The sequence below is a fragment of the Arctopsyche grandis genome, chromosome 3, assembly GCF_051622035.1.
Source record: "Arctopsyche grandis isolate Sample6627 chromosome 3, ASM5162203v2, whole genome shotgun sequence".
NCBI classification, from domain to species: Eukaryota; Metazoa; Arthropoda; class Insecta; order Trichoptera; family Hydropsychidae; genus Arctopsyche; species Arctopsyche grandis.
In genome coordinates, this window is record NC_135357.1 from 17569223 (window position 1) to 17803471 (window position 234249).

Here is a 234249-nt window from a genome sequence, read left to right on the forward strand (position 1 = left end):
AATGAATTTGGTTGTTTATTTTATTTAAGTTCACTGAAATTTCACGCAAAATCATATTTTTCTATGGTGTTCCGGTTTCCGAAACCGTGACTGTTTGTTTGAAATTAAATAGAAATAATAGCAAATTACAATACAACAATTGTCGTTGGAACCGAAGTCGCAAATGAAATCGGAACTGGAACTGAAATTGAAACTGGAACTGAAATAGGAACCGTAAATTGGAATCGCAATCTGAACCGGGACTGGAATAGGAATCGGAATCGGAATCGGAATCAAAATTTTCAAATAATTAATTTAAAAAAAAAAAATATTTTATTTATTATTTTCGTACTAAAACTAAACAATAAAGATGCTTTGCATTTGTATAAATAATATTAATCACACTAAAAATATTTGTATCAAATTTAATACATGCTTTATAACTGTCATAGATAAAAAAGCTACCTGAAAAGACTTGATTTCTTTTATATTTTAAAGTGATATCATACTAGCAGTGAAATTATACTTTCACTGGCGTTTTAGGAAATTCACATTCCTATTACTTTACATTAAATTCTGTTACTTTTATTAATGTTGTGACTTCTACCACCAACAAAAGTTTTACATCAGAAGGCAAAATTTTTATGATGTTAGACCCACTTTTGCAGTGTGTTTAAATACAGTTTCATATAGGAACCGTCTCATTCCGGAATGAAATGCCTATACTTTTCATCAATTGGCCAGACCTCAGTCCTTTCTTTTAATTGGTGCTGTTATGATCAAGTATCCAAGTTGACTGCACGTTTTCAATGTCCTGATTTGTGTGATTTGCTTTCACCGACGGAGTTTGCGAAAGTATACTTATACAATTTAATGTATAATTTCACTGGGGAATACGGATTCACTGTAACATATGTATGCACTAAGAGTTTAACTTGTGTTTCTAATTTTTATTTCTAAACGATACTCTTGATTTTCATTTTGTGTAACTACTGCATATGTACATTTCAAAGAACTTTGATTCTTAGAAGCAAGAACCATAGCTTTATCAACGGTAACCAGACAATTCCACCCAAATCACTTTCACATGAGAAAAGTACATTGTGAAAATTACTAATCAAGTTTGTGTATACATAGTTAGAAAATAAAATAGCATGCTATTTCTAAATTGCTTATATTTTTTATTAAATGAACATTCAATTTTTTTATTGTTTCATATATGTATGTATGTATTGTCATGTTCCTAAACGCAGTTTATATATTTTTTAAATTACTTGGTGAACAAACCAAGATTTCTTTATTATCATAAAAACGTTACATTTATGTTATTGATAGATATATTCGAAAACTACGTTTGTTCACTTTGTTCTGCTGCTGTACTGAACGTCACTTGCGTGGTCGATATAAATGACTACCACTATCGGAATCTCGATGGTGATGAGTACCATTCTCGGAGTCTCGATGGTGATGACTAACTTATGTGATCGAATCGTGATCTAAATAAATGATTTTTATCTTTTGGGTTTTTATCTTTTCAAAGCGGCACTCCTGTCTTATCTGACTATCTCTTTACAGGAATTTTAATGGACTTATTGCTCACGTATATGAATGTGAGAAAGTGAATTTTATTATTGTGGGAACTATGTATGTACATTGAAAAGCGAGGTACATAACAGTATGTATGTATTTATATTTTTAAATTTATTTGTCATGGTAGTTTTTCAACAAATGTCTGTAATTTGAGAGCCGTTGATTTTTCCAAATGTTTTATTAGTTAGGTTGGATTTTTTAGTACATTAAAAAAAAAACGCAAAATTTTGTGACGCACGCGTGGAAAGTACGCGTTATCGGCGCTCCAAACGCGCCACCATTCTTCCCCTTCTGTCGCTCCCCTTTTTCCCCTTCCAACTCGTTGTATGGAAATAATTGCGCACTTGTACAAAATAAATCCGGATTTATTGTGTGCCGTTTTGCAATTGCCGTGCTCGAACGTGGGCATTATTACGGTACGATTCCCGGGATGTACAGCACGCTGACTACACCCAGTTTCAGCTACGGATGTCTTTTTTAATTAAAACTTATAATTGTTTTTGTATAAGTGTTTTCCATATTATTTAGCCAAAATCAACCTTCGGCCTTTGATTGAGTGTTTCATTTTGAGCCCAAGCAGCTTCCTTAATGAGACTTGGCATAAACGTAATAAAAAATGGCATTCGAAAAAAATGACAATTCCAATATATGTACCTATGTATGTATATGTCTACCTATGTATAGTGTTCACTCCCGCTCGTGTATAAACTTAATAGTTTATTCATAAGCAAACTCTTGGCTTTAGTTAACGTGCTAACAATCAAAAGCTATCTTCACATAGTATGAATAACCGGGCATGAAACTTTTAGCTGTCAACATTTTTGAGGTGTCAAAAAGTATTTAAAAGTGCAATCCTTTGGAAGCGACGTATGTATGTATTATATGTACAATAGGCCGGATCGAAGAATGCGAATTTTGATATCAATTTATTTTTACAAGCCTCTTCTATGTTTTTTAATACTAGACTTTTCTATGTTTCACTTCGCTATCGATTCAGTATCTATTCGATATTCCTCTTATGGCCAAACGCTGAGTTTGTTTACAACTCTCTGATTTTGGCTGTTCCTCGAAGAGATATCTGCAATATTTTACGAGATTTATATTTTTATATACAAAACATAGAAAAGCCTGGTTTTTAAAAAACTTTTTTTTAATAATGACAAATTTTCCACTAGGTACATCGATGAAAATCCAAAATTCAAATCCAAATTTGTTTGCTTATGTACATACATACATATGTATGTATGTACATAGAAGATGGGACAAGCGATTGAGAATAATTATGCCTAATCGTTTGTGCATGAACAAATTACATATTTCGTTTGTCAATTTGTTATTTTGTATACAGTACATATAACTAGCTTGATAGGTTCGTGTATGAACAAACTAGTATGTTCATGAACGAACGAAATGTACATTTGGACTTTAACATATATAAAGATAAAATAAAAATCGTATAATATGAAATATTTATATTTTTAAAAGTACATATAAACAAGCTTATTTTTTTTCTAAAGTTTATTTTATTTCGTAACCAGAATACCTTTAATAGCTTTTAGTTTGAGCGTTCAGATATTGTTACACGTGCACTGTGTTTATTTTGTTCAAACGTAAACATAACAAGAATCCCTAATTAAATTAGTTATCGAGGTAAAATTTTCCCAATTTAAATTAAATTATTATTCCCTTTCCTATCTTTATCTATGGACGAAGGACGTAATCCTTATGAGTAACACTTTAATAATCTCATTAATTCAATTTTCATTTAATTTAATTGAGGTTAAATCTTAACAACTCATGTTGTAACGGTTAGTGCAAATGGAATTTTAATTAAAATTCGTCCGCAGTGACTATAATGAGCACACATTGAAACCACCGGCGAGTAATCGAAAACACGAATATCCGACTACGTGCATATTTTGTACAATATCACCGAAACCGCAAATTTATGAACACGGCTAAATTTTGTTGGAATTAATTTTCATTTGTTAGATTTTTGCTAAGCAGGGTGTGGATTTCGACCATCTATCATTGTTGAGTGTCGCTGTCAGACCAGTGTGTGTATTTTCGAATCAAAAGCTTCAAACTCGACACTGGCACAATTGTTATTAAATTTGGCCTCACATATTGCTTACAATAAACTTTTTTATTGCAAGTACAATTTTTCAAAAATGAACGACACAAAAATTTAATATACGCGCGCGGCCATCTTCAACAAAAATTGGTCGCCATCGTAAAATTGTCCTGAAATGAAAATTAACTTTCCTCGGTGAACAAAAAAATGTTATTTTATTTCAACTTTTGCGGCCGAAAAATTTTTCACCCGTTTAAATTAATTAATAAAGGTCAAACTTCCAAATTTGTGTTTAATTTCTTTTTTTTTCAAGGTGAAAGGAGTTAATTGAGTTTTGCTTTATTTTCCAACTTATATTTTCCTGTCGTTTGTTTTTTTTTATACGTACGCGATTCTTTTAAAAAGAAATTTAATAACAAACACCGAAACGTTTGAAACTCTAAGTGAGTTAGCGACTCAGTGTAAAGGCTCAAGCGCAAAACACGACAAAGAAACCCTTATAATTTTTTTTTCTTTGTTAAAATCTTTCTTGCCTCTCTCGTTTATCGAATCGCGGTTATGCAGATAATATTTCAAAGAGAATAAGTTTTATTTTATGGACCGAATTCAATCAAAAAATGTATCAATTTCATTTTCCAAATAAAACAAATTAACCATAAACACATCATCCATATTTAATTATGCATAAAGTAATTTTTTTCAACGTTACGTTATCAATACCTCTCTCAGTTAATATCACCTCTTCTGATGAATTATAAATTACTCCAAGTCTAGCGTCAGGCAGCTAAATTGAATACTACTATAATATGAAAAGGTCAGAGCGAGTGAATGACGAAGCCTTCCGCGAATGAATAAATCGGTGTTTCTAAGATTTCCAACCCCCGGCGACGAACTTTGAACCCCAAGTTTAGATTTCGAGGCAATTAATCGAGTAGCCCGGAGCTACTAGCACAAGCGATGTCAACTGGACCGTTCCCCACGTCCACGAGATAAGCTGCTCAAACTTTTGCACGACTGATATGCTTTCAATTGATATGGACAATTTGCTCTTCTGGCTCTGACAAAGAAGAGTTTCCAATTATTGTAAAAATTTTATCCCCGAATTCTACCTTTTGAAGGGGACGCTTTTACACTCGAACCTTCGCCGTATCTGGATGGGAAATATTTATTTTGATAAAATTTCGACGGTACCTACTACAAACGTTTGTAGATGCTTTCGATCAGATTGTCATACATACATATATGTGTGTATATACATATGTACATATGTAATATAATATACTAGTGGCCTAGTGGACGTATTACGCAATGACGCTTAGCCTTTTTATTACTAGCCTCTTTTCAGCTTGCTTTCGATTTTTTCGTGTGGCAATATTTGGGCTCTTATCCACACTCTTCCGATCGTTTTCAAACTTTGCTATTTTGTTTGGTTAGCTTGGTTTATTCATCAATATATGTGGAAATCAAATCCGCCAGTACGATGGTGAAAAATAATCGTAATAACCACGTCCAAATTAGTGAAACTTTTGATCACAGTGACGTTCGTTCGTAGGTATGTAGTTGCCGTATTTGTTTAGCTGTTCGCCACCCACTCGTCTTGTTGGAGTTTAAATATTTAATCGCCTATACCTTTTTCATTTTCACACTACATATATCTTATAAAATTTGCATTATAGGCTCTCTTTATCCCTATTATATATTTTTACTTCACTCGTAGGTTAGATAATGATTGTTAAATAGCGTAGTGTTAAGTTAAATAGCGTGGTGTTTCGGCCAAAAGTCGAATGACGTTTATATCTGTCATTTCTAAGCGCGTGTCGAAAAATGACAGATCCTAATCAGGTTACTTCATACAGGCTTACATCGGCGTCTCCTTAATATTTAAAAATTGTTAAATACAGAAAACAGTTTCACTTTTGTGTTTTCGATTCAATAAGCATATTACCAACAGAAAGACTACTCCGACACCTTAAGCTTTCTAGAACAGCTTGGATCCTGATGTGATTCAACGGCTATCGCTTGTGAAAATCATCAAATATGATGGTCTTTTTGGACAGTACGGTATTTTAAAAGCTTTTATTTTATTTGACATCCAGATTTGGGCCGACTGCGACTCGAGTTGGATCACTTCCGATCGTGAAATCGATCTGAAATTTTGGCTAACTATGTATTTTCTGCTTATGATTACTTTTGAAGCGGTGACAGCTCGCTATCAATATGGGTCTTTCTACTACCCCTTCACAACTCACAGGCTAAACAGTTATGACAGTAACATTTTTCACTCTTATTTCCTCTCATCTCATCTCAATATTACTAGCTTTTATACTTTCTCGCACAAGTTTTCAATTATTTTTATTTCTAGTGTCCTGTCAGGTCCCACCGACGTTGACTACCACTAGTGAGTATTTGTCCCTGTCCTGAGCAGCTCTAAATAGGGCCTTGACAGTTCTGATAATTACGTCAGCGTGTTTTTATCTCAGACCTTTTTAAACTTATGAAATGAACTATGCTAAATAGACAGTGAAAAAACCGAGCATGATATTTCCTGAATATTTCACGAAATTGGCAAATTATTAATTTACATGGAATAAGCAATTTTACGAATTGAACATATAATATGTGTAAATTAAGGAAGTAGATTAATAAAACCATTTATCCACATACATCTTGGTCATTTCCCACTTTTCCTAATTTTTTCTTGTATTAAACATACGTACATAAATAGTGCATAAATATACATATACATATGACTCAGTGCATATGTGCAAACGACGATAAATATTTGTAAGGCGAACAACTGTAAACAAAAGTGTAGTTTGTTGGCGAAGCTGCCGACAAAGGGTAGACGCACTCAAGGGTTAAGTGTGATTTAATGCGATTACGGGGACCAGAGCCTGCACAGGTATTATTTCTAATTTGCGTCCCCCACGAGGATGAGCTTTTTTTCATTTTTTTCTGTTGCAAATTACTCGTCGACGCGACTGCAGGTGTTTCGCCTCGCAAAAATGATAAATTTCCACAGCGCCGAAAGTTCCGCGCTCCCTAGCTGACCGTATTTTCTAATTAGTACCAAATTTTCATTCCCGCTTAATGTATTTGCGAAATGACCGCACCTCGTGTCGAAAAACTGAAACGTTGTTTATTGATACTTCTTCTCTGATTAAATTGCGCGCGCACTCACTTTTGCGTCTCGGCAAATCTGAAAATTCGCCGACGTTGTTGTTTTTTTTTTTTCGTATTCTTTTTATTTCGTCGTCGGGCTCCAAGCTTAAAAACGGATTTAAAATTAGCGGTGGGAACTTTTCGCTTTTCTGAAAACTCGGTGCACCGTTCGTTTCATCCACTTTGCAGATTTTCCCGTTTTCATACGGCTTAACGCTGAAGTGGAACAATTTAACCGCGAAAACTCGCCGCCGAAAACAATCTACAACCTTTCAACGTTCGAACGTTTTTGCATAGTGAAAGGAAACTCCTGAAAGTTCACCTGAATATGTGTTTTAATGAAATTAAATTTTTAACTTACCAATGAAGTACTTTCAAATATTCACACACACATAATGTTTTCTTATATAAACAATTCAAATGTACATATAAGCAATATATAATAATATAAGTAATAATAATAATATTTTATGAGACGTATTATGTACAACACAAAATTTAAAATGGAAAACGACAAAATAAGGCTTACGTTCGTTGCTGTTGGAAAGCGCTCTCTTCTCAAACGAGTACATAATGGTTTCCATGTTATTCTCATATCATTTTCAATTCTAATATGAACCTGTCTATTCGGAATAACCCAGTTTCTCCCCCGCCTTGCCTCTTTGTAACCTAATATCGACTTCGAAAGTATATTTCACCGTTTCGTGACATACTCGTTCAAATATTTAAGTGGTAGAAGCTCTCTCGCAGTAAACACAGACGACTCAAGGGAACGAAAGGGTTGAAGAATACCAGAAGATTCTGACAAATCTATTCGAGTCATCTGACGATGTCGCCTCTTAAGCGAAATGTAAATTTTTTTCTCCGAAATTTCTTCCACTAAAAATATGAAATATTACATATTTACATACATGTTTGATCTTTTTTTACCAATGACGATTTACATTGCTCAAAATGTAAAATCTTGCATATATAATATCATACTTATCAAAAATATATTGATCTTAGTATTAAAAACAAATCAAAAAGTCACGAGTGTTAAAGGCGCAATTTTTCATGTGGGGGATAAAATGTGTGAAATTTTCTTGTGGAATTTCCACATATGTTTCCGGTTGTAAGGGGGCAAAACAGCAACGACGATACGACGTCGAGGTCGCCGAGTCCTCCGACAAAAAAGGAAATATCCTTCGGAATCCAATCTCGCGGATAACATAAAAGTGCAGTTTGCGAGCAATTTTTTCGCCATCCGAGTCGCAGATTGGCGTACACGCGAGGCTACATCTGTCCATATTAGCAGTTTTATGTCGGAGATGAGCCCCTACCCGGCTCCTTTCGTATCATACATAAAATTTATGCCCCCTCGTCCTCCAATCTCCCCAAACTACACCCAACCTACCTTACTGACACCCTAGTCGTTCATAAAACGACGGGGCCAGCTAAACCCCAATCCACACCCCATAAGCGGTTCGGTTTTGCGCACCTAAAACATATAATGACCTCACTTGAAATTTATCCGGAATTAAATCGTATTACATACATACATAGCTACGCATTACACAAGTTACAACTATTATATGTAAAAACCATCCTCACATAATCTATTTACTATAATATTTATGACTTAAGCCTTACCTAAAATAAGTCACAATTTCTTCACACAGCACGGTTTCTCATCCAATGATTTTTTTCAAAGTGTTGCCTTCTGGAATAAAATGTAAAAAAATATTATATTGAGCAAAATAATTTGATACGTGTATTGCCTAATTAACCATATATCTAACTCAAAACATCGAATTTCCGAGAGAAAAGAAATTTGGAATTATTGGATTTTATATCATGAAATTGCACTTATAATTTACAGGCTCAGTTTTTTCCTTAAAAATAATCTCAACGAATGTACTTAATATATTACATGGTTAAAATATGTACGTATACACCTATGGTTTCAATGAAGACATATTCATTTCCTATACGCTTAAAACTTGCCGGATAGAGTATTGAAATTAATATTAAGTTTAAGTTTAGTTTAATATTACTTTCAAAATACTCATTTTGTGTCTTTTGAAAGTAATTTTAAACTTTTCCCCAATTATTTACACCGAATACAAAAAAGGATTCATGAAATTTTTAGTTTAATACATACATATGTAAGTGTAAAAATTACCATTGAGCAATCTGCAACCTTTTTCTCCTCACTTTCTACGACATAATTATGTACATGTGTATGTATATATATATGTACATATTCTTAGAATATAAAAATACATCTATTATATCAGTTATGATAAGAAATTTTAGTATAATCAGACGGCGTTTAAATAAATTATTCAAAGGAAATATACTCCTAAAAACATAATAATTTTTTTTGCTATTGATTTTATTAATTTTTACAAGCTTTTTACTTGTTCATATAATATTTTCACAATATTTTATTATATTTTTACATACTCGTACATCGATAAACAATTTATAGAGTAATTTTTTTTTTAAATCGACCGTTAAATAAGCACGCTGGACTCGTTTCGTGGGTGTAAAAAAGAGGCGATTTTATAGATGTTTGGCGGCTCCTAGCTCCTATAAAAAATAATTAATCAAAAAAAATAAAACGATAGATGCACCACAATGGTAGATATCCATAGCATATTAAAAAATAATTTCTCTAGTGCCATAATTGAGGAAGGGAGAAGTATAGTACGTTTGTATGGACAAGGCGCTGCTGTCCAGCCCTCTTAAGGCATTGTACGGAATAATGGAATGTTTATTTTATTTATTTATTTATTTATTTGGAAAATTTACAGTTTATTAAGTTATATAGATTGATAGTAAAAAAAATATAATTATGTTAAGTAAACCATTAATAATTTTCACATATAGGTAAAAAAAAAGAAAAGCTCAAACAATTAAAATAAGAAAAGAGTAGGAAAATAAAGCACATGGAAATAAGGAACATGGAAAGTACACAGAATAAAATATAGCAATGTAATAAAAATAAGATAAATTGTAAAACGTAAATAGAATTCGCAATTGATGAGTACGTAGTGATAGACGTGTAGATATCCAGAAGCATAAATATCAGCAGTTATGTGTATATGAATATAAATATACACATACATACTTGCATCCATAGAAGCGATACGGAATTACCGAGCAAACCATCACTCGTGATACCAATTGAGTTAAAATAAAATTAATAAAGCGAATTATATAGTTTTTTGGCAAGTATTTGTTCATAATATAATAATAAACAATGATTTAGATGACAATTGACGATAGAATTGAAAATAAAGTGCGTTTAGAAATATAAGAAAGAACCAATAATTAATAATGAAAACAAAAACCATAATATATGGGCAGAATTGATAGAGTGCGTAAAGATAGACGTATAAGCCTACATGCGTAGGTAAGCATAGATATATGTATACAAATGAACATGCATCAATAATTATAAACAAAGATATAGAACTATTGTTCAAATAATAATCATTGATGGTAGTAAATGAATCTGAACATATATTAACAAAGTGAAATATGGAATTAACCAGTTTATATTCTTTAACTATAATAATATTAATATTAAGACAATAATCAATAATAGAAGTGAAACTATAGTTATAAATAGAGCAAAAAGTATGGAAGAAATTATAGTAAAAAATGTAATTGCATGTACAAGTATATGTAATTATAAATGAAGATATAGAATCAATTATCAAACAACAATTATTGATGATAGCAATTGAATTGAAATAAGTATTAGTAAAATAAAATATGGAATTAGTTAGTGTATATTCTTTGATAATAATATTTATATTCAAATAATTATTATTAATAAAAGTGAAAATATAGTAAAAAATATGGTGGAAAATACAGTAAAAAATAAAGTAAGAAATGTAGATACAAAATATAGAGAAGAGAATAACAGGATCGGTAAATATAATTATCACATAAAAGAGAAGGTAAGAAAAATATAAATAAAAAATTAGAATTGATTGCTTATTCAATGAAAAAATATTTATATAATCTTTTTTAGGTCGTCCAAAGTCTTAATGTGTAAAATCTTTGAAGTGGAGTTTTTTCTTAAAAGTATGTTTGAATTTCTTACCCAGACGTATTGAAACCCCTTATCTTTAGCATAGGATTTTGTTTTGGTCAAAAGTTGTTTATTGGCAATGGTTAATTGATCATTTATGTAGATTTTGGTATTATCAACACCAACACCTATATCATTAACTGTGAGATTCTTGTGTTTACGGGTAGTCGCAACAAAGTCTTCTTTAATATATCTATTGATGAAGCTCACTACAAGTAGTTCATCCGAAGTGCGGGTGGGAACTCTTGTGATATAATTAATTTCTGATTTTGGAATATTACAATTTACAGTTTTAGAGATCGAGTCAAAAATATTAAAGACGTTTTCATTATTTTTACAAGGGATTCCTTTTATTTCAACATTGTTGAGCCTTAATCTCTGTTCATTGCTTGCGATTTTATTTTGTACTGAAGTGACTCGATGTCTTTCACTTTATCCTCTACTGCACTTATCCTACTTTCGGCCTCAATAATCTTTGAACTGTTAAATTCACATGTTGCTTTGAGGTCGCTAATATCAGTTTTTATCGTTTTTATGTCCTCTGCAAGCGACGGCAGGCATGATATGTTACGTTTGATATCAAGGATCTCCTTAAGTAGTGTACCCAATGACGGCGAAGGTGACTCGGTCAAAGACTGAGGACTTTGTGGATTACGGCATCGTGGACACTTCCATGTAGCCCTTTTAGTAGCTCCCAATCTATTGTAGCCGCCTTCAGTAATTTTGGCACAATTAAAATCGTAATGCCTCTTACAATTAGCACATTGAACACCATTAGAAAATTGCGTTTCACAAGATGCACAACACTGCATGATTGCCAAATTGAATTGAACTAAAGGTTGACAATCTACGAAATTCACTCTGCGAACGAGAATGTATGGACTACCCACTTGAAACTTGAATTTATATTTTTTGTAATTATTATGAGTATATTGAGTATATTTTATAAGTACGAATTAAAAAAAACACAACAGGAACAAACTTTGTTGACAGATTTTTTTATTTTTTTTTTTTAAGACCGCTTAGGTACTTTAATTAAATATTATTTATGGAAGAGCTAATAACGGTGCGAATGCGTCATCGATCGACAACGAACGACGGCGAACTAATTTTGTGACTGAAATCTTTTCATGTTAGTATAACTGGGGTTTTTGCCTTTGGAAAGTATTCCTACTTATGTACATATGTACATACTCGTATATAGGTAAGCATGGATAAATAAATATACGAGTATATTAGGCGAAGCAGTTATGCTTGAACGAAGTCTTAAAACTCTATTCGAGTCGATAAATAACGGTGTCTCGGAATGCCTAATAAATCCGCGGGACACTACAAGTTAAATTGCGTAGCAGGTAGATAGGTAGGTGCAGGGTTAAAGGTGTTTGTACCGGGCAGAGTCGCTATTCTTTCACGGCCTGCCGAACACCCATATTTCAGCAACCCTCCAGCGACCGGACGGGGTTCACTTAGAAATAGAAACCTGCACAGCTGATATTATTCCTCAATAGTGAGCCTCCCGCGCCGCAGAGCACTTTTTCACTTGAATCACGGGCGACCGGAGAAGATTTCCCAGAGGGACGCACATTTATTTACCGACTTATATACACTAGTACGGGTCCGCTCTAACGAAACTTTTCTCCGAGGCTCTTTCTAGGTGTCGCAAATTAACTTGCCTACCTCACCCTTCACCCCACCCACTCGCCCACCTCGAATCTCTACGTTGAATATACCCAAGGTGTGGTCATAAAATTCGCTGAATTCCGGTAGTAATTTTTTTATTGAATTACCTTCATAATAATATCCGTGTCATCATATTAAAATTAAAAGACATTGCAATTTTTACGACTATTTTTTTGAAGGCATTTTTAATATAATCATATCGCTAATAGATATTTACTTTATCTGAATATTTAACAGTGCACGGCTTTTAGTCTCATGGACTTTTGGCAGAACGGAAAATTGGCCGAACGGACTTTTGGCCGAGTGGACGTTTGGCCGTACGGGCAATTAGCCTAACGGACGCTTCACCGAACGAACATTCGGCTGATTTTGTATCGAAATCACTCATGACTCACCGAAAAATGATACACTATTTAGAAATCACCTCGATCTCATTTAAATTTGATAAATTTAAACAATCAAAAATTTCATTCAGAAATAGAATACAATAGACATCTATGGACAATCAAAAATTTGCGAGAAATTTATTATATAGGTAGCATTTTATAAGAATCAACGAAATCAGGATGCTAATAACTCGAATATGCGAGAAATTGAGGGGGAAGATACTGATTTATTGGATCCGTCACTTCAATCAATCTAGAAAAATCTGAAAATTCTAAAAGGAGATGGTCTGTCTGTGTTTTATTAACCACAAAAGCGTGTTTGGCCGTGACTTGAACCCACGACCTCTCTCCTGTTATGCCAACCAGTTCAACCAGTGCACTACGCTGTGGCTTATGGGTTTATAAAAACGCTTTTCGACCAATAAAAATCGAGATTTAGAATTTGCCAAAACTGTTGAATTAAAATATAGACAGGTTTCAATGATACAGTTGGTCCAGAAGTTTCGCTAATATTCAGACAATGCAGAAGGGTGTAGGTTTTTACCAACTTTTATTCACCTTATATTATAAAGCAGCGCTATTATGTTCATGATATACATAAGTGGCTATCAGTCAAATTTTGTCTGTCTTTGTGTAGTTTTATTGGGTTTGTTTCTTTGATCGTCACCTGAATTTAAAAGATATTGTAGATCTATACAGATAAGGGTTTTTGGCATACGTTCACTATACTTTTTTATCATCCCTGATATGTACATTGGTAGCATGCCCACATTCATCCGTTGCAAAGTTGTTATATACCACCCTTTTAGTCGTAAAACTCACACTTTCGTTACGCTCAGTACGCTTATCTATTTTTGTTTGTGCTAAACGGAAATTCGCAAAAGCAACAGTCATAAAGTCATAACGAATCGTCACGTACATACATAGTATGTATAATTAGTGCGTACGTCGGTAACCCAACAACACACTCAGTCCTAATTAATGAGATTGGTGATGAGACAAATACGAAACTCACGTACCAAAGGTAGACCACGCTAAAATTTATATTATACACCGTTAAAATTTAACCTCGACCATATACTATAGGTATGTATGTATGTATATACATACATATATGAACATGTGTTTAATAATTCTACCTCCATTGTCTTTTTTATTAGACGACATAAAAATATCATTCGTTAATACCACAAATGCGAATATAATCCGTTGATAAATTAAATGTGTTCGGGGTACGCCACTGGTTTTGCAACGCAAAATTGCTTCTTACTCCACGTCAGATTAGGTTCACCATACGTGCGCGATATTCTAAATGGGACTGCTGAAATCCCTTTTACGCGTTAAATAATGCGATTTCGTATCTTATGTTATAAGTACATACATATATATTGTATAATATGTACGGTGTGTAGTAGCGTCGCCTTGGCTTATAAAATTACGCATATTGAGATCTGCGATTCAAACGGCTTAATTAAGATCGCATCGTAACAGCGCGCTGATAACTAAAGACGACCCATTATGTGAAATTTCATGCGTGTATGTATCAAGAACGTGCATTTATTTATTATATATGTATTATACATTTTGACGGAAATTTCTATTATAAAATTATTAAGTTTGACTTCCGGGCGAGGTTCTAGTGCTTCGGGAAAAGTTTCGTTTCTTAAGCTGGTATATACTATTTTAAGGTGGTGAAAGCACTGGTCTACTGTTGAGGCTTATCTCCCTCCGACATAAAGATTAGGACCAGCTTGAGGATTTACTAAGTGACAAGTGACAACTACTGTAAGGATTACTCGTCGTTAAATTAATATTTAAAACTGACATGAGAAAGTTTTGTTAAGTTTTTCTTATTGATTGTTAGATGTTTTTGATTATAAATACGTTATAGAATTGTATTATATACTATTCATTTACATCATGCTAAAAATAATACAAAAATCGTATGAAAATGGAACGTTAAAGTTCAATCGGAAAACCATTTTGAAATAAGAAACAAAATAATATGAAACGCCGTTGGGCATGTTATTCGAGTTTTCCGTTTTTATTTTGCTGTACATATTTTTCATTCCTTCTTGCAATTCTGAGATTAAATCTTACAAGAGCAAGCTCCGAATATTACAAGATTTTTATCTGACCGTACTTTAATACAAAAGTATTCAATGCGACGTTGCTTTCGCCCCGCAGAAACACAATTTCGAAATAGGAAACTGGCCGCACATTTTCAATTCAACTACAAATTATTTCCATCAAACTTTCCAAACCAAACGAAAAACCTTTGATCAAATTTATCACAGGCTCACTATTTTATTTGCGAGTCGCGACCAGGTAAATGACGCGCGTCGATGTCTCCAACATCCTCGGCTCCAAGACAATAGTAGTACAAGCTTATGCGGCTTATGCAGATATATGGTTATCTCTCAAAGGGGCGTACATACGTGCTATTATTTATTCAGAGGGTTTGTTCGTATGCAATGGGGTCGGATCACACGGTGGTCTGTTTCTTTCGCGTTCGGTCATTGTTTCGCCGAGTTTATAGTGATTTTATATCTAGCCACGACATACATATGTACATACACGTACATATATGGAAACGCTTAATTTGCGAGATTGCTCCAAAGACGACGGTCTGATGTTTGTGGGTCCCTCTTCTTTCTCTTTCTCCCTCTTGCTCTGGGTTAATTCGTATTTATGACCCCTGCGGGGTTTTTATTACAAGCGAATCGATGTGCGATACAACATTAGGCTGATGGCGCGGTGAAAGAGGTCCTCAATAAACGTTCGTAGCGCGCACGCACACCAATAACCGTTCTGCGCGTTCACAAGTAAGAGATTTCATTTTAGATCTGGCCCTCTACGCCGTAGTCGAGCCTACGCAATAACGTCTAAAGCCGCGACAGGAAACTTTCTACTTTGTTCTTTTTTATCCGCCGGATTGCCGGTGCGCCTTAGCGCGAACGCGCCAAGCCAGCTCTTTACATACTTTTAGTAATGATCTGTCGCAAGAGAAAAAAAAACAAAACGATCTTTATATATCCCAAACAACGACGTAACAGTTATTTTATCATAAAATTTCATTTTATGGCCAAAAAACTCTAAATAATTGCCGAAACAACTACGAAATATTTAAAAATGTTTATCAAATGATACAAGGTCGACCTTTCAAGTTCAAATAAATATACCTTTACATTCATGAAATATTATAATTTGTATTACATAAAATCAAACGATGTTCCAATTTATTATATGAGCCGTTATATTCAAAAAAATCCACTTTTCTTCGTTTCGAGAATTATTTCGCAAAACATTAAAAATAATTTTTACGTTTAATTATATTTAAAAATATCGATAGCCTGTCATACATTTATTCTGCTTCTCCGAGATTCTGGACATATCGAATTAAAAGAAGAGTGAATGAAGTCAAACAGAAATGTTTTTGGAACTGAAAATTGGACATCCGCCACTTTCAAATACATACATACACCAGCTTTTATGTCAGTATATTTTCAAGTTATTATGAAATTTTCTTTATAGTCTGTGTGTCTGTGTGTCTGAGATAACGCTCACCGTACTATAGTCGTTTCGATTCGACATAGATGCGTACGTAAGCTAGACTGCTTCCAACAAAATGACGTTCAATGTAATACGATTAGTAACAAAAGGAAAAAAGTTTCGTAAAAGAATGTTTCCGCTTGGCTGAGAATCTACCGCCATCAATTAAAAATTTATTTAATTAATTAATTTATTATATTTTTTCTATCGGTGTTTTATATTGTTTATATGTACATACATACATAGGTAGGTAGGTAGTTTTTAGCATTTTTTTTTCATATTTGAATTAAAAATGCTATGTTGAATTGTATTATATTATTTTAGATTTACTAATTATAGTTTTGTTAATTTTGTTAAGTATGTTAGAGTATACATAGTTGTTAGTTTATGTTTGCAATTGTTAATTGTAAAATTATGGAATAATTCATTAGCAATTTGCTATATAATAAATAAATAAATAAAATTTAACAATTAAATATAAATATTAAATTAAATATATTTAAGGTATTTGAAAAAAATTGGACCGCGTGGATGATCGAACTCATGACCGATGACACATTTCTATTATTTTTTTATTATTTGATAACATAATATGCCAACACACATGCGATGATATGTCATCGGGTACAACACTAGTATCAATATAATCATATACATATATATATATGTATGTGTGTATACAATACAATACGACAATTCACTGCTAATGCAATCAAACGATGCATTATAAACGATAATAATCAAACGATGTTCCAGTGTATTATATGAGCCGTTCTATTTGAAAGTGCCATAAGTCCACTTTTCTTCATTTCGAGAAATATCTCGCGAAGCATTAAATATAATGTTTTGCGTTTAGCAATATTTTAAAATACTGGTGGCCCATAATGCGTTTCTTCTGCTTTTCTGAGATTCTGGACATATTGAATTAAAAGAAGTGTTAACAATTTATGAATTAAGTCAAACAGATATGGTGTTTTTGGAAATGAAAATTGGACTTTCAAATATAACAGCTCATATACGTAATTGTCTTTATATAAGATGTCATTGTTTTTCTTGTCTAAAAAATTGTATTTATAACCAATCGCCTTGCCTACATACCTACTAAGGGATTAGACGTATTGCTACAAATGTTTTCTTGTAGCAATACACTACTACATAAAACAATGTCGACTAGCCTAATTTCGAGTCACAGCGTAGCTCACTAGTTAAGCCATTGTTTACCAGTAGAGCGGTCATATGTTGAAATCCCGGTTGGAATCGAGTATTCATTTGATTTACTCGACCGATATTAAATCTGGCTAAATCTAGATCCAGATCGACCATCTTCTGTTAGAATTTTCCAATTTTTTGATAGATCCAATAAAAATCGGCTTCTTACAAATTTCTCGCGTATCAAATTTGTTGATTGTTTAAATACTCGTATGCTTACTTACATTGTATAGTGTGTTAAGTATTTGTGTAAAAGTTTGCCCATAGATGTCTCTATTGCAATATGCTTAGATTTGTTTAGTACTTATGTACAAAGTTTGGTCATAGATGCCGCCTTGGTATCTTTATTTATGTCGTTTTACCCAAGTGTCTTCCTACAGCGGATGGATTTAGCAAAAATATATAAATAAAAACTTTTTTTAATTTTGTATATAAATGCCCCGAAATATAATGTCGTTCTAAATTAAAATATAATTTATTACTACTATAGATCCTCTTAATGATTCATTTAATTTTCCCTGTTACTAACTGGCACGAGGAAAAATATGTTAAAAAATATTTTTTTGACTTCCGTAGATAATAAAATATAAGAAAAAATATCCGATTATTGATTTAAATGATCACTTTTATCACAGCAATACTAGATTTTGAATTTAAAGACAACAAAATCCAAAAAGCTTTAAAAATTGCGCATTCTCTTAAACGCTTTCTGTTGGTTAGATCTCATAATCTAAATCTAACCAACAGAAATCACATTTTAATTTAGAGACTTAAATTCAATAACGATTGATTAATCTCCGCTCCAGCCATTTTTTTGTTACTCAGTACTTCATTAAGTGTAGCTTTGCATTTGAATACGTAATTTTTCATTGAAATAATAAACTTATATTGATATATTATATTATTATTCAATATTATTCGCTCTTGTTAAGGTACCTATGTATATGTATTTCTATGTAAATAAAAACTTGAACACTTCTAATTGTTTTTTAATGGTAGATATAATATATATTATTACTCTCGATGGGATATGGATAAAGTAACAATTCAAATGAATCGAGCGAAAGCACCATTTATTTGAATTGAATGTCGACAATCGTTCGTTGGCTTCGTGCGTACATTTGTTTGCGTTTGCAATTCGATTTAATTTATTTCCACCGAATAGAAATAATTTGATTTCATTCCACTCTCTTTTATTACATCTGCGGGTAATTGGTACATATAAAAGGAAATAGGTTTTCTACATATAAAGCACACAGGGAGAACTATAAACAATGGACGGCCTACTGGTTGCGGTTAGGAAGGCCGATGGCAGTTTATACGATCCGATTTCTGAAAATATTATGGTCGCCCGCTGAAACAAGTTTTAATGTAGATTTTATCGGCGAATCTCTTTGCCTTGCTCTGCTTCAGCTTCCTAATGCGGGAAAGTGTGCGTCGATTCATTTATTTGTCATTTCAAAACTATGAAAAAAATCGCACGCCGAATTTTAGCATATGGGATTGATCGTTTGTTTTTCGTATATTCTGTTTTGTATTTTGAATATTCGAGTAATTTATTTTGAAATGTAATTTTGCTGTATCGGCGCAATGTTCTATGATAACCGCCAGGCGACGGAATCCTCTTGAACAATCTCATTCTCTCTGTCTAATCAAGATATCCGTCTTGACGACATTATTTTTTCGTCGTGCTACGATGACGTTATTTATTTACGCTTAATTCAGCCAAAGCGCTCTACAAATTGCTTTCTTTTCTTAACCGTCGACATCGCAGATAGACACTACGATATATTCTATCTTTTTCCGTCACTGTATGGGGATAGATATCTCAGCCTCATCGTAACCGCTCGACAACAAAACCACATTTTGAAAACCATTGAATTTCTTATCTTCACTCATATTTACTTCCATCTACATACATATAAATATATGGTTTTCTATTGACGTATGAATACGTGTAGGATTTATGTACATTCATATCCACTATCTATTTAATTTAATTCTATTTAATGCGTTTTTTATTTACTTAAAACTTATCAAAGACATCAATTTTAAATCATAATTAACAAATCTTCGATCCCATGAGCTGACCTCAATTGAAAAGAATTTTTCTGAGTATATCTGTAGTACTGCTGGTCAGACCTGGATATTTGTGACTCCAGGTTGATCGTTAACTATCAGAGTTTGCCAATTTTCTCTGATTTCATTGTTGAAACGGTACCCGGTAAAATTGGCTAAATTTCCTTCCTACCTACTATGTCACCAATATTTGAGATTAATTAATGTACATACACTAAAATTTATGTACAAATCACAGATGTCTCGTTAATTTGCGAATTTTTCAGTGTCTCGTAATTCAGCGACTTGTATAATAAAAAAAAATGCTCCAATGTTTGTAATTGGCCAGGAAGGCGCATTGGGGTTATCTTACATCGAGCATTAGGGCCTTCCTGGTATACATATATGTAAAAAAATAAATAAATAAAATAAATTGAGCAATAAAGTTTTCGATCAAATATGAAACAGTATACAGTTTTGATAAATTGAAATTTTCTATTCAATTTTCAACTGTATGAATTTATTTACACATGTAATGATGACTTTTCCTGTGCAAATTTGTTTGGAGAATGAAAGTTGATAGTTGAAGTTTACAAAATTACAAATAGCCAATTTATATTTTCCTATGATTAACTTCATAAAAAAAAAATTAGAAATGTTGTCTTTTCAAATAGAGTAGCTTAAACTTGGAATAGACTAAGTACGTAACTGTGAATAAGTACATAACTTATAGTAATATTAAATTAACATATTTTTTTTCGCGTTTTTGTTTTTATTTTACACTCGTGTTTTTACCCGGCTTCGCTCAGTATTTGTAATATAAACTGCTTAAACATGGTCAATCTAATAGTATACATTTTATTAAATTTATTTGAATAGTTTTATTTTATTTAGATTTATTTAAATAGTTTTTTTTTTATTTAAATTTATTTTTTATCATATTGAACGTCACGAATTTTACGACCCAAACAAACATATATACATACATACAAAGTCACTTTCGAAATTATATATTAGATTGATTCTTGTGATTTTATTTATGTACATACGTAGTAACAATAGAGGAAGTTATGCAAAAACTCGAACTCGAGATTTTGAATGATTTGAACTCAGAATCGATCACTGATCATGTTTTCATAGTTTAGAAAGAATGTGTGTCTGTATTTTGGAGATTTTTTGTACACCATTAGTCGGACCGGAAGTGGTACCTCCCCTTATACGTAGATGTCCTCTTTTTTTTTAAATTTTCGTATTCAATTATCTCCCAAACTGCTAAACGAATCAGTCTGAAAATATTTTACATGTAATAGAAATTATAAATGTTATCCCGTGAAATTTTTTAACATTTTTACCTTAACAAAAAGTAATATTTTATAATCGAGATATTTTATGTTTTTCTCAGAAACATTTTGGTTTATTGAACTGAAATTTCATATCTAGAAGTTTATTTTTATATATTTTTACTTCAATCGGAAGAAGTACTTTTACTTGAGAGAACCGCGATTTTTATGTTTTACTTCAAAACCAAAACTGTTCTTATTGAAAATTTTACATTGCCTACTTTTCATTGTATGACGCTTGAAAATCCAGGAAACGAAAGAGTAAAAATACGTACAAAATTATGCGATCACAAAAGGACAACACGATGATAATTATGAAAAATTTTCTGTGTACAATTTTTTCAATGTATGGTTACCACTTTTTACTAACCTCTTCTTAGTTCAGAATTTCAGAAAGTTCAGAAATTTGGGTTCGTATTCGATCGTATTCAAACTTTGCCATTTTGTTCGATTTGGTCATAAGTGGAAATGACGTCCGCCATTACCATGGTGAAAAAAATCGTAATAAACACGTTTTAAAATACTGCATCTTCCATCCACACTGTCCCATTTGTCCACAGTGTTCTGATCGTTTTTTCCCTTTTCACTCCCCTCTCGCTATGGCGGATTGAGCACTTTGCCATACTCATGATCAAAGTTTACGGAGAGAATTGGTAATTTCTTAATTAGGTTTTTCAAATACATATTGTCTTAATTTTATAAACAAAAAGAGGTTAGTTTTTAAAAAACATTTTTTTTACAAAGCTTTTTTGATCAGAATTTTTCTCGTTCAATTTGTTTCGTGTACGGTTTCATCACAGTATAATTGGCCCTCTACTTTAACATAAATCCCCTCTCCCATAACAGTAAATGTTGGAATGAGATTGTCTGTTAAAAAAGGAAGCGATTACCCCAACACTTTCTACGAAATTGAACTTTGATTTCTTTTATCCTTAAATATCAACTTATCAAAATAAACGAAGAAAGCATGGAGTTTATTGAAGTGCAGGGGGGTTGAGGGCAAGTTGCGGTTTTATGTGCCGATAACTCGCCGTACTTGCCAGCAATGCCCGGCTTATCAGCAAATTGCCAATTTTATTATGACCAATCAAAAGAACAAAGTTGGGAATTGAGCGGAAAAACAAGAACGTAAGGGGAAACTTTATTTCAACTTCCAAAGCTCTGCAAGATATGAATCGCGCTTTATTGTACTGTGGAGAAGGAAAACCAACCAGGGGGTTTCGGGGGACAAACGTTCATAAGTCTGACTGCGTACATACACGCGTCACATACGCACACATTTATTATATTACGTAAGAAATGACGTCTGCAGGATATCGCGTTGTAATATTTCTCGAGACGACGGCAGATACGTCTATCTATCTGTTAACGTCTACTTTATTGTGTATCGGCGAAACTATGAATTTGTGTCGTACGTGCTCGGATACATCTGCACAAAGCGTTTATGTAATATCATACATATGTACACGTACACGCTTATTGTTTTTGTCAGTCAACTATTGTTTCTCACAAACTGGATGTACAATAATTGTGTGTTCGACTTGTATTTCAGATGAGTTTTGTTTCGTCTACTCCATTCAAATATAAAAATCGACAATGTATGCATGCCCTTTCCGTGCACAATAACATAGTCGGAGAACGATGCGCTCAGTACATAGAAGACATCTTTGTTTGCTGAGATCTGAAAGAAAGATAGCGTGTCTCTCTTTTGTGCTTAAATATTCATGCTTTATTCAATTTTCTTAAAAATATCTATTACAAAAGTCTCTATAATATCGGTCTCCGTGACGGGCCCGAATTTGAAACGCCCGCAAACGCAAATATCGGATCGAAAATCGAAAGATCTTAAGTCGAAAGATCAAAAAAAAGGGTGCATGGTAAACGGTACACACTCACTTAATTTGCGCGAGCAGGGTACAACAGGAAAAAGAGGAACAGGCTTTTCCTCCCGTATTAATGTTGCGCGCGCAGAATTAAGTGAGTATGTACCGTTTACCATGCACCCTTTTTTTTCTTTCGACTTAAGATCTTTCGATTTTCGATCTTTGCCTTCTGATATTTGCGTTTTCGGGCGTTTCACATTCGGGCCCGTGAGGTAGACCCCTATAATATATGTACATATATAACAAAAATAACTAGCACTTTTACTGCAGTGTCGCTTCAAAGAAATTATTTCATTTGTATGTATGTATAATCATCATGTTGAATAAACTTTATTATTTAAATTCTACAAACTTCACTCTACCTTCATTGTTTTTATATAACGAAGGCGTATTTCATCAAGATGTACACAAATAAAGAGGCGCATTTTTTTTCCTTAGTCGCCATAAGTATATATGTACATACATACATACATATATAACCAGTAGCATAGATCAATGGTTAGCATGTAATGCTTCCAATTGTGTGGTCACGGGTTCTATCCATGGTGTACATATACTGCTGGCCAGACCAAATATGACTCCGAGATTGATCGTTCCCTATCAGAGTTTTCCAATTTATCTGATTTCAATGAAACGATTCCAACAAATTGACAACCCTGTCCCATCTGTCCGAAGATTCGAGTTATTTAACATCTCGATTTTCGCCGATTTGTAGAAATGCTGCAAATTTGTTCATATATATATATATATATATATATATATATATATATATATATATATATATATATATATATATATATATATATATATATATATATTTTTTTTTTTTTTTTTTTTTTTTTTTGGATGATAACCCACGAGTACCGACACTTCAAAAATCACACGAGCAGCGACATGGGGTTCAAAGTAACCCCACTACAAAATTGAGCAAAATGCATTCAAATTAAACTTAAAAGCTTATGTAAAAATGAGAATTTTAACGTAATGTAGACCACTATAGAAGGAATAACTTTTATAACAGAACAACTATTTATACTGTTATATATATATGTATAAAGGGGCGGTAGAAAGACCCGTATTGATAACGATCTGTCATCGCTTCAATCTGACACAAGATTCCGATGTACATTTGAATATGTTCATTAATGATTAATCTCCTCTAGCTTCATGTCGGAGACATTATCTTACTTCAATGTTAGCTAACCCCCACATCTCGGTAAGATATCAAAGCGGCTTGAAGAAATGGTTCAAAATCAGTTCACAGTTTTCTGACGAGCAGGAATGTCACTGAACTAACAGATTGAAGCTAATAAAAACGTTGTAAGATTCAGGGACGTCGTATATGTCTTGTCTTGGTTGCAAAACATTAAAAACTAGACAAGAATAACTACTGTGAGAAGAAGTGAACAAATTGGCCAAAATTGGAAAGAGGCCGACGCCTGAATCAGACATTCCATAAGAAGAAGAAATCAGAATTCAGTTTTTATTTTATCTTTATGAATCATTAAATGATATTGTACTGTATACTGACGTGTATACATTACCATTATATTTCTCATTATTTCGCAATACAAAATAAAATATTTCCATCTATTCGATCGTTTGACTTCTAATATATCAAAATAATGTACTTTGTTCTTTTCTAAAAAAATACATAAATTTTGAAATGACGATGCCGAAAGTATTTAAACCCATTTTTAAATATTTAATTTGCGAATTACGCTCGTTCGAAATGTACCGACTCACCGTTTCCTTCAAACACTTATTTTATCGTCTACGAGAGTCAAACGCCTGTAAAATTTTCTCAAGTTTTCATATTGTTTTAATTGGCACTTAGCTATAAAATCGAAAAATATATTCGTCAAGTTTATTATACACTGCGTGACACGGGTGTTATTGTAAAATTGCCGTGAAATATAAGCTGATAAACGCACCCCCCCCCCCATAGTATGTATGTAGACTGCTTTTCTATTTATATTATACACACATCGATTCACCAACATTTTCAGGCAGCGTATAATCTTTCCGAGGTATACACACACACACACACACGTACATATAATGCGATGAAATGTATAATTAAATTATTAATTTAATTAAAGGCAAATCCCCTTATAGCCGTATTTCATGGAAACGGCTACATGAAATTCCATGCGTTTGTGTGTAAGTGCTTTTCATTTTAATTAGTAAGTTTTATTCGATATACGTGGTAATTAGACTTATTATCCAAAAACATTTATACGCGTTTATTATTATAACGCAACTCCAACTACGTGTCGTATAGATTATTATCGGCTACAGTCTCTATTATAGAAATTGATAGTTACAGACTATTTATTTGATGGGAATGATCGTTTTAATTTATGAGAATAATATCGTACAAAAACTTTTGTATTTTGTAACAATTATAATATATTAATTGAACCTTCACTTTTCTTTAAATAAAATTTTTATTTTCCCATGAAGCCATTGCGGGTTGCCCCTGGGCGACGCACTGAGTGGTATTTGGTCTGAAAACTTTTTTTACGTTTTTTCCCAGAAAATAACTTTCTGTACTACATGCGAGTTGTTGACGATTTTAAACAATCTTAAATTTTTGATTATTTTTCAAAATTCATCAAGTTTCGGAAGAAAGCACTTTAGAACAATTATTAGTTTTTTCTTCTAAATCTTTGAATTTTTTAATTAAAAGGTTTTCGGTGCTTTATCTTATTATATCGTGTAGATTCTTCCGGTTCATAGAAATGACAGAATCCTTAGATACTGGAATATAAATAAAGAATGAAAATAAGTCGAAAATTAGAGTTCCGAAATACGCTTAATTATTATTGATTATTTTTTAAAGTGCAAATTCGTTCAAACTTTGTTTTACTAGAATAAAAGTAGAGATCCTAAAGTTTTATACCACATAACCGATTACCGATTGTTGAGAAGATGCTGGAGGAAATCGTTATGATTCAATTGAAAGAGTTCATTAGTATAAATGATTGTTTGGTTGTGGAACAGTCTGGATTTAGAGTGAAACATTCAACAGAAACCGCTATCCAATTGGTGGTTTCTGATTGGATGGAGACGATGGATGAATCTAGCATGGTTGTTGGAGCAGTTTTTCTAGATTTTAAGCGAGCGTTCGAGACAGTAGATAGGAATATTTTATTACAAAAATTATATAAGTTAGGAATAAATGGTATAGTATTAAAGTGGCTTCAATCATACTTAAATAATAGAAGGCAAAGAGTAAAAATTGATAAGGTGTTATCCTCTGAATATGTAACACCTCATGGAGTGCCGCAAGGGTCCAAATTGGGACCCTTATTATTTATATTATATATAAACGATATTGTTAAGGTAATTAAGATGTGTAAAATACATTTGTTTGCAGATGATACATTGATATATATAATTGGAAAGAATGTTGATGTAATGTCTGAGATTTTAAATATAGAATTAAATTATGTGAATGACTGGTTGTGTGAAAATAAATTAAAGTTGAATGTGAATAAAACAAAAATGATGTGGTTGAATGGTAAAAATAAAAATATATTGAATGAAATTAGAATTAATGATAAGTTAATTGAAAAAGTTGAAAATATAAAATACTTAGGTGTATACATAGATTCAGGACTAAATTTTAAAATGCACGCTGACTATATAATAAAAAAAATGGCTAGAAAAGTTGGTGTATTATGTAGATTAAGAAATATTTTAAGTAAAAAAAGTAAAATTTTAGTGTTTAATTCAATTGTCTTGCCACATGTGGTTTATTGTGCCACTGTGCTTAATTTGTTTAGTGGCCAAGATTTAGAAAAAATGCAAAAAATACAGAATAAAGCTATGAGAGCTATTTTGAATGTGAGTAGATTTAAGAGTATTGGAAGTATGTTAGATGAATTAGGATGGATGAGTATTAGAATTAGTCTAAATATTAGTACATTGTCTTTTGTTTATAAGTTAGATCATAAGTTATTACCTAAGTATTTTGATGATTATATAATAAGGAATAGAGATAAACATAGTTTTTATACTAGAAATAAGGACAAACTAGTTGTAAGTAGAGTAAGAAAGAATAAGACGGCTGGGGGTGTTTTTCACAGGGGTGTGCTCATGTATAATGCCCTCCCTGAGTGCGTCAGGTCTGCTAAAAACATGGATGCATTCCTGCGAGGTGCGAAGAGACACCTCTGTGAGGGACAGTACATATAAGTTAATTATAAATTTTAGAGTTAAGTATAATAATTAAGATGTATTTTTTTTTTAAATTAGCTTGATAGCTAAAATATATATAAATAAATAAATAAAATTGACTCTGCTAAAATAAGCACAATACGTTTAAAAACATCAATTTGTACAAAAAAGTAAACATAAGTGAAAATAGTAGGGCTTGTTGACAGATCGAAACATGTGAAATAAAATTTTAAAAGGAATTAAATTTAGTTTAATTAAGTGTTTATATCTTGTTCTTCATCGTCTATACTAAGTTTTTCATTATTAGCATAAAAATAATCACAAGGAAAGTTGTTTAACAACAAAATGCTGCAAACAAAAACAAGCGTATCACGTAAATGACAGGATTCTCACAAACTTAACCAGTAGCACTACAAAAATATTTCCAAATAAATTCGTTTCAATTGAAGTCGACCCAGGGCTTGAACCCGGAAACCTCTCGGTGGTTAACATTAACGCAACCTGATGAATTAATTACTCTTTCAACTTAATGTTATGAAATCATGTAAAGACAACGGGCCTCCGATGGGCTGCAGACTGCACTTTATAAAATACTGCAGATTTCTGCAAAGTTAGGTTTTTAATTAATTGAGATGAAAATATGTTATTTTTCTTCATTTTTGTTTTTGTTATTAGAAAATTATTTGACATCATTTATACTGAAATAAAAAAAATTAAACTGAAATAAATAAAAATTTACGCCTTTCTTAAGTTTCGAAAAAAATTAAAATACATTATTCATATTTTTTTTTATGTAAGTAACGGAGTTTAATTTTTTTTTTGAGTTTATACATATGTACATCTAAAAAAAATACACGTCTTTTTAAATCTAATTTCTAAATGAGTCAATTGAAGTGTAATCCAATAGTTAAATCAAATCAAATGATTTTTATGGAAAATATTCGTCGATCTTAATACACAAAAATCTCAGCAGGCAATTCAGCCACGTTTAAAAGACAATTTTTCAGGGCACTGACCATTTTCAGATGCAAATCATTAACTATAACCCTCCCTATCCACCCCTCTTTTTAGAGGACGTGAAAGGGAAGGAGGTCGCCCGCACACCCCATAAATCAAACGGCTAGAATGAAAGCCGCGAATTATTTTTCGATTACATACACCCATGTATAATGAAATATATCGGTCCTACCATTAAAAGGCTATTAGAAACCGCTGTGGAAGGCGAACGGGCGGGGGAGAAGCCACTTGACCGGGTGAGAGCACGCGCCACAGTTTGGCGATCGTCGGCGATAACTTGGCGAGAACTACCACGACGCGTGACAACGTAACAAAGGCTGCGCTTGTGTAACTTTTATTCGCTTGAAACCGTCTTGTGAGATAAGTACATATGCATGTATGTAAATATGTATATGTGAGTTACTGTGACGCTTTATATATATACATACATATGTTCCTGTATTTTCATAGTATCTAAAATGTATGAAACTATACAGTATTGTTGCGTGAACATGAGGAGTTCCATATCGGAGTAAAAGACGTAATGAGTAGTAATGACGGAAGCACGTGGTTTATTGTTCACATTTTAAACAACCAGATTTGAATGAATCAACTGCGAAATCCATCGACCTATGTATATTTAGGTCTGCTCTAGAATATAGTCGATCTTTTTCTAGTAGGTTTTAAAGACGATATCGATTGCTAGCAAGTAATTATTTATGTAGTATTAGTTAGCATAATAACTTGTGATCAAACTGCCTAACTAGTAATTACATACAACAATCACTTGCTAGCAATCGATCTCATCTTTTATTAAACCTGCTAGAAAATTATCGACTATACTCTAGAACGAATCGATAGATCCATCTCTTTTTTTCACTTTAAATTACAAAGGTTGTAGCGCTTTGAATAGTTGTATGCTTCTTATTTATATCATTACACGGATAATATTTCATTTTGTGTTTTTGTAATTCATTTTACTTGTTCATCATTTTATAAAATGAAGTCATAGCTAAAGAAATATTGAGTTAAACAGTTTTTTGAAGTAGAGTCAATTATGTTCTAGTCCTATTAGGCTGTACATTAACAATAGAATAATTTAATAATATAATTACTAACAAAAATAAAATAAAATTTTAAAATAGAAAATGATCAAGTAGATCGGTAGCTATTAAAATAGATGTAAGATATATTGTGAACATAATTTAGTAATGATAAAAATCATTTAAAAATTAAAATAAAGTAAAGTAAAAAATTAGATATCGCTTTTAAAACCGATATTAGTCCGAAATTACCTCACGCAATAGTAACTATTGAATAGATCATGGAAACAAAATAGTGCCTTATAACGATAATATATTCTTGACCTGGAGACTTAAATTTAGTCCACAGTATTTCGTCAAAGTAATTTAAAAAAATGTTTCAAAATTATTATCAAAACTATTGTAATATATTTAATAACAATAGTTTTGTTTAAATATATTTACAAAGCAAATAAATGATTATTTGTATTATGTGTACAAATATTTAGCACATAATTTTCACATTTTCATAATTTTTAAGAAAGTCGTACGTAGTTACATACATATATTTGTTTTAAAACAGCAGGAAATCCACTCCAGAATCGCATCCAGAAAATCCTGCATCGGCAATTTTTAATTAAATATACATATGTATATGCATCTAATTACATCATCTACTAATATTTCTTGAACAAATTATTCAATAAAAGCTCAAATTATGTATGTCCATCCAGATCATTTCTAAGTATACACGTATGTACATATGTACATATATCTAGTGCTGAAATAAATTTGTAAATAAATCACAGCCCAATTCTAATTGTAACATTTGTACCGCTTTATCTGCTCGATATCAATAAAATATACTGGCATACTGAAATGTTCTAAATCAAACATCGAACCTAATGTCCATCTGCAGGCAAAACAGAATACGTAATGTATGTAGATAAATGTTCCAAAATTTCCAATACTCAGAATTATATCAATATATATTATACATATGTACATATATATTGGGGCTCTATATTTTTCCAATTGTCTCCTCGAGGGCATGGCGGGTGAAAACATTTCCCTTGCCATTTATCACGCTGTGAAAATTTAATCCATACATCAGCGTGTATTTTGAATGAACCGTCGATGTTTTTTCGAGTGAATATTAATTTATTTCCGCTTTTCAATCTGCGTCGATCGCTCGCTCTCTTTAGAACGTTTTCAATTCTGCCGTCGAAGAATTTTGATGGAAGAAAATCCTGTTTTTCATAATAATAATAAAGCATAAAGGAAAACTAATCTTCTTCGCCATAGAAAGATAGAGTTTAATAACAAGCAAGATCAGATCGCCTCGTACGAGCCTCGTCCAACCTAAATGAAATTCTTTTTTGTTATCTTCTTCACTGCCTTTTCTTATTCACATTCCAAAATTCGATATTCATACGATATCTACTTCCACAAATATATTAAAAAAAACATCTTTCAATATTTATTTATATATTATTTTACACATTTGATTAACTACTTGCTGGTGTTTTTCAACTTATTGCATGTTTTTCAAATTAAAGTTTATGCATTATATATTATACCTACATATATTTAATTTGATTTTAAATGTTTATTTTTATATGAAATGATGACCATTAGTATTAAAATCACAAAATATCCTGAAGGTATATTTTCCAGTGCCAAAATTATAATGATTATTTAAAAATTAGATTATTTAAATTAAATAAGATTATTTAAATAAAATTAGATTATTTAAAAATTAGTAAATTTATCTAAGCAAAACAAGTACATAATGTATATATATATATATATATATATATATATATATATATACATATGTACATATTTATTTGTATCAAACTATTATACATATGTATGTATATTATTACGTTTTGGAACGCTGTATGTTCTGCATAACGAGAAGAGATATAAAACAGAATACGTGGGTGTGAAGTGTGACAAGAGTTTTGGATATAGTGGAGAGAGTGAATAAATTGAAATGATAATGAGCGGGTCACGTAGCTAGAAGAGTGGAAGAAAGGTGGATAAAAGAAGTGCTAGAATGGTACCCGAGAGAATGTCAACAAGTTAAAGGAAGGCTGCAAGGAAGATGGGTAGACGAAATTACAAAAATGTGTGGGGATGAAAGTTGCGCAAAACAGAGATGAATGGGAGCGTGTTGGAGAGGCTTTCATCCAGCAGTGGGTGGTAAATGGCTGTAAATGATGATGATACTTCATATACTAGATATATGAAGAGTTTGAATAAATCTATGCAGTCTTGCTCTAATTCCCATTTGACCAATACGTACGAAAGCTTTAAATTATAGTTTCAGAATTGATTTGGATTAAAAAAAAAATGTTATGTAAACGGGAGTTGTAACTATTTTCAGAGTAAATCTACTGAGTATACATATGTATATTAACAGCATCCAGACAACTCGTTGCGAATATTTAGTCTGCGCTCATCGTCACTTCCACCAATTCCCAAGATGTGCTCGACATATGTAGATGTACACATTCAAAACTCTATAAATTTTAATGACTTTCTGCATAGTTGCAGTTGCTTTTGATCTCAACTCGGAGCGATAAAAAGTCGATGCAAATTTATTCAAATTTTTGCAGCGTCGAAAACGATTGCATTACACACATTTTCAAGTGAATATGCACGTAAAGCCAACAACCGTGCAACCGAACTAAAACTATGCAAAAACATTTTCAAATCTGCATAGAAACATGCATTAGTGTCGCAACACTTTCGACAAGACATTTTTAAAGCATTTAAAAGCTCGTTACTACTCTTTTGAATGTGATAATTTTCCAGATGGCCGTTTTCCACAAGTTTTACTCAATTATTTTCATTCGTGCGTGTGGGTGTTTGTCATCTATTTTTTCGAGGAAATTATATCAATTAATTCAAGTGCTTTTCGGCTAGATGGGTACTTATCGAAGTTTGTTTTGTATGAATATTTTAACACCAATTTTACCAAAGTTGTGTACGACAATTGTCATTGAACATAAACGACGCTTTCATATTGATAACTTCTATTTTGCAATTAATAAAAAAGCCATAATTCATAATGAATGTGCTCGATAACCCAATTTTTTTTTAAAGTTCAAAGTATGTATGTATGTATGTAATTTCAATTATTTTTTATTGTCAATTATTGGTTACAAAAATTATATTCCGACATGATATTGACAGATTGTTTGATGTATAATGTTTACTTTTTAAATTTAAATATGTAGAAATAAGGAACTATTTATACGAATATCTAATTTTCATAGAGTAAGACGTAGTAGTTATATGTACATGTACATAATTTTATAAATATAGACATATCTATTGTATATTTGTCGATTTTCTGTATTTTCAATATATATATTTTTTGTAAAAATGTACATACATTAATAGTTTCAATATAAAGACGAAAGGATTTCAAAGCTCGGTACAATTCATTTCACCCTCGTCAATTGCACCGTGGTCGCAACTCTCATCATTTGCTGCATTGCGGATTTCCCAATGACGGTCCTCGAAAAATAATGATTACAGTGAAGGTAGAAGACAAGGACTCTCTACGAAACACCGATCACATCGAATACCGGATTCATTATAACGGTATCCTCGATTGGTACCCGAATCCACTTCAAATACGCGAATATCGAATCATCGACAAATTGAACACTATTCAAAGTTCTAGTATTTTTTACATTTTAAGTGAACCAATCAAATAAAATGTAATCAATAAATTCATTATCCGACCGAAAAATTCAGCATGAATATAATGTAGCAAATACTTGTACATATCTACCTTTATCTTCTACGCGTAGACTTAAGGTGCAGACACAAAGAGTGGTACGTGGCACGTATTTTTTTCTAGGTAGTTTTAAGCATGTAAAAAAACGCTGAAATCTGTACCATCGCGTCCCTTCGCAAACCTCAACCCTTAGAGTATTTTTGATGATATTTGGTCCTTATATTGACGTTGGTTTGACAGCGATCGATTACAGTGATTCCCATATTGAAAAAATGTAGGAAAAACAAAATAATAAAATCGTACGAATTAACAATGACGTGAAGATAGCCCCATCACATCTGGAAACCACGACCGCATCCCCTGCCGTTCTATTCACTGAGTTCTTAACGTTATTAACATTGAAATCTGTAACGATGGCACTGCGACATCAGCGCGCTGATGTATGAGCGCTAACATCAGCGCGCAAAACTAGAACGTAAGGTACCCCAACAAAGGGCACGACACAAGCGCACTAACATATGACATGAGCGCGCAAAAAAGCTGAAACAATAAATAAGTATTTTTTTTTGTAAATATTTGATTCACAGAACTACTAATCGAAAAAATAGGACTGTCGATTTTTGAACCCCAAAATGAATATTTTAACATTGCAAACTCGGGGGTAAAGGTACCATTGTACGTTTATATTTTTAAATTTAGAAATTATAAAATACTTAGGAATAGAATTTTAATGGTGATTAAAAATAGTTGGCTTTTTCTTTCAGAACGAACTATTGTTTCTGCTTTTTTTTCACATAACGAGTATGTTTTTCTTTCAAAATACTATAAAATAAAATACATGAGAATAAATCCTCTCTTACTTCATTAAATATTGCGCGCTTATGTCGGCGCACTTTTGTCACGCGCGTTTATGTTGAGACACCGTAAAGATACAAATGGTGGCAAATGTTTCTGAGATTACTCACTAATATCTGACATTTATTATGAAGACATAAACTTCGAGATTTTAACGTCATTACCATACACAAAATACCGATTCTTGAGTTTTTCCAAACAAGGTATCAACATTCCAACCCTCGTCCGTTGAATACCGTTGAACACCCCTTCCAGCTAAATTACACAGCGCATTAACACCAAATCGCCAATTATGAAGTTAAACAGAAATCTAGAGAGAATTTATGAAATATTTGCAAAGAAAAATTTGTATCATATTATTTCATAACAAGGTATATACTACATATGTACATACATACATACATATGTAATATAGATTTAATAAAACAATTTTAATTTTGTTATTTAATTTCAAAACAGTCAGTTTTCCCAGCCTCACTCACCCTGTAACACAGTTTACAAACACGAAACTAAGGCAAACTATGACTATGAAAGTTTTCCGTGTACAATACATATATGTATTTATATTTTGACAACATATTGAAAAGGCGTGTTTTTCCCACGTACATATTATATGTATAGCGATGTTTTTGCGATGGGTCGCTCGTCGTACCGTAACGGTTTCGCCGAAAATTTCCAACGAGAACATTGTCCATCAGAGGTCGCCACTTTCACAAAACACATATTCAGAGGCGAAGGGGTCAACTCCGACTCATTTTAATACACCAAGTGGTGGCGACACAAAGTCTATTTTGTTTTGTCATCGGCCTATGGCCCTTTAATGACGCTGTCAGAGCGACCTAGCTGGAGAAGATTTAATAAAGCGTGCGGTTTTTACTGCGACACGCGTTCCAAAGGTTTAGAAAATTAGATACGTCCGGTTGATAGTCCGATGGTTAAATCCTGTGGACCTTCATTAGAAACAACTTCAATAAATACTACCGTGAAATTTATTATTTAGGTGTGTGAGGTAGCAAAATATTATTTTTATTGGTATATAATTTATACATACATATACATATATGTACATTCAGTCAATTTATAAATTGGTTTAGCAAAAATGACCTTTTAAATCGATCAATACAAAATACGCAGGAGACACAACCTTATATAGTACTATAAACCTTTCATAAGTTAAATCAACTATGAATACTACTTCACATATAAAAAAGCTAATTTCTCGATTTCGATATCGAATTGCTTATATACCGGGAACCTTTTTCGAGAAAATCTATCTAAATTGAGAAAAATTCGCAGGTGCATAAAAACCGAGTGGTATGCGGCAAGTGTTTTTTTTTTTTGATAGTTTTGCACCTATAAAAATAACGCTACTTAGTCAAATCTTATCCACTGAAGTATTTTCGGTGATATTTTATCCTTGTATTTACAGTAATCGATAACGTTGATTCCAATATTTGAAGAAATGTCGAAATATTAGATCGTACAAATATATAATTACATGAAGATGCGCCCATCACAGCTTGAAAACACGAGCGTATCCCGTCCGTACTTGTGTAATACAATAGTTTGTGTAATATTAAAAACACACTTTTGTGTTTGTATAATAGTGTTACGTACACCGCCGAGTAAGTGCAATCGGATTAGGCCAAGTAGCATCTCAGAGACTGTGTGACCGTTATAATTGGTTTCAAGGATTATCTCCAGACTAAGTGCGAGTAGGCTAAACAATGGCCACCGAATTGGCCGCTATTGGTCCCTTCTCAGAAGTGACCGATAGCGTGGGACTGCGTGTCGTGGGAATACATATCCGGGTACATGCCTAAACAATAGGGAAGTAACCGGACGTCGAAGATGCCCTGAGTGACCTATCCATTATATGGCGGTACTTAGGCGATATCAAGACATTCTGGACGGAGCACTGCCAGTGTGTGTATCTCCTTAATCACCAATAAATGTTGTGAAACGACTTTAGCCATTTACTTGGATCCTCCACCCACCCCTACGCAACAATAGTAAGTTTGTTTATTGTATAGTAATAGTAAGAACACACTTTTGTGTTTGTATAATAGTAAGTTTGTACTTTGTATAATATTATAGTAAGTTTGTATTTGGTATGATAGTAAGAACACACTCCGTGCCATAAACGTGTCCCTACTATTATAGTCATTCACCATCCAATAATATGTACGTTAACTACGAGTCGACGAATCGATTTTAATTTTTTCCATTTTTGACTTTCCATCAAGTCACTTTAGTTGCAGTGACCCAGACCCTAGGAAAACACATTGATCAAAGATCTTTTTCTTCAGATAAATATTGCAAATATAACGTTTCTATTTCATCAACCATAAATATCAATTTCAATATCGAAAAAGTTATATTACGCATTGATTTCCTCTTACTTCTATCTCAATTTATGTTGTATTAAGCACTTGAAAATTCCAATTATTTTAGCCACTTTACTGCATATGATTCAACTCCTTGTGCACTGCATGTTTGGTGCATATTCGAACGTTTCGCAAACTCTAATTCCAACTGGAGTGTAAAAACGCAGCAATTCGATTTGGTTTTTTTTTTAAACAATCCCGCCGTAAAACCCACAAATAATCTAATTGGCACTCGAAAACCCCGGTTTTTTAAGGACACCTCAACCGGAAACGGTTTTTTACAACACAGCGCTGTGAACCTGTATAATCGCATAAACTCGTACATCGGCCATGGGAAGTAACAGACAACAGTGCGTCAAGGGATTAATTTTTTCCCCTTTTATCGGAAAAAATATTATGCAATAGTATTTTTAAACACACAATGCATTGTATGACGTACTCCAACTTATAATCACCGCGGGTAATCACTGTCATAACGACAGAAAAATATATAAATATCTTTTTTGAAAATTTTCACTTTTAAATGTATTAGAAAATAAAAATTCATGCAACAATTTTGGTGGAAAAATAAAACTGTTCAACTGTTTCACTCTTGAGTTGCTTTAGCGCAGTTCGATCTGTCTTTAGCGCAGTTCAGCTGTCATCGCGTCGATCTGACAGATGCTTATTTATTTAAACGGAATTTGATCATTATTATTTTTAATGATTAAATTCAACCAGCATTATACCGTAGAAATTTGCTTACTTAAATGAGAGCTAAACTCTTTATGTCGGTAAAATATCAAAGGGATCAGAATAGTGGAAGTATGTAGTTCACAAGTTTTCGATATTTCGATAACGAATTTCATCTAACCAACCAAGTGAAACTAATAAAATCTTGTAATTAAGATATATAAATTATTATTTTGAATAAAAACACCAATAATTTTATTTTATCTATGTATAAAACTAAAGACTACATAGACATCACCCAGATTTCAAATTTGCAAACTTCAAACGCGTCTTAAACGATATTTTATCTCTATCGTAATGGCGGAGGATCCATTTACTTATATTGACGGCCAAAATGAGCAATATGGCAAAGTATGAAAACGATCGGATTAGAGGCAATTTTTTTCCTGAATTGTAATCGTAAGTGAAACGTAAAGGAGGTTTGTAAAAATACGTAGCATTGGTATTGGTCAGGTTATTAACAAGACTTTTTTATTATTTAAATTATATTTTCCCCATGGTGCAATTACGGGTTGCCCCTGAGCGACCCCCATGGTATTGAACTTGTACATACATACATATATAAATTTATAGATTATAAATTTGAAATCATATTCAAATAGTGGTGAAAAATTACTAGGGTGGTTTTTTCATTTCGATTTAGAACCGTTTCAACAATGAAATCAGATAAATTGGCAAACTCTGGTGGGAAACGATCGACTTGGAGTCACAGATATCCTAATCTGACCAACAGTACTGCATACATACCCCGAATAAATCCTCTTAGATCGAGATCAACCCAGGGCTCAAACTAAGGAACCTCTGGGTGGTTAGCTTTAACGTAATCACCGAGCTACATACATATACTGCTGAAATGAAACTTCTATATAGTATAATGTATATTTTCACTATGTATGTAGTGCGTGATGCTGTTACCTCACAAACCTAACCAGTTTATTACCTGTTGTGTATTAAGATTTCGTGTAAAAAAGTTTCACTTATGTAATGTGCAATATCAAATTCACGTACGATTATCACTTCAATCCGATTATTCTTGCTCAATGTTGCATATATGTATGTATGTATGTATGTATATAACTCTCATCGCTATGTGACACTTTTTTGTAGCAGCTGCCACTAACATATGCCATTTCGAATATTATATTATATACATATACATACATATATTATATCGCTATTCTGTCTGTCTGAGATAACGCTCGCCGTACTATAAGGCCGAAATCACACAGCGTGGGATGTGGGACGTGGGCTTTTTTAGTTAGTTTTAAACATATAGAAAAAATGTGGTGTACATGGTACCATACATGATATCGTCTTTTCAAAACATTCGAGCTGTTTCGTTGAAATTCTATAGTAGTGTTTATCCTTGCTTGACAGTGATCGATAACAGTGTATCCCATATTTGAAGAACTTGTCGATACACCGTTATCGATCACTGTCAAGCAAGGATAAAATTTTACCGGAAATAGTCCATGGGGTCGTTTTGGTATGTATCACTGTCAAGCAAGGATAAACACTACTATAGAATTTCAACGAAACAGCTCGAATGTTTCGTTTTGAAAAGACGGTACCATGTATGGTACCATGTATACCACATTTTTTCTATATGTTTAAAAATATCTAAAAAAAACCACGTCCCACATCCCACGCTGTGTGATTTCGCCCTAATAATCGTTTCGAAAAACATATGTACTTCACAGCTAAACCACTGCCAAAACGTATATACGAATACAATAGCAAAAGAAAAAAAATTCTATATATTCTATTTGCTACCAAATTCCTCTTGGCAGAGAATTTACCGCCATCTATTGAAAATTTATTCAATTAATTAATTTTTCTATTGGTGTTTTATATTGTTTACATGTAGGTAGGTTTTTACCTTTTTTTCTTATAAAACAATTAAGTATATTAAAAAGGTATTTGAAAAAAATTCATGCGCGTTCAAATCGAACCAAAACATTTCATTTAATTTTTTTTTTTATTTAATAAATATGTCAAATCCCATGCAATGATATTTCATCGGGTATAACACTAGTACATATACATATAAGTACATACATAGTTCTGCATCTAATAAATAGAACATTGAAAAACATACATCAACGAATGAATCATCCATCCATAAACAAATAAATTTTCCAATCGCAACGTCGCGATATACGCTCATCGAATAATTTACGCGATCGCTTGTCATTTTTTTTTGTCACCGGAAACGGAAGAGCGACTCGGTGACGTATCGGCAACACCTATCCACCCACTCGTACGGCACATCCGGTCCATGGATATAGTCGCTTCTAGACGCCTTTTGTCATGATTTAGCGAACCGGCGTCACTGTGTTGCCGCCCCCACCTGTAAATCATAGTCACCCGAAGCGAAGTGCATGCGCTTTCCGGCCACGTTATGCCGCGTGATTGCACGCCGTAATCTATTCCGTCTATGTCCTATCTTGCTCAACGGAATTCATCAATACGAAATTGCTGCCAAGCCTTGCGTTACGTACCCGTTTGTGACAGTAATCCGATAATAATTAACGGGTCCATTGCTTGTCTCGTTAACACTATCCATGCAAAGTGACCTATACTAATGTGTAATACAAGGATGGATTTTGTATGAAACAAAGATATCCGGCGACTAAATCACAACAATTACGGTAACTAAGTTTTTAAAGCGTAAATTTAAATTGTTTAAAATAAAATGTATTGAGAATATATATATATATATATATATATATATATATATATATATATATATATATATATATATATATATATATATATATATATATATATATATATATATATATATATATATATATATATATATATATATATATATATATTATATATATATATATATATATAAGAAGACTGTGTAAATAATAAATATATGGTTGGAACAACAAGATAAGATAAACATGCAGTCAACGTAATAGGAATAATGTGCGGAATCGGTTTAACAAAAAAGTCAAAATGTAAAAATTAAATAAAATAAGAAGGTCACAAAACAAAATTTGTAATTAGACAGCAGTTTGGCTTAGTGGTAGCGTATATATTTAGCACCACTGGGGTCAAAGGTTCGAGTTCTCGCCACTGCTGGTTAGATTTGGGGGTTTTGTGACTCCAAATCGATCGTTTCTCTATCAGAGTTTGCCAATTTTATCTGATCATTGCTGAAACGGTTCCTGAAAATTGGTATTAGATCTAATCCTGTTGTCACAAAATCTGCCTGTGTATAATTTGTAATAATTATACACAGTAATCTGAAATCTATAGATATCTCTATAGACATCTTTATAATTTCGTATTTATTATATGTATAAAAATAATATACAAAAAAAAAAAAAAATCTAAAAATAATCCATAGATGTCTCTATGATTATTATTTCTGATTAATTGTTATATGCTATATATTCTGATTGTATATGTATTTATTACTGTATTTCTGATTTCTGATTGTTTATATATTCTGTATTTCGTTAACGTACACCCGTCGCATTGGAGCAAATCTGTAATGGCGAGTGTATATTGAATTGTAACAATAAAATAAAATAAATTTAATTAAATTAAAAAACTGTAGTAAAAAAATGTTTTTTTAAAACAAACTTATTCTAAGTTTTGTACATAATATAAAGATAAAAAAATATATAATTATAAAATAAAAAAAATTATGTACTAAAATATTAAAAATAATTAAATAAAATAAAAAGGCAATTTAAACAACGAATGTAAGACAGTATAATCTATCTAATATATATATAGTTAGGATTTCAATCAAAAAGATTTCAATGATTGGGATTTCAATCAAAATTATGATCCCGGCTTAAACTAATGTGATTAAATATATTACTAAGAGGTTTGGGACGCGTAAGTACGTATGTAATGATATAAAGGCGGCCCAATAGAAGATTTTAGTAATTAAGCTTATTGTAAATAACTAAATGTATGTAAGCTTATTGTAAATCATATTAACAATTAGATACAACATAACTTCTTATTGAATACTTATCTCGCAGATAAAACCGACTGAGGAAATATACAGTGAAATGTCAGATTTGACATATTTGGCCAAAAATCAATATATATCGTGTATTACACTACATAAAGCTAGACGCCAAATTTGAAATTTATATATACATATGATAGTTAAAACTATAAATATTTAAATATTAGAGATAACGAGAACCTTATTAAACGTCAGGAAGGTTTACGGGCCCCGTTTTTAAAACGCGTTGTATACGATATTTTATCTCCAACGTAATGCAGACGATACATTAACGTGTATTGATGACCAAAATGAGCAATATGGCAAAGTATGAAAACGATCGGATAAGAGATAAAAATGACCACTAACACGAAAGCCATGTGAAACGTAAAGGAGGTATGTAATAAAAAATACATACACGTTCACACAAACCAGTTATAAAAGTATTTTCCATGCAAATTGTGCGCAAATGCAGTGAAACTTACACAAGACAAAAGTTCTTCTTCCAGTAGTGGGATTTGGTTCAAATTTTTTTATTACTTAAAATCACTACAATTATTATACACATTAAATATCAAGAAAATAAAAATAATTTAAAAGGTCAAAATAAAATAGTGAAATATTGTTTTAAAAAACATACTACTTCCGGTTTACGAATTCTGACCAAAACCTTATTAGCTCAAAGTTAGTACATAAAGAATACAAATATACATTTTCAGCATGATACGTTCAGGGGTGGGTGTGGAAAGAATCGTGGTCACAATATTTTTGACTTTTCTAAGAGGAAAAAACCCCACTTCCGGTTTATTAAATTTAGTAATTATTTTTTATTTTCATCACATTAATACAAGAACTATACTTGAATTTTTTTGTGAAGAGCACACATGTTAAAGTGTTGACTTTACTCACACACATGAAAACATGATCGGTGTGTGAGTTTCTGACTTCGAAACAGTCAAAATCTCGAGTTGGAATTTTCACATGATCACAAAACTTAATTTATTATTACTACGTACATAGATAAAGTAAAAATTAGTGGAAATATAAGAGGACGTTATATCTGGTATCATTACTTTATCAATAGATGAAGTTTTGTGATCATGCGAAAATTCAACCTCGAGATTTTGACTGATTCGAACTCAGAATCACTCACCGATCACCTTTTCATGATCTAGAAAAAATGCACGTGGGTGTGGGTGCGTTTGTGTATTTTGGAAATTTTACTTCGAATTTAATTTATTGAAGGACATATCTGGCGCGTTGTAGAGCGGTTTGGTTTTTGAGTTTTAAAACATTTTTATTGATATATAATGTTCACAGCACTTTTTGAGTATATTCGAATAACTACTGATTCAATTATCATTATTTTTCTTGTCAGTATTTATAATGTTATCTTAGTTAAGGCATAATAGTATAAAAAGCTCAAAAACCTGTGTACACACATGATTTAAATTATTTTCATAATATATTTAATAAATATATATATATATATATATATATATATATATATATATATATATATATATATATATATATATATTATTTATACTATGTTTTACTGAAGACTCATTAAGTTAACGATCTAAAGCGAACAGTGTTTTGGTAAATTTGTGTTTATATCTAAAGGGTAAAGGCAACTTATTGTAATCACTGAAACTTTTAACAAGTATATTATAATAATTGTTATTCTCTCATAGAATCTCGTCTAGTTGGTTTGTTAGTAATATCTACGACTAAAGGAATGTTATTTTAGCTATGGGTTGGTTGATTGTATATTTATACATATAAATGTTTATAAAAAGTAAGCACCTAATATGTTATATACATATGTACATACATGAATGTGAGATGCGTAAAGCTAAAGAATAGTAATTGAATTATAAAATTACACATAGGTATACAGTCTAGCGATCATTAAATTCTTTTAAATATTCCTTAAAGACGAGATAAAAAAAAACTAAGGATACTCAATTGAAAATGTTCAATATAGACTTCTTCCGAAATTCAACTTTATTTATAAATTGATAAAGGTGATAATTAGAAACATTTTCCCATCCCTGTTTGAACGGAATATCAATTGAAGAAAAACACTTAGTACATGCATAATTTGGATTATCGATAGTCCATGTTCTGTTTATTAGTGATTTTGTATGGTGTTAGCCATAGGGTCAGTGCGATAATTGGATTATGCCATAACGGTTACCTGCCAGGGGATAAATTCGACGGCACATAATGCCAAATGCTCGATAAATGCGTAATGAACCATGCAGAATAACATTTCGCCCGACTAAAACAATTCGCGCCTTTTTTCAATCGCAGCAAATATGCAAATATTTAAATATATTTATAAACACTATTTGATATATGTACACACCTAAAAATTTAATAAGATCCCCATCCGATTTGTTTTTCTTTAATACTATAATATTTAATTTATGAAACTGATGATTCAATTTTTTTACTGTATCTATCTGAATATAATTTGTAAATTTTAATATTATGATAGAAATAAATGAATTCAATGACTATATAATTACCTATCTGATTTCAATGGAAAATCTTCAATACGATAAAAGGCACGATCCGTCACATTGAAGTAAACCCGACAAAAACGAATGTCCTTTTCACTCCACGACATATTTTCCTCCATTCAAAGTTCTCAGATCGTTGTCAATCTTGAACGTGTTATTTTTTATTATTATTACTTCTTCGGGTCGTTTTTCAATAAGTCGGTTTCCACGAAGCCCAAACCCAGAAATAGGTACAGTACAGCTAAGCCGCAAATCGGCCACGAGGGCTGGGAAAGGAGAGGGACGTATTAGGGACTTTATTATCCGGCCGAGACTCACACAAGAGACTTTTTCGACTTTACGAAAATGATTTGAAAATACGTGGACCTATCGGACCGCACGAGATAATCTCGATTTTTCCCTACGTGGCATCCGAATTGCTTTTTTCAGGCGCTCGCTCAGCGCTTTCATCGCAAAAAAAGGAAAAATACCTGTATAGTGCATTACCCACATACGTACATACAAACACAAACCCACACATCCACGTATGAAAGTCTGAGAAAATCCTATTGAATTTTTATTGAAAGAAAAAGACGCGCTCGTGTCACAAGGATCGCTTTTATCGTCGAGCTTTCGATACATCGACGAATATTTTTCAGTCTGAAAGTTTCGGCTATATTGCCTCGTTCAATGAGGGTCCCCCGTCGAATTCGGTACCTTTGGGACACCTTGATGAATGCTCAGACCTCTGTCGGTTGGCAGACTCGCACTCGGGAATTCACAAATTTATTACAAAATACAATGAAAGCCCAATCCCAGCATTTTTACTCCCGAATCGTTGAAGCTCATTTTTTGTAAATAATAACCGCTACTTCGTCTTCTCCTTCATCTAAGTCACTAGAGACCGGAATCACGAAAACAAATAAAAGCAAGAAAAAAAACAATAAGATATTATAAAATGAAAAAAAAAGAAATCGCTTTTTAAAAATTCTATTTACATCATTATACATAATTTAAACGTATATTTTTTCGGATTTTATCTTAAACACATGTTTTGACATGGAGCAATGTGATTAGAAGTAATATTTTTTTTTAGATAGATAGCGGGATAAAAAATTTAGGGCAATATATGTATGTATGTATGGATGTTCAATAAAACCTTCTAAAAAATGCACTGCTATTCGTGGGGTTACTATGAATTAAAATTTACGCATTGTAAAATTTATAATTAGATTTCCTTGTGATTTACAGTCAAGCCGTAGTATTGCATCAAATTTCTTTAACTCTATTCTTTGAAAGAATTACAAAAAAAAAATACATTAACAAAAACTAAATTAAATCAAAGCAAATTTAACAATAATAACAATTTGTATATAATATTAACTGAACCCGGAATGCGTTTCAATGCCACAATAACGCATGCAGTTCCCATTTTTTCCGTTCCCGAGTTAAAGTTGTGGTAATTTGACTTAAACAGCGTTTAACAGCGGTTAAACCCAGGCGGTGAATACATTTGAAATTATTCAATTGTTTGTTTATTTTACCATAACAACACAGGTGGCGACGCGAAAACATTTAAAATTATTGCATTGCAATGCCACTAATTCCCGTTTTTCCCGTTTCCGTTCCCGTTTTTGTGCGATTTCTTCAACAGAAACCATTGCGGACATACACACAATAACTCCTGTAAGTTTCATCGCAATCGGTTGAATGGTATAGGAACGCATACGTGATAGACAGACAAACAGACAAACATTGATTTTTATATACATACATACATATAAATATGTACGCAAAAAAAAGAACAAATGATCTCGAGATAAATTCAATATTTCTTTCAGATTATTACGTTCGGCCCAGATAAATTGAGAGTTGATTTTGGACCACTTCCACTCTTCCAATCGTTTTAATTTTTTACCAACGTACGGGGATTAACTCACATTTAAGTAGGCAAATGTCTTTGACATGAAGCTAGAACAATTTAATCATTAACGAAATCATCAAAATTGTCTCTCAAATCAACCTGATGACAGTTGGTTTTATAATGCGCCTTTTTGCCGCTACCTACGCAACTCACAGATTAAATAATTCTATTGGTATTTATAATTATCTTCTAAAACTGATGAAGAAATAAATACATACAAAATAGCGCCAATTTAGCGTTGAGTCATAATTTTGACATTTTTTAAATTTCAGACGAAATTCTTTCATACCCGAGTAGTCTGAGCACACTTCACCAAAAATCTAGTCTAGACTGTTAGTAATCGTTTTCTATTTAATGCAATATGTACATATATATATCTGCTGGTTAGATTTGGGGGTTTTGTGACTCCAAATCGATCGTTTCTCTATCAGAGTTTGCCAATTTTATCTCATCATTGCTGAAACGGTTCCTGAAAATTGGTATTAAAAAATCTAATCCTGTTGTCACAAAAATCTGCCTGTGTATAATTTGTATTAATTATACACAGTAATCTGAAATCCATAGATGTCACTATGATTATTATTTCTGATTAATTGTTATATTCTATATATTCTGATTGTATATGTATGTATTACTGTATTTCTGATTTCTGATTGTTTATGTATTTCATTAACGTACACCCGTCGCATTGGAGCAAATCTGTAATGGCGAGTGTGTATTGATTTGTGACAATAAATAAATATAATATATTACAAAGGTCAATTAGACTTGTAATATTTTATCAATTAGTCGAACAATTTAATATAACCCACTACTGAAACATTCGGTAATCTTATATACATATGTAGCTATAACCTGGGAAAAACTAAACATTTTAATACATATACATTTAATAAATATTGCATTAATAGTCAGCATATGTAGATCAATGTAATTCTTTCAATTATGTGGTTACGTATTCTGACTCCAAGGTCGATCGTTTCCTCTCATTGTTTCCCAATTTATCTAATTTCATTGAAATGCTTCCAAAAATAAGCAACTTTGATCTATTTCTCTTCGCAAAGTTCAAGCTTACAGCATCTCGAAATTTCTGATTTATAAAATGATGCAAATTCGTCCATATACATACTTATGTCTCTATAATTGTTAACGAATGTTTTTGTTAATTGGCTTTGAATTATACGTATGTACATACATACATTTTGAAAAAAAAAACTAATTAAATAATTATTCCAGAAAATAATATACCAATATTGATAGTATTGATTGATTATGTTTAGAAAGTTTTTTATTTATCTATGTACGTAGTAACAATAGATGAAGTTTTGTTTTACATTATGAGTCATAATTTATTACTCGTGAATCACAATTGTTGACATTTAGGGTTAATTGTTGACAAGGAATTTATTTGTAGCCGATAATCATTTACTATTATTGTGTTTTTAACAAACTGGATGCACTAATAGTCCATTCAAATTAGCCATCAACCTCGGAATGAGAGATAATAAGCGTGGTATTAAAAACTCGCGAAAATCTAAAAATCTATATTATCTCTCATTCCAAGGTTGACCCCTTTTTATGCTAAAGTGACTGGACTATAATGTTATTTGCAAATAGCAGATTTTAAATTCAATTCAATTCGAGGATTTTATGATTCCATGTATTTGTGTCGGCTTTGAGCAAAAAGTTTCAATTTTGAGGCCGACAATTGGCATTTTAATTTGCGAAACTCTGTCTCCTCGCCAAAGATCGGTGTTGGAACGATGCTTTTAACACAAAAAATAATTCACTATTGTCAATTACTATTATCAACCGTGTTTTTTTGCCATCTTGCTTTGTACAATAATGGAGGCGTCTATTGTTATTTTAAGAGCCCCAAGCCAACGCCTAAGTCAACTCATCACAAATAATATATACACACATACATTCATACATACATACGGGTCTACCTTACGGCACCGAAAGTCAAAAGATCGAAAAAGCAAATATCAGAAGGCAAAGATCAAAAATCGAAAGATCTTAAGTCGAGAGATCAAAAAAAAAGGGTGCGTGGTAAACGGTAGCATGTATATAATACGTATATATATCAGTGTCATGCGGTGAAATTATCTCTTTTTTTGTCATACAGCCTTGTTTAATGTGCGCGCGCAGGATACGGGAGAAAAAGCCTGTTCCTCTTGTTCCTGGTGTATCCTGCTCGCGCAAATTAGGTGAGGTTGTACGACGGGGAGAGAGAGAGTTTTACCACACGCCAACCGTTTTTCATATGTATGCATGGTAAACGAACATTTTCGACTTTTTTACGGTCACCCATTATCTATATATATATATATATATATATATATATATATATATATATATATATATATATATATATATATATATATATATATATATATATATATATATATATATATATATATATATATATATATATATATATATATATATATATATATATATATATATATATATATATATATATATATATATATATATATATATATATATATATATATATATATATATATATATATATATATATATATATATATATATATATATATATATATATATATATATATATATATATATATATATATATATATATATATATATATATATATATATATATATATATATATATATATATATATATATATATATATATATATATATATATATATATATATATATATATATATATATATATATATATATATATATATATATATATATATATATATATATATATATATATATATATATATATATATATATATATATATATATATATATATATATATATATATATATATATATATATATATATATATATATATATATATATATATATATATATATATATATATATATATATATATATATATATATATATATATATATATATATATATATATATATATATATATATATATATATATATATATATATATATATATATATATATATATATATATATATATATATATATATATATATATATATATATAATACAATAAAAAAATCAAAATCATGTTTTGGTAATTATTAAACTTCGGCGCGACCCTGCGCATCATTGTTATATTTTATGGTGAACCTTTTTTTTGCTCTCTAGCTTTGTAGTTTGCCATTTTTCCTGGAAAATAGCCCCAAAGCTCCCAATTTGCCCAAAAAACACGCTCCCGCGCCTATCTCTAATAATTATCAAGCGCTACCATTCGTGAAAATTTCCATTTCGAGCACTGCTTATTTATTTTACTCCGGAAAACTGACCGTCGTGGTACTGAAAATATTTCTATCAGACCCTAGGTCTAAAAAAATAGGGGACCCCTGATTTAAAGCATAATAACAGTGATAATTAGAGGTAGGACCAGAAGCGTGGTTTTTTCAGGAAACAGGGCGTTTTGGGTCTATTTTCCAGGAAACAGGGCAAACTACAAAGCTAGAGAGCATAAAAAAAGGTTCATCATAAAAATTAACAATGCACGACGAACAATGAACAATGAACGGCGCAACGTTGGTCCGCTATTTAGTCATTATATAAAAATCAGTCATAAAGTGAAGGGGCTGCGTTGGTCAATATTTATGCGGTAATTCCGAGAACGACACAATGGGCGGGCAAAGTCGAGGTCCAACAAAAGAGACGAGGCGTGGTGACCGGGCGCTTACACATCACCCTGTAGCTAATTACTTCAGCGATATAGTAATAAAGTAAGCTGGGGCCCTTGTTGTTGTCAAACAATGGCGACCGCGGGCCGTGCACGCACCACCCCCGAAACTGTTCGCCAAACACCCCTACGAAAGCCCGCAGCTTTTGAAAGCTCTCCCAGCCGGACCTTGGATTACGTCGACCGATCATTGGGAACGTCCCAAGATTACGAAAGTTTTCCCCGATACAAGTGCCTCATTTTGACCGACGACCCAAAAACTCGCTCATTATTTATGGAAATATATGTACAACGTGTGATATTTTCAGTAAGTCCTCATTCGAGCTTACATTTTGAATAAAATTCTTACTTTAGCGGTACTTAAATTCCGATACTAATTCTTGCATAGTGGTTATTTGTATTTATATATATTTTTATATCTGAAATAAAATACCATGACTTGTCACCCTAAATCGACACAATTGAACTGTGTACATCGGGTAGTTCACTGATAGAGCTATCGCATCATATCATCTATATATATAAAAATCAATGTCTGTCTGTTTGTCTGTCTGTCTGTCTGTCTGTCTCGAATAGGCTCCTAAACTAAAGAACCGATTACAATGACACTTTCAGGATTTATTGTATGCATCGGGAAAGATTACTTTGAAAAAAAAGGGAAAAAACCTCTTAATAATAAAAATATTCGTTATTACATTTTATCGACGCGAAAGTATTGGCATTGCAACGCATGCCGGGTTCAGCTAGTATGTATATATAATCGCTTTTCTGTCTGTCTGTCTGTCTGGGATAATGCACACCGTATTATAATAGTCGTTTCAATTCGACATATGTATGTAGATATGTACATCACAACTTAACCACTATCAAAACGTATATACGAATATAATAATAAAAGTAAAAACTTATATATATACTGCTCGATACCAATGTTTCCTCTGGGCAAAGAGACGGCGCTAAATCTCTAAGAATTCACCGCCATCCATTGAAAGTTTATTTAATAAATTAATTATTTTTCCTATCGGTGTTTTATATTGTTTATATGTAGATAGGTAGGTCGTTTTTACCATTTTTTATATTAAATAATTAAATATAAATATTAAATTAAATATATTTAAAAGGTATTTGAAAAAAATTGACCGACGAATACATGATCGACGACACATTTCTTTTATTTAATAACTTAATATACCAATACCCATGCGATGATACATATGTCATCGGGTACAATACCAGTATCAGTATATAGGTCATTGGTTAAAGTATACACTGCAGATTATACTCGGAATAAATTATTTTCAATGAAGGTCAACCCAGGGCTTGCACCCGGGAACCTCTCGGTGGTAAACATTAACACAACCACCAAGCTATGCTATGGCGGATGTAACAAAAAGTAAGCCACCTAACTCTTCTGGCGCAGAAGAGTTCGAGAGATTTATCTGAGGCCTAATCAACAGATATGATTTTAAAGATTTGACTGACATGGCTGTTTTTCAGGGGCAAGAAATTTATTTCCCAACAATGTTATTCCGCAATACAATACAATTGGTCTAGCGACCCTAATTGTAGTGGTCAAATATTACCAGCACAATTATTTTTTAAACATTATATAAATATAGATATACTAGTTGTTTTATCCGGCTTAGCTCAGGATTTGTAATATAAACAGCTTAAAAAAGGCGAATCTAATATTAAATATTCATTTGTGTTTATTAAATTTATTTGAATCGAAAAAAATATATGTATCGAATCGTCGTCATAGAAACTTTTATTTGTTTTCGATGTTACCAATCAACATTACATACTTATAGAGTCTCTTTCGAAATTATATATTAGAAAATGTAATATGAAATGTGGAACTTTAGTATTTTTTACCGGAATTTAAGATGTTTTTATTCCACAAAAGATTCTTAGAAATGAGGTCGAGAGATTTGTCCCTTGTACGGTTCGTCTTAGCATCTCTAGCTACAAAAAACTACATATAGGCAGAAATCCTGTGAGAGACATTGCAAAAAACATATTAAAAATAAAATTATTTTTTAAAGCATTTATTATATCCAAGGATCGAAATTAATATGCGTGGGTAATATCTATGCTTCTGCTTTCATTGTTTGATCCAAAGTATTATCCAAAAAATAATATGCGGTTGGAAAATTATGACTCTATTCACTGGGAGTGCAGTTCTTTTCTTCATAAAAAAGCTCTTCGGTACGTCGTATTATATAGCAGGTACGAAACTTAGATTTATGTGTATTTTTGCAAGCTCCACACAGTGGATCAGGTCACGCTCGGTGCTGAATTTTGAATAACTTCATCAAAAATGATGATGTCCGGCGAAATGACCCTCGCCGACCACCGCCAGAAACAATGGCCGCTTAATGGCCAAGTTATTCAATTTGATTTATAACCCCGACAGCGAGTGCACATCGTCGCGGATACTGAAACAATGGACGAGAAAATTATTTTGTCAATTCATAAATTCCGAATTCTACCTTTTTTTTATAATAGTGCTTCCGTCGCGCTGTAAAATCTATCTAAAAAATGCATATTCATAACAAAAATAAAATAAAAATATTTCAAAGAGCAAACCCCATACATGAAAAATGGTGTTACTTTATATATATATATATATATATATATATATATATATATATATATATATATATATATATATATATATATATATATATATATATATATATATATATATATATATATATATATATATATATATATATATATGTATATATATATATATATATATATATATATATATATATATATATATATATATATATATATATATATACATATATATATATATATATATATATATATATATATATATATATATATATATATATATATATATATATATATATATATATATGTGTGTATTTGATTTCTAGCAGCATTGCATTTTGTATCACACATTTTTACTTTATTTAATCTATATATACGAATATAAAATATCAAAAAAAAAGTATTAGTTTTTAATGTCTTCCATTTACTTAAATAAAAGTTACTTAAATTTTAAATATTTGCTTTGTATATATAGAGATGTACAAACATACATATGTATGTATGTAATATATGAACAATACATTACAGTAGTATTGTCATTCAACTATTGACATAACGGCCTGTCTACGCATTCAGTAAAATCGTATTTTTTTAATTCTGATTTTACTCTCATTTTCCGTATTGATTTATTTGTGTATGAAATTCGTATACATACACTATGAAAGTACTTACTTTTAATTTATACCTATTTAATTACAAATAATTTAATAAATTGGGTCACATTTAAATTTTAGTGATTTATTTTTTATATTTTGAAAATTGTTTTCGACTATTATCCGGTAAAAAATATATATATTGAAAATATGATGATGAAAAACTCCATTATTCATAAAATGGGTTGTGGATTTTTATAATTGAATACAATTTAACACTATTTTTTGGGTAACCAACTATATTTGTAAATTATAAATTATTTTGACGCAAAATGGCATACTTGTCAAAATAGGTCATTTTGGCCTGCTTGTATTTCATAAAATTCACACTTTTAAAGATAAACACCCAAGAAATCTATCAACAATTTTTATTTTCAAAATAATGAGGGAAACATGAATAAAATCCAAAAAACCGCTTTCTCCATACTCCATACTGAAACGTGGTCAGCTTTGTTATGTGAGTTTCTGATATAATACAAAACTGCGACTTTTAAAAACGGCGAAATTTATCAAATCGGCCCAATCAAATTGAAATACATGATTATTCAACTTTTTTTTTTTTTTTTTTTTTTTTTTTTTTTTAAATGTTATATACCAGGAAGGCCTTACAGGTAAATCCCAATTTTGTAAATTGTAAAACCATTTAAAAATAAAACTTCATCTATTATTACTACGATAAAGTAAAAATAAACATTGAAAAATCGCTTTTTTGAAATTTTTGTCGATATAATTCGATTAGTTGGAGGCACAGGACATTGTTTCAAATCGGTAATTTTTTTTTTTAATTTCACCTTGACGCAATTTTTCCATTTGGTTCATCGTGGGAAATCTAAAATTTGTATTTTTCTTTCATCCTAATGTATGCATGTATTCATACAAATTGTTCCATGCCATAGAAAAACTATTATTGTTTCCAACTAAATGAATTAACTCATACATGGAATATCATTCAAAATGTATGTATTTTTAGTTTGAAAAAATCAATATAATTGATTAATTAGAAGAAAATCTTCTGATCGTTAAAGACGTTTTTTGATTTTTTTGATAAATTTCAATGGAAAAAAAATTTACCTCAAATAAATTTCGAATCAAATACCTAAAGCAAATGTCAATATATGACAATACATTTTTGCACCACTCCAAAAGTCCACATCAAATAAAAATCAACTCTTCTGTAAAAATTCAGATATAGTCGAATGTAAGAGCGTAAAAGCATTGCGGTGCAAGAAAATCAGTGTGGCGTGAAGCAATGGACTTTTCACGCTTTTAATATAATGGAATTCCGCTGGAACTTTTCACGCATTTATTTTCCATTTGAATATTTTCAGATATGTCGATAAATGGCTTTCGAATTCTACTTCCACACACCTGTTTAATGTTCATGAAAATACAATCATACATAAACTTCATGACGAATGAAAAGCGGACCTGTTTTACAGCATCACCGTCAGCCAATTAAGCCAAACCTACAACAACAATAAATACGCTTTGATCGATGCACAAAAGGCCAATGAATGTTTCATTTCGCCGCTTTAATATCCGCAGAAGCGGCGGATGGGGTGTTTGTCACTAAACTGCAACCCTAAATTGGATAGGAGAGGGAGAAACTGTCACTCCATTCAGCCATATTTTCATGGCAACATTGGCGCCCGTCTCTCACCCCTTTCTCCCTGTTCTCGTTCCATTTTAATGAAATACTTCATTTGCAGCGCGACATTAAAATTTTACGGCCCTTCAAATGAAACTTAAGAAGAAGTCGGCCTTTTTCGACCCCCTCACCCTGGCCGCGTCGTCTTTTATTTGGCCGATATAATGGCGGAAGCTATCCGATGAACGAGCTTATTTCGGATTCAGCGACGAAATTGACTGCGTACCAACGCTATTCAAATAGTTGTTGCAAGCGAGTGAAAATCGCTTGGAGAAAGGAGCTTTGGCGAAAATTTTCTCTAACGTCTCACAAAAGACCTCGACTAAATCGATTTAATACCGAGGTATTTTTAATGTAATGAAAGCTTTTTGTAAGCTCTTCATCCACCTGTAAATCAATATTTTTATTTTTTAATTTAAAACCATTGATTATATACGTAATATGTGCATTTAATGAATACAATTTCACAAACATACATAGATAAATACATTAAAGAATAAGAGCAAAAATTTTTACTGAATTGTAATCGTAAGGCATGGTAAGAAGAGGTAAGTAAAAATAAAGCTTGTTTTCGTATTATGTCATCTGAATAACATCATATGCATACATATTATATATTATATTTGAGACCTTTGTTTTCAAAACAAAGAGTTTTCTAGCAAATACTACCATAAACTTGAGTGAGTAAACGTGAGTTGAAATGAACATCATCATATATGTACATACATAGTTAATGGACAGATATTTTTTTATGGTGAAATGTCATTTGGTGTGGTTCCAAAAAAAATCACATGAAACGCCACTGTCTACTTTGCTCACTCCATAAAAAAAGCAAAGCAATTGTTTCATATTTCATGAAATTGTCAGATATTTTGACAATTTTATAAAAAAAAGCAACGAGCTTCTTACCGTTCATAAACCTTTTTGTTTAATTTTCATGAAATGAACAATTTTACGAATTGTATGTATCATCATCATTACATATATTGTACATACAACACTCTTCTATTCGTCTCTGTTTTTGTTAATCCATTGCACCACACACTTTTTTTTAATTTCGTATCCCATCTTCCTTACTTTCAATTTTACTTTCTCTTAGATACCATTCTAGCACTTCTTTCATCCATTCTTCTACATAGCTATGTGATCCACCCATAGATATAGCATAACATACATACATACATATGTAGATATGGCCTGACGCTCGAAAAAATTGTATCCCTTTTGAAGAGTGCACACAAAAAAGTGCACTCTCTCAGAAGCTAACTGGCTTCTAAGTAGATTGACATTTTTGTCTTCCTTCCTTTTTTCATTACTTCTCCCACACATTTAACCCCCCGCAAATTTGACAGGCAAATTTGTTTGCAGTACTTTATCTATGGACCCACCCATTGCCATTTCAATCTATTCACACTCTCCACCATATCCACTACCCTTGGAAAACTTCTCACCCACGTATTTCGTTACCTATCTCCTTTCGTTATGACTATTCCCAATTTTAACCACTCTATTTGAAAAGAAGACATCTCTAATTTTCTTGAAAGAAATATGTCGAGTCGGAGAGTATAACTTTTAAAATTAGTGTTTTTATGAAATGTGAGAAGGTAATGGTAGTGGTTATTTATAAACTTCGATTAGTATATATATGTATATTAGTGTCATATTATAAAAATCATCAAGCGCATGAAGTACACTTTTATTTTTTTTAAAACACTTTCCAATGATAATTCACAAAATCAACATTCATGCATTCATTTGTAATATTTCAAAGATTTCGACGAAATTTTGTAGCTGTGATAAAATATATTATATATCCGTACACTTTGATATAACGCAATATTTTTCGTATATTTTATAGTCCATCCACTTTAGCTTCAAATAGGATAATCCTCAGTTTCTTACACGGTCCACAAAATTCAATCAAAACAAAATATAGAATATGTTTCGATATTTTCTCACAATATTATATACGTGCATACGTATGGTATAAAACCACTTTATTTTCTACCATTTTTTATGGAGTAAAATAGTAAAAGCAAACGTCGGTGATTTTCCCATAATAAAATTATTACATGTAGATATTTTCACGAGCAGTTTAAAATAAAATAAATTTAAAATACATTCACGCTTACAAATTTATGCACGGAACTTTGCACTTCGATGCAACGGTCAACAAACATGAATGAAATAGAGTCGCGGGCTCAAGCTCCAGAAACGCCATTGTTTTCGCGTACCCTCCGGCCCTCTGTACAAGTCCTCCCTAACCCGTAAACCCTCTTCCTCCCCCTCGTCCGAGTTTTATTAGATTGTTGCCGCCGCTGTGACTATTAGCCCGTGTGCCGGCCATTCCCCGCTAATGGGATTATGCCGGCTCTAAAGCGCACCATCCCAGCCTCCCACTCACCCCCTTGCCTCATTCCCACACCTCTACACCCCACTTTCCACCTCCTGTAACCACCCATTCGCAAAAACCAACTCGCACTTCTGATGCGATCGTTCTATTCGCGTTTTAAACCACGCTTCTTTGTCATTAACCAATTACGATTTAAATTACATTTTCATTTTGTGCAAAATGCCAATAAATCGAATGAATTTGTCACGAAAAGATAAGTCATAATGTCATAAGCATCTTCTCCGAATCGTATTTGGTCAAACCTATCCAAAATTGTATTTGATCAATACGACTTTGTACTATCAATACTAAAGTATCATTTTTATTTACTTAAAATAAAAAAAATAAAAAAATAAAATATATATATATATATATATATATATATATATATATATATATATATATATATATATATATATATATATATATATATATATGTATTAAATATATTATGAAAATAATTCAAAGGTTGTAAATGCATTGTTAAAGGTTTGCCGAACCTTTTTTACAAAGGATTTACAGCAATGGAACAATGGATAGCACTGTGACTATCCGGCGTCTAGTTATGAGTAAAGGCCGAATCCACAGCGCGCCGTTTATTGTTCAATTGTTGTAAAAGGTTCGTCCAACCTTTTTTTTTGTACTCTAGCTTTGTAAATATAGCCAAACCACCCCGATTTCTGGAAAAAGCACTGTCTTTATCCGCAGTCTAGTTATGAGGTAGTATAAAATATTATATACATATAAATACTATACATGAGGTACTAAAAATACTATACATGATGTAGTATAAAATACTATACTATATATTATATATGTCACGAGGTACATAGATTGTCACTGCCTCTTAAACATTTTTATTTGCGAATTCAAAAAAATAAATAAAGTCTACAGCATCATTTAATGATACATTAAATATGGCGTGAAGTTTTCGTCTTTTTACATTTTCATATATACATACATAGGTATTTCTGCGAAAATTCTAGATATGTAATTTTCTATTTGCGAAATCCCTTTTACGCTCCATTTCAAATGAAAGGCTTTTACACTTTTACCGAATACGGATTAATCTAAAAAAGCTAACTTTTCCCTCTCCGTTATGTTCCACATGAAACAAAATTAGAAACTCACCACCAAGAAAAACTGAATGTAACGAATTTATATCACACATATGCATGTGTATATAGCTGTTGAATAACATTTGAATATCGTACAATTCTTCTGGAGAGTCTCGAGAAAATAACAAGGAAATACTTGTGCACGTATTTTCATCTTCGCATTTCAAAAGGAAATTGTTTCGACTCTTTTATATCGTACACATACATACATATGTTCGTATATATGTATGTACATGTGGGTTCAAGCAGTAAAATTCGTAGGTATGTGAAGTGCGTATATATTTTGTTATTATTATTTCTTCGTTGTGTTCAATATAACATATGTAAATGATCGTTGCAACTTATTTGAACATGGTATGTTTTTGTTGATCGACTCTCTGTCTGTACTTAGTAGGCATAACGGAACGCTCGGAGAAAGCTCTGTACTCAAGTTAGAACCCGAGCAGTTAATAAGGTTGGCGACTTTTTTCTTGAATAATGGAGAAGTCCCTCGGGGGATGGAGGAGTGCAAAAGTGTTATTAAAGTGCAAATAAGAGAGGAGACAGAGCGAGCGCCGGTTGTCGCCGAACAAAACCCCAGCTAGAAAGATAGGACCAACTCGGGCGAGATGGGCGAATGATAAAGCTATTGTGTTTTGCTAATGATGTTTGCGCAGATAAAGCGAAGTAAAGCCGAAAGTAAACGGTGGCCCGCGAGGTGCGGGGAACCGCCTCAATTAAATAAAGACATCCCCTTCTTGTAAGTCGAAAGTCGAGGCGACATGGTATCATGAACCTTTTTCACCAGCCGAAAAAAATAGGATTATATATGTATGTATATACATATGTATTAGTCGTCATTGAATCGCTTCTTATGCCATCGTATCAAAAAAGTCGAAAATAACTCCCAAAGTGGTCTACAAAGTATTGTAGTTTGCATATAGGAAAACTCTACATGTTATATTTGCAGCTATGACAGGTCACTCAGTGAACCTGGGCCCTGGGAAAACAACAATTCTAGACCAGATAATTGATAAAAAAAAATCTGCTTGTACATTAGTGGTTCTTATATGAATCAACAGTCGTATATAATTGTCCTATAACCACACCACAATTAAAATTGGAGCTACATATTTTATTGTGCATTTTATTGAGAGTGCATTCGTGGGTAAACAATAGAAACCCCGAATCAGGCTAACGGGACTCAGTACCCGAACAAAGGATACGCTGGGGTTCTCACAGAACGGGGCGAGTGCGTGTAGACCTACGTGCCTACACAATAGACACGCCAACGTCCTGTATATGGAGGTACACACGGTAGATCAGATTATTGTGGAGTGAGCAGTAGTTACGTGTGGACCTCCTGAATCGTGGAATAAATGCTGTGAAGTGACTTTGGCCTTTCATTTAAATCCTGAACCCACCCCTATGAAATAATATTTTTACAAGGTTTATATTAGTTTCACTTTTTATTTATAATATTGGAGGCTATTTTAGAATTCTGAAAAGAAAATATTTTTCTTATATAACATTTTTAATAATTGTGAATGAAACAGTTCACATTTAAGAGATTATTTAAAAATCAGAAATGACGATCAATACCTTAAGTTAAGCCTCAGACAAAAATGTTTTATTCATGAAAATTTAATTTAAAAGCACATATAATTTATTACAGTTACAGTTGAAGTGTATCTTCCAGTTGTAGTAGGTATATATTTGGACTAATTGAAATATATTTCATCTAATCTGGTACCAACTGCCGTTATAGTTGAAGTGTTTTTTTTAAGCTGTAATATACATATGTATGTTGACTAATTGGAATATTTTTCGCCTGACCCACGTAAGTTGATTCATATGGTGAATTACATTCCAACTAGTCAAAATATATTACAACTGAAAATACAGTTCAACCATAAGGTGGTACCAGGTAAGATGGAGAAGTTAAGTTTTCGTGAAAACATCACTTCACTAGTAAGTTTAGTTAGAAAGTCACGTTTTTGTTTTGAACACATTCTTAGAATTGTCGTAATACATTACTCATTACCTTTTTTTGTAAAATCTAGCAAACATTAACACATTTTTGAATTCTAAGGCATTCGTAATAACATCAAAGCTGTCAAAACTCAACTGTTATATTACAATATAATTTAATAGCTGAATTATATTCGAATATGAATGACCTAAAACGTCAGTTGGAAAATATTACTACTGAAAATACACCTTGACTGTAAAATATACACGCTCCAGACGTATTATGAATAAAAATCAATTTTAAAAATTTGATACAAACATATACCTATATAATTGTAATGATTTTCTCCAGATTCAGGCCCTACAAATAGTAAAGACCCAGAGAATTTGTCTCCTCCCCATTTTCTTCCTCTCGTCAACCCTTTCTATGATATACAAAAAATACAAATATTCACAAATTCATCCCCGCTCTATAGAATGATGATTACGTTAATACATGCTGCTTTTAATATTAAACATTATATGTATGTACTCTTAAATTAAGTTGTATATTTTAATAAAAGTGTACGTTTTAAATATTTTTTATTCGTAAAATAAAAATTTAATCATGCCATGGTTTTCAACACCTGCTTTATTAGCTTTTTGTCATCGGTAGCATGAGTTGTCATTCAAATGCTTCTCGTGCTTCAATTTATCGTCTAACGTTTATTCCGTCTCACCGCCAAATATAACTGTAGAAAGCTCTTTATATATACATATAGTATAGTATACATATGTATGCAACGTATAATATCGCCATTTTATCCTGGACAAATATTTTGACAAGAAATCTTCACTTAGCCCGCATCAAAGTAATAGTAATCTATATCAATACGCCGCAGCAGCTGTCAATGGATACCGCCATAGACTTTCCATGGCAATCGAAACGCTGAACAAACACAGATATTGCAAATCAAAATTATTCAAAATTGCGCACTGGATATCAATGTTTACACATTTTCAATAAATTCGACGTTTGCGTTCGCTTGTATATATTAAAATAATTGAATCGACGCTTAACCTTATCTGAAAGGGAACTTTGAGAGCACGCCGCGTCTCAAAGGTTGGACCGCGGACGAAAAAGAAAAGTTAACCTCAGTCGGTCGGGTCAGAGATCAGACGTTTCGACGTGATGAGGAGATAGCGCTGAAACCTCGCCGACGTGCGATTTGCTGAAATGGACGGTTTCAGCACTGAAATTCCCAGACCCGTCCGGTAATTTGCGAAGCCCGCAACGTCTCGCCGAACGGTTACACCTACGCAACTTATCCGACATTTTACGATCGAGTTCACTTCGCGTGTTATAAATAACATAAGACGGATCTTATCTAGTTTTTTCCACGTATTTACAAAGTGTATAGTGATTTTAGATGCTATTCTGATGAAAATGTGTATTTAAATCATCTCAAAAGTCTTAGTTTTTTTTTTTTGATTTTTAAATGCTTTTTATTATTACGAAATTATGTTCACAATACATCTTATATCTATTTTAATAGCTACTGATCTACTGATCATTTTCTAGTTTACAATTTAATTTAATTTGGTTAGTAATCATAGTATTATATTATTCTAATGTTAATCTACAGCATAATAGGAAAAAGAGCTCAAAAACCTATTTACAATCCTTATAAATGCTCATAAGAATCAATGTTACTAAAATTATCTCCAAAATACATACGTAGATACCCATACTTTGAAAAATATGAAAACCTCAAAAGAAAGCTCAATCTATTGTTGAAATTTGTACTCTTGTACTCTTCCTCTCTTCTTTTCTACAGCACCAATCACAACAAGCTTTTCTAGGCTGTGTCGTCTCTTCTCGCCACGTGTCCAAAAAACTTAAGAATTCATCTCAAACATATTTTTGAAAGATGGTCTTTAATATGCAAAGCCTTGAACCCAAAATTGAAATTCTCTGCTTATATGTGTACATACATATGTATGTATGTATATTAATAAAAGGCTAAGTGAAACACAGGCGCACCTCTCTTTCAAACGTCTTTAAAAAAAAAATTATAAGCTTTTTTTCAATCATAGAATTCGTGGAAAATTACAGTTAGTATACATACATATGTACATATATAAATATTAGATACATATTTTTAAGCACGCTTAAAAGAAATATTCATCCAGGAAATTTATATGACTAGAATAATCAAGTTGATAGAATAATCGATTTTTCGTGATTTTTATGACTTTTTCAGACCAAATTTATTTTGCTATTTTTTCACAAAAAAAAATCACATCTGCAACAGTTTAATGAGGTTTTCTTATTTTATTCAATAAAATAAGCGTGTGTGTGAAATTATTTGACATAATTCTAATAATATAGCCTTAGCCATACCCTGCATACTGCCGTGGTATGTACATATGTATGTACTATATGTCTATATGAAATCAGCGACCCTCCCCAAAGTGCACGAATGCGTGTACCAGACCACTAGTAAAATCTCAAATTACTCAAATCAATCTGATTCAATCGTTTATATGAAATTTTATCATAAAATATATTTAATAAAAAAATGAAATCGTTTCATACGGGCCGGGGCCACCTTGTTAAAAATAATCTGTCTCTCCCTTAATATTTAATTTAATTTGATTTAGCGTCTACTTGAAAATCGATTACGTCGAATGGAACAGATGAGACCTTTTTAGTCACCGTCAAAAATGACGGTAAATTATATCGGCATCACGGTGGCAATCAGGTGCTAAGTCACCGTTGATGATGCCTCTAATAAATTGTTTTAAATCCTCCGCCCTGCTGAATATTCCGAAGGATTAAGGCGACGACGCCAGCAATGTAACTTTTCACTCGTCGGTGATTTTTCATAATCTGAGCTCGGAAGCCTGAAAACCCAGTCATCTGTTTTAATCTCCTCGTCAGATCCCTAGACGCGGGGGCGGAAAAACGTCTCCATACACACACAAACATAAAAGAGACGTGTGTACGTACACGTATAGAAGAGTCGGGAGTAAATTTAACGGGATTAGCGAGTTACAGATAACTGCCGAAACGTTAACCGCACTCTTTTCAAATCCCTTCTCCCGTTTCGCCACTCTTTATCCATTAGCCGAGGCTTTTTCCTACCGATAGCCCGGAGCTCCGGTTGAGGGATTTGGGGTCTGCGCCCCAAGAGCAGTGTAGGAAAAGGGTGTGGGTGGGGTGACGAGGAGGTGCTTCTTCTTATACGCTCGGAATTTCTCAGTAATTAAAGTGGAGAATCATAAAAGCCTGCTTTTTTCGGCAGCCGTTGGCCCCGCTTAAGCCCAAGGGGCTTGAGAAAACCGGATCGCATTAGCCGACTTAGGAGTCATCATCGGTCGCAGCCGCGCCCGCGGATAAACCGCGCGGATTAAAACCGCACTGAATCTGTACCAAATTCGCCTTATGCAAATGACTCGGCATTAAATAAATACTATACACTTTGACTGAATTAATTTGAAATCTTATCTACCGAATTCATTTGACGACAGGCAACGTCACATATAATTATTAAAAATACTATGTACATAATACATACATATATATAGCATGTAGACGATGTGAATGAGCCGAAAATCACGGCTTAACTAACAAATAAAAGCAAAGGATAAAAGGAAAAGCATACTTAAACTTGCCTAATAATTCGTGCATGAACAAACTAGCTTGTTCTATTGTATACAATATAATCAGCCAGATTAGTACGTATTCAAACTAGTATGTTCTTGAACGAACGAAGGTACACTTTGACTGAAACGTACACACGAGTATGTACATATATTTATTGGATATTTCACACATCTGATAAATATTTGACAAAAGCTATTTTCTCCAAAAGTTATAACTCTTTGATATGATGTATGTACATATATAAGTACGTACATATGTACGTATTTGATAAAATTTATTATATTTTAACTCCAAAATTTTCGACCTACAAATATTTTGCTCACTGAGTCGTTGGTAAAACCAATCTCTAATAGAAAACAGGGTGCTACATGATATCATTGCATCATTAATTTCAATAAAAGGATATTTTTTGCTCCGCACACTTATTAAAAATCAATCCCAATTTTTGCGTGAATTGTAGCTTTAAACATAGAAGTGTTCAGCGAATAGTATCAGCTATTTTGTTCCTTCAGTTAGTTTCTGTATCTTTTCGTCTTTATAATTTATAAAAACAATTAAAGTCTGACAAAACGAGATGGTGGCGGAAAGAGAAAAATATAAGTCTACTTAAAAGTAAACATCAAGATGGTCAAAATTGTAGCATTTTTTAACGTGTCTTTTACGACTATTTTTCACCACTTTTACGACTATCAGAAATGTTTTAAATTTCCATCATTGACCAAACCGCACAAACTGGCATAGTTTAAAAACGATCGGAAGACTGTAGGAAAAGATACAGAATCGTTTACGAAATAAACCTAAGAAGAGGCCTTGTAAAAAATTGCCTTGCAAAAATTTAAATTTTTCAGAAAATTTTATATAAAGATCCTTGACTCTGGGCTACCCTTTCCAAAAACCCTCTATAAATGACCAAAATTATAGAACCGTGAGATAGTATATCAATCTAAATTGATATACCATGCAGACTTTTGACCAAATGGACATTTGGCCGATGTACGTTAAACGAATGGACATTTGGCCAAGCAGAATTTAGGCTGACGGATGTTTGGCCGAAGGTAAATTTGGCTGACGCACTTCTGGACGAATTGACATTTGGGTGAAGGGGCATATAAATTACTCAAAACTCACTGAAAACAGATACATTATTTAGAAATCACCTTGACTTCATTCAAATTTAATATTTAGGCCAAATGTGCGTCGACACAATGTCCGTTCGGCCAAATTTCCATTCGGCCAAATGTCCCTCGGCCTAATGTCCATTTGGCCAAGCATCCGACAGCCAAGGGTCCATTCAACCGCAGATATAGATAATGGTAAACTAGTGGTTTTACCCGGCTTCGCTTGGTATTTATAATATAAACAGCTTAAACATGACAAAACAATCTAAACATTCATTTGTTTTTTCATTAAATTTGTTTGAATCGAAAAAAAATAATATTCAACAATATCGATATCATCGTCATAGGAACTTTGATTTGTTTTCGATGTTCCCAACAAACTTTACATACATACAAAATCTCTTTCTTAAATATATATTAGATTATATTTTTGCGTAGGAGTTGGTTCAGAATCCAAATGAATGGCCAAAGTCGGTTCACAGCATTTATTCAACGATCTCAGAGGTCCACATGGAACCACCACTCACTCCAGAATAATCTGATCTACCGTGTGTGCCCTCTCAATACTCCTTCATTTTCTCAAATATATTTTCATACGTTTGTAGATTGAATTAATATTAGCTTGAACTTTATTTTATTTCATTATTCTGCTGATACCTTGCACTACATAAGTTGTGGATCAAACAAAAATATTCAAACTTTAACCAAACAGATAAAAAAGAGCATCGCACTGGAAAATACAATATTAACAGAACAGAACAGTTCTAGTACTAATCGAAGAGTATAGTAGTTGAATTTTCACCGAAACAATGTCCTATTGAAGTCGGTTTGCCTCACACGTACATTTAACCCTTTGATATTTAAGCGTTTTAACGTTGTCTTTTATTTGACACTTAACGACGACTCTTTATATCGAGCTCGTTAAATGTGAACGTCCCATCGTGTCTCCTTTTACAGCAACTCCCTTCTTCAAATGTATGTACCCACATATTGTGCGAACGATTCAGTACCGAACGATTGACGTAAATGATATTTAAATACATTCTTATGTACATATTATACATAAATGTATTTATACGTACCATTATGAAGAGTATCCAAGATATTTTGTATCTAAATTCGTGAATGAATAGACGACGCACAGAGTGGTATTTGGCCTGAAAACTGGCCAAAAATTTTTTTTACATCTTTTCCCATAAAATAGCTTTCTGTACTATTGTTGATAATTTTTCAAAATTCGTCAAGTTTCGCAGGAGAGCACTTTGTAACAATTAGTAGTTTTTTTCTTCTAAATTTTTGAATTTTTGAATAAAAAGCCTTTCGGTGCTTTCTCTTATTATATCGTGTAGATGCTTCCGGTTCATAGACTTGACAGAATCCTCAGATACTGGAATATAAATAAAGAATGAAAATAAGTAGAAAATTGGAGTTCCAAAATACGCTTAATTATTATTGATTATTATTTTAAAGTGCAAATTCGTGCAAACTTTTTTTTACTAGAATAAAAGTAGAGATCCTAAAGTTTCATAACTAACTTAATCAATTATAAATGCACTCTTCTGGGCTTCAAAATATAATCCTACATACACAATGTGATAAAACGTGAGAATTTCATATCCACATATACCGCATATGTAAATATGATTGTATATTTCGCACGGCACATTTCGGGTATTAATTCCTAACGCATGTACGCCTTTATGTGTTCATGCGTTGTTGTTTATTTTGTACTTGGTTATGTACAGTGTGGTTTTTTTTTATTAGAGCAGTGATGTGCGGTTGCATGCTCTAATCGTTTCAAGCGACAATAGCCTTGGGTGTGGTTCATCCAGCAGCGTGGCTTGGTGATTGCGTTGATACTAAGCACCGAGAGGTCACCAGGTTCGATCACGTGAGCTGACCTCGATTGAAAAGAATTTATTTCTGATTATAATCTTAAATGCTGCTAGTCAGACTTGGATATTTGTGACTACAATTCGTTTCCTACCAGAGTTTCCCAATTCATCTCAGTTCATTGTTGAAGCTGTTCCTCCATCAAATTGGCAAAAACCACCCTACCCACTATGTCACCACTATTTGAATATGATTTCAAAAATGTATTATCTATAACATGGATATCTCGCTAATTCTTATATAACGGGTGTCTCAAAAGAAAATTTATAATTGAATTCAGAGCGTTATGTGGAGATGTTAGACGATTTCTTGGTGCCTGAACTGCAAAACTTTCTCTGTCTCTGCCACAAGTTCGTGAAATTTTCTCAGGCAAATTGATCTCTAGGAGAGGTGACATAAATTGGCCTCCACGCAGTCCTGATTTAACTCCTATGGACTTTTTCCTATAGGGTTATCTTAGATCTAAAGTTTACGTCAATAAACCGACTTCCCTGGCGCATTTGAAAGAAAATATGCGTCACGAAATGGCAGCCATCACCAAGTCCACCTGCCGAGCCGTCATAAGTAATTTTACTGTTCGATTAAATGAGTGCCGCGAACGCGAGAGTCTACATTTGGTCGGTATTATTTTTAAGAAATAAATTCCCAAATTGTGTACTTTAATAATTAATAAACATTTTTTCAATACACGGCTTACTTTTTTTTTAATCGATCCACTAAATATAAACTTACTTTTGAGACACCTTGTACAAATGTATATGTATGTAGTATTGGTATTATTAAATTTTCAATGTACTTTCTAATGACAGAAGATGACAATACTTTTACAGAATGGCTGGTTGGATTTTGGCAAACAAAATACTAGTGTATGTACATAATATAAACTAGGTAAAGGTTGAGTTCGTCCGCTTAGTCGAGTTTTTCTCACCGTATATATTCTCACGGGAGGGCCGGGCCGGAGGAGGACCGCGACCGAAATTACTCTCGCCCCGCCGCTAAATAAAGAAAAATGTTGATAATTTTATTTGGGCAAGCGTTGTTGTTGTTTGTCGGGGGCGGGGGCGGGGCTCGCGTACTTAAAACTTTGGTAATCCCTTTTTTATTTGCTCCCGGACATTGATAGATGGCGGAGATTTAAAATAAGTGACGTCGCCTCGCCGCGCCATTTTGTTTCTGCTTCCGTTTGCTTATTACTGTGTAGCGTTCGCTGGGCCGCCATTTCTCTTCTTAACACCGTTCTTATTTTTTCATTACGCGCTCGCGCACTTATCGTTGCCGTTTAACACCGCCAAATTCAACATTTTAATATTAACGTTCCGCATTCATCATCGTACAAAAGTTAACGTCTAAGCCGCCACATTTAAATCTCTATTCATTTGTTGCTTTTTTATATCTTGACCTTATTTTTTACTTAATTTTCATTCTTGCATTTATTGTTTTGCTTACTACAACTTAAGATGGCCCTTCACTTAAAGATTTCACGGCAGGCGAGTCTGTTGTAGGGTGTCTGGCTACAACCAGCAGCATAGACTAGTGGATAGCATATCTTGCAATGGTCAGTGTGGTTGTGAATTCGAGGCACACTGGTTGCTGTCGGACAGACCTTGGTTTGTAACCAGGTCAGTTGTTTCTTATCAGCGTTTGCCAATTTTTCTGATTTTCATTGAAACGATTCCTACTAAATTGGCTTTCCCTCCCCATTTCTCTCGCGAAATCTTGAGTTATTTTGTTATATCTCAGGATTCGCCGGTGCTTTATTTATTCATACTATAGAGTCCACTGGGTAGTAGGGAGGATTGCAGGAGAGAGAGACAAGTAAAAGCGATCTCAATTCAATCTTATACGTTTATTTGAGAACAATACTCGATGCGTGTACGCAACCGGTCAAACGTCAAACGCGACTGATTACATCCGGATCAGGTTCGGGGATACCAACCTTAACATTAATACATATGTGTACCAACGGTTCGGCATGAGCCACATCATTATACATAATTATAATCATTTTATATTAATATCCCTACAATACTTTTATGTTCATATTATTCTATATTGTTATATTTAAAAATAATTACTTAAGAAATAATTTGTTTCAATAGCATTTTTTTTTAATTTTTACTAGTAGGATAAGCCAAGTGTTCCGCTAAAATTTTCGGGTTTGCAAAGTGTATTTAAAAATAATTACTTAATAAATAATTTGTTTCAATAGCATTTTTTTTTAATTTTTACTAGTAGGAACCTAAAAAATAAGCCAAGTGTTCCGCTAAAATTTTCGGGTTTGCGAAGTGTTCTATTGCAGAAAAAGTTTGGGAAACCCTGCTCTACACAATTCTAAAAATATACAAAACCGTCAAAATTTTTCGACATTTCGACGATGTATGCTTAAATTGTCACATTATCACAATATGTCGATTCTTTCATTTTTATCATTAAATATTTTATCACATTATTGCTTTTTTAACAAAAATTAAGAACGAAGTCGGTAATTTATTAAAAAAGTCATTTTCCTTACATATGTAAAATGTTACTAAAGATATATCACCATAATTTTTTTGAAAAAATCTGGGTTTTAACATTTTTTGTCCCACTTGTTTTTAAAGTCACGAGCCGCCCCTGTGTGTATATTATAATTTACGGTTACTACCCTTGTAATTTCAGTCGCTATCCTTGTGCCTACCTGCTAGGAGCACTATGTTATAAACTTATGATTCCCTCGACTCACGACATATATTTGGGAAAACATTTTTACCAGTTACTGGTTATTTTGGTGAAAAATACACAATTTTTTGCAGAATTGACCTTTCAATGTTCCCAACCAACTCAGGTACATTAAATGCTTTGCAGTTTGTTCTCTTCTCCTGTGGCACGTACCAATTTGACGGCGTCACCTGAAGCAAGGGCCATCAAGCTCTCCAACCAGAATTCTGTTGGCTTGGATTTGTTTAATCTAAAATATGCAGATCTATTACATACATAATTTGAGATCGTAAATGTTTTATATATTGATTGATTTGTTTCTTATTTTAATCTCATTTTGTTTTTGCATCTACATATCCGTGATATTTTTTTGCCACAGTGACGACTTAAAGCAATTTTATAATATCACTATGGAAAAATTGTAAATTAAATAAATATTGACAGAACAATTTAACTTCGTCGATACGTATTATAAAACTCATTCATAAACTTTGTATTTTAAACTTTACGTGAATTTTATTACATACACACCGGGTAAAATATAAATTGGGTTTGTGGAGTAATTCTCAAGGAAGCAAGGGAGGTCGAATGGGGTGCCTTCTCCGTCGTCTCAATTAGTTTTGTGCATTGTTTTAGCATTGCAAAGCTTTGTGAAGCTGACGTCACCATCAAAGCAATTCACTATATCGTCTATAAAGAAGCAGACCGATTGTATTATATTATAAACAAAAGCTTAATCTGTTGCCAGACAGGTTGGTCTCTAAAAATAAACAAATTTCTTGAAGTGGATACCCACCTTAAGATGGCTGTACACCCGAACCCTTAATTTTGTTGCCGTTCCTTTCTTCGATATATGTATATATATTAAGTGAATGTATATATTTAGAGAATGCGACAATATATATCAATATATATATTGAGTGAATGCGACAGTTGCGCTTCGACCAGATAATACGTATTTTAAATCGACAAAATCGAGGTTTCGTATTCTCCAATTTTCTCCTCCGAAACTGGACCAATTTTAAAAAATATATCATAATCGGTATGAGAAAGATATTTTATATGCAACTGTGTGCGTATTTTTTTTTTTAATTAGCCGTTAAATAAGCACGCTGGACTATATTGGTGGGTATAAAAAAGAGGCGATTTTATATATGTTTAGCGGCTCCTCACTCCTATAAAAAATAACAAATCAAAAAAATAAAAGCACAGATGCATGCTAATGGTGGATATCCATAGCATATTAAAAAAATAATTTCTCTAGTGCCATAATTGAGGAAGGGAGAAGTGTAATATGAGAAAGAGATGGAGACAGCTTCTCTGGCTCAAAAGCTGTCACAACTTACAGTATTCAAATATTATTTACTTTGACGACGTGTAGTCTCCTTGAAGTTTAAGCTTAGTATATAATAATTCCATACATGAAGGACATTGTCAAAGATGAAAAATCTTTCATATTTTCTTTTCATGTATGTATGTATAATATTGATTTAGGTAGTAAATCCATCATTCATATTTCTCTCAAATTATGTAATTCAAATAAATGAAAAATCAAGTTCTTTATATGTATAATAGCTTGATAATAGATTTTCAGAAATTAAGCTTTACGTCAACCATGCTACTTTTATAAATTAGATGTCTTCTACGAAAAGGAGAAATTTCACTTATACATTTTTTAGAATTCATTCGAAAGGATAACAATGTCTGCTATTCTATTCTTGCTTCGGCATATACAAGCCATGTCAAAGGCTTTACCATTGTCCTCGGTTAGAGACAGGCGTGAACAGAGTCCTAATTAATTATTTATTATTCATCAGCAAGTGCAAACTTAGCCGTATCTAAAAACAAACACTATTAAAATTCAACAGAATCCTGATGTTTTATACACATGCCTATGTACATTAAAAATAATTCATATTATCTTTGCATTCCCTTTCCACGTAATCAAATTAAACATTAAATATTAAGCCATTTTAATCGAACAAACGTGCAATTAAAAATGCACTATTTTAATTATAATGAAAATTTCATTACATGGCTAATTCAAATACGGGGAAAATTAAATATTCTCTTCACTAGCCCCGAGAAAATATAATTCCGTAATTAACCGAGGTGGTCCACGTGTTCATTAAAAGTCATAGTATGTGTATTACTTGGCGTAGGCGTTTCATTGGGTTATCCGCTTAATTTTTGAGGGCCTCTCTCGTTGCCACTCGAATAAATCTGTGCGGCTTTTCTCAATAATATCGTTGGCTTATGTTATGAATGCGGTAAACGGAGTCAGTCGGATTGTTTAGCCGTGAGCCCTGCGGCCTTAATTATCTATTAGAGACTGGGGCTTTGGTCGCGCCAAGCTCAAGAATATTATCAGTCGTATAAAAGGTCACCATCGGAGGGCTACGCTTCCACGGGGGCATTAGTAGCCCTTATCTCGCTTTGTTGGAGCCAAACCAACGGATCAACGCTGTTGGGTGACCACGTTTTCAAAACTAAGCGAGCTCCCAATCCCCGTCCAGTCAAAATATATTACTTTTCAAAAATAAATTATATGTAATCGCATATCTTTACTATTGTATTGGATGTATATAGGAGATTTTTGCATTTTTGAGATACATATAGAAATAATATATCACATGATTTTTTTTTGGTATTGATTACAAAAAAAATACTATTAGAGAAGTAACTCAATACGTTGTACCTTGTTCATAAAATGAAGATTTTCTATATTCGCAGGTATTACATACGTATGTATGTATGTATGTATGGAGTCAAGTCATGATCGCTTAAAAGAGAATGGAGCATGTTAGATGCCTTCGAAATGTGATGCTGATGGCGGATGCTGCGTACTCCATGAACGACTTACGAACATCTCCGTACCCCGTACTCCGTACATGTGAAAGTAAGAAGAGGTTTGTAAAAATGACTCTTTCCTGCTTTTACCATGTTGCCACAATGGATGTACAGAGTCTAGAGAATCTGGTAGTCACCAGAACACTAGGGAAGGTAGCAGTGCTGGTATTAGGGGGCGGCTGGGTCAGGCGGCGTCCGAGGGCGCCGAATAAGTTAGGGCACCACTCGATGCCTTAAACTCGACGCTTTAAAATTAGAGCGCCAAAGCCCTTACAAAATTTTAGATTTGTGAACCAAAGACCCAACAAAATTTTAGATTAAAGCGCCAAAGGCGCCTCTACATTCTTAGCTCAAACATTTGTACTCGGCAAATTCTATTCAATGGGTGAAGGCTTATTAATATACATAAGAACTTATTAATTTAAAATGTTTTCTTTCAAAAAAAGTTACTACTCATTGTATTAAATTTTAAATTTATCTACTCATTGTATTAAATTTTATAAAACAAAATAATTTACTAGAATTATATCCGAACATTTGGGTTGCTAAACGAATTTTTCCCAACACTGCCTGAAACTGTGGCAAGTGTTGAACGTAGTATTTGAAACTTAAATTAATTAAAACTTATCTTATCTACAATGTCACAAAATTGACTTTCAAGTTTTGGAACTCGATGTATTGAAAATGATATCGCTGAAAATCTTGATTTTTCAGCTTTAATTTAAGATTTTGCTAAAATAAAGGCTCCGAAAGTTCACTTCTGAAATAAAATTTTATTTATTTATTAATTTTTAGCTTCACTTGAGCTTGGTAAACCTTGTTAACCCCTTTGCTGCCGGTCCTAGGCCCGGTAAAAAGAGGATGGTAACTTATTTACCGAATTTTTATTATATTATTGAAATAATGTTAAAAAACTGAAATTTTGATTTTCAGACATTTTTTACGGAACTGATATTGATTTAATATTTGTATGAATGCAATATCACCTCGACTTATCATTGAAATTTGATATTTTAGATAAAAAAATATGAAAAAAATAAATATTCATCACCTAAAATTCAACATATTAGTTTGAGTTCCCGCTAAATTATTCAATTAAATTACCGTTACGTAATATTTATATCTATGGACAATAGACTCGATATATTGATATTAAAAAACCACTTCAAATCCAAATAATTAGCTTCAACAATAACGCGTTCGAGTTATCAGTAGGAGGCTCACACGTTCGAGACTCATCCAAGACGATTTATTCTCAAGAAGTTTACTTTTAATCTAGATATTATACATTATACATACAAGAGTTCATATATATTTAGAGTTCTATTAGTATATCTATTTCAAAGTACAGTACGTAGAAAACGAATACCTTCGGAGCATCAAAACAGCGCGCATGTATAAAATATATTGCACTCTCAAAGAAAAGCTTTAGATATGCATGTTTCGCAAGTTATTAACAAGTGAAACATAACTCCAGCTTCTAAGCCCCAAGCCTAGACTCAGTTGTGTAACCGTCGACCATTGTTCCCGTACCGGACGGGGTAAATATACATTCGAAATAATAGAGAGCAGGCGCCGAAACAATAAGCGCAACTTGCACAATGCGCCATGTATACGTACATATATGTATGTACATATACATATATATTTAAATTTCCGTCCTCGTTTCGATGGTGTTTCGGTCGCGTTAATAATTCGCAAAGGTTTGCGCGTGTCGAGTCGCAGAAAGCGAAGACGTATCTCGAGCCAGCTAACCCTTTCTCTGCTCGCTCCTCTCTCCTGGGCCTTGGCTCCGAAGGTTTTCGATTCCGCGGCGGATTTTTTAAATATTTATGGCGAGAATACGTTTCCATTACTCGAGATCCCGTCGAAAGCAATACTCTGCGGAGGGAGTTTTGTAACACACTTACCAAAGGCGAGCACTACCCAACTGGATTGATGGCTAAGTTTTTTTTTCTATTTTATTTTATTCTGACTGTACGAAGAAAAAGTTAAAAGGAGAAAGCAATGTGATCGTAAGCTGTGAATACAAACATATATATATGTATCATAGATATATACGGAGTGTTTCAAATAGTAATATCAAAATTCAATATGTAGTCTACACGAGTAAAAGCCGATTTTACGGACATGCGAGACGAGGTGGGCCCACTACTCGAGTATTGCCGTGCTGTGAGTAAATCGGTGCGCAATTATTATACGTACCTATACAATGCTTAGAATTTTAAACAATCATATTCAGTACACATTATTGAAATTTAAAAGACATTTACCGATATAATTATTACGCTTACCAACCACTTTTTTGAGTTGCTCAGCTCCGACACCTAAGCCTATTGCGTACAGTGCGAAATTATTATACGTGCCTATACAGTTTACCAACAACAAGACATTTACGGATATAATTATTACGTTTAAAAGCAACTTTTTGAATTCAAATTATAAAAATAAAAATATTGTATTTATACGTAAAATATCGCTGAAATTTACTTGGAACCTTTTTTTTGTAAGATGATTGGAGCCATAAATGTCATAAAGTCGTGAACAGCTACGGCATGACAATACTCGAGTACTCCCACACAGCAGCCAATGACAGCGGCCAGCGGGTCCGCTCCCAGGGGCAATCGAGCCGAGAAGGTTCACCTCTTCTCGCATCGTCCTTAAAATCGGCTTCAACCCTTATATACATATAGTATTTCTATTATAATGATATGTATGTATGGTCACAGTGACGCGTTAGAGTATTCTGTAATGTCACTGTGGCAAAAATATGTAAAAAATAATAAATAAATAAAATAAAATAAAAATCCTCAAATAGGTAGATAGGCCTGATCAAAGGGGGTCCCAATGTGAAAAAAATGGAATAAAAGAGCAGAGAAATGAAAACAGATGAAATATGATGAAGAGTTGTTTAAAGTGTAAATTTTCATTATTTTATTTTGACCTTTTAAATTATTTTTATTTTCTTGATATTTAATGTGTATAATACTGATAGTGATTTTAAGTATTAAAAAGAATTTGAACAAAATCCAACAAACCGGAGGTAGAACTTTTGTCTTGTGCAAGTTTCCATATATATTTGCGCTCAATTTGTATCGCTGTCATAGTTATTAGTATTTCATAATCTGTCTTTACGGTTCAATATCGAATTTTGTTTTGTAACCTTCTTATATTCCGAAATTAAATACATAGATAAAGTCATGGGTTGGTCACACCCGAATTTTTTTTATTTAGTGCCCTTATATTATAAATTAATTCTTATCAATTAAAAAACACTTTATAGTTTTAACATTCAATATTGAGTTTTATTACTGGACCACATTGTTCATCGAAGAAAAAATCCTTCGGCAGATGCATACGTTCCTGGTAAATAAAGACAATATTTGACTAATTTGCCAATATTTTTGTAGGAGACATCATTTTCGGTAAAGGCTTTGTATATTTAAATTCATCTATCAGATAAAAAGGTGTATTGGTTTTATCTCACGACTAACCAGGACAGATACTCAAAAAACCAGTACTATACTGGTAAAAACAGTACAAATGGTCACCTTAATATGTATACATATATACACATGTGCATATGCAATGATTATTTCCATAAAATGGAGACCCAAAATAAAAATCTTACATAAAGCTATGTAACTTACATTAAATGTACATAAATACATAGATTTGTGAGTCATGATTCGATGTCCTTTGAATACACGGTCTCAAAATGGAAAACGCATAAACAAAAAACGAAAATGTCCCGAAAGAAAATGAATGCATACACACTACATAGTATATCTCAACTTCGTTTTGTATATTTGGATCACGATCGAAGCAACGCGACCGGAGTATTAACGCAGTGTAGGGGTTAGAGCGAAACATGTCGGGATGCGCAACTACCACATCCCCCTCTGTATCCCCCTTGTGCGTGTTTTGACCCGTTTTAATTTCGGGATTTTAAACGTCAGCCTCGGCGAACGAACGACGTCTTCCAGATGCCCGAGAGTGAGGGGGCTCCGGTCCCAGGATTGACGCCAATTGTTCATGGCGATCACGCGCCACACCCACCCCTGGATCCACCTCCACACCCTGAACCCCATACTCTGCTTCTGTGTAAATTGGCCGAGGGCAGGTTCCCTTTAATTACCTTTAAATCGCCTCAGACGCGTGACACATCTGCGACCCCCTCCGTACGAAACGGACGTGACACGATTGCGCGCTTTCCCGACGATTTTCACGACGACACTACAAATTTATACCTTTCTGTGTATTCATTCTATGTACTTATGTTTTGTCTTTAGTACAGATCGAAACGTTTGATTTCATTTTAAGATAATTCAATTGTTAAAATAAAATACAAACAGATACTTGACGTAAGGTAGAAGTACCATGAAAGAGCTATTTTTATAAATCGATTCATAAATACCGTCTAATCATAAAACATAAAAAGAACCTCTAGGAAAGGAAGTTGATAAAAAAAACTTCATAAATTATTCTTACGATTTCGTATGCAGAGAATTTTAAAAAACATTAATTTTGGCCCTTTCATGGAAACCCGTCCATGAAAAGGCCATTGAAATTATATGTGAAAATTTTATTTCTGTTTATTTTTTTTTATTTTTTTATTATTGTTACAAATCAATATACACTCGTCATTACAGATTTGCTCCAATGCGACGGGTGTACGTTAACGAAATACAGAATGCATAAACAATCAGAAATACAGTAATACATATACTATCAGAATATATAGCATATAACAATTAATCAGAAATAATAATCATAGAGACATCTATGGATTATTTTTAGATATTTTTTGTGTACAGTTTTTTTTTATTTTTTTTATACATATAATAAATACGAAATTATAGAGATGTCTATAGAGATATCTATAGATTTCAGATTACTGTGCATAATTATTACAAATTATATACAGGCAGCTTTTGTGACAACAGGAATAGAACTAATACCAATTTTCAAGAACCGTTTCAGCAATGATCCGATAAAATTGGTAAACTCTGAAAGAGAAACGATCGATTTGGAGTCACAAAACCCCCAAATCTAACCAGCAGATGGCTAGGACTCGAACCTTTGACCTCAGCGGTGCTAAATATATACGCTACCACTAAGCCAAAATGCTGGCTATGTGTGTGTGTTTCGTTTACAGTTTAATATTTTGCTTTTATCTAATTTACACTTATCGGTAAAAATTTTAAACAATATCATTATAATATAAGCTTTTATTAAACATTGAACATGAAACATTGAAAAAAATAACAAAATTGTAATTGTTTCAACATTTGAAAGAATAGAAATATCAAAGAATAGAATAAATCAAAGAAACCCGAATTTCAAAAGCAGGATACTTTAATTTTTTTCTAGGGCCATCCCTTTCATGGAAACATTTAATGGCCCTTTCAAGGAAACAGTACTTTTTGAGAAATAGCCTAAAAATAAAAAAAAATATTCACTCAGTTTAGAGAAAATAAACTTACAGAGCTTAATCCTTGATAACTGATGTATTTAATGACTTTCTCAAACTATTACCCACTAAAAAAGTAAGTAAAGTTATTTGCTTCAGCAGAAAACATAAAAAATCACTTTTGATAATGGAAATAAACTTTTGCACACAATTCCGAGCACTGGCAATTAGATTCTGAACTGTCGATCACATGGAGAGTTTTGCAGTGCTGCCATTGCTAAAAAACAATATTCATTTCTATGACATAATTTTACATAGAATCGCGAATGGCCCTTTCATGAACCTTTCATGAACTCCCCTACTTGCGAAAAAATACCGCTTTTCCTGTAGGTATTTCCAATGCAGTTTTTACTTAACTTTTCTTCAATTTTATTTAGCAACTATCATTATGAGATAAATTATGTTCTAAAATAGCATTAGTGTAAATACATTCAAAAACATTTCTTCCAATAGCAGTTTTTGAAATTGAATATTATAATATTTGTTCTCGCAATGGAAGCCCCATGTTACTTCTTAGGGCCGATACAACAATCCTACGTCATGCGTTAATTTAACGGTCGTTTCCTACATGTGTCTTTATGGCGGTGCAGGCTCCCAAAGACGTAGACGATGTAGATAAGATCTTGACTAACTTATATGTAGAGGATGACGCTATATAAAATTGATGGTATCATCTCAGTTTTGTAATTTCATCGGAGATCGGCCAGCTGGTATAAGCTGGCGGAAGAGGTGGTAGAATCCGAAACCACGAGGTGCACCCTCATCAATTATGGACTGTGGTGAGGTGTCCTTTTTGCTGGAGATATCCTTTGAGGCTATTTACTACAATATCGTTACATAGGGAACATGGCGTCGATCTAGAAGCTGTTCGGGCTCCGACTGGATCTCGACGACTCCCGCGCGGAGACCGACTGGTTGAGTGGGGGTAAAAGTCATACCAACTTAGCTATTTACCATGGCTACCAACTGTGTTACATATGTACAACATATAGGACGTGGCGTTACTAAAAAATAAATTGAAATAGTTTTATGTAAACACATATATGTGTACGTATGTATGTATGTATGTATGTACGTAATTTTATTAGACAGGAAACAAGCTGTATTTAATTTGCGCAGTCGTGTAACTATTGAAGCTTTCCGTCGCCTGATTTTGTCTGGTATGTATTTAAGTATAGAATTTTGTATTATATATTTGTATTTACCACGTCGACACATTCAGATACGATATTTTGAAGAAATTTGTCTATAAAATATTAAGATATTATATATATATAACCATAAATGTAAACCGTATCAACGTTATTGAATAGTAGATTTTAGCTGAATACCACAGAATTACTATAAAGGTATTGTGCGACCTCATTTTTAACGCAAATTTTGCGTCTTTTTATTAGTACACAAGATAAAAACTTCCTGATTTTCTATAAATTTTTAATATGGAACTAAACGAAAACAATCAATTCGTATATTATATGAATGTAAACATTGCGTGGAATATGTACATATGTACGAGTATAATATCGGGTCGGTCAAGCGTGATATTATGTAATTAAAATCAACATGATGCATTTTTAATGAAAAAGGTATTAATTTGAAAGTTAATTTTTAATTCCCATTTATAATAGTTCGAACTGAAATAAAAAAGCGTTTGATTTATGTGCACGTTTTTCTCGGAACGGGTGAAGAAAATTATTTTTCAAAAAGCACCCCTACACCGTTCCCATAAACGGCATTTTGCAGGAAAAGGGTCTAATTTGTGGAAAATCGCCCCCGTAGTGGGGGATTTCGCGGTGAAAGGAACAAGGAGCGAAATGATTTGTGACGTGAATGAAAAACTTAAACGTTGGCCGTATTAACCTTTCGATTCGGTGCGACCCTTCGTCAAAGGGTAGACTTGCACATTATATCCCCAAGCCGTAGGGTGACAAGGTAAGCCCTTCTGATGACCAAAACGTGAGACGTTCCACTGGATTGCAATTGAGGATCGTTGATGATGATAAAGGACACCAGAGAGTTGCCACAAAATTAGCTCTTAATACGATCCGACACTTTCTCCAACATCCGACTTTAATTTTCTTGAATAAGAAAAACCCACGTTTTAGATACTACACGATATTCCATATCAAATACAAGGCTTCATCTAATACCGATAATGATTATCACCCAACGAATATTGCATAATATCATATTTCAATTGGTTATTCGAGACTCGATGCATAGAAGCCGAAGTGCAACGTTAGAAGTTACACAATAAACCGATGCCCTATAGATTCTATCTGCATACATTCAATCCATACCTACATATTTACATATGTACATATATACATATTTATCTATTCGTATAGAATCCCAAGTTGTATAAAGACTCCACTGTTATATTTCTATACATGTGAGATGAAGTTGCTGTGGGAAACATAGTTTATCTTTATTTGGCATTTTTGAGTTCAGGCAGTATTGTACATATGTCAACGTCAATTTTCATCTATTCTAATATGTACATATGTACATATATGTAATATATACAACGAGACAAAGATTGAAACGTTATCCATACTGTTGCGCCGTTGCACCGTATGCAAATGCAGAAAATTCAGTATTTAAATCCAGTCAATCATTATTTTTATTTTCCAAATTTTCAAGTATGTTAATTAAGACAATTTCTTATTGACGATTTCTAAGCTTCTCGGCAATTTAATCTGTTTTCAATAATAAATTAAGCATTAATAGCACATCTCTCAACCATCTCACCCCTCACATTTTTCTATTTTCATTCACCTTCTTTGCATCATTCTGAAAAGAAGGACGCAAAGAATACTAGAAGACTATTTTACATTCTCTCAGGTACCATTCCAGCACTTATTTTGTCCATCTTTCATTTAATGTGACCTACCCATTGCCGTTTCAATCTTTTCACTCTCTCCGACTTTATCAACTTCCCTTGTCAAACTTCTCACCCACGTATTCCGATCCCTCCTCGTTGTGCCGAGCATACATACAGCATTCCATTCTCCTTTGTAATAATAAATTAATCAGCAACATAGCTCAGTGATTGGTGTGTAGGTGTAATGCTTTTAACTGAAGGGTTATGGGCCCATTCCTTGACCCGGTGTAGATATATGAGACTCCAGGCCGATCGTTTCCTATCAGAGTTTTCCAATTTATATGATTTCATTGTTAAAACAGTTCCAGCAAAATTGGTCACCTATCCTGTCTCTCGCAAATTTATAGCATCTCGAATTTGTTGTTTATGATATTAAAGTATGCTACCCACTCTTTAAATTGTGTGTATGTATTTCTCGAAATATTAGTACATATGTATATCGAATTTATCCATAGATACATATCTCTATGATACTGTAAAAATAATATTGTTTATCGATGTTTATAATTGGCCAGTAAAGCGCATTAAATTTTCCTGTTAAGCCTTCCTGGTATATATGTATATGTAAAATAACAAATATAAAAAAATATGTAACATGCCCTACTATACAAAAATTAATGAAGTAAAAATATATATGAGAGATAATGAGAGCCTATAATGCAAATTTTATAAGATATAGTAAGAAAATGATAAAATTATAGGCCTGATAAAATTATAGACTGAGTGCTGACGTCTTTTCTGTTGAAAGCCCGCCACGCTGAAAATTTCCACGCTGAACATTTCCAACTAGAATTATTTAGAAATCCAATAGAAAGCAAGTATAAAAATTATAGCTAATCGAAACAAACCTTAGGTCACTACCCTAGATAACTACCGCCGTGAATTTTGAATTTTGTGAAGGTGTGTTTAGACTCTCTTCTATATCTTGCAACAATGTAAAATAAACAGAAGAAGTCTATTAGCTAATGTATTTTTCCAAACTACTCCCATCTCCTTCATTGTTGTCAAAATGTAATGCTCACAATCAGGGGCATCATTTCAGCTTTTCCCAGAGGGCGCAAAAATTTTGACCAGTAAGGAATGACTTTCAAGAGGGGGTGTGTATTTTACAAAAAATGAGTGTATATGAAATTTCTATTTCTTTTAATCATTTTTTTATTTATATACTTTAACAATAAAGCTAATGGTAAAATAATTTTAAAAAATATATAGAGATTTGGGTATAAACCCATATTTATAAAGTACAAAATAATCTTCTGAAAATACATTGAACGCTTTTTTTTTTAAACTATAAAATATAAAATTAGCTTTTTTTTTAACTATAAATATAAAATTAAATGTTATTATTATAATATCATTTTATTCAAAATAATACATTAAATAACGTGGATAGTCCCGTTCAAATCTAGGGGGGGGCGGTCGAGCCGAATGCCGAGATAAAAGATGCCGGAACGCCGTTCCACCACGTTACATGGGAAAAAAATCCCTGTATATATACATACATATATGTATACATATATAACTTATCAATCATTAAAGTTTGTTTTAACCTTTGATTCGCTTTTGATAGATGTTATCCCTCGTATTGTCAAGGGACATTCTGAAACATCAATTTTACTTATTTGTATGACTTTTCCGATTTTGGCTCGAGATAATTTCGGAATAAATACTAAAGGAGGTAGGGCGTATGGATGGAAAGGAGTTGGGGTAGGAGACGACGCGCTTTTCTTCTCGGGGAGCTTACTCTGGGGACTCTCGGCGTAAATATAAAAGTCACGGAGCTTCGTAGGAAACTTCGCCACTCTGAATTCAATTTAGAGAGGATTTTTTCTTGATCTTTCCAGTATGGCCGGCGACTTGGGTAGCAACACCATTCAGATTGGTTTAGGATCTGCTGCAGAGTAAGCCACCGAGCTGATGGCCCCGGAACGTATCCAACCCCTCATATAATGTCGGCCATAAAATCGCTTCATCTGCTGGCCTCCAAGATTTGCATGTTAAAACCTTCCAGGCTGTGTGTAATTTCGGTAATCCCACCCATCTCTCACAATGACACGTTTATATATCTACATCTACCTAACAATAAGTCGTACCATCGTCTTTTTCATTATTATTACTTACATAGGATAGCGTTGTTATTATAAAAGATTTTTGGTTTATTTTGAACCACTAGACTCAGACGATGCGGATAATTGAATCACATCCTCCCAGTCTTCATATTACATCTACATATATATATGTATATCTATAGTATATAAGTACATTTTTTATTTTTATTTTATTTAAAGTACATCTTACATAGTTCAATTTTTTTTGTATTTATCAATAGCATCGTCATCGAAAATAAGCATATGTTACTAGACTAAACCCTATTCATTTTATCCATACTAAACACTTCATCATCCAAGATCAAGTCATATGTACCTACATATGTATGTATGTACATATGTATATATACCCTTAATTTTGCGCTGTCATACATATGTATATGTATGACTGCGTAATATGTAATATCCGTATATATGTATGACTACTATATCTACATACATATGTATGTATGTATGTATGTATACCCTTAAGTTTTTCTGTGTATTTCGTCGTCGAGTTTGTATATACATGCATACATATATGTATGTATGTATGTACATAATACATATACGAAATTTTTTTACATAGTGAAATGCTTATTTTTCGAGAGAAGAATTGATTTATAAACGTTTTTTTAAATATATTTAAAGTGTATTAATAGCTTAAAAATTTAAAAATTTAGGAAGGATCAAAATATGTCTCGTATGTTAAAGATTTTTATTTTACAATATACAAACTCCTGTTTAAGCAGACGATAAGTTGAGAAAACGAGGCACACCCAGAGAAATGTAATAATAATAGAAACGTCTTTACGAATAAATACACTGTTTCAATATTACGCGGTACTAATCCATGACTACGCAAAAAGCACGGAATACAAACAGGGCCATCACATATTCACTACAGAAATTGAAGTTTTATTTAATATAGATTTATTTACAATTTGAGTATATGGTGGTGTTGGGCGTTGGTGACCAATCCGTTTCTTTTCTCAGTTGGCGGATTATTTTTATCCACTTTTTTTATTTGTCTGTCCTTGGGACATCGTGTAATGTATAGTTTCAACAAAAATATGTATAATATAAAATTAACTATGTTTATATTAATTAAACTTAAATAATTGGTCATTGATATAATTGAGTATTCGGCGCCAACAAAAGAAATGTTTTTAAATTTATTTAAAAATAATTTTTACATTTCTCTGGTGTCACCCCTAAAATGTTATGTAGAATGCAGGCGATCTCCATGACACTTTTAAAAACTGTCAAACTACGATGTTAATTGAATAATATGTTACTTAAATGATCAATTTACTTATAAAAATGTATCCCATGTTGTTTATTGTTTTTTTGAATGCATTGTGCAATTTTTACAAACCTGCTTTACGTTTCACACGGTCTTCGTTTAATAAGCCCTAGGGCTTCGCCCTCAGCGCCTACGCCCCCGGGAACTTTGAATCCTTTGAATCGGAAAAAAGCGAATTATTTGTTCGATGACGTCAGAACAATAGACTGTCGACTATTAATTAAATTGACGAAATATACGTAGGTACATACATACAAACATACATACGAACAAACTTTCGTGTTTTATATGTAAGATTACTGATAAATTTTTCATTTTTTTACTGAACACTTGCAATTATAAACTAACCAAATAATTTGCTTCCTATATATTTGTCAGCACAATTTCAAAAAAATTGGCTCAGCTTAGACAGATCAAAAATTAATTATAAGAACAAGAAGACTAAACTATTAATTTGGAGTAGGCAGTAAGTAAGTATATACATATGTATGTATGGACATACATATGTACATATAACTGAGTTTCTGTATATACTAGTGTCGTGTCTGATGGAATATCATCGGTTATGGCATATTAAGCTATAAAAAAAATTAAAAGAAATGTGTCGGTTCTGTATTCGATGCACACGCGGTTGTATTTTTTCACTTAAAAAATGATAAAAAGTACGTACCTACCTACATATAAACAATATAAAATACCAATAGAAAAATTAATTAATGAAATAAATTTTCAATAGATGGCGCTAAATGCTTAGAGGCTAATTTGCCTAGTGGAAACATTGGTAGCAAACAGTATATATAGAAGTTTTTTGTTGATCCGTTATTATGTTCGTATTATATTCGTACGTTTTATTGGTAGCGTTTTAACTGTGACTTACATATGTCGATTACATATACTTACATATACTTACATATCTTAACGACTATTATAGTACGGCGAGCGTTATCTTACACACAAACACACACAGAATAGCGATATTATATATATATATATACATATATGTATGTATGATATGCTAGCTAAAATAGATGTGTACTACAATGTACATCTATGTGGTGTGACAATCTGTATTGCATTATGAAAATCCCAACTAATTGAACCTGCGAATAATGACGTTCATAAAAAGCAATTAATCTTTATTATCAACATAATATTTAGCTCGGCGGGAATAATGGGCTCAGATTAAGCGGGAGAATCCTTAAAGGGATTTCCTGGCGTAAAAATCGAGTACAAAGGCAGCTAATTCCGCAAAGCAATTCAAAACGGTCCGTCGACGAAAATTTCGGTCATAACGGCTCAGAAACAACCATAAAAAATTATATTTAAACTTCCAAAAAGATTATATTCATTTTGTAGAAAATGTACGTTCACCCTACAAGTACATATATATTGTTTTATTTAAAACATAAAAAAATCGTTTCGGTACCCAGCTATTTCATATCTATTATTTTTCGACCTCCATTGGTGATTTTAAAATAGCTTTTCAATCGTTAAACTTTTTTCATTCTTCTGACTCTACCTAACGTAATGAAATTGCCAATAATGACAGAACATCAAAAACGACCCAAATTATAAAACCCCCTCCCCTCTATTCACGCATCAAAATTGCCCTGTGATATTTTTTTTTTTTGAGGCAGACTGAAAGACAATTGAAAGCCATTTGTGTCCTTTTCGGCATTCATTATCAAGTTTTCTTTGTAAAATGTCGACGAACCGACATCAAAGCAGTTCCGTGTCATTATTTTTTTTGTCAATGTTAAAAAAAATTATATCATTCTAGTGACAATTCTTTTTAAAATTATCAGAGCAAGGTTTTAATATTATTACAAATGCTACCCCAAGGTCGTTCCATTTAAAATACTAACCAGAACAAAGAATATCATTGATTGTATATATGTATTCATGGAATCCGCTATACGTACATTTTATATCGGTCTCCGTGACGAGCCCGAATGTGAAACGCCTGAAAACGCAAATATTGGAAGGCAAAGATCAAAAATCGAAAGATCTTAAGTCGAAAGATAAAAAAAAGGGTGCATGGTAAACGGTACATACTCACTTAATTTGCGCGAGCAGGATACAACAGGAACAAGAGGAACAGGATTTTCCTCCCGTATTAATGTGCGCGCGCAGAATACGGGAGAAAAAGCATGTTCCTCTTGTTCCTGTTGTATCCTGCTCGCGCAAATTAAGGGAGTATGTACGTTAGTATGCACCCTTTTTTATCTTTCGACTTAAGATCTTTCAATTTTCGATCTTTGCCTTCCGATATTTGCATTTTCCGGCGTTTCACATTCGGGCCCGTGAGGTAGACCCGTACATTTTATATATGTAATTATATAATTTATTTTATCTTAAACCTTTGCATAATATTAAAATTTAACCAAAGTATTATACATATTAAAATCAATCTATTTCTTCAATAAAAACTCGATTAAAAAATTTTTACATTTAAGTATGCAATTTATTAACCAAATACAAACACAATTTATATTTCATTCAATACAAAAAAAAATTATTGATCATTACAGATATTTTGAATATTTAGTTGAATTTAAACAACCATTTCTAATTCTGTGGCATAAAACACTGTTTGTTCGGCAAGTTCCATTGCAGGGAAGAACGCTTTACCTTTACTTGACTCTGCTGCAGCTTTGCTAATGGTCTTGTCAGTTTCCATATTTTTCTATAACAAACATATATTTTGATTTAACAAGCATACATAAATAAAAGAAATATTTAATCATTGTGCAATTTACTTCAGCGTCGTAGTAACAAGCGGATAGCTCTGATGTTACGTTTAATCGTTTTGCAGCTTTCATTGTTGAAATATTGCCATATGCTTTTTCTAAACAAGCTGTGATTTCGTGCTTCAAAGTGTTTAAAAGAATATCCATGAAGAAATGATAATTTTTCGCTGGAACGTTTTTCTGCAAAATTATAAAAGTATTTAAAAATAATTACCAATCACCACACTCAATTATTTTTTCTTTTAATTTTACTGATCATTACCTTTGCTAAATAAATTTTGTTATAACTGCCTTCCATCAAATACTGTTCCAATTCAACGGAATGCCGAATGTACACATCAGACTGAATTTTTTCGACAGGTAAGAGTTCTAATTCAGTGTGAAATTCGGCAACTCTATTCAAAGACAGTAAGAATAAAAGGTTGAGACCCAAAAGCTCATACTTATAAGGTGATTCGGGAATTTGACTCCTAAAAAATATACAAAAAAAACCGGTTAAAACAAAATAAGTAAATTAAAATTTATACACATTTCAAACATAAAATATTGACTTGTAATCATAATAGTAGCATTTTAATTGGGCCATATTCCTCTCGAATGCGGCAATGTCTTCGGCTCGGACTGCCAACCGAGTGCCAATTTCCAAAACGTCTCGCGCCAATATCAGATCTTTTTGATTGACAATATTGCCAGAAATGGGCAAAAGCTTATCGGCGATCCGAATCTGTAACACAAAAATCATCGCCAAATTTATATGGAATAAAATGATGAGAAAGAAATGAGGAACAGAAGTATAAAATATATGCAAGTATATATATATAAGGACACAATATAGATATAGGAGTATATAGAAGTATAACCATATAAGAACACAATACCTTGAGCTGATATAGCAAATCTTCACATTGCGACAGGTTAGCTTTCTCCTTAGCGAATTCAGTCTTCAGTTGAGAGAGCAAACCACAACAAGCCGTCTCGACTTCCATATCGTTATTACTCGACATTATGATACAGGCTGATGATCACCGACAATACTAAGAAGTAAGCACTGACTTCACAGTACACTGACGATGACAAGCCGAAGCCGATTGTATTCGCTCCAAATACCTCAATGATCGACCATGACCAACACCCATTTTTGCTGCTTATATCAAAATTTATTTTCATTTACCAACGTAAAGCTACGTCCTATCACTAGAATTAACATCAATGTGTATATAAATCGATTAATAATCCTATACTTTTTACTTTTATACCTATTACTTTTTTTATATTGTACATATATCTATAGGTAAACGGACTACTAGTCATATGTGAACCAGTCACATGACAACTGGTTGCTTTAGATCGGTCACACGTGATCACCCGTCACACTAAAACTGGTCACGAGAAAACTAGTCACACCCTAAAATCGGTCACGAGAAAACTGGTTGACCGATTTTAGGGTGTGACCAGTTTTCTCGTGACCAGTTTTAATGTGACGGGTGATCACGTGTGGCAGATCTAGAGCGACCGGTTGTCCATTGACCGGTTCACATTTGACTAGTAATCACCGAACCATATATCTCTTTAAGTATAAAATATAATATATTGTTAATTTACAAGGATGAGATTTATTTTATTAAATATATGCTTAATGAAATAGATGGAATTTCTAATATTTCTATAAACAACATAAATACATATGACTTTTGTGGGTTTGGTTCACTGCATCGAAAGATTGATAATCGAAACATCTGAAGTCAAAAGATCGAAAGAATGTATGCATGGTAAACGGTACATAAGTAAGCAATGCACATTAAGTAAGGCTGTACGACAAAAAAAAGAGAGAGAATTTTACTGCACACCACTGATATATATATATATATATATATATATATATATATATATATATATATATATATATATATATATATATATATATATATATATATATATATACTAACCGCTCTTCATATGTATGCATGGTAAACGAACAAGAATAAAGATCTCGATTTTTCGACTTTCGATGCGGTGATGGCCACCGGACTTTTGTGCACTTCATACTATTTGGACCAAATAGTATGAAAGTGAGGTTAAAAAGCAACTGTCAAGTACAAAATGTTGTGTCGTGCGGCTCGGGGACCATTAACGGGGGCACGATTGGTGCTCCGCCCCCTTACAACTGGTCAGGACATAAGACAATATTTCCTCCCAATGTGTATTACTCAAATTTTAATCACTAAAGTATGTAATCATAATTGGGCAAGTGAAAAATCAACGCCTATTTTCATTAAAATATCGATAACCATTTCTTATACACAGATCACTTAAAATTTTACCAAAAAAAAAAGATTTCTTTCAATTAAATACCACTGTTGAAGTACTGATTTTCTAGATAATACTATTTTTACAATCTGCTCATTAATTTTAAAATGAAAGCGTCTGTGATCTCTCAATAAGGTACAAAAAAAAACACTCAAAAATCATAACTTAATGTCTTCAAATGATGTGTTATTATATTGTTTAAAATATAGATAAGTAACTTACAATGGTCGAAAATAATACACATATTTATAAGTGTATATTGTATATTAAGCAATATTTACAATTTAATACGAGAAACAAATTGCCTTTGTAGATAAATCGTTGGAAAAAGACCGTTGGGATATTTTAGCCTCCGTTTGTCTAGAAAGACTTCCAATTGTGACACCATCACTCAATGATACTGAACTGAAGTATAAAAAATTTCTTGAAAACATTGAAACCAATCAAAGTTTTAAATCAGACCATGAACTTCGACACGAAAAAGAAATGTGAGTACCCTAGCATATGGATATGTCAGCTTTCGCATATTACCAATAAAATATCAAATCTACACCTGTATTGTATATAATCACTTCTTTTTCAACAGATTTGCTAAAAATATAAAAGAAAATCAAAGTGACACAGGAGTGAGTATAGTCACAGCCCAAGATTTTGAAGACGCTTCCACTGATGAACTATCTAACTTTAAATTTCCCTCAATTACAACAGGTTAATATTATATAACATGTGATTGATGATATAATAAAGTTTTATTTATCCACTATTCATATGAAACAGAAGCCGATAAGAAGAATGACCAAAAATCATTGGAAAGAAAATTGCAATCCCACTTAGTACTCTTAGTGGAACAGCAGTTAGGAGATAAAAAAAAATTTATTTTACCTCAAGGGAAACATCAAAATGGAGAAACTTTACGACAGGTTGTTAAATGAATTGCAAAATCTCAAAACGAATTCATTGTACTTAATATCCATGTTTTTGTATTTAGACAGCTGAAAGAGTCTTTAAAGAAGCGTGTGGTGAAGATTTAAATGTTCAGTTCTACGGTAACGCTCCGTGTGGTTACCATAGATACACATTCAAAACCAAGGAAGGATCTGTGGGAGCCAAGGTGACATTTCACAACACAAGCAAAATCCAAAAATAAGATCACATTCAGATATTTTCATATATATTTTATTGATTACAGGTCTTCTTCTATTACGCACGCCATATATCCGGTCAAATCTCCAAAGATAGACAATATAAATGGTTAACCAGAAACGAATTACAATCTGTCTTACCCGAAAAATACCACACATCTGTCAGCAATTTCCTTGTAGAGGAAAGATCATGAATATTTTGATAACATTGTAGTAATCACTTGAGAGATTTATAAATATTGTATTTAGTCATTGAAATTAAACACAGTTTTTGGATTTCAAACAAATTGTTTCCATTGTTACAAATGATTTTATTAAACCCAGAACACACTGACCTGTACGTTCTGAGTCTTATACTCGGACACTTTGTACTTGCCTACTAATCTTGTACTCGGAAAATTGTACTTGACTACTAAATACAAACAAAATGAGGGTAAATGTTGGAACGTCAATAACAAGATGATATGGCTTTGATAGCATTTTTATTTCTTTTTTCCTTAACAGTTTATAAATATGAGAGTAACACAACAGTGTTTAATTTAATCGTCAAAACATTTAGCAATCTCAGAAATTGATAAATTTATTGCAATAAAATGACATGACAGGGGGAGGCGCTTGTAATATGATTTATAAAACTAATATATGTATATATATATATATATATATATATATATTTTAATATGTGTATATATGTATGTATATACAATTGTCAGAATGCTTTCTAAAATATGGTAAAGTGAAACATTTTAATAAATATCAATACGGATGAGTACACTCATCAAGAAAAGGCTGAGCCACATCACGTCTCGATAACTTCTAATAACGCAAATCTTTAATTATTTTTAATTAGAGTGAATCCTTAAAACACTCGTAAATTATACTACTTTAACGTAGTTTGTGGCAGAGCCCTATCCTTCGTCACAAAGCTAAAAAGGGCGAGAGGTTCGGTGTCTAAAATGATTATTAATTAATCATCAATGATTTTGAATTAAAATATCAACTTATATTTAAATTCTAAATAGACTCGCAATAACAATCTTTACGGTATTTACAATTATAATAGGGTGGGAGTGAGATTCAACGTGCAGGTGTGAGACGGTGGACCGTGAAAGATGGTGAGGGTGGAGGTAAGGTCCACGAAGGGCGGGGTCACAGCGGCTCACGGTGTGGGACCCATATATTCGGGCCACTTTCACTTTCTATCACCTGTTTCACTTTAGCATATATGTCTTCGGGAGTATCACCAGTTACGACAGCTAAAAACAAAAATTTATTATTGACCACTTACAACTAGTACAACTTTTAACAAATATGACATTTTAATGTTTTAAACTGTGCTCCACCTGTGAAATATTCAGCAAATTCCTGCTCCATTTTCATAGCACGCTCAAATGTTTTCCGCGCTTGATCTTCAGTCATGCGTTTATTCATTTCCCTAAAATTAAAAACATATATTTAGCAACATTAAAAACGGATATAAATACACAACGTCATGTTAATATTGCTCATACATGATAGATTCCACACTCTTTGGTTTAAGGAATATTGCAATAGGATACAGCTGTGCCACTTGAAGTCTCTTAATAGCATTACCACTAACGTCCAATATACAATGTTTGCCCTAAAAATAATGAAATTATAACAAAAAAATTCGGATGTGACCAACCCACGACTTTATCTATGTATTTGAGGAATATAAGAAGTATAAATAACAAAATTCGATAACCAAACATACATACACGTTCACACATACCAGTTATGAAAGCATTTTCGATGCAAATTGAGCGCAAATGTAAAAAAAAATGACAAATGGTCTAGTTCTGGTTATCGGATTTTGTTCGAAATTTTTTTATTACTTAAAATCACTAATTATTATACACATTAAATATCAAGAAAATGAAAATAATTCAAAAGGTCGAAATAAAATAATGAAATACTTCCGGTTTACGAATTCTGACCAAAACTTTATCAGCTCTAAGTTTGTACATATAGAATACAAATATAAATTTTCAGCTTGATACATTCAGGGGTGTGGACAGAATCGTGGTCACAACATTTTTGACCTTTCTAAGAGGAAAAAATCACACTTCCAGTTTATTAAATTTAGTGATTTTTTTTATTATTTTCATCACATTGATACAAGAATACGAGATTTTTTTTAGTGAAGAGCACACATGTTTAAGGGGTCGAAAATAATAGTGGAAGAAAAATCTAACAATAGTAAACTGCCACTTCCGGTTGACGGATGCTTACCAAATTTTATACATAACTTGGTATTGAGCTTAAAATTCTAGAAATTAAATTTCAGTTCAATAAATCAAAGGGTTTCTAAAAACATAAAAAACCTCGATTTTCTAGAGTAAAAGTACCACTTCCGGTTTAGAAAAAAATATTGCGGTATAAAATTTATAATTTCTATTACATGTAAAAAAATTTCAGTCAGATTCGATTAGCGGTTTGGGAGATAATTGAATTCAAAAGCTTAAAAAAAAGAGAACACCTCTAAGAGAAGATACCATCTCCGGTCAACTTAAAAATTTACGTTGTATCGATAAGAATTTCAGTAACCGATACTAAGTTTCGGTTCGATAGGACGAATGGTGTTCGAAAAATCCCCGAAATACACTGACACACATTTTTTTCTAGATCATTAAAACGTGATCAGTGATCGATTCTGGGTTCGAACTAGTCAAAATGTCGAGTTCGAATTTTCGCATGATCACACAACTTCATCTATTGTTACAAACATACATAGATAAAGTAAAAACAATTGGTGAATTTTACATACAAAACAAAATATTCAGATTGAATGCTGTTAAAAAATTATTAAATTGCGATAAACAAAAATATAAAGTAATCATTAATATAGAATCGTTGAATACTTTTTCGGCGACTTGTTTGACTGAAGCGACCGAAGTTCCATATAAATTTTCATTATACTGTCCGGCTTCAATAAATAGATGATTCTGTATATCTTTCTCCATCTGTTCTCTGCTGCTTACAAAGTGATAATCTCTACCGTCGACTTCATACTCCCTTTTCGGTCGAGTTGTATCTAAAAAACAAATGTCTGCATGGAAAATAATTCAATATATGTATTGAATATCAAACGTTCAAAACTTTTTATTATTTGAATTAGTGAAACTTTTAAGAAAATTTACGTGGCACACAGCTTCCAAATTTGTCGGGAAATTCAGATATCAAGTCATCGTTCACTCTGTCCTTTAATGGCCCCAATATTATAACAGGACGTGTGTAAGCAATAGTCAACTGCTGTACCGATTCATACGACAATACAGCTTCTTCTTGACCTGAATGATGACAGAAATACATTACTATGCAATAAAAAGCTTTCCTCGAAGTTGAAGTGTATAAACATTTAAGTGTAAGTGTATCTTATAGAATCGTATGAATATACATTTTATTACATCTACGTAGTAGTTTTGAACAAAATAAAGTATATTTCATAATCCCATTCTAATGCTGTTCTACTGATCGTGGTTTTATAGTGAATTTTGCTGTGTGACAATTTCTCAACAATTACTGTTAAATTATTCTCAACTAAGAAACTAGTGGATTTATGTATTAATGAATTTAAATTTGTATAATGTCTAACTTCATGCTAACTTTGGGAATAAAACATGCTATGTATAATAGTTTGTTTACATGAATGGTGTACCGTCCCTTCATACTGTGAAAAACAAATTATTTCTAGACAAAACAGTGGAACATTTCATAAATTATATGTAGAAATTATTATGCTTATACAATTATTAAACATACATACACAGATCCATAACGAAAAACAGTGAATAATAATAATTTATAACTTCTAAAACATAAATCAAAATTTTAATTTGGCATCTAAACAATCAATAAATTAAAAAATCGAGTGTGTCGCTACGGTTCTGTGTAAACTTAAAAAAATAGCTTAAACATACATACGTATAGTTTAATTTTAAAAATTTAGAAATATAAAAAAAATTTGATACACTTATTTAACATAGAAACATTTAAAGCTTTGAACTACTAAAGCTGTCATTGATGTTTTCAAGACTACAATTAAAAATTTCAGCGTAATGTTACGTAACGAAATCCAAGAACTTTGTTTAATGTCTGCAGAATAAAATGGTCGACAAAGCATGCATCAGACTTAATGTAAACATATAAAAATATTGCGTTAAATAAAAATGATGTTCCAATCCAATATCAATAAAAAAAATAACGTTTTGCATCAAAGCATTATGCAAAATAATCATAAGATGTGGTAAAAAGTTGATAGGCTGAAGTGCTCGTTCTCTGACGTGCTGTGCTAAATCATGCACACTTGGACATGCATAATGAATGAGAAAAAAAAATATTATAACGGTGATGTGGTGGTAATATGAAAACTAAAAATAAATATAGATTGCCTTACAGTGCTTCCAGTGGCCGTTAAAGTTTCTCTCAAATAAATCAAAAATACTACAGATAAACGTCGAAATTGAATATAAATTAGCATTACAAGAGTCCATTGTACAATCACACCAAATAAACAAGACAATATGTAGAAAGATGTATATGTAAAAATCTATGTACAAAAGACTTTTTGAAAACATAAAAAATGTTCTATTTATTCCCTTCAAAAGTATTGAATTCAATTTAATAAAATGAGTTATATGAAAAATGAAAACAAACCTGCAACGTAGTTCGGAGCGTTACGATATTAAAATTGATAATTTATATACATGTATATAAAACAGTAATTTACCAAAGAATTAAGAATTCAACTTCCAACGGCCGTTTTGAAGCCTCGGATTCGCACAAGATTAAAGACAAATTGGGAGAAGCTGTGGAGTAGCCCAACAGCGACAAGACCGTGGTATGTTCGGTCGAAAAACTTTTCAGTAAGATATAGGCCATTTAGAAGACATGACAGTTGCGAGGGATGAAAAAAATTCGTATTTTCCAACTGTTATTCAATGATAATCTACTATATATATATATATACTAAAAATAATGACAGGACATGATAACAATGCGGGAGTCCAAGGTATTTCTACGGCACGCGCAAACTACACCTTACTCCCTGTCCAGTGACGGTGCACTTACTGTCGTCTTCTAGATATATTAGCGTTATCTCCTCCATCAACGGAAGTTCCACTCGATACAAGATTTCCCCTACATACAAACAAGAAAGTTACATCACTTGCAACACTGGGCGGGCACAGTCAACTCAACTGCCAATAGTGAATAATGTATGTATATATCTACAGGCAACTAGAAGCACTGGACCATATGGCATTTCAGCAATAAAAAGTACCGTACACCTCAGTATACTTTTCATAATCTTAATCATTCAGTTACCTGGCTTAACATCATTGAAGCCACACTGAAATTGTCATTTAATCATTTATGAACTAATGCAGAAGCTAAATTTATCATTTCTACTAGTATATTCTTCAGATTACATATATGCATGTATATTCTTATTTAAGAAAAATATGTGCATTTATCTATCGTTAAATAAAATATCTATACAGTTAACAATTAAAGGCACTCTAAATATATAATAATGGTTTAAAAAAAAAGCATCATTGATATACATATATGTATGTATATAAATATATATGTATATATATATATATATATATATATATATATATATATATATATATATATATGTATATATATATATATATATATATATATATATATATATATATATATATATATATATATATATATGTGTGTGTATATATACATATATATATATATATATATATATATATATATATATATATATATATATATATATATATATATATATATATATATATATATATATATATATATATATAAATAAAGTATATAAGTAATACAATACACAATGTACTGTATGTTGTACAATTAAATGTAGCACATATAGGTTTTATGTATAATAAAACAGGGCTAATTAATGTATGAAGAAGAGAGAAAGATAAAGAGACATCACATAATTGATGCACACACATAGGTTAATGCAACATAAAAATATAGATGATTTTAAAATTATCCCAGTGAAAATCATCTGCATAAATTAAAATAAGCTAAAAGCCTGCGACAGATGCATGAATTAAGCTATGTATGAAGTGTTCAATGACATTCATCATAATAATCACAATACGGAAAGAAATTTATCCTTCGCTTATACAGCTATTGCGTCAATATATAATGATTATTAACGAAAAAACATCTCCACGCATATATAATATGTACGTAGTGTAATCAAAACACGAAACATTGTATATTTTTATATACTTGTAGTGCTGTTTGAATTCCAATGTTCGACAAATTTCAAATTTATTCTACATTAATGCACAATAATAATTTAAAATTATTAAAGGTATTATTAATCAAGCCAGCTTTACGTAATATTTATCCTTAATAATGGTCCTCGTCTCCAGTAGCTTATAAAAAGTAAATCTACAATAAATTACCGTCTATGAATCATGTAAATATTATATTATATAAATATGCGTACTGAAACTTGACAAAAATAATATATTTTTACATAAACATGTTGATAAATCCTTAGTACATATTACTGAGTTTTAAATTTATACATTAATGACCTAAAATAATTTACATATCTTAATACCAGGTTTTCAAAATAATCAATTGAATGAATATAAATACATACATATGCATGTAAGAAAAAATATTTTAAAACTATATCAGAATTTTATAAAATAAAAAAAAATTAAATGTTACAAGATATGTAAAATGCAAAAAAAAATACAAAGACAAATAAACAGACGTTTTAAGGAAACTATGTAATTTATATCATTATTTAGTGATGATGATAAATTTACATCACAAAAAACATCATTTCAATCGATACGAGTTTGCATTCGTCGACTGAATATCTGATAATAGTTTTAAGCAATTTTTATTTTGATTACAGTATTTTGCTAATCTTAAATTTATCAAAATTTTTATATAATATCACGTATTCAAATTTTCCAACCAATAATCTATATAATAAATTCGACAAAAAATATTACTTAATAAATTATAAAATAACCAATTCGAAAAACTTATATGAATCAATTTAAATAGCTAAAAATAAATAAAAACAAAGATTTTTTTCCCCAAAAAGATCCTGCACAATATGGGCATATGTAAGGATTATAAATATATAAAATATGTTGTATGTGTAAATTATTCATACTTTCATAAGATGCCATGTTTGTAGACACAAAAAGAATAAGATATTTTCTGTAATACTAAAATTAATTTAAATTGCATACTATGCATACCTTCGGCGTTAGCATCATCCTGAGTGTAGCAAAGCATGAATGCTGAAAATAAAATCAATTATTGTTTAATCTGGAGTTTTACATTTTACACAGGAGGATATAATCAAATCATATGTTTGACATTCAATGTTTTGTATTATTAATTTTATATGTATGACTTATTAATGGAAAAGCAGGCATATAATCGAGCAAAATATAAACTTGTGTGCATATATTACATGTTACATGCATTTCAAGTATCCCAATATGCTTTAAGTAAAATATATTTTACGATAAATAACAAATCATGCATCTGCAATCAAACCAATCAGATGTCAACCTCTCACATTCGATTGTACAAAGTTCATAATAAATTTCATTTTTCTTCGAGAACCATTAATAAATGATGGATTTCAATCTGATGAAGAATGAATTATTGCGATTTTAGTTGAAAGGATTATTTTTATTTTTAAATAAATATAATTTAGTCGTGAGACTACGAAATTGAGTAAATGAGACATTCTTGAAATTAACTCACATTCCTGGTCAGATCCGTCTTCAGATTTGGCATCATCTCGACTTTTCATGAAGGGAAACCGTCTACTGAAGGACAAGGTCTTTTTTTTCCGCTCCAAAGTTGATTGCTAGAAAAATTTTAAGAAGCCATTATAATTCAAAATAAATATAGACAAATAAAATGTTTAGAAATCGAATCAAATATGTACTTGAGATGGCTGTCCTTGAAATTTGACTTGACGGTCACGGGCTCGCTGTTTTCGTTCCCATCGTCTTTTCGATGGCACTATTCCTATTAATTCAGAATCCGTTGAACCATCAATACCGATTCGTCTAAAATAAAATATAACATATTTCTCACACGCCACAGTAAAATTAAAAATTATATTATATTTCAAATAAAATATACAAACTTTGCTTGCCACCACTCGTCATCGGAAGCATTAGTTACATGCAATATGTCTCCATATCGGAAAGGTAATCCTCGAGATGGTAAACCGTCATCTCTTATAGGATCATAGTCAAAAAGTGCTCTGAAATTTTATCAATCATGTCATCAAAAATATATTTTAGTAAATAATCAAAAGTATGTACATATATAATAATGGAAAAAACTTACCTAACGTATAATGTTTTTTTCTGTGAGGTTCTAAGAAGCGTGTGGTGTTGTTTAAGCTCATTGATACGAGCTTCAAATCTATTATATTCTTGAGGTTTATACATAACGGTAAGTGCGACACGTTGGCCAGTACTCTAAAAGAGAAATTACACACATTTTATAAAAAAATTATCAATTAAAAACACAAAACATGTTAAATTTATTTAAAGCCTATTTCATACTTTTAACGCTTGAGCGGCTTGCTCGTGTGTGGCTCCTATTAAATCTGTATTATTAACTCTAAGTAATTTATCTCCTCGGCGCAAATTCCCACTTTTGTCTGCTGGTCCACCCGCTAAAAGGAATGAAACAAAAATTCCTTCGCCATCTTCACCGCCGACTATGTTAAAACCCAGACCATTCGGTCCTTTATCTAACTCCACCGTGCGAATCGGTTCATCGGGAATACCTTCCGGAGCACTTAGCGTGTGTAATGTGAGGGATGAAGCTCGTGCAGAATCTAACCAAATTAAAACAGTATAAAACATCAACATGTACTATGTACATAAAATCTTAAGTAAAGCTTTCATTTGCAAGTGTTTCTTACGAGTGGGTGAATGAGCAGTTGAAGAGGACAAAGCTGTTGAAGTGGCAGTAGTTGGCTGAACAACGAGCAAAACACGCTCTCTTGTTGCTTTTAGAGCACTCACTGCCTCTTCGTGTGTTATATTTTCTAAATACACATCTCCATTCTGTAAAGAGAAACAAAAAAAAAAAATTTTAACAGTTTTATACAGAGAAATGTTATAATAATAGAAGCGCCCTTTCGAATACATTTTTTGTTTCAATACACGCGTACCGTTTCCATAACTACGCAATATTGTACGCGTATGCGTATGCTATTGTCGAATGCCGACGCTTTCATGAAAACTTTCATATACGATGTTAATTGAATAATATGTTACTTAAATGATAAAAATGTATCCCATGTTGTTTATTGTGTGTTTTTGAATGCATCGTGCAATTTTTAACGATGCACTTGCCCGTTGCCCTTGCCCAGAGAAGTTCTTATCGGACATATGTACGTCGACCACCAAGCATCAAATACAACTGATGCTAAAATTATTTAGGATTGTCTGTGGACAATCGTCACTTTACAACAATATAACGCCTAAAGCCACTTCTATTATTATAACATTTCTCTGGTATTATATGATACTAGAGATTTCACACGGCTTCGCTCAGTATTCATAACATTATTTTGTTTTTTTGTTTTATTAAATTTATTTGAATATTTAATGTCAATCACAAACGAATTACACATACACATACACAACAAACGGTCTTCGTTTTATATATACGACTAGCTGAACCCTGCATGCGTTGCAATGCCACAATAACGCATGCAATTCCCGTTCCCGTTCTCGTTCCCATTTGTCGGAACAACGCAGGCAGCGAACACCCTGGTCACAACGCGAAAACATTTGAAATTATAGCGAATGACACTCATTCCCGTTTTTCCCGTTTCCGTTCCCGTTTTTTTTTTCATAGTAATCTTCTCGGACACGCATACAACAAATCCTGAAAGTTCCATCGTAATCGCTTCAGTGGCTTAGGAGCCTATTCGAGACACACACACACACAGACATTCATTTTTTTATATATATAGATTATTACTAGTGTTTTTACCCGGCTTTGCTCGGTATTTGTAATATATATTAGATTATAAAATGACAAATAAACTCACTGAAGTATTTTTAACAGCTAACAGCTTATCACCAACACGTAATCGTCCATCTTGGTGAGCAGCTCCACCAGCCATAATCTTAGTAACATAGATGCCATTATCGCCAGGAATATGTTGATTTCCAACGCCTCCAGCTATACTAAACCCAAGTCCTGCGCCTCCTTTCACCAGTTCATATTCTATACCGGGAGCTGCAGGGGCACCGTCTCCCGTATCTGCCCCCATACGACGACCAACTCTCTAATGAAACAAAATCATCATTACTATGTTGATATAAAAATAATCCAATTACTTAAATAATGCATCTATGTATATAAAAAGAGTAGTTTAAATTTTATTAAAAATTTGTTTGAATTTTTGCTTTTAAAAAGTTATAGATAATACATTTATGTATTTACTTACCCCATACAAGAGAAAAACATAGATAAAGTAGTATTATACAAAAGTAGAAAATTAATACTACATCCATATGTAAATACAATGTTGAAAATAATTATGAATGTTTCAAAAACTAATAAGAAATCTAAGAAATTTGTATTTCCATTCATGGTAACACAAAAAAATTGTATGTTGATAAGTGCATAATGAATACCTTACGGTACAAATGAAATGAAATAATTAGACAAATATATAAAATAATAACAATATCATGCAAAAATAATTTATTCTGTAACACAAACCTTAACCACCGCATGCCATTCCACAGAAATAACCATGTTCAATAAATAGCAAAATTTACAAAATAGCATACAGAAGAACAAATTGTAAACCATATAAAATTCACCATATGAAAAGGGATGATGATATAAATAAGTCCGACAATACAAACAAATAATTATTTGAAATGAAGATTTGAATATCTAAATAACTATTCACTATATAATAAAAGACATTTTTTTGAAGTCAACTCAGTACGAAAAATATCTCTTTAAAAACATAAGTACATAAAGCAGATACATTTCAGCCTTTCATATTCGGCGACTTTTGCAGTCCTATTCTTGCGACAGACAAATATAATATATGACGACGACACATACATACATACATATATGTATGTAGAAAACAATGACGGATTGGTAATCGACAATGTGCAAAAATCAATCGCTGAATGTGAAGTAGCCGAAAACTGCCAAAAGAAACGAAACCCCATAAAGTTGTACACGAACAGACGACGACATTGACCCACCAGTTTTACGGTGGTGCCAGCTCTCTTGAGTGCATCGACAGCATCTGCATGACAAACGCCGACGAGAGACGTATTGTTCACTCGCAGAATAACATCGTTGATGCGCAATGAGCTGGAGGCTGCTGCCCCGCCCGATATTAGTTTTGTTACGTAGACGCGAGAGTCTCCCGCCACATGTGGATTGTCAGTGCCACCGGCAATGCTGAAACCCAAGCCAGCTCCGCCTGCACGACTCAACTCCACAGTTTCATAGTGCCATCCAGGTTCTTCGTCTGATCCCGCTTCTTCCCCGCCGCCACCAGTCCTACCGTTCACCTGCTTCCACCGTTAGTACAATTTGATGAGAATGGTAAATTAAATTTCGGGAAATCATTCCACAGAGGATCGTTTAATACTTTCACATTAAAATATTCATCGATGATATTTACTTTGTGAAAGAATTAAATTAAATGTCTTGACAGTTTGTATTATTGTACGTAAATGCATGCTAAGAATATTCAAGTTAAATGGTTAAGAGACTTTGATATTTTTGAGATTATTATTGAAGAAAGTATTAAGTTATTAATCACAAATAATTATATTTCTTAATCGGAATTTTAACTTTTTTTTATATACATATAAATGTATATATTCATATAAAATTATATAACATATTAATTTTTACATACAATTCATGCTTAAGAGTTTAATTGGTTTTTATTTTAATTTATTAGAATATATTTTGTGATTAATTCAAAATATATTTTTGATAATCATTTCCATATTTAAAGGAAGAACGTATTAAGTAGAGGAAACTAAATTATATTCATTGAGAACAATCAAAGATATACTAACAGTAATAGAACGCATTTTATAATAGTACGCTTTCATATATGTACATTATTCTAGTATTCAAAAAATGATTTTACTATCAACCATATAAGGAAATAATTAAAATGAAATATAATACTATAATTTAATGTATTAATGATATAACTTTAAGTATACTTTGATTGATCTGGTACATTTTTACAAATATAAATCTATAGCTTATTGATCGCACCTGTTTCATCTCTCCAGCAGGAGCAAGATGGGCCTGAAATATTTAATTCATAGATAAAACAAACCATCAATTTACTTTCATATTACATTTTATAGGATTATTTAAACTTAATACACATTTCACCTATAATATGATAAATATTATTCCTATATCAGCATAAGTTTATACCATTTTAATAATAACAATACATAAAAAATCTTAGAAATTGCGATTCGTTTATTTAAACAATCGCAAAAACGTCAATACTTCAGATAAATAATATAAATTAAATTATAGGAGAAACGAAAAGATATACAATTCAAACATGAACTGGATGTAGTAAATTTACAGAGTATATGTACATACATATAATGTCATTGAATTTGGATAATTAAAATAACAGCATAATTCACAAATAATATAGGAATAAATTTCACAAATATGAACACAATTTATTAACGCTTATCTCATATTTTTATATTTAAAAGAAATTATTGTTTGTATGCTTTGAAATGTAAATTTATCGTGGCTTTATAACACACGTTTTCACTCACCGTGTCCAAATTAAATAAAGACGACACCTTCCTGAAGAGACCATGATGGGTAGATTTCTTTTTTCGTCTTTCGGTCATCTTGTATAATAACAATATGTTACATTACCCACAACAAACACCACCGATCAAGAAGCCTCACACTCGGTAAAGATGACGCTATGGCAAAGAGCGGCATGCGTGTTAGTCACAAATCACATTTCTGTGTCAGTCTCCGGATTCTATATTGCATGCAGCACACCGAAACCTTCAATCAATCACCAGCTTGAGCTTTCCACAACTAAAACCATAATAAAGACTTCCGATTGTTCACCTGATGATGATTCCAAAAACCATGAACAGTGCACTCATTAAATTCGTGATATATAATAAAGGGCAAGAAAGATAAAGTGACATGTTTTCGTACAGATTACTGTTTGTTTTTTTTTTTTTTGAAGATATTGTGCAAAGCACTTAAATTTTATTCATTATTGTGAATATGAAAAAAATGCAAACATTTATTTTTTAAATAAATGTCGCTATTTCTATATTTGAATTAAGACATTTTATGATATAAATATGCCTTAAGCAATATTAAACAAATGTAAGAAATAAAAAGATTGAAATGAAATAAATTCAATATACATATGTACATATGTATATGTTACAGTTGAAGTGCATTTTTCAGTTGTAATATTTTGACTAGTTGGAATATATTCCATCTAACCTGGTACCAACTACCGTTATAGTTTGTGTATTTTCAGTTGTAATATATTTTGACTAGTTGGAATATATTCTGTCTAACCCACGTAAGTTGATTCATATGGCAAATTACATTCCAAGTAGTCAAAATATATTACAACTGACATACCGTTTAATAATAAGTTGTTACCAGGTTAGATGGAGAGGTTAGGTTTTCGTGAAAACGTCATTCGACTAGTAAATTAAGTTGGAAAGTCACATTTTTGTTTTGAACACATTCCTCGAGTTATCTTAATACAGCACTCATTACCTTTATTCGTAATAACTAGCAAATATTAACGCAATATTGAATTCTATCCGAATAGAGCTGTCAAAACTCAACTGTTATATTACAACTGGCGCACATTGTAGAAAGTACATATATCTGCGCTTGTAAAGTTGAATTGTATTCGAATATGAATGACCTAAAACGCCAGTTGGAATATATCACAACTGAAAATACACTTCTACTGTAAGATACATATATACATACATACATTAACTTCATTACCTGACATATTAAATTGATTTGCATGCTATAACAATAAACATTATAAAGTGGAAATATTTATTTTATGTCAGATAAAAAGCTATTTATATCATTTGTTGGTAATAAATAAAATTTAAATTCAGCAAAAGTAAATAAGCAAAATAAAAATAAACCTTTAAAAAGTTATACCGTATTAGATTATAAGTCAAAAACCAGGACTGGCAATAAATAAATTATAATAATCTAACTAAATAGAAAATAAATCAAAACATTTTTATAGCAATATACGGCTATTAGAATGAAATTGAAATAATACTAAATATTTTAATGAAATCTGGATAGTAATCAAATGACGAATTCAAAAAGTACTATCTCAAGATTAGAGTGAAACACATTTATCATACGGAATAAATTGGATGCATTTACATAGAAAAATTATTATTGCCAAACCTGTTTTATAAACTTAGAGATAATGGAAAGTGATAAGACCTTACTTAGATAAGATAAAATTCTTAGACCCTGCATACCTGTAATGTACTTTAAATTGCCCTAAATGAATCGATTGAACTACATAGTCACAAGAAAGCGTGAAAAACAAATAATATAACCTGAATCAAAACACAATTCGTTTCCGAACGAACGTACGTTAGTTTTCATTTCATCATTTCTGGATTGAATTATTTTAGTTCGAATGAACACCAACAAAAATAGACAGTGAAGTCATCAGAAATAAGACTCAAAATAAAACCTTCTGATCGCACACATTGACCAGTTACTCAGTCAAGGTTTAAAAACGTCCATACAATTTTACATACATATATTAGGTACAAAAGTTCTAAGAATTACTTCCAATGTAAAAACAATAGTGTTGCAAGGATATGCAATTTACTCACTATTTTTCGCACGGTCATTCGATATGTGAGAACACACACACACACACACACGTGTAAACTCAATCTGTTACACGAAGGTGTTAAATTGAAATAACTGTTACATGTATAATATGTTATGTTTATCAAGGTTTGCAATAACAAAAAAAAAACAATAATTTCTTAAAAATGAAAAGATCATTAACTATAGTAAAAATTATCCTATTTGTAATGAATATTATATATATATTTTCAGCTGATTAATCGTCTAAAAATAAGGACAATATGAAACTTGATACTTGCAAGTGTTGACATTTGAAATACATAGCATATATGTAGGTTTAGCCTTCTTACAAATCATCAATTTTACATAAATTTAGACGATACTCACACTTCACAATCCGATTTAAAAAAAAACGAACACATAACAACGCATCTAAGAGTAAAGAATATCATCATCAAGCTAATAATATCTCAAATGAGACAAAATCTTTATAGTTTTATACATTTTATTACAACGAAAATTTTTGAAATGGAGACTATCAAGAGACGTAAATTTGAATACGTAATGCAACAACCCAAGACATATCAACTCTTGCATCTTATTATGCAAAGGAACATCTACAGAAGGCTAAAAAACCTGAGGCAATAATTCAATCAAAGCACCGCTGCACTGTTTTCCAGGCAGTCGCTAGCAAAATAATCATCAAAAAAATCATTGCCAACATGCGGTAGCAGATGAGTCACTAGCAGAAGAAGAGAAATGGGGAGACCACTAACAATATTCCATTAAGTAAAAAATACAACCCTTCATATGACGGGCCGAAAACCAGACTGGTACAAGTGACATTTTTAAAAAAAGCTGGTTTAAGTGCTAAAATAATAGCATTTCATATATGCTATTATGTTAGCTCTAAGACCAGATTTTTTTTAAAAATATCACTTGTACCAGTCTGGTTTTCAGCCCGTCATATATAACCGTTGACATTTTCATGACTCAATCAATCATCCCTAATCTACATACTTGGTAATCTCCAACCAAACTATTTTCTCAATTACGAACCTTTCCAAAACCAAACAGACACAAACTCAATGAAATAATAATAAAAAATCGATAATTGATGTCGAACACAACGAAGTGTTACAAGATACGCATATTTACAATCAGTATTGGCTTAAGATACGGTTTACAATATATGGATAAAAACTTATCATTAACAGTATTTTGAAGACTGCAACTTTTCGAATCGTTTTTTATATAATGTCAAAGCAAACTTATACAATAAGCAACAGTATATGACACATCTACTACCGCTTACTATTGTCAAATCTGACTTAACATTGTACAAAACACGCTCAAATCAAAACGCAAAAATCAAAATAGGTCACATCATACATTGAAACTATAGCACGTGAGATTTCAACAGAGCCCATTCAAACAACATCAGCAACAATAATCCATATACAATCATTGAATTCTATACCATTTTGGCGGAATAATCGACACACATCACATTCTAGGCAAGTTCTTGACACGTTCGACTAGTGCAACAATTGCACGTGCACACACACACACACACACACACACACACATACACGTGGACACGTGCCACAGTCGGATTGTGAAGTGCGAGTTGGATATGAAGAGGCAGCCTGTTGAATGTGGGGCGGCTGCCGGTGTGGCTTGTTTACGGCGAGGGGGCGTAACCGTCATCGGCACGGCGGGCTTCCGGGAGCGCGGGGGCGCACGCTCGGGGCCCGCGGAGCACCCCGGGGGCATGGGAACACGCCCCCGCGCCCCCCGGCCGCTGTCAAACGTCAAATAAGATGGGAAAACCGGGACATACCTGGCCGCAGCCGGCCGCTCACTGACTGACGTGTGTCGGCTGTGGTAGCGAACGAGCCGCACCACGACAGGGGTCACCAACATTGACACGCCTCGAATCTGTCCAACAGACGTGCTCATCTGTCATCTGTCACCTGTCATTAGTGACAGTCGAGCCTTCTTATTTGATTGCAAAGCGATTCGACTGTGTATACGTCCGAAATTAGTAAAGAATTGTCAAAGAAATAAAAATGCATCGATTCGAATTTCGAATTATGCCGTATCGGATTTGAAAAGGACGTTGACTTTCGACCATAGCCTGTTTGATGCACTTGTATTATGAAGCTTCTAAAGTGTCAAAGTTCAATTCGGAATTGTGGGGAATTGTGAAAGCTCTCCGGTTGAATAAAACGGGTCTCCGTCACGGGCCCGAATGTGAAACGCCCGAAAAAGCAAAGATCGAAAATCGAAAGATCTTAAGTCGAAAGATAAAAAAAACTTCATCTATTGTTACTACGTACATAGATAAAGTAAAAAAAGGGTGCATGGTAAACGGAACATACTCACTTAATTTGCGCGAGCAGGATACAACAGGAACAAGAGGAACAGGCTTTTCCTCTTGTTCCTGTTGTATCCTGTTCGCACAAATTAAGTGAGTATGTACCGTTTACCATGCACCATATTTTTATCTTTCAATTTTCGATCTTTGCGTTTTCGGGCGTTTCACATTCGGGCCCGTCACGGAGACCGGAATAAAACTGCCGTGCGATTTTTAAAAAAGTCTCAAAGTCGAAATGAATTGCAGGCTGATTTTAAAAAAAAATTTCAATTTCAATTCAAAACGTTCGAGGACAGAGAAATGTTATATTAATAGAAGTGGCTTTAGGCGTCATATTGTTATCAAGTGACGATTGTCCACAGACAATCCTAAATAATTTTAGCATCAGTCGTATTTGATGCTTGGTGCTCGACGTACGTCCGATAAAAACTTATCTGGTTATTTATATTACTCGCAAGATGGGCAAGCATCGGTAAAATTGCACAATGCATTGAAAAACACACAATAAACAACATGGGATATATGTTTATAAGTAAATTGATCGGATTGTATTCCGTGCCTTGTAGCGTATTTATAGAGACGTGCCGCGTAATATTGACAACAATTATTTATTCGTAAGGGCCCTTCTATTATTATTACATGTCTCTGTTCGAGAAGGTATAAAAATTCTCTAATAAGACTTAACTGCTGTCTGATTTTAAAAAGTCTCAAATTATGTACAATTCGAAACCTTTGAAAAGCTATGAAAGTTCTCTAGTTGAAAATAACTTCTGGCTGATATACATAAGTCTCAAATTTCATTTAGAAATGTTTGAAGAATTAAGAAAGTTCTTTAGATGGAATATAGTGCAGACTGATTTAAAAAAAAAGTCTCAAATTAGGATTCGAAACGATTGAGAAACGATTAAGTTCTCCAGTTGGCATATATGTATGTACATATGTACATACATATGTACAATATAGGCTGATTTAAAAATGATGTGGTTGATGATTAAAATCCTTTAGCTTCATATCAGAGACATTTGCTTACCTTAATGAGAGTCAACTCCAATATGTCGGTAAAATATCAAAGCGAAGAGAAAAGTAGAAGCGGTTCAAAATTAGCTCACAAACAAAGAACTATGAAAGTTCTTTAGCTGGAATATCCTGCAGACTGAAAAAGTCTCAAATTAGGATTTGAAACGATTTAGTTGTAAAAGTTCTCCAGTTGGCATGTGCATATATGTATGTATAGGCTGATTTACAAATGATTTCGTTGATGATTAAAATCCTTTAGCTTTTGCTTACTTTAATGAGAGTCGACTCCAAAACTCAGTAAAATATCAAGGCGATCGGAAGATTAGAAGTATGTAGTTCTAAATTACCTCACAAATTTCGGACGTTTAGAAATTTCACCTAACTAACCGAGCAATTAAATTATAAAAAAGCCTCAAAACTCAATTCAAAACGTTTGAGTTTATAAAAGTTCCCCATTAATAAATAATACAATGCAGTCCGATTTAAAAAAAATCTCAAATTTAAAAAAGTCTCAAATTTCAATTCGACACCTTTGAAGAGTTATGAAAGTTCACCACCTGGAACTGCTGTCTGATTTTAAAAATCTCAAATTTCATTTAAAAACGTTTGAGGATTTATGAAAGTTCTCCAGCTAGAATAAACTGTAGTCTGATATAGAACAGACGTCGATATTTTGGGGGGTCGACCTTTGGATCATTTTAGGTTGATGATCATTCACAGTAATTGACCTAGCCTGTAGTATTTGGTAGTTTACATTTTTTTAAATAAATTAATCAGAAACCGTGTGCGTGTCTTGAAATTTTATCTTAGCACAGATAAATCGAAATGGCTCTAAAAAATCGAGTATAAAACTTACGATTATTTCCAAATTGAAATATGTACATCTAGTAGATTAGATTAAAAAATTATAAATGGCATTAATCGGAAACCGTCCTGTTTATGGTGCCCTTATATCAATTTATGACTTAACTTTTGGTTTCAAAGTTCAAAATCAAAATTGTCCCAAAAATAAAATCTAAATATTTATTTTTTGAAAAAATTCAAAATTAGTCTTTTCAGCATCGGCTATTCATATTGACTAATCATACATCATTTAAGCTAAGTCGGCAATGATAATGAAATACGAAATTCTTATTTGCCAATTAAAATTTTCTGACCGATTGAAATCGCGGAAAGGCTCACATTTACTGGAAATTCATAATTAAAATGGCTGGCCAACTAATAATCTAGTATTTGCCTACCACCAAGTTAACTGAAATAAAGTAGAGTAATGAAAAAAATAACCAAAAAAGGACATCTATATATCTTCTGTAATATCCAGTGGTGTCACCCTAATGGTTTCCATGGGTTTCCGGAAACCCGTTGTTAAAAATCGAAAGTTCCCGGAAACCCGTTATTTAATATAAAAATTCATATAATTTTTGTCAATAATTATACAAATCTTGTAAATTTTATGAACTTTCATTTAAGCGCGTGACATATTCAAAACAAAAAGTCTGCAGACATTTAAATTGTATTCAAACTATAACGGTTAATGTAACGCTAGGAAAATGTCAACCAAGCCATGACACAAAAGATAAAACCTCCCTCTTCGTTAGGCATTAAATCCAATATACGATAGAGGTACCTACATACATACATATTAATTATCGTTGTATCCATACCAAAATTTACCTTAACAAATATAATTCCATATTGATTTTCAATCTTCGATGAATTAAGAAATAAAATAAGTTACAATAATATCAAACACATAGTAAGACATGTTAAAATGCTCTTGTACATATGTATCATACATATATTCCTTGTGCACTTTATTGATTCTTGTGACATACATTGCCGTAACGTGCTTACGTTTACCGATAGCAACATGCATCATTATGTTATGCGGGCAAATTGGCTCCGGTTTCCGATAATCTTATTTGGTTTGAGAATCGTCTGATTTATTTAAAAAGTAAATAATGTGAATCAATACATCAGAAATACTTCACAAAAATGTGTAGGACACTCAAATATTAGCCCTACATATGTTCATATATACCTACATACATATTTATTGTACTTCGAAAAACCCATTAGCACGACCTGCATACTGTGAAAACACTCATTCTTGATTGCGCTACAAGATATTGCGTCAAAAGCCTAATAATATAAAAAAAGGTTTTATTATGTTCGCTTTTCTATTCCTAGCGGGAAATTTGAATTTCCGAAGTCGTTGAAAGAAAATTTAGTTTTCCTTTTCGAGACGTGATACTTTCATTTAACGCGAGCCGTAAAATTCTACATACATATCTTAGTTATGGTTGCTCTTTTTAAATCCACGCAATCTACAAAGTGTTGAATAGTTGATTACAAATAAAGAATGCGATTACAAATTTGATTCAAGTCGGTTCCGTTACAACCTTATTGGGATTGAACGCTGAGACCCAAAAATGCAATGCACGCCATCGTCCATATTTGAAGGTCATGTGACATAGTTTGCTTGTTGACAGTCATTCAAAATGAATTAATTACAATTATGACTTCGATCAAAAGTATTTTGACTAATTGAACATTCGTCGAAAGAGCGTTGACGAATAAAATTAAGTAACATTATAACGTTCTCTCCATGCCAGATAAATGCTTTACAAATGAAAAACCATTAGATTGAGAATTTTTAAATTAAAGAAAATTAAAAAAAAATGAAACGTTTTCTCTCTAGTTGCTTTATAAGTAAAATATATGTACATACATACAATAGCAAAAAAACGTCATAAAAATGATTACACAATATTTCGAAAGATTAAGATATTTTTTATTGATAAATTCGTTGAAATTATAAATATTAAAATAAGTAAACGGAGAATTTCGCACATTTATCTACTTATTAATACAGGTGACACCTATTTTTATTAACACGACATCTATTGTCCTAAGTTTTGTATATAAGTATTATTCAAGGCCAATTACAAACATCGATCATAAAAAATACCAATCATCTTAGAGACAAATTTTTGCAGCATTTTAAATATCAAAAAAATTATGAGATGCTCAAAAACTATGAGATGAGAAGCTCAAATTTTGCAAGAAAAATAGGACAGGATTGCCAATTTGTTGCAACCGTTTCCAATTAAGTCAGATAAATTGGCAAATTTTGATAGAAAACGATCGACCACATGGAGTCACATACCCAAGGTCTGGCCAACAATAAAGTCAGGAATAGAAGCCGTGACCAAAAAATCGAAAGCATTACATGCTAACCACTGATCTATGTTGTTGGTTAACACATGGCGATTACGCAAATATGGAATATCTACTCGATTTCTCGTTAGCATGATAGTTCGCGTAGTGGTTCTCGATGGGTGGGATTTTCGAGTGCCAGATATTCCGTGTTCTAGATTTTCGTGACGTGTGCGAAATCGTCACCGAACCATTAAAATTTTATATATGAAACATGCGTACACAATAGTCAAAATTTTCATAGACGAATTTATATATACATATATCAAGCTACTTTACAAAATTATTTTCGAGCACATTTATCAAAACAAAGACAACAAATTATAGTACCGGTATGAAAAAAGTCAACGAATGCAAGTTTAGTAATAAAAGAACATAAAGAAATATCGCAACGGAGATAAGATCATCATCAACTATGTATGTATGTACATATAATACATACATTACCTTAGGGGCGGTCCAGTAAATTTGAACTGCCCCTACAAAGGTCAATTTATCATTTTAATTTATATATGAAGAAAACGGACATTTAAAAACAAATTCGCTGTCAGAACGGAGTCTACTCCACTAAACGACTTGAAATTTCTCGACCCTCGTTTTCTCGACTTTTCGTCTGTTTGAACAGGAGTTTATACATTGTATACAAGTTTTTTTTTTATATACATACATATATGTATTATTTACATAATACAAAGAGGTATAGATTTGTTTTATTACAATGTCCTAGTACCAGATCCCCATTATTTTTATGACTTTTTACAAATCTACATAGGCCACAGTAAAAAAAAATGAAATGCCCTCATGCTCTTGTTTAAGCTAATTTAAAACTCGTGTCACCCTAAGTTGGACAGCCCCTAGAAAAATATCATGTAATATTCCAATCTCTAGCTATGTACATATGTAGACTGCCTACCATTTCTGCCTATAAATCAATCTAACAAGTCACATTCTTTACCCAATAATAATTTTTATATCTATGTACATTTTATCTACTTATGTATATGCGTCAATAATGTTTTACTTATATATGTACAGTATGCATTCATCTAAGCAGTTTTAATCCACTCAACTCATATCTTCGAGCTTTGTCATGAATCTTTAATAATGGAAAGCCCTAACAATCGGAACATAGCTGATCAATAGAAACCGCCTAGTTTTCTTTACCCAAAGGGTACGGAATAACGGATGGACGAGAACTACATAAATGAGACACCAGTCGATATTGAATTAGATATCTTCTTGTGGAGCACCGGCCTATTCGAGAGCTCGCCATGGGTCAGTGAGGCGAGTAATGGTTTCGGACACCTGCCCGATAGGTTGATGTAGGGCGGGTACGGAGGGGAGTGATGAGGAGGTGGGCGGCGAGGGGGAGGGCCGAAAGGTTATATATAGGTCTGCATGACGCGTCACCGCCATTACTGGCACTTGTGGCGTTTTGTAGGGGGCGGAAACAAGCGGTTCGCGAACCGTTACAACACTATTTATAGCGGTCGTTACGTAACGGACTGACCAGGAACTCGGAGCTTTACCAGACGCACACTTCACCCATCTAATGAGAATTAATTTCGATATTATGAAAATTTCGAGACAATCGACGTACATATTGTTATGATTGAAGGTTGACTTTTTTGCTACATCCTAAAGTGCCAACGTTGAAATTTGGTCAAATTCGTATTTTGAAATTCTTGAAACAATTATGGTCAGGGGAACATTTAAAATAGCTCAAGCAGCATGAGTCACTGTCGTAGAATATAAATTGAAAATAAATACTGCCGAGTCGATTTGCCTATCATTTTTAATTTATCTATGTATGTACGTAGTAACAATAGATGAAGTTTTGTTTTACTTAAAGTGAAAGAACCATAGAAGTAGAATGCATAGAATGGTCATTGTTATCAAAAGTATCGTCTGAAAGTGACCCATCGAAGAGAGAGACGGAAAGTCAGAAGAGAAACAAGAGAGAGAGAGACGAAGTTTAGCAAACAATGAACAAACTCCGCCGCGCAGAGTTTTTGTAGCAACATTTTTGGAGGCTGAGAGCGATTCTATGCATTCTACTTCTATGGAAAGAATACAGTAAAATGTAATTCTCTCTAATATATAATTTAGAAAGAGACTTTGTAAGGTTTTGGTGGTAGAATCAAGAAAAAAACTTGTATATTATTTCTTCTTGGAAAACAGTGCCACGGTCATTTAGCACCATCTATTGAAAATAAATTTAATTAATTAATTAATTTTTCTTTTGCTGTTTTATATTATTTATACATATGTAGTTAGGTAGGTAGTTTTTAGTTACAATGGCTGCGTTCACACCAACGATATTACTTACGATATTTTCCATAACCAGTTCCTAAATAGCAACCACAGGTTGCAATATGGGAACTAGATATTGAAAATATTGCTAGTAATATCGTTGGTGTGGACGGCCCCAATGATGAAATTTTCATCGGGTCTGTCACTAGTTATACTATGAAAGTAATTTTTGGTGAAAAAAACAAATCATATTAATAAAAGGCTGTACGTCCGTCCGAAAGAGATACTAAATATATAAATACTAAATATATAGATACTAAATACCTTTTCTTACTAAATTAAGAACGCGTTTCGCATGTCGTGAAGCTATGTGAAATTATCGATTATATAACATAATAATTTGTTTTTTCTGCAAGCACGAATTTTCGTGCACCCGACCACTGGTAATAATTAATGGTAACTTGATGAGAATTGATTTAAAAAATAAACTAACTAAAATTAAACTGGAATAAATTAATAAAATTGTTTATGATTGCTTTAATCCGAATTGATACATTCATTGTTCTGTTAAATAATTATTATTTTTATTTTATGTATGATCTTGAACTATACTATGTAGTAACATGAGACGAATTTCCAAAAAAAACGATACGTATGGTGACTTAAAATTATGTAAACATTTTGATTTTCAGATTTCGATCAGGCGCGGCTCTTGCATAGGAACAAGGTTACTGCAGTACTGTAACCAAACCAGGTATACGCAAAAATGTTTTCCACGAGCCGCTACTGTTCGCGAGCTTCAACTTTTTTTTCCTCAACTAAGTATGTTACAAATGAATAATCCGTTTTTCATTTCATTTAAAAAAAATACACTTTTTTATATATGAAATATAATTATAATTTTTTTTTCAACATAGTGATCCATTACATATATCGCACGAAACCATATCAATGTAAATATTATATAAATTAGAATGATTGAAGTCATTCGAAACAAAAATAAAATAAAAAAGGAAATCGGATATTATCACCTATTCAGCTCATAGTTTATTTTATCTATGTATTATCAGTTTATATTAATTTTCACATTGCTTAGAAAAAAACAACAATTCCAACTAAAAATTTTACCAAAAGTTACGAAATACCATTAATTTTAAACGAATAGATTTAAAAAAAATTCGAATACAATTTTCCGAGAAAATCAAATAGGATATTTTCTTTCGTATTCTTATTGGAATCCAATTGAAGAAAGATCAAAATTTAAATTCAACACACAAATCAAGTTTAATATGCCATCAAAAGATGGCGACCCAAGCTACAATAATACTTATAACTTCACACACACTAACAGTGAGTTTCAGATATCGTGACATTGAGACAATTTCAGACACGAACCAATTGCCACAACTGTCAGTATATATCTATAATAAAGTAAAACTGCCACTAGAAACAACATAGTTTCTGCTATATCAATTTTCCCCTTCAATTTGTAAAACGGCACGCAATATGCGGTCACTGACACAATAGTACATACACATTAATTCAGATACACATGTCATAATTAGAGACGTGGGGTGATTTTAATGAGCGCACCTGTGTCACAAACGTTAACCAAACACTCGTGGAATACCTTCGATTGTACGCATCCTGAAACAAATTCGCGGACGAAAATCCTTGGACAGAGAAACGCCGACTTGGATAACTGCAGCATCGATGAATAATAAATAAGTGGTACGGTGCCCAGATTTGTGAACATAACCAAGTGAATAAAAAGGTGATAAGATAAGAGAATGATTCGAGAAAACAACAACAGGTGCCAAGATCGCCCGAGGGAAAGCTTGGCACAAAGCTCGTCATTGCTCTGGTGACCGCTGGTGCATACTTAACCGTGACACACAACACAATTGCACTGATTTGCTTTTCACACAACGACAACAACATCAAAACTGTGTCAAATTATACAATACACAACGTGTTCCAAAATAACTCAAATACAAACAACTTAGATACAAAACAAAACTCAAGTAAAATACGCACACGTAAAAACAAGTAGAAGCGTGTCGACGAGCACACAAAACCATCAACTTCCAACCCGCAACTGTTCGCGAAACGTCAGCTAACACTTTTGCGTGTGTAATGATATGCTCGCCATCGACAATGCAAACCGTTGCGGGTTAGGTTAGGTACGTCGCGTGGTATAAAAGCGTGACTGGCCGAGTATACTCGGATGGAAACTCACCGTCCTGTCGTCCTGTTGCTGCTCGTCGCTCTCGCGGGCAGGCGACAGCCTCTGGTTGGAAACATTGTTCTGCTGTTGGTGCTGATTCTGCTGCTGCAAAATATGTCATCATCTTTAATATTCACCGATGAAAATATATAAAAAAAAAAGAAATATTATTTCTAATATGTACGTATACACAATAGTAACGTTACATTTCCAATTGAATAACAATACATTTTCATTGCTTTGAATCAGGGCTGTGGAGTTGAAGTTAAAGTCGTTAAAAAGCGATCGACTCACATTCTAAATCACTGTTTAACTACTTTAATGTATGTGAATATTGAACTATAAACGAACATGTATTCAGGACCAAAGGGACTGAAACGCAATGATTCAATTTTAGATCAAATTGACAATCCCATCACGCCAAATGCAAACAATTTATCAGTTTTATGCAGAGCCGTGGCGTGGGGGGGGGGTGCAGGGAGGGAAACTGATTCCGGGTGCAAGATTGAAGGGGGGGGGGGGGGGCAAAACGCGGTTGGTAATATCGGGAATATTTTTTTAGATGATTTTTAAAATATTGATTATTATCTGATATTGTTCTATTCTCTTTTTAATTGAATTTATTATTTTGAATTTTAATTTATTTATTGCGAGTATAAAATTACTAGTATTGTACCCGATGACATATACATGTATCATTGCATGGGTGTTGGCATATTAAATTATTAAATTAAAAAAAAATTAAAGAAATGTGTCATTGGTCATGAGTTCGATCCCCCACGCGGTCCAATTTTTTTCAAATACTTTTTAGATATATTTAATTTAATATTTATATGTAATTGTTTAATATGAAAAAAAAATGTAAAAACCACCTACTTACCTACATATAAACAATATAAAACACCGATACAAAAAATTATTAATTAAATAAATTTTCAATAGATAGCGGTATATTATTTCTAAATTATTTCCGTCTATTTTCATAGCGGAAAATTCGCATCGAACAGTATATGTATATAGAACGTTTTTTCGTTTGTTATTATTCGTATTACATTTGTACGTCATTTTGTTGGAAGCGGTCTAGCTTACGTACACATGTATGTCGAATCGAAACGAATATTATAGTACGGCGAGCGTTATCTCAGATACATAGACACACAGACGGAATAGCGAAATCATATATATGATAAAACGGTGATTTTGATATTTCACTTAATAGACGTAATCGAAAATTGTGTATAAAAAATAAAGAATAGGGGGGAGCTTGTCTGCTCAATAAATAATAAATTCCGCTCTAGCTACGGCTCTGGGTTCATATATAATATTTATTATTAAATTTAAAAGAAAAAATCTCGAGGTAAATTTTTTATATGATCATAAAACTTCATCTATTACATAGCAGTGCGCTCCGTTCCACCGACTTGAAATGTCTCGACACTCGTTTTCTCAACTTTTCCTCTGCATGAATAGAAGTTAGTGCATTGTATGCAAAAATGTTTTATTTTGTATGCATGTCTGAAATATCTTTAATATACAAGACATATTGTGATCATTCATAGAATTTTATGCTATTAACACACCTTTAAAACATTTCAAAAACTTTTAAAAACCAATTCTTACTATATTTTTTAAAAAGTTAGTGTTAAATTTGTAAAATAAGTATTTCACTATGTAAAACATTTTTGCATATGTAAAAACTCGACGACGAGAAACAAAAAAATGAATCAAATAGGAAAATTAGCCCATTTGTCGCATTGGTTAGTGAAATTACCAATGTACATATGGAAATGGTTTTACAAATACACATATGTACATATGAATAAAAATTGGAAAAAAATGACATTTTTAAATTATTAAAATCGGAGTCGGCTCCACAGCCTTGCGTTCACATACAATATACAAATGTATGTAGAAATGAAAGTGCTCAGCTCTACTTTACTTAAAATGCGTCTACAATCAATTCACATTAGATGCAGCCAAATTCATACCAATCGCCAAATATCCGTTAAGTTTTAAATACTTAAATTTAAAACAAAACACTTCTGTTTGCTAGTACAACACATCAATTTTTTTTCCAAATGGGTACTATGCACTATATTTGCGTCTGTTTTAAATGAATCGATTGTCTAATTAATATTAATTCAAGCGGAGCTGGGTACTTTCACGAGTTCGGAACAGTAGTTCAAAATAATATATTGAAATTTTTTAAAAAGCATTGCATCGGCCGGGAATCGAACCCGGGCCGCCCGCGTGGCAGGCGAGCATTCTACCACTGAACCACCGATGCCTGTCGGAGAGTCGTACATAAGATCAATCTGTCTCTGAAATTGCAATATTTATGTACATATCTTGAATAAGTGAAACGTAAAGGAGGTTTGTAAAAATAGCATGATAATATTTCATATCTTTTAAAACAAGGAACAGGTGAAGGTCACGAAAAAAGAACGAACGGAAAAGAAAATAACGAGAGAGCGAAAACGGATCCGTATTCCGTTATTCGTTATTTATCAAAAAGAATAATGGATTCCATGCTCCAATCAAAAAGAAAGCTTATTTGGGAAGCAAAGATTAGAATTTATTTACTTGCTGGATAGCACGGGAGAAAAACGTATTTTCCTTTGGATTATTCTATAGATTACATACCATTCTATACACTATGATGATAAATACACTACGGTTAAATTATATTTTAACATCGAATAGCAATTCAAAAGTATTGTTGAATTAAAACACATAAACATGCTTTTTGATTAGTTTGTTTTTTACAATTTAGATTAAAAAATACTACCACAGAAACAAGCAAGGTATTTCGATATAAAGGATCTTTTGTATGCATGTTCGTATATGAACCATTTTCGATTTCCATCTACGACACGATACATAAAGCCTGTCTTATATGGTTTTTTTTTTTTTTTTTTTTATTTCTTTTGAGTTGTGGATTTTTTATATCTACATACCAAACATTGAAAAAACTAACTTGTTCGTCGTATTCAGATGGAACGCAGCCGTCGTTCTGAAAGTTGTTGACAATACTTTGGACAAAAAAGTCTTCTGGGAAAGCCTGCGAACAAATATCGGTTCTAATACACGAAGGGAGACACTCCAAAGTCTAAACGCCCTCTCCTCGTAGAAAAATATTTTCTTTCATAAGGCGTGGGTTGGAGAGAGACGTTGGAGGACTTTCTCCTCCGCAACAATGTGTAACTCGTTCCCTTTGTGTAAGAGACCCTTGAAAGCATGCGCCAAAGCGCACATAACAAAGCGTTAACAAAGAGGACAGAATTACGAACAAAAAACAACGCACATGTTTCATAATTAATGAAGAAAATTCAAATAAATAGATTTTAAACACATAACATCCATAAATGCTCGTAATTAAATTTGAAACATTAACAAATCTGATAATTATATTAAATACAGATAGCTTATCTATTCAGCTTTTATGCACGTTACAATTTCAAATTTAATCTTGCTAGCATCTAAATAAATATGTATGTGTAAAGAAATTCATAGATTACAAAAAAAAAAAAAAACAAGTAAAAATAATTTTGAATTTTTTCAGTCATAATAATTTCAACCCTTAAGGCGTCCATAAAATAAATTAATCACATATAAAATAAAGTAATCACATTTTTTTGTTATTGCTGATTAACACGAAAAAAATTTAGAAAGAAAAGAAGATCTTTTGAAATAAGCTTTAGACATTAAAAACCAATCACATTTGAATCACGCAATTAAATTGAAGCATGCTTAGAAATTATTTATAAATTATAATGAATTTAAAATAATGTGTCAATGAATTTTTAAAATAATTAAATGAATAATAATAAAATATTTTAAGAAATTCATCGATCTACAAAATTAAAAAAAAACTTACCATCGTCGATTGTTAAACGAAAGCTTAATTTACAATTTTTTTTAGTCTCTGGTAAAAACTTATATTTTAAACTTTGATCCGCACACCATCGCAAAAAATGAATGATTACATAAATGAGAACAAAATTCTACTATGTATGTATGTATATAAGCAAATCCAATGCAAAAATGCATTAAATATTAAATAAGAATAAGACCTATTTGTGTATTTTAAATAAAAATAAAATAAATAAGAAGCTTAAGATAAAATTTCATTCATCTTCAAACAATCGTAACATATTCTAGAATAGATATTTATAATACATATGTATGTATGTACATGCTCGAGTACTGTGAGACTAGCATTGGATGCGAGGTGTGGGTTCAAAGTTAAAATATTCCCAAGGTGTTGTTGCTCGTCCGTATACTGAAAACCAATGGATGTTACTTACATCCTGAAGGGCTGCCACTTCGGAGCTGACCTCCCATTTGTTGGCGATGCGAATGGTCTCTGCGGTCTTCTGCTGTACCGATTTGGAGTCATCGAGAAGGGTTAGCTCGTAAAACTCTTGAATATCTGAAAACGAAAATAAATTCCGTGACTAAAAATTCATTTATACAATGCCTCACACTAATGAAAACCTTTCACCGCGAAAATATCGAGCATACTTACATTGTTTGGCAAATATTTATGTACGCGAAAATTGAATGTAAATTTTAAACGATATCGTGTGTTTTATGCTAAGTACGTATATAAGATATTTTTATTTTGAATTTACCGTAAATATTGTTTTTCAAGTATATATAAACAAAAATACCAGGTACAAATACGTAAAATGTTCCATATTTCATATTCACACACTATACATATGTATAATGCAAAAACGGACTGTTAATAAATTGATATGGTAACCAACAGATACTACTTAGGTACATAAAATAGCTTTTATCACTATTGAACATGATTTGAAGACCTTGTAAATAAGTGCTATTTTTATGGGGGGGGGGGGGAGTCAGCTTAATTTATTATAGAAAATTGTATTGTCATCGGATATATGTTATATACTTATATAACATGTAGTGTAATTGGATCAAAAATTGATTGTTAGAAACCATGTCATCAACAATCATTTAATAATAATAATAAAAAAAATGTACATACATACATACATACGAATGTATGTATGTATGTATGTAGACAATAGAAATTGATTGTATTCATATGTATTTAATTTTCTCTATTATACATACATATACATATGTATGTATATAGAAACAATGACATATTTATAGGTACGTATGAACTTGATATTGTTGCCATTGCTATTTATCTGCAACACAATGGTTTTAAATTGATATGCATAAACATAAATATACATTTATGTAAACCTTTTTTCCATATGAATTCAATATGTACTGCTTAATAATCTTTTGAAAAAAAAAATTTTTGACCAACCAAATCGTAATAAATGCGATCAGACGGTGGTTTCAAATTATACTCGAAATTTTCAAATGGTCCAAACCTTAAATAAATAAATAAATTAAAAAATTAAATTTATTTATTGTTACGAATTTACTTTATTGCATTTATTACATTATTTACCTGAGATTTTTTTATTTACCGGTAAATAAAGGTATACCGGCAGTTGGAAAAATCATTTACCGTTTACCGGTTTATGAAATTGGACGGTAAATTGCAATCCCTAATGTTAACCCATGCAAAAAAGGAAGCTATTGACTCTTGTATGTGGAACAACACAATCTTGTCCCACATTAATACAAAGACGTTTATTGAAAAATACGCCAAACCCAAACATTCAAATATAGGATATTCGGTTACAAAACTGTAAAGTAGGTACGTCTCATGTATAAAGGACTATAATGTTTCATAGAAACTGGTTTTTTTTTTTTGTGTGAATTTTATTTGTTTTTTGGCAATTCCGAGTTAGGCTTATCAGATACCCAATTATCGCTCACTGGAGATGCAAACGAAGAGTTAACCATCAGCTCAGGAATTAGTTGTTGTTGAAAGACAAATTATATTTTTTCCATAACATCATTAAAAAAATAGTCCCTGTCTCGTCATCATTGTATATGTACATACATATATATCGTACTGAAAAATTTACCAAATAATATATTTTATCACATTTTCAATGTATGTAAATTTAAAAAATCAGCACTTTATAGTAAACATTTTCTTATTTAAATTAAAATTGAAAAGGTTTGAGAAGTTGAGACGCAATATTAGGGGGCCGCGATACCGAAAATGTTGCCGAACATTGTATTTAACGATATGTATCGGAAAACAGTAAAAATCGAAACAATTTTACAGACAAAGATATATGTAAAATATACATATATGCACGTAACATAAAAATGTGCGCATCGATCGTTTTCGTAGTTCTTTGCCATTCGTTTTCAACAAATAAAATATACGAAATTGAAAAAATCAATACTCTCGGTATTTCATTTTTAATACCGGTATTACCAAAGGCTCATTTTCGGTCAAAAACCGATATTACCGGTATCGGTACTTTCGGTATTGCAATCCCTATAAGCATATGTTGTAATACGACAGTTTCGTAACGTTGTTGACAATCAATTGGAATAAATCGGCCAATGGAGATTCAAACATACCATCGATATAAGAAAATCCCTATAATAACACAGTAGTACATATAATATAGTCACCATTATTAACCTATGCTTCACCTATATGGAATAACGCCTCGAACACTAACCTTTCCAAACTCGAAATAATACAAAATAAATCCCTAAATATAATTTATAGCACACCCATATATACTAACTAAACTGCATGTCATAAATAATATTCCGTTAATTACATACATTATTAACAAACTAACCAGTAGATTCTATGACAGAATCACTAATAACCAGACACCGGACCCACAGCGCGCCGTCCATTGTTCAATTGTTGTAAATGCTTTGTTAAAGGTTCGCCGAAACTTTTTTTTGCACTCTAGCTTTGTAAATATAGCTAAACCGCCCCGATTCCTGGAAAAAGCACGGTCTGTATCCGTAGTCTACTAATAACCATATCTTGTGAAGAGTCTCGGTGCTTACTAAAGCCCAAAGCACACACTTGTGAAGAGTCTCGGTGATTACTAAAGCCCGGACCCAGAGGGTGCCGCGTATTGTTCAAATGTTGTAAATGCATTGTTAAAGGTTTGCCAAACCTTTTTTACAAAGGATTTACAACAATGAAACAATGAGCGGCACCTTGGCTATCCTACCTCTAGTGATTAAAACAAAGTGTCTATACCCTTCAGGTATAAACACAGATTACCTAAATACAATCTGCTTTAGATCGTCGACTTTATTTATTTATTTTTTTTTATTTAATATACTTGGGGGAGGCGGCAAAGCCGATAGGCCCAAGGGGTTTGAATAAACATATTTTACAAATTATACATATATGCAATAAAAAAATGAGAAAAATTAAAATACATTAAAAAAAACAATATTAAAATAAAATAAAATAAAAAAATATAAAATATATAAACAAAAATGATAAAAATACAGAAATATGATTATGGGAAAGAAGAATCACAAAAATCCTTTGGTTTTAAAAAAAGTATCAAGTTTATTCTTAAAAATATTAATATTAATAGAGGTTACTAAATCGTTGGGAAGACTATTCCAAACTAAAACCACTCTGTTAGAAAATAATGTATCTCTGATCAATTTAAATTTTTTTTTTTAAATTGATCAAAAACTTTAGAGCGTCTTTAATTAATACTATGTATTAGATGTATTATGAGCATTTATAAGAATTGTAAATAGGTTTTTGAGCTCCGTTTCCTATTATGCTGTACATTAACATTAGAATAATATAATACTATGAATAGTAACGAAATTAAATTAAAATTGTAAAATAGAAAATGATCAGTAGATCAGTAGCTATTAAAATAGATATAAGATTGTATATTGTGAACATAATTTAGTAATAATAAAAAGCATTTAAAAATCAAAAAAATATAATATAGCCGTAATATAAACGCAAACAACGACCGCAACATCGATATGTACTGACAAACGAAACCTTGACCGACAACACCTGGCTAGGTAAACCTACAAATAGTATTACACAATAGCGTGGACACAGATTGTACAAACACGACACAATTGGATTCGACCGAAACAAAGTCAGAATCGGAAATTGGGCACGTGACCCGCGTAATATGTAATGGGGGCTTGTTCCGAGAGTGGCTTTCGTCAACGCAACGTGACGTAGACAGAGCGAGATCAGCGTCAGGTCAGCGGCGCCCAACATTTCGGGAGGGGTCCAGGGGGCGGCCTTGTCCCATTTTCCAGAAATAATCGGGCCCCCGGGCCAGTCCGGTGTCTTTTGTTCGTGTGCCGGTGGCCCAGCTCCCTACTCTCCCGAATCTAAATGTGGATGTCGTCGTCGCCACGCTAACATGGAATATATTGCCCGCACGTGGCCGCGGTCTCACGCTCGACTTCCATGCACCGCCATGCTCTTTTGCTTCTCACCGGTCAACCTAAATAATGGCACTCTCTCGTGTGTAACACGTCATTGGCTCAGTCAACTTGAGGGGATGCTGCGAATTCGTGTTTGGATTTCCATAACTTGTGGAGTGGCCCACCTCAACCGTACGACCACAGCCGTTTCTGGAGACCTTGACAAATATGTATTAACCCTTTGAGTGCTGACGTCTTTTCAGTTGAAAGCCCGCCACGCTGAAAAGTTGGCGCCAACATTTCCAACTAGAATTATTTAGAAATACAATAGAAAGCAGGTATAAAAATTGTAGCTAATCCAAACAAACCCTAGATAACTACCGTCGAGGATTTCGAGTTTTGTAAAGGTGTGTTTAGACTCTTTAATATATCTTGCAACAATATAAAATAAACAAAAGAAGTTTATTGTAGAATGTTTGTTTCCAAAACTAGTTCCACCTTCTTCATTGTTGTTAAAATGTAATGCTCACAATCTAACTTCCAAGTCACAATGCAAAATACTCAGCAGTTAGGGATTTCTATCTAGTAATTCTGCTATGGTTATAAATTCAGAAATTCCGGTGTAAACGAGTCTTTATTAACGTTGACAAATGAATGACACGGAACACACGACCCATGTTCAATGCATTTTTTCTAATGTTACCTTTAAAGGTTGTATTCTTGTAGTATTCTTGGTAGTATTCTTGGTAGTATTCTTGATAGTATTCTTGGTAGTATTCTTGGTAGTATTCTTGGTAGTATTCTTGGTAGTAATCTTGGTAGTATTCTTGGTAGTAATCTTGGTAGTATTCTTGTTTACTTTGTACATGCAAAATTTACAACGCCTATCAGCGTTTTGCAGGCCCATGGACTTGTCAGCAAAATGGCGATCGACGTTAGTTAGCATTCAAAGGGTTAAATGAGAAGAAATATTTTTTTTTAATCAATGTTAGGGTTGTGCCTGTTGAAATTTCAACGGGTGGTTTTGATTTTTTTTAAGTTTCGGGGTTTATTATAAGTTAAACACTACCTACCTACATATAAACAATATAAAACATTAATAGAAAATTAATTTATTAATGAAATTATTGAATGGCGCTAAATGCACATGAGATTATTTTCCTAGAGGAAATATTGGTGGCAAACAGTATATATACATACATATATATAGATTTTTTTTTTATTCGTTATTATATTTGTACATTTTGTTGGCAGTGTTTTAACGGTGACGTACATACTATGTACATATGTATCGAATCGAAACGACTATCTTACTACGGTGAGCGTTATCCCAGACACACACAGAATATAATTTGTGCAATGTAAGGCATAAAAGGCTCGGCAGGCAAAAAAAATTCAAATATATTCAATAAATTTATCAGTTTTTAAATTTTGAGGAACAGCATTAAAACAATGTCACTAATTAAAAAATGTTTCGGAACGTGATAGGTATAAATAACGTATAACGAAAGCGTCAAATTGATGCTGAAGTTCCATAAAAAAGTCTGTTATTATGTTATTCATATTCATATTCTTTTGTTAATATTCTTAAATTTTATTTTCGATCTTGACCGCTGGTCGATCTTAAATATTTTTTTATAATTTGAAAGCACCCCTCGTATCGAGCGCCCCTGGAAACCACCCAGTTGCCAATGCATTGCTACGGCACTGCGTAGGACCACTCCACGGCTTACATCAAGATTTGTCGGCAAACAAGTCTGTTGTAACGTCTCTAGATACGAAATTTGTCCCAGCTAGAGACGGACAAATTCTGAATACTTTTCGTCCAATGTAAACATCGATGCTGTTAGGCAGATCTGGATATTTGTAACTTCAAGTTGATCATTTCCTATCAGAGTTTACCAATTTATCTGATTTAATTGTTGAAACGGTTCCTCGCATATTGGCTACCTATCCTCTATTTGCCACCACTGTCTGATTATGAATTTAAATCCATTTATGTATAAAACATATCTAGGCTTAAACATATACGCCGTTTTATTTCAAAAATTTAAAACTTCATTTAAAAACCGTCAACACAAGGTGTGTGTTTTGAAATCTTCCAAACTTCATACAAAAAAAAGTATTTTTGCAAATATTTACATAGATTCAATCTTCCATTCATAGATATCATACCAGCATTTTTTTATTCAAGTTATCGATAAATAAATTGAAGACAGCGTGGTTTAAAACTCGACTTTTTTTCGAAGGAATTGATCGATAATATTCCAAAATAATAATATTCTGAAAAGATTTTTAATCTAAATCAAAACTTATCTGATAATTCATACGCTCAAAGCCAACTATAAAGAAGCTGTATTCAAATTTTTAATTTAATTTATAGAAATGTTTAGGAGTTATGTTTAGTTTTGCAAAGCCTATTAATTCGAAAAAATAAGCGGACTTTCGTAAAGGATTTTTTTGGAAATTTAAGCCGTCCATAACTCATAATTTGAGAAGTGCCTATGTTATATTATTACATTTTGTCACATGACTTAATTAAAGATATATAGTCTATTGTCATAAACCATGAACCTTACCTATACATATGTATATTTAATTTATTTTACATTGAATGATAAAAACATAAAAGAGGTTTGTAAAAAGTACTTTTCTATGTTCAGTTTGAATATGTCAAAATTTGACATACGTATATCTTACATTGAGATATATACATAAATTTCTATACAATATAAGTTAGGCCACAAGTGTCAATTTGGGGCAACTTGTTATTGTGAAAATTAAATTAAAAAAAAACTTTGTCAAATGCAATTTTGTTGTAACATTAACAGAAAAAATCATGTGGTGGCAACATTTTTTGAAGGAAAAAGGCTAGCTATTTCTGGTTTATTAAATTCAATCCTTTTTTCCTGATGTGTGAAAATGATATATAAAGGCCAAAAAAATTGTAGAAAAAAATGCAACCAAGAACAAGATTAATTACACATTACTTAGACGTAATCTGAAAGTTAATTTAAAGTAAAACCGAAAAACATGAAAAACCTTGAAGCTCAAAAGTACATAAGTACCACAAACTTCCACTTGAAAAAATATTATTTTGTGAAACTTACATGTACAAAGTCTTAACTCGATCCATTTAGCTATTTAATCCTTTGAGCGGTGAGTTACTTTTTACATCAAACTTAAAAGTTTATAGTTGTATAATATGTAAATCAAATTCAGTGGCTCTTAAACCACTTTTAAAATCTCATTAAAAAATCCAATTTTGTTTAAAGTTTTAAAACTAACACATTATACATGTATGTTGGATTTGTAGATTAAAAAATTCGGGTGTGAACAACCCATGACTTTATCTATGTATGTATTTGAGGAATATAAGAAAGTCACAAAACAAAATTCTATATTGAATCGTACATACACATTCACACATACCGATTGCATTATGAAATATTAATAGTATTTATTTTCTTTTTATTTTCATCACATTGATACAACAATTATGCTTGAATTTTTTCGTGAAGATCACACATGTTTAACGGGTCCAAAAAAATAGTGAAAGAAAAAACTGCCACTTCCGGTTAAGGGATGCTTATCAATTTTAAACGCTAAAACTTTTAGATATGAAATTTCAGTTCAATAAACTATGTAAAAGGTTTCCGAGAAAAACATAAAAAACCTCGATTCTCTAGAGTAAAAGTACTACTTCCGGTTCAGATAAAAATATAAATAAAATTTAAAATTATAAAGATTATTATTTCTAGTACATGTAAAAACATTTCAGTCCGATTCAGTTAGCAGTTTGGGAGATAATTGAATTCAAAAACTTAGAAAAAAATAGGACACCTACAAAGGGAGGTACCATTTCCAATCAACTTAAAAATTTGAAAAATAATTTACGTTGTGTCGATACGAATTTCAGTAACCGATACTAAGTTTAAATTCGATAGGACTAACGGTGTTCAAAAAATCCCCAAAATACACAGACACACAGCCACACAAACACACACACACACACAGCCACACAAACACACACACACACACACATTTTTTCTAGATCATGAAAACGTAATCAGTAATCGATTCTGAGTTCGAATCAGTCAAAATCTCGAGTTCGAATTTTCACATGATCACAAAACTTCACCTATTGTTACTACGTATATACATAGATAAATTAAAAATGTATTAAATCATATAGTAATCCGTATAAGAATATATGAATGAAGTTGTTAATACGAAATAATTTCAGATTCAGCTCTTCAAATAAAGCACATAATTTGTTATTTCTATTTTGGAAAAAAAATCCACACCGAGGCGAATTTTATCAGTACAAGAATACCTTGTAAAATGCTCTGGATAGATAGTAAAGCTGTCTTATTTGAAATTCGCTGCGTATAGGCTTTCCGAAGATAAGTAACTTCGCCTTCAATTTGTATCGGAATCCCCTTGGTAGCGTCGCAACTTTCAGAGCTAAGGTGTGTCGTATTTTTTGTCGTATTCCACTCGTCTATAAATTTTCACAATGTTACTCCCCAAAACTTTTCGTTACTTCGAATTTCCAAACGAGATTAAAATGAAACGATAAGTGAATAAAGTTTGGTCGAAATTGCTACTCCATGCAACGTACACTGAATTGGAAGTACATAGTTACGACATCTCAATAAATGAAAACTTTTCTCATTATTACAAAAATAAAATACAAAACAACTCCAATAACCTGACTTATCAATGCGTTTTCGCTGGAACGCATTACGAGTATGTACATACATACCTATGTACCTATATATGTATATTAAATAATCAATTATCATCCAAACGAATTCATATCTGAAGTATGACGCTATTAATCTCTGTATACAGTTTTTATGCTGAATGTTTGCCTGCTATGCAAACCTACAGTTCTCAGCATCGAACCACCAAATTTAGTATACTTTATTATGGTACTAAATATTAAATTTTTGTGCATAAACTTTCATTCAATCGAGGGAAGTCGGGAAATTCAGCTATTTCGGAAAATATTATACAAATTTACGTATTTTTAAATTTCGTTCCCTTTAAAATTTCATAGACAGTTGATTTAAAATATATTATACTCTTTGTATAGAATTTTTTATTTACTTTTAATAATATATTCTGAAACAAATAACGAGCAATGTTTAGAGTTAAATTTGCTTAATAAATCAGAAGCTCATGTTTCATGGATCCCTTGATATACATATGTATGTACATAGGTATTAATGTACATATATATATATATATATATATATATATGTATATATATATATATATATATATATATATATATATATATATATATACATATATATATATATATATATATATATATATATATATATATATATATATATATATATATATATATAAATATATATATATATATATATATATATATATATATATATATATATATATATATATATATGTATATATATATACATATATATATATATATATATATATATATATATATATATATATATATATATATATATATATATATATATATATATATATATATATATTTATGAACATGGAGTCTATTGATACATTTCAGCTAGATAGGTTCTACGAACTTATGTATGTAGATGGGAAAAATAAATATTCATTTTCCCTTTCCTGATTGATAGTAACGTACATATATAACATAACGTGTTTCCCAAACAAAATGGGAACAACACGAAAAGACTATAATTGAATTTTTTTTTTAATTAAACTGAAAAGTTCTGCAATAGTCATTTTTCTTCCGTAGAATTCCCACAAGGTACGTATTCTTCCATCTCTTAATTGTTTTTTTGTTTCGTTTTAGATTATTTGAAAGCATTTCAAAAACTAAGTATCTACTTAATTTAAAAATTAACTGATTCAGATTTTTTTAAGCTTTTGGAAAAGTAGTGCTTACTAAAGAATAAACCAACAAACCACATGTCAAATGCTTAGAAAGATATTTCAATAGTATTTGTGTTATTGAAAAGTATTTTAATAACACATTTTCAACTATCAATCACTATAAGTCGATTGAAGATAGTTGATAAAAATTCAATCAACTCATTCTGTCTTTCTGAAAATTGGACCTTTAAAAACTAAAATAACTTCGATACATCTACGACGGAGTTAGAAAACCACATTTTCCGATAATTCATCGAAATGTGATCTCGACCTAAATGGGTTCAAGATCAAAACACACTTCATGCGTTTTTACATAACGCGTGATTTATAACATATGTCGCATAAAATACAAAATATATCCAAGAGGGGGTTTGTTTTCGAGAAACGATAATCGTTTAAATGGGGAACACAGCCGTTACACGACTATTGGCCGTGTGTCGTCGTACGGTGTTCATTGTTCAAGACTTCGCCAAAGCTTCGGAAACTCGATAATATATCTTTAAAGGACGTTTCAAACCCCTACAGTCCCTTCCTCTCTTTCCCTAGATGTGAAAAGGGTCAAATGGTTATTTTATCAAGGCGGAATTTATGAAGGACGTAAACCTTCCGACGCGGGAAATTTATATAAAGTGGCCGAGTTGCATCGCTTCGACATGAAAAATATGTTTCATAGTTTAACAGTCGCAAATTAAATTACATTCAAATTCTATACATGAATATGACATTTAGTTAAGACAACAATTTATAGCTCACTAGCTGAACCCGGCATGCGTTGCAATGCTACTCATCCCTGTTTTCCCGTTCCCATTTTTGGCCGATTTTTTTTAAAGAAACCATCGCGAGCATACACACAATAACTCATGTAAGTTTAACCGCTATTGATAGAATGGTATAAGAACGCATACGTGACAGACAGACAGTCAAACGAACATTGATTTTTATATAAATAGATATAGATTATAATATAAAAGAAAATAAAAAATTACTCTTAATATATGCAGATGTGGCAAAGATTCTTTAAAATAATATGTATAGGCACATTCATATGTTACCTTATTTAGTAAAACTTAAATGAGAGTGAAAAAGTAGCTTAAAGTTGCGAAGGGGTGGAAGAAAGGCGCGAATAGATAGCTAGATGTCATCGCTCCGATCTGACACAAGATTGAAATGTAAATTTTAATGAGTTCATTAATGATTAAGCTCCTCTAGCTCCTCGTATGTCGCTAACATATCAAAACGACCTGAAGAGTGGAAGTGGTTCAAAATCAGATCACAATTTTTTTGACGGGCAGAAATGTCACTGAACTAACAGTGTGAAGATAAAAAAAAATGTATTGGAATGGGTAAAAATTAAAATCAATTGAAAATATTACTGTTAGACGACATAGCCTCATAAAATTTTATTCCGTTGGAAATTCGGAACTATTATATACGTATACAAGAGGAAATGAGAACTAAGCATAAAACAAAACGAGATGAGAACTAAGCATAAAACAAAATGAGATGCAATTAGATTATACTAAATGAGACGTACATATGTACATATGTAGAATGAACCTGCTATCGTGCAAGCACGCAAGCCCTATCAACGGATGAAAAAACTTTTAGTCAAAAACAGGGCCGCCGAGAAGAATATTATACATAGATATATGTACATACATATATATGCGAAAAATCTATCAGAACTAATAGAAAAAATTGTACATATATGTTAAATATTATTATTTTAAATAATTGAATAAGAAAACATGATATGACAGGTACGATTTCACATGGACACAAATAATGCGCGGATCGAAAAATAATGAACATTTAGTATTAAATAAATATATGTATTTTTTTGTGGAATAATATAAAATATCAATATCGGTCAGTCGTACGTCCCGACACGTGGCCCCTCGAGAGGTCCAGACCCTGGAACTTTACCCCAGCTCCCCCCCCCCCCCATATCGTCGGCCTTGGTCCAAAGTATGAAACGTCTTTTCTTTATTGATTCAGTAAAAAAATCATCCTTAAATAATCTATTAGTGAATTTAAAATGTGCATATATGAAATAGTGTAAACAAAGTAGCGGTTATAACTGTTCAATTTACATATGTATGTATAACCTGTGAACTTAAAGTAGGGGAGGCGAGCAGGCTCATCTGATAGCCAGCTGTCATCACATCGATCTGACAGGATTCCAATACAATTTTTAATGATTTCGTTAATGATTGAATTCCTCTAGCTCCATATTGGAGAAATTTACGAACTTTAATGAGAGCTAGACTCCATATGTCGTTGAAATATCAAAGCGATTGAAAGAGTGGAAGTGGATCAAAGTAACAAATTTCGGGCGGTTAGGAATTTTACCTAACTAACCAAATGAAATTAATAAAAAGCTAATAAAAAATTCGGATGTGATCAACCTATGACTTTATCTATGTATTTGAGGAATATAAGAAAGTCACAAAACAAAATTCAATAATTAAATATATGAACATACATGTTCACACATGCCGGTTATGAGAGCATTTTCGATACAAATTGAGCGCAAATGAAGGGAAACTTACACAACACAAAATTTTTACTTCCGGTTGTCGGATTTTGTAATTTTTTTTTATTACTTAAAATCACTATCAGTATTATACACAATAAATATTAAAAATATTAAAATAAGGGGTCGAAAAAAATAGTGGAAGAAAAATCGAACAAGAGTAAACTGCCACTTCCGGTTGATGGGTGCTTACCAAATATGTACATAATTTGGTATTAAATTTAGACTTCTAGATATGAAATTTCAGTTCAATAAACCAAAAGGTTTCTGAGAAAAACATAAAAAGCCTCGATTTTCTAGAGTAAAAGTACTACTTCCGGTTTCGAAAAAAATATTGGGGTATATAATTTACAATTTAAAAGTTTTAAAAAAAGAGGACACCTATAAGGAGAGATACCATTTCCGGTCAATTTAAAAATTTGAAAAAAAATTACGTCGTATCAATAAGAATTTCAATAACCGATACTAAGTTTCGGTTCGATAAGTCTAACAGCGTTCAAAAAATCCCCAAAATACCCTGACACACACACACACACAGTTTTTCTAGATCATGAAAACGTGATCCGTGATCGATTCTGAGTTCGAATCAGTCAAAATCTCGAGTTCGAATTTTCGCAAGATCACAAAACTTCATCTATTGTTCTACGTACATAGATAAAGTAAAAATGATTTCGTAGAAAGCGTCGCAAGTGTTAACTTTTAAGTTGTAAATATGCACATTTAGAAAACTAGAGATTGTATACATGTTTTTATAGATTCGCGATATGTTATCTAACATGCGTAGGTGATGCTGTCAAACATTCACATATCTGCGACACTAATCAACCGTCGACACAAAGCGACACACGAATATCGAACACGCATCGAAACGTAAGAAGTCAAGCGGAATTTGATAACTTTCCAATGCAACCAGTGGGCGTCGCCATTGTGATATCACTAAGATAAAGCGTTTCTTTTCACATTCTGTCTAGACATTCCCATTTTTAAAATAATTACACTCATACTCACAAAGCCCGAACCATGCATGATTAATAAATATTGTCAACTGAATAGAACCTATAATAAGACGTATACAATACAAAATATAATAGCCGTCGTTTAGCGTATGTATAATAAATGGGGACACAGTAGCAATTTTGCATTTTTGAACATAAGTAAATACATATTATGACAACTAGATAATCATGTGTTGTACATAATTCCAATTGACAAAGCATCAATTATTTAAATCAATCTCACTTATCGGTAACACCAAATCCATATAAGATACTTCGTATACACATTTTCGACATTCGATACGTCGACCACCATGGATCATAAACGTGTGAAGATACGCGAAGCACTAGATCTGAACTTGGCGATTATGACAATATCCGGAATCTGGCCACCGAAATGTTTCGACAACACGTGGAGAATTCACGCCTACAGAGCATACTCCATTATGGGCGTCGGGTTTTTCTACATAGTGTTCATGCTGACGGAAATCATTAATATGATAGTGGTAAAGTATACTCAGCACATAGCTAAACTCTATATACAAACATACGTATAATATACTATATCCAATGATATACTAATGTGTGGCATTGAATATTTTACGATGTCAGAACATGTACTAAAATAGCCGAATGACTTCGTCCTTCGGTCGAATCCCTACATTCGCGTTTGGGAACCAGTGACCTTTTCGTATTATACATTAGGGCTTTGAACGCACCGTCAGAGGCGATATTATTTCCAACGAAGCGTAATAATATAACGCATTAAACTTTTTCTTTGACAGGTATTCGGTGATATGGAGAAGACCGTGGAGGCTTCGTTTCTCCTGCTGACTCATTTTTCGCAGCTTCTGAAGACTATTCTGGTCGTCGTGTTTAACACGAGAATCAGAGACATCGTCGAAAGGTTGGATGGTGAGATATTTTGATAAAAAATCGTCTATTAAAAATACTATGTAAATGCTTTGAAGCCATTTTGATACAAGTTAGTGAGATTTTAACCGCTAACGTGATGAGAATCGGGTCACGAAGGCGAGAAAGAAATCCGATAATAATGTTTATAATACCCACAGCATCGTTTCAAGAGATTTTATTTATATGAAAGGAATTACTTTAGAATGTTTTCGTAATACCAGCTTTAGTGTGAAAATATCCGATGTATAATAATACGAAGTGCGAAAGTGGAGATATATGATATTCTTCAAATAAAAACAATGAAAAAAGTAACAAGAAATAGCATTTAACTATCAAAGTATTGTATTTCATTTTCTTAATACACCTTTTTTCAGTATTATACAAAGCGTTCTTAGCATATGGTATTTGGTTAGATTTCGTTAAATTTTAGTTTTAATTTTCGAGGGTATGTGATTAGATTTATTTTTTAATTTCATTATAATTTAAAATTGAGATTTTCATTAAAAAACGTGTTTTATATGAAAATTTTCTGTGATGACTGATTGTTTTCAATTTGAAAATATGTATATACATATTTACTATATAAACTTCGAATAATTTAAAAAAAAAATGACTGGCAGAGTTTATTAATTTGAATAAATAGTGTAAAGGCTTCTATCGCATGACGTACAATATTTTCATATACATACATACATACATAAATGTGTGCACAAATATGTATGATCTTTCCGTTGATTAATGTTAGATGTTAAAAATAAATAAATTTCGGGATATTCAAATTATGTTTAGGTAACAGTATATTTTATCAAAATCATAATTTAAATAAAAATGGTGATTTTTCAACAATTTTAAATTTATTTCATGTTAAAAAAAGAACAATGCACAATACACTGTTAACCTTTCATAGTGAAAGTTGATTTGTCTCAAGATTAGAGGGGGTCAAAAATGGCACGCGAACGGAATCCGGTAGCTTTCATTAATTTGGCGTTTCATGCATTCATCATTACATACCTCCTTTATTAACTTTTTCTTTCCGTCTTGAAATGAAACAATATAATATATCATAAACCTTCATACTCAATTTTCTTTCTTCTTTATAAGATCCAGTGTTCAATAGAGGTAAACCAGAACATCTTCCGATGATTTTAAAAAGCATGAACATTGTGAAAAAGGATACGCGCCTATTTCTAACAATGGCGACATTGACAGTACTACTCTGGGCTATTTTCCCATTGCTGGAATTGAATGATAGACAACTTCCACTAAAGGCATGGTATCCTTTCGATATCAAAGAAACTCCCATGTACGCATAATATCTATTCTATACTATACATTTTATACATTTTATAGAATATAAGGTAATTTAATACACACATATGCACAGTGGAAATTTTCCAACCGTATTCGCGGTTCCCTGGAGCGTAGTGGTTTTCACTCATTATCATAATTACAAAACTCATTTTTAATACATGAGTTCAAGTTGAGTAATCGTGTTTAATTCAAGAAGTTTGAAAACCTTTAATACCTAACCTATCCTACCTTATAAATAAAACAATATTATGCTTGACTGCACAAAGGCTCTTTTACACGGTTTATATTAGTTTCACTTCGTCCAAAGTAACAGTAATAATGAAAAAATAATAGTAACAACCTTTGTTTCATTTCACGATCAATACGAATTCGAATAAGCTAACAACACGCACCTTGCAATTTATTATAAAATAAAATATAAAATTAATTAATGTGAAAAACAAACACGAAAATGTCACATTTTTCTTTTAGTTTGTTCAAGAGCCGTGAAAATTTCGATTAATCAAAATGGTAATTCAGATTTCAGATAATATACCTGTATCAAATAATTTCCGGACTAATGAACGCAATGGTCAACATCAGTATGGACACACTAGGGTCAGGTATAATGGCTTTGACTGCGGGACAGTTGGACATATTGAATTACGAATTGTCTTTGCTTTGGCGACCAAATGGAAAAGGTATTATCATCAGATATATGTATATATGTATGTACATACATATTATCAATGGTGTACCGTGACATTAAAAACAAGGGACTAGAAATTGGCAAAAAAAAAAAAATATATATATATATATATATATATATATATATATATATATATATATATATATATATATATATATATATATATATATATATATATAAAAATATTTTTAATTTTTGAATTTTAATAATCTGTGTTGAAGTAATGAGGATAATTTTTCATTTTTGTGCCAAAAGAAATATCGTAAATACCTTACTTTTTACTTACCTCCTTTACGTTTTTTAATTACATCTTGTTTGTCTTCAAAACTTAATCTTCTGAATGATTTGTCGAAGAATCGATCGAAAATACAACATTGCAAGACCTCGTTATTTGTTTCCTCGCACTCCGCACTGATTTGTTCTGAGTCGAGTTGAAGTCGAAGAATCATTTCGTGAGTCGAGTCCTTTGCCATATTTACACTCAAGAAGTTCTGTGTGAATATGTGTTTTTTTAACAAAAAAAATGTTAGAACGACGTTTCATAGACACAAATTAGAATATTCTTGGTGAAAATTTCATAAATGCTTGAAGAGATGAGTAAATTAAAAAATGTTTCATCTTTAACGAAACACCTATACATAAAAATACGCCGGTACCGCGAAGGGAATAGAATTGAGACGGCGAGTCCGTGCAAGTGAACGACGCGGCGGACCATACCATAACAATCCACTACCACTACTACAAAACCGGTTCCAGTTTCTAAACTTCGTTAATCCCAATAAACCTAGTCCTTCTAGTCCAACGACGGCACGCCACTGATACATATATGCAGGGCTATTTTTTCCATGTAACCCGGTGGAACGGCGTTCCGAAACCTTTTTGTCTCAGCATTTTTTATGTTTCAAATGAATATTCTATACAATATAATTTGAATATAATCTTTTCCAATAAAAAACTTGACAAGAAGTGAGTTCCGGCACCTCTTTTTTTCAAAAAAAAAGGCCTGCGTATATGTATATATACATATACCAGGCGGAAGTATATTAAAATTTTCTCAAAACCTTGGCGGAAGTCCAATATCTGACTTAATTAACCAATTGTTATTACTTATTTTGATTCGATATGTCCAGAATCTCAGAAAAGAAAAACAAACGTATTATAGACCACCGGTATTTTTAAATATTGTATTTAAACATTATATATAATGATTTGCAAAATGAAGAAAAATGGACTTTTTCAAATACAAAGGCTCATACATATCTACGAAATTTAGTCATTTTTATAAAAAAAAATAAAACTATGTATTACAAATTCATATACATACATATGCTACAGTATTTACTATTATATTTTATAACTACACAAATGTTACATTTAAAAAAAAACGTAAATATCAACCTAGTGATAAATAAGTAAATATCGACCTAGTGACTGTAATGACGTACATACTTTAACCTATACTGTTTCAGATAGTGGATACATGTTACAAAAACTAAAGGAATGCATAAAATATCATCAAGAAATTATAAGGTATGGACTTTGAACGATCTAAATATTATGAAAGTGTGTTACTTAGTTACAATCAAAATATTAACATTGGCTTAAGCTTCAAACGAAAATCACATTTTCTTCGCAAACGGCACAATGCGCAGCTTTTTCAAGATTTTACAAATAAACATTTGCTGAAATGATTCTAAAACTTCACAGGTTTGTCGTGGATCAAGAATACGTATTTGGTTACATGTATTTGGGTCAGTTTTTGGTGGCGGTCATTGTCATATGCGTGTCTGCATTTCAACTTACTTTGGTACTTATTTTAATATTACTTTTCAATTATTTAAATATGTATGAACATTCAAACCGCAACGCAATAAGTAGGGCGACATTTGAAATTAATTTCAAACAAAATAAATCCTGTTGTACTAGCAATTAGTGTTACGAGCTAGAAACGTGTTCAAAATGTTTCTTTGATCAACTTGAATTAAATTTATAATGTACCCAATATGAATGTGTATTATATCTAGAATATACGGTGGTTATTGAATTATAAACGAAAACACCACATACCAACTCATTACAAAGTAACGTTCTTGAGTAATGTTCAACCTAACTTATTAAAATTTCATATACAGCACATATACGTTCACATACATACATTAATAATCTGTGCGCTATAATTAATTAAAGGTTTGTTTCAATATTCTGACATAAAATATAAACGGACTTATTTTATAAACTGAATTCAGCCGAATTTGGCCATTTAATGGAAAACCTAGTTTTCCTTTTGTATGGGTACTTTATTTGTTTGGTAAATTTAATAAATTTGGTATATTATTATAATATTTAACAAAATCAAATCGTATTTTTCACCAAATCTATACGGCACGTATGTATATATGTACATATTATACTCCGCTAATGATTTTCTTTAAAACGCTAATTAAAATTTATTTTTATTTAATACTAGTGGTTTTACCCGGCTTCGCTCGGAATTTGTAATATAAACCGCTTAAACATGGCAAATCTAATAGTAAGCATTTTATTAAATTTATTTGAATAGTACATATGTATGTACATACATACATACATACAAAATCTCTTTCGAAATTATATACATATAAGACCTGACGGAGACTGGAACCATCACCTTATTTTGTAAAAGAGATATTTGTATGTACTTACACATTAAGGTCCGTTTATATGATCCATTACTGCACGGAAAAGAGTACTTCTATTCATACTATACAGCACCGCCTATTTTCGCTCATATTTGTTTTGGACGAGTGCAAATCAAAATCGGCTAACATAAACATTACGGAGCGCGACGATACGGCGCAATATTGCTTTCTTCGTATCGTCGAGTCAGTATTGTCACAATATGACGTTTTCAAAAATATTCATACGCGCATGCGCAATTTCTTTAGTACGCGTGCACTCGCCACTATGACGTCACGACAAGCGTGAATATTCAATTTTCACAGAGGCCAAAGAAAATCGGTTCAGCTTGATACTTTTCGGTCACATGTACTGCTTTATAATATGAATAGATGGTGTCGGTTACTGCTATTTCAGATACGCAAAATATACTAAACGTATAGAAAGGTGAACTAAATGTATTAAATAATATTTTTCGTACTGCTTCTTACGTGCAGTTGCTGGCTTGAGCTGTACTGGAATAAACGAACCTTTATGTGTGTTCGTCCACCATGCAAATCCACACTTTAAACTACTAAATTTGACACACTTTAAAATTTCATCCTCTTACGTAACGCCGTACATTTTTCAGCTTTGTATTAGTACCATTAAATAATACATTTTTATTGATTTTAAGATTCCGATATCGATCAAATTTGTCTCGATGATTATATACCTGATGTGCATGCTGATGGAAATATTTCTATACTGCTACCATGGAAATGAGATAAGCATTAAGGTAAAAAAAAAGAAACAGTGGAAATTTGTCAACATTAATTTCATTCTCCGTTTTCATAGCTTTAATCGTTTTGTAATTTAAAAAATAAATAAAATGAACGCTTCTCTGTAGCCTTTTTCGAACTAGTATACATTCTTATGCAATATTCAATGGCACGTTTTGGAGACAACAACCTAATTTTATTAGTGTGTACGGGTAGCATTGTGTTAGTCTCACGAGCACTGTTGAATATTGCATGAGGCGGTAGGGACACAATGGAAAAGTTACAGGAAAAGCGTTACGCTTTCCATAAAATAGCCGAAACGCGGGTGATCCTATACACGACTTTAATTTTTACCAAGAAATAAACGGATCATTTTCGACTTTATCGCTACGATGTTTTCATATACATATGTAATATGTAATTCGGCCATCTACGTACATAAGTACCAATTTTCGACTAGCATTTGTCAATTTCAAATGACTAGAAGATAGTCCAAACTAAGTGGATCCACGTTCAATTTTACGCTTGACCTCCCGTTTCAATTCCGTTCTGTGCCTGAGCGTACTAAATTCATCCTTTCTATTGCATTCAGATATAAATGCGAATAGTTGTATAATTTCGTCGACAAAGCCGAACTGTTTGGGAGCTTTGAGAATGTGAATTTATTGAATTAATATTAATCAAGAATTTCTTTAAAAATTCTTGTGTTTTTATTCACATATTGTCATGACAACCAGCTTTTTAAATGGATAATATTATTATTTCAAAAAATTATTTATAATAAGCGATAAACCTATTTTTTGATACATACAATACGAAAGATTGACATCATAAATCATCATTAGGATTTCCTGTAATGCTACAATGGTCCAAACTTTTAAAAATAAAATAAAATAAATCATTATCCATTAATGTGAACTTAAATGTTTGATATCGAAACAATGTATTATTTATATTTGCACGTAGTAACAATAGATGAAGTTTTAAGATCATGTAAAAATTTTACCTCGAGAATTTGTTTGATTTGAACTCAGAATCGATCACTGATCATGTTTTAAAAAAAATGAATGTACATGTCTATACACAACCGGTATGCATTGCCGGTTTTCTGTAAACCGGTTTATCGGTAAATTTGGTTAAATTTCCGTACCCAATTCACGTTCAATATCGGTAATTTCAGTAAATTATTTTTCACTTGTTATATCGATATGATCATTTTTGAACTACGGTATTTGCAGAAAGCAACAATGTCGAGTGTTTTATTGTATGGTTCGTTTACGTAAAATTTTATGTGACTTTCTACGGCTGAATAGCAAAAGCACACTGCACAGTATTGACCGTTAAGGGATTCGAGTCCGAGGTTCGATTTGATCATTTTTAATTAAATGTCATCAAGGTAAACTTTATTAGTTTCCTTTTGAAGTCTCGGGAGTCAAGTTGTATCGTCTCTTCCAACATTACGTCACTCTATTCGTCAATCAATAATTGATCAAAATAGTGGTTGTTCTTTATATTGGCACAACATTGACACTAAAAACGTTTATATTTATTTATTTATCCATTATATTTTGACCAATACCATAGGTGCCACTACAGGTTGCCCAAGGCGACACCTATGGTCAAACTTTTGTACGTAAGTACCAAACACCATCATTAAGCATTATGATTACACACAAAACATGAGTTGAAAACACTGTCCGACAACCCCTGCTACTAAACTCTTCCACTGCGGAAACCGCCATAGCAGCTCCGTCATATGTAGAAGTTCATTTTCCCAATTAATCGAGCAAAACTAAAGAGTTGGTTGCAATGCGCCTCAATATTACTGCTGCTTCACTCAGTTCAACCAGGAAGGTCGACTGTCCCGACATAAATTTTATTTCCGGTAAACTGGTGGTGAATTTATTTTTTATCGATTTACCGGTAACACCCGAACCCTGTGAGTGTGCGTGTTTTTATATTAATTTCACCATATGTACATAAATATAATATGTTCGGTTATTTCTTTTATTTCATAGAACATGAACACTCGCCTTTACAATTCGTTCCAAAGCGACGCGTGCATTTATACATATATAATACAGTCAATTCAACATATAATACTTGGAGAAATTTTGCAGAATTTTATAATCAAATTGGCGAACCTCAATACGCTGAATAACTTAAGATTAGCAAGGGAAAATAGGGAAAGAGATGTCATTTTATACAGGAACCGTTTCAATTAAAATCAGAAAAAAATGCAAACTCTGAAAATAAACGATTGACCTGAAGTCACAAACCAGGGCTGGCCAGTAGCGGGACTTTAGTTGGACTCGTCGTGACCACTCTGCTCTAAAGCATACTATTCTAATCACTAGTCCACGCCGCTGGTTTAAACTGGCGAAAAAGTTATTTAAATTGTGTACATACAAATGACTTCTGCAAACATATTTGGAGATCGAAACTGTATCTAATGAAAAAAATTAAGTAAGACCGAATCGAAAAAGGGGTCATAATTGACTTTATCAACAATGACGACGATCTGACTATACAGCAATACTCAGCATCGGATTATCTTTTATTTACAGAGCAAAATTTGGTACGATTACGTCTATCGAATATATAAATGAACTGGCAACTGACAGGTGAGACCTAACTTCAATATAGATTATATTTATTTATTTTATTTTATTTATTTTTTACATAGATATATATCAGGAAGGCCTGACAGGTAGACCCTGATTAATTACAAACATTGCAGCATTTTTATTACATAAATCACTGTATTTCGAGAGGCTGAAGAACACGAAATTAACAATTAATTAATTAATCTATGGATTTAGACTTGTACATAAATGTTACATACTGTAAGTACATCGCCAGCAGTATGGCTCAGTGGTAGCGTGTATGTTTAGCACCAAGTTATTATTGGGTTCGAGCCCGCTATACTGCTGGTCAGACTTGGGTGTTTGTTAGTCCAAGTTGATCGTTTCTTATCAGAGTTTGCCAATTTTACCTGATCATTGTTGAAACGGTTCCTTAAAATTGACAAATATTCTGTATTATGTATGTACAATTTGTAAAAAATTATGTAGAAATCTAAAATCTATAGATGTCTCGATGGATTAATTCTTTAAATTAATTAATTGTTAATTTCGGTTTCTTCATCTTCTCGAAATACAGTGATTTATGTAATAAAAATGCTGCATTGTTTTAATTAATTGTCCAGGAATACGCATTGGGGTCTTCCTGTCAAACCTTCCTAGTATAAATCTATGTACATATGTAAAATAAAAATAAATCAAATTCAGATATTTGTGACAGCAGGTAGGATAATGTTTGCCAATTTGAGGAACCGTTTCAACAACGAAGAACAAATAAATTGGCAAACTGTGATAAGAAACGATCGACTTGGAGGGACAAATATCAAGTTTGATATTCATGATATTTAATAAATACGAATTTAACCCCCAATGAACTTCAATAGCACAAGTATCCGAATTCAAACACCCAGTATCTAGCGTATACATTCAGAACTATGACATCGTCCATATCCAACTGCACAACGTATAGCATTACAAATCAATTCGAACCAACCCTTATATTATATATGTATATATGTACATACATACATACGATACATTCAACGAAGAAGAGTCGAACGTAATTCATGAGTTTGGTACGAGGTCCCTGACACTTACTAGTTTGTCCCGGTCTAAGATCTATTTCGGACAGCCCGTTTCCAAGCTCTATTAAACATTTGGCGCCTGTTATTCCACATATACACACAAAACTATCTCCAATACCGAGGTGTTTCGATTTCAACAATGTTCGTACGACCAGCACCTACGTATATAAATACCTACTATACGTATGTATGCATGTATCTGGTACTATATGCCTATTGATCGAGCTTTCGTTGCCCACGGACCCGTCTCCCTTCTAACGTCGAGCTTTCGCGGTGATGTGAGCTTTGGATGCGATTCCACTCTAATATGCACAACACAGGTGCTCCAATTTCAATATATTTCGTCTAATAAAACATCACACATATGTACCCACCCTCGTCTAGCTTTTCCAAAAGCTCTGCCAGAGCTTCTAGACTGAACTTCGTCGCAACTTCTGGGACGGAACTTCTTGAACCGTCGTGGTTCATCTCCATGTGTTTTTATGCAAACCAAGCGACTTCAAATAAATAAACCGCACTTCTAAAACTACTGTTCTGAACTGACCGACTCGACATCCATCCCACCACGCCAACTATTATATTAACGTCTACTATATGGCTCTGCTGTATTGTATATGCATGCATATACAATACAGCAGAGCCATTCTCCACTTGAAAGCATTTCACAAGAGATATCATTCTCATATATGTATGTATATAGAAGTGTACATGTAATCATTTTTTTTACTTTTTTAATAATAAAACATACCTTACCGGACTAATGTGTTCCACGCTGAAACACACAAAGGGTTTATGAGCTTACAGGGCACTTTGTGCGTTATTGATCCACTTTCATAAGTAAAAATTTAGTTTAGCTTTCCTAATAAAATTGTGTAATGGTGGTTTTTACCTGAAATTTTATACGGCTTTCAGTGTATGTATGATACTATCAACGTGCTACTTGAGCACGTTTTCTGGTTAGGTAGAGATTTATAGCTCAATTTGTTGTGTAATAGAAGCTTGCACAAATATAATGCGGGGTGTTAACATTCCGAATTTTATTTCATTTTTACTATTATACATAGATACGATAAGTAGCAGAAAAATCGATTTATGTATTCATTCATACCACGCTGTTAAATATGAAGACATTTATTTCTGTCGAATACGATGAAATTGATATTTATATTTTAAGATGTAATTAATAACACATTGGCGTCCATTTCAGAGCGTGGAGATTGTGAATTCGGCAGCAAAATGTGGATGGTATGAAGAAAATTCAAAGTTTACAAATACGCTAATGTTCCTCATGCAGAGAGCACGAAAACCTCTTCAAGTCTCGGCTGGAAAACTCTTTTCTTTATCTCTGAGCACTTTTGTCTCGGTAAGAAAATGGAATATATGTACATTCATTTATATCATAAAACGGAAATAGAAATTCAAAAACATGCCGCCAATGTCGTACAATGAATTTTCACAAATAATAAAACGCATATACATATGTACATATATATGTATATGTACATACATATGTATAGAGGTACATTTTCTATCCGTTCGCTTCGAAATCAATTTACATTCACGAAACGAAATGAATACATTCATCATTCAAATGAATTTATGTGTGTATATATTTGAGCGCGTATTTTTTTCTTCAAAATAAAAAATCTAATAAGCTGAGCTTCGTCAAGCTATTATAAATAAACATTGATCCAATAAACATTAATCTACAATAAATAAACCGCAATTTACTTGATGTCATTATTAATGTTCAACCGGAATTTTCCAGACGAACATACACACATACAAAGTATAATGTGACCACAAAACATATAAACTATTGGAAAACGATAAATATTAATTTGCGCTTCGTGAAAATGAGATTTATTTACGAATTTTCCGGTCAAAGTACTAACATTTGTTCACACAAACATACATATCATATGTAACATATACATACATATATGTATGTATGTAGATGCGAACTTTTAGCATATGTATGTATGTAGATGTGACAATGTAATTAGTTGTAACTGCACTAATCTTTATGCTATTAACTGGATTTTGACTATTTGAAACGTATATCAAATAATGAAATTTTCATACAAATTATCGTTTTCTTTTTCAGATTTTGAGATCATCCTACTCTTACTTCACATTACTACAACACATTCATAATGAATGAATTTATTTTCAAAACTAAGTAACATCTAGAAAATTTCATTCAAGGATGGCCAGCACGTGAACCATACAGATAGATAATTTTATCAAATATTGGCAGCCTTCACCAATAACTTATTATTTATGATCCTTGAACATCCCGTACTAATGCGAAATCGATACACATGCAATCGTACTTGGCGATAACATATACATATAATACATAAACTACCTTATGAATATTAAATGCTTATTTAATTTTAAAATAATTCAATAAAGGTCTGTTTATATTATCCAGCATTGCACGTCAATAGCCCGACACCGCAGTGCACGAAAAAGACTACTTCTATTCAAACTATACGGCAGTGCATGTTTCGGCATGTTCAGACTTTTTTGCAAAATCGACTTACATATACATACATATGTACATTACAGAACGCTACGATACAGCGCAATATTGCTTTCGTCGTATCTTCGAGCGACATGTAACCTGAATAGATCGTGTCGGTTAGTGCCGTTACGTCTACGAAACGTACATGTTACGGAACATATGAAAGTGTCCATATATGTAGAATGTAGTCCTTAAAGATATGTTTACACTGGTACAGTACAGACCGGCAAATGCACGTTAACACCAGTACAAAAAATAGTCTTTCTTACAAAGCTTGTGTAAGTGTAACAGCAGTAGCCGACACGATATTTTCATATTATACAGAAGTACATATCACCGTAACGTATCGAACAAAATCTTGTATATTCTTTAGCCACTGCGGAAATATTTACGCATGATGTGACTGGCGAGTGCCCACATACTAACGAAACATCATAATGTGACAATATTGACGCGACAATATGACGCAAGCAATATTGCACCGTATCGTCCCGCTCTATAAAATATATACATGTCAGCCGATTTTTCCTTACACTCTACCAAAACAAATCTGAACAAAAGCCTAAATCTGCCCAAGCGTGCGCTGCTGTATAGTATGAAGCGTGCGCCGGCCGTATAAAAGTAGGATGAAAACACACTGAATGGTACGTAGCATGTGTTTTTTTTTAGATTATTTTAAACACGCGAAAAACCGCGGCACCCCAAGCCCATATACATGGTAAACAGTCCCAAAAATAACCCTCTGGAGTGTTTTCGATGATATTTTTTCCTTTTATTTATCTTTGCTTGACCGTGATCGATAACGATGAATCCCATATTTGAAGTAATGTAGGAGAAACATATGCACTCTGCACATGCAACTACACCCGAATTCGGTTTGGGGAACACCCACTGTTACAGCGGGGAGCCAAGAGCACGACGTTCCGTACCATTCAGTGTGTTTTCGCCCATAGTATTTTCCCGTCATTCCTGTTGACGTGCATTGCTGGATAATACAAATAGATCATAAAACGTAATAATTTGTATTTCAACGCAAATTAAAAATTTCATATAAATACATCTAAACATTTATCTTTAAATATTTCAATTAATCTCTCTCCTCCAACAGCATTACAAACATATGTACATTTGATGAAGTTTAATTCCATGACATTTTGTTACCGTCAGAGGCGATGTTCTGATATTTATCTCGCGGATGCTGTCACTGTACCAAGTCGCACCATTGTGTCTGTAACGGAAAATCACAACAGTCGTTTCACAATCCCTACGTGTTAGTTTCCAACAACAAACACCCATACAAACCAACAGCACAATAGTTTTCCTATTAAAGACCATCGAGCATATTTTTACGTGCATTTACTCTGAAGCTGACGCATAAAACCTACATAGGTACATATACATATATATACATATATGTATATATATATATATATATATATATATATATATATATATATATATATATATATATATATATATATATAAATATTTATAATAAATGTTATATTATACATTCAATGTAATTAAATAATACAATATATAAAACATGCATGTAAATGTAACCAATCATATTTACCACCGAATATAAAACATACGAAATACTGAACACGTGCGTATTTCTTTCAAATATTCACACATTCACATAAGACCAGAGGTACAATGTGCTCGTATGTACTACTACATCTTCGTTTCGCTACATTATTTACCGAAGGGAAAACTATGTAAGGTCTCAAGTGAACACAACCCTCAAATGACGACAAATATTGTTCGACATATATTAATTCCAGATACGTACACACCGAACTTACTCGGCTTGCACACTGCAAACAGACTGACTAAAAATATGTGTCGCGATAAATAAGACGAGCTCTTTAAAATGCAAATTTGATGTTCTTAGGAGAATATTCGAGTATAATCGTTCGTGGTGTTTGCATAAAATTAACATGTTTCATGGCGAAAGACTGTTGAGTATTTTAAAATATATTTATTATCATAACGCAATGTACATAATTATTACACAGATTTTCGTGTCAACTTTTGGGTAATGTAAAGTTTTGTCGGTGGATACTTATGTATGTATGTATGTATTCGGAACAGGAACTAGTGGAGTGGTATTGAGTTAAAAATAAACCTGGCGATTATGAAGCCTTAATTCGCTTTATTGATTTTTTATTCGTGTGACAATAAGGCGGCCTATAGTCAACCGCATTTTAACACATGTCTACTTCGTCCTTTTTACTATAAATATATGCATATTATATTATTTGAATTGAAATGAATATTAAAAATTCTTAGCCGATCTGTTTAGAAGTAGATAAAATCGCAAATAAACTACATATATACATATAATATGTATGTATATAATAATTAATATTATAATACTCTTACTCCTACTGTCATAGTAAACGCGCTTTCACTTCCAAGGGCCAAAACCAAAGTTTCTTACATTTTATTAACAATTCAACTGCGATGCTTTAAATCATATTGACATTCACGAAAAACAGGTGTGTGAAATTTTAAATTCCATTTCTGTTAAGACAAATAGCTTATTTATTCACACAGTGATCAGACCCTTGAAGTGCAGCTCAAATAAGTACATACATATATATATATATATATACATATATACAAATATTTGAATTTTAGTTATATTTAAAGATATTTGAAAAGCTAAATTTCCATCTAGAAGTGTTTCCATCTATCGGAGAAAAAGTAAAGATGCTTCTGCCATTTCCTGCCACGTGATCTCTATGAGCAATTGTTTTCTTCAATGATCACTGACAAAGATTTAAAGAGTTAATCTTTAAAAAACCTTGTTTAGTAATTTTAATACAAGTAGCACTCACTTACACTGACCCAGGTATTAAAGAGAAGCTTAGTTAAAATACGTATTTTTAGCCAGTGGCGGATCACGTAAATGGTAAACTTCAGTAAAAAAATTCTATCATTTCTTACCATGCTTTTCAGCATATAATTTTTCATTAAGATTTTTTTTATTTATTTACTATATGTACTTGAAACACTAATAATTTTTGGAATAAAATATGTATTATTTTAAAATACCATGTAAAATAGGTATTAATTTCATTTATTCTTAGCTTACGAACATATTGTGGACAATGATAATAATTTGAAAGTTGTAAATTTTAATAGACGACCTATTTCGGGGCCCCTAACATTTGGGGGCTTATTTTCAATGTATAGTAAACCGCCGTTGGTTGCGTATATAATTCATTACTTTTATATTGACACTAACACATTTTCATTACAATTTTATTCCAATGGATGACCAACGAAATTCGAAAATTGTTATTTTTTAAATTGGTCAATGCCCTGTGACCCGAAAAAGATTAAAAAACACTGCTGTAAATCGAGAAAAGATGCACTTGAACTTCATGTCAGTTCATTATATGTATTACAATCGTGTACATTTGTCCTAGCAGCGACCACATTTAGTAATAACACACTTCCCATTGAGCTTGCTTTACTGCATACATAAATGCTAAACGATCAAAAAATGCATCAAACCACATATGCATAGTGAATTTTTATAGGTATACAGCGATCACCCTTAAAATCTGCTAAATATAATAAAACAAATAAAAATGTTTTACCAAGAAGTGCTTGAAATAGTCTGGACTTGAATATCCTTATGACTCGTTCGATGGCTATTCGAAGCTGTCTATCTTGAGGTTTCACCAACTTCGAATGGTAGTCTTCCAGCAGCTCTAATGCACGATGTGCTTCTATAACAGAAAATAAAACGTTTTTATTATGATTTCATTAATTATTTTACAGAGAAGTTTTTAAATCTAGAAATACATATGTTGCCAATGCAGTGTTTAAAGTCTTGTGTGCGTCAAAATGTTTAACTTCAAAAATCGATCACCTGCGCGCTTGTCGGAAAATGCAGATTTTCATTTCCAAATTCCATTTATATTTGTTTGAGATATTATATGCTAAGGTACTATATAGTAATATATGTATGTATTTATATTATTACAGATTTCAGACATTTCCTTTATATCATTAAACATCTTATATTAAATTTCAAATTATGACCACACACAAATTTTAGCAATTAAATCAAGTTTCAAAATTTGACAGTTCCTTTAATCGGTTCTACTAGAATTTTACTAATGGTATTATATATATATATATATATATATATATATATATATATATATATATATATATATATATATATATATATATATATATATATATATATATATATATATATATGTACATATATAGCTCGTGCAACGAAAGCTGGCACGTACCAATACAAACACGTATATTGTATCCGTGAAGATATGAATAAGATTTTTTGTATCTGTTTTCTAGGACAATCAGTTGGTCCCTTTCATACGCACCCACTTTCCGAGCATGACAGAAACAACAATTATTTTTTGTATTGCTCGGTGATTTTTGCTCAGTGATCAAGTGTGCACTACAGAATGATTTTTTCCAGTTTCACTGGTCAGTCACCGATCAACCCCCACAAACTGACGTAACGCGTTCTTATATTGTTTGCTAATTGGTTAATTGGAGTTAGTTCATTAGAATTAGTGGATATATGATAATAAAATGCTTTGTAATAAAATTGGATCTGGGAAAACACTAACGGGACAATCTCGCGAAATTGTGTATAATGTTTTCAACTATTTCATGGATTGTGTATTGAATAGTGAAAGTGACGAAAGAAATAGTTTTATGAAAAATTTATATGCTTCAACTGCGGAAGCGACTGGTGTTTCTAAAAGAAGTGTTCAGCGAATTGTTTGTGAAGTACGAAATCAATTTGTGGTGGCTAATAAACCGCCAACATCGCAACCTTCAATATCGGAGCCATCAACGACACAACCTATATCCTATAATAAAAAACAATAAACAAAATCATCAAGAGTTTGTACTTGATAAAATCTTGGAAGCTCACAAAATCTTGGAAACATGAAGAAAAATTTATTGAACTGGAACCAAAACTCGATAATTTAACGGACAATTTCATTGACATTATAAAAGTAGAATATTCTGATAGCGAATATATGGATTCTTCAAGTGATGGAGAATTAAGTGGCGTAGAAGAATTATGATACGACATTGTATAGAAACAGAAGACTATCCAAAACGAGCAAAGAAGTAACGAATTAAAGAAAATCAGAAAAGGTTAGTAAAACTAGAAGTACGTTTAGTAGTAGAGTAGTAAAAGTAAAGTCTTATAATAGAAAAGTTTGAAATTGAAATTCAAAAATAAGATTATAAAATGAACAATGTATTTATTTAGATTAGAAACACTTCCGGTTCGGGTAGACTTTCTGGGTGTAAATGTACTGCGGCATTATCCAAAGATCGCCGCAATATTTTTTTTGTAAGTTTATTTTATTATTATTTATGACAAGTTCTGACTTAGCTACAAAATTCTGAAGCCGACAAACAATTCTATGCAAAATAATGAAAAAATATTTTGATGGTCTAGGCACCCAACAGTAAACAAATTTGAAGTGAGCAAATAAACAACAAAGTGTAGCGCTTTCTTTGCGAATTTATTTTATTATATTTGTAACGGTCGGGACTTAATACTAGCCGACAAAGAAGAATGTCTATACATAATAATGAAAAGGACTGCATTATTATCAAAATTCGAACACTTTTAAAATCACTTATTTCCTGTTTAATATAATTTATATCCTATATTTTTTTCTCATTTTTTAATTCGTATTAATTTTTGCATACGTACGTTTGTTTTACTTATAATTTAAAAAAATGCTATTTATCATTTTATTCGTGGTACGTATTAAAATATTAAATAAATATGCCACCCAAATTATATCATAGATCTTAAAAACATTACACGATCGGTTGAAATAAAATATATAAATAACAGCCTGTATATGAAAAATGCATTTGTATGAGTACTGTGCACGCGCCTTCTGTAGCTAATAGACCTGTAATACATATGCGAATATATACACAGCGGTGTGCTGCCAATTTTTTATCAACCAGTTCTCGTCAACCTTTAAATGGCACCCTCTCCTCCCCACGCCCTATGAAAAAATAAATATTTTGTCCTCAATAGATAAAAATAAATAAAACTTTGAAAAGTGTATTATTGCTCATTTTTTATTATTTATTTATTTTTATATAATTATATAATACATAGAAAATAGGCTTAGAATAAATAGTACATCTAATGATGATTTAATAATAATAATTTTCTTAATTTTTTAGAACTTGGGTATGTCTTAAAACTTTATTACAATTCATATTTTTATTACAGGGCTATTCTTAGTTTCACTTCGCTTATTGGTCTGACACTATTCCTACATTCTTCCGATCGGTTTGAAACTTAGCCATTTTGCGTGGTTTGGTCAACGATAGAAATTTAAATCACTTCCGCTAGTTCGATGGTGAAAAATAATCGTCATAAACACGTTTAAGAATCCAAAATTTTTGGAGACGATGACAACTCATGACCTTGTTTGTTTGACTTTCCGCCCCATACTCGTTTTGCCAGATTTTATTATTTTATTACTTGCAAATTTCGACTAAAGTATTTAAAAATAATGACGGTGACTTTTCGATAACCCAACTTATACTCCTAACAAAAACCCCATTTCACTCAACCCTATATAACTCTTGCAAATCTGAAAAAGGTTGATAAAAGCTTCTAAGAACTCCCATTTTTTAACCACCGGCTCTCGAGAACACCGCTGAATATACATACATACATGCATATATGAGTATGTCAATTTTGCTTTGGTGATATTGTTTTTCATCAAATGTCTAATTTGATTTTTTCAAATGTACATAATTTTACCAATGCAAATCAATCATTGAAAAATGTAGACAATGAAATATCTAAATACATATATTACAAATCACAATCCTTTTATCTATTCAAAACAAACGAAAATCGTACTGTGGATTTTAATAATGATGTTTCTAAATCTACATTTCAAAAGAGAACGACTGAAAGCCCGAATTTATTTCTGTCGATTGCCACAATCGATATTGCGGAATCATTCAACAATAAAACGTTAGTTGATTAAACAAATATTTCCCCTTGGGATATATTCCAGCGTTGAAAGCAAATATATTATCACACTAGTATAATTCCAAAAACTCAATTAAATATTACCAGCAACAAGTCTAGGAAATTCAGCAAATTACATACATTCATACATTTACGAGTACTATATAATTACTTCGACCGTTTTAACGAATTTTCTTCGGAAAATAGACGCTATACACTTAATAAGCGGTTAAATTTGTGATATTTTCAATTCTAAAACAATATACATACTAAGATATGTAGATGTAGATAGATAGATGTATATATTTTGTATTGAAAAATTACCGGTCATGTTTTTTCGCTCACTAATAACGGGCAAACCAAAATAGCGGTTCGATTTAGCGCGAACAAATTAAACGTAATTTATTGGATCGGTCTTTCTTATTGAAACCCATCAAAGGCGACCTTTACAATCACTCTTAAAACGAACCGAAAATATTTTAAGATGGTAACTCTAAAAATACACGCCTTCTATTTTAAGACTGTATAAAAGGATTATTGAAACATTGAAGAAATATTGCAAACATTGAATTACAATTTGGAATACTTTGAGTCTCTTTTATGTCTCATCACATTTAGAAAAATTGAAGCGTGAAAACTATACTACGATATAAAGCATATTAAACATTGTCTACGCTTGCCAAATGCGATAAAACTAATGTTTTATTTTAATTTTGGTATTCAATTCAAAGCAGTTTCACGCACATGAAGAATGATACAAGGTTTTGATAGTTTTCCGCCGTCTACATATGTATGTACAACAATGTTTTCCAATCTGCTGAATCATAATTAATCCATATTTTGGTAGTCAAGTAAATAAATATAAAAACATTTCCATATAATTAAAAATACTTAGTAGATAGAATGTAAGCAATTAAATACGCTATTTATAATATGTACGTAATTTGGAGTTTTTTTTTTAATTTTGGAAAACAGATTGAAAAACACTGATCTTCTTTGTATGTACATACGTATGTATGTAAAATTGAAACACTTAATCATCGAGCATGTGAAATTTGCGTATATTATTACTACCACACAATATTATTCATACAAATAAAGTCAAATTTGAATTATGCGATTATTACATCATAAATTTTAGTAGCAATAAAGCGAATTCGATCACTGAAAGTTTCATTTCTACTGATTTTCACCTACGTGTGGGTTAACTACTTAACTTTAAATAATAATCAACGTCTTTTACTCATTTTTGATGAGAAAAAAGTGAATTCACATAAACATGTGCACGCGACGCTCACCCACACTAAACTGATCCACCACGCTACGCGAATAAGTTGAGCTCACGATATTCAAACTTAACCCAGATTCTCCAAAAACAGTCCTGAACCGGCATCTACAATAGTTTTATATTAAATTAAAACTGAAAAAGCTCAATCCGTCGAATACAAAGCGAATGAGGTTAGAACGATTAATGTATCGAAGTCCTCGTGTCGTTTGTTCATGGCATTGACGTACTTGGCACACTCTTGATATTGGACTGATTTGAAATGTGGTACAAATGTCAACGAGTGTTCGGGACCTTCTGTGATCTATGGCGAATCGAAATTTTGACAGTGGACTCCAATCAATGAAATAAAATGTCATAATAGCGGTGTGCAATCATTGCGCTGAGAACAACCACTTGACGTTCAAGGTAAAGATGTGTCATTACCCTAATAATATTTTGGCATCCAACGACTCTATAAGTTTTATTTATTTCATTTTCAAAAGCTTCATTTTTTATGCCACACACTAGTATCTGCCTTAGATATTTAAGGACGTTTCTATGATCGAAATAGAAAAAAGAAGCATTTTTTAACGTTTATGTTTTTTTTTGAACCGCCGGAATGGAACGTTCAGCTGAAAATATTATATAAATTAAATTAACCGAAAGTTCCTTCCACTTACTTACAAGTTGCGTAACATATCACGTGTATAATATAAGATTCATCAATCCCAGACAGGGTTTTCAAAATAGCTATAAAAATTGAATAAATAAACCTGTACTTATAAGTAATACTTAATTTTTAATCATATCATAAAAATTTTACCAAATAATCATATATTATATGTACATACATATATGTATATGTATGTGGAATCTTTCAAATATTTTGAACGCATCCCTATTTTATTGTTTACTTGGGTTGCCAATCTATCTACATTAAAATAAAAAAAATGGTGTTTTCCATTTGTAATTTAATTAAAATCGTTTTGTGTCAGTGATAATAGAGTTGAACAATTTGACCATTCACTATAATTTGAATATTTTCAGAATATATTATATATATATATATATATGTATTTGCCTCGTACTAACATTTGAGAAAAGTCGGAAAAACATTTCTCATTTTCATTCATATGATTCGTTTGCAGCTCAGGTAATATAATTCGGCGAATCGCAATAAATTATTTCTCGAAATGCCGTTCCTACATCTACGTCTGTATACATCACCGTTTAGCCTCCATCTGCATTGCAGCAAAACGAAGCCACTTGATACTTATACAGGCCATGCGTTATTCTAAAAACCTTTTTCCCTTGCGCTATCAATAAGACCGAGATTATACGTAACGCAAATTTTTTACTATCACGCAACAGCCACAGGTGATGTTTACTAATATACGCAATAGTTGATCGCCTTCGGCGATCATCTGCGGATTTTTCGTTAAAAATAAAACAATCGGTAGGACTTCCTCGAAACGCGGATCCGCCGTATAGCTGGCCTGGTCCAGACCGAGAGCCGGCCAAGATCATTTTTAGAGTCCGGTCTGAGCAATCTTTAGATAGTTTACACTCCGCTGGCCGAAATAATTTTATACAATAGCTTCTCTCGAAAGACTTCGTGCAAAAATCCCAATCAAACGCTTATTATTATAGTTTTTTTTTTTTTACATAAAACGCTCATTCAAATGAAACAATTTACGTAATCGATTTGGATTTTTTTAATTCAATTAAAAAAAAAACAGTATTCATTTGTTTAATTTGTCACAGTAATTAATTAATTGGATCAACAAATGAATACAGATACGTGTTAGAGTTTCATTACAGCGGCTCTTTTACATATAACCTATGCATGAACTTTCAATAATAAATGTATAGACTAAACGAAATGACATTTTATTTGGTTTTATTAACACATTTTATTTGGTTACATTATTACAAACAATACGATTATATAAAACTAGTGGTTTTACCCGGCATCGCTCGGTATAAAAAATACAATATAAACCGCTTAAACATGGTTAATTCATTTGTTTTTTATTAAATTGAACGTCATGTCGATTCAACGAATCAAAACTTATATACATGCAATGTCTCGAAATTATAAATTAGATTTGCATAAGTAGCTCATGGCTGTCTTGCGATTCTTAAGGTGCGCTCGAATGGAAGGAAAAATCCACACGCGCGTTGAAATTTTCCTGATTTTCAGCGTATAAGCGTTTCACGTTTGAAAAATATTGTAATTGCAATTGGTACGCATGTATGTATGCATGCATGAATGTGTGTATTATATATGGGGGTTATGAACACTGGCACTGGCAACACCATTTTTATTGACAGGTTTTCCGAGGGTGCGCGGGAGGATTGAGAGGGGTGAAGCGGGGGGTGGGGGTTGGGGGTGGGGGTCGAGGGTTTGAGGGCACCTTGCTTGCGGACTGGCATCCCGGCTCGCGATGTTACAAGCAGGGGTTGAGTCTGAGAGCGTCGGCTGGTGCGGAAGTGCGGAAGGTGCGGAAGTGAGTGAGGGGCTCCGCGCCCGCTTCAGGCCGCATCACCGGCCGCGGCGCGTCGCAACGCCACACTACGCGCTCCGCTACGACTCCGATAGCGACACCGACACCAACACCAGCACGCGCTCGCACTCGTCTACACTCGACTGTTGGTCGATCGCCAGCCCGGGACTGAACCACCCCACCCCCACCCGCTACCCCCACTCTGCTAGACCCACCCTCTCACCCCACGCGCCCTTTCAAAACAAACGCGGTGGCATGGCGGGGTGTCGTGTCGTACTCTTCCTCGACTCGCCGACCCTCCCTCGTTATTACAATGCAATGCCCATCATCCATACATGCATACACACATACATATAGGTACATACGAATATGGCGAGGGTAGTTTTCCCTCGTGCTAATGACGAATGGCGATCTCTCTAATGGTCGCGCGCTGTATTGTGTGTGTCAATAATTATTCATTCAAATTAAATTTATTACAAACAAATGAATTTTATTTCGTATCACATTTTTGAAACTTTTCACAATTAATCTTCTATATATGTATATACTAGCTGAACCTGGCATGCGTTGTAATGCCATAATAACCATTTGCATTCCCGTTCCCGCTCCCGTTCCCGTTCCCGTTTTCATTTATCGGAATAAAAACGCAGGCAGCGGAAACGTTGATCGCGACGTGAAAACATTTGAAATTATAGCGTTGCAATGACACTTATTCCCGTTTTTACCGTTTCCGTACCCGTTTTTGGGCGATTTTTTCACAGTAATCCTCCCGGACATGCATACAACAAATCCTGAAAGTTCCATCGTAATCGCTTCAGTGGCTTAGGAGCCTATTCGAGACACACACACACACAGACATTCATTTATATATATATATATATATATATATATATATATATATATATATATATATATATATATATATATATATATATATATATATATATATATATATATATATATATATATATATATATATATATAATTCCCGTTCCCGTTCCCATTTATCGGAATAAAAACGCAGGCAGCGGAAACGTTGATCGCGACGCGAAAACATTTGAAATTATAGCGAATGACACTCATTCCCGTTTTTCCCATTTCCGTACCCGTTTTTGGGCGATTTTTTTTCACAGTGATCCTCCCGGACATGCATACAACAAATCCTGAAAGTTCCATCGTAATCGCTTCAGTGGCTTAGGAGCCTATTCGAGACACACACACACACACACAAACACACACACAGGCATTCATATTTATATATGTATATAGATATATAAAATTGAATGTTTGTCTGTCTGTCTGTCTGTCTCGAATTGGCTCCTAAACCACTGAACCGATTACGATGAAACTTTCAGGATTTGTTGTACGAGTATGCATGTCCGGAAATATTACTGTGAAAAAAAAATGGGAAAAAACGGGAACGGAAACGGGAAAAACGGTAATGAGTGTCATTGCAACGCAATAATTTTAAATGTTTTCGCGTCGCGAACCTGCGTTATTAGGGTAAAATAAAAAAATGAATAATTTCAAATGTGTTCGCTGCCTGCGTTTTTCCAACAAATGGGAACGAGAACGAGAACGGCAACGGGAACGGGAACGGGAACTGGAATTGCATGCGTTATTGTGGCATTGCAACGCATGCCGGGTTCAGCTAGTATATACATATATAAAATTGAATGTCTGTTTGTCTATCTGTCTGTCTGTCTGTCTCGTATAGGCTCCTAAACCACACAACCGATTACGATAGAACTTTCAGGATTTGTTGTATGCATATCCGGGAAACTTACTGTGAAAAAAAACGATAATTGATAATTGAATTCAAAAATTAAAAAAGAATAGGATAGGATACCTATAAGGGGAGGTACCATTTCCGGTAAATTTAAAAATTTGAAAAAAATTTACGCTATATCTGATTTCAGTAAACGATACTAAGTTTCAGTTCGATAGGACTAACGGTGTTCAAAAAATCCCCAAAATACACAGACACGAACACATTTTTTCTAGACCATGAAAGCGTGATCAGTGATCGATTCTGAGTTCGAATCAGTCAAAATGTCGCATGATCACAAAACTTCATCTATTGTTACATCATGGGGGCGCGGAGGGGCGAAGCCCTAAAAGGCAACTGATCATGGGGGCGAAGCCCTAAACGGCAATTGCTCATGGGGGCGTGGAGGGGCGAAGCCCTAGAAGGCAAAGGCTCAGGGGGGCGCCGAGGGCGAAGCCCTAGAAGGCAAATAAAAAAAAAAATTGATTTTTTTTTTTTTTTTTTTTTTTTTTTTTTTTTTAATTAAATGTTTACTATTAGCTTAGTCATGTTTAAGCGGTTTATATTATAAATACTGAGCGAAGCCGGGTAATACAGCTAGTACATAGATAAAGTAAAAAGAATTTGTGAATTTTATATACGAAACAAAATATTCAGTTTGAACGCAGTTAACAAATTGTTAATTGAAATGCGATAAACAAAAATATAAAGTAATCATTAATATAGAATCACAAAACTTCATCTATTGTATGCATAGATAAAATGTAAAAATTCAGATGACCAACCCATGACTATATCTATGTACATATTTGAGGAATATAAGAAAGTCACAAAACAAAATTTAATAATTAAACATACATACGCATATCACATATACCGGTTATGAGAGCGTTTTCGATACAAATTGAGTGCAAATGTAGGGAAACTTACACAATACAAAAGTTATACTTCCGGTTGTCTGATTTTGTTCGATTTTTTTTTATTACCTTAAATCACTATAAATATTATTCACAATAAATATCAAGAAGATAAAAATAATTTAAAAAGTCGAAATAAAATAATGAAATATTGTTTTACAAAAAAATACTACTTTCGGTTTACGAATTCTGACCAAAACCTTATCAAAGCTAAGATAGTACATAAAAATAAAAATATAAATTTTTAGCTAAATACGTTCAGGGTTGTGTAATGAATCGTGGTCACAACATTTTTGACCTTTCTAGGAGGAAAAAATCCCACTTCCGGTTTATTAAATTTCGCGATTTTTTTTATTTTCATCACATTAATACTTGATTTTTTTTTCGTGAAGCGCACACATGTTTAAAAGGTCGAAAAAAATAGTGGAAGAAAAATCGAACAAGAGTAAATTGCCACTTCCAGTTAATGGATGGTTACCAAATTTTTTACATAACTTGATATAAAGCTTAACCTTCTAGATATGTAATTTCAATAAACCAACGAGTTTCTGAGAAAAACCTAAAATAATCGGGATTCTCTGGAGCAGGGGTCCCCAACCTTTTTTGGAAATGGGCCGGTTCAGAGTTTTGAAATATATGGAAGGCCGGATGAAAAAAAATCTTATTGGACTCCAATTCAAACAAATTGGCATATATGTAGGCGCGGTCTCCGTGACGAGACAGAATGTTAAATTACAGAAAACGCAAATATCGGAAGGCAAAGATCGAAAATCGAAAGATCTTCTCTTTTCCTCCGGTATTAATGTGCGCGCGCAGAATACGGGAGGAAAAGCATGTTCCTCTTGTTCCTGTTGTATCCTGCTCGCGCAAATTAAGTGAGTGTGTACCGTTAACCATGCACCATTTTTTTTTATCTTTCGACTTAAGATCTTTCGATTTTCGATCTTTGCCTTCCGATATTTGTGTTTTCTGTAATTTAACATTCTGTCTCGTCACGTAGACCCATGTAGGCGCACCGACATCTCAGCGCAAACAAACTTAGCGCCGACCTATCGGCGCAGACAACTCAGCGCAACGACAACTCAGCGGATGACAATTCAGCGAATGGACTATTCAGCGCAAAATCAATTTTTTCAATAAGTTTCAAATGCGTTTTCAAAAATAATTACTGTATTGATATTGTCGGTCATATCTACATGATAATTTCATAAATGCGAATAAATTTATTTGATACTCTTTGTGCCTTGAAATATTACGCAAGCAGGGTTTCTCAACTAAGGCCGCAAAAATATATTTTAAAAATATAAGCAGGGTTTCTAAACCGGGCACAAAGGCACAAAGAGTATCAAATAAATTTATTCGCATTTATGAAATTATGGCTGAATACTTTTTAATCTTTTTTTCCTTCCAAGAATTGGCGGAAAATTAAGGTATATTTCATTTATCAATTTGTGAATTTGATTTTCTGTTTTTTTCTAAATATGTATTATTATAAGGTTTTTATTTTCTATATTTAAAGAGGGCTGTCACCTACATAGCCCCCTCTGGCTACGGATCGTGATCTACTGTATGCATTTATGTATACGTCTCTCGTTGTTAGTAGATATTTTGATGTGGTTTCGTTATGATAAATAGAGGTCAGTTTATAATCAATTTGGGATGAAATAATACAAACGATGGTTTGCATCCAACTGAAAAGATTTTTGAATGAAATATTTAAAGATTTTCATAATTTATAAAACTAATTCAATCTGCTTATTACTTATTTTTTGTTTGTAGAAAATATAAATAATTATTAAAATTGTTGATAGAATTAAAAAGCACAGTAATTTCTAAAAAAAACTTCAAGTCGAAGGCTTTAGAATGTGGCGCATTGAAAAAAATTACGGTTTTTTATTTTGTTCACGTTGTAAACCACAATTAAATGATATGTAGTTTTATGATTTGGCCAATAGAGCCATTTTCACACTGTCGGAAAAATAACTGGAAAATAGCAAAAACTCATTCAAAAAATAGTATGATAACAATAAATTGAACGAATGATTTATTATTATTACGATATTTGAAAATTTAATATAAAATTTCGAAAGAGACTTCGTAAGTATGTAAGGTTGGTTGGTAACATCGAAAACAAATCAAAGTTTCTATGGAGACGATTCGATATACATATATATTTTTTTATTCAAATAAATTTAATAAAAAAACAAATGAATACTTACTATTAGATTCGCCATGTTTAAGCTGTTTATATTACAAACACTGAGCGAAGCCGGGTAAAACAACTAGTGTATTATATTAGTCGATAAATAAGTTTACATGGATATCACGAAATTGTTTGTTCAAAAATGGGGTTTAATTGATTTGTATCGCCTAGTAGTGGTCAATAATATTATTAGTATACATACCTACATATGGTACATCATGCTTTTTTAAATAGAGTATTTAAATTGAAATTTGTTTGAAAACTATTTTTCTAGTCATACTGAAGCATGGATCTCTCTAATATCATTTTGGTTTAATTTGAAAAAAAAAATGCATTTTTAAATACAAGTCAACCTTCTTATAACGCAATAGATCTGTTTTCTGAGAAAACGAAAATTAAAGTAATAAAGGTTTTTTATTCAACAAAAGGTCGTACAAGATTTATAAAAGGGGGTCATAAACGATTCAGCTCTTTGGGGGTGCATTTAAATTTTAAATTTTAAAGGACTTGTTTATTGCATAGATAGTAGCATGAAAAGTCACTTCCTTAATTTGTTTAGTTATGCTTAGTCAGCAGCGGTTTACCATACATGAAAATAAGCGCGCGCTTAGGGCCTTCGTATCTTGGGGGCCCCGAAATGGTCCTTTGCTACCAAAATTTACAACTTTCAAATTATTATCATTGTCCACAATACGTTCGTAAACCAAGAATAAATGAAATTAATACCTATTTTACATAGAATTTTAAAATAGTACCTATTTTATTTCAAAAACTGCTAGTGTTTCAAAGTACAAATAATAAATAAATAAAAAAAATATGGTTTTGTTAAATTCTAATGAAAAACCATATACTGAAAAGCATGGTAAAAAACGATGATAGCATTTTTTACTCTTGGGGGCCTCAAAATTTGGAATGCGCTTGGGGCCCCCTATTTACTTGATTCGCCACTGTGCTTAGTCCAATCGTGCATGTAAAATTAAAATAGAAAGAACTAAAATATATTTATCTCAAACAAACACTATTGTAAATAATGTATTTAAATGTCATAAATTAAAACATGTATGTGTATATATGGAATTAAATTCGTCCAGATAAGGAGGGGGCATCGCACCCATGGCACCCTCCATCTCCCTGGATCTACCTATGTGACCTCACAGGAAAAAATTGGAAGCTGACAAATTGAGAAAACATCGAGGTAGATCTGGGAGCTTCTTTAAATTATCCGCTTGCCAAAACTTCATTTCCATACATGAAGGAGATGATTGCCCCTATCGTCCATATGTATATCATTGAGTTGCGGCTTTAGAATTTTGAAAAGAGATAAACAATGTGATTTAAATTTATATCATTTTTAAAAGATGATAAACTTTAGTAATTTATAAATAGATAGTATGCTTGGTTCTGTAATAGACTTGTTTATTATTGCAAAAACTCCGCCTTGAGTAAATCCAAACCTATATTTTTTTACATGCTATGGCCGTAATAAAAATAAAATTTCGACCAATTCAAAGACAGCGCGCCTTTTAACGTAGCAAGAAGTGTTTGACATTTGTGGCCGTGACGGCCGGTACGGGTTTGTTTTGAATTTACTTTTCAATTACATTTTATTTTACCAATTATCAACAGCTTACCACGGTAATTTTCATCTGACAGCTTTCGTCTGTTCGAGATGTCGAGTCTGCGCGCAATTTCGTTATGTGGAGTGCGCAGTTTTGGTTGCGAAGAAGCTGACCGACAACGAGTCGGTTTCAGTCGTCCTCTTACTCTGATCCTCGGAGAAAATGGCTGCGGAAAGACTACCCTGCTAGAAGCTCTCAAATTTGCCTTGTGCGATGAACTGCCACCGAATGCAGACCATGGACGAAGCTTCGTGCATGATCCCACATTGCACCGTAACAGAGAAACTAGGGCTCAAATACGGCTAGAGGTACACTGTATTAATATAACTATGTATATATATATATATATTATGAAACATGCTCCAAATGAATCAACAAACATTATTATGTCTAGTATTGTAAAGGCAAAAAATTGTACAAAAAGTATTCATGAACTCGTACTATGATCTGTATGTTGAGACAAATATTGAAAATATATTTCCATATCTATGAATTATTTTGTAGTGTTTATATGTATCTACTACCTCTGAAATTAATTAATTTTATTCCATCACTACAGTTCACTGATAGTAACAATGCAAGATATCTCGTGATACGGTCGATGCAAGCTCAATTGAAGCAAAAAAAAATGCAATTCCAACGTTTGGATCATTGCGTCCAAACCTACAATGAAAATGGTGAAATTGTTGAAATTAGTGGTCGTTGTGGAGATACAAATAACACAATCACCAGTATCCTTGGTATGTTTATTATACCTGACAAATGCATAGTTATATTTTATCAACTACCATTCTGTGACAAACTTTCTGTTTGAATATAAAATGTTACTTTTAGTTAAAAACCGCATATAATTTAAAAATTTATAGGTGTGTCGAAAGCGATTCTAAATAGTGTCATATTCTGTCATCAAGAAGATTCCAATTGGCCCCTGGATGAAGGCAAAAAGTTAAAAGAACGTTTTGATGCTATATTTGATGCAACAAAATATAACAAATGCTTTGAATACATCAAAAAAATGAGAAAACAGTATGCAATTGATATTAAACTCTTGGGTGCGGTTTTTATATTTTAATTCTAATTGAATTGAATTTCTTAAATTGCGTGCTATCTAATGAAATTGACCACTTATTTCGCAGACCAAGAAGTCAGATTTTGCAGTGAAAAAAAGACTGAATTTGAATACAAGAAACAGAAACAGATTGGCTACGAAGAAAAAATTTCAAATGCTCAAGATAAACTTCGTGAACTCCAAACAACATTAGATCCTATATATAAAAGATTAAATGAAATAGAAAGTATCGAAAAAAATTATGTGAAATTCAAATCCGAACAAGAAATGGCAAAAGCTGGGTATATAAATTTTTAAATTTTGTAAGCTATACAAAATAAATATTAACTGTATTAACATTCATTTGTAATTCAAGGTTAAAAAATTGCATAAAGCGACAAACTGAACTGAAAAATATTATTAAAATCGTGTATACTGGATCAGAAGGAATGTTACGGAGTGAAATCGGTAAAAATATGAATTCTAATTATCTATTGCAATTAATGAAATAATTTTAGTTCACTAACAAATGAATTCAGCTCATAATGTGAATATGTATGTACATATATATAAATATCATTGTTTGTCTTTGTCATATGCGTTCCTATACCATTCAACTTTGAAATAAAGATTGCGATAAAACTTACATGAGTTATTATGTGCATGCCCGCGATGGTTTCTGTTTCTGTTTCGGTTTCTGTAAAAAACTCGCCCAAAAACGGGAAACGGGAACACTTCAATAAACAGAATGCAGCCAATATATACCAGTTACATTTTCATTAATACTTGGGCCATATTACATGTATTAATTGGCTTAATGGTCCCCAAAATAATCGACCAAATCTAGATATTTGCTTCAAAACAAGTGAAATACGACCAAAATGCAGCCAACACGTTTTTTCCCATTTTTATACATTTCGCAAATAATTTCAATATTTCAATAAACACGTAGTAAAAATTCATAGTTTGTACTGTTTTTTCATATCATTATGATCCTTATCATCGTTTAATAATTTTTTGTCCTGAGAATATCGCTATATATAAGAGTAAAATCAAATTTCATAGAAAAACGCAAATGCAGCTTTTTTTTTTGTCGCTCACTGTATGTATATGTACATACATACATACATACATTTTACAAAATACATTAGAAATTGCAATACAGTTGAAAGTACGAACGTCTAGAACTTAATACGTATAAATTTAGATTTTCGTTATTTAAATTTTAGAATCTTTTCTGGTAAACTTAACCAAAAGAGAAGCAACTCTGAACAATGCCTACGAAAATTTGGAGAAATATAAAAAAAATGAAATAAACATAAACAAGAAAATATCTGTGAACGATATGAAGAAAAGTGAACTCTTCACTTTGGAAGGACAGAACCAAGAAAAAACATCAACGAGAAATGAACAATTACTTCGTGTTGCGAAATTCGCAGGTAAACTATATGCGTTTATTTTTTGTGATTAATATACTCATATAAAAATGTTATTAGCGTTTACGTGTCCATTTCTGAAAACATTTAAAATATGATAACTTGAATCCTGGAGAAATGAGTCCATCAACCGCTGATATATGATTGAATTTCAGTTACTAGATCTGTAACTTATGCATACATATGAAAAATACATATTAGTTGTTTTTGTTTTTGTTTTAGAAATAACCACTCCTGATAAAATTGAAGAAGATTCTGATGCCGATTTTCTCACTGAATCTGTTCGAAAGAATTTAAATAATTTACAAACTGGACTGAAGGAATCCATGACAAATGCTGATGTAGAAGAAAGGCAATTACAGAAAGATGTTGACAACTGTCGAGATATACTTGTATGTTTGATTTTTTACACATATTAAAATATAAGTTCCTATTATTAAATTGTATGATATTCACAGACGAGACACAATGAAACAATACTTGGCAGAAAAAAAGAATATAACAACACAAATACACAAGCGAAAAAATTGGAAATTGACATATCTAATGCTAATGTATCCAAATCAAAGCTGGAGAATATGAAAGAACGGATGGATTCATGTGACAAGTAAAATATAAGTTTTTTTTTATTTAAACTTGTCATATTTACCAAATTTAATATCACCTCAATTCTAGGAACTTTCAAGACATCTCTAAAGAATTTAATGTTGTTGAATGTGAATCAGTAATAAGTAATGAAGAATCTCAGATCAGTAAACTGGAATTCAATTTAGAAGATTTAGACAAAACTGTAAATTCATTTTTGCATTTCATTATTAATATTGAACATATAATATATAAGTCATAAATATGTGTGTATATTATATTTTTATTTCCATTATTTTCTAGATAAGCGTATTACAAACTCAAAATACTAAAAGAACAGAAATTGGTATTCAGAGCGAGTCGCTCATTTCAAAGCAAAAAGATTTTAACCGTATTAAAAATAAGAACAAAGATGCTATGATTGAATTAATTGGAAGCAACATTCCTGATAAAAAATATAAAATAGTATTCAAAGAATGTCAAAATAATTTAAAAAGTGAAGTTGATAATTTTAATAAACAACTTAAGAAAAAACAGCATGAGGTATTAATTACATTATCTGATAAAGTACGTTCGTATTCGCATATATAAAATCAAAAAAACTTTATATATTCTAGATAGCATCTTTAGAAGCTGGACGAGTTCATCAAAAAAATGAACTAGATCAAAAGAAAAAAGATCTGTCACATGGAGAAGAAGAACTTTATAAGTATTGTAAAACATCCAGCCTTGAAAATACACTTACAAAAATTGACGCTGATATCAATAAATTTCAAGTATACCTTTATATATGTAAATTATAATATGAAAATTTCAACAATAGTTATTCAAACGTATATAATATTTACTTTTTATTTTCAGGATCAAAAATTAGAATTATCTTCATCTGAGTTTGTCATAAAAAGATTTATAGATAAACTCAAAGATGAATCACCATGTTGCCCTTTATGTCATAGGGGTTTTGAAGGACAAAAAGATGTTAGTATATATACATTGATAATTGCAACTTAAGAAATATTGTATAAAAATGATAGTGTGCTTATTTGTTGTTTGCCGCTTATAAAGGTTTCAGAATTGATTGATGAGTTGCAAGATAAAATTCGAAATGTTCCGAAAAATTTAGAATCTGTTTTGGATCGACTCTCGAAACTTGTCTCAGAAAGAGACCAACTTGTTAGCTTGCGACCCCTCAGTACAAAAATTAAACAATTAAAAAATGAAGATATACCCTCGTTGGAAAAAAAACTAGAAAAAACCGACACGGTAATTTGTCCTTTCATGATGACTTAAATTTTAAGACAATAGTTTAAAAAAAAAAATATATATATATATATATATATATATATATATATATATATATATATATATATATTGTTTAGGATATTCAATTGGCTCGAGATATTGTTGAAGAACTCATGATGTCCATGATGGATCCAGAAAACAAACTATCGCTGGTCGAATCTTTACTCCCAGACATGCCTTTATTAGATCAACTAGGACAAGAAATATCAACAATGAAATCAGAAGTATGTAATTCTTATATACATACATATATAGATATTTCTAGTTTTACTAAATTGCATTATACAAAAATAATGCAAGTGTACAGTTTTTTAATCGAGCATTCAATGTTTTCAAACCTTTTTAGATTGGTAAGTTAGAACTTCAGCTGGGGTCTACAGATATAGACATGACTTTAGAAGAAGCAAACACCAAACAAAATGATTTGAAACAGAAGATATCTCAATTACGATTATCTATGAAATCAAATCAAATAAAATTGAAAAAGCACGATGAAAAACTCAATATTGCTAGGGAAAAGAAAAACCGCGCCAAAGAAGAATATTTACAAGCACAAGCCATGGTTTTAAAATACACCATTTTATTTTTAATATATTAAAAATATTGTTTGTAGTTTATTACTAACTTCTTCTTACTTTTTAAATATAAAATCTCAACAGGTTCAAGAACTTTGTTCACTTCAAACCAGATATGATGAAATAATGGACACAAAAACAAAATTGCAATTGGAAATAGATTCTTTGAATGAATCCTCTGCAAGTTTGAAAAATGATTTAGTAAACGCCGAACAAAAGAAAAAGAACACAATAAAGGATACACGGTTGTGATCATTTTAATAAACTTCGGTTTTCTCCATAAATGAATAATTTATAATAATTTTTACTTATTTCATGTTGCAATTTTAGTGCTAATATTGATAAACAACGAAAACGCGTCAATGAACTCGATAAAATGTTTAATACCATTCTTGGATTCAATAAAGAAATAGATGATCATAAATCTAAAAATATATTGGAAGAATTGAAACTGTTAAAGGAAGTTCTCGAAAATTTGCACAGAGAGAAGGAAGAAATTGTTATTAAAATTAAAAATGAGACAAATAACATTGATCAAATTAAGAATGATATTTCAAATCAAAAAGTAATTCTTACTATTCTTCTTGTGGTTATTATACAATTTTATAAATTTGATGCATCCTTTGTGTCTGTTCTTTGTATTTAGATTAATAAACGGGATTTGGAAGATAACTTGAATCTTAAAAAATGTGAAAAGGAACAACTGAGTCTTGAGGAACAGATTCGAAAATTTGAAGACAAAATGGGTGAACTGAATCATAGAGCATTAACAGCTGAAAAAGAAAAACTTCTACGTTCGGAGAATACTGCCATGCTCGATAAGGCTAGCACAGAAGGAGAAATTAAACAATTACAGGTATTTTCTAATTTTACATGATATGAATATCATACATATATATATACGCATTAGATTCAATACATATGTTAATTTGTAGGAGTCTGTAAAGCAAACAAAAATGGAACTGATGCAAACTCAATATAAAAATGTCAATGAAAAATATCGCAAGAAATTCTATGAATTGCAACTGTTAAAATCTGCAGAAAAAGATATTAAAGACTATGCTTTTGCTATGGATTGCTGTCTGATGAAATATCACAAAGACAAAATGAAAAAGATCAATTCCAGCATTAGGTTGTTAATCTTTATAATAAATTAGTAGTCGATCTTTGACTTTTACTTTTACTTCATGATTTCTCTTCAGGGACATGTGGCGAAATATATACAGAGGAAACGACATTGATTATATAGAAATAAAAACTGATGAAAGTACTTCAAATACAACAACTGGAAATAGAAGAGTGTATGATTACAGGTATGAATAATTTTAAATATAATAATTCAACATTCGACACATTACCTTTAAAAATAAAATTAATTTAAATTCAAATTAGAGTGGTTCAGCATAGAAACGATGTAGAAATTGATATGAGAGGTAGATGCAGTGCGGGTCAAAAAGTTTTGGCCTGTTTGATTATACGTATGGCTTTGGCTGAAAGTTTCAGTAACAGGTAATAATATATGTATACATTATATATATTATATTATGGATTATGCAATTCAAAATTAAAATATATGTGTTCAATATTGTTACAGGTTTGGTGTTCTTGCACTCGACGAGCCAACCACAAATTTGGATCGCGAAAACATTGCCAGTCTGTGCAGTGCTTTGAAAGAGATGGTTATGACACGAATGAAACAAAACAACTTCTTGTTTATAATCATAACGCACGATTCAGAATTTTTAACATCTCTGGGAAGTATTGATAAACTCACCCACTACTATAGGGTAACGAGGAATCAGGAAGGAAAGTCTAGGATATCAAAAGAAAGAATGCCTTAATGAGTTTTTTTTATGTATATGAAATACTTTTATAAAAAAAATTGCATAAGGCTGTTTATTAATACCTAAAATTAAAATGTAATACACATGTTTTCTTTTTGTTTTGATTAATTGTGAACGCCGAAGCAAAACTATCATAATTATTTTAGTGAATTCAAAATTTCTACTAGGGGTGAAGAAATGTTTTCGACATTTATAGTAAATAAGTTTTCATCCTGCAAAGTAGCTGCCGACACACCCAACTGATCTGCTATAGACATTGGAGGGAATATTTGATAAAAACATTTTTGAAAATATGGTATTAATTCTTCCGTCAGTAGGTTACAACATAAAACTAAATGTTCTCTTTCAGCTTGAGAAAAACCTTGTTGCTCCCTATTGTAATACCCTACTAACGCCCGTACCACATTTTTTAACGATTGTGAAATTTCATTCAAAATCTTAGTTGCCAAACACAATGGTGCGGTAACTCTCAGTGTATTCATGGCGCACAGTATACTATTGCAATATTCTCCCAGAGGATAAAAATCTAATATACTTTCAGGCGGACTATTCTGATGTTGATCTGAATCGGCCAAATTTTTTCTAGCTATCTTTGACTGATTTAAAGCTTTGTAAGATTTCATCTCCGATTCAAAGTGCATGTCGGCTTTATAAAGAGCTTTTGAAAAGTCGTTTGCAATAATATTACGGAAGAGAGGAGCAATAACACCACGCATATCCGCCCCGACTCGACCAAATGACAGACAAAGATACATGCATTGATTGAATAGAGGCTCGAATGACGCTTCATCTTCTTGCCCCACATTTTTTTCCAAAGTAGATAACAAGCGATCGACCTAAAAACAAATTCATTTAATACTTCACGTTCATATTTGATTTTGATTACTTGAAATGTGTCACATACTTTTTCCTTCAGCCAGCAAGAAAGAGCAGCTATTCCGTTTAAATCATCACCTTTATGTTTGGATCCTTGGATATCGGATAAAAATATGGCTTTGTGTTGGGTTAAAATATTAAATAGGTGTATTCTGTGTAATTCTACAATCTTCCGCAAGTGCTTTTCATCTATAAATTACAAATAAAACATGATCGATCGGAAATAAAAATAAAAATTATACAAGGCCAAAAAATTATAAAACTTACTTTCATCATAGGCAGCCTCTGTCAAAGTATTGTCAAACCAATTACCTCTAGCTTTCAAAAAGTGAAGCTGCAATCCATCACTTATATTGCGCAATTTATTATACTTATAATGCATATTATTTTCATATTCTCGTAAACCGGTATTTGCCTCGTCAACTGTTGACTCGTATACCACATTGGCTCTTCTTAAATAACCTAAAACCTACAAAATTCGTGAAATTTAGAAAATATAAAAAATTCGATAATATAGTATTTAGTTGGAAAAAATATTTTATATGTGTTAATTTAAATACTTGAAGACATTGTGGTAGTGGCAAATCATATCTTAATTGATTGAAGAGATGAAGAAGAGTTTCGAACCACAGTTTTGTAACTTCCGCAGATGTATTCTGTAATTACAATATGTACAATACATTCTCATTGAGGAATATAATCATAGCTTGAAAATGCTTATAAGATTGCGCTTTCGAATAGATATTGTAGCGTGGGCAAAGAGGAGCCACAGGTTAATTGCATTCGGAGGTTATATGCCGCCTAAAGTGCATTCGGAAGTGGACAATGTAGACCCCGAAATTAGGCCGAGCAGCATCCCCGGCAGTTCCCAGAATACGGTCTCACGGTTCGTGCCTGAGATCGTGAGACCGTACGTGACTTAAACAATCGGTAAACAAACGGGTCGAAGACGCTACAGTGAGCAACCTGTCTTTTAATAAGAAGTAAACTTGGCATGGTGGATCATTCTGGAACGAGCGCTGGCTGCGCGTGGACCTCCTTAATCAATTAATAAATGCTGTGAAGCGACTTTAGCCTTTCATTTGGATCCTCCACCCGCCCTTACGCAACAATATTGAATAATATTATTAAGTACATTTCTCCAAACATACTTGAATTTGAGCTAAATCACTGTATTTCTGTGACAGATTATGAATATGTGTAAAAAGATCGAAAGCTTTTTCATAATCGGCACAGTTAAGGGCTGCTTGCATTTGATTTGGCAATTCTATAATTTCCAGTACTTGTTCATTTTGATCTTTTATTTGGTCATAAATTCTAAAACATAAAAAATACTGAAGTGTAATAATTGAAATTCGGAATAATTCATGAACATGTATAGAACTATTGTCACACCGTCTTTCCTTCATAATGTCGTTAGATAATGATGACAATCTTTCGCATTCAGCTGTGAATTTTGGTATCTTTTCTAACAGTTCATTCAATGCTGTTTTTGATTTTTTGAAATCTTCCAAAATCTTGTTCGAGCATTCTGCAGTTTCGACAAATGTTCTATAATTAGTTAAAGCCAACTCTTGCGTTTGCTCAGTCAATGCTTTCATCTCATCATTTAGAACAGCGGGTTCAGCCAAGATTTGTTCAAATGTCATATTTCCAAGTTTTAACAAATATTCACATACTTCTGGATCGTCTTCAGAAATTTCTGCAATATAAATAAATAATTAAGAAAGCATAAAGTACAAAATTCAATTAAATGAATCAACAAGAATGCAAAGATATGTTTCGAAAACTTATTTTATAAATAAATAAAACACAAATATACCATCAGAAGACTCGGGAGATATTATTTTAAGTATAGTTCCAAATTTTGAATCCATTTTAAAATATCGAACGACAAATAGATTTTGCAGCCAACAGTGCACTTTCTGACAGCTGTCAAATTTACGGTTTGGTCTCAATGCTTAATTTGTGTACCACTACCAATTCAAATCTACGTAATGATTGTCAATTATTATAAAGACACTTACATATTTAAATAAGTTCCAATTTTTAGTGCCACACACACACACATTCAATCTAATAGGGGTGGGGGTTAAACGCATTGGTCTTTTTTGAATTCAATAAATGCCCATAAAAAGATTATTTTAGAGTTAAATCTTAATTTTCCTTAATTACAAAGCTCTTGAATATCTCCATTTTTATTATTTATTTTCTTCTTGTTTTGCAGGAGAAAAGGGGGGGCAGCAAGACCTTTTGTAACCCCCCCCCCCCCCCTTAGATGCGCCATTACAATTCAGAATTGTAAAGTATACCTAGACTAATATTTTAATCCACAATTATCACGAGAGACTCATTTAGATCTTCCAGCATTTAACTTTTTAGAAAACTTTTAATATTTTTAATTTTAGGAAATGGCCGTAATATTAGTCGTCAGAGCGAATGTCATGTCGGTATTAGAGGTTATGGTTTTCAGTAATTCCTCGAGTGCTGCGGCTGAAGATAGATTAAAATCGAACAGAAAATAGACAAATGCTCATAATTAAATTTTCAATTTCAATTTCCGCTAATAGCTATTGATAAAATATAAAATTGCAACATGTCTTATATGCGCTCCAGTGAGGCTCCAAAAGACGCTATTATAGTTTCTAAACAAGAAGCTATTATGAGACAATGGGGTTTAATCAACGAATGGATACCCAAGTCGGACGTGTAATTAATTCTGATCGAGTTAAATGATTATATTTAACTCGTATCAAACTTTTATTATGTAATATTTATAGTTTATTTTTCAAAAAATTATAAATTTATTGCAAATTGTACGTGTTGTAGGTGGGCGATTCGTTTTGGTTGCGTAGTAGCTGGTTTATCTAGCTTGGTTACTGGATTTTATACCAATTGGTATTATAGGAAAAAATTAAAAATAGGTACTATTGGATATACCTCCTCCTATTTACCTATGGTATTAGTGCCAACATTGTCATCATTCATCATGCACAAACAGGTTATCTTTGAAATATTATCATATTGCGTCAACTCTTGAAATATGTACTTTTAAACATTGATAAAAATTTACAGATGATTACATCAAATATTATTACTCAAACAGAAGCATGCCCCGTTTGCGTAGAAGTAAAAGCAATAGCCATTCACTGTGGTTGTGGAACTTTATATCCATTATTGCTAGGACCTGTTACCAGCTATATGGTAAGATTATTTTTATTTTTAAATTTAATTTTATCATTGAATATCTGTATTATAAATGTATCTAAATTACAGATTGCCAGCACTTACAATACATGCAGAATTCCCATGATCAACATTGAAACCAAAAAATTGTGGAAGTTCCATTTGGAAACATCTAAGCCTCTCTATAGGAAGATTCCTTTGTTTTTATTGATCAATTTAATTCCTGCTGTCGCTATAACTTATATGGAATTTGAAAATTTCAATACAATTCTTCAAAAATTAGATCAAGTTGAAAGAGAGCTAAATTCTGACTTGTAAATGTGTGGCAGTCATATTACTTTAAATTTTAATCGTTTATCATTTTAACAAGTAAAATGTAGAGAAATAACTGAAAAATATTTCTGTAGTTATTATGTGTATAAGTACAGTAAAGACCTGATTATCAGACCCAAGCCGGACTATAGGAGGGGTATATAACAGATATTTAGGAACTACCAGATGCAAGTTATTCTGTAGAACAAAATAAAGCATTTATTACGTTAAAAATGTGTTGTTTCATTGCTTTAAATCAGTGATTCAGATGCGCGAATAAGAGAAAAAGACGAATATTATAATTGAATGATACATACAGATAAAAACTGGCTTTTTTTTATAAGGTGTATATTAGCTTCACTTCGTCCGTTAATCATTTTCGCTTGTACTCATATGATGGCTACCTATACATATTTACTCATTTTATGAGATATTTTCCATCAGGGTCACAATTAAAAAAAATAAACAAGGTTACCACTAGGTGCATATTGCGATTAATCGGTAAACAGTAAATAATTTCTCCCATTACCGGTTTATACTGATAAGTGAAAAAAAAATTACGTGGATTAGATCAGAGCATCGCAACCTTTTCACGCATCTCGCTCGCGTGATGCGTGAAATGCCGCGGCATTCAGGTTACGATGCTCTGGATTAGATAACTGTATACGGTTACTTTTCTTAAAAACGTTGAACCGTAAATAGTTAATAATAAATCTCTGGTGAATAATGTCATATAAATCGACAAGCGCCAGACAGACTGAACCACAGATTAACGACACGTGTACCTTATGCGTGCGCACTGCTCGCACTTACACAAAGCGAAATCTACCCGAAGTCCCGACATACCTTCCCTGTATACTTTCTGTGCTTCTGATACTCTAGTTCCGAATTTTTCCTTATTAAATTATTAAAAACTTGCCAGAAAGATCCAACTCAACTTTAATAATTACCATTTTAATAATTGCATCTGTGCACATCGAAAGGTTACTCGTCATCTGATGTGCAATCTTTCGTGAAGTCGAGAATTGCGTTTAAAGCAGCCATCCAGTTAATCTGTGGTTCAATCTGTCTGGCGTTGTCGATCGTTTGCACCAAACCTCATATAAATACATCAAGTCCATTCGTAGTACGAATTTATAATCATAATTGAAACAACCATCTGGTCACATTTATTACGACTTGGTTGGTCAGTGCTGCCATTCAAGCATACGTCAGTGTAGCCACTCTTACGAACACATCAGTGTTGCTACAAGATAACTATAGAGCTAACGGTTCGGTGATTACTGGTCACAAAGTCACTAAAATCTCTATAACATCTGGCAGCCGAAAAGTCCATCATACTAACGATAACTATCATAGTAACGAGAACTTGAGTGCCAAATATTGTGTATTCGCGATTTTCATGGCAAAAATTGTCTTTGTGACCACCCCAATGTGACGAATAGTCCAATTACCAGAGCTAACACAAGGCTTTCTACCCACTACAACTTATAATATGCCTAAATTATGCGAATTTTTTGTAATCGAATATGATTTGAGTTATCACCATCGCAAATTTTCCAATTGCCAATAAATAAATAAACTTCAATTTTCTTTGGCTTTTCACAAGTATGTACATATATTGTTATGTACCTCGCTTATCACTCTAGTTCCCACAATATCAAATGCACTTTTCACACGCTCATGTACGTGTATAAAAAAACTATAAAAATTCCCGTAAGAGGATATTCAGATAACATAGGAATGCCAGACTTTGGTCAAAACATCGATAAGAAATCATTTGAACGTAACAGTCAGTCATTACAATCGAGACTCCAAAAGTATCAGTCAACACATCAGCAGCGAAACAAAGTTAAAGTGAAACAATTCTACGTATCTCATTCTAAATTCATCACTCCATGATTAAATTTGCAGTTTTCGTATACATATATCTAATATCAATAAAATAAATATAACGTTTTAATAATAATAAAGAAATCTTGGTTGGTTAACCAAGAAGTTTAAAAAAAAAAGCATAAACTGCGTTTGTAATGTCACAATATGTAAAAGTAAAATAAAATACTCATTCAGACATTATTTTCTTTTGTTTCAAAAGGTAGATATTTATCTTAATTCGTACTTTACCAGTTAACAAAATATAAATTTGATGACGATCGTGAAAATTGTGCATCTAAAACGTGATAGAAACCGAGGTTCCCAGGTTCAAACCCTGGGTTGACCTCGATTGAAAAACAATTTATTTACAAGTATTTTTGTGGTGCTGCTGGTCAGACTTGGGTATTTGTGACTCCAAGTCGATGGTTTCTTATCAAAGTTTACCAATTTATCCAATTTCATTGTCGAAACGGTTCCCCATCATACCCACTATTTGAACATAATTTAAAATTTCAATCTATAAATATGTATAAGATTAATTACCATAGGTGTCGCTCAGGGGCAACCCGTAATGGCATCATGGGAAAATATAAATGTTTATAAATAAAAAAATACGAAAAATAAACATGCATTTGCAATCAAATGTTTATTCGAAATTACACTAAAAATTTTCATAAGTAAACGGATTAAATACATATTTTACGGCAATAAAACCCTGTGACAAAATCGGAAAAATAAACCATGATCCTATCCCAAATAAATCATATATGCTTTTGGCAAAATTAAATTAATGTAGAAATAGTAGGTTGGAACAAACAATCACTACGGCAGATACAATACTATTATATATTATAGATAGAAAATGTCTATAATACATAGAAAAATTTAAGAATTTGTCAACAAAATATAACAAAAAAGAAATAGTAGATACATATATACATTTATATAATACCACCAATTTACGTTTGACTAAAACTAGATTTAGAAATATCTTTCATATATGTATGTATGTATATACTATTTTGCAACAATAGTACTTACACTCCCACATTCCAAACAGTCCTAGAAAGGAGAAGAGTAAACATAGACTTACTTCAGAATGGCAGAATAGATATAAAGAGACATCAATTTAGTCTTAAAACAAATCTGAATAAGAATAAAGTTCCCATTTATTTATTGATAAAGCGGAAGGACAGCTCTCATTTTAGGAGAATTTAATTTCATTACATACGTAAATTCTAAATACCTAAATAGATATAGAAATATTGAATGGATATGGTTTTGCATTTCACCACATGTTGACACATGAATTTTCCACACACTGATGTGGCGACTAAATGTATTTAATACACAGAATAGAATGTTATAACAGGAAGAGATGCGCATAAGTTTTTTTTAATATAACTAAAACCCCAGTGTGTGGAAGTTTAAAGCCCGAGTGGAAGTATTATATAAAATATATTATTATATAATGAGAATGTTAAAAATTAAAACATGTAATTAATTTTAACTTATATTATTGAGATTTCTAAACCTGATAAAAAGCATTTGAACTATTTCATTTATTATAGAGTTCTTCATAAACCATTGACTTTATATATGTAGATTCACTTGATTAATTTTAATTTGCAAAAACATCAAACATGATAAATGGGCAGTATGACTTATCTTGTTTATACAATATATTATATTAGTTATCATTAGTTTTAAAATGCATATGTATTTGAAAGAAAAAAAATGCTGAAAAATTATTAAAAATAAACATGAATTACACATTTGCGTTAATTTTATTCTTCTGAGATCATTGTTAAATAATTTAAAAAAAAGTATAAATCAAAATTTAGCTCTCAAAAAGTAGATTTCACAAATACCGCCTGTTTCTCCAAGATATTTGCAATACTTTTTGGAGAGATGAACACACGGTCGGCATCAGGTATACTTAGTATTAATCATTAATATTAATATTTGTTTCAGTTGTTTTTTTTTAAATATTTTAATCACAAACACATATTTGCAGAAATCTAACAAAACGGTCACAATAAAAAACAACTCGTAATCGTTACTTTAAACATCCAAAACAGACCACATTTATTTCAAACTGATCACAAGCATAATATGTGGAAAGCATCAATGCATCCCTTAAAATAATTAAGTCTTAGTTTACAATGTTATTATTAAATTCACAATTTAATAGATACCAAGAATATTTCTCACGATTCAGTCATTGCAGCGTCCCGCGGAATACTTCGGGGAATGATAAATTAAAGAACGGTGTTGTGTGATAAGCTACCTTGTTTGGATAAAATGTTTGTCCGAAACCATTATGCGATACCACAGGAACACTGTGCGATATTGGTGGATAATACACAGGCCGAACTGAAGGATCGAACCCATAACTACACGGAGATTTGTTCAAGCATGGTGTCAACTCACACAAATATTTTTTCGGGTTTGCATCAGATAATTGAACAAACTGAGTAGGATGTAAAGGTACTCTAGAATTTCTATCGTCAAAATTTTTAAAACACGAGATAGTTGAAGTGTTCGAGTCGTGTCTATATGAAGTAAATCTTGAGTGAATACTGTTTTTATTGTGAAAATTGATCGAATTATTTCCATTATTGAAATAATCTAGTCGATTGGTGTTAATTGCGATTGCGTGTTGATTTTCTCCACTACAAAGAGTACTCTCTTGAGGAGCACATTGCTCGGATGTATCAGAAACATTCTTGTCATTTACCCTGCATACTTTTCTAGCGTTATAGTTCACATTCACACTGGAAGATGTCATTTGTAAATCGGAATACAAATGAGAATTTTTTATATGCGGTGTGATAGAAGCTGTCGGCAAAGGCGGGTAATAAGGGCGGCAAGAAGCGGCCAACCCAGCCGGGGCGTAGTGCTAGCACTTCTGCCCCATGTATTCTTGATAAGTTGCAGTTACTTCTTCCGACTGATATCGAGTTAATTTAATACTCCGACGCATTTCAGATGTAATGTGAGCCTTGTAACCACCTTTGCGTAGTAGCGAGTCTATTGTCTGTACTTGGTCCCAGCCTATAATTATAATAAAAATTAAAATAATATATATATATGTATATATCAAAAGTGATTCAACGATAATAACCTTGTTCGGTTGCAACTTCTGGCAAATACGTAGCGGTGCGTCGTGTTCCTTTTTCATTTATAAATTCAATACGAATGCCATGTATTCCGAGTTCCCAATCTAAATAATGTTCCGCTTCTTCGAAATTTTGTAGGATCGAAACGGACACTGTCAGTCTTGGAACTTCATCTCTGGTAATCGGTGGAAATCGTGAATCTTTCAAAGCGCTAGTTATAGCATATTCACGTAAACCTGTTTCAACATAAATCATTACGTTATATAATTCAGTCGACTGAAAGAAAAAGTTATTTAGATCAAATTTTAATTATAAAAAGTCAAAACTAAATTTACCAGAGTGAAGTCGTAGTGCATTGAACGTTCCAATACAACCGCGAAGTCGATGGTCTTTTCCAATTTTCCAGGTGACAAAAAGAGGACTGGAACAAATAAATATTTGAAATTAATACAAAGAATACAAATTCGCCGAAGATTGCTCAATTTGTTTTTTTCACAACGCTCTTTTATGTTTCACTTCGCAAACGGTTGAGTTGAAATTCCTACAACCTTCCGATTGTTTTGAAACTTTGCCATTATGCGCGGTTTGGTCAACGATGGAAATTTCAATTGATTTTGATAGTTCGATAGTGAGAAATAATCGTAATAAACACGTCTAAGTTTGCAAAATTTTTGAAGACGGTGACGTTTGATAGCTTATGTGTTTAACTTTCTGCCAGCCACTCGTCTTGTCAGATTTTAATTGTTTAAACGCCTATAAATTCATCGTTTTCACATTATATCTTATAAAATTTGCATTATAGGCTCGCATTACCTCTCATATATATTTTTACTTCACTAATAAGTTATATTTGCTATTTCTAATCACAATTGAATGCACAGTGCCTCTTCTCGCTTACATATATGAAACCGATGAACAAAGAAGAACAAGCTAGCTGTCGAGTCTGTCCTAAGTATTATTACTAAAGGCCGGATAATCAAGGTGCCGTCTTGAAAAAACCGGACCCAGAGGGTGCTGTGTATTGTTCATTGCATTGTTAAAGGTTCGCCGAACGTTTTTTTTTTTTGGACTCTAGCTTTGTAAATAGAACAAAACCGCCCCGATTCCTAAAAAAAGTACTGTGACTATCCGGTGTTTAATTATTACGAACTTTATTTGTATTTTTTCTTTATGTAGAATGGTCATTTTTTTGACCGTATAAATAAATAAATTAATAAAATTTGCACAATGCAATTTCAAAGACAAAATTTTCATACTCACTTAAGAGCTTATTAATTGAGAAAAAAAAACAATAATAAGAATGAATAATTTAGTACTATAAAAGTAAGCCAAAATTTGATACCAACTTTTCTATTGACCAGAATATGAAAATTTTACTTTAGTCAATTGAGGTAGAAAAAATAGCTGCAGGTGAATTAATATATTGCTAACAGTTAGTAGCGAATCATCGAAAAGATATCCAGCAATTTTCACATTTGAACTTGACATTCCAAATGGTCAACGACCTTAACACAGACAAGTACTATGGTGTTTTTGTAAAAATGAAACCACTAGATGGCGTAAAAGATAGCAGAAAGTTAAGACAAAACCAGTCCCGCTTTCATGGATCGACTGGTGGGTGAGTCGGGATGGCATTTACAAATTGAACAAAGAGTTCTTTGTGTGCGTGTGCGTGTGCGTGTGAGTGTGTGAGAGAGATAGGATACTGACAACTCATCGTCGGTGAAATTGGGTGCAGTGGGCTGGTCGAGGCAGTGCAGGTGGGTGTTGAGGACGTCGAAGCAGAAGTAGCACATGTCGCGGCAGGCCACCGGGGAGCCTCGACCCCCTCCCCCACCCCCACCCCTTCCCCCTTCGCCCCGCGCTCGTCTCTTGCTGCCGCAGCACGCCACGGTCACGGCCATCTCTCTGCTATCTGCTATCTGCTATCTGCTATCTGCCAGCTCTACTATCTCTGGTCTCCCCACTTCTGCTCCTTCTCGCGCACGCCCACACCAACACCCACCCTCGCCTGGCCCCGACCCGCCGACGACTCCCGCAGCCGCAGCCGCAGCCTTCCCCACCCCCACCCCCACACCCGCACCCACACCGACACTCGCACTGCTGCCACTCGCAAGACGTATCCGCCAAATGTCGCTATCAGCTGATCTGAGAGTTAGTCAACTTTCAAAATAATAAATACTAATGAAGGGCAAGCATTACAATTGTTGGCCACTGTATTGTAGGGATATAGCACGACTTGCACCATACGAAACTAGGTCGATGATATCACCTATTTCCCTCAAATGGGGTCTACGTGACGAGCCAGAATGTTAAATTACAGAAAATACAAATATCGGAAGGCAAAGATAGAAAATCGAAAGATCTTAAGTCGAAAGATAAAAAAGGGTGCATGGTAAACGGTACATACTCACTTAATTTGCGCGAGCAGGATACAACAGGAACAAAGAGGAACAGGGTTTTCCTCCCGTATTAATGTGCGCAAGCAGAATACGGGAGGAAAAGCCTGTTTCTCTTGTAGGAATCTCGTCGTCGTCATCGTCATCGAAACATTCGAGAATATTCCGCAACAACAAACTACATTCCCGAAAACCAGACGTCGTACACCTGCAGTCATTATATTAAACTCAAGCGGAACGCCCCTACCAGTCGAGTGGAACCAAAACGGTCGAAACACGCCGCCACCATTAAACCACATCGAGCGGAACGGCGCCAATCATTCCAGAAAATTCTACGCCTCGACAAAAGTGCATTCCTCGTTCACGCATCAACAACCACATGCGCTTACGCATCAACAACCACTTCCATCAATCGTTCCAGAAAATTCTACGCCTCGACAAAAGTGCATTCCTTTCTTACGCATCAACAAACCACCACCATCGGTCAGGCGATTCCAGAAACACTATAAAAGGAGGTACAACCCAAACGACACCAGTCGACCCACAGCAGCAAGCGTCGACATACAGCTCCTGACCAGCCACCACTACACTACGCGGACTTGGAAGATCAACCAGCCGGACGAGCCAGCAACACACTGCCGTATCCAGAGACTTGCTGAACATAGCCGAATGCCGAGCCAGCAACACTCTACCATATCCAGCGACTTGCGGAACATAGCCGAACAACGAGCCAGCAACACACTGCCGTATCCAGAGACTTGCTGAACATAGCTGAATGCCGAGCCAGCGACACTCTACCATATCCAGAGACCGCTGAACGACATACTTTTGCCCACAAATACCATACCTTTGTACAACCATAGGCAAACAATAAAACTTTATAAAACTAGCACAACAGTGTTTCGTTAGGCCGGGATACGGTCAACATACATGTACCCCGCCTACACTCTTGTTCCTGTTGTATCCTGCTCGCGCAAATTAAGTGAGTGTGTACCGTTTACCATGCACCCTTTTTTTTTATCTTTCGACTTAAGATCTTTCGATTTTCGATCAGTGGCGTAGTCAGGATTTTGTCAAGAGGGGGGGGGGGGGGTTTGACAGGAAAAAAGGCAAGATAATTTATATTTAATTAATATAAAATCACAACATATAAACATAAAGTAAAGCTAACGGCTAACTAAAGTGCATGATACATCAATCGCCACTGCTTCCGATATTTGCGTTTTCTGTAATTTAACATTCCGGCTCGTCACGGAGACCGGTACAAATGACATCATCGCGTCCTGTTCTCGTACACGAAAGTTAGCCGTGGCCGAAATACTTCGTCCAGCTTACCCATAAAGGCGATTCGATTCGCTCCAGATACGCAATCACGAGTACACGGGAAATCCCAAGGAACTACGCAACTACGCATCAAACATAGAACACAAAGGAAAACCTCGACCCCACTGGAATATTCCAGAACGTGATCTCACCAGCGCATCATCCCCAGATGCCAGTGAACTTCAGGAACTCGACCTGGCTCGTTCCAGCGAATCACCTACCTACTTCGCTGTACATACAAATACACCTGTATTAATCGAGTAATAAAGATCCTCTTCAAAATACAACTGAGTTTCCATAGGCCGGGAAAAGGTCCAAACCTTTAACCCGCCCTATAGTATACTTATTGGCAACTTGTATTTTATTTCATGTTTATACTGGGTAGATACGATACGAGTGCACTTAGACAAGTGATCCGAGCGTTTTCGGACACTGACATCCGTCCCAGTGGCGGATGCATATGGGGGGCGCGCGTCCCCCCCTTGCGGAGCCGCCAAATGAGCATAAACGCCCTTAATGATCCTGATTCTGTTATGCAAGCCTTGTCTGTTTGTCCTATATCTGACTATCCTACTTTGCACACACTGTACAAAATTTTTGCTCGTCTACCTATATCTATTGCTACAGTAGAAATAAGTTTTTCAACATTGCGACGTACAAAGACATGTCTGAGGTCGACAATGAAGGAGGATCGACTTAATGGCTTAGCTCTGTTAAACACTCACCCTGAAATTGATTGTCCTATTGACGATGTAATTATCCAATTTGCCAGGAAGAATAGGCGCAGAGAATTCATCATTTAAGGATGAGAACCACAATTGTAACTTTTTTATATCATAAGATGGCATACGGAAAATTCACCATCAGTTACTTTAAAGAGATTGTGCCCTACCTCTTGGTCGTCCAGATTAGATTCCATTAATGAACTTCGATATTTATGGTAAAAGGACTACTAGTCATATGTGAACCAGTCACAAGACAACCGGTCGCTCTAAATCGGTCACACGTGATCACCCGTCACACTAAAACTGGTCACGAGAAAACTGGTCACACCTAAATAATCGACCAATTTTAAATTTTTGGGTGTGACCAGTTTTTTCGTGACCAACTTTAGTGTGACGGGTGATTACGTGTGACCGATCTAGAGCGACCGGTTGTCCTGTGACCGGTTCACATTTGACTAGTAATCACCGAACCATATTTATATATGTGCAGATGTTTTAAAATGTCTTACAGAAATAATTTTAAAAAGTAAAATAAATGATGAACAATCAAGCAAAGGAGACTAGAAAAAAACGTGGAAAGTTTCAAATTTAGTCTCCTACTCGGGCTTCTTGAAAAATTCTTTGGCCTCTCGACCTTGTTTCAAAGCTCCTTCAATCAAAAGACGCCGATATTATCAGTGTGTACAGACTCCAGGGATGTTCAACTCGAGAGCACCCCGGAAGTCGGTTTTGTGAGATAGCTAGTGGTAAGCTTGGGCGGGGCCGGTTTCCTCAAGGTGCCTTCCTTCGTCGTCGGTGGTCTGGTCTCTGCTGATGACGGCTGCTCTGCTCTGTCCCTTTCTCCTTCGTAATGTGCGTGGGATGCGTGATGTGAAAAAAGGGAGGAAATTGTATAATAATGAAAACAGGTTGTAACTCTGTTTGTATGGTGACTGTATTTTATATATATATATATATATATATATATATATATATATATATATATATATATATATATATATATATATATATATATATATATATACAGAGATCAAGCAGGGGGGACAGGGGGGGGAGTAAACAAAGTAACCACGCGTGCCTTTTGAGGTTAGCAACGCGTAGCTCAGTTGTCTGCCTTCTGGACGAAGACAGACCAGGCTTCCTCTGGTGCACACCGGACGGATACTGGAGCTGGTCTCTAAGTATCGTCACAACCCTCACCAGCCTCTAGCTGGTGATTTCGGTGGCGAGGTGGGCCCCGTAAACACCGGGGTGTTTACGCGCCAAACCGTAGTCGAGAACTGTCAATTTGTGTTGGCTGTCAGGGTGGCCAGCACAAAAATATATCGGCCAAATCGTGGGTCGTAAGGCCACGAAAGCCGATCATCAGACATAGTCTGAACACAGTGCTTAGTCTATGATTAGAAATGCATATTACGAGATCAATAATTTTATAATAAATTTGAAGAATTCGTAACAATTTCAACAAATATTGCAACAAAACAAGGATTGACGCCAAAATTGAAATGGAATCGTCAATCTCTTATCTAAAAGCACTTCGATGAACTTAGTCATGATACACGAATCCAGAATCCATTTGAATAATTTTACAAAGATACAAGGAGACTCAGTGTAACATTGAGACTCAGTCAGACCTAGTCCCCTTGTATCCTGCTCACACACGTCAGTAAAGCTATGCGATAAAAAACAGGGAAATTTGCACGGCACGCCACTGGTACATATTTATTTAAGAATACAATATGATGTATGCAAGTGTGGGATCAGTGCAGTTGCGTGTATGGGAGTGCACGTTTTGTGTTGGTGGTCTTTTGTCTCAACTTGACTCAAGTGACGAGGAGGCATTCGAATCTGCCGCATACAATATGAAAACTTTTAAAGGAAATTAAAACAAAAATTACGATTAAATTGTATATTAATAAAAAAATCAAATATCAAATTTATGATTTTATTTTAATACTCTGTTTCAGTACTGTAAAATATTACATACATACATATATGATATTTTTTTATAATACAACAATATTATACGATTTCTATATTATATAAATCATAATATCTTTACTGTAACAATCATATTTGTTTATATTCATAAATAAGTGAAAACAAATTAAAAACAACGTCCTTAGCATACCTTAACAAATTAAAAACAACATGAAATATGTACATGAAAATAATTTTGATACAGTTTTTAATTATGTGTGCCTTTTTGGCAAAATAAAATTGATAAAACAGACCTTTTTTTTATCAATAAAAAATAAAAATAATTGTTGAACACTAATTTTTCTATTATATGTATTTATGTACATACTTCTTACAAACTCTGTGTCCATAAATATTCCATTTCTGAATTTTTCAAAGATAATTTTAAATGCATGTTTTAATATTATTTACCCTCACTGTATTGGCGTAAAACCTAAAAATAATATAAGAAATAAACATAAGTATTATATAACATTTAAACAATTCAAGAATGCTGCCGAACAAAGATATGTACATATGTATATTGAATGTTACAATTTTTTAGAATTTGTTTTTAATGGAATATACATAAATATTCAGTTTACTCTGTAAATGACTACAGTGATTGATTTTGATTTTTGTGTGTAGTTGGCCACTTGCATTTCATAGGTAAAAAATTGCATCAAAGAAACAGAAAATCTTGTGTGCTGACAATCATATTATTTTTTATAACCAATCACTAGCGATATATAAATATTTTTGGCTTTGAAATCCAAATGGTTGACTACTGCGAATTAATTACTATTAACTCTCCCCCACCAAATTATAGAATTACAAGATTTCTTGAAAAGAATAAACGTATGTTCATACCTATCCAGCACGACCCGTATCCTGCAGGTGTCATGCAAATGCGGATAGTATTCTTTGGTATATTCTATATGGACGTATTCATACTCCATTCGCGCAAGCGCATTTACGCATTCATGCGCGTCCATATAGAATGTACCAAAGAATACTATCCGCACTTGCAGGATACGGGTCGTGCTGGATAGGTATGAACAGACCTTAAGATAGGAAAAAGATCGTTTTAAACTTTTTTAAATAAGTCTATTTTTGGGTATTCTGTGCAATAAGTGGAATGTAACATACCTATATCTTTATTCAGCTACATGATTTATTAACCTGCATATAATTTTTGTTCCTCTCTGATCAGTTTGGCTAATCTAATACATGCTTCTTCCATATCTTGAGGTGAAGATTTACTATATGTTACTCTTATATATGGACAAGGTGCACCAGATGATATTGTAAATGCATGTCCAGGAACAAAAGAAATTCCCCTTTCAATTGCTTTTCGGAAAATCTGAAAATAAAATCAAAAATTCATAAAAAAAATTGTATATATATATAATTTAATATTGAATGAAGTTTATATTATTTTATATACAAATATGTGTGGAAATTACCATGTCATATACATCTGGAACTCCTTTTATTTTCACCCAAACAAACATGCCTGCTTCTGGAGTGTCCCATTCTGCCAACCCAGTTAAATGTTTTTCTAAAAGATTAATTAAACAAGTTCGTCTTTCCCTGTAAAATTCTCGGACCGTATTCAAGTGATGGACCATTCCATCCAAACCCCAAGTTTCCAGTAGTTTATTCGCAATAACCTAATATATTTTCAATTACAAATTTTTCAATTATGTTTTTTTACACTAATTATGTAATTCATTTGACATATTATCCAACCTGAGTTAATGTTGCTGTGTGTAAATATGAAGCTTGCATATGAAGTTCTATTACACTAATTAGGGGTTTGGGACCTGTTATCCATCCCAGGCGAAGTCCCGAACTTAGAACTTTAGATAATGAATCAAAACGTAGTACTCTGCCTTCTACGTCATATGATATAAATGATTTTGGAACTTCCTACAATAAACGGCAATACTTCATTTTAAAATATATTTATGTTTAGAATATAATTAAAGGTTTTATTTTGTAAACTATAGCTGAAACTTAATATATGTAATACACCTATGTATGTACTTCATTGTAAACTACATAGGTACCTATAACAAAATATTAAATTCAGACATTCTTTTACAATTAAATTCTCTTACTCCAAATTCAATATACATATGTACATATATATATTTTTATCAAATTTGTAGAGATTTTTTTTAAAGAAAACATTTTTCAAATTTCTTACATCATTAAAATGCATGAAGTGATAAGGATCATCCTCTAATATTATTAAATCATATTCACAAGCAATGTCATAAATTTCTTGCCTTCTGTCATTTGGTATAACTGTTCCTGTTGGATTATTTCCCGTAGGATTTATATAAATGACTTTTGGCATAATTTGACCGGTTTTACGATGTGTCTCGAGAACGCTCCGTAAATTTTCTGGGTTTAGTCCTTTGCTATCCTGTTTAACTTCTAAAACCTTTGGTTTGTATGGTTTCATCTGAAAGAAAACATCGTCATTTTTTTTTTATAAAATACATCATCATCATTCACATCCGTAATTCTGAAGATATTTTAATTTAAATTGTATTCTTACGATTATATCAGTTCCCGAATAAAGAGGAGTTGGAAATAAAACTGGATCCCCCTTGTTGACAAGCAGTTCAATCGATTTATATATGCCATCTTGGGATCCCGACGTTACAATTATATCTCTATCTTCCCAATTTGGTGGGTTGTGAATTTTTTTTTGGAACTCTTTCAAATTTGTTAGAAGTTTTGGGTATCTAAAAGTAAATGGCATCAGTGTAATTTATGTCCATTAAAAATTAATAAAAAAAAACGCGTATAAGAATACGAAAATAATTATTTTGTCTACCCTTGTGATGGTATATACTGCAATGCGATATCGAGCTCTTTATTTATCAAATCCAGCTTAGTGCCATCTTTCAAAAGTATGTTAATCTCTTTAAATGGAAACACTTTTTCATTTGGCATACCTTCGGCTAAGGATATCAGATTTTTTCCCGCTTTGTATGTTAGGGCAGCTGAAATTAAATATTTTTATACAATTTCATTTAAACAGTTTTTTTTTGTTATTTTTTTAAGATAACATTTCAGAATTATAAAACACGTTAGTAAACATACGATATGACGCACAAATTTGGCACTATCTATAAAAAATAATGTTTGACCCTATAATCACTATGATTTTCTGAAATATTACATATATATTGTTATTCTTCGGGCGTATCGCCGTATCGTATTTACAATAACATTGTGTCACTGTTACGATATCTTATGTAAAATGATTTAACGTGCAGTCAAAAATTTAATACATGAAATCATCTTTGTAAAGCGATTGTAAAGATTTTTCCAGTATTCCGATATCAATATTTGTACATACATACATACAATATACTAGTAGAATATGTATGTTTGAGTTGAAATGAACACATTTATTTTGTTGAATCAATTTGTCTTTACCATCTGCCTAAAAAATATTTCACTTAAAAAACCAGACATACATATATACATACATAAAACATATCAAATAATAAAATGGATTAAAATTTCACAGCTGAAAAAATTATACATTGTTTTGCGTCTTAGTCTAATACTCTAATGAGACTCTCGCCAATAACAATTTACGCATGTACATAATTTTTTGTACAAACACATATGTACATACATCCATCTGTACATATAATTTTTTTGTTTATATTTTGATATTTTATTTTTGTATCTTTTAATTGTTTTTATGTATGTATGTATATATATATATATATATATATATATATATATATATATATATATATATATATATATATATATATATATATATATATATATATATATATATATATATATAACACTATAGCTTAGCTATGGTGACGCCTTGGAGTATATCTGTAATGTCACTATGGCTTAATTGTAGCAAATAAATACGTCAAAAGATGTGTATTTAGAATTATATTTTTGGTGCTATTACTAGGGACTAAAAACGAAACAAAAACAATAACAAAAAAACTAAATTATTTGCTATTTTTTGGAAAAAGAAATACTTTATAGTTCTAAGAAGACTGAATACAAAAAAATCATTGATTCCGATTACCTACTTAAGCCTTTATTTCTTTTTTAATAAATTTCACTTATTAGAATTTTAGAAAGTGTTGAAAAATCTGGCAAGTATCTGGCCGAAATTTATTTTTAAATCAGTTTACCTTTGACTTACGAAAACGAAATAGAAAATGAAAACTTAAAGATAAAAAATAAAATATTTCGTTTTCCTCTGATCAGAAACGAACGAAATAATACTTTACAAGCCTCTTATTTAGTCCCGGGTTATTATGTAAAAGTTAAATTATTTTTGCTGACCCCTTTTTCTTAGCCTTGTTAATAATTATGTAGTCATTATCTTATATTATTGTTTTGCATTATATCACCTTCATCATTAATGCTGTATGCTAATATGAAACCATTATTATTTTTTTGAAATACATATATGTATGTTTGTTTAATGTATACTTTAATCTCTTGAACTTTTTATATTATTTAATTTTAAATAATTGATGTTTTTCATCATTACTTAAATCCAAATCTTATTATCTTGTTGACCCCTAAACGTTAACAATAATTTTAAACTTGGTAACTTTAATGTTATGACAAGAATTCATTTCCTGAACGATATCATTATTTATTAGAATTAATCAATACTGACTTGTAAATAAAATCCCAAGCAAAGGTGATCAGTCAAGTTTAATGTGAAACGATACGTTAATAATTTACTAATACAACAGATGGAAATAATATAGTGTATATATGTACATATGTAAGTATTAATTTTTAATATCTAATAATAATTTTTGTAAAGTTCGTACTATGTATATTCTAATAAGTTAGTACTATATTAATATACTATATTGTTTTTACTTATCAGAATTATATTATATATTAGATATTGTTATAAGCTAATAAAGCAGAGTTATAAAAATTATGTATGATTAAATTTAAATAAGCGTACAAAGAAAGTTAACAAGCGTTAAATTCAAAAATTTCAATTAAATATTCCCATTCTTTTAATTGACCTAGAATACGACTTCTCAGAGTCTTTAAATCAAACAATGTAGGAAAATTTATCACATGTAACAAAGAAATCCTGAAATATTCCATTTTTGTGCAATATGAAAAAATGTGTACGAATATGCGAAAATGTATTATATATACAACTAATAAAAATGATTACTTAAAGTCCTTGTAATGGATGGTTCCCTCAAAGATGACTTGTCACTAATGTATTTGCTGTAATCTTTTATTTGCCTGGCAGACACATCGAAATTCTCTTCCAATTTGGCCTCATTGATTCGAGCTGATGATGAGCGCCGCACGCTTCCCGTATATCCCCAACACTTCTTTGCACGCAGCAGCATACTAAGTTTTGCAATTCCCTTGAGAGATATCTACAATACTTGAGACAGTTCGAATTGAACTTAACGTTCCGATGTGATAGAACACCGTGTATGTAATCACTTGAAAATGTAATCAAAAGTTTCAGCCGCCTACTCTGCACTGCTGAGATCTGCTGTATGTAAGCTACTGATCGCGAAACATTTTATACATGCTATCCACCACTCTTATCACTTCTGTAGCACGCGAATTTTTTTATTACAAATATTTGCTTGGACATTTGACAACCCAGACATTTGCGTTTGATCTGATAAATAATACATTTAGGTTCACTATGCCATTTGGAACACATAATGTTTTTTTTAATATAAGCAAAATTGTAAACAAGGTGATGACATCGTAAACATCTAAACACACCAAACACATCAGAAAATAGAATATAATTGAATACAAAACATATCGAGAATAACGAATTAGATTCGATATTTTTAATTCTCAATTTAAAACTATGGAAGCAGCTAGATAATTGTATGTTTTACGTTACAATTCTTCTAAAGCAAACTGTATAAATATTTATTTTTTCGTAAGTGAATATTTAATATGTCTTTCTTTCAATGTGTATGTTTTCAAAACATAAATCAAATTGAGATAGTAGTCTCGGTAAAAAATAATGGTCTTTTCTTAAATTGCTCACCTTAGCAATTCATCATTTCATTCCATAATCGTAGTTTTACTTTCTGCTAAAACAAAAATAAATTATCGAATGACAATCAAACAACTGTACATTTTTCAATATTTTATTAAGAAATATTTGAAATCAATGCAAATTTTTGTTCGTATATAATAATACAGAGCTCAAATGGAATCAGGAGATTTATAAAAAAAAACGTGTTACATTCAAAATGTGAATAGCTGATGCAGTAGTTTAAAAATCGAAAAAAAAAACTAGTTTTAATACATAAAGGCAAGTTGGTGAGTAAGATTATAGAAGTGGATAAGTGTGCGAAATAAAAAAAAGGTATATTTATTTTTCATAAGGTGGAGGCGTAAATTTGTAAATCCTATCTCTTACAATTATTATCAAATCACATATTTGTTATAATTTTCATATTTAAAAAAAAAGATGTAAGTACATTGCTACCATATTTCATGTAAATAAACAAATGAAAATATTAATTTAAAATGTTCTTTGTATATAATCGAGCTACTAATATTTATATAATAATGTAACTGTTTATTTTATTATTTAAAAAATAAAGTAAAAATTAATTTGATATTATAAAATTTATATATTCATACTTTGACATTGACACACTTTTTGACATTGATCGTATAAAACAATACATAGACTATACACAATTATTCACTTATTTCTTTGTGCAATGATGATATAAAAGTATTTTTATTCTAATCATATATAGAATATACGGGTCTATGTACCTCACGGGCCGGAATGTGAAATGCCGGAAAACGCAAATATCGGAAGGCAAAGATCGAAAATCGAAAGATCTTAAGTCGAAAGATCAAAAAAAAAAAGGGTGCATGGTAAACAGTACATACTCACTTAATTTGAGCGAGCAGGATACAACAGGAACAAGAGGAACAGGCTTTTCCTCCCGTATTCTGCGCGCGCACATTAATACGGGAGGAAAAGCCTGTTCCTATTGTTCCTGTTGTATCCTTCTCGCGCAAATTAAGTAAGTATGTACCGTTTACCATGCACCCATTTTTTTGATCTTTCGACTTACGATCTTTCGATTTTCGATCTTTGCCTTCCGATATTTGCGTTTTCCGGCGTTTCACATTCGGGCCCGTGAGGTAGACCCATAGAATATACATACATCCTGAAAATATTGGACTTTACTTTTGTAGTTTTTAAGAGTAAAACAAGTTTGAATTATATTTCAACTATAAACTAATAATTTATTTTGGGACAATATTAAATCAAAACGAGTCTAAATTAAATTTAAATCAATAAAAGATAATAATAAAAGTTTTAACTTCGAAATATGTTATTGTAAAGTTTTAAATTAAATTAATTATTTGAATTAAATTCATAAAAACATTGATGAATAAATAGAACCACTCTAGTGTGACACCTGTCAAATTTACTATTTTAATTATAATTGAGTAGTATTGTGGAAAAAGAAGACTTCGTTTTAAAGGCTTTCCTGAATCAATTGTGTTTTATTTGTCGTTGCTAAAAATTGTTTCTTAGTTTTACTTTACTATTGCCAAGTATTAAGATATTGATACAATAGATAATTGACTGATTTTTAAAAGGAAATGTAAAGTTTTGGCGGTATGTTAATTTGAATTGGAAAAATCTATACTGTGTGTTGTTGAATTCTAGTGCAATATGCATAAGAGTAAAATAAGCAAAATTTCTTAACAAATGTTATTATCTATACCTATTTGAAATAAAGCCCTGACAGAAAGAATTTCTAAATTACACCACAGTGAAAGTTTCAACTTCGAAATTATTATTACAAAATTTAAAAATAAGAAAAATATCTCTCGCAACATTGAAAATATATTTCAGATTAAAAAATAAATCGAATATGAATACAAAATTACAATAAACAATAAATGTACTTTTTCAATTAAATTAATTATTGGAAAATATAAGCATAAAATTGACAGATATTGTTCTGTTAGTTAATTGACTATCAAATCTATTTTAAAGAAGTGTTTTGGGAAATATAAATGGTTGAAACTGCAAAATCTACCAAGATTTGCGACTAATATGTTTATATGTATGTATGTATACATATAATTCTGGTATTTGATAACTTTTTATATATTTTTAAAACATAATTACACCACACAAATATGTATAAAACTAACATACTGAACAAATCACTATAAAATACGTATAGTTTTATTCCAATGCTCCATGGCGTGTATAATAATGCAGTAATTCCTTGCAACGAGATTAATTTTCTATGAGACTAAGTTTAAGTTTTGAAGTTGAGAAATTAAAAGGATTAAGTTACCTAAATTCGAATACATGTACACACTACTGGAATAAGTAAGTGTTCTAAAAAAGTAGAAAAATCAGCGAATAGCGAGTAATTGCTGTAATATTAATTACATATCTACAATAGCTACAAAAATAATTTTCTATTATAAATTCCATTTGACTAAATAATAAGAATTTAAAATTTAAAGTTATAATACAACTACTTCATATTTAACTGTACTCCCCTATTTAACAATTTTCAAACATTCACAATATCCATACACATAATATGTATATTTTCGACAGTTTTCAACATAATACATTTTCATTAATTTTCTTTGTTTTTATTAAATTTTCATTTCACATCAGTTTTTGGCATAATTAAGCAATATTCAATAATTAATAGGACTCAGAAGCAGGGGAGTGCCTACAATGAAATACGTGGGCAAAGTTCAGTACTGATTGGAATCAAATTTTACTCAAATAACTATGTGAATAGAGCTTATAAAAAAAAAACAACTTCTTACAAGCTCTACATAGTACAATCAGAAATAGATAGTGTACTCTGAGCGTTGTATTTAAGGCAAAAGCATTTTTTATATTAATTAATGATGGGCCGAAATACATACATGTATGTATGTATGTATGTATGTATTCGAACTAAATTACTTCTAAAGGGCCTCGGATATTTATTATTTTCAACTACAATTAAACTCGTCAACTAGGAGCACTGACAATTCCTATACTGAAGAATTGGATTTTTTTATACAAATAAATAAATATATATATATATATATATATATATATATATGTAAAAGCAAATTGTTCATAACAAAGTTGTACCGTATATAACATTTATACATGTACATACTAAAATATGTATGTACGTATATTCAAGGCTTGCAACGTAAACTTCAAATACTGAACTGGTCGACATCACCACAAAAAAAAAATATATATATATTGTTTCATAATTTTGTTCAATTTTCCAAAGCACCTTGGTAAAGCACAATTTTTGGTGATGTAAATATACTCAGATTACTAAATTTATTGTATAACAATAATTTATTAAAAAATAATCTGTAAATTGTATTTACAATTGTACCATATATGTATGTATTTATCAAATAAAAATAGAATAGTTAATTAGTTTCTGTCAAGCTGAGACTATAATGTGCCGCATCATATGTACATTGAGCAATGCTGGTCAACATTATGTCAACACAAAAATATAATAATTTTGTTATTATAACTCGCATAATTGCAAAAAAGTGCCATTTCAAATTAAGCGCATATTTTGACATCAAAATTTAATTTCATAATTTGCTGAAAAAACCAGCAAATTCTTATATGTAGATATGGAAGTTTAGTGTTTTAGTGAATAAGCAGTTCTAAATTTAAAAACAAAAAATACAACTTTTTAATTTTAATTTGAATATAGTATAAGTATTTGAAGAATTGATTAAAGAAAATATTAGCTGCTACGCATTTTCTAACAGCTATCTGATTTAATCTACATATTTATCAACAGAAAAACACTACATACATACATCATTGAAATTTTTATTTCATAATAAACTTATAAGAAAAAATTTAATAGCTTACATTGGTGTTTCTTAAAATATCCACAAAAGATTGCGAATATATCACAAAAAATGGCCATTTATAAAAATTAATAATCATGCAAAATATTTTCACAGGGGCATTGACCACTAAAAATTTCCAAGCAATGGCATTTCAACTCAATGACTAAATAATTTAAGGAGCTATGTTTATGAACACTTCTTGTACTTAATTCATTCAGATAGAGTGAAAAATACACAGGAAAAATTTCTGGTTAGAACACATTTGGAAAGACAATTTTCTGCATATATTAAGTTATCAGTTCGGACGTTTAATAAAAAATTTAAACAAACAAATTTGATCTTCCATTAATCGTTCGGTCTAACTTTTATTCTTTAATATTATTCATGTTTATTTAAAGATATCAGTAAAACAAAACCAATGTGTTTGTAACTGCGGAAATGATATCTAAAATATAATTTTACAGTTTCGAACTCATTTGATAGTTTCTGCATTTTTAATTATATTTTGGACGAACAACATTGTGCACAAATTTTAAAAGGTAAATTGTGTTGTAGATAAATAGATAAATAAAATTTATCTCACAACAGACTGCACCATTTTTTAACGATAAATATTATTTGAGATAGAAGTATAAAAAATTATAAATATTCTGGAAAATTAATACTCACAAATCTGCCCCCTTTCTATTTATTTATTTTCATTAGACAAATTAGACAAATATTAGGAAAGCAAACAAAGTACAATATCTTTAGTTTGCAGATGTTAAATTAAGTTATACAAATAAACTTAAATATTAAGTATCACTTTTTCACCATAATAGAAAAATTAAATACAAGTTTGATAGAAAAACGCTGAATACAATGATATTAAATATGATACTAAACATTTTTCATTCCTCTTAAACTTTCAAAACATTTTTAATGCATTTTGAATAAAAATGAATTAATGTAAGAGCTGTGTTCACCTATTCCACAATTATTTTACTTTGAGATGATTCATGTAAAAGTTATAAAAATCAGCCAATATCTACTTTTATAATTCAAAATTGTAGAGTAAATTAATAATGAAAGTAGATATTGATTTGGCATTAAATGTACCATCAAATAACACAGAATAAGATAAAAAGAACTTCGGTTCCATAATATTTAACGTTTACATCATATAAAAATTAGAATTAAGCTGCTAAAACATACATGAACTTTTTCAATTTTGACATAATTAATATCGTAAATATAGTATAGTATTTATACATACATAATATAAAAACTTTATGAAACAGCTTAATGATTAAATAATTTTTTATTTTTATTTTATCACTTTGTATGCGAATACATATTAAACAAAACAATTGTGGAAATAAAAATGTTCACATTATCCTTCTTATTTATTGGAAAATAGTCATTGAATATTTTTTCTGCTATAATATAAAACATAAAATTAAAAGATTTCAAACATCAATAGCATATGATCAATACCCTTTAAATATGCAATAACGTTTTTTATTTCCATTTATTAAAATCTTTCTTACGATCTTCCACGATTAGATAAATTTATGATCGATTCAAATTGGAAAAAATACTTTTAAAATACATACTAGTTTGACCATTTGAATTTTGTGAAACATATTTTCAAAATAAAAAAAATAATGATGACTTTAAATCTTCAATTTTTTTTAGTTTCTAATTGAATAGGGTCTTGCAAACGTGAACATTAATAAAATAGTAGTGTTCTTAAAAATCTAATAATAACCTTGTAGTATACAACTAAGATATGTGGTTTTGCAAAAATTAAAGCAAAGTTATGTCACAATGAAACACAAACTACTGGATTTTAACCAGTTATGCAACAACAATGGTATTTATTATACATTTGGACTATAATCACAGTAATGTGAACCTTTCAAAATATATTCATTAATACAAAATAGTAAACATTCTTATTCCAAACATTTGTATATGTAGTTTATACACATACATATAATTGTAGACAAAGGCCTAAGACTTGTAATGGAAAGTATTGGTGAAATATAAAACGAATTATATTTATAATATACATTGATTATATTTTATAATCTAAGTTCACGTATGACGTGAACATATCACTGATTAACACTGGTGTATGAGTAAGTGTAAAGGCTATAACACCGTGTAAAACAAAAAGTTGTTAAAAATCTTGACATAAATAATAAATATAACAACACAATAACGAAAATGGGTTCTGCGCATTGTTTAATTTTTTTCACATTAATTAATAAGGTATTGGCGCCATATTCCGAGGGCGGCGCGAGTGTATCAACCCCACCCTATTAGATACCTTAGAAATGGCATCCAAACACCAATCTAATTGTTCTTTCGAATGAGCAGCTGACATACAAAAACGAATACGACATGATAACAAAGGTGTGGCAGGAAAACCAACACCGACCACGGCAACACCACTTGCAGTCAATTCTCGTACCACGCATCTAAAAAATAGCAAATGCTCATCAATTTTGAGTTCATATTTATTTTAATTACATATTATTTACAATAATTAAAACTCCATACCCTATTTTGGAATATAAGTAGACTAACATAGGCACAACGGGAGAATCTTCATGACCGTATATGATAACTCCCATTTGATGCAACCTTCGTCTAAAGTACCTAAAAATAAAATAAATAACAATGAATAAAATATAAAAATAGCAAATTCCACTATCCATGTATTATATAGGTACATACATACATATGCATACTATTAAAAACAATTAAAAATTAAAACCTTGTATTACGAGCTAGCGCATCGATTCGCTGTTTACCATCGTCACCACCTCTTACTCCCATTATCAATTCCATACTACTAATAATTTGCTGAATAACCGGTGGAGACATACTATACGCATAAGTGCTAGCATGTCCAAATTTATTAACATGGTTGATAAGTTTCTATGAACGGAAATAAAAAATATAGCTCAAATATACATGCATGTATAATATGTAGTTAAAATAAAATAAAATATTACTTTGGAGCCGGCTATATATCCACCAGCAGAACCAAAACTTTTGGTAAAGGTACCCATAAGTATGTCTATGTCTTTAGGGTCTATGCCATAATAATCAGTAATTCCCCTTCCACGAGGACCAGTAGCTCCTATAGAATGAGCCTGTAATAAAAAAATACAAAAATTAGGAATATTAAAACAAACAAACAAGAGAGTAAAAGGTTAAAATTAAAATACTATCAATATATTAATATATCGCTTAAATAACACCGTATTAAAATCGAAAATATAAATGTAAAATACCTCATCCAAGTAAACATAACAATTGTATCGCTTTTTGATGGCTATCAGTTCTGGTAAGCGCACAATGGATCCCTCCATACTATATACTCCCTCTACTACAATTAATATCTTACGCCATGGCTTCCAAGGTTTTCCAGGACGATCTTGACCTTGTGATATATGTTGGCGAACAACCTTTTCTAGGTCACGCATATCTTTGAAAAGTAAATACATCTATAGGTTACATTTTATTAAATTTTCATATTATTGTTAATTATCAATTACAACAGACTGACTAAATTCTCTTACCATTATGTTTAAAAATAGCAACTGTTGCTTGAGAAATTCGAAGGCCCAAAATAAGAGAAGCATGGTTAAATTCATCACTAATGGCAAGGCAGCCTGGACCTAATAATGCAGGTAAGCCCAGAGAATTTGTGGCAAAGCCCATTCCTACTACCATAGCAGCTTCTGTACCCAAGAATTGGGCAGTTAATTTTTCTAATTGTTCATGCAAGGGACATGTACCTACAAAAATCAGATTTTTTAGAAATGACAACATATAACAAGGACATTTCTAAAAACAATGAAAAGTAATGTATGTAGCTTGAAAATAAAAAATATATCTAAAAGAAATCACGTAATAACATTTACAAACCTAGCTCAGCTCTCGGACTAGCTAGAGTAAGTCCATATTTTTTAATAGATTCTTCAGCATCATCAGCACAAACACCAGTAGCCTCAGCGAATCCTAAATAATTATAAGATCCTAGATTGATGCATTTAGTTTCTGATCCTGTATATCTAAAATATTTTATGAGATAGAAATTCTTATATGCCACAAAAAACAGTTAAAATCTTATTTTCCTCCAATCTAACATCACCAACTTTTTTGTTTTTTCACCAATATTTTTTTAAAACTTCAATAATATTTATGTACTTTAACATATATTCATCACCATTTTTTAAATCATACGTAAACGCAGTACCAACCTGAATGTCCACCCATGGTCATCGGTGACTCTATCTTTTAAGGTAATTTCAGCACCAGGAGATGAGCATATTGGGCGGTTCCAACAATCTCGAACACGTCGGTATACATAATAAGAATATAATTCGTCAAATTGATTAAAAAGGCGAATGTAACCCTAAAATTTAAAAATATTATACATATTTTAAATAACAATACAAATTAGAAAAGTTACACAAAACAATATAACATAATAAAATAATAAACAAACCTTTCTATCAAACTCTGTATGAACCCTTGGCTTAAATAGTAATCTATTTATTAGGGCTAAATAAATCAGAACATATATTCCTAAGCGAGTGAGAAATGTTGTTATAAATGAACATTGTTCAAATGATTCTTTTGATGTGTCATAATAGCTCCAGTCCAATGAAGGAAATTTTCCATGTTTCACTCCGTTTATTCCATTTGACTCCTACAACAATACATAAGTAAAATGTAATTTATTTTCACTTTAAATATATAACGTAACAATAAATATAAAAGGATGCTTCAAAGGTAAGAATTCGTAATAAAATTACAGCACGAATAAATATATTCACGGTTCAAAGCTTTCAATCTAAAGAAGTTTGTATTATATACGTTGAAAGTGAGACCTACATATGCATATATTATGTTATTCATATTCGATACAAGATGAATTGCTCGTCATCTATTCATATTTCATGTGTATTATGCTTTTATTCAGATGGCGATATCTTATTCTGATAAATGGGATGGAACCATTTGTACTCTACTACTACTTTAAATGTATTATATGTACATTCAATCACTTTGTAGGTATCTAATATATAATTTCGAAAGAGACTTTGTATGTATGTAACCTTCGTTCGTTGGTTCGTAGTTCGTAGACAAATTCGATTTTTTTTTCGATTCATAGGCGCCGATTTGATTTTTTTCGATTCAAAGGATTCGAAAACCTAGAGGGTGAAGCTTCTGAGGGCGAAGGCTCCGGGGACGCAGGCGCCGGATGCTGGTATACATATAATTTCGAAAGATACAGTATATATGTTTGTTTATTCGTGACAGTAAATTTAATAAAAAAAACAAATGAGAATTAAAATAAATTTATATAAACTAAAACTATTCAAATAAATTTAATAAAATGTTTTCTATTAGATAAGTCATGTTAAAGCGGTTTATAGTACCGAGCGAAGCCGGGTAAAATCACTAGTTAACTATAAACATAGGACTATATGGCGCACCGAAATCTCAGCGCAAACCAACTTAGCGCCGACCTTTCGGCGCAGAGAACTCAGCCCAACGACAATTCAGCGCAAAATTAATTTTTTCAAGTTGTAAAATGGTTGAAATGCACGATATGGTCACACGTTGAAATGCACGATAATTTATATCAATGGTCAATATATACATACATACGTATACGCGTACATTTTAGATATGAATACAGAACCCATGAAGACGGGCTTGTGAACCTTGGTCTAGAATCCGTTCATACGTAAGATTTTTTGTGTGGAAACTCTTTTTAAGAAATATTTTTTGCAGAACTCAGTTGAGAAATTCTGAATACGTAGGATTTGAAAACATAATTTTTGGGGAAAAAATTGAAAAAAAAAAGATTCTCCCATTTTTTATCAAAAGCAAAGTTCATAAAGACGATTTGCGAACCGTAGTTTAGAGACCCTGCATACGTAAAAGTTTCGATAGCTAAAAAACTATTAGAAAAAAAAATTGCTGCCCGGTTTTCTAAACCGTGCTTAAAAATAAATTTTTGCGGCCTTAATTGAGAAACCCTGAGCACAAAGAGTATCAAATAAATTTATTCGCATTTATGAAATTATCATGTAGATAGATATGGCCGACAATTTCAATACAATAATTATTTTCGAAAATGAATTTAAAACTTATTGAAAAAAAATATTTTGCACTGAATTATCGTTACGCTGAATAGTCCATGTGCTGAATTGTCGTAAATGAATTGTGTAAAAAATTCTTGGTAAAAGTCTGAATTCTCGACAGGGCGGACCCTCTAGGCTTGGAAGCGAGGCTCGGTCGACTCGCTTCTTCCTGTGATTGGCTACTCTTTGCGATGCCAATAGTATTGCCGTGCCCTTAATTAACTCGACTTTTACGTGATGAAATACTCCGACATATACTGCCTGGTTCGCATATAATTTCGGACGGTTGGACAGCGTATGGAAATTACCAAGATTTTTTTACATGCATGTATTTAAAAGAAAAGTGCAATTAATACACCCAAATAATATATCCTAAGTGAAACTAAGTGTACTTAATATAAAATTAAACTAAGCATAATCAAATCATAATCAAAACTTCATCTCTTGTTGCTACGTACATACATATGAACATACATATAAAGTTAATAAATAAGTTTCAAGGAATTCAATCAGAAATATATTGAAGCACAAAGTAAAACAAAATTTTAAATACATGCATGTATATATGTACATACATACATATGTATGTTTGTACGTCTAGTTAAATCAAGATTGTTGCTTAATAAATAGGTCAAGATTGAGCATTCCACACCAATGACCATAAAATACTACAATTGAAATTAATAAAAAAGTATGTTTAAATCAGGGATGCGATAAAACGTCGAAAAGTTAGGTTAACCCTTTGACTGCTACAACAACGATAAATCGTTGTTTTGAAATCGGCGAAGATTGCTACGACGATCGTTGTTGACGTCATTAATTGTCGTATTTCAATACTTTCTTTGAGCCACCAGCGCATCAGTGGCACGAAACATTTTTTTTATATACGTATTTATATTTATTTTTCAATCAAGCTTTATAAATATTTATCAATTTTTTAAATAAAAGCTCTTCAATTTCGGGTTCATCATCAAAGTAAATTTCGGGTTCGTTGTCAATGTCATATAAGGAGTTATTACTTGGGAATTGATTATTATCGATAAATTCATTTTCAGAATCAGTAGAGCTGCTGATTTGTCGAGTTCCTCGGCGAGGAGCTATTATTTCGCTTTCATCACTTTCACTGTCCGATATCATTTTGCAGAGTTAAAATAAATGGCAAAAAACAATAGAAATCCGCTTTCAATTATATAGGTCACGAGATGTCACGAATTCATGCAATCAATCAAATGCAACTGAAATGCATACAAAATGTTTATGATACATGTTGAAAAATTATTTGATTATTAGAAACTTCGCATCCTTGTGTGTCTCGCTCATACGTACACAATTAAAACCAAGAAAGAAAGAGAGAGAGACCGCTACCTGTTTCGAATATATCGCATGTTGTAAGGATACATCGATATCTAAAAATAGATTATTGAAAAGAATAAAGCCTCGGAAAACAATCGTCAAAACTTATTTAGTGTATATAGGTATCTCTTTCGCACGCACGCATGTAAAAGCAAGACAGAAAGAGAGAGCACGAGTTCACGACTGCTTCTTAAAAATGTATATAAAGTATTATAAAAATTACGAGTGTTCGGCGAAGTAAGTATGTAAAAAAAAATATTATATTTATTTTTTTTCAAAATAATTACAAATGTTAGCATTTTTCGCTTGGACATTGAAAAACCTCGTAGCAGCCAAAGGGTTAAACAAATCTGACAAATTCAAACAAAAATTTGAAATATGAAATTTCTTTTCATTTATGGAATTTTTCGTTATACATAGTTATATGTATGTAGAGCGCGGATAGAGAGCGTGCTTTATCCAGGAATCGGGGCAGTTTGGCTCTATTTACAAAGCCAGAGTAAGAAAAAAAGGTTCGGCGAACCTTTAACAAAGCATTTACAACAATTGAACAATGAACGGCGTGCTTTGGGTCCACTCACTAACGTTACAGTATGAGTACCGGTTTGTTCATATACGAAATATAGGTTTTAGTTATAGTATAAGTGCTAAATCCGTCTTCAAATAGATTTCCAACGGGTATTGCATGAAAATTTTAGCTGTCAGAAAACCAATTATTTAAAATGGGAAATCCTGTGGAAACCGCAACACAACGTTGTAATTCCCATTTCCGCTATAGACCAGGGTACGCATATATAGAACATAAATAATTGAAGATTTAGCAAACGATTTTGAATATTCAAACTCATGCCTAATAGTTTGTGTTTTGTTCCCAGAGATTCATATGGAGAATTCTAACCAATTTGAACTACACATTGAATTTAAAAATGAAAATAAAAGTATGTGTTCAATAATAATAGGCAACAAATTAGATGGCCAATATTTTATAACAAAATGGTCAGTATTATATTATTAAATGTCAGTATAAATAAGAAATGGACATCACAAAAATCAGACGTATATTCGTCACAACAAATATCAATACCTGTTGGTTGGAATTGAATATCAAGATCGTACAAATCTTTTATTGATGTTATAGTGAAATTGTTGTCAGTGAAATTATAATTTCACTAGTGAGGTTATAATTTCACTGGCTCAAGCAGTGAGTACGGATATAACAATATAATTCACTTCTCAATGTCAGTGAATTTGTAATTCGAATTAAAACGTACGAATTAGGGCGTGTGAACGCGAGGTCGGCATCGGAGTGGGGATGGAGAGGAGCGGGGTTGTGACGTGGGGTGGCGCGATTCGTATCGGCGACGCACAATCAACTTATACAAAAATTATAATTTCATCAATAGGGGCCAGCGAAAATGTAATTGGTAATTTGAAATGAAATATTTTTCATGTTTTTTCATTTTTTGTATATTTTTCATTTTTTTCAGACTTTTATCTGAACGAGAGCCGTATGCTACGGCCAAAAGGATCGCCCGACTCTTCGACCAATAGTTTATTGCTTATGTATGTGTGTTGAGCCCAATATGTATAAATATGGCGCGCTTTCGAAATGGAAACCATTCCGACCTGGAGCGCCGACGAGAACAGACGAATAAACGAACCGCTTCTACAACCTCCTGCGTCTTTCTCTCCGATCCTGTAAACCCCCACTTTACGTCCATGCAACAGTATCAATGTCACACTGAAATTATTACACCAGTGAAATAATAAGAATAATTAATTTATTAATCAATTTAATGTCTATCTACAGTAAAAAGAAAACTTATCTAATAACATTAATACTGACCATTTATGTTGAAATACTGACCATTTATGTTGAAATACTGACCTTTTATAATTTATACTAATAAATATTATAGTATACTGGCCGTTCAATATAAATACTGACCTTTCAAATTTAAATACACACTGACAAAAATAGACTAAAATACAAGCCATCATAATATACCAAAAGAAATGATGTTATTCAATGGTTTAGAACAGCGTTTCCCAACCTGTGGTACGCGTACCACTTGGTGGTACGCGGTTGATGGTTGGTGGTACGTGAAAAAAAATCAGTAATGGCGGACATGTAGGAATGAATGATTTACAATCATAATTATGAAGAGGTATGTAAAAATAGAAATATTTTTTATATCTAATATATAATTTCGAAAGAGACTTTGTTAGCTTGTATCTTTGTTTGGGAACTTCGAAAAAAAAAATAAAATCTCCATGAAGACAATTGAATTGGTTGAATTTATATTTTTTTCGATTAAAATAAATTTAATAAAAAAACAAATGAATATTTACTATCAGATTCGCCATGTTTAAACTGTTTATATTACAAATACTGAGCAAAGCCGGGTTAAACAACTAGTAATTAATAAACATTATCTTAATTAGTCATCGTTGACGTCAATATGTACAATCGATGATCGAAAATCTGACAATCGATACGTTTTCCTCAGATCCGACATGGATTTCGGAGTGCATTTTTAAATTTACCGCGTTCACGCTCCAATAAATAAATAACTTGAATTTGACACTTGAAAACAGTTCGATAATAATCTTTAGTGTTGCAGATAAAATTGAAAGTACATATAATTAGAAAATTAGATTTTTGGAATTTATGTATCGAAAATGATCAAACTGAAGTATTTGAAACTTTACATAATTTCTTATCTGAAAACAAGAGTCGTATGTCTCGGGATATACGTGAAAAAATAATTGAATATTTAATAGGGCTGAAATCGTCTTTTATGCAGTGCTTCTCCAAACAATTTGATTTTAAGCCCCTTTGATATTGAAAATTTTCGGAAAGCTACCAAGGAAAATGAGAACTTGATTGAACTTTCAAATTATAGCATTTAAAAACTGAATTCGAAATAAATAAGGTTATTAATTTTTGGCTAGGTATTAGTGAAGAATATGAACAGTTTTAAGACATAGCGCTTTAATTTCGGTCGCCGTTTACTAGCACTGAACTGGTTGAGAGAGCTTTCTCTTCATATATTTTAATAAGTCAAATATAAAAATTGATTGAATCCAGCTCCAGACTTAAGGGTAAATTTCACATCATTTGAACCAAATTTAAAAAAACCAAGTACAAGGATCTCAATAAATTTATTTTGTAAGGAGATTTAATGAAAAGAAAACAGATTATATGTACTATGTAATTTTGTGTTTTTATTAAAACAATCAATAATATTTTTAATATCAATAATAGAAGTATGACAAGATAGTAGATAAATATATTAAACTTTGAGCATATTATAATTGTGACTCCGCAAAAAAAAAATTTCCATAAAATTTCTTATCAAAACAGATCTACATATTGCGTGTATCCTGTCTTCACATTCCTTACCATGCAAATACTACATATATATATATATATATATATATATATATATATATATATATATATATATATATATATATATATATATATATATAATAATTACACTTGCAAAAACAAATTTCATGAAATACAATCATTTTTATATGGTGGTACAATTTAGCGTTATGTATGTACTACCAAGTGGTACGCGAGTCAAAAAAGGTTGGGAAACGCTGGTTTAGAAGAATACGTTATTTTTCTTTTCAATACGTTATTCAAGCACTGGCGACGATTGCACGTATACATATTTTTTTTTTTTTAAATTCACATATTTAAAATGTATTTATGTATTTAAGATTTGAAAACAGTTTCAAAATTCGATGAAAATTACCAATAAATAAATCGTTATATCCGTATCCGTAAATAATGAGAACGCAACTAAAAATCGGTCAACAAGTAACGTGCCCAAATTCTCGAGAGGCTGTCGAACGAAAGTAACTGAACTCGAGTCGTTAACACAATAATTGCGGATAAATTGCAATCAAAATATATAAAAAAAAAAACGAAATAACTGTGTCAGTATTTAACGACATCAACACTTCAATCCGTTTTTTTATGTTTATAACGTCGTTGCCGTTTCCCAGGTGTATAGCTATACATACACAACCCAGTGTATAACGGAAAATGCGGAAATTCAGATGGCACGTACAAAGGAAAACTCGTAGGTATGTACGTACTAGAATAATATATATGTATATATATATATACATATATATATATATATATATATATATATATATATATATATATATATATATATATATATATATATACATATGTATACTACTGTTCTTTTCTGCAATGCGAGCGATTTCTTATGTGCATACAGGGCCGACGAGAGCGGGAGGGGGAAGCGGCCCCCGCAAATAATATTTACATTTTTAGCTAAAGTATAAAAACATTATTTGGCCTTCATACTCTTAGGGTTTTTGGACACTAAGCAAAATGATATAACTTTTTTCAAGTAACGGATTTTACTTACTTATGGCATAATAAAATTTAGGGAAAGATGTATTCTGGTGCTCAGAATGGTCAGTTTCCTCGTCACAATATCCAAAACAAATTAGTAAAATAGCCCTTGGCCGATTAAAGCAGGTAACAAGGGGACAGTTAAAAGAACGAGATTAGTGCATTTTTACATCGATAATAAAGATAAAATCTTTCACATTTACCTATTTGCAAATTTGCTATGAAACTTTTAACTTAAAATTGCAAATGTGATGCACGTGCAATTCTTAGAATAATTCAACAGAAATATACTAAATAAATGATTGATTTTAATCGTTAAAAGTATGCGTTTGTCTTTCGAGTTTAGGAAAATACGTTTTTCAAACATTTCAAAATTTTGCTGTATAATTGCGAACGGTAAACTGGATTTATAATATTTCAAATCAAAGTTAGTTTTTAATTTAATAATATTTGTTATTTACGAATTCATTTTGATAATTAAAATATTTTCTATGTTGATTATTTTAACCCATAATGAACATGTATCAATCTGAGGTATGTATATGTACGTATGTACATACGTACATATATAGACATTTTAAAAAGCTCTCACAGAAAAAGTCATCCCAAATTCAATACATTATTACCTACTATGTACCTGCTTTTCCATAAATAATATAAGTTGATATTTTTCGGTTTTTTATGTTATATGTTTAATTTTTTTTCATGTATGACAGCATAATTTTTCATTTTATGTGTTATTATAGTTTATTGTTGTATTTAATTAATTTCATTTGTTTCACTGTATTGTATTTATGTATATAAACTAATATGAAATATATTTTTATTAATTAATAACGATATTAATTGAAATATACTTATTTTTTTACTTATTTTGAAATTTTTTTTTACTAAAGTGGGTCAAGGGGGGGGGGGCGGATTTTTTCTCTACGGCCCTGTGTATATATGTATATCTCATTTCAGTTAACTTGGCAATAGGTTGTTATTGATCAAAATATCTTGTATGCCAATGAGTATATTATAGCGTGTATTTTTTTACCAATCGTGTCTTCCGTCGAATGCGTCAATCGTCAAATTTATTTTTATTGGTAAACCAAAGTCGATTGATTAAAACAAAAGATGCCTCAATATAGATATCAATAATATGTATTTATGTAATATATAAAAAAATAGTTAAATATATACTTATATATACCGAAATTACATATATATAAATATATAATTTCGGACTTTAAGCGGGGATCAATGTCAACGCAACGGATCAAAGTCACCAACACCTAAATGTTTTTACGAATAAGTCAACAAAATACATCAATTCGCAATTTCCTTTTCTTATAAGATCATTGTAGCAATCCAAAAATTAAAATAAAAAAAATTGAAAAGCTGTTAAAATATATATTGGATTTGAATTCAATATTATTCATTCTTACAAAAAGATAATGGTTGACAAACTGAAATTAAGGCGATCGCCTTTGGGTCGCAATAATTAATCTAATATATAATTTTGAAAAAGACTGAAAAAATAAATGAATATTCAAATAAATTAAAACGTTTTATATTACAAATACCGAGCAAAGCGGGGTAAAAACACTAGTATTTTTATTATAAAGACAATCTTAGTCCAACACAATAGCGAATTGCGACGGCTTCGGACAGATCTCCATACGATTGCTAATCTGACATCTGTGCCAAATGGGCGAAGATAAGATTCAATTTTAACGATGAAAAATGTAACAACAGTAAACTGACTTTTAAATCCAAACATAATAAACATATATTAACGACACCACAAAATGAGCCTGGTTGGCTATCAGTATCGTCCATCATTGACATTCCAAATGCCGGAATGCATTTGCGATTATCTGCATTTTTTTTTGACAAACATTACGGTTTTATTGGTCGATTTTTTTATTTGCTGATTTTACAGTGATAATAAATCAGAAGTCCTTATCGTAAAAGTTTAACTACTTAATAATTCGTAAAATAAGTACATATTGATAATATGTACATATTTGGAAACTATGACGAAATAAAATTAGAGCGAAATCACACAGAGAGGCCACGCGGCACGTGTTTTTTTTTAGATACTCTTACATGTCTGTTCATATCTTTCCAGCACGTACCGGCAGCAGCAGGTATCCTACAAGTATGAAAATGCTATATGAACGCATTCATACTCCATATAGAATATACCAAATAATACAGTCTGTACTTGCAGGATACCTGCTGCTGCTGCTGGATAGATATGAACAGACCTTTAGCATGCAAAAAAAAACCCAAGCATGCCTAGCCATCCCTGAGGCACACAGTCCCAAAAATCACCCCTGTAGTGTTTCCGGTGATATTTTGTCCTTGTATTGATATAAGAATCCGCGACGATTGCGGATTCATCCACATTATTGCATGATAATTTTTTTTATTCTGGTTAAAACCATTTCACACATTAATGCCGCATGTTGAAATCCTTTATAATCAAATTTAGTCTAGAGAAATCGACACATTTTCAATACAAAAAAACTTGCAAGAATGCCATACTGCAAATACGAAATTCATGCAGCGAATTGTCTTCGTCGCAGTTTCAGGAAGCTAGAGATATGAGCGACGTAATAAGTTACTCAATTATAAACAAAGATACTCTTTCAATAACTAGTTATTGGCTGCGAAATTGTTTGACGGAGAAAACTTTAAAAAATATCTCCAGAAAATGCCAGTTGAAGAAGTTAATCAATCCATCGAAATGTATCAAATGCTTGAGAAGGAGAAGCTTCTTATGGATTTTACGAAAGAGTATAAATGCATAACTTTAAAAATTTTAAAATCATTATTAAAATTTATCCATGCTAATAACTAGAGGTAGGACCGGAAGCGCCCCGTCTATTGTTCCATTATTGTAAATGCTTTGTAAAAAAGGTTCGGCAAACCTTTAACAATGCATTTACAACATGTGAACAATGAACAGCGCGCTCTTTACTAATAACTTATGTGATGTTCTTGGAGAATTAACGAAGTTCTTAAAAATTTTAATAACCACTCCAATGACAACTGCAGAACCTGGGCGATGCTTTTCTCAAAACGTTAACCTCAGAAACACAATGAGTCAAGAGAAACTGACAGCTTTATCTATGCTTTTAATATAAAAAGATATGACGAGAAAAATAAAAAAATTTAATGAAAAAGTTATAGATAAAATTTGCCACTAACAAAAATAGACGAATGGATTTTGTTTTGAAATAGCTTTTTCTCATTATTGTTATTATTTTTAATAAAATATTAGTGATATGCACTTTTACCGATTTGTAATCTGTCACAGCACCCACAATTATCATATCAACGAGCCGCCACTGGTAATAAAATACTAATAACTATGTTTTCAACAGGTATTGTTTGAAGCAATAAAACTTAACAAATGAAATTAAAAAAAAATTGCGTATGGGTTCTTATCTTTAGACATTGAAATCCATATACAATAATAAATAATTATAGACTGGCGAACAACTGTATTAACATACCAGATATGCAAAAAATTCGAGAATCTTAACATGTCGGGAAATATCGGGAAATAGTATTAATCATTTTCCTTTACACATAATTTTCAGAGGTACAATTTTACTCTTAAATAAATAGGTTAACAAATTGAAAATTTTTATCATTGAATTAAAGTTCTATTTTTTGAAAAAACAAAACATTATATGTATGGATAGAAACATTTAATACCGAGAAAATCCCACAATTTTCCGTACCTTGCATCTCGCTATGAAATTGTACACGTAAATTCGTATCAATTTATTATAAGAATTACTTATTAAAATATTTTAAAAGATTGTGGAAAAAATGTAAATAACCATAAAAGACAAGCATGTCAAAAAAGCACGTAAAAAATCAAAAAAGTGCAAAAATTTACACGCAATTTTTTTTATAATAATTTCTGAATACAAGCAACTCATTGGATAAATCAATGAATTCGAATGCTTTCCTTATCTACATATTTATAACTGCCACGTTATTTATTAGTAATATTCAATTAGTTTTTGATACGATATTTTCATAATCCACCAGATATTCACCAGTTAACTTGTTAGTCTATTATTCGGAATTGGCGTCGTTAGCCTATTGTCTTTTTTTCACAATGGTTTCGTGTGCCATCAAAAATGAATTCGCGTGTCGACCGATGGCACGCATACCCTCAGTGTGTACATAGTTTTATCTAATGAATTTATTGTTCAAAAAGCTTTTTTTTATTATATCATTGATTTTAAAATTCGACAGGATCTAATGGAAAAGATAAAAAGATTACTCAGTTTGATTCTGGATGTGTAGATATTATCTTTTTGTGAAAATTATTTACGCGTCATTGATAACACATTTGATAAATCTAAAGCATTGTGATGTAATTTATGGTTTCAACGTAGAAAACAATATTTTGTAGGTGATATAAAAATTACATACCATAAAAAAATATTGAAAGAAAACACAATGTATTAAAAAAAATATCAATTTTACATACAATCCTGTAGAGAAAAAAGTTGCCTAAAAAATATAATATTTGGTAGTCCAAATATTATATTTAATATGCAACTTTTTTCTGTATATGATTGTATGTAAAATTGATATTTTTTATATAAACAATACAACTGAATTCCTTATTTTTATTAAACCTAACTTTTTACTTGATCTATGTACATAGTAACAATAGATGAAGTTTTGTGATCACGCGAAAATTCGAACTCAGAATCGATCACTGATCACGTTTTCACGATCAGATGTGTGTGTCTGTGTATTTTGGGGATTTTTTGAACACCGTTAGTCCTATCGAACTGAAACTTAGTATTTGTTACTGAAATTGGACAAGACGTAAATTTTTTTCAAAATTTTAAGTTGACCGGAAATGGTACCTCCCGTTATAGTCCCCATTTTTTACATACCTCCTTTTTAAGTTTTTGAATTAAATTTTCTCCCAAACCGCTAACTGGATCGAATTGAATTTTTTCACATGTAATAGAAATTATAAATTTTATTAAACTGAAATTTCATGTCTATCAGTTTAAGCTTAATACCAAGTTATGTATAAAATTTGGTATCCGTCAATCGGAAGTGGCAGTTTACTCTTGTTCGATTTTTTTTCCACTATTTTTTTCGAGCCCTTAAACATGTGTGATCTACACGAAAAAATTCAAGTGTAATTCTTGTATTAGTGTGATGAAAATAAAAAAAAAAGATTAAAATTTATAAACCGGAAGTGGGATTTTTTCCTCTTAGAAAGGTCAAAAAAGTTGTCGCCACTACTCTGTCCACACCCCTGAACGTATCAATCTGAAACTTTATATTTGTATTCTTTATGTGCTAACTTAGAGCTGATAAGGTTTTGATTAGAATTCGTAAATCGAAAGTAGTATTTTTTTTAAAAAACAATATTTCATTATTTTATTTTGACCTTTTAAATTATTTTAATCTTTTTGATATTCATTGTGTATAATACTGATAGTGATTTTAAATAATAAAAAAAATTGAACAAAATCCGACAACCGGAAGTAGAACTTTTGTCTTGTGCAAGTTTCCATACATTTGCGCTCAATGTGTATCAAACATGCTGTTATAGCTACATATTAGTATTTCATAAAGCTGCCGGTATGTGTGAATGGGTCTGTAAGGTTCAATATCGAATCTTGTTTTGTGACCTTATTATATTCCTCAAATTCATACATAGATAAGTCATGGGTTGGTCACATCCGATTTTTTTTATTTTTAGCCGTAATTATTCAGAACATGCGAATGTAAATATTCTACCCTAATGAATATGTTGCTTTTATTCAATTTCACTCAAAATTTATCTACAGTGAAACTATCAGACCTGCATACATAAAAGATACAATTTTTTGAAAACGATTTATATATCACGATCTAAAAATGATATATGTATGTGTGAGGTGGGGATAAAAAGTTACATGGGACTGATTAAACAAATAAAAAAAATAATTTACTTTAGGATAAACGCAAGACATTTGCTGCACGATTATCTTATGTGAATAGTTTAATATTTGTAAGTGAACTAAACAATAATTAAAATTAAAATTTCATTCACAAGCATGGGATATTTATGAGAGACATATCAGCTGTTTCGATTGGAATATGTCATCACTTCACTTCAAGAAGATACACTTCAACCGTAACATATATAATGAAAATGATCAAAACATTTTAATATCCTATGTAGATAAAGTTTACCTATGCATGTTGTATCACATCAAGTCATTAATGTTATTCCGTTAGTCTTCCGTTCTTTGTGATATGAAATGCCATAAAATATGTATTTGAATCATAAAAATACGAACCTACATATGTGTACGTACATACATACGTGTTACTGTAACGTTTACCATATCACATGTTAGTGTTAAAACATGGTATAATTGTTACATTGTTATAACACTTACGTTTAAATGGAAGACTACCGCGTATACAGAATAATGGTATGTAATTTGGAATGTTGAAAAATTTTAACATCGAGTTCAACTTGTAGTTGTAGTATATGTATATATACATATGTATACTTACATATGTGTGTACAGTCGAGTATATTGTACACACATATGTAAGTATACATATGTATATATATATATATATATATATATATATATATATATATATATATATATATATATATATATATATTTATATATATATATATATATATATATATATATATATATATATATATATATATATATATATATATATATATATATATATATATATATATATGTACATATATATTGGGTTCGATACGATACATACTTTCAAATTCAAAGACGAACATTAAAAGTTCGCAATTCTCATGTACTCGATCTGTTTTAGCTCAAGGCCTTCCATCTAATATCAATGCAAATTCTTAACGCAGTTTTTAAAACGTGCTATTTATTCATTCGGCAAAATTTGATATTCAGTTGCGGCTGCCAGTAAAAAATAACGTTTCGCACTATTATGGTCATGGAAGTCTTTTTTTGGAATTTGATTCTGGAAATATGTGTGCGTTGCATTGATGAGTGATCGTCATGCGAAAGAAAACTACATACGGTCAGTTCTGAAATTGTTACTCAATTTTTTTTTTGCATATTCCAGCAACAATCAACGGGATAAATAATCCAAAGTTTCATTTCATTTTTTTAAAGCTCATATTTGCGATGAGTGTGACTCGCCAACATGAAGATCTGGAATGCAGTGCTTTTTTTCTTTTGGCTTTCTCTCGTGTTGAGAAAGGTTGATATTTGAAGTCTGTTACGCTAAAAGCGGACATTTTATTATTTTTATGTATGATCAGGGCCGCGTCTAACACATGTACAAATGTACGCACACAGGCGGCCAAAATATAAAGACGGCCGAAAGAAATCAGAGTCGAAAAAAATATATTTCTAAAAAAATACGAAACAAGACTTCGTACATTTTAAAATGCATTTAGATTATCTTGTTGTATACTTGTGAATTATGTGAACACATCCGAACTATTCGGGGAAATAACAGGATGGCAGGTATAGCTTCAGTCCGCATAGAGCTAAGTATTTTATGTTTTATTATCTTTGCGATTGCCAGATGTATTTCTTCAAGGATGTATTGGTATTGGTTGGTCATCGAAAGAACAATGTCCTAGATGTAAAATTGGGGACCAAAACACTATTTTCATGAATGAACTTGAAAACGGTTCAGCTTCTCTTGTCGTCTGGTCCTGTTCAGAACTATACGTTTTGGTTTTCTGTATGTTTTTTTGGTTAATTTTTATTGTGATTAAAATTTTCAACATTATATTTCTCACAAGGTAAGATTTTCGCACTAATCGCATGCACTTAATTTTTTTTTTAATTTTATTAATATATCCAACAGCTGATAGAATTAAAGATTGGCCGAACTCCTAGGTGCGGCCCAATATGTATGTATTCATAAATAAATAAATGAACTGTATTAGAGGTATGTAAAAAAATCTAAATATTAAAAGTTAATGATTTGCGTGAGCTCACTTTTCATAGCTCCACCTGTCTTTCGCCAAAATCATACGCCAGAGATATTCGAAAGTTAGCCCATTTGTCGCAATTGGTTGGTGAAATTACAACTGTATTTATGTACCTGATAATAGTCGTATAGGAACAAAATTTAGCTTGGAATTTTCAAAATCGGAGTCGGAGTCGCGATTATTCTTTAACGACTTCCCAGCCCTGTTCATAATCTAAGAATTCGATCACTCTTGATACGCGAAATTTCTACCGCAATAAAAACTGTGAAAATCATAAAATGAAATTAAAATATGAACTATAGGCTGTTCACAGTATTGTGTTTAAGTATGGACTCCTAACACCAATATGTCCCTTTTATGCAGAAGTGACGCAAATGATTCTTTCACGCCTCGTCGAAATGATGCTTAAACAACTATTACATTCAACCTATCGATATTTAAGTTTCAGTTGTCGAAAAAATAAATTTGACTACATTATTTTCATCCAAGAATGTCTCGTAGGCATAGGCAATTTCGGGGTCGGGAAACCGAACAAAAATTAAAAAAAATATCAAAAATAATTTAATTATTACATTTTAGTTGTATTCTATTCGGTTTTGTTAACTAGTCTTAATAGTTTTAATGTCATGAAGCTTTCATACGAAATTATATTTTGCGAATTCTCGATTGATATACATTCATGCATTCGTTAAAGATTTCAAAATATTTGTGATATAAAAATGTAAGTTAAAATATGTATCTATAATATTGTAATTATGAAAAAAATACGTTCAATTGCTGTGGCATATTTTCTTTGGTGCAGGGTGGTACGACCTCACCAGAGCCCAGAGGAAGAAATTATTTATTTTTTTCACAGATTTAAGGAGAAAAGTTCGGCGTTGGAAGGATGCATTTCAAATAACAATAAACCGCTCATTGACGTTCAAAGCAAGACAGCAAAAAAGTATGTTTTTTCTAAGAAATTGACAATAGTGAACCATTTATTATGGGAAAAGCATTCATCGACCGCCTAAGACTAGTAATGAGCTGCTAGATATGATTACACACACATATTTACAAAAACTAAATCAAGGGGAAAATTATAGGGGGTTGAAATTTTGAATTTTGCCTAAGCGCGGCACAATTCTGTAAATATTAAGAATAACTTTCCGAATTTAATGAAATCGGCGTCAAAACCAGATAAAAATGTGGATAAAAGGTGGCAAAAATCATATAAATATCGCGTCATAGAAACGAACGAACACGGCAACTAGGCGCTTCGAATCAGTTCAAAGAGAAAAAAGAAGACCGCTAAAGAGGTCACAACAATCAACGTGTGTTAAATGAAAACATCTGCAATATCCTTGCGAGTTGCGAATGTGACGCGAGACCGAATTTGTAATTTTCTCCGAAGCAGAGAAATGATAAAGATCTGAGAGTGAGCCTTCGATAATAAGATTGATAAGAGGTGAAACAATCGCGAGTGATTCACGCTGAAATGAGTCGGAACATGCAAAGGGTTCGGAAATTTGGGTTCAGAGGGCGAGCCGGCGATGGCCGAGTGAACGAATATTGGGGCCAAACGCGGGCCGGGGTGGGTAGAGGGGATGCAGGGTGTAGCCGAGCGCAGACCGCAGACCGCAGACCGCAGACCGGCGAGCGTCGCGGGTTGCAGGCCAGCCGTTCGCCGTTCGCCGCTCGTCACTATAATATACTGTTAATATACGAATACTACTAACCTTGTGGTATCCATTGGTGGTGGGTGGGGTGGATGTGGAAGCGGAAGCGGATGCGAAGGTGCGGGCGCGGACGCCCTGCGAAGGCTCCTCGCACTGCATCGCGAGCGGACGAGCACGAATGCGGGGCGGGGTAGACGAGAGCCGACAGACGAGACAGACGAGCAGGGAACGAAGAGCGAGGAGCGACGCGAAAACACGTCCACACGAGGAACGGTCACGCCGCCACTGCCGCATGCCGCCAACCGCTAACCGTCAACCGCCACCCGCTACCCGCTAGCCGCCCCCACTCCTACGCCTCCTCACATAACCTATAACCAATTTTATTGCTCTGCAGTAAAAAAAAAAAATCATAAAGAAAAATACATTTCAAAATATAATCAAATATCTTCGGATTAATTCGCAGAGAGTGGATGCAATCCACGCTGTGTCACGGTTTTTCCATTTTTTTACTTTATCTATGTTTTTTATTTGCGATGATTTTTTGTCGCCAAGTTGGTTGCCTCTACGAAATTGCAATCGCAGATAATAATCATCTTTCGAATGTGAGCGATGCCCGTCAATCGGGTGAAGTAAATACGTCACCTAACTTTGAGCAGGGATACTCAACTCTTTCAGAGATTTTGACATTAACATTATCACTGATAATGTTAATGTCAAAATCTCTGAAAGAGTTGAGTATCCCTGCTCAAAGTTAGGTTGAGTATCCCTGCTCGAAAGCCCGGACCCAGAAGGTGCCGCGTATTGTTCAAATGTTTTAAATGCATTGTTAAAGGTTTGCCGAACCTTTTTTACAAAGGATTTACAACAATGGAACAATGAGCGGCACCTTGGCTATCCTACCTCTAATTATCAGTGCTGGCCTTTCAACCTATGGCGCCCTCGGATAATTTTTTTCTAAGCGCCCCTAGAAAAAATATTGAAAAATGGGTTACCATCCCCTTTTTCCGGGCTTGGGACCGGCAGAAAAGTGGTTAACAAGGTTTCCCAACCCCACTGGTGGAGTTAAAAATAAATAAAATTATATTTCAGAAGTGAACTTTCCGAGCCATTTTTTCCGGCAAAATCTTTAATTAAAGCTGAAAAATCAAGATTTTAATAGATTGAGATCCCAAACTGGAAAGTCTATTTTGTAACACTGTAGACCGGGGATAAGTTTTAATTAATTTAAGTTTTTAAAAACCATGTTCACCACTTGTTAAAGGTAGTGTCAAAAAAATTCGCATAGCAACCCAAATGTTCGGATATAATTCTTGTAAATGTTGTTTTATGAAATTGAATACAATGAGTGGATTAATTTTACCTTTTATTTGAAGTTCATCTGAAAGTTCATTACTAATGATATCAAATTTTGAATTCGTGGTGAGCGTAATTTGAAGATCGGCACAATATTTACAATGTTCGTTTCTTTCACATAGATTCTTTACAAAATAGAAAAATCCACACGTCTTTGAATATTTGTTCAACCGGTCGAATCTTTGTTTCATTGACACAAATGTTAAGGATTAAGAGAGAATTAAAAAACTCGACCTCAAACTATTTCTCAGGGCAAATGACTAGCTCGTTTTGTGTATTTTCGTCAAATTGCCGTTTCACTTTTTAATTGTTTAAATACGGACTCTATTTTTTATACGGACTCTATTTCACTGTGTCAAATTATTTTTTTAAGGAATATAATTGCACGTGATCAGTTAGAATCTTCCAGCGATATATTGAAGCTGAAAATAGGGTAAAAAGTCTTCGGAGAATAACGAAAAAAGTTTGTGATGGTACAGAAAAATTTTCAGCGTCATATAGCACAAGATTTACATTGTGGACGCCACAGTGAAATGTGAAACTATTTTTTTTGATAAACATACTAAAATCCAAAAGGGAATGCGTCTTCGCCCAATGAATAGAATTTGCCGAGTACAAATGTTTGAACTTAAAATGTAGGGAGCGCCTTTAGACGCTCTGATCTAAAATTTTGTAGCGCCTTCGGCGCTCTATTTTTTAATTTTGAAGTGCCTTCGGCGCATCAAGTAGCGCCCTAACTTATTCGGCACCCTCGGGTGCCGCCCGATCCAGCCCCCCCTAAAACCGGCACCGAACATTACATATGTACATATGTATGTTTGATTGAAGGTAGCCATTCGCACTAGTTTTACCAGGGTGGCCGAGTAAAACTAGTGCGAATGGCTTAGTTTTACCACTCTCGAGACATCCAATCTTTCAAAGATGCTCAAGGAGAACTAACGCAATAGCATTCCACAAAAAGGAGTATTTGTATGTTATCCGAGGGTGCTAACCTTTTTTTGTGGAATTATATTGCGTAAGTTCTCTTGAGAGCCCCTTTGAAAATTAGGACTTCTCGAAACTGCGCCACAATTCAGTGCAATTTAGTGTATTCTTCCGGGAACATTTTACCAGTACAGTACTGGCTTTTCGGGTATCTATCCTGGTGAATCGTGAAATAAAATCGGTACACTTTTGGTAATAGAAGTTTTTCTATCTAATTGTATCTAATAGTTGAATTGAAATATTCAAAGTCTTCAACGAAAATGTCCCCTACAAAAATATTGGCAAAGAATTCAAAAATTTTAAACCAAGAGTCAATATGATAATAGGATTATTACGCACGTTGCGATCGCCTAAAAGACAATTTTTTCCATGAAAATCGCGAATACGGAATATTTGACACTCAAGTTCTCGTTAGTATGATGGACTTTTCGGTTGCCAGATGTTCCGTTATAGTTATAGTTCCGTTATATTTTAGTGACTTTTGGGCAAATACTTTGTGGGCAATAATCACCGAACCTGTCAATAAAACGCAATTGAATTTTGTAACTTTAAATGTTAATGATCACCGAACTTGGCTAATCGCAGTTGCTTTTCGCACAAAAAATGGTTCACTGTTGTTAATTTCTTAGAAAAACAATGCTTTTTTGCTCTTTTGTTTTGAACACTAATGGAGCAGTTTATTGTTAATATATGAAAAATATTAGATATATTTGAAAAATAAACCGCGTGTAGCCACCTTTTACTGGTCATCAAGTATAATTTCTACTAGTCTTGTTCAGAATTTTATAAGAGCATTCAAGAAAATGAATGAACTGATAATTTAAATATTTAGAAACATTTGAAATGTCCTGGTTTTGAATTTAAAAAAAAATGTCACCTTAGTTTAAATACATACACCTTCGATTTACGCAGTAGGTAAAAATAGCGTAAAAAAGTATCGAAGAAAAAACAATATTAGTTTTTCATATTGAGATTACAAAATATGCTAACTGAATCATGTTCTATTGATTCATCTCGAATCTTCTTTCACCCAATCTGTCAATGTGCATTTGACCTCTGTTCGTCGCCCGAGCTGCACCAGAAGACGCCATAAAAACACTTTTTTTTAAATCCGCATAAATTTAATATAAGGTGACCATTCGTACTGGTTTTATCAGTACAGTACTGGATTTTTTGGATATTTATCTTGACAAAATCCTTTTGATAGGCCTATTTATAAATAGTGGAATTGATATTTTTATTTTCATAAATACATATCCAATATTTTCTAATGTTTTTAGTAATTCAAGTATTTAGAAACATTCTTTGGAAAAATACGTCCTGGTTTTGTCACATATACTAAAACCATATAAAATGGACATCTTAATTTAACAGTGAAGTTTAGCTGAATAGTAGAAAACATTATCCGAATACTACTTATCTTACGTCTAATCTCACTTCATCTGCTGTTTGTAAAGATGCAAAGTAGGGAAAATTGTGGGTTTTCCTAAGAATTTCATGTGCGAATAAACTCTTCTGGTTGAAAACATGAATTAATTCAATAGCATTATTATTTGATTTGATAATTGAACAGTACGGCTATACGACAACGAATTTAAATTTCGAATCTATAGGTATCTGTGTATTTAAGAGTGAAATACATACATACATTCAAATACAATATACATATGTATGTATGTACATATGTTGGTATTAACTAACAGTTTTAAATGTTATTATCATACATCTATGTATACATACATGGGTCTACGTGACGAGCCAGTATGTTAAATTACAGAAAACATAAATATCGGAAGGCAAAGATCGAAAATCGAAAGATCTTAAGTTGAAAGATCAAAAAAAGGGTGCATGGTAAAGTCATAATAATTCCACATAGATATATATATATATATATATATGTATATTATTTCGTAGGTACATACATAATGGTAAATTTAATAAGTATCCTTGACCTATTGCGTGAACGCGGAATTAAAGCGCTCCTTCGTAGATTCGCAGACTTTGTATATATGTACATACATGTATATGTATGTACATACGTATAAATATGTATGAGCATATGTGTACAAACTTCCATACATACCTTGCCTGTTCATATACGCATTCTTACACAAGTCTTCTCAATCTTCTACAAAATGAATATTTTGTTGACACCAAAGTTCATACATATGTACATACGTTTAAATTGTTTATTAATTATGTGGTTTTACCTTGTCAGAAAACCAAAAAAAAAATGTAATTTTTCTATTTCTGTACTATTATATTGATGAAAATTAATATGAAGGTATCAACATATACGTAAATTTTGTGATTTTTTATCATGTACGTAAATAATATAATATTAAATTTAAAATAAATACAACTTAAATTTAAGTTTCTACATCAGTTTTTATCGTTGCTGAAATTTACATGATACCTATTGTGCATTGTATGTACTCATTCGCATGAAACAAAGTCTAAAAATTAAATTGTAAATTCAAGTTCCAGTTTGTTTTTTTCACTGTACTTTGATTATGTTAAATAAAACACAGAGGTCTGAGTACTGAACCGAATACGACGATAATTAAATATGACAATATAATCTGTAAGATAATAATAGGCGGATGAATCGTATGATGAACGTAAAAAATGATAAACTACTTACTGTGGCAATTTTAAACGAAAAATTTAGTATTATCATTTTGAACCGTATACATATACATATACGTATATGTATGATATACATATAGTACCATCCACTTGTGTGAAGATGTGGTTTGAATGAAATCACCCTTGATTATTAAAATTTTTATGTTTTAATGAGTCATTGTTCAGAGAAATTTATTTAAACAGTACACAAACAGTGACCTGAAATAAATGCATAATTATAAATTTCAAGCGATTGATTATAATAAAAAAATAGTCTTGGATGGAAACTCGTACATACTTATAGTTTACTTCAGCAGCTATTAATAAATAAATTAGAAATGTTATAAAGGCTAAATTTTGTATAATCAGCATTTTTTTGTACAGATTATGAAATTAAATTTTTTTAAATTATGTATATTTTTCGTGTTTGTGTTGTTGCTGATTAAAGATCTTTGAACATACGTATTTCTCGCCTGTGATTTAGTCAACTATTGTATACACAGGTATTATACTGTAACGTAGAGATTAGTTGAGTGGCGCTCGTGGACCGATGGCTTACTAGCGCAGATCCCCTGATCTCTTGTTCCCGCCAAAATGGACTCTACGTATGAATGAGCCGTATGCAACGGCCAATGGGATCGTCCGACTCATCGACCAATAGTTGTTGAGCCCAAATATGTACAATATGTTTGTATGTACATATATAGTAATATTAATATGTATATTAATAATCCAAGACCTTGGAAAATAAAATATTATGTATATGTCCATATGTAGGTATTGAAAATGCACCATAAAGAATATGTAATACATCTTTATTATTTATCGTGACCATAGATATACATATAGAATAATTATTATATATCTATGATCGTGACACATAAATTTGACTTTGGCGAAACACATTAAAGATTAAAGAAATCCTTATAGGTTATCAGAATTAAATTATTGATAGTAAATTTCAGTTGCATTAAGCCATGAATGTATCTGTATATGTATATATATACAGACGTGTATATGTATTGTTACTTTTGTTAGATGTTATCAATGAAACTAGATTAGTATTACATATTACATTATGACACATTTTATCAACGGGTTGATAACGTGTTTATTCACCGTTGTTTGTTTTGCTCAAATTTTGAAATAGAAACAAGTATCGTAGCTTTTCCTACAAATTAGTAGTGTTATCAAAATTTTACGTATTACTTTATTTTCTCGGAACTATCGTTACTTTTATAAAATGCACATATGTATAATATTATATACATATACATATGTATGTACATATATACAAAGATTGTCACATGTATTGCAATTGTATATTTTACGACGGTCAATTGAGTCAATAAATCTATTCGATTTGCAATCTGTTCGATGCTTCACCATGTACATACATATGTACTTACATACATATGTACATATGTATTATATTCATACATAATACATGATGAAGCATCGAACGCTGTTAACAATTTTACACAATAATAAAATTGTATCTCGCGAATCGCTAACGCAAATATGTTTTACAAAATTAATACACATACCAATGTTTCGATTTTGTACATTTTCACGATTATCAAAAATGAGGAGAGTAATAAAGTAGATATTTATTCGCTTGACTTGTTCACAAGTTCTGAAAAGGAAACTGGTGGAAATATAATAATTAGATTATAAATAAATTGAAAACAGCAATAAAGTAAAACCAACGAGCACACTGACTCGACGAACTTTGTGAGAATAAGAATAAATTGTTTCGAAATGCTAAACTTTAAATTGTAATCAGTTTTCATGAACGTCGATGCCGATCATGCATACATATGTATGTACTGTACATAATGTACAAACATACATATTATAAGCAGTGGCGTAGCTACCATTGCGCAGAGTGATGCAAAGCATCACGGCCCATACTCGACAAGGGGCCCAAATTTGTGGAAATAAATCTAAAATCAACAAAAAAAGAAGAAAGAAAAGAAGCAATGCAAAAAAAAAATGTTGTATTTATTTGTGAATTTTTATTTTAAGTGATGAATTAATTAAATTACGGCTCGAAAATATTGCAGAAACGAGATCTTTCTTTAGACGAATTCACACGAAGAAATAAAATCAGAAGTGAAAAAAATGGCCAGGAAGTGGGGCTTAAATGTTGATTTTGAAAACAAACATCAAAATATCATTAAACGTTATTCTGATGAGTTAGCATCCGATTACAGATTCAACAGTGAACAACTATTCAGAGTAAATGTATTTTATAACATTATTGACAAGGCAACCGTTCAGCTTAAAAGTCGCTTTCAAAGAATGCAGTTAGTGAAAAACTATTATTCATAGTTTTCTTGAACCTTGCTGAATTTATTAGAAGAAAATATTTTAGAAAATTGTTTAAAATTAAGGAAAAAATATCCAGAATTTTTCTCAAATCAATTTGATGACCAGTTCATTCAAGTAATTTCATTATTGAAAAACGATTTCACTGAAAACATGACCATAAGAAAATTTTCACAATTACTTATCACAAAATACAGTTGTTTAGAAAGTGAAATTTCGGAAGTTTATGTCGTGATTACATTATTTTTTACTTTACCAATAACAGTGGCGAGTGTTGAAAGATCTTTCAGTAAATTGAAAATGATTAAAAACTACAAAAGAAAATCAGACAATCAAGGCTAAATAATCTTGCATTGTTGGCTATTGAACATAAACAAGCGGCAAAATTAGAAGTTAAAAATTAGTGATTTCGCGAATATGAAAGCAAGAAAAAAAAATTAAAATTGGTGAGCTTATTTCTAAATTATTTTATTATTTTTTTTATTATATGAATATTTATTATATGAATATTTATTATGTCAAATATGTATATAAACTTATTTCTTTTCTTATTAAAAAAAATATATCACGTATATAACAAATATAACGTAATTTTTGCATCAGGGCCAACATTTCTAGCTACGCCACTGATTATAAGTACATTAATATGTACATACATATGTTAAACGAAGTCGTCCAAACCGTGATTGCGGCTGCTTTGGTGGTCTTTAATTAACATACGGTTGGCAATCAACTAATAAAATATCTGATTTGCGATATGTTTATCACTTAATATTGGTTCTGGCGAACGAAATATGTATGTAGATATATGAGATATCGAATAAGTCTGATTTACCTCCATGATTATGATTTGCATTATGACTGATTTATTTATTTAAAAAAAAAAAAAACAAACAGAAACCAACAGCATTACAACGTACATATATAACATTGACAAACAATTTTCTAAAGATTAATAATACCAATAAAAAAAAAGCGGGTGTGACCAACCTACGACTTATCTATGTATGTATTTGAGGAATATAAGAAAGTCACAAAACAAAATTCTATATTAAACCGTACAGACACATACCGGCAGCATTATTTTTATTTTTTATTATTTTTTTTTTTTTATTTTACATATACATATACCAGGAAGGCCTTACAGGTAAATCCCAATATGATATGAAATATGAAATACTAATAGTTATTACAGCATTTTCGATACAAATTGAGCGCAAATGTATGGAAACTTATACAAGACAAAAGTTCTACTTCCGCTTGTCGGATTATTTTCAATTTTTTTCAATTATTTAAAACCACTATAAATATTATATACATTAAATTTCAAGAAAATAAAAATAATTTAAAAGGTCAAAATAAAATAATGAAATATTGTTTAAACAAAATATTACTTCCGGTTTACGAATTCTGACCAAAAGCTTATCAACTCTAAGTTAGTATATAAAGAACAAAAATATAAATTTTCAACTTGATACGTTTGGGGGTGTGGAAAAAATCGTGTGGTCACAAAACTTTTGAGGAAAAACTCCCACTTCCGGTTTATTAAATTTAATGATTTTTTTTTATTTTCAGCACGTTGAAACGAGGAATTTTTCTCGAAAAGCACACATGCTTAAGGGATCTACAAAAATTGTGGAAGAAAAATCGAACAAGAGTAAACTGCCGGTTGACGAATGTTCTCCAAATTATATGTATATAACTTTATATTAAGCTTAAACTTTGGTTTATTGAAATTCCAGTTCAATAAACCAAAAGGTTTCTGAGAAAAACATAAAAACCTCGATTCTCTAGAGTAAAAGTATTATTTATGGTTGAAGTAAAAATATTAGAGTATAAAATTTATAATTTCTATTACATGTTAAAAAAAATTCAGCCCGATTCAGATATCTGTTTGGGAGATAATTTAATTCAAAAACTTAAAAAAACAAGACACCTATGTACATATATGGGGAGGTAACATTTCCGGATAACTTAAAAATCTGAAAAAAATTTACATCGTATGGATCAGAATTTCAGTAAACGATACTAATTTTTAGTTTGATAGGAGACACATACATTTTGTTCTAAATCATGAAAATGTGATTAGTGATAGATTCTGAGTTCGAATCAGTCAAAATCTCGAGTTTGAATTTTCGCATGATCACAAAACTTCATATATTGTTACTACATACTAGGGTTTCTTTATTCCCGGACTTTTTCAATTCCCGGGACACGGGACGGACCCCGGGATTGTTCCCGGGATTCCCGGGATCCCGGGATACATGTATAAAAACTTTTTTTTTTCAATTTAATATATTTTTTAATAATAAAAAAAATATTTATTTATTTACAAAATATTAAAAAAAAGTAAATAATACATAATATATGTATTAACTGAAAAAAATGTAATTATAAAAGTAAACTTCTAAGAATACTCAAATATTTAAATGAGAATCCGAAAGCCTATTTCTAGATTTGGTACAAAAATTTTCAGCAATGAAAAGAATCCACCTCACAGAGTACAGCGGTCGGACTACATGCCATCTCGCTTGCACCTAACATATTACGCGATACAACCATATATACAACGAAAGAATTTAATTGCAATTACCGCTTGAGTTAGTACGTTTAGATAAAAAAAAATATATTGAGATAGAAAACCAATCCTTATAAACGTGGTGAAATAAAAAATTTGCCAAATAAATGAAAAATAGCACGGAAAAAAAATCCGTAAAAAAATATATTTTTGACTTTTAAAATTCGCTAGACAATTAATTAGAAGTATTTTATAGCAATGAAATATAAAAATTAATAGGAAAAATATCTGACTATTGATTCCGATACTCACTTTGAGCGTAACAATCCTAAATTTTGAGTAAAAGACCGCAAAAGCCAAAAAACTGTAAAAATCGCGGATTTTTTTAAACGCTCATATCTCGTAAGCGATCGCCCACCAACAAAAATCAATATCATATTCGAATTCAGTGGGTCAAATTTAGTAAAGATTGGCTAGTCTCCGCTCTGGTAATTTTTTTTGTTGCTCAGTGTTATTAACTCAATATTAAAACGAAAAGATAATTTACTATTAAGTAAATCGCCAAGGTCTCTCGTATGATCAACCGCAAGTATTGAAAAGAAAATGAAACAATATAGGGGATGTAGTTTAGAGAATGTAATGTGGAAACACTTGGTAACATTGAAAAACAACTGGTTATTAAGACAGTAGCCTATGTATAAGGGGTCTTGTCAAACTATCACTGTTATCAAAACAATTATACGAGCGTCATTTGAGACCAATAATGAAAGGATGTATTTTTCATTCCAGAATGACTTATTTTTCACCATTATCTTCCTGAACGTCAACATACAAAGATACTTCATCTAATCCCAGAAGCAAACACGGATTTAAACACAATCGGGTGAGGCCTCGAGATTCCGATTCGAAAAGTTTTACTGGACCCACGAAGTTTGTGTCTAAGTAAATCTTCGATGAATTATTATAGTTTTTCTATGCCAATTTTTAAACGACGTTATAAAAATTGAATTACTAGCGTTCGTTCCTTATTTTTTCATATAAAGAAAATTGAAAAATTTGGGTGTAAAAGTAGTGAAATGGATGTAAACGGTTGGAGCAACAAAATGGTCTTCAATTTATAGATGTTTGCTCTTGAAACGTATAATAATTATTTTCCTATCGCTATATTAACTGACGTTTACGTATGTACATAGTTACAAATAGCAAAAATTTACATATATTATAAGGTTAGGTTTTTGGTAATTTTTTTGATTGCTGCCCACCTCGATTGATACTTGCCTGATTGTCTAAATTGTATCAAATGCGCGTAGAGTTTGAAGCTGATCAATTTTGAATGACAGTTCAATGGTTCTCAAAACATACACCTCATTATTGGACTAATTCGAAAATTATAGACTGTACTGACTACATATATATGTATGAACATTCTCTTACTAAAATAGATCTACATATGTAAGCCTATTCATGTTTATGTTTTGAACGAAACGATTTACGTACCACCACAGTTTAGAAAATAAATATTGAACAAACCAATTAACACGACCATTTTCGTTCGAAGACGTCGTAAGAATTTGTATAAAATGCATGAAAGATGATGTTTCTAGACTTTTGTTATCGAAAAGTACATATATGTAAGTCAGAAATGATCATAAATTCCATATTCGCCCATTGCAAACGTTTTTGATTTGTTGAAATATATGTACATACATCCATACATAAAGATTGATTTAATTACAAATTTTTGATGTTATTCATATATGTATATGTACATATGTATGTATGAAACATGAATGGTCCACACAAGTATTTTTTCGTCTTGGACCTTTTCATTGAACTATTTTCATTCTCGGTACATTTCATATTTTCATTAATTATAATTAAATTTCAATAAAATGTTGACAAAGTACTTGAGTAGACCAATCCAATGTACTATTAGATAAACTACAGTCGTGGACATAAAAAATGCGGCACTCGACTATTTTTACATTTATTTTTACTTCTGTTCGTTATTATAATTTTTTCTTGAATGACGAATTTTTGAATGGAGGTTTGAAGACTTATCAGTAAACTTCAATTTAAGCAAAAAAAAAAAATGGAAATAGGTTATTCTTGGAATGGATGCAGAAATGGAAAGCGGTCATTAACGGTACTTGCGCTGAAGTTGAGCCTGTGTAATTTATGAGGATCAGACTTCTAATTTGTAAGATTTCTAAAGCTAATATTACTTGTGAGGTATTAAAAACATCTTTTGTGAATAAAACTACTTTTGGATAATGTTATACTTATTATATTTTAATATTTCGTACTGCCGCCTCGATTTTGAATAATCGCCAATATGCGTTGATTTTGTAGAGTGAATTTAAACATTCTATCGTAATATCATTCTCCCAAGTTTCGGTTATGTTTTCATGCAATTCTATGATATTTGATGTCCGTCGATTTGCCAATTTTCTCTTTAAAATAGCCCATAGGTTTTCGATCGGATTCCCGAGAAATGCATTCCACGCGATACCTTTCACCAATTTCCCGACGAACAATGAGCATCCCATCCTGCCCAAAGAAATTAAACTTCGATTTTTCAGAGAATACAACCCTTTTCCAATAATCGACAGTCCAATGCCTATGGTTTTTAGTCCAATTTAGATGATTATCATTTTAAGCGAAAGAAACGGCAGGGCGGTGTAGCCGATATCCATGCTCCAAAATTTACTTGCTTAATTTTTTTCCAAAAATATCACATGATCTGATGCTTGAAGCTCTACCGGAATTCCTACCGTTGTTTTGAATGGATTTTCTAGCATCATGTGCCTGATATGACGATCTTCGCGAACACTGGTCACAAGTCCTCTTCCTTTCCCAGGTTTCCTTCCCAGAGTAACAGTTTGTCGATATTTTTTCAAAAATCGATGAACTGAGCTCTCTCCAAATCCCACTCAACGGGATATTTCACGTATAGAAAGATTTGCTTCGAATAACGTAATAATTTTTGATTTAAAGCAATTGACATATGTTTCAAGTTATCCATTTTATGCGAGATGTTTGCGCGGTGACGTCCAACAAAAAACTGTCGAATCTTTTAACACTTGCATTGTTTGAAATATCTAGTACCTGAAGTGCGATATACCCAAAAACAAAAAATGAAAACAATCGAGACAGAATTTTGAGAAAAAACCCAAATTTAATGTACTATGCAGTCATGCGGCATTTTTAATGTCCACGACTGTATATGACTATTTTTAATTAAAATTGTCATTCAATAATATCATGTGACTGAATAAAAAAGGCAGTTAGATTTTCATAATTTTTTCTTTAAAGAAAAAAAAACAAGCAAAAACTATGAAATTCAATTTTCATGACAATTGAAAATTGAAAAAAAAAAAGTACACCAATTTACGCGTGCTAGAGATTACTTTAATATCATAAAGTCGAATTTTAACTATAATGACTCTACTATTATTTTAATGGGCAACACAATTACTTGATTAGTTATGATAACGTATCTGAATATATCTGATTTCATGGTGATAAACGTGTCAATGATATCAACAATACAGTTTTAGTATTTTGCTGTCTAGATATCCTCGAAAGAGAAAATTACAACCGATAAATTTTTTTCCATAACCACAATACGGTTATTGAAATTAGTTTAATGGATTTTACATACATATTTCGTATAATTACACTGTTCGACAAATGACGACTTTTAAAATGTTACAGAGACGAGATATGACTTTTCTTATAGATCTATGCCCATTGAACACGAATCTGGTAATAAAAAGTGTTGATTGGCTCGAGATTCGGAGATATATGTGTTTTTTAAATCGCGCGATTTTTCTATATCTTGGTGTTGTTCGGTCGATTTCTCAAAATCTGTTAATTTCCTGTTAAAAATGAATATTGGAATCTACAGTCGGGTATTTTATCTTTCATTTGTAGTACTTTTCAGCTTTCAAATCTCTCTAAGTAGTCGTCCAGCTCAAATCAAAAGTCAAAATTACGTATTTTCACTTGGGATTTTTTCCCACTGTTAATACTATATTATATTGAGTATTTTCTATTGAAAAATGTTTATTAGGATAGTGTTCTGGCCACACTATTTTTTGATTTCGTTTAAAAGGGGTAATTGGATGTGTGGTGAATTTTAAACCGGTTAATTTTCGAGCAAAAATTTCGTATTAGTAGAGAACATATTTAATAATATATTTATTGAATACGAATATGTATAGCGTAAAAATAAGTATCAGTACATTTTAAGCACCCGAATAAAAATAAAAATAGACATGGAAAATAAAAACAAAAATCAAAATGAAATTAAATACGAAGATAATGAACATTTCAAAGATAAATAATTGTGAAAAAATAAAAATATATCTATATTAAAATAAAATATTATGTTATATATGTTCTGATATTGAAATATCAGAACATATATAGGAATAAAAACAAAATCAATTTTAATATCACACACTCAAACAGTTCAAACAAAAAAAAAAAAAATTTTTACGTAAATATACGTTTAAAAAAATTAAGTCTATAACTTCGATCCGTAAAATTCTATGGTTTTATCAACACCTTTCGAACTGAAAGACCTCTCGAAGGGAACTGAAGTACAATACGAATGTATAAACACATAAAAGAGTTAAAAAGATCGCGAGCATAGTGAGTCATCGACCATCGTATAGCTCGTGCAGCTTCACGCTTCACAAGCTACATATATGTACAGCGCACGCAACACAAATATGCTCTCTACTAATACGAAATTTTTGCTCGAAAATTAACCGGTTTAAAATTCACCACACATCTAATTACCCCTTTTAAACGAAATCAAAAAATAGTGTGGCCAGAACACTATCCTAATAAACATGTTTCAATAGAAAATACTCAATATAATATAGTATAAACAGTGGGAAAAAATCCCAAGTGAAAATACGTAATTTTGACTTTTGATTTGAACTGGACGACTACTTAGAGAGATTTGAAAGCTAAAAAGTACTACAAATGAAAGATAAAATACCCGACTGTAGATTCCAATATTCATTTTTAACAGGAAATTAACAGATTTTGAGAAATAGACCGAACAACACCAAGATATAGAAAAATCGCGCGATTTAAAAAACACATATATCTCCGAATCTCGAGCCAATCAACACTTTTTATTACCAGATTCGTGTTCACTGGGCATAGATCTATAAGAAAAGTCATATCTCGTCTCCGTAACATTTTTCGTGTCGAACAGTGTTATTAATGAATAATACGATATACCGATACATTGAATACCGATACATTGAATTCAGTGAGTATGCGGATCTTAAGTTGATATTGATTTATTAAAACTATTATACCTATTACATAATTACATACCTACATTCGAACGTTTTGTATGTATGTATGTATGTATAATACAATATATTCTTGTATCTACGTATATAGCACAGATGTAGGTAGTACAATATACATGCATATGTAAAATATGTATATTCAATCATATAGAAAATAGCCAATGCATGTAAAAATTGATTACAAATAAATCCATTGAAATCTCACAATGTATAAAACATTGTTATCATTTTTATCTATGTATATTTGAGGATAAAAAGTTGCGAAGGTACATACATATCTACTGCATACGAACGCCTTCAAACATTTTAACCTCGTTTCCGATAATTACATAAATTCAATCATGTTTCTAAAAGAAAAAATTGTAACAATTGAATTAAGTGTTAAATAATTTAAATTGTACAATCAATTGATTTTATAGTATTTTAAGAATGCAGCGGAATATCGATTAAAAGACTTTTATTTTAGTAACGCCATCTGTGAAAATATATAAAGAGATTCTTATTTTTTCAACTTACAACTATATTTTATATGTATTGTATTTAATCAGAGGGCATTACTTTTGATGTAGTGAGTGGTTAATATGCATTCTATACAATTTATGATTTGCACATTTAAGTATGTATGTACACCAAAATATATAACACTTCTATAAATTCCTCGGCCGAGTCAAATATCTAATTATATTGGATGACTTTCGTTTTAAATACGAACATGATCTGAAAACTGCTTTGCTGTTTCACAATACAACGATTGTGCTTCGTTTATTATTATAAATATAATAATTTTTAAGGCGATAAAATCTTATTTCATTTTACTATCTTCTAACCACCACATCGCTTAAAAAATGCCATAACAAAAAGTAACTACGAGATATTTTTACTAATTTTATTTTAAACACGTGCATTATTTTCAAATGGATTAGTAATAAATGAACCCATCCCTTGACTTTCATCAAGTGTATTGTACGTAAACATGTCTTTTCACAAGAGAAATGAGGTATAATTGTTGTAAAACAGCCTGTAAGTGTAGAGATCGGGTAAACAAAGATAGTTACCGCAAAATCACACAGCGTGGTATGCGGGACGTGGTTTTAGATAGTTTTAAACATATAGAAAAACTGGCATCCGCGGTACCATACCTGGTACAAACGAAACATTTGAGCTGTTTCAACGAAACAGCTCCTTTTATTCCAAATATCCTTTTATTTTAAATCAACGTGTGTATGTACATACGTATGTATGCGTTTATTTATGTTTTCAGTTTAATCACACTCGTTTTATTTTTCATATAACTACATCTAATAAGGCGATACGATAAATAAAAATAATGAAATCTTACTAAAGTAATGATTAGTTGGCCTGGTGATTTGCAGTTTGAAGTTTTTTTAAGTCAATGATGCCAAGAAATGCTATCAGCTAAAAATCAATTTTCCACAACCAAGTTCACGGACTCTCACACTTGACACCAGGGCTGTGGAATCGGCTCAAAATTTACCGACTGCAAACTTCGACTCCAACTTAAACGATTTTAGTAAAATAGAATTTTCTTGCCAACGTATACAATTATTATTAGTAATTAGTAGAAAAAATTCTAGCGATTTTCAAAATATGAAAACATTAAAGGAATTAAAAATAGTACTAAAAATTGACATGTAACCATTTTTTTTTTAATTATTGGTAAAGAAATATGTAGGTATAAATAAAAAGTAAGTACATTCATAGTGAACGTGTATGAATTTCATACGCAAAAAAATCGATATAATAAATAAAATGAGAAAGGAAAAAATATATGAGTTGGAGGAAACGATCGGATTTGACCACAACGCACACTGGTTGAAATTGATAATCTATGTAAGTGTGCAAAA

The 234249-nt window shown here is 32.0% G+C and overlaps 10 protein-coding genes and 1 non-coding gene across 19 annotated transcripts; 4 read left to right on the forward strand and 7 right to left on the reverse strand.

Moving 5' to 3' along the window:
• Nucleotides 1–85715: 85715 nt before the first annotated feature.
• Nucleotides 85716–87204, reverse strand: LOC143910088 (26S proteasome non-ATPase regulatory subunit 8-like). Of its 2 annotated transcripts, none has more exons than XM_077428452.1 (5): nt 86951–87204; nt 86624–86796; nt 86335–86542; nt 86082–86252; nt 85716–86008 (listed from the first exon to the last, which is right to left on the reverse strand). In XM_077428452.1, exons 1-5 carry the CDS (start codon nt 87074–87076, stop codon nt 85877–85879), a joined length of 810 nt encoding a protein of 269 aa, XP_077284578.1. In that variant the 5' UTR covers nt 87077–87204; the 3' UTR covers nt 85716–85876. The 2 variants fall into 2 exon arrangements, with proteins under 2 accessions (XP_077284578.1, XP_077284580.1); XM_077428454.1 differs by having other exon boundaries at nt 85759–86008; nt 86624–86778; nt 86933–87148.
• An 868-nt stretch (nt 87205–88072) lies between these two features.
• mRpL46 (mitochondrial ribosomal protein L46) lies at nt 88073–89990 on the forward strand. Of its 2 annotated transcripts, none has more exons than XM_077426943.1 (6): nt 88073–88239; nt 88693–88867; nt 88966–89087; nt 89157–89299; nt 89368–89490; nt 89569–89990. In XM_077426943.1, the coding sequence occupies exons 1-6, from the start codon at nt 88173–88175 to the stop codon at nt 89713–89715; spliced, it is 777 nt and encodes a 258-aa protein (XP_077283069.1). In that variant the 5' UTR covers nt 88073–88172; the 3' UTR covers nt 89716–89990. The 2 variants fall into 2 exon arrangements, with proteins under 2 accessions (XP_077283069.1, XP_077283070.1); XM_077426944.1 differs by having other exon boundaries at nt 88115–88239; nt 89160–89299; nt 89569–89802.
• Nucleotides 89991–90131: 141 nt separating this feature from the next.
• On the reverse strand, nt 90132–156819 carry dlg1 (MAGUK family member discs large 1). 5 transcript variants are annotated; one of them, XM_077427864.1, is made up of 19 exons: nt 156568–156802; nt 149462–149593; nt 119886–120010; nt 118556–118639; nt 115591–115683; nt 99642–99881; nt 98502–98646; nt 98137–98414; nt 97916–98049; nt 97710–97829; nt 97506–97629; nt 97319–97424; nt 96802–96843; nt 94613–94681; nt 92683–92832; nt 92404–92576; nt 91033–91142; nt 90865–90956; nt 90132–90777 (listed from the first exon to the last, which is right to left on the reverse strand). In XM_077427864.1, exons 1-19 carry the CDS (start codon nt 156584–156586, stop codon nt 90671–90673), a joined length of 2343 nt encoding a protein of 780 aa, XP_077283990.1. In that variant the 5' UTR covers nt 156587–156802; the 3' UTR covers nt 90132–90670. The 5 variants fall into 5 exon arrangements, with proteins under 5 accessions (XP_077283990.1, XP_077283991.1, XP_077283992.1 ...); XM_077427865.1 differs by lacking the exon at nt 118556–118639 and having other exon boundaries at nt 92404–92591; nt 156568–156819; XM_077427866.1 differs by lacking the exon at nt 94613–94681.
• TRNAG-GCC (transfer RNA glycine (anticodon GCC)) lies at nt 117795–117865 on the reverse strand. Its single transcript has one exon. It is a non-coding gene; the product is annotated as a tRNA-Gly (tRNA).
• On the forward strand, nt 133635–146922 carry LOC143909976 (odorant receptor Or1-like). Its single transcript, XM_077428299.1, has 9 exons — nt 133635–133826; nt 134106–134235; nt 135337–135538; nt 136066–136226; nt 137704–137764; nt 137942–138041; nt 139566–139667; nt 144525–144680; nt 145425–146922. The coding sequence occupies exons 1-9, from the start codon at nt 133635–133637 to the stop codon at nt 145479–145481; spliced, it is 1161 nt and encodes a 386-aa protein (XP_077284425.1). The 3' UTR covers nt 145482–146922.
• A 6224-nt stretch (nt 156820–163043) lies between the features above and the next one.
• Nucleotides 163044–170043, forward strand: rad50 (DNA repair protein rad50). 2 transcript variants are annotated; one of them, XM_077427862.1, is made up of 23 exons: nt 163044–163118; nt 163199–163472; nt 163724–163904; nt 164031–164216; nt 164301–164514; nt 164589–164680; nt 165442–165651; nt 165871–166040; nt 166107–166255; nt 166324–166438; nt 166537–166776; nt 166851–167009; nt 167095–167211; nt 167299–167496; nt 167613–167759; nt 167882–168097; nt 168195–168355; nt 168441–168675; nt 168757–168966; nt 169046–169242; nt 169313–169423; nt 169503–169619; nt 169705–170043. In XM_077427862.1, exons 2-23 carry the CDS (start codon nt 163215–163217, stop codon nt 169949–169951), a joined length of 3930 nt encoding a protein of 1309 aa, XP_077283988.1. In that variant the 5' UTR covers nt 163044–163118; nt 163199–163214; the 3' UTR covers nt 169952–170043. The 2 variants fall into 2 exon arrangements, with proteins under 2 accessions (XP_077283988.1, XP_077283989.1); XM_077427863.1 differs by having other exon boundaries at nt 163047–163112.
• On the reverse strand, nt 169932–172822 carry Cog8 (conserved oligomeric Golgi complex subunit 8). The gene is made up of 7 exons (XM_077427870.1): nt 172653–172822; nt 172226–172532; nt 171982–172147; nt 171391–171486; nt 171098–171299; nt 170859–171019; nt 169932–170790 (listed from the first exon to the last, which is right to left on the reverse strand). The coding sequence occupies exons 1-7, from the start codon at nt 172705–172707 to the stop codon at nt 170092–170094; spliced, it is 1686 nt and encodes a 561-aa protein (XP_077283996.1). The 5' UTR covers nt 172708–172822; the 3' UTR covers nt 169932–170091.
• Nucleotides 172823–173112: 290 nt separating this feature from the next.
• On the forward strand, nt 173113–175337 carry LOC143909736 (transmembrane protein 126). The gene is made up of 4 exons (XM_077427872.1): nt 173113–173539; nt 173660–173831; nt 173906–174034; nt 174107–175337. Exons 1-4 carry the CDS (start codon nt 173427–173429, stop codon nt 174332–174334), a joined length of 642 nt encoding a protein of 213 aa, XP_077283998.1. The 5' UTR covers nt 173113–173426; the 3' UTR covers nt 174335–175337.
• A 2374-nt stretch (nt 175338–177711) lies between these two features.
• LOC143909735 (uncharacterized protein CG5902) lies at nt 177712–181427 on the reverse strand. Its single transcript, XM_077427871.1, has 4 exons — nt 181036–181427; nt 179661–179746; nt 179331–179561; nt 177712–179260 (listed from the first exon to the last, which is right to left on the reverse strand). Exons 1-4 carry the CDS (start codon nt 181227–181229, stop codon nt 179106–179108), a joined length of 666 nt encoding a protein of 221 aa, XP_077283997.1. The 5' UTR covers nt 181230–181427; the 3' UTR covers nt 177712–179105.
• Nucleotides 181428–185668: 4241 nt separating this feature from the next.
• LOC143923294 (kynurenine/alpha-aminoadipate aminotransferase, mitochondrial-like) lies at nt 185669–192039 on the reverse strand. Of its 2 annotated transcripts, none has more exons than XM_077446900.1 (8): nt 190950–192039; nt 188583–188751; nt 188301–188490; nt 187944–188204; nt 187484–187663; nt 187198–187404; nt 186914–187094; nt 185669–186185 (listed from the first exon to the last, which is right to left on the reverse strand). In XM_077446900.1, exons 1-8 carry the CDS (start codon nt 191131–191133, stop codon nt 186166–186168), a joined length of 1392 nt encoding a protein of 463 aa, XP_077303026.1. In that variant the 5' UTR covers nt 191134–192039; the 3' UTR covers nt 185669–186165. The 2 variants fall into 2 exon arrangements, with proteins under 2 accessions (XP_077303026.1, XP_077303027.1); XM_077446901.1 differs by having other exon boundaries at nt 186881–187094.
• A 4292-nt stretch (nt 192040–196331) lies between these two features.
• lace (serine palmitoyltransferase long chain base subunit) lies at nt 196332–217529 on the reverse strand. Its single transcript, XM_077446604.1, has 10 exons — nt 217292–217529; nt 200166–200369; nt 199918–200072; nt 199583–199728; nt 199234–199452; nt 198946–199139; nt 198664–198804; nt 198423–198586; nt 198206–198304; nt 196332–198123 (listed from the first exon to the last, which is right to left on the reverse strand). Exons 1-10 carry the CDS (start codon nt 217523–217525, stop codon nt 197907–197909), a joined length of 1773 nt encoding a protein of 590 aa, XP_077302730.1. The 5' UTR covers nt 217526–217529; the 3' UTR covers nt 196332–197906.
• Between the last annotated feature and the right edge of the window lie 16720 nt (nt 217530–234249).

Coding starts and splice junctions, on each gene's coding strand:
- mRpL46 (XM_077426943.1), top strand. CDS start 88,173: ATGTTGTGTCGTGCGGCTCGGGGACCATTAACGGGGGCACGATTGGTG. Junction 88,868..88,965: donor CTTCGACACGAAAAAGAAAT/GTGAGTACCCTA, acceptor CTTTTTCAACAG/ATTTGCTAAAAATATAAAAG. Junction 89,491..89,568: donor AAGGATCTGTGGGAGCCAAG/GTGACATTTCAC, acceptor TATTGATTACAG/GTCTTCTTCTATTACGCACG.
- dlg1 (XM_077427864.1), bottom strand. Junction 98,647..99,641: donor TAGCTGTTAAAAATACTTCA/GTGAGTTTATTT, acceptor TTCTCTTTACAG/AATGGAGATGTGTATTTAGA. Junction 90,957..91,032: donor AAGAGTGTGGAATCTATCAT/GTATGAGCAATA, acceptor TTTTAATTTTAG/GGAAATGAATAAACGCATGA.
- lace (XM_077446604.1), bottom strand. CDS start 217,525: ATGCGGCAGTGGCGGCGTGACCGTTCCTCGTGTGGACGTGTTTTCGCG. Junction 199,729..199,917: donor GACCATGGGTGGACATTCAG/GTTGGTACTGCG, acceptor AAAATATTTTAG/ATATACAGGATCAGAAACTA. Junction 198,124..198,205: donor TACTTATATTCCAAAATAGG/GTATGGAGTTTT, acceptor GCTATTTTTTAG/ATGCGTGGTACGAGAATTGA.
- LOC143909976 (XM_077428299.1), top strand. CDS start 133,635: ATGGATCATAAACGTGTGAAGATACGCGAAGCACTAGATCTGAACTTG. Junction 136,227..137,703: donor TTGGCGACCAAATGGAAAAG/GTATTATCATCA, acceptor ATACTGTTTCAG/ATAGTGGATACATGTTACAA. Junction 137,765..137,941: donor TATCATCAAGAAATTATAAG/GTATGGACTTTG, acceptor AAAACTTCACAG/GTTTGTCGTGGATCAAGAAT.
- LOC143909735 (XM_077427871.1), bottom strand. CDS start 181,229: ATGGCCGTGACCGTGGCGTGCTGCGGCAGCAAGAGACGAGCGCGGGGC. Junction 179,747..181,035: donor AATTTCACCGACGATGAGTT/GTCAGTATCCTA, acceptor TATTTGTTCCAG/TCCTCTTTTTGTCACCTGGA. Junction 179,261..179,330: donor AGAAGTTGCAACCGAACAAG/GTTATTATCGTT, acceptor TTATAATTATAG/GCTGGGACCAAGTACAGACA.
- Cog8 (XM_077427870.1), bottom strand. CDS start 172,707: ATGGATTCAAAATTTGGAACTATACTTAAAATAATATCTCCCGAGTCT. Junction 172,533..172,652: donor ATCTCCCGAGTCTTCTGATG/GTATATTTGTGT, acceptor TTTATATTGCAG/AAATTTCTGAAGACGATCCA. Junction 172,148..172,225: donor GACATTATGAAGGAAAGACG/GTGTGACAATAG, acceptor TTTATGTTTTAG/AATTTATGACCAAATAAAAG.
- LOC143923294 (XM_077446900.1), bottom strand. CDS start 191,133: ATGCTGCTGCGTGCAAAGAAGTGTTGGGGATATACGGGAAGCGTGCGG. Junction 188,752..190,949: donor ATCCATTACAAGGACTTTAA/GTAATCATTTTT, acceptor ATTTAATTTCAG/CTGCCCTAACATACAAAGCG. Junction 188,205..188,300: donor ATTCGGGAACTGATATAATC/GTAAGAATACAA, acceptor GTTTTCTTTCAG/ATGAAACCATACAAACCAAA.
- LOC143910088 (XM_077428452.1), bottom strand. CDS start 87,076: ATGTCGAGTAATAACGATATGGAAGTCGAGACGGCTTGTTGTGGTTTG. Junction 86,253..86,334: donor ACAAAATTTATTTAGCAAAG/GTAATGATCAGT, acceptor ATAATTTTGCAG/AAAAACGTTCCAGCGAAAAA. Junction 86,009..86,081: donor CTTGTTACTACGACGCTGAA/GTAAATTGCACA, acceptor TGTTTGTTATAG/AAAAATATGGAAACTGACAA.
- rad50 (XM_077427862.1), top strand. CDS start 163,215: ATGTCGAGTCTGCGCGCAATTTCGTTATGTGGAGTGCGCAGTTTTGGT. Junction 163,473..163,723: donor GGGCTCAAATACGGCTAGAG/GTACACTGTATT, acceptor CCATCACTACAG/TTCACTGATAGTAACAATGC. Junction 169,424..169,502: donor AGAAGAGTGTATGATTACAG/GTATGAATAATT, acceptor AATTCAAATTAG/AGTGGTTCAGCATAGAAACG.
- LOC143909736 (XM_077427872.1), top strand. CDS start 173,427: ATGTCTTATATGCGCTCCAGTGAGGCTCCAAAAGACGCTATTATAGTT. Junction 173,540..173,659: donor TGGATACCCAAGTCGGACGT/GTAATTAATTCT, acceptor TACGTGTTGTAG/GTGGGCGATTCGTTTTGGTT. Junction 174,035..174,106: donor GACCTGTTACCAGCTATATG/GTAAGATTATTT, acceptor TCTAAATTACAG/ATTGCCAGCACTTACAATAC.